We start from the raw sequence: 288,358 nt of genomic DNA, 5'->3' as shown, positions 1-288,358 counted from the left end.
GCACATTCAATGCATTCATATTTAAAAAGGGACCCTTTCCTTTTCCATAATACTAATTATAAACTTTACGTCTCAAAATATCTAACTATTACGCAGTAAATAGTTAAAAAGAATGAGAAAATAATAATGTTGTTAATTTCGAACAAAATTGACTCTACTGTGGACGACATGTTATGTTTAGAGAGAAAATTGACTTCACTGCTTAGTAAGGCTCCTTTGGTTCAATCAAATAAAACACATAGTAAGATACAAAATTAGAGTTAATATTGCTTAAAGCATAACGATTTCTTAACAGAAATGAACAATAGAGTAGACATGAAAAAATTAGTCCATAAAAAATTCAACTTTTGTACCTTAAAAACTTATAGGATATTCTATAAGTATAGAGTGATTTGATACACATCGCAAATAAACACACTTTTAATTTCAAAAAAGTTGGTAATTCATTAATTTGATTTGGGACGTTAGTGAAGTCCAGATAATGATGGTAACTTACTAATGGGTGACCTGACAGGCAAGTTAGCTATTATATCTAATTTACAAACAAGACTAGAGAAATACCAGCAATTTTCAAATTTTAGTAACACGGATGTTCGTCCTCCAAAACTGCGAAGTGGTTATATCATATAGTTTCCTATTAATGCGGAACCACAATTTGGATGCACTTGTTATTGTCCATGCAAGACTCTTTAGAAATTTGGAGAAGTGACTAGAGGACTCGTTAGTAAATCTTACATTCTGGTCGGTTGTCGTGCTTATTTTGATGGACCGTCATTTATTAGAAATGTGGGCATTGATATTGAAAGCAATGAATGTCGAAGGAAATGGTCACAAACTCCGTGGGAAGTGTTCAAGAGAATGCACAGACGTAAATTCACATGTACCTAAACCTGATATATCGTACGGATTCCAACTTATATTTCGCCGTTTCTTCGAAGATCCCAAGTTTTCTGCTTGTATTGTATCGTTCCCAATCACCAATGCCTTGGTCCGACCCTGTTCCACATCTTATTCTGCTAAAGACTCACAAGGACGGGAATCCCACGGAGTATTTCCCAGGTAAGAAGCTCCTGAATTTAGGCAGCTTGAAAAGTCTAAGAGCAGTCAACTCGAAGAAGGCGATTGTCATAGCGGTCGCTTCTTCACATTCTTCATTGCAAGCAATTAGTTTCATATCTTCACATGACCCCACCACCAGTTCTCTGAGTTGCCCGAGAAATTTATCCGTGAAGGTTGGGAAAAGCATTCCCAAACGGGAGCACCTCACAACCTCAACGTATCTCAAGTTTGGGAATGGGACGTTCGGGAGACCATCGGATTGCCAAATGTGCCTCAAGTTTTCGAGATTATGCAAGACCAGCCTCCTCAATTTACCACTTTCAATAGCCGTCTCATCACCTTCGTATATGATCTCTATGGAACAGCATGATTCCACTTATAGGATGTCGAGACGGCGCTGCAGTCTCTTCCATATATAGGATGGGGCAACATGTTGGAGATTGTCGCAGTTCTTTACTCGAAGAAATTCCAATTTGCAAAAGGAATCACGGTAATTTGATTATTCCATAGCTCTTTGCACTGAGCACCCATAATTTGTAGACTTCTTACATTGGGAAGTGTAACCTACACAAGGATAACGTGAGAGGAGAGGATAGTGGCAAATTATTACATTGTTCGTTGTCAAACATGATAATGCAATAATACGGATAAGGGTAGTAAGGGATAGAGCAAACCATCTAATTGAACACCGGTTGTGGCGATTCATCATTTTCTTCGCAAATTATTACATTGTTCGTTCTCAAACATGATAATGCAATAATACGGACAAGCGTAGTAAAGGATAGAGCAAACCATCTCATTGAACATCGGTTGTGGCGATTGATCATTTTCTTCGCAAATTATTACTTTGTTTGTTCTCAAACATGATAATGCAATAATACGGATAAGCATAGTAAGGGATAGAGCAAACCATCTCATTGAACACCGGTTGTGGCGATTCATCATTTTCTTGGGCCGTCTTGCCTAATTTCCTCTCGACATTTGTAGGACTCGGGCTGAACGTTCGAAAATCACTGCACCAGATAATAGATACACGTGTTGAGGAAGGGAAACTCATCACATCTGCCTTTGATCGACCACCTTCTTCTTTGGGAACCACTTCCTTCTTATGTTCGCAATACATAATTTCCAGTATCTCCAATTTCCTCAGGGTTGTGGCCGTAAAATAGGGGAAGAGATATCTTAGCTCGGAGCAACCACTAAAAACTACTTTCTTTAGACTAGGAAAACCCAAAATCATTTTGAAGTCGCCCTTCACCATGCATCTCAGCTTTTCTGCTTTCCTCACCCTCGTTTCTTCCAGTTTGGGGAGCGATACCCTTGTTTGTTCCGTATTTGAATCAAGGGACCCACAATCGTACAACAATTCCAAGGAGGTACAGCATGAAACTTCGACTTTTTTTAGGTTTTGCAATCTCCCTATGATTGTGGAAGGGAACAAATCATGCATGGCTTAGGAAAAATCAGAGTTACCTCTTGCATCCTTGGCATATGCATAGCCCCAAGAGAAGTATGAAAAAATAATAATTTTAGCATATTATTCTTCTAAGGAACAAATTTGGACATCCCTATTTTGGCTAAAAAGATACCATGGTGCAAGAGTATCGTAAATGTGGATCTAAGGAAAGTCAACAAATGTTAGTTGTTACCTCTATACGGTTAAGATGATCTGTTCTTGTTATGAAATTAAATGTCTTTCACCCGATTGACTGTCTTGTTTATTTTCCTACGTTACTATCCCTATATGTTTGTTTGTTCGGAAGAGTTCACGTTTCTGCATGCAACATAAGTGTGTAGGTCAATAGTTTGCCTAAGACGCTATCCTTCGTGACCTAAGGATATTTTAGTAGGGATGTCGCGAGCTCGAGAGTCAGGGTATGACACCATCTCTCTAGAGATACATGGACAAGAGGGACAGAAGCTTTGGTGAGCTTGTATCAAAGCTTCGGTGGGTGGTTGGTGACGGCGAAGTTGGCGGTGGGTGGTGGCTAGCGGTAGCCGGTGATGGATGAGACAATAGAAGTTGGCGGTGGTTGGTGGTGGCGACATGCGGTGGGTGGTGGTGGCCGGCGGTGAGGCGGGAGGCGACGATGGGGTGCAGCGAGTACTTGAGAAAAAGTAAAGGGTTATTATTTCTAATTTCTGTTTTTTCCGAGAAGCAACAATTTTTTTGTTTCTGATTTCCTTTCCAAATTTATTTATGGAACAAATTTTAATTCCAAAAATATAAAAATAGAATTACGTTACCAAATGAGTTTCTGTTCCAAACTTGTTCTAGAAATAGGTTTAGAGCAAAAATAAAGAAGTAGAATAGTTATATGCACCTCCCAAGGATAAGCTTAGTTAATCTAGAGAAGGTGATTGTCGTTTCGGTGGCTTCTTCACATTCTCCATGGCCAGCAATTAGCTCTAGATTTTTACAACACCGCGCCTCCGGCGTTTCGATTTGACCGAGAAATTCCGCCGTGAATGTTGAGAAAAGCACTTCGAGTGGGCAACTCCGAACATATATAGAACTCAACTTTGAAAATGGGACGCTTGGGAGACCGTCATACAGCCAAAGGTGCCTCAAGCTTTCCAAAGAGCTCAAGTTGAGGCTTCTCAATTTACTGCTCTTGATAACTGTCCCATCACTTTTGGATATGATCTCGATTGGACGGCATGATCTCACTTTTAGGAACTTGAGATAGCGCTGCAGCCTCTTCCATATTTGGGATGGGGCAATACGTCCAAGATTGTCACGTTACTCCAATTTAGGAATTGTGAGGACAGAGTTCATCACATCACTTGGTTATTGTCCAACTTGTCCAGACAAACAATTGCGAGGGACCATCGGACGAAAGCCAGGATGAAGCACATGTGCAGTTATTATCTTCAACCCCCATTCTCTGACCAGGACCCGCAAAAACAAGCCCTTCCTCCTCCAGACATCAAAGATATTTTCTTACTTCTCTTTGGGGATTGGACCACGTGGCCAACGCAAATCAAAGTGGAGGGAGGACCAGTTCAGAAATGATGAGGACGGAACTCATCGCTGTGCTTCTGTCCAAATTTTGCAGGATAATAATTTTGGCTGCTACTTGAATTCTTCTTGTTCACGCGATTGGAGTTGTTTGACACCACAAATCCACTTCAATCATCGATATGAAAAGTAAACAAGTCAAATTATATTTCTTCTTCCAAAATAAATTATATATTTTCTAACAAACAATCAGTAGAAGATAGACCCTGCAACAAAAGAATCACGAAACAGCCTTCTCAGACCCAAAAGATGGATCCTAGGTTGTTTGAAGCATCCTACACAGGGAATGTCGATCAGTTGCACTCCTTGGTCGGAGAAAACGTCCTCATCCTCAATGCCGCTTCTCTAGCGGAAGGAGACAACCCGCTACACGTCGCCTCGATGGCCGGCCATACGAGTTTCGTCAGAGAAGTCCTGAAGCTGAGGACGGAGTTTGCCGACGAGCTTAACCAGGACGGGTTCAGCCCCCTGCACATCGCCACGGCAAGGGGCGACGTGGATATGGTTCGGGAGCTTTTGAAAGCGGGCAGTCACCTGTGCCTTGTGAAGGGGAGAGAGGAGAGGATTCCTCTCCACTATTCGGCCATCAAAGGGAAAGGCGAAGTCCTGAAGGAGCTGGTCTCGGCTTGTCCTGATTCTGTCGAGGAAGTGACGGCTCGGCGGGAGAGCGCGCTCCACCTCGCGGTGAAAAACAGCCAGTTTGAGGCGTTCAAGTTGCTGGTGCGGCAGCTGAAGCGGTTGAACAAAGAGCACGTCTTGAATTGTCGGGACGGCCAAGGGAACCAGATCTTGCACCTCGCAGTGGCTAGAAAGCAATACGAGGCAAGCTGCCCAGTTCTTTTGACCCGTTTCATTTAGTCATTTCGGTTCCTCTTCTCTGTTCTTGTTCTTTGTTCCGACAATACTTCATGTTAGTATAGTACTCAAGAGTCAAGGGTGGAACGCTTGTTTCTGCTAAAGTGTCGAGGTCGCAACGAGAGTGTTGAATGATTAACGATATATGTTCTTGAATCGAACAGGTAGTCGAGTTCCTGGTCTCGGGCGATGCAATTGACAAAGATCTGATCGAAGTGAACGCCAGGAATGAGGCTGGTCTAACGCCTCTAGACATTCTACTACTCATTAACAATGAAGCCGGTGACGCAGAAATCGCAGAAATCCTCACACGATGTGGAGCCACGAGATCAACGGGATTGCCTTCTATGGTGACGGTGGCGACTGAAGACCCAGAACCCCGAACCGGCCAATCAAGCGGACATCACTTCCAATCACCCGGACGTCACAATTCACGCAGAACTTGGACCTCCCGTTGCATAAGTTTCTTGAGGGGCAATGAAGAGACAACCCAGTGGTTAAAGTACTTCGAGTACGAAAGAGAAAGGGACTCCCCGGGTGATGTGCGGAACGCCTTGCTCGTCGTCGCCGCTCTCATCATAACCGCTACCTACCAAGCTGTGCTTCAGCCGCCGGGCGGACTTTGGCAGGACGATTCAGAGCCCTCGAGTAACAGCACCAGTGCCACGAACAACGAGACCACATCGCACAAAACCGGCAAGGCGGTTTGGGGAAACGAGTACCCGGTCGCTTACATCCTCTTCCTCGTCTTCAACTCGATCGGATTCTTCGCCTCTCTCCAGATGATCTACTACCTCACATTTGGATTCCCGATGCAAATGGAGCTGCGAATAGCGCTTTTGGCCCTGACAGTAACGTACGACACCGCAATGGGCACCCTTACGCCCAACACTTTCTTCAACTACTTCTTCGTCGCTCTGTCGATACTTTTGCCGGTCATAATCGGCCTCGCACGTCAGTGGGTGAGAAAATGAGCTAGTCCACGCAAAGGACATGGTTTAATTAAGACTAAGAAACATATTTATGTATTCTTACCTCGGTCTCTTGTAGCCTAAGAAGTTGAGAGGGATTTTTTTTGTTTTTGTTTTGGTCAGAAACTCGAGAGGGTTGTTTTTTTTTTTTTTTTTGGTCGATGTAGAAATGTAAAACTGTATTGTATTATAAATAAATGTTTTTGTACATCTTTATCTCTCTTTACAGCTTCTATTCAGAAGAAGTTGAGGATATAAACAAATTAATAATAAATCAAAAGAAATCAATGAGTGATCGTAAGAGATCCGTCGACTATCATGAGCGATTGCTGAGTATTAGAATTAGTTGCAAAGGATCCGCTGAATATCGGGAGTGATTACTGAATATCGGGAATGATTGCTAGAGATGATGAATATCAGATTCCAGATTTGATATCCTTTGACAGCAAGCTGATGTGAGAGATCTCACAGTAAGCTTGTATTGCAATAAACGAAATCCAATGGTAGGTAAAGCTTTGGTGAAGATGTCTGCAAGCTGATCTATGGAGGAGATGTACTGAACATGGAGTTGCTTCTGAACCACCCGTTCCCAAACGAAATGATAGTCAATCTCAACCTCCTGAATTTCGGCAGATTGTCAAGGCAAAGCTTAGTTAACCCCGGAGAAGGTGATTGTCGTTTCGGTGGCTTCTTCACATTCTCCATAGCCAGCAGTTAACTCCAGATTTTTACAACACCGCACCTCCAGCATTTCGATTTGCTCGAGAAATTCCGCCGTGAAGGCTGGGAAAAGTACTTCCAGTGGGCAACTCCGAACATATATGGAACTGAACTTTGGAAATGGGACGCTTGGGAGACCATCGTACGGCCATATGTGCCTCAAGCTTTCCAAAGATCTCAAATTGAGGCTCCTCAATTTACTGCTCTTTGTAACTGTCCCATCACTTTCGTATATGATCTCGATTGAGTGGCATGATCTCACTTTTAGGAACTTGAGACAGCGCTGCAGCCTCTTCCATATTTGGGATGGGGCAATATGTTGGAGATTGTCGCAGTCCTCCAATTTAAGGGATTCCAATTTGCAAAAGGAATTAGTGGAAGTTTGATTGTTCCATAGGTCTTTGCACCGAGCGCTTGTAATCTCCATTTCTCTTAAATTGGGAAATGTAACCTGCGCAAAGATAAAGTGAGAAATGAGGGTAGTGGAACAGATTGCTTCATTGTTTGCTCTAAGACATGATAATACAAGAATACGGATGACCATAGTAAGGATAGAGCAAACCATCTCATTGAACAAAGGTTGGGGTGATACATCACCCTCTCCGGTGGTCTCGCTTAACGGCCTCTTGACATTTGGAGGACTTGGTATGAATGCTCCAAAGTTGCGGTACCGCCTTATACATAGTTTTGTTAAGGAGGCGAAATCATAGGAACAACTTCCTGAGCTGAAGTGAATCACTTCTTCCATCTGTTTGCAACCACAAATGAATATCCCTTCGAGTTTCACTAGAGTTGTCGCCGTAGAATTGGGGAAGAGATATCTTAGGTCGGAGCAATCCACAACCGAGACATGTTTTGGACAAGGAAAACCCAAAATTGTTTGGGAGTTGTTCTTCACCACGTGCCTCAGCCTTCGTGCTTCCAATACCTACACTTCTTCCGATTTGGGGAGTGATGCAATTTTTTGTTCCATATTTGAGTTGAGGTATTCGCAATCAAACAATGATTTCAGGGAGGGACACCTCAACGGGGACTTTTTGCAGATTGTGCAACCTCCCGATGATAGTCCAAGGGAAGACGCTGAGTACTTTGGAGCTGTGCAAGGGTGATGAGGGTGGCTAATTTGCAGAAAGAACTTTGAGGAAGTTCACTGTGCCATATCTTTTTAAAAGACCCTGCCCACTGAAGATTTAGCTCCTCCAAGCTTGGAAAATTAACCTGCTCATAAGAGTTATTGATCACACCATAGCTATGAAAATTTTGATAATTTGGCCAAATCCTAACAATCTATCCAATGCAGTGGAAGAATGAATTTCCGCAGCGGCCTCACTCGGACAAAATGTATGCACTACATTTTAAGCGTTAAAAACAAATGAAAATCTTCAAAGAGATATTATTACTTGTCCTGCAAAGCGCATACCTTGGCTATTATGGGTATAGTCTCAAAAGAAGGGATGTGTACCTTTTGGTTGAAGAAGGAATCGGAACAAACATCTTGTGATTCTGAAGTATTGATTATTAGCTCTTTCTTTCCATGAGTATATGAAAAGAATTTCTCTGTGGGACAGTCCATTATACTTAGTCGCTTCAGTAGCGGGAATTCTATAATATCATCGGTACCTTCATCTCTTCCTTCTTCATCCATAATTATTGCCTGTCTCTAATTTGTCTAAGACATTTGGCCCCAGACATGGGAAATAGAAATGGCAACCCTGTATAGATGACAAACAATTCCTTCAGGTTTTGAAATCTCGATATTCCTTGTAACTGAACGTCTTGTTTCTATATTCGCTGCAGTTTCCACAAAACCGTTAAGCTCAATTTCGTTAGCCGAGAGAGAATCTCGATATCTCCAGCGACTTGTAGCTCCCCCAGGTTGAAAACTACTTCTGCTGATTCACACCTCGAAATATCCAATGCTCAATATGAACCACTCCACCATATATTTTCCTTTCTCCCGTATGGAGACAAAGTTATCTAACATGAGTAAATTATCATTTTGTGTGTGAAGAAAAGTCTTTCGAACTCATCGTGGAAGTGGAAATTCATCAAAGCAGAGTCGCAGCCTGTCATCGAGGGGCATCAACAGAGACTCAACTGTTTTTGCTGGACGATTTTATTCGGAATTTCTCCGTAGACAAGATTCTCGTCCCCGGTTAGCTCTCACTCTATAGTCTTTCCTCTTCAAGTTCCATTCCGTAGCTTCGATTTCCGAGTTCATAGTTCGAGTTGTATTTCCTTGTATAATTTTTTAATTGAACTTTGCTTGTGTTGAATGATTCAGTCGAGGTCTGCCTAAAACCCTCGACACGGCTCACACAGATGATGTCGGATCTGCTGTCGATCTGAGAAACTCTCCTAGTAAATATGATTTCCGTGGATTAAATGTTGTCGACGCTACGCATGCAATGGGCAAACATGGTTCGTTTGATTTTTAGCTAGTTAATGTACGAATCACGAGATACTCTGCTTAAAAAGAGTGTATGGCTTAAGTGGTTATGAAGCATCTATTCTACTAAAAGGTTAGACAGGAAGCTATTGAAGTATATTTACTGATATTAAAGAATTTCTTATTGGAGAGTATTCTTAGATATTAGAGATGTTATTTGATATTTCGTGATTTTCTAAAATAGATAATTTCCTTTTTAGAGTAGATTATTTCATTTTCTATGCATATCGAGTAAAGATGTAGTCTTTCTTGAATCTCTCTCCCTTTCTCTTGAAAATCCAAGAATTATTTTACAGAAGCTAAGGTGAGATTTTTGGTTATTTTTTCTCGTGCGTATTTATAACATTTCCAACCCAGTGATTTGAGAGAGCAGGTTAGAGCTTAGAAATACATGACACATGTTTCCTATTCAGGATGGCAATTGATGATGTATAAATATCGTAGTGATGCAGTAGAAGCGGTTTCTTTATTGATTGTGGTTATCATAAAAACCCTAGGTCTTTTTTTTATTTGGTCGATCATAAAAACCCTAGTTAAAAAATTGAAAGATATTGATAGAGAAAAGATATTGATAGAGTTTTCGTTGGGGTCTCGCGAAGGAGGAGGGTTTCCAACAATTTGGATTCTCTCTATCCGATCGCATAAATAGAATTTCCTGCGAGAAAGATAGACACTTACATTTTTTACCAATAACTAGAAATGCACGCCATTATTGTCTAGGGGTCCAGACAAAATCAGACTTTTCTTCACTACAATACATTAAGAAGGCTATTGTTGATGTCCGACGGATACCCATCTGCAAAATCCTCCGTTGGTATCCGGTAAGAGCAAACTAGAAAACAACACCAGCCAAATCAAGAAAACAAACCGAACAAACGTCTGCAAACAAAACCAAAATGCATGCAATGGCAGCACTCAAGAGGCTCTGAAGCGACCTCATCCCGAGGCAGAAGGTGGAGGGTATGGGGATAGCATTGGGGAAAATTTTCCTTCAAATGGGGGAGATGGAATAGACTCTCGAAGTCCCCTTGGAACTTGGGCTTCCAATTGGTGTCGCTGAAGTCAGATCGCTCGGACGTGCTGTCTCTGGTTCTTGATCTCGCCCACGGCGACTATAGAAGCGACAACCCTGCATCAAATTGTGTGATAGCCTAGAAAGGCCCTGTTGGGTCTCTCACTCTTGGCATGGTGACACAAGGCCACGGCAATGGTGACGGTGGGGGCGAGAGTCGGCGAGTTTCACTTTATGTGGTGAGAGAGCGTCCATCGGGTCCACCCGGAGCGGAGATTCCTACGACGAGATGATGGACCAAGTCATTTGCTGAGTTTAATGTAGCCGAGTTTAAGGAACGGTGCTCGGTCTCCATTTTTTTTCCCCTTATTGAAAAATCTCCTGTTCTCCTCTATCTCTCTTTGTCTGTCTCTATTTAATCAAGCAGCCTCGAGAAAAGTAAAATTTAGTGCCCAACCCTAGTCTTCACGACCTTCTACAAATCAATATTTGTCTTTGTCTTCAGGTGAGTTCCATTAAACAAACCTAAATTTGGGTTATTCACTAAGAACTAGCACTGCTTCCTAAGAGGAGCATGTTTACCGATTTCACCATAGCAACATATTATTATTATTATTATTATTTCATTTTAATCGTCGAGATTGAAGGAGTCAATTCAATTTTTGTTTTCATTTTCATTCAAAGTGATGAGGCAATTAATTTCTGCCTCATAGTGTGTTTAATCCATTGATATGCCCCTCATATGGTTTCATTTGTTTGACAGCATGTATGTGCTTCAATCCCCTGAGCAAAGTCCAACCAAGGGTTTACTAGGTGAGATTCAGCAGGTTACTATGTTAATAATCTGGATTGTCTGTTTATCATTATCACTTGACCAAAGTCCAACTAGGAGTTTACTTGGCAATCCAAATTATTAACGCAGTAACTTGTTGAATCTTGCATAGTAAATCCCTGGTTGGACTTTGGTCAGGTGATTGAGGCACAAACATGCTTTCAAACAAATAAAACCCTATGAGGGGCATATCAATGGATTAAACATACTGCGAGGTAGAATTTAATTGCCTCATCACTTTGAATGAAAATGGAAAAAGAAATATTGAATTGACTCCTTCAATCTTGAAGATTAAAATGAAATAATAATAATATATTATTATTATTATTATTTCGAGTATGCCGTTAGGTGAAATCGGTAGACACGCTTCTCTTAAGAAGCAGTTCTAGTTCGTAGCGGATAACCCCAATTTGGGTTTGTTTAATGGAACTCACTTGAAGACAAAAAACAAATGTTGATTCGTAGACAGCCGCGAAGACTAGGGCTTGTCACTGAATTTTACTGTTCTCAAGGCTGCTTGATTAAATAGAGACAGACAAAGAGAAACAAAGGAAAACATGAGATTTTTCAATATGGGGAAAAAATGGAGACTGAGCACTAGTCCTTAAACTTGGTTGCGTTAAACTCGACAAATGACTCGGTCATCTATGTAATCATAGATCAACTAGCACAAATAAAACTAACAACGAACTAGTCCTATGCTACAAACCATAACAAATGTTTTTTTTTTTTTTTTTTAATTATAAACATAAATTTTTATGACTCGAATGACCTAGCTATATGATTAATAATTGCATTATGCAATGCTAATTCCTATATTTTCTTATACCATATTAACTACATAACATGAGTAACCTATATGCGTTACAATATTAACAACTAAGAATACAGTATGAGACATATCATATATGATGTATGTGACGCTCTGAAACTCGTCTTACGTAAATAGTGAAATTCAAACTATAGAATGACCGTGAATTTCATTTTGTCTCTCAAAATTATATTTTGACAATTTGGAATTCGAAAATCTATTAGTTTTTGGAATAGTTTGTCAAATAGAATCGAAATACGATCGATTAGTTAATTTGATTTGAGATTGAAATTTCTCGAGTTCGAGCCTTAAAATTGGTTGAGCCAACCCTCGAGAAACTTGAATTACCCTCGATTGGATGGCCAAATGTCTAATCTACCCTCATATGTCAAATTACCAAAATGCCCCTGAAATTTTGGAAAATTACGATTGTGCCCCTAGGGTTTTATGGATTAAAAGACAAAGTTTATAATGTAGGTGGACCCTACCTTTTCTCTAGAATTCTCTTGGGTCAAAAGTCATCTTTGACTTTCTCTCTCTCCACCGCCTCTCTCTCTCTCTCTCCCTAGGTAGGTTTTAAGAAAACCTGCCCTGCTCTGTTTTATTTTGGCAAAAACCAACAGAGCTTCTCTCCCTTGTTCGCTACCCTTGAGTGAACGACGCCCCACCAGCTCACCACCCGACCTTCATCACGTCCTCCTCTATCCATTGAAGGCTGCCACCGCCGCCGTCGCCGCCGAGAGTCGCCCGAATCACCCCTGGAAGCAACTCGGCGCCCCCTGCTCTATTTTGGCCGAGTTTGCTGCTGTTGCGTTTTGGGAGCTGCAGTGGCGTTCCAGCCATCACCGACGCCCACCACCTCCACCACGCCACCTCTCAGGACTCCCTCGACCATCGCCAATCGCCCGTCACCGCCGCAGCTCGCCGGAGAGCCGGAAAACCAGAAGCTCAGCCCGGTTCCCCCGTTTTGGGGCCGGTTCTGTGCGAGCTGAAGCTCGCCGGTTCCGCCACCTCCAGCTCCCGTCTCCGGCTACCTGCAATCTCCTCTGACACCCTGGAACGTGTCCCAGCCACCGGCACCCTCAATCCCGCCGGCACGGCCCCAAACTACCAAAAACAAAACCGGAATACCCTCCCCTGCTGCTGTACAGTGCAGTTTTAAAGTCTGACTTGGAGAAACAAAGCTTGTTCGCATAGCAAACGGACCCGAAACCACTCGAAATTTTGTACACACCTTCCTCTACCTCTCTACGATGTTACCAGCTAAAGAAAACCCCCAGATCAGTCCCCGAAATTGAAACTGTACACGTCGCCGTCCGGACTGCTCAATTTGCCCTGTTTTTGGAGAAACCGGACTGTTCTGCCCTTGCCGTCGTTGCTCCGGCCACCACCGACCACCGATAACACTCTCTGACCTTCCCCGACCTTTGGCTGCTGACCCCAGCTCTGGCCGCCGCCCATAGTCGCCGTTCCAGCCCTAAACAGTCTCGGCCTCCCCTGTTTTCTGGGCTTGGGTGCCCTGTTTTGGGCTTGGGCCGAGATTATCTGGGCCTATCAAGTGGAGCCGAAGTCCATTTTGACTTGGGCCGTGTCTTACCTTGTTGGGCTTCGAAGTTGGGCCTTGAATTGAGCCCGTGGGCCAAAGAAATTAAAGAATTGGACTCGTTGGACGGAAACAAAGGTTCGCGGATCGTTCGAGTTCGAGGCCTGCATCGAAGAATCTTTCGAGGACCGCCGCCAATCTCAACTCGAGTATTTGACTGTGAGTTGACCTCTAATCCTTAATTAGGTCTTTAATTACGTTTGGATTAGTCTTCCTATATTATTAGGCGTTTAGGTAGTTCGATTTAGGGCCGGTTAGGCGAGAAAGTGGACTTAGGTTAAATGGCCATAATCGGTTGGGTTAGTCATATTTATGGCTGTCTTATTTGAGATTACTTATTTTGTGCTTGGCCTTGCTTGATAGTGAACGAAGGATTGATTAGCTAAGAGCGATCGATTAGTTAATAATTGATTAATGATAATTTTGTTATTATAGATTTTAGTTGACATAGTCAAATTGGGTTCATATTTAACTTGATTTATTAGCATGGATTGCCTATAAATAGAAGGCCATTGACTGTCATGATTGCATAATCGTTTGATAACTATCCATCATGTATTTACTTGCAAAAGCTAGTAAATAGCGATATGCATTCAATTGTCTATTGTGATGCACGTAGCATGAAAATGGCCTGTGGTCAAGTTTTGGGCATCCGGTTATAATTTAAATAAAGTAAGTGGAATGACTAATGGATGAATTGAGTGATCACATAATGGATGATGATTCGTGGCCTGTCAAGTTCGTATCGTATCTTTTTGTACGGATCACACGACTTGTCGGTTGCCCGACCTTCCATGTCGAGTCATGGATTGTCGGTTGCCGGTCACAACTTGTGACGGACCGAAACCCTTTAGGGGAATGCCTACTTGAGATATTGAGTTATCACTTATGGTTGCCGTCGCCGAAAGGAGTCGAGACGATGCCTGTTTATCAGAAGTCAATTCCAAGCATTGTGTTGTGTGGGTCGAATTAATGGACCCCAGCATTGCGTTATATGGATCCAAAGAATTTCATTCGCGAAAATCATCATTAATAAATGGACTGCGTGTGATGTCCAATGTTGCTTATGTTTGAGTGTACCATAGTTCTTGATCGTCTCGAGTTGGCATGGTCTCACGTTATATTCATGGTACACATCTGCGTGACTTAATGTCAAGTAAGTTGCATGTGATTGATATGAATATGTGATTGCCCGATATGGTATCCGGACGAATCATCGCCCTAGTCGAGGCTTAGGCGTTGACTCGCTGGGATTTTTATCTCACCCCTTTGTGGGAACATATTCGGGTCCGAAGTGATGAAGTTCATAGGTCGGGAGCCGTTGATTCTTTTTGGAGTAGATGAGGATTTGACCTTGCCTTGTCTGTAGCTCTATAGGGCTAGCTATTATCCGATAGATATGTATTTTGATATCCTACTGTTACGGGTGTTATGTTTGACTATCCCTATTATTTTGTATGGTTGGGAGTTTGTTCGTTTCCGCATGTGCCATATGTTATCGTGGGTCGATACCGTGCCTGGGATGTTATCATTATGACCCGAGGCTATTTGGTAGGGATATTACGTACCCGAGGGTCGGGGCATGACAATGTACTAATTAACGCTAAGTCTACATGTAATCTTTATGGAACCCAAATGCCAATTTTTATTTGGTTTTTGTTATGAAATTTATGTGTTATCCTACATCTATATGCATTCCAGATAAACATGCTCTAAATCTATATGCATTATGAGACTACTCATGCATGGCCTTAAATATGGAAACCCAAAAGTCTTAAGTGACATGCAATGACGATTGATAATATCGCAATGCATTGAAACATGCATTATACTAAAAATTCATCAGTTCATTGATAACATGCTATTTTGAAACAATCTAATCTCAACTTACTCAAATAAATCATAAAAATTCATGCTAGACATAGTAGATCCGGCCTTAGTGTCTAAAGTTCCAAAAAACTAAATAATCTTAGATTCTATGAACTAATAACATGTGACTGAAACAAATTATATGTTAAAACTGAGATATAAAAGCAAGTAAACTTGGACTTACCAAGATATGAAACCTGCAAAGTGCGAACAAATCACTGGGCCTCATCAGCGAGGCCCCGGCTAAAGGACATTGAATTTATGTTGCATGCACTCAATTGGATTGAATTAAAGTGACTAGGCATTAACCGTGCAAGAATTGATCAGATGTCTAAAGGATGGTCTTAGCGTAAACCCGAAAGCTAATTACTTGTCTGGCCAAGGCAGCAGAGACACGAACGCTGCTGTGACTTGCGGCCTGAGCTGCAGGAGATCACCCCGAACAGCAACGTCGGGGCGTCGGGCCAAGGTAGCAGAAGTCCGCTGGACATGTGAGCGAGACGATGATCGACCGAGCAACAGGAACAACGATGGGGTGGAAAGATGGGGCCTTCTAAAAAACTGTTCTCTCTCTCTCTCTCTCTCTCTCTCTCTCCTCCATGACTCTTTGTTCTGCCTCTCTTTTAGAATGCCTCCTTTCGCTCTCTATTTATAGATATGGAAGATGTCAGTGAAGATATCCCATAACAGCATATTTTCATTTAATTCACGTTGATCTTCCGGGAAGAGGGGGGAATCGCACAACGGCGTGCAGAGTTTGGAACGGAAATGGTTCCATTTTCAAAGTCAAACCCTTTTAGATCTCCCTCCACGTCCAGGTTATTTATTCTAATCAATCGTTATGTATTGTTTACTTTACTATTATTGTTATTATTTTGAACAATTTTAAAGCGGTTAAATTTGGTACTAAATGTTATTGTTACCTAAATGCAATGTTATGAAATGCATTATCCGTAATGTTATTTTGGCATTTTCATTTGGGAGGTCAATTGCTAATCTTATGAGATAAATAATCAAATGAGAAGGAAATATTTAGGTTTCAACATTGTTAAATGAATGCACGGTATATAAAATGTAGCGGATATTCAAAAAAATGTATTGGATGATGGAATTGCTATGTACAAATGGTGGGTACTTACATTCGCTTCCTATATAGAATATTTGTTATTTGGGTGTGAAATTTTATCTAAATGGGTCCTAGATAAAACTTAATGAACTTCTTGTTAAAAAAATTTGCTCGTTATCATTTCGCATTCATAAATCCTATACTAATCACCCAATAATAGTCTCAAGAACTTATTTTCATATTAGTCATATTGATGAAACCAAAGGTTACTACATGATGAACGATACATGAAAATCACTAGTACGGAACATATGAAGAATGGGGGCAGAGTTGTGACTTGTGGGCCATCCTATCCCATCACGATAAAACATTACATTTATATTGTCAGTGTTATTTGGATTATTGTCTCATAACTTCTTGGATATTTTTAACCTTCCTATGAAATTGCTTCCAAAAGGACATCTCATTTCAACCCACGTTCATTTGCAAGATGTATCACTTAATTACAATTGATTCACACCAAAAGGCCCGTAATGGTGATACCAATCACTTCGACCATTTATTCATCTATTCTCACATCTTTGCACGTCGTACTTCTCGATCCTTCTATGTATTGTCATTGTAGTCAAGGATGAAAATGCAATTTGAGAATAAACATCCATGACAAAAGAGACATAACATAGTGATGGAGGCAAGGAGAATATGAGAGGGAGGGGGTGAGACCGGGACGCATTACAAGGAGAAGCTAAATGTTCAATCCTTTCATCCCCTCAATAGATTTAATCACAAATATTCATTATCAAACCGCCTAATTTTCCCCCCTAAATAGTTAAAAGGGATAGATCATATGCCATGGAAAGAAGCAATAATAGATGGAGAGATCGTCACTGGAATAAGGATCGACGTCATCAACAGTTCAAGAGAAATAAACAAGCAATAAGAGACATGAGGACTGGAGCGATTTGTGCCTTAAACTCGTCAAATCTATGAAGATTTCATCCATCTCATGCACCATATCTCCTGTCATGCCAGCGATGAAGTCCACATTTGGACGTTACAATGAAAAATATATCTTTAAAGAAAGTGGTAATTCATGGATAAAGCGTAATAGACAATTTTCACTAATTCAATTGCCTAGGGTATTTGAGGCGAGTTATGGCATTTTCGAAAAACAATTGTAGAGCATAATAAAAAACAAACAAACGAAAATACCCAGTATCGAAAATGAATTATTAGTCTATTACGTACATTTAAATGAAAGAAGAAACATATTTGTTAAGCATTATAATGACCAGCAATAGCCAGTGAACATTGCGAGCAAAGAAAGGACATTATGAATGGCGGATTTTTATTTCGACCTCTATTCTTTGTGATTTTTGGTTCATTACGTCCCTAGATGAGCCATAAGCAAAACCTCACTGTTTGTTTGCATCGATTCTATCTAAATCGCCATGGCTGACCTTCGAACCTTCCCAAACTTGTCATGTGATGGGAACGGATCCCATAAACATACGCAGCGGATTACGCGAAAGTAACAAGCCCTAGATCATCTTGAATCACCGATCGGAGAAATACATCACAGAACGGACGTGCCTCGTTTTTCACAGATTAAATGTACACAATGCAGCGAGAGAATCCGTCGCCCCTTTTGACATTCCGGAGAGAAGAAGGGAGAGATATTGTTGTCGTCTCTGTTCTTTCTTGTTCCTTATTTCTTAAAACCGACGGAGATGGGAGACATATGTATCGACGTAAAGATGTCGTTTCAATGATGCCTTTTCAAGCGTTGACGTGGGGTGTGGTTGCCTACATGGGCGGACCACCGTAAACCCCATGGACCCCAACATCTCCCACTCGCCCGTGAAGGGCAAACAAATCCCACGTGCCCACGGAGGGTCAATTACTGCCACTCACCCATAGAAGGTTAAACATAACTCTTTCTCTTTTCTGCAAAGTTCATATTGACAAATAATCCGTGCGACCAGCATACTGTGAGAGCTCGTTGCCATACATCCGTTAGGAGTATATAGCAGCTCAAAATAGGCATATTAATTCAGAGTAGATCCAGTATGCAGTACCCTAGATCAATTAGTCACATTTACATCATATTTCTCTCGATCTCTTTTAGTATTCAAATACAATACATTGTATTCACAATCATGACTAAACTCAAATAATCATAATTGGTCGACCCGTGAATACAAAGATTGAACGTGACATCAAAATAAATTGATCTTCCTCTTCCCTTAAATCTCTCAATCTCAATTCAGCTCGCTTTTCTAGAAATGTCCCATTAGATCGAATCAATATCATGACCATTGGTAACACCCTAAGATAGCGAACACCGAAAAAGAAATCCCGAGAATAAGTAAGAGTCGTGAGGGGACTAAATTGAGGAACTTTTATCCTCAAGAGTCTCACACGGCTGTAGAGTTGAGATCAAAACTCTTGCCAAACTCTTTTTGGTCGGCTCATGCATACGTAATATGAAGTACGTATTACGGTATTCTCTCCTTTCCCATGGAGCGTATGTCTTTTCTCTTAATACCGTACGGACGATAGTTCGGACATACTCAATGTCTAACTTGAGTTCACCAATCTACTCTCTTTAAAAGAATCCATCAGAACTCATATCCGGCATTAAAGACGGATAAAGTGAAATATGTGGGTTATTTCACTTTTGGACATAATAAATATTATGACCTCATCTTGACACTCTGTTAAGGCGACATTTATACTTTAAGCTCGAGCTCTCAATTATCACCTAGATAATGAGCTTAAAATTGTCTCATCTCTATTTATCACAAAGTAAATAGAGGCGATTACCTGTGTGAGTAGGCTAATCTCCATCCGTCCGACATACCTTATCAAACAATGCACTAAGCATTAATATACATAAATGTCATACAAACTCATAGGCATCAATAGTGATAACATATACCATTAGCTGTGAACTTTGGGAAATATAAATATCTAGTACTCTCATTTCTACGCACTTTCTAGAGATTTTAACGTAGGAAACTAATCCATTTGTCAACACGTGACTAAGGAAAAAACATCTCTAGGAATTGACTTCTTCATAGGATCTGCTATTAATTTATGCGTAGATATGTACCGTACGTTCACATCTTTTCGTACAATCATGTCTTTCACAAAATTATATTTCGTGACTATATATTTGATATTGCAGTGGATCCTTAGTGTAGGCTCTTGCTACTTGACTATTACAATTAATCAATAATTGGACTTGTAGCATCCTTAGTAACGCCTCATTGATCCAAACATCTCTTAAGTCAAATATTTTCTCATACTACTACTGATAACACCACGGGATCAATTTCTATCGTAGATAAGGCTATACATGTTTGCTTCTTACTACTCCATGATATGGCGCCATTGTTAAGTAAGAATGCAATCCTAGAGGTAGATTTCCTCTTATCTAAACCTCTTCCTCATTCAACATCAATGTAGCCTTCAAAGCGCAGATCTCTACTTTGATAACTCAGCAAAAAATCAGCAGTACTTTTTAGATACCTCGAGAATCTCTAGACGGCAATCCAATGTGCTTGACCTAGATTGGACCGGCACACTTACCATTCCAACTGCATAACAAGTATTAGGTTTAGTACACTTCATAGCGCACATGAAGCTTTCCACAGCACTAGCAGATGGAACACTTTCCATTTTTCATTTATTTGTGGAGTATCATGATACATTTTATGGATCGGGCCTTCACCTCTTGCAATAGGAGTATCTTTGGGTTTACAATCTTGCATGCGAAATCATTCAAGGACTTCATCTATATGAGTGTCTTGTGAAAGAGACCACAATCTCTTTAGACAATGTCCCGAAATCTCAATTTCAAGAATGTATGCAGATTCACCTATATCTTTTATCTTAAAATTGGAACATAACCAATTCTTGACAGTATCGAGAAACTCCATATTGCTTCTGGCAATTAGTATATCATCAACATATAATGATAAGATCACTCATTGATCTTTGGATCTTTTGATATATACACAATGATCCTCGTCAATCATTACAAAACATTTGCCACTATGACATTACGAAAAAGTATATATCATTATCTCAAAGACTGCTTGAGGCCATATATCGATCTCAAAAGTCGATATACATTTTGTTCTTGGTCTTACGTAACAAACCCAATAGGTTGTTTCACATAGATTTCTTCTATTAATTCTCCATTGAGAATAGCGGTCTTCACATCCATTTGACGTAATTCAAGATCTATACTAATCACTACCGGAATGAGGTGAATTAATTATACCATTTCACCACAAGGCGAGCCTTATATCTCTCAATCAAGCCATTAGCTTTGGGCTTTATTTTGAAAACTCATTTGCTCCCAATGGCTTTGTGTCCATGCAGAAGATCAATCGGTTTCTAAACTTGATTTGATCCTATTGACTCCATCTCTTTTCCCATTGCTTATATCCATTTTTCCTTATCGGGGCAAGTCGGAGCCTCATTTACATTCTTTGGCTCATTCTCTTCTTGTGGAGCGACCATAAAAGCTTTTAACTTCAATGTCTAAACATCGACGAGTCGACGGAGAAAGCTTTTTGCGACTTGTTCGCCAAATTGGAGATTGTACACTTAGTACATCATTCTCCATTATGCTCCAACTCGGATTAGATAATGACAACATTTTTATATCAAGTGGTTGCAATTGAGACTAGTTCGAAGCAAATTCCCCACTTCTCACATTGCTCCCACTTGGATGAGATGCTCTTGTAAAATCATTATCACTGTCCAAGATTTGAAACAGGGATTTTTTTTTTATTTAGCTCGCCCTTATTTGAAAATTCATTCACTAAGAATGTGACATCTCGTGATTGATATTCAGTTGCACTTTTACTTTCTTGCTCACCTATACCACGTACCCTTTTGAGTGCTCTCGGTATCTCATGAAGATACTCTTTTTGCCTCTAGGGCCTAATTTTCCATACATGTAGGAGAACTTATGAGTATACGCAGCAGATTCTCAAGGTCTAAGAAAACTCAAATCTTATTATCGACCTTTCCACAACTCATATGGAGTAGAAGTAACTGATTTAGAAGGCATACGGTTAAGTATCTAGACAGCAATCAATAAAGCTTCATCTTAAAATGTGATAGGCAAATTAGCATATGCTATCATAGACCTAAACAGCTCCATGTCCTCCTCTTACATTCATTGAACCACATATGTCCGAATAGATTAACCGCAAAGGAAACTCAGCTCTTGTTTCTTTTCCAAATGGTTTCCTCTTTGTTTTTCCCACAAGGCATGCTCACAAATAGGCAAATCGACATTTTCAATATTGCCCAATAAGCCATATTTGGCTTACGTAAATATTTGCTATTGGCCAAAATGACCCAGCCTAACATGCCACATATTCATATCATCACAAAAGATGAAAAGAGGGAAAAACTTACATTCACATTATTGTACTTAACAATCACCACAATGAAACCATCTAGAATCATAATAACTTATTCCAAACGACAAGTCACCACCATCGTTATGAAAGTTCAAACTGAAATAAAATTTAACCAAAACTAACATGAACATTAAAATCCGTCGATTTTTTTGGAGCATATAATACATCATGTAGGAATAGGGTGCGACCAACGCGCATATTCAATTGGCAGGTGCTAATCCCTTTAACTTCCACTTAGGAGTTATTTCTCACATTTATCCACTTTGCTCCAAGTGGAACCCGTTGAAATTCCACTAAGGTATTTTTATCATTCACTACATGATCTGTGGTCCTCACGTCTACAATCCACAAAGGATGAGATTCGATTACGGGAACTAAACCGTAGACATAAGTAACACTCTCAAGTGCACAAAGGATGTATAACTTCTTTGACTCATAACAATTGTGAGTAAAGTAATCCTTCTTGCCACAACTAAAGCACTTCGCTATTGACATGTGTTTCTTGAAAGGACGTTTTCCTTTCTAATATTGGTTAAACTTCGATTTCTATCCGGAAGGATATATTCATTTGTCCTTTCCACTTCTTCAACCCACCTTGATGCTTACGCTTGGAACACAAACCCCCATATGAGCTAGAACCAGCATAGCAAATGTCAATATCTAGTTTAACCGCTAGAAGGCAGACCAACTCTAGTTAAAGATGCTGCATAGCATCATCAAAAGTCTTTACTTTTTTATTGTGGATTAAGTGGATATTCATATGCACACAGCTATGAGGTAAATAACATATTACTGCTTGCACTTGCTACTCATCGTTCTTCAAAATATGGCATGTATCTTACAGTTCACTTATCATCTTTGACACACGCCACAAAATGCGATTTCATATTCTGCTCATGAGGCATCATATAAGTGTCAAATCTTATAGTGATATGTCTCAAGTTGGTGACTGATGTCTAACCAAACTTAGTTTTTAATGCCTCCCACTTGACTTTGGCATTTTCAGAAATGCCTAAACTCACGCATAAAATCATTCTTCATGTTGCCCAGCAACATAATGCGTGCAATGGAGTTCATCTTGTTCCATGTAGCAAATGCTTCTTTTTCCCTTCCGAAATTTGTACGGTATTCGCATCTTCGGGTTCTTTCATAACTAGGTTAAGAGCTTATAGTGCTTCTTGCTCTTCTAGCACATACTGGATCCTATTCCAGTTTTTATAATTTTCGCCATTCAATTTCGCTCCTTAGTCAAGCTCAACTATGATATTCTAAGAAGCTATAGCCACTGTATCGGAACACGAAGATCTATAGACATGTATTCACGAACTATCAATGCCTAACATTTATGCATCTATTTTACACTAACTAATTATATTAATGAGTAATTTCACATAAGGTCTCGGATTCGAAAGTTCACTATGTTCCCAATCATCGTCTAAGAATCCTCGTTTGAAATTACCATTAATATAATCATTTATGTAAAATTGAGTTCGCTAAAGTTACTAAAACTTTATAAAACTCCCCACTTGAATAAAGATCATAAATCATATAACGATCCACCTATCTTGTAATCATAAAAAAAATAATAATAGCATGGCATAGCATGATTTGAACTAATATAGAAATAATTCACGTATCAAATCATACTCTAATTTCACAATACAAGATATAAATGACAAGTATATTTAATTTCATGCAAAATATTCACAATATTGCATGTAAGGGCAAAATAGTTAATTTACATGGGCACGAAATGAATTGTAAATTAACTAAAGGGGTAATATCGTAAATTAATCGGCTAGGGGCAAAACTGTAAATTTTGGCGCAAATCAGGGGCCAAAAGGTTAATTCACGCGTCCAAGGACAAAATTGGCAAATCACTGGGCGGAAGGGAGCAAAATAGGATTTCTGGCGCAGGACGCAGCAGGATCAGCTCTTTAATATTAATTATGTTTTGACTTCAAACAAATAAAGTCAAGATGGCCGAGCGGTGTAGTGGGCCAGACTAAAACTTTAGTCTTTGGGGAAGGCGTGGGTTCAAATCCCATCATTGGCAGTTTTCTTTCTCTTTTTTTAATTTTTTTTTTAATTTTAAAGAAAGGGTCAGCACGTGCCCCATTTGCACGCCCACCAGCACCCACGATTTCTTCTTCCACGTTTTAAAAAAAAAATTAAATTAATGGAAAAAAGGGTGGGGGAAACGTGGGCTGTCCGGTTGCCCGCTGCCCATGCGAGCAGTTCCTTCTTCCCCAAAACTGCTCCTTCGCGCACGAGGAAATTTCATCGCTCGACTCCTCCGTTGGTTCCGCCACTTTCAACCACTCGATTCTCCTCCGACAGCCCACTATAAATCAAAATAATTTGTGGGTTTTGAAGAAATCGTCGGCACGATCACATGGATCTAAGAATCAACGAAAATAAAGAAGAATTTTTCCTGGAATCGAGCGAAAACCACTCGGACGCGGAACCCTAACCCACGAATTTCCATCGCGAAATTCGTCTTCGATAAGCATCCAAATGCTGAGAAAATTTAGGGTTTTTATTCCCCATGGCAAGACGACCCTACTGGTGCGAAGCCAAGTGATGGTTCACCGGAATTTGGCCGCAATTAGCGAAAAACTCCCCGGCCCCCGAAAAATGATTTGCCAAAAATAAGAGAACACAAAATTCACCAAAAATCCGTATGTGATCGGGAAACAAGGTATAAAGGCTCTGATACCAATGATGGGAACGGATCCCATAAACATACGCAGCGGATTACGCGAAATTAACAAGCCCTAGATCATCTTGAATCACCGATCGGAGAAATACATCACCGAACGGACGTACCTCGTTTTTCACAGATTAAATGTACACAATGCAACGAGAGAATCCGTCGCCCCTTTTGACGTTCCAGAGAGAAGAAGGGAGAGATATTGTTGTCGTCTCTATTCTTTCTTGTTCCTTATTTCTTAAAACCGACAGAGATGGGGGACATATGTATCGACGTAAAGACGTCGTTTCAATGATGCCTTTTCAACCGTTGACGTGGGGTGTGGTTGCGTACATGGGCGGACCACCGTAAACCCCATGGACCCCAACATCATGAGTACACGAACTCAAACCAGAGATGTACGGCTTGATCAAGGCCTCAGATAAGTACTTCTAAACCGCGTAGAAGCTTCTTGGTTGCTTGTTTTGGTTCGATTTTTGATTAAAATGTTAGTTGATTCTGCAATGTCCGAGCTCTATGTGAGCTTGAGTAGTTTCTATTTCACGGTTAGATCTTGCTAGAAATGTTGTAGCCAAGAGTATGAGGATTCGATTGGTGCCGAGACCGGGATGATCGGAGGTGGTTTGGCCGTCGATTGCTAGTCGGAACAATCTTCATCGTCCATGGATTGTCTTCCTCGCAAGGACATTGATTGGTCAACGTCCGTTGACCTGGTCAACTCCCCGGTGGCACCGACACGGTGACATGTGGCATGACATGTGGTAGCATATGGTAGCCGGATCGATTATCAATGTATTTTTTGAAATAAAAAGTAAAAAATAGATGTAACGGAGACGATTTGACTATGTGGCGCGACCTGGTTTTTTCAAAAATAATAAATCATTTCCAAAATAAAAAAGCAAAATTTGATTGGATGGTCATGCCATTCGATCTTGGTCGTAGATCTCATTAGAATTGATCCGAGGGTGGTGGCTTAGCCATGTAGCACAATTTGAAGCGTTGGATCAATAAATACACGGGAAATTGGAAAAATCAATACAAAATTCAGAAAATTCAGAAATAAATACCGAAACTACGTTCTTTAGTGTCAACCTGAGATCCATATGGCCTGGATTGGTTGTCCAAGAGGCACTGGTTGGGTCAACTTGGTCCGAAAAGACTAATAAAAAATTAAAATAACAATAAAAAATCATAAAATCCTAGAAAATCATAAGATATTGAAAAAAAAATCATAAAAAGGTCTAAAAAATTAGAAAAAATCTGAAAAATCCTAAAAATTACAAAAATAGGAAAATACCCACATTCAACTGGTTTGACTCATTTTTGTAAATTTTGGTCCCCGAACCTTATCGAAAATGACATTTTTATCCCTCCGGTCAATGTGTCCCAAGTTTTCCAAAATTACCCTCAAACTTTAATTGCATATTCTCTAAGCCTTTATGACTTCCTTAGGGATGCCATGTCATGATTTGATGCCATTTATCCGCACACTCTGCTTCCTTGATTTGGACAATTGTTCTTTACTGGCTGTGATTAATAGGACTTCGTTATGGATGCCATGTCATGATTTGATGCTATTTACCTACATGCTTTGCTTCCTTGATTTGCACAATTGTCCTTACTGATTGTGATTAATAGGCTAGATATTCCCATTTACATGAGCCTTTAGATATTAGTGCTTTCTTTACCTCAAGACATCTGCATGAAAAATTAAGTTAGAAAAAATCACTCGACTTAGGTACCGAAAGGGCATCAATAGCAATATTAGCATAACTAAGTCCTCGGGCCCTTTTCTCTTATTTTCGTAGAACCGAATGAACTCTTCCAATTGCTTTGTAGGGTTTCCAATCCGCCATCCAAAAATAGATTGGTGGCGATTCCATTGGTAAGTAAACATCACACATGTCACTCGACCACACTAAAATCAAATTCAATGCAAGATAAAAAAAAATCCTCCTATCATGATTTGGTATGGGCTTGGGTGAGCCCGTTGTAGTCCATCCATCTCCACATTTAAAGCGATGGGCGGCGGCAATCCATTAATCCTACGTGTCCGATCATCACCCCTTATTGATGGGTCACGATAGTCCCCGGTCAATATGTTGCTGTTGCTTCTTATTCTGCCGAGTTTGGTTCTTTTACGATTGTTGTTCACGGTGTACAAGAACCTACCAATTGTTGTGAATTAGTACAACATGCTGAATAGCGTCTAGATATGATCGAGGAACTTTCTACTTTATAGAGTACTAGTACTTGGGAACTTCTTCCTCTTTCGCTTGGTCGATCCTTGATATCATGTCACTGGATCTACAAGGTAAAGACTTGTTCTTATGGCAATATCGAGTGCTACAAGACGCGTTTAGTGGCACGGGATTTCTCATAAGAATATGGTGTTGATTATGAGGAGACTTGCGCTCTTATAGCAAAGATGACTTTTGTTTGTACTCTACTGGCCGTTGCTTCGTTCACTAACTCTGCTCTCTATCAACTTAATGTGAAGAATGCTTTTCTTTATGAGATCTTCATGAAGAAATCTTTATGCAACCACTACCAGGTTTTGCTCATGCCCCTAGTCAGGTTTTTCGACTTCGGCGGGCTCATTATGGTCTCAAACAAGCACCATGTGTTTGGTTTGAGAAGTTTACTGCTATTGTATGTTCTACGGGTTTTGCTTAGAGTGAGACCGGTCATGCTAAGTTTGTTCATACTTCGTCTTATGGCTTTATTATCCTTCTTCTTTATGTGGATGATAGGGTCATTGCCGGCAATGACTACGATTGTATTGCTCATACCAAGAGGCATATTCAGCAACATTTTTCCATGAAGGATCTTGGTCCATTGAGCTATTTTCTTGGGCTTGAGATTGCTAGCAGTTCTTGTGGTATTCTTTTTTCTCAGCAGAAGTATGCCGTTGATATTCTCTCTAGGGCTACTCTTTCGGATTCCCATACCGAGCCCACTCCTATTGAGTTGAATAAGAAGCTTCGCCCTGATGATGGGAACCTCTTTCTGATGTGACTCGTTATTGGACTTTGGTTGGTAGTCTTGTGGTTCATGTTTTCAATCGGTTTGTTCTTGCTCCTTGGTCTACCCATTATGCTACTATTCTGCGGATTCTACTCCACCTTCGGGGTACTTTGACGCGGTCTTTGTTTCACTGTCCTCTTCTCTTCTAGAGTTGCATGCTTATTCAATGCTGGTTGGGCTTCTAAGGTAACTAATTGCCGATCTGTCATGGGGTTCTGTATTTTCCTTGATGATTCTCTCATTTCTTGGTGCGCCAAGAAATAGCAGATTGTCTCATCTATGGTTGACACTACTATTGAGATTGTTTCGCTTTGCCATTTGCTTGCTGATATACACGTTTTGCTCCATGATCCCACTCCTTTTTATTGTGACAACAAGAGTGCAATTGGGCTAATCCTGTTTTTCATGAGCGCACCAAGCATAATGAGATTGACAGCGATATTACTCATCATTGCAGGCTCGAATCATCTCCCTTCCTTTCATTGGGACCGAGGATCGGTTTAGCCGATTGTTTTAGAAGGCTCTTATCGCGTTGTGTTTTTAGTATCTCATGTCCAATCTCTCTATTTAAACCTTGAGTTTGAGGGCAGGTGTTAGAATATTTTATTGGTTCTTGTATATATTCTAAAATTATTGTAACCTTCCCTATGAATATTTTGATTCCGACAAAACTATCCTTATTCGGATAGAATTTGTCTAATGTTTATAATGTTTTGTTGTAGAACGAACAAGTGAACAGAAGCTTATATTGATCAAATTCTAGCATTTAGACTCAAGTAGAAGTAGTCATATATTTGCTTCGGCAGCAGTTCGGATGGTGTATATGATCGCCTCCGAAGGTTGCTTTCGTCCGAAGCTTTACATGACATGTTAGAAGGACTTTATTAAGGCTCGGTGTCACTGTTTTTAATTCCGTTCGGATTCGGATGGTCTCTACTTCTGAAGACGGCTCCTGGATAACGTTTAGAATCTACAACTTCTTACAGTCAGATTACGAAGACCCACTTTTGGCGGGTTTCTAATGTTGGCGGTATCTTTTATGGAAGTTTGCAATATTTGATTGACAAAATATTTTCTTCAACCAAATCAGAAGAGTATCTACTATTGGATATTACCTTCCAAAAATAAGTTTTGTGATTTATTTGAATTAACTCTACTTTTGGAAATTAACGATTTAGTTGTATGGGCGACCGAATCTGAAGAGTTCAGACTACGCTTTAACGGCTACCATATCTTCTCAAGATACGGTCTCGTTTAATGACGATTGATGACGTCCAATCAATGATTGAAGAGCGATCCTTTGAAGGTCTATCTAACGGCTAGTTTGGAAGCAAATGAATATAAAAGAAGAGCCATGGTGACCATAGGGAGAATTATCGAACATATAATTCAAAAGTGCCCGAGTTGTTCGGATTTATAAACTTATTCAAAAGGTTCTTAAGTTACGTGTGAGGTGTTATAAGAGTGACTAAGAGTATCATCTCTTGTAACCTCTATTGATTCATTCTCGTGGAATCCAGCTAATCAACTGTCATCATGGAAGAGTGGACGTAGGCCTAACAAGCCGAACCACTATAAACTCAGTGTACAATCTCTCTTTCTCTAAACTCTTAATATTTTGTTAGATCACATGCACGTTGTTTCACCGTTCTCATTCCGATTGGTTTTGAAACTGTTTAATTCCGCATTAACTTTCAATTCTAGTTCAGAAGCACATGTTCACCCCCCTCTAGGTGCTATTGCTAAATATAACATATTCTCTAGGATTGTTTCCTCATAGAATAAGCTTCATTGTACCTTTATGCTTCAATATAATATACCGCTGAATTTCCTAGATCTTTCTTCTCTATCAAAATGAAATGGCAATTACTTGTCATTTTGGAAAGTGCAAGGCAAAGTGAGATGATAGGTGATTATCATTTAATAGGACTCGTTCTTCATATTCATATTAAGGAGGTGGCACCTCGGTGGTCTTTTTTACACAGAGTTCATGTGAAAAAATGTAGATTCAATTGTTTAAATGATAAATGACGTCCGTCTGAATAATGGAAGTGACGAGGCTAGCCACAAAACCATGGTAGCTGGTAAAGCAATCCCCGGGATTTCTCTACCGATTTTGTCCTTTCTAAAGACTTCCTTGCAACTCATTTAGAATTCAACAGTATAAATGGTTTCTAAATGGATTGCATGGAAGTCTTTATAAAGGACAAACCGAGCAGAGAAATCCTGGAAATTGCTCTACCGGCTACCATGGTTTTGTGGCTAGTCCGTCAATTCCATTATTCATAGGGACATCATTTATCCTTTAGGTATAACGATCAAGCTTATGCTTTTTCACGTGAACTCTATGTAACATAGCCCACTGAGATGCCTCCTCCTTTATCAGAAAGTATGAATATCAAGAATGAGTCCTAACAATCACCTATCATCTCACTTTCCCTTGCACTTTCTAAATGACAAGTAATTGCCATCTTATTTGTTGATTGGTAAATGACCAGCCCAAAAGTAAGGAACCAGGCACCCTTGACATTGACATGTTGGCTAGCAGTTGAGCATATTTCCAGCTTCATTGTGTTACAATAATAGGATAAAATTCTTGGTTTTCCATCTCATGTGTTTTAGAATTTGCAGAGGTACGTCTATAAATGAGAGTGTTTCCCGTAAATGTCAAGATACACCTCAAAATCCCTACTTATTTAGTATGAATGTTTGAGACAAGTAAAAGTTATCAATTCAGTTTTAGTTTGACATGGAGTTCAAATTGAACCAAACTGAAGCACGAACGCCGCTAAAGAATCTCTTAGCAACTTAGATAGACATAAGATGGAAAGTTCTGTCCAAGAATACCTTCGAGATGATCGGCAATGGGATGATGCAAATACCGAAAATGTTGCTATTCCGGTGCTTGCACCGCGGTTCACTTTGACATTTCTAACTTCCCCATATTCAACTTCATAATTTGTCGACTCACTAATTTCAGTTGAAACTAAGAATCTACTGAATACTCTTCATGAACTGTAGTTATTGATGGTGAGGTTCCTGTACAACGTGAGAAATAGCGTATTTATGTTAGCACAAAATCCAACTTCCAAAGAAACAAAGGCAAGAGAAATCAAATGTAATTGAATTCAGGATTCAAGTGCCGATATAAATGGATTACGCCCGTGAAAATAGGATCTACTGGGGAAGAGATGATTATATTGTTAAGATTTCCTTGAGGGTGCTGCTGAGATTCACAACGATGATGACGGAGACAAAAACCACCTGGTCATGATGAAGAAGATGAATACGAATAGTGATTGAACGAATCCGAGGACATTAGTGAACCAATGGTAAGCTGGTCACAAACGATTGAATGCCATGCCATTGCTTATGCTAGAATTAACGCCCATTCGATGCCTTTTCTCTTTTATTTTGAAAATGTTTTGCGTGCTATCTTTACCAATTATAATCTTATGGCACTAACGTGTGAAGAGTAATCATACAAGACACAAATATTATTCAACATTCACTAATCAAAGCAATAAATAAATTATTTAAAACATTAGGAACCTGGAGCGCGGTCACAAAAAAATAATTAATCCCTGTTGACGCCTAAATTTTGACTAATCTATTTTTTGCATAAAAATTATAAAAAAAATCATCTCATATATTTATTTTTAGCGTACATTGCATTGGCATATAATTGGGCAAACAGAACACTTAATTTAGCATGCGTCTAGACTAGGCACGGGATGGAAAAATATACCGAGAAGATTTGAAACTTCAGGGACTGTATTGCAAATACTTAAAACTTCAGGGACTGTATTGCAAATACTTGAAACTTCAGGGACTGCATTGCAAATACCAAGAGAAGATGAAGAAGGGAAGATGATGAAGGGAAGATGATGAAGGGAAGGTGATGAAGAGAAGATAAAGAAGAGAAGATAATGAAAGGAAGATGGTGAAGGGAAGATGAAGAAGAGAAGATGAATATGATGAAGGGAAGGTGATGAAGAGAAGATGATGAAGAGAAGATGAAGAAGGGAAGATGATGAAGAAATTTGGCTATAAAAGGGGGAGAGTTCTTGAGAATTGAAGGGGGAGTGAAAGAGAATTGAGATAGTTTTAGAGTGGAAGAGAATTGAGAGAATTTGTGAGAGAAATTCTTTAGAGAGGAAAAAAGAGAGTTCTTGAGAAAAATCGTAAGAGAAAATTTGAGAGTGAAGAAAAGAGTTTTAGTCGAGCATCATCTTCGACGAGTCCCGGCACGTACTTCGCCTCTCACCATCCAACAACGCCACTGCTTGCCTTTTTTCGACGATAGCCACGTTCTTCCAACTCCGAGATCTTGAAGGAAGCCATAACGTGTACGTGAGTAAGATTTTGTGGAATAGAAGGTAACCCTTTCCATCTCGATCTACAAAAATGTAATCGTTTGGTGTGAACATTTGTTTGTTTATTTTAGACATGTCACGTGTCCCAAAATTTAGCATTATTACATGTTAATTTATTTTTGTAAATACTCGTGATTGGCTGCGTTTTCTTTCTTTCTAAATCATCCATGGTGTATATCGTACAAAGTTCAATGTTTTACATCCCCATAAAAAAGAAGAAAAAACCAAAAAAATTGCATCTTTGAATTTCAAGTAAAATCCATCAAAATTGCCAAATCAAATATTTTTCATGAAAATGGTACCGAAAGGGCGTTAGAGTAATCTAGCGTAACCAAATCCCCGAATTCAAAATCTCCGGTTCGCGGAAATAAGATAGTTTTCTCCCGCTATTTTATTTAGGTTTCTAATCAACCTACCGAAAATGATTAGTGGCGACTCCAAATTCAAAACACGTTGCATGTTAATTATTTGAACCTTAAGTTGCGATTTGGTATGGACTTGGGAGAATCCGAGTTAGGTTAGTTAATTAATTAACCTAATAATCCATTAGCCCGAAAATTAACTCGTTTATTTTTTAGGTCGTGACTGACTTAGCGACTCATTTGGGGACTAAAGAGGACTTAGGCCAGAATAATTTCATGAAAAATAAAATCACTTGATCCGGCAATCTTTTTTGAATTTTAATCCTTAGGTGTTAAATGGTTTTGCGGGAAAGGGAGTTATAAGGGGAGGAGTCTGTGGCTAATCTTTGTTTTGCGGGCTTGGTGATGAGAATTTTAATTTTTGAACTATCGGAGTGCTGATTGCTTTTAAAATGTCGTGCATGCCTCTATATAATTGCACTACACCACCTTGACTTGTGACCGAACCCGGGTCACCCGATAGTTTCGGGATGGTATTTATGTGGTTCTTTAACCTTGGCGGTAAGGCTTCGCTAAAGGTTATCCCGCTTGGATCCCGAATTCTTCAAAAAAATGGCTCGAGAGTTATTCTCATGCACGTAAGGCTATGATGCATGAGAGTTGCTCTTGTCGACCGAACCAAGCCGAGATGATTGGACCCGACTAGTCGTGACTATGTATGCGAGGCAGCAACTAGTCATGATGAACGTACGCGAGGCTGCGACATGTCGTTCGTCTTTCATTTCATTTTGCTAAAAGAACTAAAATCTGAATCCACACTTCATGTGCATGTCTTTGTGATTGACATTTTCTTCCTACGAGCGGTAATTTCTTGTCTCTTATGCCTTGTTATCTCATTTTTATTCTGGGCTGGTCCATGGTTTAGGTTGATTTAATTGGCACGTGATCTATATACGAATGGGTCGCAACGATATCCGTTTCGTGCCTACTCCGAAGCTAGAGCTCAAGAAGCTATGGGGTAAGTTGAAGTCGGATGGCCAGCGAGTACGTGCTCAAGCGTATCGGGTTCATGTTGCCAATTCTTGAGATTGATGTTCAAAGCGGGATCATGCAAGCACTTGCCCATTTTTGGTGCCCCGAGACGACCACGTTTGTGTTCGGAGGTAAGTTTGAGCTCACACCCACTCTGGAAGAATACGGTATTGCCATCGGAAAATCAATTGAGTTGGATGTGGTTGAACCACCTATTCGGGTAGATCCGGTGGTAGTGCTTGCTGAATTTTTGGGTTCGACTAAAAAGAAATTGAAAAAGTGCTCAAGGGTAACTCACGGGCATGCCCATTATCTTTCCTCATTGAATGTTTTGAAAATAACTCCGACCTCATGAGATCTAAGATTTTTATCTTAACCTTTTTTGGACTTATCATTTTTCCATTCCGTCAGAACACTATAGATCCCGTGATAGCATGGACGGTAAAACAAGTTTGTGGTGGGGTCAATTTTGTAAACACCATCCTTGCTGAAACTTTCATTTCACTAACATGTTTCGCTCATTCCAAAAAAGAAAACAAGAAAGAAAAAGATAAGACTTTTCGAGCCCCAATTGAGCTTTTACAAATCTGGTTTTTCTCACACCTTTCTCAATTCGGGAAAACATGATTGTATTTGAAATGGGTATGACTAACAACCCTATTTTAAGATTTAAACAAATACAGGATCGAACTAAAAACTTGCACTATACGCAGTGGGTCCATTTATTCGAGAATCCAAATCCTAAGATTTTCCTTTGGCAAGCTGTATGGTTCCGAGTGGTAGAAGCTCGATTGTGCCATGGCGACCAGAAACCCGTGCCTTTGATGGGCATTTATGGAGCAACCAGCTATCGGCCTCTTCGGGTTACACGACAATTTCGGGTTCTGCAGGATATCCCGCCTTCACTTGGGCCCAACGAATTCCAAGTTCAATTTGAGAAGGACGAGAACTACGGAGCAGAACCGAGACGTCATTCTGAGGCTTGGCAGGAGTGTTCTAATCGGCTGATTTGGCCCATAGAGGAGCTCACCGGAAAAATGAGGAGTCACTTTGCCACAACTCGGTATATTCGGTTTCATGCCATCCCTGCTGAGATACTCCCGAAGATCCCGATCGTGACAATGCAGCATACCCGTCAAGCTCAACTCAAAGCCAGCGAAGAGAAGGCGATGAAGGCCCAAGAAAAGGCGAGATGCTTTGGCAAAGGAGAATGCACGATTGCGGCGCGCCTTGAAGGCCCATTCGTCTATAGATCACGTGGCCTCTAAAAAAAGAAAAACCGTTTGATTTCTTGGTTTGCTTAAATTGAGTCATGTATTTACTTTCATAGGTTGATTGTTTAGGAATCTCATCGTCTTATTTCCAATTTCACACTTTGCTTATGTAGTTTTTACAATTTCATCGGTTGTCCTTAATTCTGATTTGGCTTGTTCCTGTTGTACGATTTTTACTAAATTCTATGATCGAGTTTTGAGTAAGTGCCAAACACGAAAGTTGTAGACCTATGTTTGACCTAATGTCTTACAAAATTTCAGAATTAAATTCATAATTTAATATGGCCCTTCGTTTTTTCAACAACATGCGGTTATAATAGTTTTCTGAACGTGATTTTTTGGAAAGACACATTAAACTGCTTTGATCCGTGCATTTCTAATCCGATTGGCCAACATAAAAGTTGTTCATCATCTTCTCAACTATAAGCTCGTAAAATTTGGACATGTTTTGATCAACGCGCAAATTGATACGGATTTTTTCGTAAAAGCGGACAAACTGAAAATTACATGTTTCAATCCTTTGGTTATAATCACTTTGTTCGTTTGAGTCTAGAAGGATGCCATGGACCGGCTCGATATTCTTGCTCTCTGTACTCATTTTGCGTTTATTACTACGTACAGGTAATTTATCACGGATCCTCCACATATTACTCGATCGATCGCGAGGAAGATGGCCGACATCAACGCCACCGTCAGTGCTGCCCTAGACGAGAAACTTGGCTCCTTGACCGAGCGCTTCGAAGGGATGATGTCCCGAAAGATGGAAGAAATGATGGCTGCCTTCGCCGCCAAACTTCAATCATCCACCACCAGCCCACCGCTAACTATTCCTGCTCCATTTCCTCCTATGGACAACTCCGGTAAAGCCCCGGAAACTGCTCCCTATCAGACAATGCCGCTAGAAGATGTGATCTTCACAAGCGTGAGCGCGAGCACGAGCACGCCGCCCGTAGTCCCAATCCCCCAAGCCAGCCCTGTGGCCCCCGGGTTGAATGGTGATACGGCCAAGCGGTTGGCCCAAATGGAACAGAGGATCCGAGAGGTTGAGGGGACTCACAACATACCCCAGATTGACTTGTCTGTCTTTTCAAAGGTCACAAGTGCCGGAGAAGTTCAAGATGCCCGACTTTGAGAAGTATGATGGAACTTCCAACCCGGTTCAAGACGTTCGGATGTACCAGGCAAGAATGAACAAGCATGCGACCAATGGCCCCCTAATGGTCCGAGACTTTCCAGGCTAGTTTAAAAGAAGCTGCCATGAGGTGGTATACGGACTACGAGATCTATCGGATGGATGATTGGGAGAAGGCAGCTAATGCTTTCATCAAACATTTTAGCTTTAACTTGGACGTACTCACCACCGAGAGAAGATCTTGAACGACTTGAGATGAAGAAAGGAGAAACAATCAAGCAAGATGCCACCGGGTGGAGGAACGTGGCATCTCAGTGGAAACCAGTCCCTCCGGAAAGGGAGCTCATGAAGTTGTTTGTTTCCACTCTGCCGCGAATTATGAAAACCCGAATTCTGGGATCCGTTGCTACGTCATTCAGCCATCTCATCGCAATGGCTGAAGAAATTGAAAACGGTATGAAGAAAGGTTGGTACGATGATGTCACCACGATGACTAAGAGGTTTGCGGTAAGGAAAGATAAGGAACCGGCTCCACAGGTTAACATGACCTACAGCCCGAAACCCATGACCCGACGCCGCCGGTTGTGCAGATTCCTAATCGGCAGCAGACTAATTTCGGCGTGCAACGACAAAGAGGGAATCAACGGCCCCCTCGGCAATTTACTCCTCTACCAGGAACCCCGTCACAGGTACTCGCGGTTCTACGTAAGAGAGGTTTACGGACTTCTGAGCCTCTACGATCCGGTAACACGAGCTCGCCAAGATATGATCCATCAAAGAAATGTGATTACCACTGCGGGGAGCCTGGACATGACACCGACAATGTTTCGTGTTGAAGCATCGGATTCAAGATCTTCTTGATTCTAAGGCATTCTCGTTTCAAGGCAACAAACCGCCGAATGTCCGAATAATCCTTTGCCGATCATTCAAGTAAAGTTAATGCTATATTCGGGCCGGGGATTAGACAGGTTGGTGCCTAGTTAAAGTTGAAGTAGCCGATGTTCTCAATGCTCGATCGGGCGAGGATATTATGAGGTCGGTGAACCAATATCACTCGATCGATTGAAGGAAAAGGTCTCCGCTCTCATGAAGAATGGATTCATAGTCCGGGCAAGTCAAACCGGGACAAAGGGCCACTATATCCCAGTTGTCATTGACGGGATCGGAGCTTGCGGCTTTGACCCAACCCGGGACTTTTCAAGAGTCTCGGGTGGAAGATGCTGATATGACTAACTTGATCAAAAATGACCCGGAGGTAGCGAGACATGCCCGCCTTGGAAGATGTAGCGGATGACGAACTTGGAATAGTCATTGCCTCGCCTCGGCCTTTTCCGTACGCTAATGACAAGGCGGTTCCTTGGTCCTACGATCTTGCCCCGATAACAAGATCGGGACGCGCTTATAGTGATGACCAACCGACTAAACAAGTCACCGAGAAAGATGCTAAGGAATTCTTGGCTGTAATCAAGGCGAGTGAGTACGGCGTTGTCGACCGATTGCGGAAGTCACCGGCTCAAGGTATCCCTACTCGAACTTCTACAGTCATCCGAGAAGCATCGGGAGTCCTTGATGAAGGTACTCGGCGAAATTCACGTACCCGAGAATGTTGAACATGACAAACTAGAGAACTTTGTGGGGGACGATCCTTCTAAAGGATCGAGGTTGCATTCGGCGACGATGAGATTCCTCTTGAAGGGCGAGGTCATAACAAAGCTTTGCACATAACAATCAAACATAAGCAAACTCACGTAGCTCGGGTACTTATTGACAACGGGTCGGCACTAAATATTTGCCCATTAGCCACATTGAATCGTCTTGGAATCGACACGGCCAGGGTTGCGGACGGCCAAGACTTCCGTCCGCTCATTCGATGGCGTAAAGAAAGATGTCTTAAGCGCGATCAACTTGGAGATTCAGATCGGGCCTTCTTTGTTTGACATTCTCTTCCGGGTATTAGATATTCCTTCGGCCTTTAACCTTCTCTTAGGCCGACCTTGGATTCATAATGCCGGAGCTGTCCCATCAAGCCTTCATCGAAAAATTAAGTTCGTGGTCGAACAGAAGTTGGTGACTGTCCATGGGGAGGAAGATCACCAGATTTTCAATGAGACGGCCATCCCTTACATCGAGCCGACTCATGTTGAAGAAGATTCCTACCACGCTTTTGAGATAGTACACACTATCCATGCATCACCGTAAAGTCCTTTGCCGCTCTCGAAATATCAGCCACTTCTCTTATGGTGGCTAAGATAATGGTTGGCAATGACTTCAAACCCGGTATGGGTTTAGGTCGACATGGCCAAGGGATTCGCACCCCAATTGAACCCAAAGGCCAATCTCATACAGCCGATGCAGGATGTCGAGGACGTGGACATAAAAGAGGCGTAATGGGTCGCGGTAGCGGGCATGCGATCCTTTACCCCCACCTCTATATACCACTTTCCGATCAGTGGAGTGGTTGGAGGTTACGATAATTTGACCCAATTCGAAGAAGACTTGGGGATTGTGTTCCCCAACACACCGAAGGATCGAGGTATTCCGATTGAACCCATAGAGTCTGAAGAAGATGAAGGAGTCTTCGATATCGCTGGTTGTTTTGACGATGTAACCATTGCTGCTATATCCGAAGACGGAGCGCATGAAGAGGAACCTTACCCAGCACCTAAACCTTCCAAATCATTCGTCAATGCCATATGTGATGATCCACTGGAGGGTTTAGATTCAGAGTAACATCTTTATGTTTATGCAATCCCCTGCGTGGGACCTTTTCTGTTTCCTTTAGGTTTTGGATCACATTGGGATTTCTATTACGTGTTGCACTCTTGAATTTTTCCTAGAAGATGTAATTTCATATCAATAAAATTGCACTATTTTTCGAATCTTGTTGAAGTATCCCAAACCAACCCGATGACGATAACCAACGACCAACAAGTTTGTCATCATGGTAAGAACCGAGGGTTGGGCTTCTTCAAGAATTCATGTCCCACGGTTTTGAAAAAAAAAAAATAATAACAAAAAATAAATAAATAAAGTTCTTCAAAAAAAAAAAAAAAAAAAAAAACACCGCAATTAAACCTTGTTTGTTTTTCTGATTTTGTTACTTTATGTTTCAGGGGGATACATGAGGAGGGAAATCTAGTGGATTCAGAAGTATACGACCTAGATGAGTGCGGTCCAGATTATGAGGAAATTCGTCGGGATTTCGAACGACATGAGGAGATCAAGCCCTTGACCGGTGAACAAACCGTCTCGGTCAACCTAGGCGATGCGAAAAACCCTAAAGAAGTTAAGATCGGGGCAAACCTTTCCAAAGAGATGACCGATCGCTTGACTAAGCTCCCGAAGGATTACCGGGATATTTTCGCCCGGTCCTATGCGAGATATGCCCGGTCTTGATCGTTCCATTGTCGAACATTGTTTGCCGATAGATCCTTCGGCTAAGCCGGTGGTGCAAAAGTCAAGGAGGGCCGGACAGATTGGTCCGGAAGATCAAAGAGGAGGTCATGAAGCGCTTGACGTCGGATTCCTTGAGACTACGAGAATATTCTGATTGGGTTGCCAATATAGTCCCAATCATGAAGAAGGATGGGCGTATTCGGGTGCGTGTCGATTATCGAGATTTGAATAAGGCCGGTCCCAAAGATGATTTTCCCCTCCCGCATATCGACGTACTTGTTGACGATCTTACAGGATTTGAATTGTTTTCATTCATGGATGGTTTCTCCCGGGTACAATCGGATTCGATGAATGTCAATGACAAGTTGAAAACCACTTTCACCACACCATGGGGAATGTTTCATTACCGGGTGATGCCGTTCGGTCTCGTAAATGCTGGAGCTACTTACCAACGAGCCATGGTTGCCCTTTTCCACGACATGATGCATAATGAGATTGAGGTTTACGTTGATGACATGATAGCAAAAACAAGGCATGGAGAAGATCATGTCGAAACGCTCAAGAAATTGTTCGATAGACTCCGAAAGTACAAGTTACGCCTCAACCCCGCCAAGTGTGTCTTTGGGACCAGCTCGGGCAAGCTGCTCGGATTCGTGGTAAGCAATAAGGGTATTGAAGTCGACCCTTCTAAAGTCAAGGCTATTCGTGAGCTTAAGCCGCCGACGACGGTTAAAGAAGTTCGAGTCGATGGGCAAAGCTAAACTATATTGCTCGATTCATCTCTCGGTTATCAGAAACCGCTAAGCCATTCCTCAAGCTGTTAAAGAAGAATGCGCTAATCCAATGGGATAGCGAATGTGAAGAAGCTTTTGGGAAACTGAAGCAGCATCTCATGAGTCCACCCGTGCTTATTCCTCCAACACCGGGGCAACCTTTAATCCTCTACCTCACAATCCTTAGTGAGTCTTTGGGTGCTATGTTAGCACAAGAGAGGCAGGAGGATGGAAAAGAACGAGCCATTTATTATCCGAGCAAGAAATTCACTGCTTTAGAAATGAAATACACCGAAGCAGAGAAAACATGTGCGGCGTTAGTCCGGGTACTGCACAGGCTTCGGCAATATACCTTGCATTACCAGGTACTTTTGGTGACAGAGTGCGATCCTATCAAATACTTGCTTAATCAACCCGCCTTGATTGGTAGACTTGCCAAATGGCAGATCCTCATCTCCGAATTTGATGTTCAATATTTGTCCCAAAAGTCAATCAAGGGACGGGCTATAGCGGATGTCCTAGCTGAAAATCCGGGGCGAGATGATGATGCCTATTATTCCGAGGATCGGATCATGTCGGTGGAAGATTACATCCGGACTATGTATTTTGACGGAGCTGTCAATTTATCGGGATCAGGCACGGGCGCGGTTCTGATATCTCCAGGTGGTCAGCATTATCCCGTGGCCGCAAAATTGGTATTCCCTTGCACAAATAATATAGCGGAATATGAGGCATGCATCCTCGGTCTGCAGGCTGCGATTGAAATGGGGATAGGCCGACTCAAGGTGTTCGGAGATTCCGCTCTGATTATCCTTCAGATTGTTGGAAAGTGGAAGACGAGAGATGCTAAATTGCTACCCTACCATGAGTATTTGGATAAACCGGTGGAGGAATTTGAGGATATCTCATTTGAGTATCTATCCAGGACTCATAATCGATTCGGCGATGCATTGGCTACCTTGTCTTCAATGTTACAAATCACCAATGGACTTGAGGTTGACCCACTGAAAATCGAGGTGTTAAAAAAGCCGGCATATTGTATGGCCGTGATCGATGAACCCGATAGTAAGCCGTGGTACCATGACATCAAAACTTATATTCAGAAGCAGCAGTTCCCTGAAGAAAGTACCGTATCTGACCAAAAGTACATAAGGAAGATGGCTTCGAAGTTCTTCTTAAATGGAGAAAATTTATACAAGCGATCATTCGATTCCGTCACCGCTAAGATGCGTTGATTCAACCGGCGCGATTCGTCGATGATGGAAGTGCATGAAGGGATTTGTGGTCCACACATGAATGGCCACATGTTAGCTAAGAAGGTTATGAGGATGGGTTATTATTGGCTCACGCTCGAAAGAGATTGTATTCAGCATGTCCGGAGTTGTCACAAATGTCAGATTCATGGTGACAAGATTAATGTCCCTCCGAATGAGTTGCATCGCTTATCCGAACCATGGCCGTTTTCTATGTGGGGCATTGATGTTATTGGCCCTATCAATCCTAAAGCATCCAATGGGCATCGATTCATCTTGGTAGCAATTGACTATTTCTCTAAATGGATCGAAGCCGCATCCTATTTAGCGGTCACAAAGCACGAAATATCGTGAAATTTATCCGTCGAGATATCATCGCTCGATATGGTTCACCCGAAGCCATAATCACCGACAATGGCTCAAACTTGAACAACAAGTTAATGGACGAATTGTTCAAGGAATTCAAGATCAAGCATCCGAACTCTTCCCCATATCGTCCTCGAGATGAATGGAGCGGTAGAAGCCGCCAATAAGAATATTAAGAAAATCTTAGCGAAGACGGCTGAAAATTATCGCGATTGGCATGAGAGGTTGCCATTTGCACTTATGGCGTATCGGACCTCGATCCGGACATCTACGGGGGCAACCCCGTATTCTCTTGTATATGGAATGGAGGTGTTCTACCGGTTGAAGTGGAAATTCCTTCCTTACGTATACTTGTCTCAAGCTATGCGACGGAAGCCGAATGGATCCAGCGAGAGGGCAAGCCAATTGAATCGATCGATGAAAAGAGAATTAAGGCTATATGTCATGGCCGGTGTTATCGCAGAGGGTTGCTAATTCATTCAACAAAAAAGTTCGGCCTCGATATTTTCGGATCAATGACCTGGTCTTGCGAAAATTGTTGCCAATAGTCCCACTCCCGAGAAGGGAAGTTTGCTCCAAACTATGGTGGTCCATATATAGTAAAGAAGGTGCTCCCTGGTGGTGCTTTGATTCCGGCCGAGATGGATGGTCGTGTATTTACCAACCCAGTGAATTCCGACTCGTAAAGAAATATTATACTTGATTTACTCGATGTTTTCATAATCGAGTTATAATATTAATACGGATTCACAAGTTGTTCACATTTGGGCATTCGTTTGTTTCATCGCTACCAATTTTTGCTTTGAGAGATCGTTTCGAATGGGGGTCTCTCCGGCCCAATTGAATCGGCCATCGGAGCGTGAGATTTACATATTCACAGAGTAAAAGGGGTTATCTTGCGAAAAAATATGATGACCAAGATGAAATCGGTAAAAACTTGCATTCATTTCATCCATCGAAAGCCTTACAAATAGATCATCGAGGTGGGAACGAAAAGCCAAACCGAGCCCTAATGAGCATCACAAAGGAGCTTAAGCGGTCCTCCATACAATTGATGCTCCGCCTACACCGATCGCTTCGAGAATCAAGATCCGCCGGCTTAAAGAGGAGGAGCTCACATTTCTCTTTAAGCTCGGCTACCTTGTCCTCGTGATACTCGACAGCAGATTCCAAGTCATGGATCAGCATTCTCCCGCGGGCTATATCCAGGGTCGGATCGTCCATCCTTTCTTCCAGCCATGTGCATTGGAATTTCAAAACAATATTGAGCGGATCACGCTCAAAGATGGTCGAGACATGGCCAAACGTTCCACCAAGTTTCCCCTCTCACGAACCAGCAAGGAGACTTGATCATTACCGTAGTCAAGGGCCTTCTTATAATTGTCGGCCTACAAGACCGGCCAACACCAAGTTATCTGTCCGATCTCGATAGCGTGCCCTCACAAGATAGGCCAAAGTAACATCTTGATGAGCGTGATTGTAAGCCTCCAGGAAGTTAGTAAAGAGGGTAGGGAAGATCCTATATTCCTCTTCTAACTTGGTACCTTGAATAGAAGTAGTGTCCATATCCCTAAACATAAGACGAATTTCAGTTTCGACCTCCGGATGATTGGCTATATAAGAGTAGCCCTGGCCTAGGAGATTATAAAGTTTCTCCCATTTGGCCAAAACCTCGGCCGAGAAGACGTGTGCGGGGGGGGAGGCCATTGTTGTTGAAGCAACCGAAAAAGAATGGATGCGAAAGAGTGCTTAGAAGGTTGGAGATGAAGATATGAAAGCGATGATCATCTCGGCGTTAAATCCTAATTTAAAGGGCGGGAAAAGTCATAGCAATAATTATTGTGGGGGCCGAGTTAATTATCTCGGTGAAACTACAGACGTTTCGTCCGTGAATCACGGATCTACCATCTCGAGGCTCACGAATTCGAAAAAGTTGCGAAATGACTTAAAGGTTCCGCCATATTAAAAGAGGGACAAGCATCTTAGAGAAAAGATTTGAGGGTCCCACCGTGTCGAAGGAAATGAAGAAGACAGAGCGGGAAACACAAAATCTTGGGAGAAGCACTCGCTTAGTGGTTTTCATCCACGTTAAAAGGGAGGCTCGGAACATGCATGTTTACTCAAAAGAATTTGGAGAGAGTAAGCATACAACTGGAGAGTAGAGTGAACAAAAAGCGGTAAGAAGTATTTCAATCCAACATGTTTGGAGGCTACCAAGACTTCTTTGGAGGCAACCAACCTAGACATGCCCGAGAATGAACTGCTGAATTTCGAGGCCGATCCAAGACAGAAGCCGTAAAACCCAACTCCCTTGGCGGTGAAGTTCAAGATCTCGATAACAAGCACAACAATAGCAACGAGCAGCCCGTAGTCAACCCCGTAAAAGAAAACATCAAATCAAAGAGCTCAAGCTGCATTCAAGGAGTGCCCTTACGTGAACGGGAAACGAAAAAATGAGTTGAGCCGGAAGCTAGGAATGGAGCCCTTGAAGGTCAGGTTTTGGTTTCAAAATAAGCGGGCCCGAGTGAAGGTTCAAAGTGAAAGTCATGAACTTGCGTCTCTAAAGGAAGAAAATGAAGAGCTTCGCGCGGAGATCAAGAGGTATAGGGATGCTCTTAACATCGCTATTTGCCATGTCTGCAAGCAACCCCATCACCTTTGGTGGCATGTTCCTTGATGAGCCACATCCGAGCATTGAAAATGCTCATTTATCGATTCATCCCCCCGAGCAAGTTCTCGCACAATCGGATTTCGTTGGGGATACATCCCGAGAAAGTCGGCCTTGCGGAGACGAACCGATGCCCTTCGAGGGAAGTGACATGCATCACTACAATTGGAGTTTCCACGATGTCACAATCGGCCAATTCAACACCGATGAAACTCCGAATCAGTAGCCTACATGAAGCTTGAGTTTTTATTATGGGCTTTCAAAATATCACTCTTTTGAGCATTACTAGCTAGCCCTTATGAATTCTCAAAAGAAGTAGAGACATGCGTGAATGAATGTACTGTTTGTTACAAAGTCCCCATGTGAAACATTCTTCCTTTTACGCCTAGAGTTAATCAAGGGGCAAAGAACAGTACTATCCGCAAATATCTTCATGCTTAAATGCGTGAATTCTTTGTCAGATTTGATTGAACGCCGAAAGGAAAAGCATTAAAAGCCTTCACATAGATAGATGCAAAAAGATTTGAGGAGGGAAATAACCGCCTCGTTCGTAGGGGGAACCGAAAAGATCCGAGGAAGGAAATAACCGCCTCGTTCATAGAGAAAGCGAAAAGATTTGAGGGCTCCTACATATCAGAAAAGGAAAAAGATGACAGATTGAGTGAGAGGCAAGAGTTATTACGAAATGGATCCAAGGCACTAAGACCGGAAAGGAGAGAAAAAGTTGTCCTCTTTCGTAGAAAAAGCGAGAACCTATATGCGAGACTAACAGATCAGAAAAAATTTATAAATGACCACCGGAACTCGTCACGAAAGACCACCATCACTTTTGTGATTTTCGGACAGATTGTTTTGCAAGTCCGAGAACATCTAAAGCTCGGTCTCGGGTCGAAACAGCCATTTTTGATCTACATATGGAAGGTTTTAAAAGAAAAACACGTTCATTCCAGGCGGAAGTATGGGAACCTTCCTATCCCGAAGATCTGCGAGTCATGGTCATTGATGGCAACCCCGTTTCCCTCTCAATCCTCGTTGCTATGCTGAGAAGTTGCATGTACAGGGTTTTTGCTAATGCGAAAGCAACGGATGCCTTACAAGTACCGAGGCAGTACAAATATGATTTTGACATCGTCGTCACAGCCGTCGTAGGGATCGACATGGACGGTTTCGGTCTCTTAAAGATCATTGATTCTGAGTTGGACATACAGGTCATCGTAGTATCAGCAAGTAATGATCGCCAGTTCATAACGAGGGCCATATCGCATGGTGCTCGAGACGTCCCGCAGAAGCCGGTCAACGTTCAAGTGCTCCAAAACATTTGGCAGCATGCTGTAAGGAAGCAATTACTTGTACAAAAAAACCACGACCAAGCTGACGACGACGATTTTGTCCAAAAGAAAAGGCCCCTTTGGTCCGCCAAGCTTCATTCTATATTCATTGAGGCGGTTCGACAGCTAGGAATCAATTCAGCACGACCACTGGCTGTACATAAAATGATGAATATAGACGGACTCACCATGCAAAGTGTCACAAATCACCTTCAAAGGGTTAGAGATAAGCCGAGGAAGCACGATGCAGCTTGGGACCAAGGCGACCGGACCCGAGTTGGTTGGAAGATCAATTCCGGGAAAATCTACAGAGCAAAAGGTACCCGGCCACTTCCCAATCAAGAATACAGGTCATACCAACCTTCCGCTGGTGGTTCTAGTAGCAGACCAGTTGATCATCCCTACAAGTTCCCGAGCAACGACGGAGGCTCAAGCTTAAGGAGTCAGACCGCTCACAGCAATCTGTCACCAGTGTTAGCAAGTAACAATGCCCAATTCGAGTATCAATTGCTCGAAAAATCAGAAGATTACTTTGATGATGAGCTTGCTACCTTGATGAGCCTGTTTGGAAATGAAGGACCTCCCGAGCTGTGATCCGAAGCAAGTTATTATGGGTCTTCAAACAACGATTGTTGGTGTTTAGTCCAAGACAGAATCAGTTGATCGTTGAAGTGGCCAGCAAGAGAGGTGGAACCAATCTCGCATGAATACTCCTTTAATTCCATGTATAGTTCCCCTACGTGGGATATTTTTTTTACTTTCTAACTGTCTAGAATTTGCCTAGAGTTAAAGGACGAATTTTCTCCTCTCTTGTCAAATGCGTAAGTTCCTTACTAAGCTAGGCCTGTAGCAAATCAATTTGTGGACGACGCCCCTGAACATCCGTAAAGAGAGATTCCGAATAGCCTTACTTGGGAGAATACGAGTAAAAGACCAAGCGGGCTCAAAGATGGGTAACTCCGTATCGTCCCAATTGGCTTTTAGTCGTTTCAAACTCTAATTTAATCTTATTTCATTCTCAACAGGGGATTGTCAACTGTTTTGAGGACAATATAGCAAAAAGCGAACCAACCATGGACGCCAACATCACCATAGCCTAGTGGTTGGGGGAATGACGGTGGTCCGAGGCGTCCCGGGTTCGATCCTGGGATTTGGCATCAATGTACAAAGATTAATAAAAACCTTTTTGCTTCGCAGTTCAATGTCGATTGAAGCTCAGCCCAATGGTTACAAAATCGGAGATATAACATCCCGGACATACAATCGATCCGAGATGAGTTAATCTTTTCAATTCAAAGTTCACAAGAAATTCGTACAAGGGTAAAGCGGTATCGTTTCAACTCGTTTAGAACATGAGAACGTACATTGACGCTTTCCCTTTTGATTTTTACAGGGGTCACTGCCTTTCCGGATAGGGAAGTATCCCTTCTCTTTAAAATTAATGAGCCGAGAAATTTTTTGAAGCCTTTGACAATCTCATGTCTCGAAGTAGACAATAAAGTTTTGCAACTCATTTGCATGAGCAGGGGCAACTCACGATCCACGCCCCTAAAAATTTTTCTTACGTGCTTGCACCAAGATAAAAAGTTGCTACATTTTATATGCTCAAAAACACTCATACATTGCATAGTTTGTGCATGACTGTTCCTCATATTTAATTTACCAACTCTGAATAAGGAACATGAACTACATAAGATACATCAGATGTATGGAATGGGGCATGACAGGATGATGAAAGGCAATCATTTCCCAAACACGTCCAATTTTTTTCAAGCGAGATGAACGGTGGCAAAATTCCGCATTCCCGAGGTAAAGAGTTTTCTCGCGAAAGGTACGATAACCGAAGTGACGGAGGCGTTCATTTCTCTATCTAAACACTACGGTGATCCATTGATTACCCCTTTTGAGCGATGGTTTCATTTCTTTACCCCCGTCAAGAACCACTCCACATCGGGGTCCGGACGGGTTAATTCTAGCAAAGAACACGAGGTAAATGGTTAGAAATTTTCTTGCTCGGACTAACATTAATCTTCGGGTGTTTCTTTGCATTTATACTCGAATTTTAGTTCAAGTGCCTTAGGATGATGAAGAGCATTCACTTCTCTATCTATACACTTCATTCTTTGCATAGCCCACTTGAGCCTGCAAATTCATTTCTTAAACCCCTGTTGGTGATCATTTGCTCATTCCAAAGACGAAGATAGCATTTTCCCAAGGATTAGAATTGGAGATGGTCGGGTCAACGAGAGAATTCCCGAATGGACTCATTTCTTGTATGCTAGATTTTTTATGTTTACATAATTTTTCTTTGTAAATGTTTATGTTTGTTGTAATTCCTGGTTAAAAATCATTGGATTGTAAAAAAAAAAAAAAAAAAAAAAAAAAAAAAAAAAAAAGAGGCAAACTCAACTTAAAGGAGAAGGGCCCGCTCTCGAAAAAAAAAAAAAAAAAAAAAAAAAAAGCAAAATAAAGAGATGTCGAAGAGCTCTCAAAGAAAAAGGAAAAGAAATCTCTTCTCGAAAAAAAGAAGAAAAAAAAGAAAAATGAGAGTCGGGAGTAAGAAAAGCAAAGGCCGATCTCATATGAAAATTTCGAGCATAGGAAAAGCAAAGTCCCTACCAAAAGTAAGGCCAATGCACATTCATTTGTAAAGTACTTCTGAATTTTGAATGTACATTTTTGCATGTTAAGTTGTAAATTCCATGTATATGTTTGCATTGTGTCTCTTGCAAATCCTTGACGACACTTGTTGTGAAGAAGACTCCCCAAGAAATCGGTTTGTAAAGTGCAATTTTCAATAGAAAATTACCATCCCTCATTCAATGATGGAATTCTTTCACGAAGACATTTCCAGGAAGACCATGATCGGTGACTAGTCGGCGACGATCACCAACGTCAAGCCCCTTCTCATTTAATTTATGAGCCAAAACGAGCCTTTTCGTTCCTCGGTCCCCAATCCTAGCCTACGTTATAACCATCCAAAGTCTCTTCCGATTAGGGCACTTGAGTTAACGTAGAGTTAAATGATTTTAAGCATCACTCGAAGAAGTTCGAGCAAGATTATTTCTCTCTCATTTTTGCAGGATTCTTGACTTGTAAATCCGGAGCAAATGATGAAGAAATTCATTTCAAGAACCTTGACTCAACTAGAGTCCCCTTTGTAAACCTTTGACCTAGCCCTCATTACGGTCCTAATCAAGACCTCCCGGATCGGCTCGGTCGTATCAATTGCGAGATTACTTGGATCCTTATCGAATGCGATGATGGAAAGATTGAGTGATTTCTCTTGAATCCTGCGAGACAGGATAAATAGCTTTTCTCGAGAGTGAGAGAAAGCCCTTTCGGACCGAAGCCCCCATTCAGCTCACATTCGAGGTATTCGTCATGTGAGAACCTCCCTGGACAAAATTGGTAATGCAAACTTGACAGAATGGTTATGCATGAACCATAGTATGAGTGATTGCATTATACTCATTGTTGAATATGTTTGTGTATGTTACCTCCGACATTCTATGATACGTAATACATTCCCGATGTTCGAGTTCCCTCCCAAGGTCTCGAAATTCATCCAAGGATTATTGAATGAGCAAGTTTTGCTGGCAAATGCCTACCAGGTGCGATACAACAATCTGTTTCGTTCCTTGATTAATCGTTTGGAGAACCCAGGTAAGTTTTCTGAACCCCTTTTCAAATTAACAACTCTTCTGATGATAGTTGTTATGATTCAATTCAGGCAATATGCCCCTTTTGTACTTATCGATTCCATTCAATGGTGCTCCTATCAAACATTGTTCAATTCAGGCAGTATGCCTCTTACGTCAGGTCGTGAAGACATATGCATTGGCGATCTTGACATCTTATCAAATCATAACGACGTAGCTCTTATGATTTCAGTCTCGAATCACGAAGACGTATGCACTGGTGATCTTGACCTTTAGTCGGCTCATAATGACATAGCTCTTATGATTTTCGGCTCCTTTATCAAATCATGAAGACATAAGCACCCATGGTTTTGATCCAAACCAAATCATAATGACGTAGCTCTTATGATTTTGATTCCCTTTTGTCGAATCGTGAAGACATATGCACTGGCGATTTCGACATTTAATCAACTCACAACGACGTAGCTCTTGTGAACTTGATTTCACTTCTTTCGACTCACAACGACGTAGCTCTTGTGATCTCAAACGACACACATATCTTGCGCTGTCTTGCATTAGGGAGAAGTCTCCGATAACGGATAAGGCACCGATACCTTAAAATCCTTGCATCCGCAAAAAGAAGCTTGGAAATTAAGAGAACCATTAGCTTACGAGAAATTTGGTAAAACAGGTATTCTTGTATGCGATCCATGTGCAGGTTTCTCTAACATGAAAAATGAGAAGTTTTGACACATGTTATTTACAGTCTTGCATATCATGCATCACTTCATTACATAAAAAATGGGATTAAAACTCCCGCCAAAAAGTTCATCCATAATTTGCACTGTCAAAATTTAGGATTCAATTTTGTCTTTGAGCGGAACCTCTACGAGCCTCCACTCAAAGAGGGGCAACTGTTGACGCCTAAATTTTGACTAATCTATTTTTTGCATAAAAATTATAAAAAAAAATCATCTCATATATTTATTTTTAGCGTACATTGCATTGGCATATAATTGGGCAAGCGGAACACTTAATTTAGCATGCGTCTAGACTAGGCACGGGATGGAAAAATATACCGAGAAGATTTGAAACTTCAGGGACTGTATTGCAAATACTTAAAACTTCGGGGACTGTATTGCAAATACTTGAAACTTCAGGGACTGCATTGCAAATACCAAGAGAAGATGAAGAAGGGAAGATGATGAAGGGAAGATGATGAAGGGAAGGTGATGAAGAGAAGATAAAGAAGAGAAGATAATGAAAGGAAGATGGTGAAGGGAAGATGAAGAAGAGAAGATGAATATGATGAAGGGAAGGTGATGAAGAGAAGATGATGAAGAGAAGATGAAGAAGGGAAGATGATGAAGAAATTTGGCTATAAAAGGGGGAGAGTTCTTGAGAATTGAAGGGGGGAGTGAAAGAGAATTGAGATAGTTTTAGAGTGGAAGAGAATTGAGAGAATTTGTGAGAGAAATTCTTTAGAGAGGAAAAAAGAGAGTTCTTGAGAAAAATCGTAAGAGAAAATTTGAGAGTGAAGAAAAGAGTTTTAGTCGAGCATCATCTTCGACGAGTCCCGGCACGTACTTCGCCTCTCACCATCCAACAACGCCACTGCTTGCCTTTTTTCGACGATAGCCACGTTCTTCCAACTCCGAGATCTTGAAGGAAGCCATAACGTGTACGTGAGTAAGATTTTGTGGAATAGAAGGTAACCCTTTCCATCTCGATCTACAAAAATGTAATCGTTTGGTGTGAACATTTGTTTGTTTATTTTAGACATGTCACGTGTCCCAAAATTTAGCATTATTACATGTTAATTTATTTTTGTAAATACTCGTGATTGGCTGCGTTTTCTTTCTTTCTAAATCATCCATGGTGTATATCGTACAAAGTTCAATGTTTTACATCCCCATAAAAAAGAAGAAAAAACCAAAAAAATTGCATCTTTGAATTTCAAGTAAAATCCATCAAAATTGCCAAATCAAATATTTTTCATGAAAATGGTACCGAAAGGGCGTTAGAGTAATCTAGCGTAACCAAATCCCCGAATTCAAAATCTCCGGTTCGCGGAAATAAGATAGTTTTCTCCCGCTATTTTATTTAGGTTTCTAATCAACCTACCGAAAATGATTAGTGGCGACTCCAAATTCAAAACACGTTGCATGTTAATTATTTGAACCTTAAGTTGCGATTTGGTATGGACTTGGGAGAATCCGAGTTAGGTTAGTTAATTAATTAACCTAATAATCCATTAGCCCGAAAATTAACTCGTTTATTTTTTAGGTCGTGACAATCCCTACTCATCCAATAACTTTCTCTGCAATCTCAACTTGGGGAACAACAATATGAACTAACGTGCATGCATTTTGTTTCATGAATGAGCATGTAATGTTAATGAATTGTTTAGAGTTTTTCTTTGTTTATGAAAATGAATCGGTTAAAATGCTATGGATGTATGCACCTAATCTAATACCGGGATTCTAATGACATGTATCCTATGCTTTGTGAACTAACCTAAATGCAATGAAATGGAATGGGGTTATTAATTTGACCCATGTGATGTGATTATTCAGTATAACCTCTAAGGAATGAGACTCACTAAATGACGTGAAATCTGTGATATGCATGATGAGTTCTAGATGATATTACTATGGAATTAATTCTAAATGTTATCGAGGTGAGGTATCAATTAAAGTCAACTCTAAATTTCATGGACCTACTAAGTAACAGGCGATATTAAATTTATTAATATTTGTAACTAATGCGATCTACATGAGACTCCCAAGCATTTTTTTGTTCTTTATATTTATTAATTAATAAAAATTGAATGACCTTAAAGTCTGTGAATTAAATGAGTATGCATATTCCATTCTATAAGTAAGATGAGACATTTTTAAAATGTCCTAGATCAACTGGCATAGATAAAACTAACAACGAACTAGTCCTCTGCCACAAACCATAACAAATGCTATTTTTTTTTATGTTTTTTTGTTTTGTAAAAATGATAGACTAAATTCTTATGAATCGAATGACCATGCTATATGTCTAACAATTGCATTATGAAATGCAATATGATTATTAAATAAGAATACTAGTGTGAGACTTATCATACATGATGTTAGACTAATTATCGCTATGTCTAAATGCAATCTTTATGGAAACCCAGTGCCAATCTATATTTGGTTTTTGTTATGAAAGTTATCCATTATCCTAAATGCATTCTCGATAAACATGCTCTAAATCCATCTGCATTATGAGACTGAAAATATTGCGATGTATTGATACACATATTATACTTAAAATTCATCATTTCATTGATAGCAAGTTATTTCAAAACAATCTAATCTCAACTTAAATAAATCGTAAAAGGTCATGCAAGACATATGAGTCCGGCCTTAGTATTTAAAGGTGCAAAAGCCAATAATGCCTTGGCTAATTTAAGGAAGTAATCAAATCACGAATAATCTTAGGTTCTGTTAACTACTAATGTAATTAAAATAAGCTATAAGTTGAAACTGAGCTATAAAAGCAAGTAAACTTTGACTTACCTAGAAGTGAAATCCTTACGCAAAGGGTGGCCAAGATTTCGCGTCTCTGCTTTGCAAAGAGGGCCAATGGAGGCCCCGACAGACCAAAAGAAGGCCTACGACGGACGATCAAGTAACGTGACTAGAGGACAGCCAATCAATGCTGTAGATGACGTCAATACTGTTGGCGTAGTGAGGACTTCGCCGGAAAACCTGCAGAGCACGATCAAATCACTAGGTCTCATCAGCAATGCTACGACTAAAGGACATTAGATTTATGTTCTATGCACTCAATTGGATTGAATTAATGTGACTTGGCGTTAGCCATGAAGAATCAATCGGATGTCTATAGGATCGTCTTAACATAAGCCTAACAGTTAATTACTTGTTGGGCCAAGGCGGCAGAGATTCGAACCTGTGGTGACTTGCGGCCTGAGTTGCAGGAGATCAGCCCCAACAGCAACATCGTGGCGTCGGGCCAAGGTGGCAGGAACTCGGTCAGACGTGTGGGCGAGATGATGATCGCACGAGCAACAGGAGTAACAATGGCGTTGATAGATGAGGCCTTCTGACTATCTCTCTCTCTATGACTGTTTCTTCAGCCTCTCTTTTACGAATTTCTCAGTATCTCCTGCCCTTTTCAGAATGCCTCCTTTCGCCCTCTCTTTATAGAGACGGAAGTCGTTATCAGCGAAGATATCCCAAGATAATAGCATATTTTCACTCAACTGACGTTGATCTGCCGAAAAGAGGGGAATCTCTCAATTGGTGCAGAATTTAAATACCCATTTTCAAAGTGACTCAACGGAAATGGCTCCATTTTCAAAGTCAAAACCTGTTAAATCGCCCTCCACGACCAGGTTATTTATCTAATCAATTGCTGATTATCATCATCATCATTATTTATATCAATTTTAAAGCGGATACGTTTTTGACAAAAAAAAAAAAGCAGATAAGTTTGGTCCTAAATATTATTGTTACCTAAATACAATGTTATGAAATGCATTATGCCTAATGTTATTTTGACATTTTTATTTAGGACTCTAGGTCGATTGCTAATCTCCATGTGATGAATTATCAAATAAGAAGCCAAAATTTAGGTTTGAACAATGTTAAATGAATACATGGCATATAAAAAATGTAGCGGATATTTTAAAAAAAAGTATTGGATGTTATATGGAATTGCTATGGTATATATATTCACTTCCTCTATAGAACATTTGTTAGTTGGGTGTGGAATATTATCTAAATTGGTCCGAGATAAAAGTTAATTAACTTCTTTTCGAAAAAATATTATTCATTATCATTTCACGTTATTCCTATTTTTAAATTAACATTTCTAGTTTGAACCATTTATGGAATCGGATTTGATTGAAGGATATAGATCGATTTGTTAAATCGAATCTATTATAAAGAAAAGAAATTTTGGATCAACTTTCTTAGTTTGAATCAGAATTATTTTCTTAAAATTCGGAAATATATTCACGTGATGTTTGGCTTTGTGGAGATAATATCCAAGATTTCTTATTGCCCACAAAAGAATTCTCTTTTATCCCGCAGAGTGAGGTTTCTTCTTTTGCCACGTCATTGGCCGGTCAACATAGAAAGAAGATCTTCAGCGTGAATAAATCAAACGCACAACAGAAGTGAAAATAGAGTTGGGGGGACCTCCCCTAGCAGAAGCCGTCGCACGGAGGTGAAAAAAAGTACGTCGTACTTCGTTCTTAGTTAAACGTGCGTGGAGCAAACAAGACGAGCATCGGATTTTTCTCAGTGAGTTTTCATGAGTGAATTTTTTGTGAGAGGTTATGAGATATTACTTATGAATTTATTTTGAGCTTAATTTAGGTTTTGGAAACACTCGAGTTCACGAGCGATTGTAACTTTGATTCTTCTATTATAGCGGATTATATTCATTGGCTCTCCCCGCGACGTAGGTGCACGACATCTCGATCAAATCATGTAAATTTCTAGTGTGTTTTATTGTTCTTCGTTTGTTTCTCTGGTAATTTCGTATTGACTTATTTGAAAGATCCGTTAGTGTTTTCGTATTATTATGCCCACACCTATATCCTAAATTAATCACCCAATAATAGTCTCAAGAACTTATTTTCATGTTAGTCATATTGATGAAACCAAAGGTTGCTACATGACGAACGATACATGAATGTCACTAGTACTAACCATATGAAGAATGGGGATAGAGTTGCAAGTTGCAACTTGCGGGCCATTCTATCCTATCACAATAAAACATTGGTTAATATCATGGTCATCACTTCATCTACTAAATTCATTGCAATTAAGTTTCTTCAATTTTCTTTAGTGTTGTTTAGATTATTGCTCATCTACTCCTTTGATTCAACTTCTTCGATATTTTTAACCTCCCTATGAGATTGCTGCAAAAAAAATACATCTCATTTCAAGCCACATTCATTCACACGACATATCACTTTAAAGCAATTGATTCACACCAAAATGCCCGTAATGGCAATCCCTATCTCTTCGACCATTTATCCATCTATTCTCGTACCTTTGCAAGACGTACATCTCGATCCTTGTGTTTATTTTCATTTTAGGCAAGGATGAAAATACAATTTGAGAATGAACATCCATGACCAAAGAGAGGATCTTGAATACTATTCGAAATTCAGAAGAATTACGTGGGGGGGCCATTGAATAGCTGGAAAAAGCTTGGACCCTTTTACAGAAAGTGGAAATGAAAGCGGAGCAGTTTTGAGTGAATGGATACTCTGAGATGGAACAAGAAAAGTTGAATCTGATCAATTCAACTTATAAGACCTTGGAGACAAGGAGAATAGGGGTGAGACCGAGACTAACTAAGAAGGGCATATCATACGCCATGGAAAGAAATAAACATGCAATAAGAGACATGAGGACTGGAACAATTTGTGCCTTAACCTCATCGATCTACCAACATTTCATCCATCTCATGCACCATATATCTTGTCATGCCTGCTACGATGTCCACCATTTGGACGTTACAATGAAAAATATTTCTTTTTAGAAAGTGGCAATTCATGGATAAAGCGTAATGGACAATTTTCGCAAATTCAATTGCCTCGGGTAATTATTTCTCTAAGACGAGTTATTGCATTTCCGAAAAAAAATTGTAGAGCATAATACAAAACAAGAGAACGAAAATACCCAATAACGAGAACGAATTATTAGTTTATTACGAACATTCAAATGAAAAGAAGAAATATATCTATTGAGTGTCATTTTGAATAGCAATAGCCAGTGAACACTCCTAAAAAAAAAGGACATCATGAATGAGTGGCTCGCAGTCGGTATTGTGCACAGTATGTTGGCATAAATGCACACGTGTTTGAAGGATCAATTAGGTTTAAGCTATAACTATTATAAATAAGCCTTCAATGGTGAGCGTAGAAGGAGAGGGAGACAATATTCGTATTTTGTTGGCAGGTGTAGCCCTTGCAATATTTTGAGGGATCTCGTTGAACAGTTTTGTTGAGAGATTTCCTCAGATCTAACTAGTCTACCGTATCACAACTAGACGAAGTCAATATTCTTAAAAAGATATTTAACATTATAAAAAAGAAAAAGTAGATTTTCTCGGATCTAGCTAGTCTACCAGATCACCTTTGAACGAAGAATGATTAGCTATGGCAACTGACATCGGATATGAGTAGGGAGGTAACAGAAGCAACGTCAAGAAATGGTCCTTGAAGCAGGCCGTCATGACTGAAGTTCGAGTACCTCGACATTAAAGACCTTCTTCGCAGCGGCAGAACTGTTGGCGATCGGGAAACCATGACGGCCAGCAACGACGCGAGAGGAAAGGATTCAGAGGGAAATCGCCAAGAGAGTGACTTATGGATGCTTAGAAATCATTCGAGTTCCTTCAGTCAATGCTCTCTGTTCTTGCCCCTTCTCAGCATGCAATGTCCTTTTATGGCCAGCCATAGAGGTCCAGTGGCAGTTGTTGGTGGATGGAGAGCGACGGAGAGGACAATGAAGAGGGAATGAAGAGCAAAGGAATCGCCGAGGGCTAGAGAGAATTTGCTCAGCTCCTTTATCGCATGTGAAGGTGCTCTGTTTCTGTTCTGGCCCCAGTCTGCATAGCATTGGAAATATGAAGAGTCAAATGCTCAGTGCGAACCCCTCCACCATATATTTGCCGTTCTCCTGTACGGAGACAAAATTGTCTAACATAGTTTGAACAAATTATGATTTTGTGTGTGAAGGAATGTCTTTCGAACTCATCGTGGAAGTGGAAACTCATCAGCTCGTCATTGAGGACAAGATTCTCGTCCCCGGTTAGCTCTCATTCTATAGTCTTTCCTCTTCAAGTTCCATCATGTAGCTTCCCTTTCCGAGTTCACATTTTGAGACATTGCACTTTGTATAATTTCTCAAGTGAGCTTTGCTTGTGTCGAATCATTCAGTGAGGTCGGCCTAAAACCCTCGAGCACGGCTCGCGTAGATGATGTCGGATCTGCTGTCGAGAGGTAACTCTGAAAAACTCTCCGAAAAAATATGATTTTTGTAGATGAAATGCTATCCACGCGACGCAAACATGGTTCGTTTGATATTTTAGCTAGTTAAAAGTAAGAAGCATAAAATACTCTACTAAAAGAAAGTGTACAACTTAAGTGGTATGAACAATATGTTCTGTTAAACGGTTAGACAGGAAGCCGTTATTTGATATTTCGTGATTTTCTAAGGTAGATAATTTCCTTTTTAGAATAGATTATTTCATTTTCTATGTATATTAAGTAAAGACGTTGTCTTTCTTGATTCTCTCTCCCTCTCTCTTAAAAATCCTAGAATTATTTTACAGAAGCTGAGATGAGATTTTTGGTTATATTTTCTCATGTGTATTTATACCAGTTCCAACCCGGTGATTTGAGACAGTAGGTGAGAGCTTAGAAATACATAACACCTATGTAACGTTCAGGATGGCAACTGATGACATATGAATATCGTAGTGACGCAGTAGAAGCAATTTCTTTATTGATTGTGGATATCATAAAAATCGTAGGTCCTTTCTTTTTTTGGTCGATCATAAGAACCCTAGATAAAAAATTGAAAGATATTGATCAGGAAAAGAAAGCGAAAGAGTTTTCATTGGGGTCTCGCGAAGGAGGAGGAGGGTTTCCAACAATTTGGATTCTCTCTATCTGACCGTATAAATAGAATTTTCTGCGAGAAAGATGGACACTAACATTTTTGGTGATGTAGTAGAAAAGCACACCATTATTGTCCAGGGGTCCAGATAAATTAGACTTTTCTTCATTACAATACCTTAAGAAGGCTATTGTTGATGTATCCGGTGGATACCCATTTGCAAAATCCTCCATTGGTGTCCAGTAAGAGCAAACTAGAAAGCATCACCAACCAAATGAAGAAAACAAACCGACCAAACATTTGCAGACAAAACCAAAGCGCATGCAATAGCAGCGACCTCATCCTAAGGTAGAAGGTGTAGGGTATTGGGATAGCATCAGGGAAAATTTCCTTCAAATGGGGGAGATGGAATAGGCGCTCTCGAAGTCCCCCCGGAACTTGGGCTTCCAATCAAGGTCACTGAAATTAGATCACCTGGTCTCGTTGTCTCTGGTTCTTAATCTCATTCATGGCAACACTAGGAGTGACAAACCCTGTATCCAGTCCTATGATAGCCCAAAAAAGCTTGTCGGGTCCCTCGCTCTTGGCATGGTGACACGAGAGACCAGGGCGATGGCAGTGGTGGGGGGTGAGGGACGGGAGTTTCCCTTCGCCTGGTGAGAGGCCGTCCACTCCACCCGAAGCAGAGATTCCTATGATGAAACGTTAGACCGAGTCATTTGCCGGGTTTAACGCAATCGAGTTTAAGGAACGGTACTTAGTCTTCATTTTTTCTCCAAATTGTAAAATCTTCCACTCTCTTGTGTCTCTCTCTGTCCATCTCTATTCAATCAAGTAGCCTCGAGAAAAGTAAAATTCAGTGCAAAGATCTAGACTTTGCAGTTGTCTATGAATCAGCATTTGTCTTTGTCATCATGTAAGTTTCGTTAAACAAACTTAAAGTGGGGTTATTCGCTAAAAACTAGCACTGCTTCTTAAGAGGAGCATGTATACCGATTTCACCATAGCGGCATACTCCAAAATAGTAATAATAATATATTATTATTTCATTTAATCGTCGAGATTGAAGGAGTCAATTCAATATTTTTTTTTTCATCTTCATTCAAAGTGATCAGAAAGAACTCGTTTTATTTCAATATTGATTAAAGCATTTACTATAAAAAAAAATGGCTATTATCATTTTATTCAATTTATGGCTCACAGTGTGTTTAATCCGTTGATATGCCCCTCATAAGGTTTCAATTATCCATATTAATAACACAGTAACTTGTTGAATCTCGCCTAGTAAACCCACGGTTGGACTTCGGACAAGTGATAATGATAAACAACATTCCAGATTATTAACACAGTAACCTATTGAATCTCGCCTAGTAATCCCCTGATTGGACTTTGGTCAGGTGATTGAGGCATAGACATGTTGTCAAAAAATTGAAACTCTATGAGGGGTACATCAATGGGTTAAGCACATTGTGCGCCAGAAATTGAATAAAATGATAATAGATATTTTTTTATAGGAAATGCTTCAATTCATATTGAAATGAAACGAGTTATTTCTCATCCGACCCGATCAGCACCAAGAAAAGAAGCTAAGATTGAAGAGAGCGTCATTTTCACAAACTGAAATGAAGGCCGATAATCATCTTACATAGGTTCAACTCTCATATTTGAGAAAATCCTAGCACGATGTTATTGAGGACCTCGCTAATCTTTTAATGGCTTGTTCTAATCTTTTGTCAAAATGTTGTTGTCTTTCATCAAAAGCTTGGCAACACTTACTTTTACTGTACTTTTTGCATGGCACTCTGAAACCTTGGCTCGGTCACGTATTTTTATCGTTGCGTGCAAACTACCACGTTCACATACATCAGGTAAAGTTCTATCGGTTGATGGGAGCGGCCTTGAAATTTGTTCTAAGCAAAAAATGCTAAGATTCAAGTGCAAAATCCGTCGACAAATGTTCGTTGATCACCGGCACAATTATAGAGGACGCTAATTGCGACAATACATGTGTCCATTAGTATAAAACAAAAGTTCAAGCACCAAACGAGTAATTTGATTCTAGTTATATATCTCATGTGATGGGAGATAATTACATAGGATTAGCTGAAAGAACATACACTTATCCGTAAGGAGAAAAAAGAAACAAAAGGTGTGCCATATTAGGAACATACACGTATTCATAAGTTAGATGATTGTAAGATGAAAAGGATTTAATATTAGAAAAAAGAACATACACGTAGGCTCCGTTTATTTCACGAAAGATGAGTGATTTGAAAAATATTTTTCGAAAAGTAATTGCTTATATTGTTTAAAAAAAAATTAGTCAACGAAAAATATTTTCGTCATCAACAACAATTTATGTCTAACTATTTTTGTAAGTAATAAAAAAGAATTTCATTTATTTATTTTTTTTAATGACATAAGCAATTACATTTTAGAAAATATTTTTCAAATCGCTCCTTTGGAATCGGATTTGAGAAGCCTCCTTCATCTCCATGCAACAGAAACAAGGAGCTCGGTTACGTAAAGGGGGTCATTTTTTGAGTTGCAGGGAGCTCATACAAAATCCTCCCACTGATTTCTTTCATTTGTAGATCTCCTTCCCCGATTTCAGGCCATTAATAGAGGCCTTTGCTGTTGCCGTTCACCCTTTCCAACCCGCGCCGCGAACCCCGCTGTTTTGCTCTGTTTCTTGGCCGGGAAGCTTGAAGTGCTTCAAGCTCGGCAGCTCCTTCTTCGCCGGTGAAGACGCTTCCAGGATCCTTCCTTTCGTGTCCGAACACCGATTCAAGGCCAATGCCTCTTTGCTCTGCTTTGGTGAGCTTAGACCCGAGAGCTGTGATTGAAATTTGTGTGAGAATCGATTCTAATTAAGCATCGAATAGTAACCTAAACATACTTTGATGTGACTACACTATCTTTTATTTTATATGGAATAGCGGTCATGATATTCCGGATTTGAACTGGTGCTTCGACATTGCATGAACCGGTCACCATGTGTTTGTTGATTTTCCCGAGTGAAGTCGGTCCACAAATTTGAGAAACGTTCTTCCGTATTTGTGCCTGTGGGAGTATCATGCGTCTAAACCGAGACATGTCCGTTTTATTCTCTCATAAAATCTTCAGATTGAACTAGTATGATGTTTGTCCGAACCTCCATTTGTAAGTTGCCTATTTCCGTGTACATGTATATCAGCGTCTGTTTTAGTTCATTCCGTTAACGATGCTGTCATCCACCGTGAATGAGCGGTTACGTGTTCCGAGATATGTCACATGCAAAGATGATGTGTCTTTGCTGGGAATGAAGTGATTGAAAACGAGCAATTGTGTGCCTGCTGGAAATGAAATGTCCGATTACCTCTACGTAAAAGATGAAGAAGATGAAGCTGGTTCATCTTGGAAAATAGTTTGAATTTTGAGGCCATTTTAGGAATGCCAAGTCACGTGGTCCCACGTTACTAGACGTCTCTCACTTGAGAGGGGTAAAAAATGCCCAACAAATTTAGGAGAATTACAATTTCCCTTGAAAGAAGAAATTACGAGGTAAAGAATAGATATTAACGTATAGATAACGAACGAATTATTGCACACATCATAATCTTAAGATCGCTTTTTGATTGTCGAAGGAAGCTTTCTCGACATTATTTATTGTCCAATTTATCCAACTGAACAATGTCGGTTCGGTTTGATTCGGTCAGGTCCAGTTTTGAACTAGTATACATCAATGAGACCAAGCGAGTTCCTTCTGTTTGGTAATAAACAAAAAGAAATCCCTGTCTACAATATTTTGTGAAACTTGGATCATCGCCTCTTGCGATCTCCCAATGTTATGGACCAACGCCATGTTGCATTTCACGCTCGAAGATCCCGATGGTGGTTTAATTTCCACTCCTCCGGGAAGAATCACTCGAACATGCTTCTTTGGCAGCAAACATTTTCCTTTTGCCAAAGGCGGCATGTCTCGATCTATCGTGCAATGAGGGGCTTTCGGATTACTTACCCGAATCAACTTGGACCAGCTCTTTGAAGGTTCCGAAGTTGTCCTTCACACGCTTCTCTGGAGTATTACCAGAGTTCATAGGCCACCTCTATTCTCTAGAGATGCTTTGGCTTAACCAGGGTAATTTCACCCGGTCTATTTTATCGCAACTCGGTAACCTAACACAGCTCACCAGTTCCTCCAACTCCGTCAAACCTTGAACGGCTCACTCTGCTCAGCCTTCCGTCCGACAATTTCAGAGGTCCAATACCGGAATGTCTTGGACAACAAGACAACTTCTTCAACTGAGTGTCACATAATCATTTTTCAGGTCCTATTCCTCCGAGCGTAAAGAATCCTTCAAATCTATCCCAACTTGACATTTCCAATGACCTCATGGCGGTTCTATACCCTCATCACTGTTTTCTTTTCCATCCTTGACGAGACTAGACCTCGGTAACAATGGGCATTTGAAATGGATCGATACCCGATCAACATATACCAGATTGTATTGAACTGGATTGTCCATAATTTTTCGGTCCAATTCTCCCATCAAGCAAGAATTAACTCTGTGCCTTTGGTAAGCATAGATCCGACGTAAACAAGACATATAGTGTCTTGTGGTTTGTTCACGACGACAAGATGTTCTTCTTCAAATAGTAGGGTAAACATATTTGAAGCATCTACAAGAACTTATAAAAAAAAAAAACCTGGTACGATTTGTAGGATGCCAAAAAAACCAAATGAGAAACCGGAATCACTAGCAAGGTCGCTAATGAAAAAGAGTTCCGAGTGTGCTTGAGATTAACTTGTCTCTGCAAATGCACTAGGCCATGACGTTGTCATGTGTTAATTATGACTTGAAGTTGAACCCGGTTGATTTGTACCCATAATTGAATTGCAAAGAAACCCGGTCCACTTTAGGAAAGCCCAAATTGGACTCTTGACAACAGATTTTGGGGCGGTGATACAAAAAGGGAAATTAATTTCTTGCTAGAGTCCCATTCCCTATTGAAGATGAAATCGACGTTGTCGTCGGATGAGGGCTCATAGTTTTTCCATATAAATATCTTGTTGCTGAGTTTAGTCTTATTCACTCGATCTCTGTGCTTAATATGTATCAAATATTGTGAGAGACAGAGAATGAGAACCGTCGCCCAAGAGAGTTGAGATTGCTATAAAACTTATTTCCTATTATTGACTTCTGTGATACTCTATTATCGGGAAACAATTGCGACTGAGTGTGATCGAGAGATTGCAATCCCGTTTACGCCGATCATCACGGGAGCATCTTGTTCACTCTTCCCACAGAGTAGATATACTACCTAACCATGTCGTTATGTTCAGGTTTTATTCGTGCAATTTATTTCTTACTTGAACCGCTTTGTTTGTACAAAAGTTCGGCATAGTCAAAACAGATTTGTATTGAAGCCAAGGGTAATTCTCAATAAATTGTTCTCGATATTTTGTCTGTTTGCAATTGTCAATATGGCTTCTAAGAAATTCGAGTAAAAGAGATTAACCCGCAAGAATAATTTTAGCTTGTGGTGTATTGAGATGTCCGCGTTGTCGGAGACACAGGGTTTTAAATCAAAGTTATAGGGACACGATGAATTTGAGGAAGAAAAGAATAATCTGTATGATTTGAATAAGAATCCCTGTGCTGGAAGGAAAGAACGCCCTACCTAGAAGCCAAGTATCGGAACTGAAATCTCTGCCATCTCTCTCTCGCACGCCTTGTACTGCGCTTTGTTTAGTCTTCCACTGCAATTTAAGGGACTTCGACCCACTGAAAGGGCGAGATCAGATTCGGAGTCAATGAATTCAGATCATAAATCAAGTCATTTTCAATGAGAAGATATTCATGACCAAAAAAAAATAGCGATCCATGATTTCTTTCACGTCCATGATTTAGTGATCTATGAAATTTTTTTCATTTCTCTTTTGTGTTAAATGAATGTGTCGCATAAATAAAATGTAGCGCATACAAAAAAAAAACGGATTACATGTTGTATGGAATTGTTATGTATGGATGTCACAATTCCATCCAACCAAAAAGAAAAAAATATATATGAAAAAATTGATCTAAGAAATTAATGAAGGACAAGTAAAAGGTAAACTGTGGTAAGGTAACCCAATACAAGTCGGGCAAAAAATATGGCACAACCTCATTATTAAACCTCGGGACAACAACCCCCATGAGTTACAATCAATTCGAATCCAATTTTTGTCTCAGGTGACTGAACTAAGGGAAACCATGTATTTTCTTAAATATCCTAACGAATCTAAACCAATTCCAATACTAAAATATAACAACTTGATCAAAACCTGTTTCTCTAATTATTTTCCAACTTTTTATTTACGGAATCTTTATTTTCTAATTAGAGGGGACTTGGACTGGGCTCAAGAGGGGACTTGGACTGGGCTCAAGAGCCCAATCCTAATATGAACTGATCTGAAATCAACATATCAGGGCTTCGACTTCAAGCCATGAACATATGAACTTTGCTATTAACCACTTGTAGCTATGACCGCCACTCATCATTGTAGTCACCGCCCACCACAGAACCGCTGCCATTCCCTGTCATCGATCATCAACATTTACAGATTAAAACACAGAACGATTGGACTGTTCAGAGCACGAATTAGAGGAACAAAACCGACTCGAATATTTGCTGAAATTGACACTGCCGCCGTGAACTTGAACCATCTCGGGCAATCACCACGGAGATATCACGGAAACATACGCAAAACATGAAGCAAAAACACAATAAAAAAAGGGATGTTTAGATTCGATAACGATGAATTTGTAACTGGAATCAATCCACCCATGGGTGACTCAGTTGGTTAGGGCCCACTTGGGATTGTGTGGTTAGATTCGATTCTCCACTTGAGCACCTGGGATTTAAGTGGGGGGCCATGGTGGTGGGTTACTGTCTTAGTCTCTCCCGAGGAATAGTCGAGGTACGCGCAAGCTGGCCCGGACACCTCGATTATAAAAAAAAAAACAAAAAGGAAAAAATTGTAATTGGAATCAAATCTGCATTTTTAACCAATCGATTCAGAACAAGTTTCAGATCTGATTGTGCCATATATCGTTTCTCAATCATGCCTTTGGGGCATTTTATTGAATAATTTATGGTCGACGACTTGAGTAGTTTGTTTTAATCACTTCCAAATGTAGATTCGTGGACCGACTCAATTGACAATAACAATTGATGTTCAAAATCAATTGAACTCCGGACTGCGGACTCGGTGGACGCGAAGCTCGGAGGTGATGCCTTGTTTCGTTATCACCAACTGATGAACCAATCGGAGGAGTCGATTTCAAGCAGGGAGGATCGGAAGCGACCGAGCAGAGAACCGTCTCTGCAGCGAGAGACTCTTCATTTCGAGCTTCGACTTCCATCAATCTCATCGCCACTCCTGCTTCCTTGACTTATCAACGTTCCCTGTGTCCTACTACTGTGTTATTCCTATTCACATTCCTCGCGAATTGAAGGATCAATCAGGGAAATGCAAATTGAGCTCCTCGCTATCCGATTGCAGTCAAACGTGCCTCTCATTCCAAGCCACATTCAATTTCAGAGTAGAGTTTGGAACTTGATTTTCATTTAATTTCTCATAGCATTTTTTTTTCCTATTTCATGATCTTAGTTTCGGCTGGAGCTTTGTACTTGTAATTCAATTGTACATAGTGCTTCGGTTGAGTCAGGATGCAAATTTTTAAATGGTTCCGCAATTTTCTCTTAGCCAAGTGTTTTCTAATTCAGATTTCTACTATAAACTTCTTATTATCTTACTGGGAAGAGGTTACCAAAATAATAACAATAATAATAATAATGTCTTGTTAACCTTGTTAACCTTGTCAATCGAAGGGGAAAAACCTTGTTTTGATGTATCTGAGAAAATTTCAAGAGTAACTTTCTAAAATAATAATAGTAAACATCCGTTAACATCTAAGGTTACCCCCGGGGGAGCCACGAGACGAGCACGAGCTTTGATCGCCTACGGGTAAGAGCATTGAAGACAGACTCAGAAAAACCTCGAAAATGCCACGTGTTAGAGAAAATTTTGGCGGCATCTTCCTTGAAAGACGAAAGAAGAAGCACGCAAAAAGAGCCACGATCGGGGTGGTTAATGAAAGATTGGCAGTAATCCCCACGAGGGTAAAAAAAAAAGAGCGCGGAAACTAAGAAACCGTCAAGGGACTACCCTCATGACTTATCGAAAAAGGTTAAAACGTGGAGCCAAAGGAAATAACTGCTCAACGGTTACCGGACTTGATCTATAAATAACTCGCGGCCACAATAGACAAGGACACACACAAAACGCACACGAATACTCGTCTCTATAATTAACTTTTAGCCTAGTTATAGCTTTTAGATTCCCATCGTTGATTCAATTCCGGTGAGGCTCATATTCAGAGTTAGGTGTCATCGATTGAATTACGGCGTCAGCTCATTAGGTTCGATGCAGTCGATTCAATTCCGGTGTTGTACCCATTGCCCATCTCGTCCAATACCGTTGATTAAATTCTGGCATTGTGTCGTACATTCACCGTCCAGTGTTGTTGATTAGATTCCGACATTGTGTCCTACAATTTGGTTCGGCTTCGTTGATTAAATTCCGCAGTTGAATCCAAAATCCTAGTGTGTCGAAGTTCATTTCATTGTCGAATGAGTGGGCCGTCTAATTGTCAAGAATCAGTATCACGCCTCTTGTGACGCCCTGGAATTTCGTAGTTTGTTAAGAGACCGAGTTCAATAAAAAGGATTATTGTTGAATTCTAGTTGGTATAAAATTTCGGATCAAAAGGACGTAAGTGACGATTTTTGGACGAGTCCCGAAATGTCGTTCGATTTCGATTGGGTCTCGAAATCGTGGTCATCTCGACTTACGATTTTTATTCGTCGCGCCTAGACCTTTTTCTGACCGAACCTAGCCCGTAGAAATCCAAATTTTACTCCCAATCAGTTGAGCCAAAAATCCGATCAGTTCCGATTTAATGAATTACTCTTCTGCCCCTCTCAATAATGCACGTAATGCCAAAGCAATTTAAATCCATGGTGGGCCCCCTTTGGTCAAGTCTTCCACCAACCCATCACCATCATCTTCTCTCTCTCCCTTTTCCTCTCCCACCTCCCACGTGCTCTCACCCCCTCTTTCTCTCTCTCTCTCTCTCTCTCTCTCTCTTCTCTTTCTTTCCCCCTTTTTCCTTCTTTTCTGCCGTGTGATCAGACCCCTTTTTCCCCCCCACTTGACTTTTCCTTCTTCTTCCTTCTCCTTCCTCTTTCCTTGTGCACGACAGCCCCCTCCCCTCCTCCTGTTCACTTTCTTCTTCCTCTTCTTCTCTGGTTTCTGTGCGACGCCCCCCACCAAGAACCGAAGCTGTAGCTGCTTCGCCCGGCCAACTCCATCGCCGCGCCACCTCGTCGCCCACCAGCCAGCACCGCAGCTCCGCCTTGCGTCGCCGCTCCACCAGAAACCAAGCTCGGCCCACCGCGAGTCGCAAGGACCCGCATCCCTAGAGCCCGAGGCTGTAGCTCGCCGCCTCGTCACCCTCGTCTCTCTCCCGAGCCAACCTCCAACTGCCACCCGGTCGCGCTACTGCCGTTGCCGCACCGTCAGCCCGTTGTACCGCCACAGCCGCCTCAAGCCGCGAGATCCGAGGACTCGAGACCTCACCCGACGCCGAACGAGCCCCCTCACCTCGGCCTCCTTTGTTCCTCGCCCGAGACCCACTAGATCTGAGTGTTCCGCCACCGGAATCGCAGCTTCGTCGTTATCCCGAGAGCGTGGAGCCAAGATTTTCCGTTCGGGTGAACAGTGCGTGAACAGTGTTCGGGTGAACAGTAACGGGTGTGAACAGTGTTTCGTGAACAGTGTTCGGATGAACAGTGATCGGTGAAATAGTGCTCATGAACAGTACCGGCGTGAATAGTGCCTCCGGCAGACCGTGAACAGTAACTCCGGCGGTGAACAGTAATTTTCGACATCGGTCTCAAAGTTCGTGCCGAGGAATTTTCAAGAGTCGCCGATAATCGTCGCGGGCCGGGCCGAGTTCGTGTCGCCGCCTCTTGATTTGAGACTGCCCGAGCTTATTAAATTGTGAGTTGACCCTAATCCTTGGTTAGGGCGCTAATTGCGCCTAGAAGTAGTTAGCTAGTCGGTAGGAATTTAAGTAGATTTGATTATGGTCGGATTAGTTAGAAACCCGGTTTAGGGTAAATGACCATAATCGATTAAATTAGAATTGTCTGTGGCTAATTGTTGTTAAATGAATTTGACTGTTTGTTGTGATTTGATCGCGAGCGAGCGATAGGTTAAGGACGAGCGATCGATTGGCGACTATAAATCAAATTGGTTAATTAATGACTCTGGTACGAAATTGAGCCTTTATGTGGCCTAATCGAATTGGTTTATTCGTGTTGAATTGATGACTTTGTTTGGGTGGATCGCCTCGTTGAAATATTGATTTGAGTACCTTGATCGCTCATTGAGTGAATTGGCGTTTGCTTGGGAGTTAATTGTCCCGTGTGTCGTTGCAAAGTCGATTTGGTAGTCTGCATATGCATATGACCGTGTGCAAGATCAAAGACATATTTTAGCATGAAAATAGCCTTGGGGCCGAGTCTTTGAGCACGTTTGTGTGAGCATCCGGCCTAAATCAAAGAGAATAAATTGATTGATGTGTCGGGTGTGCTGTTTGGTCATATGACGGAACGATGATGGGTTTTCCTGGCAAGTTCGTCTTGTACACATAGTACACACCGTACCATTTTTATGGAACCACACGACTTGCCAGAAGCACGATAATTCATGCCCCGTATGGTACGTACGGTTTTAAGGGATTATCGGATGCCGGTCGCGACTTGTGATGGACCGAAGCCCCAGTATAGGGATGCCTACTTGCCGTGCCGTGCGGTGGTGCACCGGATACACCGCTTGTAGTAGCCGTTGCCGAGAGGGAAAAGGAACGTAGCCCGGTCTGCGCCGGAAGAATGCGGGATCGCATTAGTTGTGAGAGTCGATCACGCCGCTCGCGTGGATCCTCATCACTGTGGCGCCAAGAGCGCGATCATCGTTAATAATTGGACTTGTGTGGTGTCCAGTGCATACTTGTGAGTGTGATGCGTGTTCGTTTGGTTGTCCGATGTGGCTATTGAGTGGAGTCAAGTATTGCATTATGTGTGGCTGAAGGCTGGTAAGTATGCATGTGGGTGATTATTGCCATGTGATATGATGGCTGGATATATGTCTATATCGTGATTTTTATAATCCTCGTGTTTAGGAGGTTATAGGCGAATCGGTGTCCTAACCGAACTTAGGCTTGATTCACCGAGATTTATATCTCACCCCGTTGTGGGAACCACTTTCGTGTCCCAAGTGATGGAGCTTTGCGGGTACCGAGGCCAAGTTATGAGGGTAGTCTTTTGGAGTAGATGAAAAGTTAACTTTATTGACCTGGTAACATTTGAGGTCTTAGTGAGTCGCCCCGAAGTATGGGGTTGTATTTATTTCTGTAGCTCAAGAGGATTAAGACTCATCTACTGTCTTGTAACTGGGGATGTTACTTTTGACTATTTTCCTTAGTATATATTTCCCGCTATGCTATCCCGCCTTTTTATTTGTCCGGGAGAATTGCACGTTCCGCATGCACCGTAATTTCGTAGGTCGATGGCTTACCCGGGATGCTATCATTCATGACCCGAGGCGAGTAAGGTAGGGATGTCGCGAGCTCGAGAGTCGGGGCGTGACATCCCCGCCCAAGGTGGTATCCCCGCGAGCTCGAGAGTCGGGGCGTGACACCTCTCGCGTCAACGTAAGTATTTTTCGCATTTGACACTCTCCGTCCAAAGCTGACCCATAACTCTTTATTGGAAAACGAACGGATCAAGCTCGATAAAAGATTCCCGCGTGGATAATCCTTTTGGGCCTCAACCTCACCTAGGCCAAAACCCGAGAACCCGTTTTGACCTAGTCGAAGGATTTTTAATACGCAATAGTCTTTTTTGGCACGCCTAATGGGACCACAAGATGTTAGTTCGAGAGAGTGCTATGCCGCGAACGAGAGGCCGTAACAACACAGACGGCGTTGGAGATGAGCCCATGGAAGAAATACAACGTGCGGAGTCATCCACGGCTCATGCTTTGCTAAGCCAAATCCACGACGATAATGCTAAAGCTCCTCGACAGCATGCTGAAGAGCATAGGAGAAATCCAGAAATAACGTCTGTCATGTTATCGTGAATAAGACAAACAATCGAGATCAGTCAAATTCATTCCCTAAGAGTAATGCCTACCCTCAAAGAGGAACTATGCCGGAGAGTAAATATGATCTATGATTATGCATTGAAATATCTACCAAGTTTGCCATAGATTTGGTTGGTAAAGCTCGAGCCCAAAATGCTTGAGATAAGTCTCTACAAGTGCACTAGTCCATGACGTTGTGATGTGTTAATTATGACTTAGCAACCCGGGCACATTTTTGAAAAGTTGGGATTGACAACGGGACTGTAGGTAATGCAAAAAGGGAAAGCTATTTCCCACGAGAGTTCTTTTCCTTATTGAAGATGAAGTCAATGTTATCGTTAGTTAAGGGCTCATAGTTTTTAGCATATAAATATTTCGTGCGGAGTTTGGTCTTCTGCACATAGTGAATGTGCTTAATATGTATGAAAGTTTGTGAGAACACTGAGAGCATCAAGAGCCATCATCCAAGAGATTTGCGAGGGTGAGAAAACTCTTTTCTGTGATTGATTTCCGTGGATTGTGTAGTTGTCAAAAACTTTACCCCAATCGAAAATATCATGAATAATTCAGTAGGTTGTTGTTTAGAAAATGCTGTCTTTGCCCATCCGATCACTGTCGCGGAAAGAAGCTAAGATTGAAGAGACCGCCATTTTTGCAAACTGAAATGAAGGCCGACAATGCGTTCAATTCTCACATTTGAGAAAATCCTAGTACGTGTAATTGAGGATCTCGTTAATCTTTTATTGGCTTGCTCTAATCTTCTATCAAAATCATGTTATCTTTCATCACAAGCTTGGCAACTCTTACCTTAACTATACTTTTTGCATGGCCCTGCGAAGCCTGGGCTCGGTTATGTACTTTCATCAATGCATGCATATTGCCACGTTCACATATATCGGGTAAGACTTTATCTATCGATTGATGGGAGTGGCCTCAAAAGTTGCTCTAAGCAAAAAAATGCTAACATTTAAGTGCAAAATCCATCGACAAAATGTTTGTTGATCACCAACACAATTGTAGAGGATGCTATTTGCGACAATACATGTGTCTATTAGTATAAAACAAAATTCAAGCACCAAACGAATAATTTGATTCTAGTTAAATATCTCATGTGATAGGAGATAATGACATAAGATTAGCTGAAAAGAACATACTCGTATTCATAAGGAGAAAAAAGAAACAAAAGGTGTGCCATGTTAGAAAAAAGAACATACACGGATTCCTAAGTTAGATGATTGTAAGATGAAGAGGATTCAATATTAGAAAAAAGAACATGCACGTATTCTTTTTTGGAATCGGATTTCAGAGGACTCCTTCATCTCCAAGCAACAGAAACATGGGAGCTCGGTCACAGAAGGGGAGTATTTTTTGAGTTGCCAAGAGCTCATACAAAATCCTTCCACTGATTTCTCTCATTTGCGGATCTCCTTCACCGATTTCAAGCCACTGATAGCGGTCTTTGCTATTGCCGTTTACCCTTCCCAAGCCACGTTGCAAACCCTGCTTTTTGCTCTGGTTCTTGGCTGCAAAGCTTGAAGTGCTTCAAGCTCGCTCGCTTCTTCTTTGCTCTGTTTTGGTGAGCTTAGGTTCGGGGGCTGTGATTGAAGTTTGTGTGAAAGTCAATTCTGATTAAGCATCGAATAGTAACCTAAACATACTCTGATTTGACTATGAAATTCTGGATCCGAATAGGTCCTTGGACATTGCATCTATATCCTCCGTTTGAACCGGTCACCATGTGTTTGTTGATTTTCTTGAGTGAAGTCAGTCCACGAATTTGAGAAATGTTCTTTCGTATTAGTGCATGTGGGAGTCTCATGCGTCTAAACCGAGACATGTCTGCTTTATTGTCTCATAAAATCTTCAAGTTGAGTTAGCATGATGCTTGTATGAGACCTCCATTGGTAAGTTGCCCATTTTCCAGGTATATGTATATCAGCCTCTGTTTTAGTCCGTTCCATTAAGTCTCTCTGTGGTACGGGGTTACATGTTGATGTTGATCGATTAGCTTTAATATAGTTGGATTGTTAATGATGTCTGTCATCCACTGTGAATGAGTGATTTGTGTTTTGAGATATGTTACATGCAAAGATGATGAAGCTGATTCATCTTGGAAACACAGGTGTTTGAGTATGAGAGTTGAACAAAGGAAGAAAAAGGAAAGAGGAGGGAAATTGTTCAAAAGCAAAAGCGAGCACGGGTTGTCAGTGCAAGGAGTGTCTGCGATACAAAAGGTGCTGAACAAGAGAAAAGAAGATCATTGCATGATTTGGGCGCCATCATTTGTTATCAAACAAACCTTAAAAGATGAAAAGTCGAATCAATGAAATCTAAGAAAATATGTGGTAAAAAACGACTATTAACGAAAAGATAATTAACGAAATATATATACACATCATCATCATCACCATCTCAAGGTCGCTTGTCGAAATGTCGGAGGAAACTTTCTTGACATTACTTTTAGTCTAATTTACCAAACGGAAAATGTCATTGATTCGGTCAGATCCAGCATTTTGATTATGGAAATTTGACTTCTGCCAATAAAGAGGAAAAATTGAACCAATGTTCAAAACAGCGACGTCCCCGATTGACACCCACTTGGAATCCTTCTAATCGTCGATATGAATTTACTAATGGAAAAGTTAGCAAACCCAAAGTCTAGAGCTATATGCATTACTATAAGGATTGTCTGTGATACTAGAACAACCAAGTAAGGATTTCTAGCAAGAAACTTTAATTGGAAAAAAAGGGTAATATCTCTCGACCCTCGTACACAACAGGAAGCAAATCCACCTGCGATCCGGCCCAACGAGAAGAAGCAAGTTCTTTCCCTTGTGAGATGGGCATGCATGTGTGGACAATGAGCGTGACAAAAATTTTGATTCTTCACGAAGTTAAGCGGACACAATGCTATTTGAAATATGAAAAACTTCCGTGGTTTCCTTCAACCATGCTTAATGTAGTAGCGCATATATTTTCTGATATCACGTGAAAGTGATTCTTTTGTCTTATTGAGTCATTCGATATCATCGCAATAATGCACTTGATTAGAATTCACCAATGACTGGTCTCCCCGTCAGTATAGTCAAAGCGACAAACCAAAGCATTGAATATGGAAGGAGACGGTCGCAACCTATGTGAGAAGTGTACAAGAGCTGACAGAAAAATAGTCTCATGGCACGGGACGCGTCATTTTTATTGCAAAAGACCTTGACGTCGCAATTCCATCTCCAATTGGTCGTCTTAATCGCTAACTTCGCCTTGGTCCGGCTCTGTTCCACAGCTTCGTACACACAATTCTGCACTGGGTGGGAATTCCGCCGAGTATTTCTCAGGTAAGCACCTCCTGAATTTAGGCAGATTGCGAAGGCAAAGCTTAGTCAACCCGGAGAAGGTGATTGTCGTTTCGGTTGCTTCTTCACAGTCTCCACGGCCAGCAATTTGTACAATATTTTCACAATGCCGCACCTCCAGCATTTCGATTTGCCTGAGAAATTCCGCCGTGAAGGCTGGGAAGAGTATTTCTAGTGGGCAACTCCGAACATTTATGGATCTCAAGTTTGGAAATGGGACATTGGGAATAACATCGTACCGCCAAATGTGCCTCAAGTTTTCCAGAGTTGACAAATAGAGGCTCCTCAATTTACCGCTCTCTATAACCATTCCATCGATTTCATATATGATCTCGATCAAAGGACATGATCTCACGTCTAGGATCTCGAGACAGCGCTGCAACCTCTTCCACATATAGGATGGGGCAATACGTAGAAGATTTTGACAGCCCTCCAATTTGAGGGATTCCAATTTGCAAAAGGAACCAGCGAGAATTTGGTTGTTCCATAGCTCTTTGCACCGGGCGCTTGTAATCTCCAGTTCTGTTAAATTGGGAAATCTAACCTGCGTGAGGATAAAGTGAGGAATGAGGATAGTAGGACATATTGTTAAATTGTTCGTGCTAAGACATGATAATGCAAAGGTACATATGATCATAGTAAGGATAAAGCAAACCATCTCATTGAACAACGGTTGGGGCGATCCATCGTCCTCTTTGTCCATCTCGCTTAACGGCCCCTTGGCACTTGTAGGACTTGGGATGAGTGCTCCAAAGTTGTGGCACTTCCTAATACAGAGTCTTATTAAGGAAGGGAAACTGATCACTGTTGCCTTTGATCGACCTCCGTCTTCCTTGAGAACCACTTCTTCCATCTGTTCGCAACAATCAATGTATATCTTTTCGAGTTTTGCTAAAGTTGTGGCCGTAGAATTGGGGAAGAGATATCTTAGGTTGGAGCAATTTGAAACAAAGACTCTATTTAGACTAGGAAAACCCAAAACCGTTAGGGAGTCGCTCTTCACCATGTGCCTCAGCCTTCCTGCTCTTTTAACCCGTACCTCTTCCAATTTGGGAATCGATACATTTTTTTGTTCCACATTTGAGTCAAGAGATCCACAATCAAACAATGATTCCAGGGAGGGACACTCTAGAACGCTGACTTTTTCTAGGTTGTGCAACCTCCCTATGATTGTCGAAGGGAAGACGTTAAGTACATTGGAGCAGCCTTCGAGGGTGAGGGTAGCCAATTTGAAGAAAGAACTTCTAGGAAGTTCACCGTGCCATATCTTTTTAAAAGGTCCTGCCGATTCAAGCTTTAACTCCTCCAAGCATGGTAAACTAACCTGCTCATAAGAGTTATGCATCACACCATAGGTATGAAAAATTTGATAATTTGGCTTAATCCTAACAATCTATCCAATGTAGTGAAAGAATGAATTTTCCCCAGCGGCCTTACTCTGACAAATGGAGTTATAAAATCAAGAATGCGTTTTATCTGGTAAAACCAATTAAAAATCTTCAAAGAGATATTATTACTTATCCTGCAAAAGCGCATGCCTGGGCTATTATGGGTATAGTCTCAAAAGAAGGGGTTTGTACCTTTCGATCGAAGAAGGAATCGGAAAAAGCACCTTGTGAATCTGAAGTAGGGGTCACTGACTCTTTCTTTCCATGAGTACATGAAAAGAATTTCTCTATGGGACAATAAATTATACTTAGTCGCTTCAATAGCGGGAACTCTATAATATCATCGGTCCCTTCGTCTCTTCCTTCTTCATCCACAATTACTGCCCGCATATGATAGCATTCCTTCAGTTGAATGTCTCTAATTTGTCTAAGACATTTGGCCACAGACATAGGAAAGAGAAATGGCAGCCCTGTACGGCTGACAAACAGTTCCTGCAGGTTTTGAAATCTCGATATTTCGTGTAATTGTACATTGTGTTTCCATATGCGCTGCAGGTTCCATAACCTCGATAAGCTCATTTTCGTCAGCCGCGAGAAAATCTTGACATCTTGAGCGACTTGTAGCTCCCCTAGGTCGAAAACTACTTCTGCTGATTCACACCTCGAAATATCCAATGACTTCAAATTTGCTAGCATCAATATCCAATCTGATTTCAAAATACTCGGGGCAGACTGAAAGTCTTTCATCTCCAGGGATTCCAAGCGAGGAAATGAAATCTAAAAAAGCGCCACAATGGAACTCATTACGGTGCCTTTGTTGCAAGTAAAACTATCTTTAATTGCAAATTGCATGGTTTTTTCTTCGCATTAAAAATGTTAACTGAGTAATAAATTTGTCGCAGTAGAAATCAAGTAATTAGTGAGATTATTAAAGTTGAAAGAAATATAAAAAAAAATTCAATAATATCAGTCGTAGAAATAAGCTTCCGTGTAGCTATAGCTGAGAGTGACTCAAAATGTGTGGACTGTGTTTCATATAGAGGGTTTTTAATTTGTGAATGAAAGTGTACAAATTATCAATGTTCATAGCACATGCATTAATGTTCGGTGAACACCAATATCATCTAATCCTAATAAGACAGATTGACAGAGGGTACTAATGAGAAAGTTACCTGAATTGGAGTACCCTCTGATGGGGTTTCAGTGTCGGTGCAAAAGCTCGTCATTTTTGGTAACCAACCCAATCTCAGACGGCGGACATTAGGCAACTCAGCTATGTGATCAACATCAGCTATACCTTCTCCTGTATCATCTCTGATAAGGGCTCGCATGGATTTGCATCCCCATACTTCAATCTCTTCCAACTGTGCTAGCCTTTGGATATCTGAAAGACGCCACAGGTATTTCAATCGGTGGCACTTTTTGATACTCACAGCTTTCAATTTGCTGAAGCACGCTGGTGCGGTAGCGCCATGGCATATCTTCTCCAAATTAATAAGATTTTTCAGGAACAAAGACTCTAACTTCGTAAAAGCAGTGAGATGGAGGTCACAGGATGAATTGGCAATGTACTTGATTGAGGAGCTGTCTTCAATGTCGAGATGCTTCAGTTCTCGAAATCCTCGCGTGCACAATTCGTGAGCGCTCTCCTTGAACTCACTCAACCAGGACAAACACAAGTATTGGGTTTTCTGCAGAATTACCTGAATCCATTCTCTTGAAAGAACATTACCGCACTCATCCAAATCGAGCTTCATGCTATTTAAACCTTTGAAATCCCTCCCTCCAACATTTCCTATATCGATAGAAAATCTGATCAGATTCCAAACTGGCTGGTCATCATCCTCCAAGAGGTGGGGGCGACGACTTATGGTTATTTCCAAAGAGGTTAGCTTTGTCAAGCCCTTCAACTCGGCAAGCCTAGCACCAAGACAGTGACGACGATATATCATCCTCCTTCATCCATTGATGATATCTTCCTTTCATATGTAACTCTTCCAAGTTGATTAAGCCTTCTAGGACCCCAGGCTCGATTATAAGCCTATTGGTGTGGCCTATATTTAGCGATCTCAAATTCGTCAATTCCCCAATTTTTTTAGGTAGCCTAGAAATTGTATCCCCTGCGAAGCTAAGAATCTGCAATGCTGTAAGGTTGCCAAGAATTGCCACATCCTTCAAATGACAATTTATGATTAACGACTGGAGGTTTCCGAGGTTTTCTGTCGGGGAAGGTAAACTGGTGATAGACCTGGAGCAAAGACATAGGGCTCGGAGCTCCTTCATGTCTTTGAAATACTTTTTGCTGCAATCTCCCATATCGTTTTTTCCCGACAACATGAGTATCTTCGCGTGGGGGAACCGACGCGGCATTAGCTCAACAAGCCTATCATTGCCATCATTAACTAGGCATGCCCGACATTCATCAAGCTTTTCCTTTGGCCATGTGCCACAATCGTCATGAATAATTAAGGAATTTTGATCTCTAAATGGAGTTGAGACAACTACCTCGCTGTAAAGATCATGTATGGTCACATTTTCCTTGTTGTCACCACCGTCTAGCAACAAACAAGCGGAACGGAGTTCGCTGAGCATAGTATCCAATCTATCCCTTGCACCTTGCATCGTCCTTTTGTATTCCTCAAACAAGCCCAAACCCATGCCTAGTACCAGCAGAGTTTCGACTTGAATGGTCCCGCCAATAAGACCGCAGAGCAAGAATAAGGACTTGGTTTCATCCCCCTTCAGATGGTCGTAACCGAGTTGCACTATGGTTTCCATTTTTTTCGCATCTATGATTTCGGACATGCTTCTCCATGCGCCCACATCGCTATTTTTGAAGGCCGTTGCGACCAATGTAATAAGAAGAGGCAAACCTGCGAGCTTCTTCGCCACTTGAGCCGCTATTGTTTTCAATTCCTCTTCGTCTTGGAGCCAGTCGCCAACCGTCTTTTCAAAGAGCCTGACAGCTTCTTCGTCCTCTAGACCTTTAAGATGAAATGTTCGATCGGCACGCATCTTTTGCGACAACACATCGTTATATCTCGATGTAAGCAACAACTTCCATCCCTTGCTCTCCTCACCCAAAGGAATTCCGATCTCCGTCAAATCAAGTTTGTCCCACCAGCACGTTGTCTAATATTATGAGAACCTTCTTATTCGAGTCCTCCTTCAATCTACTCAACAAAAGATCTCTTCTTCCCTGTGTGCTTTGCTTCTGCCTCAGATTGAGATTCAAGTAGTCAGCGATCTGGTCTCGAATATTATCTAAGTCTGGAGTTTGGGAGACTTCCGCTTTGATGATCATGTCGAACTGTCTCCCTTTCTTGAGTTTCTGCTCGACTTCCTTCAACAGCGTAGTTTTCCCCACGCCACCGGGCCCGTAGACCCCAATCACTTTCAGCTTGTCATCACCCAGAGCTTCCATTATGCCCTTAAATATGGAAGCTCGCGAATCGGTGATATTGTCGCCCCCATCAGTGGCTGATGAGTTCAGGTCGGCAGCACCGCCAACGAGGCCCGGCAGAGGACTCTCTAGGGCGCTGTGGACGAGCGCCGGAGGATCATTCTCGTGGTAGACCTTCTCCCATGTATTCTTCTGCGCAATGAGTTTCTGGATCTCCTTGACCATCTTGCTCGCTTCTTTGCTGAGACAATAACGTGCCTTCGGGTTGGGAAGCCACCCATAGAAGCAACTTTTCTGAGCTCTTCCATTGTAATCCAGCACACTGCGCGCTATGTTGGCGACGATCTGCTCATCTTTCAACCATCTCTCGACGTCAGATTCGATCGGTTTCATGTTGTTTTGAGCTGCCTTGACATCATGCCGCACCCTTTTCCTCGCGTTGTCCAGCCCCTTAAGTTCATCGTCCAGTTTGCGAACCTTGCGGTCAGTGAAACACACGTAACCGCAGCGACGACTGACTGGACCTGCCACGTAATCTACCCCTTTTAAAAGTACAGACGCAGCACCGCAAAGAATCTGCCACATTTTCCCAGCTTGTCGACTTCTGCTTTTTTGGGTTTCTTGAAGGAGAAAAGGAAGTTAGGAAATGGTATATGCTGAGAGAGGCGGAAGTGATGGAACTCGGAAACGAAACGAAGTGACTGAACAGGAAAGATTCGATGGGATGAATCCACAACCACGAAAAATGAGGTGAAAAGAGAGAGCTTCTAGCAATGGGAGTAGTAGAGATTGAGATGGAAATGGAGAGCGAGGAAGAGATCATGGAGAGTTGCAACGAGCAGGAAGAGGAGCACTTGGCTTTAATAGAGGCAGCTTTACAATGCGCACCGGCTGTCCAGCTGTCACCATTGTTTTCACACGAGTGAGATCAAACAGTCTTACACAGCAAAAATATTTTTCAAGCATTGAAATTGGTTTGTGCAAAAAATAAAAAAAATATAAACCAACTCCATTCCATTTTTTTTTTTTTTGTCTATAAGAGGAGGTTATATGAAAAGTGTACCCGATTCTTTTGTTTCCTTGGGTCACTAGTCACTGGCCCGGAAAATAAAAAAAAAAGAAAGAAAAGAGGGAAAGTAGGGATTCCTATTATGATATAATATACATGTACTTTCTTCCCTTCTATATATAATGATGGCTAGCAATAAAAGAAAATAAACCCATTTCCAAAGAGTATGTTGTTCTCAGCTTGTTTCGAGGAAGTTTCCTTCGACCAGCAATGAAAGAAAATAAACCCATTTTCAAACATCGTATTGCTATCATCGGAAGCCGTCGTCAATATCACTATGTCATTCGTCTGCATTTGAATTTGTCCTTTTTTTCATTTCTTTTAAAATGTAGGTTAGTTATGTCAAAGAGAAAAAGCCGACATGATGGTCGATAGTTTGTTGAAAAGCAGTGTCTTCATTAAGCTCTAGGCTATGGTTACTTGATTAACACAATCCATGCATTATTGATCGCCACCTGCTTGGCCTTTTTCCAAAACTGAGATTCCCTTTTTGATTCCAGAGGAGAATTTATGTATTTTTTTTATTATTTCAGAGCGCTGGTGTACGTTGATAGTAAAATTGATTAGGACTAGGTGAGGCAATTTGGATATTGATCAAACATAATTTTTGTTTAGCCAAGGCACAAAAAGGGATTTGTTTCTCCAATCAAATCCAATATCATAATCCATCTGACGAAACCCAAAAAGCACAATCAAGGAAAACTTATTTTTCCCCATAATCTAACTTTTCTAAACTTATCATCAACGTTTCCTTTATACCAAACATAGTTTTGATTTATTCAAGGCACAAAAAAGGATTTGTTTCCTGTAATTTAATGCAATATCATAATCCATCTTATGAAACCCAAACAACATAATCGAGGAAAACTTATTTTACCCCATAATCTGGCTTGTCAGAACTTATCATCAACGTTTCCTGAACTTCCTATATTTCATGCCCGAATGAAGTATATTGAGATTGACTATCATTTCGTTCTGGAACGGGTGGTTCAGAAGCAACTCCATGTTCAGTACATCTCCTCCATAGATCAGCTTGTGGACATCTTCACCAAAGCTCTATCTACCACTCGATTTCGTTTATTGCAATACAAGCTTACTGTGAGATCTCTCACATCAGTTTGCGGGGAGATGTCAAAGGATATCAAATCTGGAATCTAATATTCATTAGATCTCTAGCAATGCGCACTAGCTGTCCAGCTGTCACCATTGTTTTCACGCGAGTGAGATCACACTGTCTTACGCAGCAAAAATATTTTTCAAGCATTGAAATTGATTTGTGCAAAAAATAAAAAAATAAAAACCAACTCCATTCCATTTTTTTTTTTTTTTTGATTAACACAATCCGGATCTACATTATTGATCGCCACCTGCTTGGCCTTATTCCAAAATTGAGATTCCCTTTTTGATTCCAAAGGAGAAACTTACGTGTTTATTATTATTATTATTATTATTATTATTATAGTGCGGTGGTGAACGTTGATAGTAAAATTGATTAGGACTAGGTCAGCCACTTTGCATGTTGATCAACCTGCTAAGGAGTTTTGTCATGAGCAAATTTTTTTTTTTTCTATCGTATCTTTGGACCAAGACCAGCACCTAAAGTTGGATAGGGAATTGGTTGTTATGACTTTTGGACACGCATGACAATACTTACGGAGTAAAATTTTTAATCCACAGTTAATTCTAGAGCAGAAATCCGTTTAATAATGTAAATTTTGCAGTAGAAACACATTTTGTCAGACAACTTCTTTTTTTTTTATGTCTAGAGCATTTTTTTTGTTCCAGAAGTAGTTTTGGAGCCATTAGAGAAAGTAAAAAAAAAAATTACTTCTCTCCAAATGTAGAAAAATTAACTTTTAGTCGGAAATTTTGTCATGTGCACCCACTGTGGCACTTTCACATTGATTGCAACTTCGTTTTTTGGATTACCAAACATAGTTTTCATTTATTCAAGGCATGAAAACGATTTATTTCCTATAATTAGATTTAATATCATAATCCATCATATGAAACACAAAAAAGCACAATCGAGGAAAACTTATTTTTCCCCATAATCTAACTTGTCCAAACTTATCATCGACGTTTCCTGGACTTCCTTTTGGGAATTACACGTAACTCTTTCAACGTGTCCATCCACACTGTTTTTTTTTTTTTACAAGGAACCGATGATCACAAAAGCCGAAGGCCCATAAAAAAAAGAAATATTTTACAAGATAAAGCTAGGATAATTACTAAAAAGTTATACACATATTATATGGATATCAATTCAAATCTTAACATTTCAATTTGGTCAATTTAATCTTAAATCTTTTAACGATTTGCCAATGTAGTCCTTTCAACCAATTTTAATGAGAATTTATGAGAAATCGGCGCCATCCGTCCTAATGTGGCACAAGTAGTACTGACTTAGACATTTTAGGTTTAGGTTTAGGTTTATGACTATGGAACTTATATCAAGTTATCAATAAATTCGAAAGTTATACTAAGCAACCTAAGTATTTTAGGTTTAGGTTTAAGTTTAGGTTTACATCTCTAAAACTTATTTTTGAAAAATAATATTACTCGGTCCGATCCAAGCGATCTGATTGGTCTAGTCCTCTTGGAATCGAAAATCGAGAATTGGACCGACCGTAATAGGTTCCAATTTTATGGAATCAAGAATCGGACCGGAGCGCTCTGGAGGTCCATCATGCCCAGCCTTAAGTGTTAGCGTATGGTTCATACTTCTAATCAACAAGAAAACATGGGCTAGCCACCTCGGTAGGGTCTATAGGAGGTTGGGCCTTTGGACGTGAGGAAATTTATAATTTGAGCCCATATGTAATTAGTAGTTTAGGCTAAAGTCCATTAATATCTATTGATTATATGTTATTCATTTTTTTTTCTAATTGAGAATTATAATAAAGAGATGAGATGTGCAAACTATAGAGAAATTCTTTATTGAATGTAGCCATAGTTTAAGAGTGAGTCATGATAAAATCTTGTATCTCAATTTTTTTTTTCTCGTTTTTACTCTTTATTTCATTGTGATTATTCGCATAATCATAACAGTGAGCCCACTCCACTTTTTCGTTGTACTGAAATTGCATTTTAGCCCCACCTTCAACACAATGGGACAGCTATCCAGCTGTCCCGCAATATCATCATCTACGAAAACTTAGAATCAACGTTTTAATATACGTTGGGAGGAAGTTTCCTACAACCAGCGACGAAGGAAAATAAACCATTATAAAATATTGTGTTGTCCTCGTCGGTAGCCGCCGTCACTTCTCATTGGTCCGCATTTGGGTTTAGCTTTGGCGATGACAAAGACCCAACGTGGGGGGTCAATAGTTTTCTGAAATTAAATGTCTTATTCAAGCTTTAATCTATTGTTATTTGATTGCATTATTGATAATCCCTTTCTAAATCAAGAGGAGAAACTATGCATCTTTTTAATTTATTATCACAAAAGGTGAGAGACAAAACAAAATTTAGTAGCAACTAAGACAAACAATAAGTCCGAGAAAACTCTTATGTGCGTGATTTTGTCCCTTATTGTTGGCCAAGGTACAAAAGAATCTAATGGGAATCCATCCTTTTTCCAAACATAGATGCTGTGGTAGAGCGCTGCTTCGTCACTTCCATGTTAACCAACAAGCCTACTTAAAAGCTCACAACAGAAGACCATGCCGGCCAGGTTGATCTGGCTTCTATCAGACGAGTCTAGACACCATCGTCCCGTTATGATGCGGATGTCATTAGTGGTGCATTCCTGGATTGATTAGATCGACATAAATCTAATCGGAAGGCGAAACGGTCTTGCGGCTAGAACCGGCGGATCGGGCCGACGACGTCGGATTGGGCTCAAATTCGGCAGGCTGAAGCGAAACGGCGTCCCGATCAATACTTACGGCCTTTGGCCGTGACTAACCATGAATTTTGGCCGTTCGAGAATGTCTAGATGGGTTTTCCTATTTTTTTTAGTATTTTTCGGGCTTAATTTTATTTCAAAGGCACTTTTGTAATTTTCCGTTTTTTGATATTTTGATTCCTAATTGGACTAGGGTTAGGATAACACCCTATAAAAGGTGTTTATCACGTTTTTTGAAGGACATCATCAATAATATTCACATAATTTTCGAGATTTCTCTCCTTTAGCAAGGGTTTTCTTACGTTGTTCGCCGAACGCCGCGTCGGGTGGTATCAGAGCCTATGGCGGCGGGCGGTGGTCTTCGTGACGATGCTCGGGAGACTGGAGCCCCAATCCTTGGGGACGACGCGCTGTAACGTTTGGAGCAACGTTTAATGGAACGCATAGATCAACGATTTGATCAAGGCCTTCGTCGTTTCGAAGAGCGATTTGACGAGATAGCAAATCGATTCGAGGGTCTCGGCGTTGATGTGAATCGGAATCGGCGACATGGCGTAAGGCCGGGTGCAGATTTTGCTCGCGGTGACCCTGTCGATAGGCCTGTTCCTGTTCGCAGGCGGGATAATCCGCTTTATTCAGAGAGTTCGGAAGAAGAGGAGACCGAAGTTTCGGATGAAGAACGTGCTGATTATGCAAACCGGAACAATTATGGAGGAATTCGAAGGGGACATTACAACGATCGTGAAAGAAGAGACGGCATGCGACGCTATGACGATCGTGAAGGTAACGACTTTAAACTAAAAGTCAATATCCCTTTTTTTAATGGAGGTCTGGGAATAGAGGAATTTCCGGATTGGGTTGCTGATATAGATAAATTCTTCGATTATATGGAAACCCCTAGTGAGAAAAGGGTGCGATTAGTAGCCTGTAGATTGAAGGGGGGTGCGTCTGCATGGTGGGAGAGATTGCAGAATAGGAGAGAGAGAGAAGGGAAAGAGCGAGTTCGAACTTGGCAGAGGATGAGAAGGTTGCTGAAGCAGGAGTTCCTTCCTCCCGATTATGAGCAGATCATGTTCCAGCAATATCAACATTGCCATCAAGGTAATCGGTCTGTTCATGAGTACACGGCAGAATTTATGAGTTTGGCGGAACGGAATAATCTGTCGGAGACGGAGGGGCAACAAGTGGCCGGATATCTCGATGGGTTGAAGCCCTTCATCCGAGATAAGATTGGAGTACGATTTTGCAGAATCTGTCTGAAGCGAAGAACATGGCGATGAAGGCAGAGATGATGCGGCAAGAACGGGGTAAGAGGGGCTACGAGAACTATAGAGGTAGCAGTTCGAACAATTCCTTAGAGAAGAGCGGCTTCAACAATCGTTATAACACCGAGCGGAGTCGGGATGATAAGGTGGTGGAGAAGCGCCCTATGAACGAGGCGAGGGATAAGGGAACACAAGCGCAGAAATCTGCGAACCCAAATCCTTACGCTAAACCAGCGGGGATAAATTGCTACAGGTGTAATCAACCTGGGCACAAATCTAATGAATGCCCTCAGAGAAAGATAGTTAATGTGGCAGCCAGGGAAGAGGAGGAAGATGAATATTGTTGTGAACCAGATGGCAACGAGGATGATTTTGAAGAAGAGGAAGAGGAGGTGAATTGTGTTGTGCGCAGGATGATGTTAGCCCCAAAACAGGAGGATGATTCGCAGCGACATCGGTTATTCTGAACCGGATGTACCATTCTGGGAAAAATCATTGTTGTGGTCATTGACAGGGGGAGCATGGAGAACATTATCGGAAAAGAGGCGGTGAAGAAGCTAGGCATACCCGTGGAGAAGCATCCTAACCCATACACGTTAGGATGGATTAAATTTGGAGCAGATAGCATTCGGATGATCGAGCGATGTAAAATTCCATTCTCTATTGGTAAATATCATGATGGATTGTATTGTGATGTGGTAGACATGGATGTTGTATGTCACGTGTTATTTGGGAGGCCGTGGCAATTTGATGTGGATGCCCAGCATTCGGGGAGGAGCAATCAGTATAATCTCGTGAAGGATGGTGTGAAGTATACATTGCTACCCCTGAAGAACAAAAACAAACAGGTTGCCGGAAGTAATTTCCTTACCCTTACAAGGAAATTTGACTCTGAAATTAAGGAGACTAGGGAAATTCATGTTTTGATAGTAAAGCGGGTAATTGAGGCAGAGGCTGAACAACAAGTAGAGGAGCAACTTGAATCAGTTAGACCTTTATTAAAAGAATTTACCGAGTTGATGCCCGAAGAGATTCCAGATGGGTTGCCTCCTATGCGCGATATTCAGCACCACATAGACTTAATTACCGGTGCTAGTCCGCCTAATCTACCGCACTACAGGATGAGTCCAAAGGAGAGCGAGATTCTAAAGGAGAAGGTGGAGGAGTTGCTGCGAAAGGGGCATATTCAGAATAGTATGAGCCCATGTGTTATTCCTGCTCTGTTAACTCCTAAGAAAGATGGGAGTTGGAGGATGTATGTAGATAGCAGAGCCATCAACAAGATAACTGTGGGCTACAAATTTCCTATTCCAAGATTGGGTGACATGCTGGATAGGTTGCATGGCGCTAAGTGGTTTTTGAAGCTGGATTTGAAGAACGGATATCATCATATTCGTATTCGGCCCGGCGATGAGTGGAAGATAGCTTTCAAGACAAAAGAGGGGTTGTACGAGTGGTTGGTGATGCCGTTCGGGCTTTCTAATGCTCCAAGCACTTTCATGAGGCTTATGAATCGAGTTCTGAAATCTTTTATTGGCAAGTTTGTCGTAGTTTATTTTGATGATATCCTGATATATAGTAGAACCGAGGAGGAGCATTTGATGCATTTGAGGGAGGTGTTGACAGCTTTGCAGATCAATAAGCTATATGTAAATCTTAAGAAGTGCAGTTTTCTGACTAATAAGTTGTTATTCTTGGGATTTATTATCACCGCTGAGGGAATAGAGGTGGATGAGGCGAAAGTTAGAGCAATAAGAGAGTGGCCAGCTCCTAAAACCGTTTCTGAAGTTAGGAGTTTCCATGGGTTGGCTACCTTTTATAGGCGTTTTATTAAAAATTTCAGTACTATTGCGGCCCCAATTACGGAGTGTATGAAGAAAGGTAAATTTGTATGGGGGGAGGAAGCCGAGAATAGTTTCGCTGTTCTGAAGGAAAAGTTATGTACCGCGCCAGTTGCCTGGATTTACCCGATTTTGATAAACTGTTTGAAGTGGACTGTGATGCTAGTGGAGTGGGCATAGGAGCTGTTTTATCCTAAAAGCGCAAACCGGTTTGCTATTTCGGTGAGAAGCTTAGCGACGCGAGACAGAAGTGGAGTACTTATGACAAAGAATTTTATTCTGTCGTAAGGGCTTTGAAGACACGGGAGCATTATCCGATTGGAAAAGAATTCGTGCTATATTCTGATCATGAAGCTTTGAAGTATCCGAATAGTCAGAAGAGGATAAACAAAGACATGCACGCGTGTTGGTATCAATTTTTGCAAAAATTTCCTTTCAGATTACAACACAAGTCGGGTGTGCAGAATGTAGTAGCCGATGCGTTGAGTAGGAGAGCTGGCTTGTTGATTACGTTAAGCCAAGACATTTTGGGATTCGAGCAATTGAAAGACTGTTATGCAAGCGATGATGACTTTGGGCGGATTTGGGGGTCATGTGCTTCTGGTCAACCCGTGCAAGAATTCTATGCCATGGATGGTTATCTGATGCGAGGTAATCAGCTTTGCCTTCCTCGAACCTCATTACGAGAGAAGGTAATTCGAGATTTACATGAAGGAGGTTTAGCTGCACATCCGGGACGTGAAAAAACTATTGCTGCTGTTAGGGAGCGATTTTACTCGGCCCTGTTGCATAGAGACATCAGCAGGTACGTGCAAAAATGTTATGTTTGTCGGTACGCTAAGGGGCAATCTAAGAATACAGGTCTATACATGCCTTTACACATTCCTAACAATATATGGGAAGATTTGTCTATGGATTTTGTGCTTGGTTTGCCACGAACCCAAAGAGGCGTAGATTCTGTTTTTGTTGTGGTAGACAGATTTTCCAAGATGGCACACTTCATTCCTTGTAGGAAAACGTCCGATGCGGTAAGCGTGGCCAGATTATTTTTCAAAGAAGTGGTTCACTTGCATGGAGTGCCTAAATCTATTACTTCTGATAGAGACAGTAAGTTTCTGGGGCACTTTTGAAGGACTTTGTGGAAGCTCTTTGACTCTTCTTTGAATTTTAGTAGCACAGCACACCCGCAGATCGATGGTCGGACAGAGGTGGTCAATAGAACTTTGGGCAATTTGATTCGAAGCATCCGTGGAGACAAGCCGAAGCAGTGGGATGTTGCTTTATCTCGGGCAGAGTTTGCTTATAATAATGCAGTCCATAGTTCTATTGGCGGATCGCCTTTTTCAGTTGTTTATACAAAGGCACCCCAGCATACTCTAGATTTGATGCGGTTGCCTAAGCAAACAGACAAGAGTGTTGCAGCGGATCATATGGCTAAACAGATTGTAGAGGTGCATCATGAAGTCGAGCAAAGGCTGGAGGAAGCTAATAAGAAGTATAAGGCAGCCGCAGATAGGCACAAGCGAAAGCAGGTGTTTGAGGTAGGTGATCGGGTTATGGTGTTTCTTCGTAAGGAGCGGTTACCAGGTGGATCTTATAGCAAACTGCAGCAGAAGAAGTACGGGCCTTATACTGTCGGCAGGAGAATCAATGATAATGCTTATGTTATAGACCTTCCACATAGCATGGGCATATCCAACACTTTTAATCTTGTTGATTTGTCGCCATTCCATGAGTCAACCGAGCCGATGTATCCGAATTCTGATTCTAACTCGAGGACGAGTTTTTCTCAAGTGGAGGAGAATGATGCGGATGTCATTAGTGGTGCATTCCTGGATCGATTGGATCGACATAAATCTAATCGGAAGGTGAAACGGTGCGGCAGCTAGAACCGGCGGATCGGGTCGACGACGTCGGATTGGGCTCAAATTCGGCAGTCGGAAGCGAAACGGCGTCCCGATCAATACTCACGGTATTTGGCCGTGACTAACGATGAATTTTGGCCGTTCGAGAATGTCTAGATGGGTTTTCCTATTTTTTTTAGTATTTTTCGGGCTTAATTTATTTCAGTGGCACTTTTGTAATTTTCCGTTTTTTGATATTTTGATTCCTAATTGGACTAGGGTTAGGATAACACCCTATAAAAGGTGTTTATCACGTTTTTTGAAGGACATCATCAATAATATTCACATAATTTTCGAGATTTCTCTCCTTTAGCAAGGGTTTTCTTGCGTTGTTCGCTGAACGCTGCGTCACGTTAGAAGGGAAAAATTAATCAAAAAGTCATAAATTTATTTCACTTTCGCTAATTTGATCATAAACCTTTCAATTGTGCCAATTGAATACTAAACATTTTTACGTTTTGTTAATTGAGATCATCCGGTTAATTTTGACCGAAAATCTCCAACATAGATGCCAGCTGTCCTCATTGGCAAGAGTGCTTATTGAGCGTTGAGCGGTCCTAACGTAAAGAAGTTTTTCACTTTTTGATGCTTTTTCGAATTCTCTTTTTTCTTTTTTCTTTTTTTTTCCTTCTTATTGTGGCCGGCAATGGTCCGGGGGCAAGCAAATAGGCATTCTTGTTTCCACAGTAGAAGTAACAATCAGTAGGTGACAAATATAGCTTAACCGGCAAGTAGGTCAATTGCCAAACAGACAAGGGCGCCCCCATTATGACTATCAGGGACCAATGCAGCAGGATGCTCGGCAAAATTATGATCATCAGCAAAGTTATGGCCCCCTTTAAAATAAATTGGGAAATTTAGATACTAATCAAGCCGATTTTGTCTATCTGGTAAAAAATAATGAATTTGATCATATGGGAGTGGAGATAGCCCCACCTACAAAATATATCGAAACTCCTGTACCCGTTGATTGAAAAAAAGGAAGCCCACCCGCTTGAAAAATGCTAGAGCTGTCCAGCACTATCATCCTCTATCGAAGCTTATCATCAATGTTTAATATACGGGAGAAAGTTGCCTTCGACCAGATGAAGGAAAATTGATCCATTTCAAAAGGTTGGGTGTTCTCACGGGAAGTCGCCATCGCTAGGTCATTCGTCCGCGTTTGAATTTGTCTTATAATCGCTTCCGAAATATAGTTTAGTTGTAACGATGACACAGAGCCAACCTTGAGGGTTGATGTTTTTGATGGATAGCAATGAAAGGAAATAAACCCATTTCCAAAGAGTATGTTGTTCTCCGCTTGTTTCGAGGAAGTTCCCTTCGACCAACAATGAAAGAAAATAAACCCATTTTCAAACATCGTATTGCTATCATCAGAAACTGTCATCACAATCTCTATGTCATTCGTCCGCATTTGAATTTGTCCCTTTTGTTGTTTAATTTCTTGAAAAATGTAGTTTAGTTATGGCGATGAGAAAAAGCCAACATGATAGTCGATAGTTTGTTGAAAAGCAATGTCTACATTAAGCTCTAAGCTATGGTTATTTCATTAATACAATCCAGATCAACACCTGCTTGGCCTTATCCCAAAATTGAGATTCCCTTTTTTATTCCAGAGGAGATTATAGGTATATTTTATTATTTTAGTGCGGTGGTTAACGCTGATAATAAAATTGATTAGGACTAGGTCAGGCATTTTGGATGTTGATCGAACATAGTTTTTATTTATTCAAGGCACAAAGAAGGATTTGTTTACGAAACCCAAACAACACGATCGAGGAAAACTTATTTTTCCCCATAATCTAACTTGTCCGAAATTATCATCAATGTTTCGTGGACTTCCTTTGGCGAATTACCCGTAACTCCTTCAACGTGTCTATCCACACAGATTATTATTATTATTTTTTACAAGGAAGAAATGAACCGATGACCACAAAAGCCAAAGGCCCATAAAAATAAAAAAAAGACATATTTTACAATATAAACCTAGGATAATAACAAAAAAATCATAAACATATTACATGGATATCAATTCAGTTCTTAACATTTCAATTTGGTCAACTTAATCTTAAATTTTTTAACGATTTCCCAATCTAGTTCAGCCAATTTTAATGAGAACTTCTGAGACATGGTGGTCCAGTCAACGCCGTCCGTTCTAACGTGGCACAAGTAGTATTGACATAGACAATTTTTTATTTTTTTAAAATTATTGCCTATTTTCTTTTTCTTTTTCTTTTTGACAATTGCCCTGGGCGATCGCTAGCGGAGGTCGCGAGCCTCTTGCGAGCCCGGGCCTTGCTAGATCTAGAAAGGGTTCGCATGGGCTACCGCCAAAGGCCGATGAGGGTGGCCCTCACGAAGGGCTACAGTGGGAGACCCTCACCCATGGCCAACGGGTTACTGGAAGGGAGAAATAAAAGAAAAATGAAAAATGAAAGGAAAGAAAAGAAAAGGATAAAAAAGACAACAAAAAAAAAAAACTCAGAATGAACAAATTGTCAAATCGCTAAAAGGTTTAGAATTAAATTAGTGAAATTGAAAAATCTAGATTGAATTAGCATCTGTACAATATGTTTAAAATAGTTTTGTTCCTGATAAAGCTGAACACCTGAAGTTAAAGTAAACGATGGGATTAATCAACCGTTGCCGATGTTGTGAAGATGATGACATACCATTGTAACCTAATTTTTATTCATTACCACGAGAACGAACGATCAGCCCGTGATGTTGCTTTTCTTGCTAATTAATCTGTGTGCAACGACGTCTCACCGTAATAGAAAATGGCATTATCCTACCTTCCTTAATTTATGGATCAATTATTGGCTTAGTCTTAGTCTACCCTAAACTACTATTTAATTCGGGGACAACGATGTCTCCCCACAAGCCCGTGGTGTTTTTTAAGTATATGTAGCCGTTACATTTTATTTTGTTCCCCCGTCCCCACCCCCAAAAAAAAATCTTTTTTCATAATAAAAAAGTCTCCCTAGGCAATAAATCTTAAATTCATCCAAATTAGTATATGTAGAATTTTGGCTAGTATTAAAGATATGTTACTGTATGGTATTTTATTTTTATAAAATTGTACGTACATCTATTGCAATACCAATCGAAAGTCATGACCGTAGCTTCTTCAAACTTAGGTCATTTGCCCACCATTACCGCCCATAACTTCTTGAAATGACAAGTTTTGCGAGGTTGTAGTAATCATTTGAAGGCAAATCTCTCGTAAGCGCAAGCACATTTATCTACCGCTTTGATCATTACGTGGCTATGTCGAAGATCCATATATCTTCGTCAATGCAAAAGTTAAGTCTTCGTCATTATGAAAGTTATTATAAATAGTCACCTGTCATAGAATATAGTTGTTGACAGAGATAACTAAAGCTTTTGAATGTTAATGGGAACTGTTGAAAATAGAGTCATCGAAAGTAGACAAAGAAACAACTTAAGCTATGTACGTCCAAATGGCTTGCAGATAGATGCATGACTTTTCCTCGCTTTTACATGGAGAATTCCCGTAGAAATGGGTCGAAAGTAAAATATAGTTTTGAAATCGGCCCAAAGTAAAATAAAGTAAATATACTTTAAGTAGAAATTATTAAGATGTGGTTCATACTCCTCATCAACAAGAATGCACGTGATCCCGCTCCAACGAGGGTCTCAAGAAAGCAGCACTCCCTAGATATCGGTTGACTTTTATAGTTGAAGCCCATATTTTTTAATTAGTAGTTAGGGCTTGGGCTCGTGATTAGTTACTCCCATATATACTTTTTTCCTTTTGTAATTGAGGGATGTGACAAGAGGTGCGAGATGCCAATCATAGTGCAATCTTCTGATGGACGTAGCCTTAATTTAATGGTAAACCAAGATAAAATCTCGTATTTTGATTTCTCTTTTTTGCTATTTTACACTTTACTTCATTGTAATTATGCGTCGAATCCTAACAAAAACGTTGTAAATGTGGAAACCAATAAGGCTAATGGATTTAGTCATTTAAGGGTAAATATAGACCAATCTAAAGAAGTATCTCCAACAAAATACTTTACCGAGCTGATTAAAAACAAGTGAGTCTTGGTAGGGGTGATTGGTTCCAGTCCATTCCAATCTCACTCTGGAAACTAGGAACCAGATTAGAAGGACCAATTTCCGATTTTAGGGATCGGTTACCAGACAGGACCCCACGCTGCTCGGTCGCATCTTCTTCTTCTTCTTTTGTGATTTGTCATATCCACCATTTCTTTGTACTAAATTTGCCTCCGATCCCCACCTCCTTGCAAAATACCAGAACTGTCCAGCTGTTCAACACTATCATCTTCTATTAAAGCTTATCATCAATGTTTAATACACCGGAGGAAGTCGACTTCAACTGACGATGGTTGAAAATTGATCCATTTTAAAAGATTGGGTTGTTCTCCCTGGAAATCGTCATCACTACGTCGTTCGTCCGCTTTGGAAATTTGCCATCACTACGTCGTTCGTCCGCTTTGGAAATTTGTTTTTATAATCTCTTTTAAAATATAGTTTAGTGGTAGCGATGACACAGAGGCAACGTGGAAGGTTGGCAGTTTGTTGAAACGCAACTTCTTATTTAAAGTATTTGTTTGTGTTTGGCTTTTGAATGTTCGTGTGAACTGTTAGAGTGAGTCATCGAAAGTAGACGAAGAAACAAGTTGAGCTACGTCCGTCCAAACAGTTTGCAGATAGATGCATGACTTTTCCTCGCTTTCCCATTGAGAGTTTTCGTCAAGATGGGTCGACGGCAAAAGATAGATTTGATGTATCGTGATTGTGATCCTGTGCAAACATTAATTCACTATTTATTTTCCACATATTGCCGCTAAATTATAGCATAAAATGGGTTAAAAAAAGTTCAAAGTCGAAAGTAAAATGAAACATCTGATTAGATATATTTGTTAACTGGTATTTATTACGACTAATGTTAAGTAGAATTTAAACCGAGCTCCTTGTTACGATGAACCTGTTAGGACGTAATCTGTATTTCACCTACGCATCTATCAACAAATAATGCACATATTAGCATCTTTCGATTATTTTGTCATCCTCAAAATCTCATAGAGTTCTCCCAACAAGTCTCAGATTCAAGAAGAACGGGTTCGGAGCTCTCCTCACCTGATATTACGAAAATTTGGGCCTAAGTAAATCAACTTATGTACGCGAAAACCTCAGCCCAAGTATGGAGTTAACTAGACAATTTGTATAACGCATATGTTATCCGATACGGTTTAAGAAACTTTGCCTACGGACGGAGATGCTGTCGAGCGGACAATCGCAAAAGTTTGGAACCTTGCGTAGAAAAGAAAAAGACGCAGCAACATTTGCTTGTACCTTTATTTTTATTTTTTTGAATCATGAACCTGTTTGAATTATTCTGAAGTTGTATTTCTCTGAATACAACACATTTAATTGCAGGCATCGATCTTCATGGAAACATTTTAGTGAAGTTTGAACACGCAAATATTTGTGAGCTGGTTCATATATAAAGTCAAGCTTAACTTCATCTTACATATCGATTTAATTAAAATTTTTCATCTATAAGAAGGTCTACTCTATTGCTTGAGTTATCTGTAAGCTGCTAATTTAGTGATCCTTGCGTAACTTATTTTCCAACCACCCATCGTCCCACATATGTTGCACTATATATTAGCGAAATGGTCCATTGAGGAAGTCTTCGTCATGGCATTGCAATCAGATTAACAGTGAATAACTTTGCAAGTGTCAAATAAATTTGCATGTATGATTAATATAGTTTACTTGGTTAGATAAAATATAAATGGAAGATCGCTCCTTGCAAGTCTTTATTTTATATTTATATAAAATATAAATTCATCCAGTCCAACGAGCACAGGTTATAAAATATGTCATTTAATTTATTTTTTCTTTTCTGTCAAGCATGTCATCTAATTGAATATTGCTTAACCTTTTCCTTTTTGGGTTGAAAATGAAATTATGTCATTACTGGCCGGAGTTAGAGGAGCTCAAAAGAGGATCATCCATACATGACAAAAGCCCAAAAGGCTTGAGGAGGGACATAAAGCCAATTTTGTGGGAAGAAAATCCTGGGGCAATGGACGGATGGGCTAATAATATAATTATTTGTCTTAATTTGGAGAGTTTTTTTTTTGTTTGTCAGATTTAATTTGGAGAGTTAATCATTTAAGAATGTTTCTATTTTCGAGGGATACTGAGAAACTGGGATAACAATCAAAATGAATAGAACCACTACAAAGACTCGTTTCTACTATTCCAGGGACTGATTCTTCATAATTTAGGAGGCATGAATCTCTTAAGACTAGGAGGATAGAAGTGTTTAGTCCTTTAATATCAATTTAACACATTCTTAGACTAATCCTATGTGAATGTAATTGAATTTTTCCTTATGTTTTTTTTAAGAGATTCATTATTTAAAAGCTACATTAATTCAAAAGAATTTGAAAGAGGAACATCTCTTTCTTCTGTTGTAATAACGTAATCTGAATTTTGTCAGAAAATTTGTATTTTGATTGTTGATAAATTTGATTAAGCTAGGCTTTAGGAATTTCCCAATTCTCTATAGATTTGTTAAAATATTTTAATTCTTTTTCTTCTCTATGTATAAGACCGTGATCCGAAGACATTTGTGATATATAACTAAAGAAAGACATAGATTCTTTATAAACTCATTCTAACATATTTATTTCTACACTACCTAGGTACTAACCAGAGCTGACCAATGGACTCACTAAAATTGTCGGCCCACATGATAATTGTGGAATTACACACTCTTTTTAAGAAGTGACGCATATCTAAATAAGAGAGGAAAGGTTGAAAATATTTAAGCAATAGAAGACAAAATTTTAAAACAGTAAGGATGGGGATCTTTCGTCAAAAACGGATATGTAATGTTAAATAAAATTAAGTACATAAAAAATAGCGCAACTTTGCCAAAATGATACAGCACGGGCTCCAAATTTGGAAAGCAAATTGTTGGCGGACCATTTAGTTCTGGAGTACGTGGACAAGTGATTTGGTTGACGATACCATTTTGTCTTTAAATGTATCCAAACCTTGAGTTCATTAACTTCTCCTTCTCCAGTCACCATAACATCAAATAGTGACTGATTTTTGAAAACTATATCATCTTTTATACAAATAATTTACATATATATAATATTCCGTTTGACTAATTTTTATTACTAATTATTTAAAAAAAATATCTCTCTTCATATACAGTTAAGAATGAAGTAGGTTTCTGTTGAGTAATTTTTAATCTCGACAAATAGATTGCCTCATTGTTAAAAGTTTTGAGTTTAAATGAACTTAATCAAATGAAAACGTACATTGCCGAGCAAAATTTCAATGTACGATCGGGTTAAAGAAACATAGTAATAGATAGAACAACTATTCTTGAAAATAGTTATGGTCCTATATAAGGATAAATATTCGAGAGGCAACTCATGATAGTGTGAAATAAAGAGTAGCATTGATAAATAATGAAGAGTTCTCTAGTTAAATGCCTCAACGATATTATTGTAAGTACTTTGAACTTGATGTAGTGAATCTCCAAGCTATTAAAACAGTACTCGATTGAAATTTGTAACAAAAGAAGGTTGAAAAACTTACTGATAATATACCAAAGGGAGGATTAGCATCAAGCAGTCAGTTGGACTTCTCCTGTTGAGTGATTCGATAATTGAAATATGTAAAAGTAGAGTAGAAACAAGTTGTTTAATGTGAAAGCACGGGAATGAAGAATTTGGAAATCTTGCCCCCTTTCATCTTTCAATTTTTTGTGTGAAGGAATTCTGTAATTTTCATGAGAAACTCATTGTTTAACTTTCATGCGCATCGCACTTGTTATAATGCTGATAGTTACTATAATAATGCTTAATTTAACATAAAAGAAAAAAGAAAATTTAATGCACAATTCTAAAATTTATCACGATAATGCACTTAAGTTCTAAAATTTTCACAGTTGATTGAATAATGACTAGTCCTTGCCTACATCATTGCCCTGTACTCAAAGACAATGTTGGATGGGGCAAATTTAGGACTCCTAGAAGTTCAAAAACCGAACTTTCTTTCCCTCAAAAAATGCCAATTCATAACAAAGAACTTAGTGGTTGAGGGATGGGCATGCATGTGGGATGTCACGCCCTGACTATCGAGCATGCGGCATCCCTACCAAATCGCCTCAGGTCGCAATGGATAACATCCCAGGTACGCTATCGACCCAAAATATTACAACATGCATGCGGAAACGTATGAACTCCCAATTAGACGAGACAACAAGGATAGTATCAAGGATTAATCATGGCAGTCAAAAACAAAGCCTGTTTGTCAATACAACACTAAGAGCAGATGATAATTAACCCTACATAGCTACCGTCATATACAACCCCATACTCCGGGGCAGCTCTCTAAGATCATAAAAAAGGAACTAAATGTCGGGCATGGTTAAGTTCTCATCTACTCCAAAAGATACAGCTTTAGGAACTACAAACTTCAACAGTCAAGCTGAGGGATCGCGATCAGAAGGAACTTCAACTATATCATTGATGGCTGGGTCGATTTCAGGATCGGGATCCACTATCTCACCATCCGGATTGCCTACAAAGCCAAATCGATCCCAACATGGACCAAAAGTATGGTCGCCATCATGAAGGATCCATGCTTTGAAGGGGTGAGGTACCAAATCCACCAATCCCTCCTCTATATAGATAGTCGTGATGCGTTCTTCCTAGACCTTATTGGTACCAGGAATCGGGTGGCGGCTTACCTGGATTTTCATGTGAGACAGGATCCCAAACCGAATTGGACGCGGTTGGTTTTACATCCTTACCTTGGACCTGAAAAGTGGGAACCACGAAGGGTGAGATATAATCTCAATGAGTCAATGCCAAAGCCTGGCTAAGGAGTTGATTCGTCCAGAATGTTCGTCCATTGACCATATATCACAGAGCAATCAATCTCAATTATAGACAATTTACTCGCCAGGATATCACACGTATGCGACGTGAACAGAGTATAACAATCATATCAGTTTGACTCAACTATCAAGGCACTCAATCGATCACAATGCATTACGTCATCATTCAGACATTGGACACCACATGAAGTCCATTTGTTATTGACAATGATCGGTGCAATTAGCGCGTTCAACCCGCACAACTCGCGAGGCTCACACTATAGTTAGCAGTGTCATCTGGTAGAACCAAGCATCGTCCTATATCCTCTCGGCGATGGTAATTACAAGCGGTGACCGTACTAGACACGGCAAGTAGGCATTCCAAGAAGGAGCATCGATCTTTCACAAGCTGCGGCCGGCATCCGACAATCCATGAATCCTGTACCAAGAGAGCATGGAGAGTCGTGCAACCGACAAGTCGTGCGGCTTCGTGTACTAGGCACTTTACGAGCTCGTCGGGCATTGCATCACCGTCCCATCATATGACCATTTAATCCATCCAACAACCATTCCGTTTTTATCTTCAAGTATAGCCACATGTTCATGTAGTTATGGTCAAGGTTTGGTCTTCGGCCATTTTTATGCTAAATCATGCATTTGATGCCAAATATGACCATATGAACACTCAAACTCGTCCACTAGACTTTGCAAGCAATACGAGATAATTAATCCCCAATCGAGCATCCAATCAATCAACAGTCAATCAACTCACTCAATTAGACAATCAATATAGACAATCGACTCAAATGAGTTTACCAATTTACGCATGGATATTTGTTCGAGTCATACACATTTAAACTCAATTCCAAGGTAAATCACTAATAGCTAATTCGATTAGTCAATCATTCGTACACTCATGTTTAGCTTATTGCTCGCTTGCGATCGAGCAAAAGCAACCATTCAATCAATCAATCCAATCCAATTATTCATAGAGGTCAACTCACCATCGGTTGGTGTCAGAAGAACAATTTATGATCCTCTGTGGTTCTCGGGTTTCAAACCGAGATTCGATGAACAACGAGCATCGATGAGACGAAACAATGGCTATTCCTCGAAGTCGAGACCTAATAGAGAATCACACAGGTCGACGAGGTCATGTCAGAACTCGTTTGAGTCGCGATCAACAATAATTAGTCTAAGCAGAATCGAAACAGACTAAGAACAGAAACTGTTCTTACCGAACTGGAGCTGTTTGGGCCTCTACAGCCCACAACGAAGCTTGGAAATGATCCAAGGACGTCTTAAGAGGTCGAGGGAGGTATCAGGGGGTGTGCAGTGGTCCGTGGAGGTCGGCAAAGGGCAAAGCAGTCCAGTTTTTCAAAAACCGGGCAGATTGAGCAGTCCGGACGGCAACATGTACAGTTTCAATTTTGGCGACTGATCTGGGGGTTTTCTTTAGCTGGTAACGTCATAGAAAGGCAGAGGAAGGTGTGTACAAAGTTTGGAGTGGTTTCGGATCCGTTTGCTATGCGAACAAGCTTTGTTTCTCCAAGTCAGACTTTGAAAACTGCACTGTACAGCAGCAGGGCAGGGGCTTTTTTGGGCTGTTCCGCAAAATTTCGGGACTTCAGGCGGCTATACGACGGTACAGGGTGGTCGAGGATAGTCTGGAGGATGCTGTGGTGATCGGAGGTGGTCAGGACAGCAAGCAGATGCGGCGACAGAGACAGAAACAGAAGCTGCTGCAGCTGTAGAAGCAGAGCAGGGCATCGGGCAGAACAGGGGAGGCGACACAGCTTATGTTTGAGGGCTGTTCGTGGTTCCAACGGCATCGAGGCTTCGTGGGGTGGTTGGTGAGGATCTAATGGAGTGTCGGGGAATGTGCGGTGGTCGGGGATGGGCGGAGTGGCGGACAACTGGTGAGGACAGAACCGGGCGAAACAGGGTAAACTGGGGCAGCGGTTGTTTCGACTCCTCGGGCTGTTCTATGGTGGCTTCCGACGGTCAGAGGTGGTGGCTGCAGGTCAGAGGAAGGCTGAGGTGGTTGGAGGACTTGGTGGTGGTGGCTGATGATGCATGAAAGCCATTGGAACAGCAGCAGACGCAGCAGGACAGAGCAGGGGCTGTTGCGGGACTTCCAGCCTCTCACGGCTGTTCTGGGCTCGTTGGACGTCGTTCGCTGGCGTGTGGTGGTCGGGATGGTGCAGGGGAGTTGGCAGGAGGTCGGTGAGGTATGGCGGTCGGCCTGGTGCTCTGGTTTTCAGAAAATGAGAGAGAGAGTGGGCAGTGGCGTGTGAAAGACAAAAAAAGCCTAGAGAGAGGAAATAGAGGGGAGAGAGAGGCGGTTGGCTTGGGGTCAGGGGCTGAGGTGTGGCTGGCCATTTTGACTAGGAAGAGCTTATTTGGTAAGGTGGAGCCCACCTCTATTAATTGCCTTGTCCCTTTATCCATAACTCTAAGGGCAAAATTGTAATTTCCTAAAATTTCAGGGGCATTTTCGTCAATTGTCTTCCTAAGGGCACTCTTGTCGTCTGGCCATTCTATGAAGGGCAATTTTGTCCAATCCCATCGTAGTTGGGCTAGAATAACACTCAGGTATAGAAATTTCCAATCTTAAAATAAAACGATCAATCGATCAAACCCTAAACTAATATGATCGACAATTTGGGAATTTTCCATTTTCCATCACTAAATCCTTAGAGATTCAATTCTGAGCACCGAACTAGAATTTACAGTCTTTCCATAACTAAATTCTACTACTAAACGGAAGTCAAATTTTCAGGGCGTCACATGAGAATAATGTGCATCATAAAAATTTGAATCTTCATGAAGTTAAGTGCACGTAGGCTGCATTTGATTGAGCATTTAGGGAAAGCCTCAATGAAAATGTAAAGGACCTTTCCATCGGCGGTCCTTGCTTAGGGTCGCGGTTTGGCTTGTTGCCTGCCAAGCAGCCTTGCGCAGCCCTCAGCGAAACTTCATCGGCGACTCAACGTGAATAGTGCCTAGTGAGGGCAAAAATGAAATATGAAAAAACTTTTGGTGGGGGGGCAATTTTGAAAGAATTCTCCCACGCTTGTGTTCCAAAAATGCTAAGGACCTGTCTAGAGCTTTCAGCATTACCAAGGCCAGCATTTGGCTAAAGGAGTCTAAGAAAAATATGCCAAACACCTCAGTTTTTTTTCCCATATGCACCCATAAAGCTCTTTTGGATATGGAGAATTTCAGTGGTTTCCTTAAGCAGGCTTAATATAATAGTAATATCAGGTGAAAGTGATTGCGTTTACTCATTTTACAGATTCGATGTTATCACGATAATGCACTGAGATTAGAACTTATCCACAACCCAACAATGTATGGTCCAATGAGTGGCCCCTTGTCATAATAGACCAGGAGACACACCAAACAAATGAGTAGTGAAGGAAATAGTCACAAACTTCGTGGGAAGTTTAGAAGAGAATGCAGAAACAATAATCATGCAATAGTCACAAACTTTGTGGCTCCACTTCATAAAACTTAGTCTTCCCCTTCGTCCCCCTCACTTTCCTCGCTTTCTTCCTCAATGTCCTCCACACTTTCCTCGTTTTCTTCCTCAATTTCCTCCACACTTTCCTCGCTTTCCTCCTCACTTTCCTCCTCACTTTCGTCGCTTTCCTCCTCCCTTTCCTCATCATCCCCAAAGCTTTGGTCCGGCTCTGTTCCACAGCTTACTCTTCTGAAGACTTCCAAGGATGGAAATTCCGCACAGTATTTCTCAGGTGAGAATCTCCTGAATTTCGGCAGATCGTAAAGTCTAAGAGCGGTTAATTCGGAGAAGGTGATTGTCATACCATTCGCTTCTTCGCATTCTTCACGGCCAGCAATGAGTTCCATATCTTCACATGACCCTACCACCAGCTCTTCAATTTGCCCCAGAAACTCCGCCGTGAAAGTTGGGAAAAGCGTTTCCAAACGTGAACACCTCCAAGCCTCTATGAATCTCAGGTTTGGAAATGGGATGTTTGGGAGACCGTCGGATTGCCAAATGTGCCTCAAGTTTTTAAGACGATACAAATAAAGGCTCCTCAATTGACCGCTCCTTGAATCTGTCCCGTCAGCTTCGTATATGGTCGTGATCGAACGGCAAGAGCTCACTTTTAGGATCTTGAGACAGCGCTGCAGCCTCTTCCACATATGGGATGGGGCAATACGTTGGAGATTGTTACAATGCTCCAGTTTAAGAGATTCCAAGTTGCAAAAGGAATCATTGGAAATTCGATTGTTCCACAGCTCTTTGCACTGAACTCGTCCAATTTTTAGTTTTCTTAAATTGGGAAACGCAACCTGCATGAGGATAAAGTGAGAAAAAAAAAAGAAATTATTTCATTGTTCATTCTAAAACAAGATAATGCAAGAATACAGGTAATAGTAGTAAGGCATAGAGCAAACCATCTCATTAAACAACGGTTGTGGCGATTCATCATCTTCTTTAGCCGTCTCGCCTGGACTCCTCTCGAAACTTGTAGGACTCGGGATGAACGCTCCAAAGTTACGGCATCGCGAAATAACTAGATATTCTAAGGTGGCAAAATCATATGAACAACTTTCCGAACTGAAATTGATCAGGTTAAAGAGCTCATCAAGTCTTAATTCACTTAAGGAAGGGAAACTCATCACATCTGACTTTGATCGACCACCTTCTTCCTTGGGAACCACTTCTTTCATCTGTCCGCAACTGGTAATCCATAGCCGCTCGAGATTTTCTAGAGTTGTGGCCGTATAATTGGGGAAGAGATATGTTAGGTCCGTGCAAGCTTCAACCTCCACAAAGTTTAGACTAGGAAAAGCCATAACCGTTTGGGCGTCACTCTTCACCATGTGCCTCAGCCTTTCTGCAAGCATCACCCTCACTTCTTCCAATTTGGGAAGCAATAGTTCCGTATTTGAATCAAGGGACCCGCAATCAAACAACAATTTCAGGGAATGACAGTAAAAAACGAAGATGCTCGCCAAGCGGGGGAGCAATACCCTTGTTTGTTCTGTATTTGAATCAAGGGATCCACAATCAAACAACGATTCCAGATTGGGACAACTTGAAACTTTGACCCTTTTCAAGTTGTGCAATCTCCCTATAATTGTCGAAGGGAAGACGTGGAGTAGGTCGTAGCAACTTCCAAGGGCGAGTGTGGCTAATTCGCAAAAGGAACTTGTCGGAAGTTCATCGTTCCATATCCTCTTAAAGGATCGTACATACACAAGCTCTAACTCCTTCAAGCTTGGTAAACTAACCTGCTCGTAAAAGGTAAGCGTCATATTACAGCTATGAAAAATTAGACGATTCGGCCTAATCCTAACTATCTATCTGATACGGTGGAAGATTGACAATTGTAGTTGTAAACTATAAACACATTTGAACAAATAAAACCAAATAAGAATCTTCGAAGAGATATCGTTACTTGCCCTGCAAAGTGCGTACCTATGGCTATCATGGGTATAATATCAAGAGAATGGATGTGCACCTTTCGATCGAAGAAGGAATCAGAACAAGCATCCTGTGAATCTGAAGTAGTGGCTATTGACTCTTTCTTTCCGTGAGGATATGAGAAGAATTTCTCTGTGGGACAGCTTCTTATACATAGTCGTTCCAATAGTGGCAATTCTATAATATCATCTCTCCCTTCATCTCTTCCTTCTTCATCCATAATCACAGCCTTCATATTTGGACAATCGTCCACTCGAATGTCTCTAATTACTCTCAGACATTTAGCCACAGACAAAGGAAAGAGAAATGCCAGCCCTGTATCGCTGACCTCGAGTTTCTCCAGGTTTCGAAATACCGAAATTCCTTGTAATTTGACATCGTGTTTCCACATGCGATGCACGTTCGGTAACGTCCGTAATGTCAGCATCTCTAGCTGAGAGAGAATCTCGACATGCCCCGCGACAGTTAGTTCCTCCAGGTCAAAAACTACTTTGATTGATTGGGAGCTCTTAATTTTCATTGACTTCAAATTCGGCAGCTTCAGTATCAATTCTGATTTTAGAATACTCGATGTGGATTGAGACTTCCTTATCTCTATGGATTCCAGATTGACGTACTCTAATGGAGACTGACTGTAGAGTATCTTTTCGACGTCGAGGAGTCCAACCATCTCCAAGGATTCCAAGCGAGGGAATGAAACCTTAAAAAGACAGTGAAATCAATTGGGACTTTGTAGTTTCTATTAAGGATCCATAAAAATGGTAAATGAGTAATAAAAGAGGCTCCCCTCTAGCTATAGCTGAATGTGAATCAAAATATGTGGTCTGTCGTTTATTTGAAAGGATTTTTTGTTTGTGATTCAAACATCAAAATGCACAAGTAATCAGATGTGAATTCAATATGTTGTCCTTATCCTAAATCCCCCAATAACAGTATGATCTTGATAGCCTTTGTAAAGATTAAGAATTAATGAAACTTACACTCTTTCGATAAGACAGATTGACACAAAGACAAAATGAAGAAGTCACCTGAATTGGAGCACCCTCTAATGTGATTCAGCAAGGTTTTTTGCGGTTTCTATTGAGGATCCATAAGAGCGTTTTCAGTAATCATTTATAAATTTTCTGAGCTAGGTATACTAAGTACAAGAAAACAATTCATTTTCTAGGAAAACATCCTTTAGCAAGAATTTGCCTTCAGTTAAATGGACCCAGTGTCTTTTAAAAACATCGGAAACTCAATTGATTAGACGGCGAAATCTTATATCTTCCATCGTGCCTCAAAGGATGGAGAAGGAAATATACCCAAAATAGCTGACGTGGACACGGTGACGTTGGTGTGATGTGTTGGAATCAATTGCAACTTGCTTTAATCTGCGGAGGTCACTTTCTTCATTTTGAAATTATCGAATTTCGTTCATTCATCAAAGAATCATTCTCGCATTCATTTGTTAAATACGCTGTCTTTTCCTCTCATTAAAAATGTTAAATGAGTAATAAATTAGTCGTAATAGAAAACCATGCTAGAGCCCAAATAATTAGTGCAATTATCTAAAAATGAAAGAGAAAAAAAAAGTCAGTCGTACAACGAGGCTCCCCTCTAGCAATAGTTGAATGTGAATCAAAATGTGGGCTCTGTGGTTTGTTTGAGAGGATATTTCATTTGTTATTCAAACACCAAAATTTATTATTTGGCAAGGTTAAGAATAAATGGAAATTATACTCTTTTAACAAGTGGGAGAAAATGAAGTAGTTACCTGAATTGGAGCACCATCTAATGCAATTCCAGCTCCGATGCAAAAGCTAGTCATTCTTGGTAACCGCGACAATTCCAGACGACGTACATTAGGTAACTCAACTATGTGATCGGCATCAGCTGTATCTTCTCCTGCATCATATGCGATGAAGGCTTGCATGGATTCACATCCCCATAGTTCAATCTCTTCCAGCTGTACAAATCTTTGCATCTGTGAAAGACGCCCAAAGTATTTCAATCGGTTGCACCTTGTGATTTTCACGGCTTTCAATTTGCTCAAGCACCCTGGGGCGACAGGGCCATGGCATATCTTCTCCAGATTAATAAGATTATAGAGGAACAAAGACTCTAAACTCGGAAAAGCAATGTGTGGGATGCCACCGGATGAACTGGCAATATACTCGATTGAGGGGCTGTCCCGAATTTCGAGATGCTTCAGTTGTGGAAATCCTTGGGTGCACAACTCGTGAGCATTCTCCTTGGACTCTCCCAACCCCTCCAAATGCAAGTATTGAGTCTTATATAGAGTTCTCTGAACCCATCCTTTTGAAAGAATACTACCGCACCCTGCTAAATTGAGCACCATGGTTGTCAAACCTTTATATTCCCTCCATTGAAAAACATTTCCGATGCTGATCCAAAATCTGATCAGGTTCCCAAATGGTAGGTCACCAGCCTTCAAGAGTCTGGTGGGATCAGGGATTGATATTTCCAGAGCGGTCAGCTTTGTCAAGTTTTTCAGCTCGACAAGCCTAGCATTACACGGTTCCAACGATATTTCATCCTCGCCCATCCATTGATAAAAGCTTCGCCGCATAAGTAACTCTTCCAAGTTAATCAAGCCTTTCAGGACTCCGGGCTCGATTATCTCAAGGTTCCAGCAGAAGCTTAGATTCAACGATCTCAGATTGGTCAATTCCCCGATCTCTTTAGGTAGCCTAGAAATCGAGGACCAAGCAAAGCTGAGAATCTGCAATGCTTTGAGCTTTCCAAGAATTGCCACATCCTCCACATGACAATAGTCTAAATATAATGACTGGAGGTTCCCGAGAACTTCGATCGAGGAAGGTAAACTAGTAAAATGCATGGAGCGAAGATAGAGGACACGGAGCTCCTTCATGTATGTGAAATTCAGGTTATCATAATCCCCCGTGTCACGTTCTTCCAGCACCATGACTATCATCATGTCAGGAAACCCACGTCGCATCAGTTGAGCAAGCCTATCACTGCCAACATTAACTAAGCATGCCCGACATTTCCCAAGCTTGTCCTTTGGCCACGAGCCATAATTTCTGTTAGTCATTAAGGAAATCTGACCTTCAAATGGAGTTGATACGACCACCTCGCTGTAAAGATCGTGTATGGTCACATTTTCCTCGCTGTAAAGATCGCGTATAGTCACATTTTCCTTGACCTCGCCAACATCCTGCAACAAGCAAACGGAACGAAGGCTATGGAGCATCGCAATCAATCTATTCCTTGAACTCTGTATCGTCTTATTGAAACCCTCAAACAAGCCCAAACCCAGGCCTAGTCCCAGTAGAAGATCGACTGGGATGGTCCCACCGATAAGACCACAGAGCAAGAATAAAGATTTCGCCTCCTCTCTCTCCAAATGGTCGTAACTCCACTTCACTATTCTTTCGATATTTGGGTCCTCTATTTTTATCAACATGTTTTCCCATGTGTACACATCACTACATTTTAAGGTGCTCGCAACTGAGGTAATCAAAAGAGGCAAACCTGCGAGCTTCCTTACCACTTGAGCTGCCTTTGCTTTCAAATCATCGTCATCTTTGAGCTTATCGCCGACCGTCTTTTCAAATAGCCTAAAAGCTTCGCCGTAGCTTAGACCTTCAAGATGGAATGTTTGATCGGCATGCATCTTTTGCTCTAGCACACGTTGATCTCTCGAAGTGAGCAACAATTTGCATTCCATGCTCTCGTCTCCCAAAGGAATTCCAACTGCCTTCAAATCAAGTTGGTCCCATAGATCATCCAATATTATGAGAACCTTCTCATTTGGATCCCTCTGTAATCTCTGAAACAGAAGATCTCTTCTTCCCTGTTGGCTCTGCTTGTCCTTCAGATCCAGTGCCAAGACGTCAGCGACCTGGCCTTGGATATTATTCAAGTCCGGAGTCCGCGAGACTTTTACATTGACGATCATCTGGAACGGTCTCCCCTCCTTCCTGAGTTTCTTCTCGACTTCCTCCAACAGCGTAGTCTTGCCCACGCCGCCAGGCCCATAGACCCCAATCACTTTTAGCTTCTCATCATTCAGGGCTTCCATTATGCCCTGAAAGATGGAAGCTCGTGAATCAGTGATAGTGTCGTCTCCATCACGAGCCAACGAAGTCAGGTCGGGAGCGCCACCAATAAGCCCTGGCGGACCACTCTCGTAGTAGACCCTCTCGAATTTAATTAGCAAGAGTGCTTGGATGGCCTGGATTGTCTTCCTCGCAGTCCTGCCGAGACTATAACGCTCCTTTGGGTTGGGAAGCCACCCGTAGAAGCAAGTTTTCTTGGCTCTTCCATCGTAATCCAGCACATCACACACCTTTTTGGCGACAGCCTCCACTTTTTTCATCCATTCCTCGACGTCAGTTTCGATCAGCTTCATGTTGTTTCGAGCTTCATCGACTGAATGCTGCACCCTTTGCCTTGCTTTTTCGAGCTGGATGAGTTCTTCCTTAAGTTCTCCAACATAGCTGTTGGTGAATATCACGTAGCCACATTGACGACACACCGGAGCCACCAGGTACTCTACCACTTTGGAAGCTACAGACAGAACAATATCCGCCATTTCCCCCCTTTTGAACTTCTTTCTGATTCTCTTTCCTTCCTCTTTGAAGAGAAATGAAAGTTAACGAAATGAATGAAGAAGAGGAAGGCTGTAGTGATGGAACCTGAAAACGAAATGGTTGAAGTAGAGGAAAGGATCAATAAGATGGATACAATGAGCAGCTGAGAGAGAGAGAGAGAGAGAGAGAGAGAGAGAGAGCGCGCTAGTGGCTTGAAGAAGAAGGTGATGGACACAGAGTGAAAATGCGAGATAGGGGAAATGCGACAGATGTCTAGATGAGATGGGGTGAAAGCTTCCAAAATATATACGAACGTGTTGGCCAAGAAAAGGCGTGAAGACCATCTAATTTGAAGAAGAATCTACTATGCTGGAGGAAAAGAATCCTCCACTCCATCATATAGAAGACAAATACCTGAATTGAAAGATGAGAAACAATCCTCAACGTGAAGGGAAAGCAAAAAAATGAAAGAATCATCAGCCATCTCATCATTTCTTCACTTTGGAACCTTTAAATAAAGCGAAAAAATAAACATAGGAAAGAATCATGTTGCACTAAAGAAATCTCCACCATCACTCTTTCCCTCTCGATCTCTCTCTTCACTCGTACGGCTCTTTGTTTAATCTTATCATAGAAGACAAGTGAAGGTTCTCTGAGAAGGGACCAACGGAAGCACCTTTCACTTTCCTTCTATGTTGCGCTTTGCAGCTTCCACGGAGACCATTGAGAGGCACGACGGAGCCCACCATGGCATTCGGATCTACTGACGACTTTCAAATATGCCATTGGAAAAGAGATACCTGCCTCGGAGAGGAAATACACCTAAAAATAAATATGATTCATGAATATGCATCACTCTTTTCCTCTTGATCAAGGAATAATTCCGGACTTTGGTAAGTAAAGATTTGACGCGACAAACCATATAGTGTCTTGGACTTTGTTCCCGATGACATGATATTCTTCTTCTTCTAAAATGAAGGTAAATGAATTTGAAACATCTACAAGATTTAACAGAAAACATACATTACGTAAGCTGACCACCACGCAAGTGACGGTTCTCTGAGAAGGGACCAATGAAAGCATCTTGTAAAGATATTTGTCAAATATTCATAACGTAAATCGGTTGTGTTCACATTTTACCTCTGCAATTTATTTCTTACTTAAGTCATTTCTGTTTGCTCACGTTTCTGAATCGAAATATTTACAAAGGTTCCCGTATATTTAATTGTTTAAGCTCGAGCCAAGTATGCTTGAGATAAGTTGCCTCTGCAAGTGCACTAGGCGCTAACGTTGTGATGTGTTGATTATAAGTAGAAGTTAATTCCAATTGATTTGAAATCCGACCCATGATCCAATTGCAAAGCAATCCAGGCCATATTAGGAAGACAAAACTGGACTCTTGCCAAATGGCGTGTCGGTGATGCAAGAAGGTCATTTAATTTCTCACATGTGTTCTTTTGATTATTGAGGATGAAATCGATGTTGTCGTCAAAGAATGGGCTGATAATATTTTGCGTAGAAATAAGTTGCTGAGTTTGATCTTGTGTGCACGGTAAGAGTGGTTAATATGTATAAAAGAAACTTGTGAGAGATATGGAGAGTATTGAGAATAGTCATCCAAGAGAGCTAAGAATGTGAGAAAACTTATTTATTATGATTAATTCTTGTGATACTCCAGGATAGGAAAACACTTATGAGTGAGCGTGATAAAGCGATTTTAATTTCATTTTTGCTGGTTGTCATGGAACCATCTTTAGTCATGGAACCATCTTTAATTCTCCCCATGGAGTGGGTTAATCCATCGAATCTTGTAAATCCGTTGTGTTCATTTATTCTTTATTTCAGCAAATTATTTCTTACTTAATTCATTTCATTTGTCTATGTTTCCACATTAGTCATAACAAACTGGTATCAAAACCTAGGGTAGTTGTTAATCGATTGTTCTAGATTTTCTGTCTATTTGCAATTATCGCTATGGCATTTAAGAAATTCAAATTTATGAAATTCACCGGTAGGAATAATTTTCGTCTGGAGCTCATTAAGATGTCCACGTTGTTGGAGACATAGGTTTTGGATTTAGCATTGCAGGGAGACGATGAATTTGAAGAAGAGGGATCCCTATGCTGGAGGAAGAGATACCTCCACATAGAAGCCAAGAATCCGAACTGAGAAGAGAAAGAGTCATCAACCATCTCCTCTTTTCTTCACTTTGAAACCTTTAAATAAAGTGAAAAGAGAACAGGAAAAGAGAAAAAAAAAAAAATGAAAGAATCATGCATTAAAGAAATCTCCGCCATCTCTCTCTCTCCTGCTTTGTAATGCTCTTTGTTTGGTCTTCTACCGCAATATTTGATTAACACATACCAGATTCTATTCAACTGGATTGTCCCATTTTTTGGCTCATTTCTCCCATCGATCAAGAAATAACTCTGGTATTTGGTAAGTAAAGATTTAATGCAACAAAACATACAGTGTCTTGTAATTTCTTCGTGATGACATGATATATTTCTTCAAATATTAGGGTAAATATGTTTGTGATAGAAAATTGAGCTGTATATTGTATTAAGGCACAAAGCCGTAATAAATAGATACAATGAAGTCCGATCTATGAGGAAACAATCCTACAGAATAAACGACAATAGTTCTAGAATATATACAGAATCAAATCAAATAAAATATTCTAACAAATAAAATATTCTAACACCCCTCCTCAAACTCAAGGTGGATCAAACAACGAGAGTTTGGAAATGAGATACTGAAAACGTGGCGCTGTAAGAGCCTTCGTAAAACCATCGGCTAACCGATTCGTAGTCCCAATAAAAGGAAGAGAGATGGTTCGAGCCCGAAGATGATGACGAGTAAGATGGCAATCGATCTCAATATGCTTGGTGCGCTCATGAAAAACAGGATTAGCCCCAATATGGATGGCACTTTTGTTGTCACAATACAAAGGAGTTGGATCTTGAAGTGAAACGCCCATATCGATAAGCAAACGATGAAGCCAAACGATCTCAACAGTAGTGTCGACCATAGCACGATATTCGGACTCTGTAGAGGAACGTGAGACAATCTGTTGTTTCTTGGCGCGCCAAGAAATGAGAGAATCGCCAAGAAAAATGCAGAACCCCGTGATAGACCGACGATCGCTTACATCGAAGCCCAATCAGCATCGGAATAAGCACGTAACTCGAGATGAGAAGAGGATGGTAAAAATAATGACCGCGTCAAAGTACCCCGAAGGTATCGCAAAATCCGTAAAACAGCAGCATAATGAGTAGACCGAGGGGCAGCAACAAACTAATCGACAACATGAACTGCATAAGCAATGTCGGGACGCGAAATAGTAAGATACACAAGACTACCAACCAGATTTCGATAACGAGTCACATCAGAAAGAGGCTCCCCATCGTCAGGGCGAAGCTTTTGATTTAACTCAATAGGAGTGAGTGCAAAGACGGGAATCCGAAACTGCAGCCCTAGAGAGAATATCACGGTATACTTCTGACGAGAAAGAAGAATACCACGAGAACTCACGAGCAACCTCAAGCCCAAGAAAATAGCGCAATAAACCAATATCCTTCATGGAAAAATGTCGTTGAAGATGCCTCTTGGTATGCGCAATATAATCGTAGTCATTGCCGGTAATGACCATGTCATCCACATAAAGAAGAAGAATAGTAAAGCCGGAGGACGAAGTATGAATAAACATAGCATGATCGGCCTCACTCTGAACAAATCCCCCAGAACGTACGGCGGCAGTAAACTTCTCAAACCAAGCATGCGGTGCTTGTTTGAGGCCATAAAGAGCTCGTCGGAGACGACAAACCCGACCGGGGGCGTGAGCAAGACCAGGTGGTGGTTGCATAAAGATTTCTTCATGAAGATCCCCGTGAAGAAAAGCATTCTTCACATCGAGCCGATAGAGAGGCCAATTACGAACGTAAGCAACGGCCAGTAGAGTACGAACAGAAGTCATCTTCGCTCTCGGAGCGAAAGTCTCCTCATAATCAATGCCATATTCTTGTGAGAAACCCCGCGCAACTAAACGTGCCTTATATCGCTCAATACTGCCATCAGAACAAGTTTTTACCTTATAGATCCAGCGACATGATATCAAGGATCGACCAGGTGGAAGCGGAACGAGTTCCCAAGTACCGGTATTCAGCAAAGCAGAAAGTTCCTCAACCATGGCCTGACGCCACTTAGCATGTTGTACCGCTTCACGGTAGCTAGTAGGTTCCTCGCACATCATGAATAGCAGCCAAAAAGGTTCCAAACTCGGTAGAATAAGAGGCAGCAAAGAACATACCGAGCAGGGGAGACGACGATCCCGAGGAGGATTACGACGCAACTCCGCGAGGGGCGGAATCGTCGGTGGGGGGGAGCAGGAAGGGCAATAGTAGGAGGGGACTTAGACGGAGAAGAAGGGGCAGAGACATCCCAAGAAGGAGAAGCGGAGGAATCTGGAGGAGGAGAAGCGGAGACATCCGGAGGGTCGGGATAAGGGTCAGCAGGAAAGTACATGAAAGAAATAGGTTTAGAAACCGAAAACATAGGAGTAGTAGGGAAGTAAGGAACATGCTCATGAAAAGTGACATTACGAGAAATACGAATACGCCGAGCAATCGGGTCGTAACAACGATAGCCCTTGTGTTCAGTATTATACCCCAAGAATGCACAGGATATGGATCGAGCAATCAACTTCGTACGTTCAATGGGAGGGAGAATCACGAAACATGTGCACCCAAAAACTCGAAGATGTGTATAAGTAGGATAGCGGGAATGAAGTCGCCGAAAAGGTGTTGCCCGATGAAGAACAGGTGAGGGAAGGCGGTTAATGAGATGAACTCACAGTGAGAAGAGCTTCAACCCAAAACTCGGTAGGAACCGAAGTAGAAAATAAAAGAGCACGAGTGGTTTCAAGAATATGTCGATGCTTACGTTCAAAGAACCCCATTTTGAGCCGGGACACCAGGACAAGAGAGGTGTGGCAATGTCCCATCATTGGCTAAGAGAGAACGAAAAGCACACGAGAGGTATTCTCCCCCAGAATCGTAGCGAAAGACCTTAATTTTCTTATGAAATTGTATAGATATCATGGCAGTGAAAGTCCGATAAATGGTAAGAAAATCACTACGCCGACGCATAAGATAGATCCAAGTATAGCGAGAATAATCGTCAATAAACGAAACATAATATTTGAAACCACTCTTGGATGGAATAGGAGCGGGGCCCCATACATCAGAATGAACAAGATCAAAAATGCTACTAGAACTAGAAGTACTAATAGGAAAAGGTAAAGCAGACTGCTTTGCTAAAGGACAAATAGAGCAGGGAGGTAGAACACTAGAGGAAACTGGACCAAGAACCCCCTGTTGATGAAGAATAGAGAGACGAGAAGAGGAAGCGTGCCCAAGACGCCGATGCCATCGCGCAAGGTCCATGATAGCTAGCACGGGATAAGGAGAGGAAGTGTAGGTGGATGGAAGGTGAAGAGATTGCATAGTGTATATTCCACCATGTCTATTGCCCTTGCCAATCATTCCGCCACTCGAACGATCCCGCACAAAACAAGAGCGGTCAGAAAAACTCACAATACAACCGGCATCGTAGCCGGCCAACGTGACAATAAATTAAGCGCCGGAGAAGGGACATGCAACACATCGGGAACATAAAAATCTCGAGGACAAACAAGAGTCCCCCGTTGGGTAGCCAAAAGAGGAGAACCATCGGCTGTAAAGAACCGCTACTGGAGACTTAAGCTTAGAAAGCTCGGTGAGACAGGCAGCAGAAGTAGACATGTGTCTAGCAGCTCCCGAGTCAAGAATCCAAGTAGTAGAAGAACCACTCGAAGGGGGAGTAGCAAATGCGTAAGAACCAGCAGGAGTGACAACAACCGAAGGGCCCGAATTGGACAATTGAGAGCCAAGCTGAAACCGATTCAAGCGGGCTAGCCGAGCCTCAAGAGCAGCAAATCGCTCATCCACGTAAGAAGAGGCAAGAGAAACATGCTGAGCCGGAGCAGGAGCCGGTGGAGTCCGAGAAGAGCGTTGTGTATCGCGTCGCTTCTTAAAACAACGGGACTCAATATGACCACGACGATTACAATAAGAGCACCGAGTAGTCCGATGAAAACCTTGAGTTGAAGCAGATTGATGGGAACCCCCGAGTTGGAGCAGACTCAAGAGAACTCTGCGTTGGAGCATAAAGCGAAGGCGTAGATCGAGCAAGAGCCCATGGAGGAGTAGCGAGAATGGCTGTGGGATCGGATACCGCAGAAGATGAGAGAAGACCCAACCGGGTTTCCTCGGATTGAAGCTCCTTGACAGCATCAAGCAGAGAGGGTGGAGGATTCCTATAAAGAATCTGACTACGAACACCCTCAAAAGCAGGTCGGAGCTTCATAAGAAAATCATAGAGTCGCGGGCGATCCCGAGTCCGGCTCGAGAAGACCGACATGTGGCACAACTAGAACATGTGGAACATAAAGTGGTAGACAAAACGTCAAGCCGACTCCAAAGCGACTTCAAATAATTATAAAACTCACGGATTGATCGAGCGCCTTGGGTAGCGACAAAGAATGTCTTGATGTAACTGGTAGACACGGATAGAGCCGGTCTGAGTAAACATGTCTGCAAGCTGATCCCATAGATTTTTCGCACCTGTAATGTGAGCAACCTGTGGACGAAGGGTATGATCAAGAGAGCCGAATATGATGGCCCAAGCCCTCCGATCAGCAACAATCCAGTTTCGAATGCCAGATTTACGCTGAGCAATCACATCATTTGTGAGTTTGGATTGCTCGGCGTCGTTGAATTCGGCGGACGGATGCGAACACCCTCAACATGCTCAAACAGATCTCGATAAACAAGTGCAGCCATAGCCGATGGCCGCCAAAAAGCGTAATTGGAGCCATCGAGTTTAACATCAATCCGATCACTTGAATCACCCATATTAACCAACGTCAAGTTGCGAATTCGAGGGGTGACGAAAACAACGTCGGGCGGCTAGCGCGATGAAGACGATGAACGGAAAAGGAAAAAAAAAATTAGGATTGGTAAGAAGTAAATTTTAGCTCTGATACCATGATAGAAAATTGAGCTGTATATTGTATTAAGGCACAAAGCCGTAATAAATAGATACAATGAAGTCTGATCTATGAGGAAACAATCCTACGGAATAAACGACAATAGTTCTAGAATATATACAGAATCAAATCAAATAAAATATTCTAACAAATAAAATATTCTAACAGTTTGAACCATCTACAAGAAAACAGAAAACAAATGGTACCTAAGCCATGCACGTAAGTGGTGGTTCTATGAGAAGAAGCACCTTGCACAATGCGAAGAAACCAAAGTAGCATGTTCCTACTTTCACTTTCCTTCCGGGGGAGTATGACAGAAAAGGTCCCTAAACTTTAGTTCAACGTACAATGTCGCCCGCAAACTTTTAATTTGTTCAATGTGGTCCTTGAACTATTTGTAAATGTTTAATGTAGTCCTCGGACCGTGAACTCTTAACAAATGTTCAGCCAAATCCCTCACCTATATTATATTAATGCTGTCTTTTTGTTAATTCAAGTTAGCAAAATCTGCTGATGTGGTTTCCGATTTGTTAAATTTGAATGATAAAAAAAACTACATGTGGATTGTCCATGTACGATATTTATCTCAAATCAGAAAAAGAAATATCCACTTCAATATCAAAAGTTACTATTTTTTTTCATTTTCTAAATTAGATAGATAAAAAGATGGATATGCTCACTCATCATTTTTATCACTCCGACTCAACATATAATAATCCACGTCTTCATAAGGTCTAAATCGCCGTTTTGAGCATAAGGAAGAACTATATTAAACATTTACAAATTATTTAGAGATCACTTTAAACAAATTAAAAGTCCAAATACTACATTGAATATTTACCAATAGTTCAAGGACAACATTAAATAAATTAAAATTTCATGGACAACTTCGCAAAATGGACCAAAATTAATGGATCATTTGTATTATTTTCTCTTAATTCTACGAGGTGACTTTCCACGATCGGCTATTGCATTTGGCTGCTTTCACAAAGACTATTGAAAGGCGCAACAGAGCATCACTATTGCTTTCATGCCCTCTGATAACCTTTCAAGCATGCCATGGGAAAAAGCTATTAGGCGCGGAAGCTATTGGAAGCTTCACGCCTTCACTTTGGAGATTGCCAAAAAGTTCGAGCCCATCAACATGTCCAATTGTAGATCAACTAGGCTATATTAATTAATACAGTAATTATTCAATGTGAAATTTTTTTAATAAAATCACATGTTTATCTCAACAATCTCTCCCTCACTCAAGTGTGAGTTTAGTATTAAGTCTGTTCTACCTTAATTCACGTGTGAATTTCCACTTTGTTGCGGGTGAAGGCCGCAACAACAACAATGCCCACCTCCATTCCGAATTGCCATAGAGTCCGTGGTGCTATAACACAATGCTAGATTGCTTATAAATTGTTAGTCATGAGATTTCTTCCTTGATCATTCACCAAAAATTGACACACACTGGATACCTTGAGTTAGTTACCAAACACCAAGACACATTGGGAGTCCCAGGAGATCGCTACGAGAGAGTCCAAGAACATATCCAGTTGCACCTAAAAAACCTAAACCAATGAATTATAGATCAAACAGGATATATAAACTACTTGCACCACATAAATTCTCTGGTGTGAGACTTTTCTAATATAGGTCACATGTGCATCTTGACAAATGTGCTTGTGTATCGATTTGTCAAATAGTCGTTATACACAGCTAGAAGAAACTAGTAGGTTTCTCCATGAGGTGCAACTATGACAGTAGATGACATAACTCAAGATTGAATCATGTTAACACCGACCGAGAAAATAGTTGGCCAGGGATCCAAAAGAGGAAATCACTAACAAGGCCACTAATGAAAAAGATTTGCCCCTCCTTTTGTCAAACTCATTTCCTAAAAGTAATGCCTACCCTCAGAGAGGAACTATTCCGGCGAATAAATATGATGTATGAATATGCATCGAAATATCTACCATCGTTCCCCTAGATTTGGTCGGTAAACCTCAAGCCAAAGATGCTTGAGGTCAATTGTCTCTGTGAGTAGACTAGACCATGCGTCGTGATGTGTTAATTATGATTTAGCAATGGGACTGTAGGTAATACAAAAAGGAAAAGCTATTTCCTACAAGAGTTCTTTTCCTTATTGAAGATGAAGTCGATGCTATCATCATATATAGTTTTTAGCATATACATATTTTGTTGTAGAGTTCGGTCTTCTGCACATTGCGAATGTGCTTAATATGTGTGAAAACTTGCGAGAGACAGTGAGAGCATCAAGAGCCGTTCATCTAGGAGATTTGCTAGGGTGAGAAAACTCTTTTCCGTGGATGGTATAGTTTTCAAAAAATTTACCACAATCGAAAATGTCATGAAATATTCAGTATCTTGTTGTTCAGAATATATTGTCTTTGCCCATCCGATCAACATCAAGAAAAGAAGCTAAGATTGAAGAGAGCGTCATTTTCGCAAACTGAAATGAAGGCCGATAATCATCTTACATAGGTTCAATTCTCATATTTGAGAAAATCCTAGCACTATGTTATTGAGGACCTCGTTAATCTTTTAATGGCTTGTTCTAATCTTTTGTCAAAATGATGTTGTCTGTCATCAAAAGCTTGGCAACACTTACTTTTACTGTGCTTTTTGCATGGCACTCTGAAACCTTGGCTCGATCACGTATTTTTATCGTTGCGTGCAAACTCCCACGTTCACATACATCAGGTAAAGTTCTATCTATTGGTTGATGGGAGCGGCTTTGAAATTTGTTCTAAGTTAAAAATGCTAAGATTTTAAGTACAAAATCTGTCGACAAATGTTCGTCGATCACCGGCACAATTATAGAGGATGCTAATTGCGACAATTAGTATAAAACAAAAGTTCAAGCACCAATCGAGTAATTTGATTCCAGTTATATATCTCATGTGATGGGAGATAATTACATAGGATTAGCTGAAAAGAATTTCATTTGTTTATTTTTTCATTATTAACAACAATCTATGCCTAACTATTTTTTTAAATAACAAAAAAAAATTTCATTTGTTTATTTTTTTAGCGACATAAGTAATTACTTTTTAAAAAATGTTTTTCAAATCGCTCATTTGGAATCGGATTTGAGAAGGCTCCTTCGTCTCCGTGCAACAGAAACAGGGAACTCGGTCACGTAAAGGGGGTCATTTTTTGAGTTGCAGGGAGCTCATACAAAATCCTCCCACTGATTTCTCTCATTTGCAGAACTCCTTCCCCGATTTCAGGCCATTAATAGAGGTTTTTGCTGTTGCCGTTCACCCTTTCCAAGCCGCGCCGCGAACCCCGCTGTTTTGCTCTGTTTCTTGGCCATGAAGCTTGAAGTGCTTCAAGCTCGGCAGCTCCTTCTTCGCCAGTGAAGACGCTTCCAGGATCCTTCCTTTCCGGTCCGAACACCGATTCAAGGCCAACGCCTCTTTGCTCTGCTTTGGTGAGCTTAGACCCGAGAGCCGTGGTTGAAATTTGTGTGAGAATCGATTCCGATTAAGCATCGAATAGTAACCTAAACATACTTTTATGTGACTACACTATCCTTTATTTTATATGGAATAGCGGTCATGATATTCTGGATCCGAATTGGTGCTTCGACATTGCATGAACCGGTCACCATGTGTTTGTTGATTTTCCTGAGTGAAGTCGGTCCACAAATTTGAGAAACGTTCTTCCGTATTTGTGCCTCAGGGAGTATCATACGTCTAAACCGAGACATGTCCGTTTTATTCTCTCATAAAGTCTTCAGATTGAGCTAGTATGATGTTTGTCCGAACCTCCATTTGTAAGTTGCCTATTTCCGGGTACATGTATATCAGCCTCTGTTTTAGTCCATTCCGTTAATGATACTGTCATCCACTGTGAATGAGTGGTTCTATGTTCTGAGATATGTCACATGCAAAGATGATGTGTGTTTGCTGGGAATGAAGTGATTGAAAACGTGCAATTGTGTGCCTGCTGGAAATGAGCAGAGTGTTTGAGTATCTCTACGTAAAAGATGAAGAAGATGAAGCTGGTTCATCTTGGAAACTAGTCTGAATTTTGAGGCCATTTTAGGAATGCCAAGTCACGTGGTCCCACATTACTAGATGTCTCTCACTTGTGAGGGGTAAAAAATGCCCAATAAATTTAGGAGAATTACAATTTCCCTTGAAAGAAGAAATTACGAGGTAAAGAACGGATATTAACATATAGATAACGAACGAATTATTACACACATCATCATCTTAAGGTCGCTTGTCGATTGTCGAAGGAAACTTTCTTGACATTACTTATTGTCCAATTTATCAAACTGAAAAATGTCGGTTTAGTTTGATTCCCTCAGGTCCAGTTTTGAACTAGTATACATCAATGAGACTAAGCAAGTTCCTTCTGTTTGGTAATAAACAAAAAGAAATCCATGTCTACAATATTTTGTGAAACTTGGATCATCGCCTCTTGCGATCTCCCAATGTTATGGACCAACGCCATGTTGCATTTCACGCTCGAAGATGCTGATGGTGGTTTAATTTCCACTCCTCCGCGAAGAATCACTCGAACATGCTTCTTTGGCAGCAAACATTTTCCTTTTGCCAAAGCCGGCATGTCTCCATCTATCACGCAACGAGGGGCTTTCGGATTACTTACCTGAATCAACTTGGACCAGCTCTTTGAAGGTTCTGAAGTCGTCCTTCACACGCTTGTCTGGAGTATTACCAGAGTTCATAGGCCACCTCCATTCTCTAGAGATGCTTTGGCTTAACCAGGGTAATTTCACCGGGTCTATTCTATCGCAACTCGGTAACCTAACACAGCTCACCAGTTCCTCCAACTCCGTCAAACTTTGAACGGCTCACTCTGCTCAATCTTCCCTCCGACAATTTCATAGGTCCAATACCAGAATGTCTTGGACAACAAGACAACTTCTTCAACTGAGTTTCTCACATAATCATTTTGCAGGTCCTATTCCTCCGAGCGTAAAGAATCCTTCAAATCTATCCCAACTTGACATTTCCAATGACCTCATGGCGGTTCTATACCCTCATCACTGTTTTCTTTTCCATCCTTGACGAGACTAGACCTCGGTAACAACGGGCATTTGAAATGGGTCGATATCCGATCAACATATACCGGATTGTATTGAACTGGACTGTCCATAATTTTTCGGTCCAATTCTCCCATCAAGCAAGAATTAACTATGTGCCTTTGTGATACTCTATTATCGGGAAACAATTGTGACTGAGTGTGATCGAGAGATTGCAATCCCATTTACGCCGATCATCACGGGGCCATCTTGTTTATTCTTCCCACAGAGTAGATATACTACCTAACCATGTCGTTATGTTTAGGTTTTATTCGTGCAATTTATTTCTTACTTGAACCGCTTCGTTTGTACAAAATTTCGGCCTAGTCAAAACAGATTTGTATTGAAGCCAAGGGTAATTCTCAATAAATTGTTCTCGATATTTTGTCTGTTTGCAATTGTCAATATGGCTTCTAAGAAATTCGAGTAAAAGAGATTAACCCGCAAGAATAATTTTAGCTTGTGGTGTATTGAGATGTCCGCGTTGTCGGAGACACAGGGTTTTAAATCAAAGTTATAGGGACACGATGAATTTGAGGAAGAAAAGAATAATCTGTATGATTTGAATAAGAATCCCTGTGCTGGAAGGAAAGAACGCCCTACCTAGAAGCCAAGTATCGGAACTGAAATCTCTGCCATCTCTCTCTCGCACGCCTTGTACTGCGCTTTGTTTAGTCTTCCACTGCAATTTAAGGGACTTCGACCCACTGAAAGGGCGAGATCAGATTCGGAGTCAATGAATTCAGATCATAAATCAAGTCATTTTCAATGAGAAGATATTCATGACCAAAAAAAAATAGCGATCCATGATTTCTTTCACGTCCATGATTTAGTGATCTATGAATTTTTTTTCATTTCTCTTTTGTGTTAAATGAATGTGTCGCATAAATAAAATGTCTTTGAAATACATAGGGCTCGGAGCTCCTTCATGTCTTTGAAATACTTTTTGCTGCAATCTCCCATATCGTGTTGTCCCGACAACATGAGCATCTTCGCGTGGGGGAACCGACGCGGCATTAGCTCAACAAGCCTATCATTGCCAACATTAACTATGCATGCCCAACATTCATCAAGCTTTTCCTTTGGCCATGTGCCACAACCGTCATGAATAATTAAGGAATTTTTATCTCTAAATGGAGTTGAGACAACTACCTCGCTGTAAAGATCATGTATGGTCACATATTTCTTGTGGTCACCACCGTCCAGCAACAAACAAGCGGAACGGAGTTCGCTGAGCATAGTATCCAATCGATCCCTTGCACCTTGTATCGTCCTTTTGTATTTCTCAAACAAGCCCAAACCCATGCCTAGTACCAGCAGAGTTTTGACTTGAATGGTCCCGCCAATAAGACCGCAGAGCAAGAATAAGGACTTGGTTTCATCCCCCTTCAGATGCTCGTAAGCGGGTTGCACTATGGTTTCCATTTCATTCGCATCTATGTTTTCGGACATGCTTCTCCATGCGCCCACATCGCTGTTTTTTAAGGCCGTAGCGACCGATTTAATAAGAAGAGGTAAACCTACGAGCTTCTTCGCCACTTGAGTCGCTATTTTTTTCAATTCCTCTTCATCTTGGAGCCAGTCGCCAACCGTCTTTTCAAAGAGCCTGACAGCTTCTTCGTCCTCTAAACCTTTAAGATGAAACGTTTGATCGGCACGCATCTTTTCCAACAACACATTGTTATATCTCGATGTAAGCAGCAGCTTCCATCCCTTGCTCTCCTCACCCAAAGGAATTCCGATCTCCGTCAAATCAAGTCCCACCAGCACGTTGTCTAATATTATGAGAATCTTCTTATTCGAGTCCTCCTTCAATCTACCCAACAAAAGATCTCTTCTTCCCTGTGCGCTTTGCTTCTGCGTCAGATTCAGATTCAAGTAGTCAGCGATCTGGTCTCGAATATTATCTAAGTCTGGAGTTTGGGAGACTTCCGCTTTGATGATCATGTCGAACTGTCTCCCTTTCTTGAGTTTCTGCTCGACTTCCTTCAATAGCGTAGTTTTCCCCACGCCACCAGGCCCGTAGACCCCAATCACTTTCAGCTTGTCATCACCCAGAGCTTCCATTATGCCCTTAAATATGGAAGCTCGCGAATCGGTGATGTTGTCGCCCCCATCAGTGGCCGATGAGTTCAGGTCGGCAGCACCGCCAACGAGGCTCGGCGGAGGACTCTCTAGGGTGCCGTGGACGAGCGCCGGAGGATCATTTTCGTGGTAGAACTCCTTCCATGTATTCTTCTGCGCAGTGAGTTTCCGGATCTCCTTGACCATCTTGCTGGAGTCTTTGCCGAGACAATAACGCACCTTCGGGTTGGGAAGCCACTCGTAGAAGCAAGTTTTCTGAGCTCTTCCGTTGTAATCCAGCACACTGCGCGCCGTGTTGGCAACGATCTGTCCTTTTTGCTCCCATTCCTCCACCTCGCGATAGATCGTTTTCATGTTGTCTCGAGCTTCCTTGACAGGACGCCGCACCATTTCCCTCGTGTGATCCAGCTCCTTAAGTTCATAGTCCAGTTGGCGAACTTTGCGGTCAGTGAAAAACATGTAGCCGCAGTGACGACCGACCGGACCTGCCAGGTAGTCTGCCCCTTTTAAAGCTACAGACGCAGCAGGGGAAAGAATCGGCAACATTTTCGCCGCTTTTCGACTTCTGCTTTTCTGGTATTCTTGAAGGAGAAAAGGAAGTTAAGCAACTGTATATGCCGAGAGAGAAAGGCGGAACTGATGGAACTCGGAATCGAAACGAAGTGACTGAACAGGAAAGATTCGATGGGATGAATCCACAGCCGAGAAAATTGAGGTGAAAAGAGAGAGCTTCTAGCAATGGGAGTAGTAGAGATTGAGGTGGAAATCCAGAGCACTTGGCTTTAATTCCCACATGTATAGGGACATTATATTCATTTCCCGAAGATGCCATCCCCTCCTCCAGCACCGGCTGTCCAGCTGTCACTATTGCTTTAAGGTGAGTTGAGTCCATACACAGTCTTACGCTGCAAAAATATTTTTCGAGAATTGACATTGATTGCACAAAAAATAAAAAAATATAAAAACGAACTCTATTCGATTTTTTTATTTTACATATAAGAGGAGATTTACATGAAAAATGTAACCGATTCTTTCGTTTCCTTTCCTTGGTTATTTGATTAACAAAATCCGGATCTGCATTATTGATCGCCACCTGCTTGGCCTTATTCCAAAATTGAGATTCCCTTTTTAATTCCAGAGGAGAATCTACGTATTTTTTTTTTATTACTTTAGTGCGGTGGTGAACGCTGATAGTAAAATTGATTAGGACTAGGTTAGGCACTTTGCATGCCGATCAATCTGCTAAGGATTTTTGTTATGAGCAATTTTATTTTTCTATCGTATCTTTGGACCAAGACCAGCTCCTAAAGTTGGACAGGGAATTAGTTGCTATGACTTTTGGGCACGCATGACAACACTTCTAGAGTAAAATTTTTGCTCCAAAAGTGATTCTGGAGCAGAAATCCTTTTGGTAATGTAATTTATGGAGTAGAAGTTCGTTTGGTTACGCAACTTTATTTTTCTACTTCTGGACCATTTTTTTTTTTGTTCCAGAAATAGTTTTGGAGCCGTTTGAGAAAGTAAAAAAAAAACAACAAAATTTACTTCTCTCCAAAAGTAGAAAAATCAACTTCTAGAGCAGAAGTGCTGTCATGCACGCCAACTGTGGCACTTTCACATTGATTGCAACTTCATTTTCTAGAATACCAAACATAGTTTTCACTTATTCAAGACACGAAAACGATTTATTTCCCATAATTAGATGCAATCTCATAATCCATCATATGAAACACAAAAAACACAATCGAGGAAAACTTATTTTTCCCCATAATGTAACTTGTCCAAACTTATCATCTACGTTTCCTGGACTTCCATTGGGGAACTACCCGTAACTCTTTCGATGCCAAGGAAAATCGGGAAACATAAGTTGAGACTGAAAAGACCGCCATTTTCGCAAACTAAAATGAAGGCCGGCCGGCAATAATCATATATAAATCTTCAACTTCCCTCTCACATCTGAGAAAAACTCAATGCTTGTTATTGAGGATCCCGTGACATTTGTCAACATTATGTTTATCTTTCATCAAAAGCTTCGTAACTCTGACCTTATCTGTATTTTTTTAGCATGGACTCTATGAATTTTGGCTCCATTTCGTACCTTTTGCCGTTGCATACAAGCTGCCTGCGCTTACATGTCTCGTGAAAGGCTGCATCTACCGGAAGATGGGCGTGGTCCCTGAAGTTGTCCTAAGTAGGAGATGCTGAGATTCAAATGCAAAATCCCGTCATATCTAGACATGTGATCGTTAACCCCTGACACCACTATAGAAGACGTTATTAGCGACAACATATGTATGGTAGTAAATAAAGATAACTTCGAAAACCATATTTGTCAGTCGCTTGAATATCGCAACAGATAAGTTGATTCTAATTATATCTTTTTTAAATTGTATATCTCTTATGTATTCGTAATTTCTATTTGTATTTGAGCGTGTAATCTTATTATCTTTACACATCTACGGAATCTCGATTCAGATAATGCATGGCTCTAGCAAATCAGCAGCAGCAGGAGTCCAGATTTCGATTCGGACAAAGCGCTTCAATCCCAGTCACTTCACGAGTTCTTTAAGCATCAGCTTTAATATAGGTGGCCAACAATGATAGAGTCCTCTTTGGAGCAATGATGCTTCGTCCTGTACCCGCCACCAGTTTTGGCCAAACTGCTTTTCTCATAGAAAGTTTGTATTATTTTCCTTGTAAAAGCATCTTGCGAAGCAATAAGTCTGCAATGGGCCTAGCTACATAAGGCTAACTTCGAAACAATGTCATCACAAGTTCCTTTCTTAAATTTTTAATCTAAATCAACTAATATTTTGGTTAAAAAATTATAATTTATGACGAAATGACGCCTTTTAGTCTTGTATTTCATGTTAGATAATGCCACATAAGAGAAAGAAAAATTAAAAAATCAAAACTCTGTTAGTCTAAGGAGATGGAATTGACGGACTGACTCAAGTGTACATGTTTGACAAGTTTTAAGACTTAAGACTTCATTTTTTTTTTATAAGTTATAAGACTCAATTGCACTTTCTTTCTCTCTTGACAAGTTATGGACTTATAATGCACTTATCATAGATTTTAAGTAATCTTGCATCATCATTTGAATATAAAATATAATAGAGCTAGTTTTGCAGCCTCATAACCTAGCATGAATTACATCTAAATTCTTTTTTCACAAGAAAAAAAATATGATGTAAGAATAAGGTTAAAATTTAGATAAATAATAGTTTCCAATATAGAAAAAAATATTCACAAAACCTTCTTAGGAGTTAAAAAAAAGAAAAAAGAAAAAGAAAAGGGGGCTCAGCTCCCAAGTGTTGTGTGTAGGTAATAGAACAATAGGGTGCGTATAATAACACTTCTGCTTTAAAAATTAACTTCTAGCCAAAAATTAAATTTTCTATTTCTACCTCTAAGCAGGTTTTTTTTTTTGCTTTAGAAATCAATTTCTAGAGAAAAGTAAATTTTTCTTACTTTTAAAATTTCAAGTGACTAAAAAATAAACGGTCTAAAACTATTAATACTGAGCAAAAATCAATACTTTGAAAAGAAAAAGAAAAAAACAAAAAAGCGTAAAAAAATATAAAAACATTTTTTTTTTAAACTCGAACGTCATGAAATCAAACTAACAAAGATCCGGGAAATTATTGTATTGACCAAAAACAAATTTTCAAAATATGTTTGCTCGGGATTAGATAGGGACTTCAAGAAAACTTATTATTTAGTTAGGAAAAAACACCAACCGGGGTATTCTCTTCAAGGACAATTATAAGAAAGGAAAAAGATAGAAATTGAGAAACTTTGTCATGCGTGCCCAAGTTACCAAAATCAACTTCCATAGAAATTGAGATAAAAAGATATACCAAGTGTGGTAACTAACAGACTTTTAAAAGTATGTAATAAAAAATTATGTGTTTTCGATAATCGTCTGATGGGTATGGAATGGATGGGTGGCGACAAAGATTCGTCGGATGCTCAAAGAGGCTTAGATACTCCATTAATATCTGAGAGACACCTATCCATGAATCTTGTGAATATGTAAAGGTTTTAAGCTACATACCCAATTCCATTGTGAGAAACTAAAAGTTCATGAAACGTGCCCTTTTCATTTATTTATTTTTTATAGAAACTGCAAAATATAGTTATCATTTATTTCTCAAAACCTCACTTTAATTGTTCCAAAACAACCCAATTTCATTGATTACAACGTGAACAAAATCCTCTGCAAAACAACCCAATTTCAGTGAATATGAAGAGTATTTGTACGTAGTTCTCCAAAAAAACGTAACAAAATACTCTTCAAACTCCCAAATCCTTACGTGTCTCACCCTCCTCAAGAAGGTCCACCATCGGTGCTCTGATGCTGCTCTTTCTCTCTCACTCTAAAACGTAGAGGAGGAGGAGGAGGAGGAGAGAAGAAGAAGACAGAACAAAGGGACGTTAAAAGTTAACCAGGGTGGAGTTAAGTTTGCCTTCTCGCCATCGGCGGTTCACTCGGCAATTATTAAAGCTTCCTTTTTGTCAATCTCATGCTGCAGATGGGAGCACGACTTCATACATCGTGTGTCACGTTGCAATTATTAAAGCTTCTTGCCATGTCAACCTCACCAAAATTTCCACGAAGCTGTCAGCAACCCTTTCGGTGAAGGACAGAAGAAAATCAAAGGCGCACATAGATAGTGATTGCAAGATGAGAAATGTGACAGATGTTAGAATGAAATGGCTTGAAGGTCCAAAAATTAACTTAAGAATGTGTCGGCATCACTTGCGTAGGATCCCCGACTCAGAAATTCTTCCTAGCGTAACATGAACCCAAATAGGTTTTTAGTTAGGATGGCCAATGGGCGAGGCCAGTTCGAAACCGTGCTCTTGAGCACTTCGGTATCGGTCGGCAGTGGGGTGTACGGATAAGCGGTTCCAATCCGATTTGATTCTTGAGAATCGAACTGATGGTCCCGATTTTCAATTTTCAAAATCGGGAACTTCCGGGGCAGTTAAACAAAATCAGTCAAATACAGAGACTTTTTTTTTTTATATAAATACAACAAGATTACACAGTGTAATCTTGTTGGAACTGTGGCACCTAACCGACTGAATGACACGAGCAATTGATAGCACTTCTGGCATTGCGCAGAGCCACCAACAGTAGAGACCGAAGCCTTCAAGTCTTTGCGCTCACCCAGCTTAATGGCCTTCTCAGTACTCGTCAAATTCATTTGTCTCTTTGCTTCCTTTTGCCCATAAGCATTGATATTGCGAGCAGCAGCCGATTTAGATTTCATAAATGTCCATTTTGATTATCTCTTTCACTGAATTATGAAACCGACAAACAAACACTCGGCTTTGAACTTGAAAAAGAAGAAAATCTGCAGAAGAAAATTTACACTTACTTAGGGTGTGTTTGTTTCACGAAATATTAAAGATTTGAAAAATATTTTTCAAAAAATAAACGCTTGTATCTTTTAGAAAAATTAGCCAGCAGAGAATATTTTCATTATTGATAAAACCTTATGCCTAACTTTTTCACGGTGATGAAAATATTTTGCATCCATTCATTTTTATGAGTGATATCAGCATTTATTTTTTAAAAAATATTTTTTAAATCTCTTATTTTCCCTTGAACAAACACACCCTTAGAGAAAAAAAGCGACAAAAAACATATTTAAAATTCAACAACAAAATTGACCAGTCCGGTTCAGGCGGTTCGGTCCAGTCCTGTACCTTTGGAATCGGAGAACCGAACTGTTCGGCTGTCAATTCCAATTTTAAAAATCGGGAACCGGACCGCCGTCCTTTGGAACCAAGAACTGAGCCACTGGTCCGATTCGATCTGGTCCAGGCGATTTTCAGTCCGATCGATCTAATTTGTTCACCCCTAGCAGGGTGAACGAATATTTCAGCAAAGATGACAGCAACTACACTGAAAAAGCCCGAGGAAGGGACCTTTTGCGGTGGTGGGATGCCAAAACGCTTTGTTTTTTCGATTCTTTCCCTGGTGGATGGTGACGTGCTCGCTCCATGGGCATCGACTGTAGCATCGGAGTCCACCTTCTGCACTAGCCAAAGAATTATTAGAGACCATAAGCAAATGTGGCCTCAACTGTCGCCTTCATCTCTTGGCCCATCCACAGTGCGCACGTGTGGTGCAATGTTTTGATCTAAGTATCTACATCCGTACACGGAATCACTAAAAAAAACATAAATGGCTCGTTTGATTATGCTTGACCTCAAAGAACTCTAAATTATTTTTTTGAGGAAAAATTTCTCTCCAAAATCATGTGTTGTGTTGATTAAAAACAATGGGGCCACTCCCCTATTACTTGGTACTAAAATTGCTTTTTGGCTCCATTGCCGGCAAAATGCTAGAGCTGTCGAATTACCCTGCACTATCATCTTCTATGGAAGCTTACCATAAATCTTTAATGCAAATTTATTTAAAAAGTTTTTTTTATAAATTTTGTTTATAATTTTATGCCTTTTTGTTGAATTTTAACCTTATTTTTAATTTTATTTTAAATAAAATCTGTATTTTAAAAGAATTTATTTTTAGGTAATTTCTAATTTTGATTTTGATTTTTTTTAATTTATTTTAAAGTGTAGAAGTCCACATGGCAGCCCACGTGGATTTGTTATTATTTTTAAATGTCATTTTTCATTAAAAAATTATTAATGACACATGGCAATTTTGGCCGAAAATTTTCGTTGGAGGCACCAAAGCGATCATCTTGTCTCCAACTTGATACTAAAGTGATATGAATTGGGAAGCCACCCACAGAAGCAAGTTTTCTTGACTCTTCCATCGTGTTCTGGCGCAATGCGTGCCTTGCTGGCGATGGTCTCCACGTCTATCACCCATTTCTCGACGTCGGGTTCGATCAGCTTCATGTTGTTTAAAGCTTCATCGATGGAATGCTGCACACTTTGCCTCGAGTTTTCCAGGTTCTCAACTTCTTCGTTAAGTCGACCAGCGTAGCTATTGGAGAATATCAGGTAGTCACAGTGACGACCTGCCGGAGCCACCAGGTACTCTGCCACTTTGGAAGCTATGGACAGAACAATATCCGCCATTTTCCCCCTTTTAGAATTCTATCTTTCTGGTGAAAGTGAGGGCTCGTAGCAGTATGATGAATACAGAACGGTTCCAACTAGAAGAACAGCCATAGAAGATTAGGTGAAAGAGAGGGCTCCTAGCAGTGGGCGTGTACCGAAATCATTTAGACGATACAATGGCGGTCAGAAAGAGGGGCACAAGGCGTTAATATAAGTGGCGTTACCAAAGATTCCCCTCGTGTCCACCGATCCGCAAAGACAGTCATTAAAAACATCTACTCTGCCATTTCTTTGCGAGTTCATACACAAGTGAACTTTGATCTCTAGTAGTTGAGACCCTTTATTAATACGTATTTACTTTGACGCCGGCAATCCACGATGTAGTTCAATTTTTCTACATCTGAACTTCGATGAAACAAGATTAAAATTTCAGGATTCATCATTCAATACCTAAGCAGTACCAATCGCAAATCTAAATCAGTTGAGTTATTGATAACCCAACTGTAACCGATGATACCTAAGATAAAAGAGTGAGGTTCGTGACACTGAAGATTAGTTACAATTCCGTCTCTAGCTTGGTCGATCTTGACACATGGAGCAACACATTTCGAGAAATTTGCAACATTTGTTCTCCAAGTACTTTTAAGGACTATAAGCTCTTGCGGCCTTTCATGGCTCTTAGCTTAGGACAACCATTCAGTTCAACGCACCTTAGCTTCTTCAACTTGCATAGGTTTGGTGTAATCGTTCAATTGAATCACGTGGAACAAAGATTCTGATTCCCCCAACCTTGAACTGCACGAGTCTTTCTAGTTGAGGCAGCTCCAAGGATTGTGCATTCCTCAAGCTCGATAGAGTAGGTGTCCTCGTGAGGCACTCGCACCTAATAATTTGCAATTCCCTCAATTTCGCCAATCCTTCCAAGACCGGAAAGTGTAGATTTGCCGATAACAAGAGTCGACAGGCATTGCGTCTCTGATAACGCCCAATTTATTTGACAAAATGTAAGGAAGATTAGATCTTGAATATCATATTGTAGATATCATGGTGAGATTAAGCTTGACTCCTGCATATCCGAATATCAGCTTGCAGATATCTTGACAAGATCATTGAAGGAGGACTCGCTCGAAAATATGCAAAAGGAAGAGTAGAAACGAGTTGCAGAATGTGAAAGCATGGCAAAGCGAAATGTGGAGGTCTTACTCCTTTTCATCTTACAATTTCAAAAGAATTCTGTAATTTTCATAGGAAAATCGTTCTTTAACTTTTTGAAGTTCCATTTCTCTTATGTATCCGTAATTTCGTATTTGTATTCCAACTTGTCATCTTGTCATCTTTACACATCTACGGAATCTCCAAAAGATAACTCCAACATGAAATACGTCATCATTTGAGTACTCCTTTTGAGAATGTGTTGACTCCTGTAGACTAGATTAAGTGATTAGATACTATTCCTTCAACCCAAAATGGGTAATGACTTCATAGGTACACTTAGCATCAATGTAAGTTTCTACTGATAATTTGCCACCGCATATTATCTTCTAACTTCATCATTTTTCAATCTCTTCATTTAGAACCTCTTTCATCGTCAATTAGCAATTGCTCTAAATTCCTCTAAATTCCTCTCTGCGCTTGGTGAAAGTATAAGGAACCTATCTAATTAATTTCTCCATCTATGGATCATCGTAGACGTTCTACAGTACCGGGGTCCGGAGAAAGCATAGGAAAGATGATTTTCATTATACCACCTATCACAAAAACATTTTGTTTTAGTGGGACGACTGCTCTGAAAAGACACTGCCTGTATTTTTTTTTTTTGTTTAATCTTAGGCAAAATGGCTAGTCGTACGAATATTATCACTCGAATGAGAATTGATTTAAGGTCAAAAGTCAGCCTCTTCCTCCTATTCATCCACAGCAAGCACGTATTGCTTTTCTATTTTCAGAACAAAAAAAGGCACTGGACGATGGACTCGATGAACTTGATCATCCATGGCCTCTCTTCTTTCTAATCAAGAGATGACGAGAATAATTTCGGAATCCATACCAATCAACATGTATTATCCTGGGAGTTGCTTGATTTACACACACTTAAGAGAGAAACTCCGTTTCATTAGAATCATGCTAGGATTTTCATTTATCCAAGAGAAATGCAAGCGGCTGAATCTAGGCCAAAGTCATCGAAGGAGATAACGACATGGACTCAAGACTTGACTTGGTGCTTTCCGGGTCTTGCACTGCACGACTTGGCCGCGTCTTAGTTTTCCACAATAGTGCTGTTGGTCCAGCCCCACCAAAGCGCGTGAACGTGGGACCTGTCACTTGATGGCTTAAGCACGCTATATTTACGTCAATTCAATTTTATATAAATTTTTTAACGATTGGGTTTTATACTTTTTATATTTGTATAAATTCAGTTCATCCCCGTCTCTAATTTTAAACTTTTTACATTTATTTACAAGTATGAGGAAAAATCTTATCGTTTAAATTAACATTTCTAATTTATAAGTATCGTATCGTGTCGTGTTCCGTGTGCTGTTTCGTGTTGGTGCTACACAGCGGACAACGCTATTCAATCCCAGTCACTTCACGAGATTTTTAAACATCCTCTTTAATAAAGTTAGACAACAACGATAGAGTCCACTTTGGTGCAATGATGCTTCGTCCTGTGCCCACCACCAGTTTTGGCCAAATTGCTTTTCTCATCAAAAGTTTGTACTATTCTCCTTGTCAAATCATCTTACAAAGCAATAAGTCTGCAATGGGCCTAGCTACATAAGGCTAACTACGAAACATTGTCATCACAAGTTCCTTTCTTAGATTTTTAATCTAACTCAATTAATACTTTGGTTTAAAAAAACTTATGATTTATGCCTAAAAGACGCCTTTTAATCTTGTATTTCATGTTAGATAATGTCACATAATAGAAAGAAAATTTTAAAAACCAAAATTAGACTCAATTGCACTTTCTTTTTTTCTTTCTTAATAAGTTTTAGGACTTTCAATACACTTATCATATATTTTAAGTAATCTTGCATCATCATTTGAATGTACACTTTAATAAAGCTAGTTTTTCAACCCCATAACATGGCATGAATTACATCTAAATTCTATTTTCATAAGAAAAAAAAAATGATGTAGGATGAAGGTTAAAATTTCGATAAGTAATAGTTTCTAGTATAGAAAAAAAATATTCTCCAAACCTTCCTTAGGAGTTAAAAAAAAAGGAAAAAGAAAAGGATGGGGACTCAGCTCCCAAGTGTTGTGTGTTGGTAATAGAACGTTAGGGTGCATATAGCAACATTTCTGTTTTAAAAATTAACTTCTTATAAAAAAATTGACTTTTCTATTACTACTTCTGAGCAGAGTTGATTTTTTTACTTATACTTTAGAAATCAACTTCTTGAGAGAAGCAATTTTTTTTTATTTGTTCAAGTGGCTCTAAAATTGCTTCTAGAGAAAAAATATTTCAGAAGTAAAAAAGTAAAATTGCGTAGCCAAATAGATTTCTCCCCCAGAAGTGGTGTTACCAAATGAATTCCTACTCTATAAGTACTTTGGGAGGAAAAATTCTGCTCTAGAACTGTTGTCGTGCCCAAATTGCCAAAATCAACTTCGAATAGAAATTGAGATAAAAAGAAATACCAAGCGTGGCAACTAACGACTTTTTAAAAGAAAGTAATATAAAATTATGTGTTTTCGATAATTGCTTGATGTGTGTGGAATGGAGGGATCACGATGAACATTCGCCGGATGCTCAAAGAGTCCTAGATACTCCTTTAATATCTAAGAGACGCCTATCCCTGAAACTTGTGAATAATTTTAAGGTTTTGAGCTACGTACACGATTCCATTGTGAGAAACTAAAGGTCCATGGAACACAGCTTCTTCATTTTTCTTTACAGAAATTACTAATTATAGTTATCATTTATTTCTCCAAACCTCAAATTTAATCGTTCTAAAACAACCCAATTTCACTGATTACAACGTGAACAAAATTCTCTGCGAAACAGCCCAATTTCAATGAATATAAAGTGCATTTGTATGTAGTTCTCCAAAATAACGTAACAAAATACTCTTCAAACTCCCAAATCCTCACGTGTCTCACCCTCCCAAGCACGTCCACCGTGGGTGCTCTGATGCTGCTCTCTCTCTCTCTCTCTCTAAAACGCAGAGGAGGAGGAGGAGGAAGACAACAAAGTGATGTCAAGAGTTAACCAGGGTGGAGTTAAGTTTTGCCTTCTGGCCATCGGCGGTTCACTCGGCAATCATTAAAGCTGCCCGTTCTGTCACCCTCATCCTGCAGACAGGAGCCACGAATTGATATATCGTGTGTCACGTAGCAATTATTAAAGCTTCTTGTCATGTCAACCGCACCAAAATTTCTACGAAGCTGTCGGCAACACTTTCGGTGAAGGACAGAAGAAAATCAAGGCGCACATAGCGATTGCAAAATGTGACAGATGTTTGAATGAAATGGTTTGAAGGTCCTAAAATTATCTTAGAATGTGTCGGCATCACTTGCCAAGGATCATCGACTCAGAAATTCTTCCCAGTGTAACATGAACCCAAATAGGTTTTAGTTAGGATCGCCAATGGGCCGGGCCAGTTCGAACCCGTGCTCTCGGGCACTTCGGTGCCGGTCGGTGGTGAGGTGAACGAATATTTCAGCAAAGATAGCAGCAACTACTTTGTAAAAGTCCGGGAAATACAATGCTGGCCTTTTGCGGTGGTGGAATGCCAAACCGCTGTGTTTTTTCAATTCTTTCCATGGTGGATGGCGACGTGCTCGCTCCATTGGCATCGACTGTACCGTCGGAGTCCACCTTCGGTACTAGCCAAATAATTATTAGAGACCATAAGCAAATGGTGAGTTCCAAGAATATGGCAATTGACTGTCGACTGCATCTCTTGGCCCGTCCACAATGCGCACATGTCGTGCAGTGTGATGAAATTATCTACACCCATCTATGGAATCGCTAAAAAACATAAATGCCTCCGTTTGATTATGCTTGCCCTCATCTAACTTCTTGGAACTTATCATCGATGCTTCCTGAACTTCCTTGGGGGAATTACTCGCAACTTCTTCTGCGTGTCTATTCACACCGATTTATATTTGACAAGAAATAAATAGGCCGATGACCTCAAGAGCCAAAGGACATTTTGCCTTACGCTGTTGTAACCATTAGGAGGCAAAATTATTTATCGCAAAACACTACAAGAGTAAATTTTATGATGTTGGACACAAAAATAATGAGTACACTTTGAACTATGAATACATAGAATGTCACATACCATAGAATTAGGCCAGTAAAAATTATGAGTGAATTGCTAAAACACAATATCATTGATAATGCCACTGTCAATTGCTTGAAAACTTGAGCTAATAAATGAAGGCGTAATTTAATCCAACTTCGCTCCTCAACCTCTAGGTTGAATGTCTAGTGGCACTTATCGTCCCTGTCTTCTTCTTTCTGTTTTTTTCTTTTTTTTTCGAATTGTTCCTGTCTTAGTTGAAGCTATTGCGACTCACATTTTGAGTGACGTAGATACATGGTAAATAATAGACCATCATTTTCAGGAAAAAGACCTCTGTTTTTTTTTTTCTTTTTTTTGTGATCAAAAGATAGTTTTATTCCTGAAATTAAAGGTTCATACTTTTTTTTTAATTTTTTTGGACAGGAAATAGAATTTCATCACTTTGAAACACCAAGTAAACTAGAGTTTTCAACATCAAGGCATAATATAAGCAAAAGGGGTTCAGGTATAGAGTACAGCCCTATTAGTTTCTTGCGGCCCAAAGGAAATTGTGACGTTCCTTAACTGGGCCAGTAGACTGCAACAATCCTCCACAATAGTCCGTGCAGTCCATGGGCTCTCCTTCAGGCCTGATATGAATTCCACCACTGATAAGCTAGCGCAAGATAAGACGACTTGCAGATCAGATGAAGACTTTAGTTCTGATCTGTAGTTCGCGAGGCTTCCTTAACCACGACAGAGCTTCACGAACGGCTAGGGTTCCTGCGATAAGGGGGGAAGAGGCACGAATCGACTTCGCGAAGCCATCCACGACGATCCCATCAGAATGTCTGAGAAACCCGGCCGACGCTCCAGCCAAGGTGTCACTAAGCCACGAGGAATCGACATTCAATTCCAACGAGTTCGCCGAGGGGGGAATCCACTGAGCAGGTAAAGACCTTCCTTTTTCCTTTGGCTTATCCTTTCTTGGAGGCCATTTTTCATAGCTGCTGACCAGTATTTGTGCTTCTTCAATGACTGAGCATGAATTGGGTTTTCGATCTTGGAATACCTTCAAGTTTCTCGCTTTCCAGATCTGCCTCAAGACTCCCGCGAAAAGAGCTCTGGATGACGCATCTGTGCACGAGGTAAGAGCTTCGTGCACCACCCACTTCTCAATTCTTGTAATGTTCGTTGGTGAGCATTTCATCTGAAGTCTGGAATATGACCAAATTTTCTGTGTCCATTCGCACAAGATAAACAGATGTTCGATTCTCTCTGGCTCTTGTTGACACAAAGGGCACTCTGGATCAGGTAATACCTTCTTTCTTGTGGAGGTTTTCCTTCGTAGGAAGAGAATCGGTGCACACACACCACATGAAAAATCGGACTTTAGGGAAAATCTGTAGATTCCAGAGTTTAGGCCATAGATCTTTAGGGGGTTGGTACGAGGAAGTGGCTCTGTTTGGTTCCGCGGTGATTGAGGGATAAGTGGAATTGTACCCGCTTTTGACTGTATAGGACCCTGAGTTGTTCTTTGTCCATATAAGCTTATCCTCATTTAGGCTTTGACTCAAAGGAGTAGCCAGCATGTGTGGCGCGATACTAGGTTCATACTTACAGGTCCAAAGAAGGGGGGTCAGTCCAAAGAAGGTCCCAAAGGGGTTGGGGCAGGAAGAAAGCCGAAAAACCAGAGCCCTAATAGAGCAAGAGCAGTACAATTTGGCAAGCCAATCTTCTACCTGATTTGCACTTCTTAAGCAATGGGTCACCGGCATATTGTGATGATGGGCCAGGATATCTTGGGCTTCGCGAATGTAAGTACGTGGGGTCAAAGGAGAAGGGAAAAACCTCTTCTTTTGGTGCTTTTCTTTTGTTTGCAAGGCCTAATTTTGATTGTTCCTTTAAGCTTCCGTCACTTGTGTGTAGACTTAAATGTGACTTTTCGTAGACATATCCGCTTTTTTGTTTTTTTTTTTGGGTCAGAAAATGAAACTGCCTTTATTTATCATCAAGAGTTCGTAGAAGACAAGCCCATAACAGGGACATCAAAACAGAGAAACTCCCAGGAAGTTTTGAGGGGGATTTGACAACCAAAAACTATGACAACCAAAAACTAGGAAGGAAATCCAAACGAAGGGCTTTAGCAACCCATTCGGCAACCTGGTTTGCGGTTCTACCATAGTGGGCCACGGACAGGTTTTTAAAAGTACGCAGATGGGCTCGGGCCTCCACAATCAAAGTTTCAATCTCCCAAGGGGTTATATCTCTTTCAACGAGGGCTTCCTAGAGATGGCCATTTGGAATCGTGGGCCCTGAATTGGTCCGTTGACTGGGCTCACGGTTCTAACCCGGAATCGGAATCGGCTCTCAAGGGCCGGTTCCGACCCGTTATTAGAAAAAAAAAAGGCCGGTAGGGCAAAGAGCCGTTGGGCTCACTCCCCCCCAAAAAAAACCCCAACACCAACCTCTGGTGGTTGAGACCCTTTGTAAATGTGCATCTGTTTTGGTTCCGGCGGTCCCTCGATTTCATTTTATTTTGAATAGCGTAACTATAACGAAACAACCTGTTTGGTGATGTTTTTGTTCCTCTGATCTGCTTCCCAAAGCAAAAACAATAAAAAAGAACTAGAAATATATTTGATAACGTGAATAATTCAGATTCAGATTTTGCTATTGGGAACACTTTTGGACCAATTTTGAGAAAAAAAAAAAAAAAGGAAGTTGCTTATCAAGAAAAAAAACACTTTTCTTCATGTTCACACGATTGGAGTTGTTTGACACCACAAATCCGCTTCAATCATCAATATGAAAAGTAAGCAAGTCTAATTATATTTCTTCTTCCAAAATAAATTTTATATTTTCTAACAAACAAGCAGTAGAAGATAAACCGTCCAACATAAGAATCACGAAACAGCCTTCTCAGATCCAAAAGATGGATCCTAGGTTGTTTGAAGCATCCTACACAGGGAATGTCGATCAGTTGCACTCCTTGGTCGGAGAAAACGTCCTCATCCTCAACGCCGCTTCTCTTGCCGAAGGAGACAGCCCGCTACATGTCACCTCGATGGCCGGCCATACGAGTTTCGTCAGAGAAGTCCTGAAGCTGAGGACGGAGTTCACCGACGAGCTGAACCAGGACGGTTTCAGCCCCCTGCACATCGCCGCGGCAAGGGGCGACGTGGATATGGTTCGGGAGCTTTTGAAAGTGGGCAGTCGCCTGTGCCTTGTGAAGGGGAGAGAGGAGAGGATTCCTCTCCACTATTCGGCCATCAAAGGGAAAGGCGAAGTCCTGAAGGAGCTGGTCTCGGCTTGTCCTGATTCTGTCGAGGAAGTGACGGCTCGGCGGGAGAGCGCGCTCCACCTCGCGGTGAAAAACAGCCAGCTTGAGGCGTTCAAGTTGCTGGTGCAGCAGCTGAAGCGGTTGAACAAAGAGCACGTCTTGAATTGTCGGGACGGCCAAGGGAACCAGATCTGCACCTCGCAGTGGCTAGAAAGCAATACGAGGCAAGCTGCCCAGTTCTTTTGACCCGTTTCATTTAGTCATATCGGTTCCTCTTCTCTGTTCTTGTTCTTTGTTCCGACAATACTTCATGTTAGTATGGTACTCAAGAGTCAAGGGTGGAACGCTTGTTTCTGCTAAAGTGTCGAGATCTCAACGAGAGTGTTGAATGATTAATGATATATGTTCTTGAATCGAACAGGTAGTCGAGTTCCTGGTCTCGGGCGATGCAATTGACAAAGATCTGATCGAAGTGAACGCCAGGAATGAGGCTGGTCTAACGCCTCTAGGCATTCTACTACTCATTAACAATGAAGCCGGTGATGCAGAAATCGCAGAAATCCTCACACGATGTGGAGCCACGAGAGCAACAGGATTGCCTTCTATGGTGACCGTGGCGACTGAAGACCCAGAACCCCGAACCGGTCAATCAAGCGGACATCACTTCCAATCACCCGGACGTCACAATTCACGCAGAACTTGGACCTCCCGTTGCACAAGTTTCTTGAGGGTCAATGAAGAGACAGACCAGTGGTTAAAGTACTTCGAGTACAAAAGAGAAAGGGACTCCCCGGGTGATGTGCGGAACGCCTTGCTCGTCATCGCCGCTCTCATCATAACCGCTACCTACCAAGCTGTGCTTCAGCCGCCGGGCGGACTTTGGCAGGACGATTCAGAGCCCTCGAGTAACAGCACCAGTGCCACGAACAACGAGACCACATCGCACAAAACCGGCCAGGCGGTTTGGGGAAACGAGTACCCGGTCGCTTACATCCTCTTCCTCATCTTCAACTCGATCGGATTCTTCGCCTCTCTCCAGATGATCTACTACCTCACATTTGGATTCCCGATGCAAATGGAGCTGCGAGTAGCGCTTGTCGCCCTGACAGTAACGTACGACACCGCGATGGGCACCCTTACGCCCAACACTTTCTTCAACTACTTCTTCGTCGCTCTGTCGATATTTTTGCCGGTCATAATCGGCCTCGCACGTCAGTGGGTGAGAAAATGAGCGAGTCCGCGCAAAGGACATGGTTTAATTAAGAATAAGAAACATATTTATGTATTCTTACCTCGGTCTCTTGTAGCCTAAGAAGTTGAGAGGGATTTTTTTTGTTTTTGTTTTGGTCAGAAACTCAAGAGGGTTGTTTTTTTTTTTTTTTTGGGTCGATGTAGAAACATAAAACTGTATTGTGTTATAAATAAATGTTTTTGTACATCTTTATCTCTCTTTACAGCTTCTATTCAGAAGAAGTTGAGGATATAAGCAAATTAACAATAAATCAAAAGAAATCAATGAGTGATCGTAAGAGATCCGCTGACTATCATAAGCGATTGCTGAGTATCATAATTAGTTGCAAAGGATCCGCTGAATATCGGGAGTGATTACTGAATATCGGGAATGATTGCTAGAGATGATGAATATCAGATTCCAAATTTGATATCCTTTGACAGCAAGCTGATGTGAGAGATCTCACTATAAGCATGTATTGTAATGAACGAAATCCAATGGTAGGTAGAGCTTTGGTGAAGATGTCTGCAAGCCGATCTATGGAGGAGATGTACTGAACATGGAGTTGCTTCTGAACCACCCATTCCCGAACGAAATGATAGTCAATCTCAACCTCCTGAATTTCGGCATATTGTCAAGGCGAAGCTTAGTTAACCCGAAGAAGGTGATTGTCGTTTCGGTGGCTTCTTCACATTCTCCATAGCCAGCAGTTAACTCCAGATTTTTACAACACCGCACCTCCAGCATTTCGATTTGCTCGAGAAATTCCGCCGTGAAGGCTGGGAAAAGTACTTCCAGTGGGCAACTCCGAACATATATGGAACTGAACTTTGGAAATGGGACGCTTGGGAGACCATCGTACGGCCATATGTGCCTCAAGCTTTCCAAAGATCTCAAATTGAGGCTCCTCAATTTACTGCTCTTTGTAACTGTCCCATCACTTTCGTATATGATCTCGATTGAACGGCATGATCTCACTTTTAGGAACTTGAGACAGCGCTGCAGCCTCTTCCATATTTGGGATGGGGCAATATGTTGGAGATTGTCGCAGTCCTCCAATTTAAGGGATTCCAATTTGCAAAAGGAATTAGTGGAAGTTTGATTGTTCCATAGGTCTTTGCACCGAGCGCTTGTAATCTCCATTTCTCTTAAATTGGGAAATGTAACATGCGCAAAGATAAAGTGAGAAATGAGGGTAGTGGAACAGATTGCTTCATTGTTTGCTCTAAGACATGATAATACAAGAATACGGATGACCATAGTAAGGATAGAGCAAACCATCTCATTGAACAAAGGTTGGGGTGATACATCACCCTCTCCGGTGGTCTCGCTTAACGGCCTCTCGACATTTGGAGGACTTGGTATGAATGCTCCAAAGTTGCGGCACTGCCTTATACATAGTTTTGTTAAGGAGGCGAAATCATAGGAACAACTTCCTGAGCCGAAGTTAATCTCTTCTTCCATCTGTTCGCAACCACAAATGAATATGCCTTCGAGTTTCACTAGAGTTGTCGCCGTAGAATTGGGGAAGAGATATCTTAGGTCGGAGCAATCCACAACCGAGACATGTTTTGGACAAGGAAAACCCAAAATGGTTTGGGAGTTGTTCTTCACCACGTGCCTCAGCCTTCGTGCTTCCAATACCTGCACGTCTTCCAATTTGGGGGGTGATGCAATTTTTTGTTGCATAGTTGAGTTGAGTTATTCGCAATCAAACAATGATTTCAGGGAGGGACACCTCAACGCGGACTTTTTGCAGATTGTGCAACCTTCCTATGATAGTCCAAGGGAAGACGCTGAGTACTTTGGAGCTGTGCAAGGGTGATGAGGGTGGCTAATTTGCAGAAAGAACTTTGAGGAAGTTCACTGTGCCATATCTTTTTAAAAGACCCTGCCCACTGAAGATTTAGCTCCTCCAAGCTTGGAAAATTAACCTGCTCATAAGAGTTATTGATCACACCATAGCTATGAAAATTTTGATAACTTGGCCAAATCCTAACAATCTATCCAATGCAGTGGAAGAATGAATTTCCGCAGCGGCCTCACTCGGACAAAATGTATTCACTACATTTTAAGTGATAAAAACAAATGAAAATCTTCAAAGAGATATTATTACTTGTCCTGCAAAGCGCATACCTTGGCTATTATGGGTATAGTCTCAAAAGAAGGGATGTGTACCTTTTGGTTGAAGAAGGAATCGGAACAAACATCTTGTGATTCTGAAGTATTGATTATTAGCTCTTTCTTTCCATGAGTATATGAAAAGAATTTCTCTGTGGGACAGTCCATTATACTTAGTCGCTTCAGTAGCGGGAATTCTATAATATCATCGGTACCTTCATCTCTTCCTTCTTCATCCATAATTATTGCCTGTCTCTAATTTGTCTAAAACATTTGGCCCCAGACATGGGAAATAGAAATGGCAACCCTGTATAGATGACAAACAATTCCTTCAGGTTTTGAAATCTCGATATTCCTTGTAACTGAACGTCTTGTTTCTATATTCGCTGCAGTTTCCACAAAACCGTTAAGCTCAATTTCGTTAGCCGAGAGAGAATCTCGATATCTCCAGCGACTTGTAGCTCCCCCAGGTTGAAAACTACTTCTGCTGATTCACACCTCGAAATATCCAATGCTCAATATGAACCACTCCACCATATATTTTCCTTTCTCCCGTATGGAGACAAAGCTATCTAACATGAGTAAATTATCATTTTGTGTGTGAAGAAAAGTCTTTCGAACTCATCGTGGAAGTGGAAATTCATCAAAGTAGAGTCGCAGCCTGTCATCGAGGGGCATCAACAGAGACTCAACTGTTTTTGCTGGACGATTTTATTCGGAATTTCTCCGTAGACAAGATTCTCGTCCCCGGTTAGCTCTCACTCTATAGTCTTTCCTCTTCAAGTTCCATTCCGTAGCTTCGATTTCCGAGTTCATAGTTCGAGTTGTATTGCTTTGTATAATTTCTTAATTGAACTTTGCTTGTGTTGAATGATTCAGTCGAGGTCTGCCTAAAACCCTCGAGCACGGCTCACGCAGATGATGTCGGATCTGCTGTCGATCTGAGAAACTCTCCTAGTAAATATGATTTTCGTGGATTAAATGTTGTCGACGCTACGCATGCAATGGGCAAACATGGTTCGTTAGATTTTTAGCTAATTAATGTACGAATCATGAGATACTCTGCTTAAAAAGAGTGTACGGCTTAAGTGGTTATGAAGCATCTATTCTACTAAAAGGTTAGACAGGAAGCTATTGAAGTATATTTATGGATATTAAAGAATTTCTTATTGGAGAATATTCTTAGATATTAGAGATATTATTTTGATTTTCTAAAATAGATAATTTCCTTTTTAGAATAGATTATTTCATTTTCTATGCATATCGAGTAAAGATGTAGTCTTTCTTGAATCTCTCTCCCTTTCTCTTGAAAATCCAAGAATTATTTTATAGAAGCTAAGGCGAGATTTTTGGTTATTTTTTCTCGTGCGTATTTATACCATTTCCAACCCGATGATTTGAGAGAGCAGGTTAGAGCTTAGAAATACATGACACATGTTTACTATTCAGGATGGCAATTGATGATGTATAAATATTGTAGTGATGCAGTAGAAGCGGTTTCTTTATTGATTGTGGTTATCATAAAAACCTAGGTCTTTTTTTTTATTTGGTCGATCATAAAAACCCTAGTTAAAAAATTGAAAGATATTGATCGAGAAAAGATATTGATAGAGTTTTCATTGGGGTCTCGTGAAGGAGAAGGAGGGTTCCAACAATTTGGATTCTCTCTATCTGATCGCATAAATAGAATTTCCCGCGAGAAAGATAGACACTTACATTTTTTACCAAGAACTAGAAATGCACACCATTATTGTCTAGGGGTCCAGACAAAATTAGACTTTTCTTCATACAATACATTAAGAAGGCTATTGTTGATGTCCGACGGATACCCATCTGCAAAATCCTCCGTTGGTATCCGGTAAGAGCAAACTAGAAAACAACACCATCCAAATCAAGAAAACAAATCGAACAAACGTCTGCAAACAAAACCAAAATGCATGCAATGGCAGCACTCAAGAGGCTCTGAAGCGACCTCATCCTGAGGCAGAAGGTGAAGGGTATGGGGATAGCATTGGGGAAAATTTTCCTTCAAATGGGGGAGATGGAATAGACTCTCGAAGTCCCCCTGGAACTTGGGCTTCCAATTGGTGTCGCTGAAGTCAGATCGCCTGGACGTGTTGTCTCTGGTTCTTGATCTCGCCCACGGCGACTATAGAAGCGACAACCCTGCATCAAATTGTGTGATAGCCTAGAAAGGCCCTGTTGGGTCTCTCACTCTTGGCATGGTGACACAAGGCCACGGCAATGGCGACCGTGGGGACGAGAGACGGCGAGTTTCACTTTATGTGGTGAGAGAGCGTCCATCAGTTCCACCCGGAGCGGAGATTCCTACGACGAGATGATGGACCAAGTCATTTGCCGAGTTTAATGTAGCTGAGTTTAAGGAACGGTGCTCAGTCTCCATTTTTTTCCGCTTATTGAAAAATCTCCTGTTCTCCTCTATCTCTCTTTATCTGTCTCTATTTAATCAAGCAGCCTTGAGAAAAGTAAAATTCAGTGCCCAGCCCTAGTCTTCACGACTGTCTACAAATCAATATTTGTCTTTGTCTTCAGGTGAGGTCCATTAAACAAACCCAAATTGGGGTTATCCACTAAGAACTAGCACTGCTTCCTAAGAGGAGCATGTCTACCGATTTCACCATAGCAACATAATAATAATAATAATAATAATAATAATAATAATAATAATAATAATGTTTCATTTTAATCTTCGAGATTGAAGGAGTCAATTCAATTTTTTTTTTCATTTTCATTCAAAGTGACGAGGCAATTAATTTCTGCCTCATAGTGTGTTTAATCCGTTGATATGCCCCCGATAGGGTTTCATTTGTTTGACAGCATGTCTGTGCTTCAATCACCTGAGCAAAGTCCAACCAAGGGTTTACTAGGTGAGATTCAGTAGGTTACTACGTGAATAATTTGGATTGTCTGTTTATCATTATCACTTGACCAAAGTCCAACTAGGGGTTTACTTGGCATCCAAATTATTAACGCAGTAACCTGTTGAATCTTGCATAGTAAATCCATGGTTGGACTTTGGTCAGGTGATTGAGGCACAAACATGCTGTCAAACAAATAAAACCCTATGAGGGGCATATCAATGGATTAAACACACTACGAGGTAGAATTTAATTGCCTCATCACTTTGAATGAAAATGGAAAAAGAAATATTGAATTGACTCCTTCAATCTTGACGATTAAAATGAAATAATAATATATTATTATTATTATTTCGAGTATGCCGTCAAGTGAAATCGGTAGACATGCTTCTCTTAAGAAGCAGTGCTAGTTCTTAGTGGATAACCCCAATTTGGGTTTGTTTAATGGAACTCACCTGAAGACAAAGACAAATGCTGATTCGTAGACGGCCGCGAAGACTAGGGCTTGTCACTGAATTTTACTGCTCTCAAGGCTGCTTGATTAAATAGAGACAAACAGAGAGAAACAAAGGAAAACATGAGATTTTTCAATATGGGGAAAAAATGGAGACTGAGCACTATTCCTTAAACTCGGTTGCGTTAAACGCGACAAACGACTCGATCATCTATGTAATCATAGATCAACTAGCACATATAAAACTAACAACAAACTAGTCCTATGCTACAAACCATAACAAATGTTTTTTTTTTATTTTTTATTTTTAATTATAAACGTAAATTTTTATGACTCGAATGACCTAGCTATATGATTAATAATTGCATTATGCAATGCTAATTCCTATATTTTCTTATACCATATTAACTACATAACATGAGTAACCTATATGCGTTACAATATTAATAACTAAGAATACAGTATGAGACATATCATATATGATGTACTAATTAACGCTAAGTCTACATGTAATCTTTGTGGAACCCAAATGGCAATTTTTATTTGGTTTTTGTTATGAAATTTATGTATTATCCTACATCTATATGCATTCTAGATAAACATGCTCTAAATCTATATGCATTATGAGAATACTCATGCATGGCCTTAAATATGGAAACCCAAAAGTCTTAAGTGACATGCAACGACGATTGATAATATCGCAATGCATTGAAACATGCATTATACTAAAAATTCATCAGTTCATTGATAACATGCTATCTTGAAACAATCTAATCTCAACTTACTCAAATAAATCATAAAAATTCATGCGAGACATAGTAGGTCCGGCCGTAGTGTCTAAAGTTCCAAAAAACTAAATAATCTTAGACTATTAACTAATAACATGTAATTGGAACAAATTATATTTTTAAAAACTGGGATATAAAAGCAAGTAAACTTGGACTTACCAAGATATGAAACCTGCAAAGTGCGAACAAATCACTGGGCCTCATCAGCGAGGCCCCGGCTAAAGGACATTGAATTTATGTTGCATGCACTCAATTGGATTGAATTAAAGTGACTTGGCATTAACCGTGCAAGAATTGATCAGATGTCTAAAGGATGGTCTTAGCGTAAACCCCGACAGTTAATTACTTGTCTGGCCAAGGCAGCAGAGACTCGAACGCTGCTGTGACTTGCGGCCTGAGCAGCAGGAGATCACCCCGAACAGCAACGTCGGGGCGTCGGGCCAAGGTAGCAGAAGTCCGCTGGACATGTGAGCGAGACGATGATCGACCAAGCAACAGGAACAACGATGGGGTGGAAAGATGGGGCCTTCTAAAAAACTGTTTTCTCTCTCTCTCTCTCTCTCTCTCTCCTCTATGACTCTTTGTTCCGCCTCTCTTTTAGAATGCCTCCTTTCGCTCTCTATTTATAGATATGGAAGATGTCAGTGAAGATATCCCATAACAGCATATTTTCATTTAATTCACGTTGATCTTCCGAGAAGAGGGGGGAATCGCACAACGGCGTGCAGAGTTTGGAACGGAAATGGTTACATTTTCAAAGTCAAACCCTTTTAGATCTCCCTCCACGTCCAGGTTATTTATTCTAATCAATCGTTATGTATTGTTTACTTTACTATTATTGTTATTATTTTGAACAATTTTAAAGCGGTTAAATTTGGTACTAAATGTTATTGTTACCTAAATGCAATGTTATGAAATGCATTATCTGTAATGTTATTTTGGCATTTTCATTTGGGAGGTCAATTGCTAATCTTATGAGATAAATAATCAAATGAGAAGGAAATATTTAGGTTTCAACATTGTTAAATGAATGCACGGTATATAAAATGTAGCAGATATTCAAAAAAATGTATTGGATGATGGAATTGCTATGTACAAATGGTGGGTACTTACATTCGCTTCCTATATAGAATATTTGTTCGCTGGGTGTGAAATTTTATCTAAATAGGTCCTAGATAAAACTGAATGAACTTCTTGTTAAAAAAATTTGCTCGTTATCATTTCGCATTCATAAATCCTATACTAATCACCCAATAATAGTCTCAAGGACTTATTTTCATATTAGTCATATTGATGAAACCAAAGGTTACTACATGATGAACGATATATGAAAATCACTAGCACGGAACATATGAAGAATGGGGGCAGAGTTGTGATTTGTGGGCCATCCTATCCCATCACGATAAAACATTACATTTATATTGTCAGTGTTATTTGGATTATTGTCTCATAACTTCTTGGATATTTTTAACCTTCCTATGAAATTGCTTCCAAAAGGACATCTCATTTCAACCCACGTTCATTTGCAAGATGTATCACTTAATTACAATTGATTCGCACCAAAAGGCCCGTCATGGTGATACCAATCACTTCGACCATTTATTCATCTATTCTCACATCTTTGCACGTCGTACTTCTCGATCCTTCTATGTATTGTCATTGTAGTCAAGGATGAAAATGCAATTTGAGAATAAACATCCATGACAAAAGAGACATAACATAGTGATGGAGGCAAGGAGAATATGAGAGGGAGGGGGTGAGACCGGGACGCATTACAAGGAGAAGCTAAATGTTCAATCCTTTCATCCCCTCAATATCTTTAATCACAAATATTCATTATCAAACCGCCTAATTTTTCCCCCTAAATAGTTAAAAGGGATAGATCATATGCCATGGAAAGAAGCAATAATAGATGGAGAGATCGTCACTGGAATAAGGATCGACGTCATCAACACTTCAAGAGAAATAAACATGCAATAAGAGACATGAGGACTGGAGCGCTTTGTGCCTTAAACTCGTCAAATCTATGAAGATTTCATCCATCTCATGCACCATATCTCCTGTCATGCCAGTGATGAACTCCACATTTGGACGTTACAATGAAAAATATATCTTTAAAGAAAGTGGTAATTCATGGATAAAGCGTAATAGACAATTTTCACTAATTCAATTGCCTAGGGTATCTGAGGCGAGTTATGGCATTTTCGAAAAACAATTGTAGAGCATAATAAAAAACAAACAAACGAAAATACCCAGTATCGAAAATGAATTATTAGTCTATTACGTACATTTAAATGAAAGAAGAAACATATTTGTTAAGCATTATAATGACCAGCAATAGCCAGTGAACACTACGAGCAAAGAAAGGACATTATGAATGGCGGATTTTTATTTCGACCTCTATTCTTTGTGATTTTTGGTTCATTACGTCCCTAGATGAGCCATAAGCAAAACCTCACTGTTTGTTTGCATCGATTCTATCTAAATCGCCATGGCTGACCTTCGAACCTTCCCAAACTTGTCATGAGTACACGAACTCAAACCAGAGTGTACAGCTTGATCAAGGCCTCAGATAAGTACTTCTGAACCTCATAGAAGCTTCTTGGTTGCTTGTTTTGGTTCGATTTTTGATTAAAATGTTAGTTGATTCTGCAATGTCCGAGCTCTATGTGAGCTTGAGTAGTTTCTATTTCACAATTAGATCTTTCTAGAAATGTTGTAGCCAAGAGCATGAGGATTCGATTGGTGCCGAGACCGGGATGATCGGAGGTGGTTTAGCCGTCGATTGCTAGTCGGAACAATCTTCGTCATCCATGGATTGTCTTCCTCGCAAGGACATTGATTGGTCAACGTCTGTTGACCTGGTCAATTCCCCGGTGGCACCGACACGGTGACATGTGGCATGACATGTGGTAGCATAGCCAGACCGATTATCAATGTATTTTTTGAATAAAAAGTAAAAAATAGATGTAACAGAGACGATTTGACTACGTGGCGCGATCTGGTTTTTTCAAAAATAATAAATCATTTCCAAAATAAAAAAGCAAAATTTGATTGGATGGTCATGCCATTCGATCTTGGTCGTAGATCTCATTAGAATTGATCCGAGGGTGATGGCTTAGCCAAGTAGCACAATTTGAAGCGTTGGATCAATAAATACACAGGAAATTGGAAAAATCAATACAAAATTCAGAAAATTCAGAAATAAATACCGAAACTACGTTCTTTAGTGTCAACCTGAGATCCATATGGTCTGGATTGGTTGCCCAAGAGGCACTGGTTGGGTCAACTTGGTCCGAAAAAACTAATAAAAAATTAAAATAACAATAAAAAATCATAAAATCCTAGAAAATCATAAGATATTGAAAAAAAATCATAAATAGTTCTAAAAAATTAGAAAAAATCAGAAAAATCCTAAAAATCACAAAAATAGGAAAATACCCACATTCAACTGGTTTGACTCATTTTTGTTAATTTTGGTCCCTGAACCTTATCGAAAATGACATTTTTTCCCTCTGGTCAATGTGTCCCAAGTTTTCCAAAATTACCCTCAAACTTTAATTGCATATTCTCTAAGCCTTTATGACTTCCTTAGGGATGCCATGTCATGATTTGATGCCATTTATCTGCACGCTCTGCTTCCTTGATTTGGACAATTGTTCTTTACTGGCTGTGATTAATAGGACTTCCTTACGGATGCCATGTCATGATTTGATGCTATTTACCTACATGCTCTGCTTCCTTGATTTGCACAATTGTCCTTACTGATTGTGATTAATAGGCTAGATATTCCCATTTACATGAGCCTTTAGATATTAGTGCTTTCTTTACCTCAAGACATCCGCATGAAATATTAAGTTAGAAAAAATCACTCGACTTAGGTACCGAAAGGGCATCAATAGCAATATTAGCATAACTAAGTCCTCGGGCCCTTTTCTCTTATTTTCGTAGAACCGAATGGACTCTTCCAATTGCTTTGTAGGGTTTCCAATCTGCCATCCAAAAATAGATTGGTGGCGATTCCATTGGTAAGTAAACATCACACATGTCACTCGACCACACTAAAATCAAATTCAATGCAAGATAAAAAAAATCCTCCTATCATGATTTGGTATGGGCTTGGGTGAGCCCGCGTTATAGTCCATCCATTTCCACATTCAAAGCGATGGGTGACGGCAATCCATTAGTCCTGCGTGTCCGATCATCACCCCTTATCGATGGGTCACGATAGTCCCCCGCTCAATATGTTGTTGTTGCTTCTTATTCTGCCGAGTTTGGTTCTTTTACGATTGTTGTTCACGGTGTACAAGAACCTACCAATTGTTGTGAATTAGTACAACATGCTGAATAGTGTCTAGATATGATCGAGGAACTTTCTACTTTTTAGAGTACCGGTACTTGGGAACTTCTTCCTCTTTCGCTTGGTCGATCCTTGATATCATGTCACTGGATCTACAAGGTAAAGACTTGTTCTTATGGCAATATCGAGTGCTACAAGACGCGTTTAGTGGCACGGGATTTCTCATAAGAATATGGTGTTGATTATGAGGAGACTTGCGCTCCGATAGCAAAGATGACTTTTGTTTGTACTCTACCGGCCATTGCTTCTGTTCATAACTAGGCTCTCTATCAACTTAATGTGAAGAATGCTTTTCTTTATGAGATCTTCATGAAGAAATCTTTATGCAACCACTACCAGGTTTTGCTTGTACCCCTGGTCAGGTTTTTCGACTTCGGCGGGCTCATTATGGTCTCAAACAAGCACCATGTGTTTGGTTTGAGAAGTTTACTACCATTGTATGTTCTATAGGTTTTGCTTAGAGTGAGACTGGTCATGCTAAGTTTGTTCATACTTCGTCTTCCGGCTTTACTATCCTTCTTCTTTATGTGGATGATAGGGTCATTGCCGATGATGACTACGATTGTATTGCGCATACCAAGAGGCGTATTCAGCAACATTTTTCCATGAAGGATCTTGGTCCATTGAGCTATTTCCTTGGGCTTGAGATTGCTAGCAGTTCTTGTGGTATTCTTTTTTCTCAGCAGAAGTATGCCGTTGATATTCTCTCTAGGGCTACTCTTTCGGATTCCCATACCGAGCCCACTCCTATTGAGTTGAATAAGAAGCTTCGCCCTAATGATGGGAACCTCTTTCTGATGTGACTCATTATTGGACTTTGGTTGGTAGTCTTGTGGTTCATGTTTTCAATCGGTTTGTTACTGCTCCTCGGTCTACCCATTATGCTACTATTTTGCGGATTCTACTCTACCTTCGGGGTACTTTGACGCGGTCTTTGTTTCACTGTCCTCTTCGCTTCTCGAGTTGCATGCTTATTCAATGCTGGCTAGGCTTCTAAGGTAACTAATTGCCGGTCTGTCATGGGGTTCTGCATTTTCGTTGGTGATTCTCTCATTTCTTGGTGCGCCAAGAAATAGCAGATTGTCTCATCTATGGTTGACACTACTATTGAGATTGTCTCGCTTTGCCATTTGCTTGCTGATATACACGTTTTGCTCCATGATCCCACTCCTTTTTATTGTGACAACAAGAGTGCAATTGGGCTAATCCTATTTTTCATGAGCGCACCAAGCATAATGAGATTGACAGCGATATTACTCATCATTGCAGGCTCGAATCATCTCCCTTCCTTTCATTGGGACCGAGGATCGGTTTGGCCGATTGTTTTAGAAGGCTCTTTTCGCGCTGTGTTTGAGGGCAAGTGTTAGAATATTTTATTGGTTCTTGTATATATTCTAAAATTATTGTAGTTTATTCTATTGAGGAAACCTTCCCTCTGAATATTTTGATTCTGACAAAACTATCCTTATTCGGATAGAATTTGTTTATAATGTTTTGTTGCGTAACGAACAAGTGAGCGTAAGCTTATATTGATCAAATTCTAGCATTTAGACTCAAGTAGAAGTAGTCATATATTTGCTTCCGAAGCGCTTTAGATGGTGTATATGATCGCCTCCGAAGGTTGCTTTCGTCTCAAGCTTTACATGACATGTTAGAAGGACTTTATTAAGGCTCGGTGTCACTGTTTTTAATTCTGTTCAGATTCGGATAGTCTCTACTTCTGAAGACTGCTCCCGGATAACATTCGGAATCTACAACTTCTTACGGATAGATTATGAAGACCCACTTTTGGTAGGTTTCTGATGTTGGCGGTATCTTTTATGGAAGTTTGCAATATTTGATTGACAAGATATTTTCTTCAACCAAATCAGTAGAGTATCTACTATTGGATATTACCTTCCAGAAATAAGTTTTGTGATTTATTTGAATTAACTCTACTTTTGGAAATTAACGATTTAGTTGTATGGGCGACTGAATCTGAAGAGTTCGGACTTCGCTTTAACGGCTACCATATCTTCTCAAGATACAGTCTCGTTTAATGACGATTGATGACGTCCAATCAATGATTGAAGAGCGATCCTTTGAAGGTCTATCTAACTACTAGTTTGGAAGCAAATGAATATAAAAGAAGAGCCATGGTGACCATAGGGAGAGTTATCGAACATATAATTCAAAAGTGCCCGAGTTGTTCTGATTTATAAACTTATTCGGAAGGTTCTTAAGTTCTGTATGAGGTGTTATAAGAGTGATTAAGAGTATCATCTCTTGTAACCTCCATTGATTCATTCTAGTGGAATCCAAATAATCACCTGTCATCATGGAAGAGTGGATGTAGGCCTAACAAGCCGAACCACTATAAACTCAGCGTGCAATCTCTCTTTCTCTAAACTCTTGATATTTTGTTAGATCACATGCACGTTGTTTCACCGTTCTCATTCTGATTGGTTTTGAAACAGTTTAATTCCACATTAAGTTTCAATTCTAGTTCAGAAGCACCTATTCACCCCCCTCTAGGTGCTATTGCTAAATATAACATATTCTCTAGGATTGTTTCCTCGTAGAATAAGCTTCATTGTACCTTTATGCTTCAATATAATATACCGCTGAATTTCCTAGATCTTTCTTCTCTATCAAAATGAAATGGCAATTACTTGTCATTTTGGAAAGTGCAAGGCAAAGTGAGATGATATGTGATTATCATTTAATAGGACTTGTTCTTCATATTCATATTAAGGAGGTGGCACCTCAGTGGTCTTTTTTACACAAAGTTCATGTGAAAAAATGTAGATTCAATTGTTTAAATGATAAATGATGTCCGTCTAAATAATGGAAGTGACGGGGCTAGCCACAAAACCATGGTAGCTGGTAAAGCAATCCCCGGGATTTCTCTACCGATTTTGTCCTTTCTAAAGACTTCCTTGCAACTCATTTAGAATTCAACAGTATAAATTGTTTCTAAATGGATTGCATGGAAGTCTTTATAAAGGACAAACCGAGCAGAGAAATCCTGGAAATTGCTCTACCGGCTACCATGGTTTTGCGGCTAGTCCGTCAGTTCCATTATTCATAGGGACATCATTTATCCTTTAGGTATAAGGATCAAGCTTATGCTTTTTCACGTGAACTCTATGTAACATAGCCCACTGAGATGCCTCCTCCTTTATCAGAAAGTATGAATATCAAGAATGAGTCCTAACAATCACCTATCATCTCACTTTCCCTTGCACTTTCTAAATGATAAGTAATTGCCATCTTATTTGTTGATTGGTAAATGACCAGCCCAAAAGTAAGGAACCAGGCACCCTTGACATTGACATGTTGGCTAGCAGTTGAGCATATTTCCAGCTTCATTGTGTTACAATAATAGGATAAAATTCTTGGTTTTCCATCTCATGTGTTTTAGAATTTGCAGAGGTACGTCTATAAATGAGAGTGTTTCCTGTAAATGTCAAGATACACCTCAAAATCCCTACTTATTTAGTATGAATGTTTGAGACAAGTAAAAGTTATCAATTCAGTTTTAGTTTGACATGGAGTTCAAATTGAACCAAATTGAAGCAGGAACGCCGCTAAAGAATCTCTTAGCAACTTAGATAGACATAAGATGGAAAGTTCTGTCCAAGAATACCTTCGAGATAATCGGCAATGGGATGGTGCAAATACCGAAAATGTTGCTATTCCGGTGCTTGCACTGCGGTTCACTTTGACATTTCTAACTTCCCCATATTCAACTTCATAATTTGTCGACTCACTAATTTCAGTTGAAACTAAGAATCTACTGAATACTCTTCATGAACTGTAGTTATTGATGGTGAGGTTCCCGTACAACGTGAGAAATAGCGTATTTATGTTAGCACAAAATCCAACTTCCAAAGAAACAAAGGCAAGAGAAATCAAATGTAATTGAATTCAGGATTCAAGTGCCGATATAAATGGATTACGCCCGTGAAAATAGGATCTACTGGGGAAGAGATGATTATATTGTTAAGATTTCCTTGAGGGTGCTGCTGAGATTCACAACGATGATGACGGAGACAAAAACCACCTGGTCATGATGAAGAAGATGAATACGAATAGTGATTGAACGAATCCGAGGACATTAGTGAACCAATGGTAAGCTGGTCACAAACGATTGAATGCCATGCCATTGCTTATGCTAGAATTAACGCCCATTCGATGCCTTTTCTCTTTTATTTCGAAAATGTTTTGCGTGTTATCTTTACCAATTTTAATCTTATGGCACTAACGTGTGAAGAGTAATCATACAGTACACAAATATTATTCAACATTCACTAATCAAAGCAATTAATAAATTATTTAAAACATTAGGAACCTAGAGCGCGTTCACAAAAAAATAATTAATCCCTACTCATCCAATAAGTTTCTCTGCAATCTCAACTTGGGGAACAACAATATGAACTAACGTGCATGCATTTTGTTTCATGAATGAGCATGTAATGTTAATGAATTGTTTAGAGTTTTTCTTTGTTTATGAAAATGAATCAGTTAAAATGCTATGGATGTATGCACCTAATCTAATACCGGGATTCTAATGACATGTATCCTATGCTTTGTGAACTAACCTAAATGCAATGAAATGGAATGGGGTTATTAATTTGACCCATGTGATGTGATTATTCAGTATAACCTCTAAGGAATGAGACTCACTAAATGACGTGAAATCTGTGATATGCATGATGAGTTCTAGATGATATTACTATGGAATTAATTCTAAATGTTATCGAGGTGAGGTATCAATTAAAGTTAACCCTAAATTTCATGGACCTACTAAGTAACAGGCGATATTAAATTTATTAATATTTGTAACTAATGCGATCTACATGAGACTCCCAAGCATTTTTTTGTTCTTTGTATTTATTAATTAATAAAAATTGAATGACCTTAAAGTCTGTGAATTAAATGAGTATGCATATTCCATTCTATATGTAAGATGAGACATTTTAAAAATGTCCTAGATCAACTGGCATAGATAAAACTAACAACGAACTAGTCCTCTGCCACAAACCATAACAAATGCTATTTTTTTTTATGTTTTTTTGTTTTGTAAAAATGATAGACTAAATTCTTATGAATCGAATGACCTTGCTATATGTCTAACAATTGCATTAGGAAATGCAATATGATTATTAAATAAGAAAACTAGTATGAGACTTATCATACATGATGTTAGACTAATTATCGCTATGTCTAAATGCAATCTTTATGGAAACCCAATGCCAATCTATATTTGGTTTTTGTTATGAAAGTTATCCATTATCCTAAATGCATTCTCGATAAACAATCCATCTGCATTATGAGACTGAAAATATTGCGATGTATTGATACACATATTATACTTAAAATTCATCATTTCATTGATAACAAGTTATTTCAAAACAATCTAATCTCAACTTAAATAAATCGTAAAAGGTCATGCAAGACATATGAGTCCGGCCTTAGTATTTAAAGGTGCAAAAGCCAATAATGCCTTGGCTAATTTAAGGAAGTAATCAAATCACGAATAATCTTAGGTTCTGTTAACTACTAATGTAATTAAAATAAGCTATAAGTTGAAACTGAGCTATAAAAGCAAGTAAACTTTGACTTACCTAGAAGTGAAATCCTTTCGCAAAGGGTGGCCAAGATTTAGCGTTTCTGCTTTGCAAAGAGGGCCAATGGAGGCCCCGACAGACCAAAAGAAGGCCTACGACGGACGATCAAGTAACGTGACTAGAGGACAGCGAATCAATGCTGTAGATGACGTCAATACTGTTGGCGTAGTGAGGACTTCGCCGGAAAACCTGCAAAGCACTATCAAATCACTAGGTCTCATCAGCAATGCTACGACTAAAGGACATTAGATTTATGTTCTATGCACTCAATTGGATTGAATTAATGTGACTTGGCGTTAGCCATGAAGAATCAATCGGATGTCTAAAGGATGGTCTTAACATAAGCCTAACAGTTAATTACTTATTGGGCCAAGGCGGCAGAGATTCGAACCTGTGGTGACTTGCGGCCTGAGTTGCAGGAGATCAGCCCCAACAGGAACATCGTGGCGTCGGGCCAAGGTGGCAGGAACTCGGTCGGACGTGTGGGCGAGATGATGATCGCGCGAGCAACAGGAGTAACAATGGCGTTGATAGATGAGGCCTTCTGACTATCTCTCTCTCTATGACTGTTTCTTCAGCCTCTCTTTTACGAATTTCTCAGTATCTCCTGCCCTTTTCAGAATGCCTCCTTTCGCCCTCTCTTTATAGAGACGGAAGTTGTTATCAGCGAAGATATCCCAAGATAATAGCATATTTTCACTCAACTGACGTTGATCTGCCGAAAAGAGGGGAATCTCTCAATTGGTGCAGAATTTAAATATACATTTTCAAAGTCACTCAACGGAAATGGCTCCATTTTCAAAGTCAAAAACTGTTAAATCTCCCTCCACGACCAGGTTATTTATCTAATCAATTGCTGATTATCATCATCATTATTATTTAGATCAATTTTAAAGCGGATACGTTTTTGACCAAAAAAAAAAGCAGATAAGTTTGGTCCTAAATGTTATTGTTACCTAAATACAATGTTATGAAATGCATTATGCCTAATGTTATTTTGACATTTTTATTTTGGACTCTAGGTCGATTGCTAATCTCCATGTGATGAATAATCAAATAAGAAGCCAAAATTTAGGTTTGAACAATGTTAAATGAATACATGGCATATAAAAAATGTAGCAGATATTTTAAAAAAAAGTATTGGATGTTATATGGAATTGCTATGGTATATATATTCACTTCCTATATAGAACATTTGTTAGTTGGGTGTGGAATATTATCTAAATTGGTCCGAGATAAAAGTTAATTAACTTCTTTTCGAAAAAATATTATTCGTTATCATTTCACGTTATTCCTATTTTTAAATTAATATTTCTAGTTTGAACCTTTTATGGAATCCGATTTGATTGAAGGATATAGATCGATTTGTTAAATCGAATCTATTATAAAGAAAAGAAATTTTGGATCAAATTTCTTAGTTTTAATCAGAATTATTTTCTTAAAATTCGGAAATATATTCACGTGATGTTTGGCTTTGTGGAGATAATATCCAAGATTTCTTATTGCCCACAAAAGAATTCTCTTTTATCCCGCACAGTGAGGTTTCTTCTTTTGCCATGTCATTGGCCGGTCAACATAGAAAGAAGATCTTCAGCGTGAATAAATCAAACGCACAGCAGAAGTGAAAATAGAATGTGGGGGGGGACCTCCCCTAGCAGAAGTCGTCGCACGGAGGTGAAAAAAAGTACGTCGTACCTTCGTTCTTAGTTAAACGTGCGTGGAGCAAACAAGACGAGCATCGGATTTTTCTCAGTGAGTTTTCATGAGTGAATTTTTTGTGAGAGGTTATGAGATATTACTTATGAATTTATTTTGAGCTTAATTTAGGTTCTGGAAACACTCGAGTTCACGAGCAATTGTAACTTTGATTCTTCTATTATAGCGGATTATATTGCTGGCTCTCCCCGTAGACGTAGGTACCGACATCTCGATCAAATCATGTAAATTTCTAGTGTGTTTTATTGTTCTTCGTTTGTTTCTCTGGTAATTTCGTATTGACTTATTTGAAAGATCCGTTAGTGTTTTCGTATTATTATGCCAACACCTATATCCTAAATTAATCACCCAATAATAGTCTCAAGAACTTATTTTCATGTTAGTCATATTGATGAAACCAAAGGTTGCTACATGACGAACGATACATGAATGTCACTAGTACTAACCATATGAAGAATGGGGATAGAGTTGCAAGTTGCAACTTGCGGGCCATTCTATCCTATCACAATAAAACATTGGTTAATATCATGGTCATCACTTCATCTACTAAATTCATTGCAATTAAGTTTCTTCAATTTTCTTTAGTGTTGTTTAGATTATTGCTCATCTACTCCTTTGATTCAACTTCTTCGATATTTTTAACCTCCCTATGAGATTGCTGCAAAAAAAATACATCTCATTTCAAGCCACATTCATTCACACGACATATCACTTTAAAGCAATTGATTCACACCAAAATGCCCGTAATGGCAATCCCTATCTCTTCGACCATTTATCCATCTATTCTCGTACCTTTGCAAGACGTACATCTCGATCCTTGTGTTTATTTTCATTTTAGGCAAGGATGAAAATACAATTTGAGAATGAACATCCATGACCAAAGAGAGGATCTTGAATACTATTCGAAATTCAGAAGAATTACGTGGGGGGCCATTGAATAGCTGGAAAAAGCTTGGACCCTTTTACAGAAAGTGGAAATGAAAGCGGAGCAGTTTTGAGTGAATGGATACTCTGAGATGGAACAAGAAAAGTTGAATCTGATCAATTCAACTTATAAGACCTTGGAGACAAGGAGAATAGGGGTGAGACCGAGACTAACTAAGAAGGGCATATCATACGCCATGGAAAGAAATAAACATGCAATAAGAGACATGAGGACTGGAACAATTTGTGCCTTAACCTCATCGATCTATCAACATTTCATCCATCTCATGCACCATATATCTTGTCATGCCTGCTACGATGTCGACCATTTGGATGTTACAATGAAAAATATTTCTTTTTAGAAAGTGGCAATTCATGGATAAAGCATAACAGACAATTTTCGCAAATTCAATTGCCTCGGGTAATTATTTCTCTGAGACGAGTTATTGCATTTCCGAAAAAAAAATTGTAGAACATAATACAAAACAAGAGAACGAAAATACCCAATAACTAGAACGAATTATTAGTTTATTACGAACATTCAAATGAAAAGAAGAAATATGTCTATTGAGTATCATTTTGAACAGCAGTAGCTAGTGAATACTCCTAAGAAAGGACATCATGAATGAGTGGCTTGCAGTCGGTATTGTGCACAGTATGCTGGCATAAATGCACACGTGTTTGAAGGATCAATTAGGTTTAAGCTATAACTATTATAAATAAGCCTTCAATGGTGAGCGTCGAAGGAGAGGGAGACAATATTCGTATTTTGTTGGCAGGTGTAGCCCTTGCAATATTTTGAGGGATATCGTTGAACAGTTTTGTTGAGAGATTTCCTCAGATCTAACTAGCCTACCGTATCACAATTAGACGAAGTCAATATTCTTAAAAAGATATTTAACATTATAAAAAAAAAAAAGTAGATTTTCTCGGATCTAGCTAGTCTACCAGATCACCTTTGAACGAAGAATGATTAGCTATGGCAACTGACATCGGATATGAGTAGGGAGGTAACAGAAGCAACGTCAAGAAATGGTCCTTGAAGCAGGCCGTCATGACTGAAGTTCGAGTACCTCGACATTAAAGACCTTCTTCGCAGCGGCAGAACTGTTGGCGATCGGGAAACCATGACGGCCAGCAACGACGCGAGAGGAAAGGATTCAGAGGGAAATCGCCAAGAGAGTGACTTATGGATGCTTAGAAATCATTCGAGTTCCTTCAGTCAATGCTCTCTGTTCTTGCCCCTTCTCAGCATGCAATGTCCTTTTATGGCCAGCCATAGAGGTCCAGTGGCAGCTGTTGGTGGACGGAGAGCGACGGAGAGGACAATGAAGAGGGAATGAAGAGCAAAGGAATCACCGAGGGCTAGAGAGAATTTGCTCAGCTCCTTTATCGCATGTGAAGGTGCTCTGTTTCTGTTCTGGCCCCAGTCTGCATAGCATTTGAAATATGAAGAGTCAAATGCTCAGTGCGAACCCCTCCACCATATATTTGCCGTTCTCCTGTACGGAGACAAAATTGTCTAACATGGTTTGAACAAATTATGATTTTGTGTGTGAAGGAATGTCTTTCGAACTCATCGTGGAAGTGGAAACTCATCAGCTCGTCATTGAGGACAAGATTCTCGTCCCCGGTTAGCTCTCATTCTATAGTCTTTCCTCTTCAAGTTCCATCATGTAGCTTCCCTTTCCGAGTTCACATTTCGAGACATTGCACTTTGTATAATTTCTCAAGTGAGCTTTGCTTGTGTCGAATCATTCAGTGAGGTCGGCCTAAAACCCTCGAGCACGGCTCGCGTAGATGATGTCGGATCTGCTGTCGAGAGGTAACTCCGAGAAACTCTCTGAAAAAATATGATTTTTGTAGATGAAATGCTATCCACGCGACGCAAACATGGTTCGTTTGATATTTTAGCTAGTTAAAAGTAAGAAGCATAAAATACTCTGCTAAAAGAAAGTGCACAACTTAAGTGTCATGAACAATATGTTCTGTTAAACGGTTAGACAGGAAGCCGTTATTTGATATTTCGTGATTTTCTAAGATAGATAATTTCCTTTTTAGAATAGATTATTTCATTTTCTATGTATATTAAGTAAAGACGTCGTCTTTCTTGATTCTCTCTCCCTCTCTCTTAAAAATCCTAGAATTATTTTACAAAAGCTGAGATGAGATTTTTGGTTATATTTTCATGTGTATTTATACCATTTCCAACCCGGTGATTTGAGACAGTAGGTGAGAGCTTAGAAATACATAACACCTATTTAATGTTCAGGATGACAACTGATGACATATAAATATCGTAGTGACGCAGTAGAAGCAATTTCTCTATTGATTGTGGATATCATAAAAATCCTAGGTCCTTTATTTTTTTGGTCGATCATAAGAACCCTAGATAAAAAATTGAAAGATATTGATCAGGAAAAGAAATCGAAAGAGTTTTCATTGGGGTCTCGCGAAGGAGGAGGGTTTCCAACAATTTGGATTCTCTCTATCTGACCGTATAAATAGAATTTTCTGCGAGAAAGATGGACACTTACATTTTTGGTGATGTACTAGAAAAGCACACCATTATTATCCAGGGGTCCAGATAAATTAGACTTTTCTTCATTACAATACCTTAAGAAGGCTATTGTTGATGTATCCGGTGGATACCCATTTGCAAAATCCTCCACTGGTGTCCAGTAAGAGCAAACTAGAAAGCATCACCAACCAAATGAAGAAAACAAACCGAACAAACATTTGCAGACAAAACCAAAACGCATGCAATAGCAGCGACCTCATCCTAAGGTAGAAGGTGAAGGGTATTGGGATAGCATCAAGGAAAATTTCCTTCAAATGGGGGAGATGGAATAGGCGCTCTCGAAGTCCCCCCGGAACTTGGGCTTCCAATCAAGGTCACTGAAATTAGATCACCTGGTCTCGTTGTCTCTGGTTCTTAATCTCATTCATGGCAACACTAGGAGTGACAACCCCGTATCCAGTCCTCTGATAGCCCAAAAAAGTTTGTCGGGTCCCTCGCTCTTGGCATGGTGACACGAGAGACCAGGGCGATGGCAGTGGTGGGGGGTGAGGGACGGGAGTTTCCCTTCGCCTGGTGAGAGGCCGTCCACCAGCTCCACCCGAAGCAGAGATTCCTATGATGAGACGTTAGACCGAGTCATTTGCCGAGTTTAACGCAATCGAGTTTAAGTAACGGTACTTAGTCTTCATTTTTTCTCCAAATTGTAAAATCTTCCACTCTCTTGTGTCTCTCTCTGTCCATCTCTAGTCAATCAAGTAGCCTCGAGAAAAGTAAAATTCAGTGCAAAGATCTAGACTTTGCAGTTGGCTATGAATCGGCATTTGTCTTTGTCATCAGGTAAGTTTCGTTAAACAAACTTAAAGTGGGGTTATTCGCTAAAAACTAGCACTGCTTTTTAAGAGGAACATGTATACCGATTTCACCATAGCGGCATACTCCAAAATAGTAATAATAATATATTATTATTTCATTTAATCGTCGAGATTGAAGGAGTCAATTCAATATTTTTTTTTTCATCTTCATTCAAAGTGATCAGAAAGAACTCGTTTTATTTCAATATTGATTAAAGCATTTACTATAAAAAAAAAATGGCTATTATCATTTTATTCAATCTTTGGCTCATAGTGTGTTTAATCCGTTGATATGCCCCTCATAGGGTTTCAATTATCCATATTAATAACACAGTAACTTGTTGAATCTCGCCTAGTAAACCCCCGATTGGACTTTGGACAAGTGATAATGATAAACAACATTTCAGATTATTAACACAGTAACCTATTGAATCTCGCCTAGTAATCCCCTGATTGGACTTTGGTCGGGTGATTGAGGCATAGACATGTTGTCAAAAAATTGAAAATCTATGAGGGGTACATCAATGGATTAAGCACACTGTGCGCCAGAAATTGAATAAAATGATAATAGATATTTTTTTTTATAGGAAATGCTTCAATTCATATTGAAATGAAACGAGTTATTTCTCATCTGACCCGATCAACACCAAGAAAAGAAGCTAAGATTGAAGAGAGCGTCATTTTCGCAAACTGAAATGAAGGCCGATAATCATCTTACATAGATTCAACTCTCATATTTGAGAAAATCCTAGCACTATGTTATTGAGGACCTCGTTAATCTTTTAATGGCTTGTTCTAATCTTTTGTCAAAATGATGTTGTCTTTCATCAAAAGCTTGGCAACACTTACTTTTACTGTACTTTTTGCATGGCACTCTGAAACCTTGGCTCGGTCACGTATTTTTATCGTTGCGTGCAAACTACCACGTTCACATACATCAGGTAAAGTTCTATCTATTGGTTGATGGGAGCGGCCTTGAAATTTGTTCTAAGCAAAAAATGATAAGATTTAAGTGCAAAATCCGTCGACAAATGTGCGTTGATCACCGGCACAATTATAGAGGACGCTAATTGCGACAATACATGTGTCCATTAGTATAAAACAAAAGTTCAAGCACCAAGCGAGTAATTTGATTCCAGTTATATATCTCATGTGATGGGAGAAAATTACATAGGATTAGCTGAAAAGAACATACACTTATCCGTAAGGAGAAAAAATAAACAAAAGGTGTGCCATATTAGGAACATACACGTATTCATAAGTTAGATGATTGTAAGATGAAAAGGATTTAATATTAGAAAAACGAACATACACATAGGCTCCGTTTATTTCACGAAAGATGAGTGATTTGAAAAATATTTTTCGAAAAGTAATTGCTTATATTGTTTAAAAAAAAATTCGTCAACGAAAAATATTTTCGTCATCAACAACAATTTATGTCTAACTATTTTTGTAAGTAATAAAAAAGAATTTCATTTATTTATTTTTTTTAACGACATAAGTAATTACATTTTAGAAAATATTTTTCAAATCGCTCAAATCGGATTTGAGAAGCCTCCTTCATCTCCATGCAACAGAAACAAGGAGCTCGGTTATAGAAAGGGAGTCATTTTTTGAGTTGCAGGGGGCTCATACAAAATCCTCCCACTGATTTCTTTCATTTGTAGATCTTCTTCCCGATTTCAGGCCATTAATAGAGGCCTTTGCTGTTGCCGTTCACCCTTTCCAAGCCGCGCCGCGAACCCCGCTGTTTTGCTCTGTTTCTTGGCCGGGAAGCTTGAAGTGCTTCAAGCTCGGCAGCTCCTTCTTCGCCGGTGAAGACGCTTCCAGGATCCTTCCTTTCGGGTCCGAACACCGATTCAAGGCCAATGCCTCTTTGCTCTTCTTTGGTGAGCTTAGACCCGAGAGCTGTGATTGAAATTTGTGTGAGAATCGATTCTAATTAAGCATCGAATAGTAACCTAAACATACTTTAATGTGACTACACTATCTTTTATTTTATTTGGAATAGCGATCATGATATTCTGGATTTGAATTGGTGCTTCGACATTGCATGAACCGGTCACCATGTGTTTGTTGATTTTCCCGAGTGAAGTCGGTCCACAAATTTGAGAAACGTTCTTCCATATTTGTGCCTGTGGGAGTATCATGCGTCTAAACCGAGACATGTCCGTTTTATTCTCTCATAAAATCTTCAGATTGAACTAGTATGATGTTTGTCTGAACCTCCATTTGTAAGTTGCCTATTTCCAGGTACATGTATATCGGCGTCTGTTTTAGTTCATTCCGTTAACGATGCTGTCATCCACTGTGAATGAGCGGTTCTGTATTCCGAGATATGTCACATGCAAAGATGATGTGTCTTTGCTGGGAATGAAGTGATTGAAAACGAGCAATTGTGTGCCTGCTGGAAATGAGCAATGTTTGATTACCTCTACGTAAAAGATGAAGAAGATGAAGCTGGTTCATCTTGGAAACTAGTCTGAATTTTGAGGCCATTTTAGGAATGCCAAGTCACATGGTCCCACGTTACTAGACGTCTCTCACTTGAGAGGGGTAAAAAATGCCCAACAAATTTAGGAGACTTACAATTTCCCTTGAAAGAAGATATTACGAGGTAAAGAACGGATATTAACGTATAGATAACGAACGAATTATTGCACACATCATAATCTTAAGATCGCTTTTTGATTGTCAAAGGAAGCTTTGTCGACATTATTTATTGTCCAATTTATCCAACTGAAAAATGTCGGTTCGGTTTGATTCGGTCGAGTCCAGTTTTGAACTAGTATACATCAATGAGACTAAGCAAGTTCCTTCTGTTTGGTAATAAACAAAAAGAAATCCCTGTCTACAATATTTTGTGAAACTTGGATCATCGCCTCTTGCGATCTCCCAATGTTATGGACCAACGCCATGTTGCATTTCACGCTCGAAGATCCTGATGGTGGTTTAATTTCCACTCCTCCGGGAAGAATCACTCGAACATGCTTCTTTGGCAACATACATTTTCCTTTTGCCAAAGCCGGCATGTCTCGATCTATCGAGCAACGAGGGGCTTTCGGATTACTTACTTGAATCTACTTGGACCAGCTCCTTGAAGGTTCTGAAGTCGTCCTTACACACGCTTCTCTGGAGTATTACCAGAGTTCATAGGCCACCTCAATTCTCTGGAGATGCTTTGGCTTAACCAGGGTAATTTCACTGGGTCTATTCTATCGCAACTCGGTAACCTAACACAGCTCACCAGTTCCTCCAACTCCATCAAACCTTGAACGGCTCACTCTGCTCAGTCTTCCATCCGACAATTTCGTAGGTCCAATACCAGAATGTCTTGGACAACATGACAACTTCTTCAACTGAGTTTCTCGCATAATCGTTTTGCAGGACCTATTCCTCCGAGTGTAAAGAATACTTCAAATCTAGCCCAACTTGACATTTCCAATGACCTCATGGCGGTTCTATACCCTCATCACTGTTTTCTTTTCCATCCTTGACGAGACAAGACCTCGGTAACAATGGGCATTTGAAATGGGTCGATATCTGATCAACATATACCAGATTGTATTGAACTGGATTGTCCATGATTTTTCGGTCCAATTCTCCCATCAATCAAGAATTAACTCTGTGCCTTTGGTAAGTGTAGATCCGACGTAAACAAGACATATAGTGTCTTGTGGTTCATTCACGACGATTAGATGTTCTTCTTCAAGTATTAGGGTAAACATATTTGAAGCATCTACAAGAACTTAAAAAAAAAAAGCCTGGTACGATTTGCAGGATGCCAAAAAAACCAAATGAGAAAACAGTTGGCTACGGACCAAAATAAACCGGAATCACTAGCAAGGTCGCTAATGAAAAAGAGTTGCCCCCCCTGAGAATAAAAAATGATTCATCCATATGCATCAAAATATCTGCAACGGTTCCTCTAGATTTCCGAGTGTGCTTGAGATTAACTGTCTCTGCAAATGCACTAGGCCATGACGTTGTTATGTGTTGATTATGACTTGACAATAAGTTGATCCCGGTTGATTTGTACCCATAATTGAATTGCAAAGAAACCCGGTCCATTTTAGGAAAGCCCGAATTGGACTCTTGACAATAGGATTTGGGGGGCTGATATGAAAAGGGAAATTAATTTCTTACTAGAGTCCCATTCCTTATTGAAGATGAAATCGACGTTGTCGTCGGATGAGGGCTCATAGTTTTTCCATTTAAATATCTTGTTGTTGAGTTTAGTCTTATTCACTCGATGGCTGTGCTTAATGTATCAAATATTGTGAGAGACAAGAGAATGAGAACCGTCGTCCAAGAGAGTTGAGAGTGCTACAAAACTTATTTCCTATTATTGACTTTTGTGATACTCTAGTATCGGGAAACAATTGTGACTGAGTGTGATCGAGAGATTGCAATCCCGTTTACGCCGATCATCACGGGGCCATCTTGTTTATTCTTCCCACAGAGTAGATATACTACCTAACCATGTCGTTATGTTTAGGTTTTATTCGTGCAATTTATTTCTCACTTGAACCGCTCCGTTTGTACAAAATTTCGGCCAAGTCAAAACAAATTTGTATCGAAGCCAAGGGTAATTCTCAATAAATTGTTCTCGATATTTTGTCTGTTTGCAATTGTCAATATGGCTTCTAAGAAATTCGAGTAAGAGAGATTAACCCGCAAGAATAATCTTAGCTTGTGGTGTATTGAGATGTCCGCGTTGTCGGGACACGATGAATTTGAGGAAGAAAAGAATAATCTGTATGATTTGAATAAGAATCCCTGTGCTGGAAGGAAAGAATGCTCTACCTAGAAGCCAAGTATCGGAACTGAAATCTCTGCCATCTCTCTCTCGCACGCCTTGTACTGCGCTTCGTTTAGTCTTCCACTGCAATTTAAGGGACTTCGACCCACTGAAAGGGCTAGATCAGATTCGGAGTCAATATGAATTCAGATCATAAATCAAGTCATTTTCAATTAGAAGATATTCATGACCAAAAAAAAAAAAAATAGCGATCCATGATTTCTTTCACGTCCATGATTTAGTGATCTATGAATTTTTTTTTCATTTCTCTTTTGTGTTAAATGAATGTGTCGCATAAATAAAATGTAGCGCATATAAAAAAAAAGGATTAAATGTTGTATGGAATTGTTATGTATGGATGTCACAATTCCATCCAACCAAAAAGAAAAAAAATATATGACAAAATTGATCTAAGAAATTAATGAAGGACAAGTAAAAGGTAAACTGTGGTAAGGTAACCCGATACAAGTCGGGTGAAAAATATGACACAACCTCGTTATTAAACCTTGGGACAAGAACACCCATGAGTTACAATCAAATCGAATGCAATTTTTGTCTCAGGTGACTGAACTAAGGGAAACCATGTATTTTCTTAAATATATCCTAATGAATCTAGACCAATTCCAATACTAAAATATAACAACTTGATCAAAACCCGTTTCTCTAATTATTTTCCAACTTTTTATTTACGGAATCTTTATTTTCTAATTATTGTATATTCTGATAAGAGGGGACTTGGATTTGGCTCAAGAGCCCAATCCTAATATGAACTGATCTGATCTATAGTTTGGACCATGGACACAAAATCGCTCGATTACATCAGGCCCCACTCAACCCAAACAAACTTATTTAATATTCAAACTCGGCCACCCATGCCCCCAACCGAGCACACCCCACCATCACACCCCCACCCGAGCCCACCTCACGCATCGATCATCAACATTACAATAAAACACAACGTGACCAGACACAATAAAACAAAACCACCGAATATTCAAACACGCCGCCGCGACAACCACCCCCGGCAAGCCCACGGAGATATCACGGAACATACAAAACAAACAAAACACAAAAAAAGGAGTACATAAACGATCCAACCCCCCAGATGGCCAATAGGCCACTGGGTGTGATAGGCACCACACCGATTAAGTGAGGCCATGATGGTGGGTTACTGTGCTAGTCTCTCCCGAGGAATAGTCGAGGTACGCGCAAGCTGGCCCGGACACCTAGATTATTAAAAAAAAAGGAAAAAAAGAAAAAATTGTAACTGGAATCAGATCTGCATTTTTAACCAATCGATTCAGAACAAGTTCCAGATCTGATAGTGCCATATGTCGTTTATCAATCATGCCTTTGGGGCATTTTATCGAACAATTTATGGTCGACGACTTCAGTAGTTTGTTTTAATCACTTCCAAAAGTAGATTCGTGGACCGACTCAATTGACAATAACAATTGATGTTCAAAATCAATTCAACTCCGAGCTGCGGACTCGGTGGACGCGAAGCTCGGAGGTGATGCCTTGTTTCGTTATCACCAACTGATGAACCAATCGGAGCAATCGATTTCAAGCAGGGAGGATCAGAAGCGACCGAGCAGAGAACCGTCTTTGCAGCGAGAGACTCTTCATTTCGAGCTTCGACTTCCATCAATCTCATCGCCACTCCTGCTTCCTTGACTTATCAACGTTCCCTGTGTCCTACTACTGTGTTATTCCTATTCACATTCCTCGCGAATTGAAGGATCAATCAGGGAAATGCAAATTGAGCTCCTCCCTATCCGATTGCAGTCAAATGTGCCTCTCATTCCAAGCCACATTCAATTTCAGAGTAGAGTTTGGATCTTGATTTTCATTTAATTTCTCATAGCATTTTTTTTTCCTATTTCATGATCTTAGTTTCGGCTGGAGCTTTGTACTTGTAATTCAATTGTACATAGTGCTTCGGTTGAGTCAGGATGCGATTTTTTAAATGGTTCCGCAATTTTCTCTTAGCCAAGTGTTTTCTAATTCAGATTTCTACTATAAACTTCTTATTATCTTACTGGGAAGAGGTTACCAAAAAATAATAATAATAATAATAATAATAATAATAATAATAATAATAATAATAATAATAATGTCTTTTTAACCTTGTCGATTGGAAGGGAAGAAACTTGTTTTGATGTATCTGAGAAAATTTCAAGAGTAACTTTCTAAAATAATAATAGTAAACATCTGTTAACACCTAAGGTTACCTCCCGGAGGGAGCCACGAGACAAGCACGAGCTTTGATCGCCTACTGGTAAGAGCATTGAAAATAGACTCAGAAGAACCTCGAAAATGCCACGTGTCAGAGAAAATTTTGGCGGCATCTTCCTTGAAAGAAGAAAGAAGAAGCGCATGAAAAAAGCCATGATCGGGGCAGTTAATGAAAGATTTGCAGTAATCCCCACGAGACGAAAAGAAAGAGCGCGGAAACCAAGAAACCGTCAAGGGACTACCCTCATGACATATCGAAAAAGGTTAAAACGTGGAGCCAAAGGAAATAACCGCTCGACAGTTACCGCAGTTGGTCTATAAATACCTCGCGGCCACAATAGACAAGGACACACACAAAAAACACACGAATACTCGTCTCTATAATTAACTTTTAACCTAGTTATAGCTCTTAGATTCCCATCGTCAATTCAATTCCAGTGAGGCTCATATTCAGAATTAGGTGTCGTCAATTGAATTCCGGTGTCTGCTCATTAGGTTCGGGACCGTCGATTCAATTCCGATGTTGTACCCATTACCCATCTCGTCCAATACAGTTGATTAAATTCCGGTATTGTGTGCTACATCCACCGTCCAGTGTTGACGATTAGATTCCGACATTGTGTCCTACAATTTGGTTCGGCCTCGTTGATTAAATTCCAGAGTTGAATCCAAAATCCTAGTGTGTCGAAGTTCATTTCATTATCGAATGAGTGGACTGTCGAATTGTCAAGAATCAGTATCATGCCTCTCACGTCAACGTAAGTATTTTTCGCATTTGACACTCTTGTCCAAAGCTGACCCAGAACTCCTTCTTGGAAAACGAACGGATCAAGTTCGATAAAAGATTCCAGCGTGGATAATCCTTTTGGGCCTCAACCTCACCCGGGCCAAAACCCGAGAACCCGTTTGGACCTAGTCGAAGGATTTTTAACGCGCAGTAGTCTTTTTTGGCACGCCCAATGGAACCACAATGTGTTAGTTCGAGAGAGTGCTATGCCACGAACGAGAGGCCGTAACAACGCAGACAGCGTTGGAGACGAGCCTATGGCAGAAATACAACATGCGGAGTCATCCACGGCTCATGCTTTGCTAAGCAAAATCCACGGCGATAATGTTGAAGCTCCTCAACAGCATGCTGAAGAGCCTAGGAGAAATCCAGAAATAACGCTTGTCATGTTATCGTCAATAAGACGAACAATCGAGATCAGTCAAATTCATTCCCTAAGAGTAATGTCTACCCACAAAGAGGAACTATGCCGGAGAGTAAATATGATCTATGAATATGCATTGAAATATCTACCAAGGTTGCCATAGATTTGGTTGGTAAAGCTTGAGTCAAATATGCTTGAGATCAGTCGTCTCTACAAGTGCACTAGACCATGACGTTGTGATGTGTTAATTATGACTTAGCAACCTGGGCACATTTTTGAAAAGTTGGGATTGACAACGGGATTGTAGGTAATGCAAAAAGGGAAAGCTATTTCCCACGAGAGTTCTTTTCCTTATTGAAGATGAAGTCGATGTTATCGTTAGATAAGGGCTCATAGTTTTTAGCATATAAATATTTTGTTGCGGAGTTTGGTCTTCTGCACATAGTGAATGTGCTTAATATGTATGAAAGTTTGCGAGAGACATTGAGAGCATCAAGAGCCATCATCCAAGAGATTTACGAGGGTGAGAAAACTCTTTTCTATGATTGATTTCCGTGGATTGTGTAGTTGTCAAAAACTTTATCACAATCGAAAATATCATGAATAATTCAGCAGGTTGTTGTTTAGAAAATACTGTCTTTGCCCATCCGATCACTGTCGAGGAAAGAAGCTAAGATTGAAGAGACTGCCATTTTTGCAAACTGAAATGAAGGCCGACAATATGTTCAACTCTCACATTTGAGAAAATCCTAGTACGTGTAATTGAGGATCTCGTTAATCTTTTATTGGCTTGCTCTAATCTTCTATCAAAATGATGTTATCTTTCATCACAAGCTTGGCAACTCTTACCTTAACTATACTTTTTGCATGGCCCTGTGGAGCCTTGGTTCGGTTATGTACTTTCATCAATGCATGCATATTGCCACGTTCACATATATCAGGTAAGACTTTATCTATTGATTGATGGGAGTGGCCTCGAAAGTTGCTCTAAGCAAAAAATGCTAAAATTAAAGTGCAACATCCAACAACAAAATGTTTGTTGATCACCGACACAATTGTAGAGGATGTTATTTGCGACAATACATGTGCCTATTAGTATAAAACAAAATTCAAGCACCAAACGAATAATTTGATTCTAGTTAAATATGTCATGTGATAGGAGATAATTACATAAGATTAGCTGAAAAGAACATACACGTATTCATAAGGAGAAAAAAGAAACAAAAGGTGTGCCATGTTAGAAAAAAGAACATACACGGATTCATAAGTTAGATGATTGTAAGATGAAGATGATTCAATATTATAAAAAAGAACATGCACGTATTCTTTTTTGGAATTGGATTTCAAAAGGCTCCTTCATCTTCAAGCAACAAAAACAGGGGAGCTTGGTCATAGAAGGGGAGTCATTTTTTGAGTTGCCGAGAGCTCATATCGTAACATCTCGAAAATTCGACGTCGGTAAGATAAATGAATTCGATGGATTTTAACCACGAATTGCAGTCTAGTTGATAATATTCGATTTTCGAGGATTAAGGGGCAATCGTTGGACGTTGATTTATCGAACCGAGAAGGGTATTGGATAACCTTAAAGCATTGGACAAGGGAAATCAAGCTAGGATAATTGAGCTGTCGAATCGAAGCTCTGAGTTAATTCGCGGCTGAGCCTAATCCCGACCGAACCTTAGAAGCGAATTTACCATTTTGCCCTTAAAGGTAAATTTACTATTTTGCCCTTTTGCCCTAAAATGACCATTATATCCCTTTGCAAAATTACCATTTTACCCTTGATGCTAAATTACCAAAGAACCCTCAATCATTTGTGCCAAATGACTAACCTACCCTTGCTTGTGAAATTACCAAATTGCCCCTAGATATTATTTATAAAAGACGAAACTCATTGATAGGGATTTGACTTGTGGGCCCCACCTTTTCTTCTTCTTCCACAAGCTTGGGGGTGACTCTCATTTCTCTCTTGCAATTTTCGGCCAAAACTCCCCCACGCCCGAGAGCCAGCCTTTTCGTATTTCTGCGCGCATCCGAGAAGAAATCGCTCGTTTGAGCTCTTCCCGAGGGCGAATTGAGCTCCATTTTCTCCTACGCGACCATAAGATCAAGGAAACTCAGATCCGAGGGCTGATTGTCGATGAAACCGTTGGAATTTTGTGGATTTGGGCATAACAGAAGATGGTTGGTGAGACCCGGTCCGTTCTTGCTTCGATTTGAGCTCCGTCAAGCAATACCAATGCAACGGGGTCTGTGTAGCTGCTGTTCGGTGGTCCTCGATGGTTCCGTGTTGATTTTGGACCAAGCCACGCGTAGCCCTCGCCGCCGCCGTCGCGCCGGTGTTCTCGGATTTGCAATCGGGTGAGTTAACTCCTAAACTCTAATTAGGTCGTTAATTACGTTTAGGGATAGATTATTTTATGTTAATTGTGAATTAGCTTAGTTAATGATAGTTGGATTAAGTTAATTGACCACGATTGGGTTAGTTGATCACGGTTGGGTTAGTTAACCCTAATTAGTTAAAGAAACGGCAGTTACTTTTAGTTAATTATAGTTACTTTCCGTTAACCGCAGTTACTTTTAGTTAACTATAGTTACTTTTTGTTAACTGTAGTTACTTTATGTTAACTATAGTTACTTTTTTTAATTATGGTTGGATTAGTTAATCTTGGTCGATAAACTATCGGTTTGGACGATAAGTTATCGAGATTTGGCGATAAACTATCGAGCTTTGGACGATAAGCTATCAAGCTTTGGCGATAAGCTATCGAAATTTGGATGATAAGCTATCAAGGTTTTGACGATAAGCTATCAAGGTTTGGATGATAATCTATCGATTTATTATTTTACTAATATTTTTGTATAGTTTTAATACTCGTCTCCGATTGTTCTATGCGTGAATACGTTGGGAATAGCCAAATAAATTGGCTTATATTATTAATTATATTGATTGACAATCATCAAGAATGTTTGGATATGAAAGTATACCGAGTTTGGTAGTTGAATCATGTGATTGAGATTTGATTATTGGGCTGTATCTAATCTTGTGATGGTTAGAGCGTAGCGGTAGTCGCACGCTATTGGTCCGTTATCGATAGTTATCCTATGTATATAGGCTGCCCCGAGCAAATCAGCGCCCTATTTAGACTTAGGTGTTGACTTACGGAAATTTTATATCTCACCCGTTGTTGTTAATTATTTTTCGGAACCCTAGCGATGAAGAGTTTGTTACGAGGTGGACGTAAACGCCGGTTCCTATTTTAGGAGTATAAAGTAGTATTAACCCCAACCCCGATCCGATATCTTTTGATGGTTGTAAGAAGTGGCTTTGACGTAGGGCTTATACATACATATTTCCCAAGGTTAATGAGATAAATAAATAAAATTATCTTTTGCTACTGTTGATTGTTGGTTGCCTCCTGATCGTCCCTATCGCTTTTAATATTGTCCGGGGAAGTAGCACGTTCCGTATGCGCTTAATTTAAAAGATAAAAAAGAATGGGTCGGTGACGAGTCCTGGGATGTCACAACTTAGCGACCGAGAAGGGATATTGACGTGCCTAGTGGGTGCGGGGCGTGACACATACAAAATCCTTCCACCGATTTCTCTCATTTGCGGATCTCCTTCGCCGATTTCAGGCCACTAATAGCTGTCTTTGTTGTTGCCGTTTACCCTTCCCAAGTCGCGTCGCAAACCCCGCTTTTTTGCTCTGGTTCTTGGTCGGGAAGCTTGAAGTGCTTCAAGCTTGCTCGCTTCTTCTTTGCTCTGTTTTGGTGAGCTTAGGTCCGGGGGCTGTGATTGAAGTTTGTGTGAAAGTCAATTCTGATTAAGCGTCGAATAGTAACCTAAACATACTCTGATTTGACTATGAAATTCTGGATCCGAATAGGTCCTTGGACATTGCATCTATATCCTCCATTTGAACCGGTCACGATGTGTCTGTTGATTTTCTTGAGTGAAGTCAGTCCACGAATTTGAGAAATGTTCTTTCGTATTAGTGCCTGTGGGAGTTTCATGCATCTAAAATGAGACATGTCCGCTTTATTGTCTCATAAAATCTTCAAATTGAGTTAGTATGATGCTTGTCCGAGACCTCCATCGGTAAGTTGCCTATTTCCAAGTATATGTGTATCGGCCTCTGTTTTAGTCCATTCCGTTAAGTCTCTCCGTGGTACGGGGTTACATGTTGATGTTGATCGATTAGCTTTAATATAGTTGGATTGTTAATGATGTCTGTCTACTACCGTGAATGAGTGATTTGTGTTCTGATATATGTTACATGCAAAGATGATGAAGCCGATTCATCTTGGAAACACGGGTGTTTAAGTATGAGAGTTGAACAAAGAAAGAAAAAGAAAAGAGGAGGGAAATTGTTCAAAAGCAAAAGCGAGCACGGGTTGTGAGTGCAAGGAGTGTCTGCGATACAAAAGGTGCCGAACAAGAGAAAAGAAGATCATTACATGATTTGGGCGCCATCATTTGTTATCAGACAAACCTTAAAAGATGAAAAGTCGAATCAATGGCATCTAAGAAAATATGTGGTAAAAAACGACTATTAACGAATAGATAATTAACAAAATATATATACACATCATCATCATCATCATCATCATCTCAAGGTCGCTTGTCGAAATGTCGGAGGAAACTTTCTTGACATTACTTTTAGTCTAATTTACCAAATGGAAAATGTCATTGATTCGGTCAGATCCAGCATTTTGATTATGGAAATTTGACTTCTACCAATAAAGAGGAAAAATTGAATCAATGCTCAAAACAATGACGTCGCCGATTGACACCCGCTTGGAACCCTCCCAATCGTTGATATGAATTTACTAATGCAAAAGTTAGCAAACCCAAAGTCTAGAGCTAGATAGGAAAAAATATACTAGAAATGCCATAAATTATGTACAACGTTTACTTGAATGTCATAACTTTCAAAACGTTCACTTAAGTGTCATAACTTTCAAAAATCAATATCATCGCAATAATGCACTTGATTAGAATTCATACAACATAACCCCACAATGTATGGTCCAATGACTGGTCTCCCCGCAAGTATAGTCAAGACGACAAACCAAAGCAATGAAAATGGAAGGAAACGATCACAACCCATGTGGGAAGTGTACAAGAGTTGGCAGAAAAATAGTCTCATGTCACGGGACGCGTCATTTTAATTGCAAAAGACCCATACGTCGCAATTTGTCGTCGTCCAAATCCCTATCTCTATCTTCGCCTTGGCCTGGATCTCTTCCACAGCTTGTTACATGCAATTCTGCACCGGGTGGGAATTCTGCAAAGTATTTCTCGGGTAAGCACCTACCGAATTTCGGCAAATTCTCAAGGCGAAGCTTAGTCAACCCGGAGAAGGTGATTGTCATTTTGGATGCTCCTTCACGTCCTCCATTGCCTGCAATTAGTTCCATATTTTCACAATCCCGCACCTCTAGCATTTCGATTTGCCCAAGAAATTCCGCTGTGAAGGTTGGGAAAAGTATTTCCAATGGGCAACTCCAAACATTTATGGATCTCAAGTTTGGAAATGGGACATTTGGAATACCGTCGTATCGCCAAATTTGCCTCAAGTTTTCCAGAGTTGACAAATAGAGGCTCCTCAATTTACCACTCTCTGTAACCATCCCATCGATTTCGTATATGATCTCGATCAAAGGACATGATCTCACGTCTAGGACCTTGAGACAGCGCTGCAATCTCTTCCACATATAGGATGGGGCAATATGTAGAAGATTTTGACAGTCCTCCAATTTGAGGGATTCCAATTTGCGAAAGGAACCAGCAGGAATTTGATTGTTCCATAGCTCTTTGCACTGAGTGCTTGTAATCTCTAGTTCTCTTAAATTGGGGAATGTAACCTACACGAGGATAAAGTGAGAAATGAGGATAGTAGGATACTGTTATATTGTTCGTGCTAAGACATGATAATGCAAATGTACATATGATCATAGTAAGGATAAAGCAAACCATCTCATTGAACAACGGTTGGGGCGATCCATCATCCTCTTTGTTCGTCTCTCTTAACGGCCTCTTGACACTAGTGGAACTTGGGATGAACGCTCCAAAGTTGCGGCACCGCCTAATACGGAGTATTGTTAAGTAAGTGAAATCATAGGAACAACTTCCTGAGCTGAAACTAACCAGGTTTTCGAGGCGTAGAAGTGATAATTTATTTAAGCAAAGGAAACCGATCACTGTTGCCTTTGATCGACCTCCGTCTTCCTTGAGAACCACTTCTTCCATTTGTTCGCAACCCCAAATGAATATCTCTTCGAGTTTTGCTAAAGTTCGGGCTGTGGAATTAGGGAAGAGATATCTTAGGTCGGAGCAATCCGAAACCGAGACTCTGTTTAGACTAGGAAAACCCAAAACCGCTTGGGAGTCGCTCTTCACCATGTGCCTCAGCCTTCCCGCTTTGTCTACCCGTACCTTTTCCAATTTGGGAATCGATACATTTTTTTGTTCCATATTTGAGTCAAGAGATCCACAATCAAACAATGATTCCAGGGAGGGACACTCATAAACGCCGACACTTTCCAGGTTGTGCAACCTCCCTATGATTGTCGAAGGGAAGACGTTGAGTACATCGAAGCAGCCTCCAAGGATGAGGGTAGCCAATTTGCAAAAAGAACTTCTAGGAAGTTCACCGTGCCATATCTTTTTAAAAGGTCCTACCCAATCAAGCTTTAACTCCTCCAAGCATGGTAAACTAACCTGTAATAAGAGTTATGCGTCATACCATAGGTATGAAAAATTTGATAATTTGGCTTAATCCTAACAATCCAATGTGGTGAAAGAACGAATTTTCCCTAGCAGCCCTACTCTGACAAATGGAGTTATAAAATCAGGAATGCATTTTATCTGGTAAAACCAATTAAAAATCTTCAAAGAGATATTAGTACTTGTCCTGCAGAGCGCATGCCTAGGCAAGTATGGGTATAGTCTCAAAAGAAGGGATGTGTACCTTTCGATCGAAGAAGGAATCGGAATAAGCATCTTGTGAATTTGAAGTAGGGGTCACTGACTCTTTCTTTCCATGAGTACATGAAAAGAATTTCTCTATGGGACAGTCAATTATACTTAGTCGCTTCAATAGCGGGAACTCTATAATATCATTGGTCCCTTCATCTCTTCCTTCTTCATCCACAAATACTGCCCACATATGATAGCAGTTCTCCAGTTGAATGTCCCTAATTTGTCTAAGACATTTGGCCACAGACATAGAAAAGAGAAATGGCAGCCCTGTATGGCTGACAAACAGTTCCTGCAGATTTTGAAATATCGATATTTCATGTAATTGTACATCGTGTTTCCATATGCGCTGCAGGTTCCATAACCTCGATAAGCTCATTTTCGTTAGCCGCGAGAAAATCTTGACATCTCGAGCGACTTGTAGCTCCCCCAGGTCGAAAACTACTTCTGCTGATTCACAATTCCAAATATCCAATGACTCCAAATTTGCCAGCATCAGTATCCAATCTGATTTCAGAATACTCGCGGTGGACCGAAAGTTTCTCATCTCCAGGGATTCCAAGCGAGGAAATGAAATCTAAAAAAGCGCCACAACGGAACTCATTACAGTGCCTTTGTTGCAAGTATAGCTATCTTTAATTGCAAATTGCATGGTTTTTTCTTCGCAATAAAAATGTTAAATGAGTAATAAATTAGTCACAATAGAAATCAAGTAATTAGCGAGATTATTAAAGTTGAAAGAAATATAAGAAAAATCAAAAATATCAATTGTAGAAATAAGCTTCCGTGTAGCTATAGCTGAGCGTGACTCAAAATGTGTGGACTGTGTTTTATTTCTAATTTGTGAATGAAAATGTACAAATTATCGATGTTCATAGCAACATGCATTAATGTTCGGTGAACACCAATATCATCTCACCCTAATAAGACAGATTGACAGAGGGTACTAATGAGAAAGTTACCTGAATTGGAGTACCCTCTGATGGGGTTTCAGTTTCGGTGCAAAAGCTCGTCATATTTGGTAACCAACCCAATTTCAGACGGCGCACATTAGGCAATTCAGCTATGCGGTCGGCATCAGCTATACCTTCTCCTGTATCATCTCTGATAAGGGCTCGCATGGATTCGCATCCCCACACTTCAATCTCTTCCAACTGTGCTAGTCCTCGGATCTCTGAAAGACGCCACAGGTATTTCAATCGGTCGCAGTTTTTGATACTCACAGCTTTCAATTTGCCGAAGCACTCTGGTGCGATAGTGCCATGGCATATCTTCTCCAAATTAATGAGATTTTTCAGGAACAAAGACTCTAACTTCGTAAAAGCAGTGAGACGGAGGTCATTGGATGAATTGGCAATGTACTTGATTGAGGAGCTGTCTTCAATGTCGAGATGCTTCAGTTCTCGAAATCCTCGGGTGCACAATTCGTGAGCGCTCTCCCTGAACTCACTCAACCAGGACAAATACAAGTATTGGGTTTTCTGCAGAATTACCTGAATCCATTCTCTTGAAAGAACATTACCCCACTCACGCAAATCGAGCTTTATGGTACTCAAACCTTTGAATCCCCTCCCGCCAGCATCTCCTATATTGATAAAAAATCTGATCAGATTCCTAACTGGCAGGTCATCATCCTCCAAGAGGTGGGGGCAACGACTTATGGATATTTCCAAAGAGGTTAGCTTTGTCAAGCTCTTCAACTCGGCAAGCCTAGCACCAGACAATGACGACGATATATCATCCTCCTTCATCCATTGATGATATCTTCCTTTCATATTTAACTCTTCTAAGTTGATTAAGCCTTCTAGGACACCAGGCTCAATTATAAGCCCATTGGTGCGGCCTATATTTAGCGATCTCAAATTCGTCAATTCCCCAATTTTTTTAGGTAGCCTAGAAATTGTATACCCTGCGAAGCTAAGAATCTGCAATGCCATAAGGTTGCCAAGAATTGCCACATCCTTCAAATGACAATTTATGATTAACGACTGGAGGTTTCCGAGGTTTTCTGTCGGGGAAGGTAAACTGGTGATAGACCTGGAGCAAAGACACAGGGCTCGGAGCTCCTTCATGTCTTTGAAATACTTTTTGCTGCAATCTCCCATATCGTGTTGTCCCGACAACATGAGCATCTTCGCGTGGGGGAACCGACGCGGCATTAGCTCAACAAGCCTATCATTGCCATCATTAACTAGGCATGCCCGACATTCATCAAGCTTTCCCTTTGGCCATGTGCCACAATTGTCATGGATAATTAAGGAATTTTGATCTCTAAATGGAGTTGAGACAACTACCTCGCTGTAGAGATCATGTATGGTCACATTTTCCTTGTCGTCACCACCTTCCAGCAACAAACAAGCGGAACGGAGTTCACTGAGCATAGTATCCAATCTATCCCTCGAATCTTGCATCGTCCTTCTGAATTCCTCAAACAAGCCCAAACCCATGCCTAGTATGAGCAGAGTTTCAACTGAAATGGTCCCGCCGATAAGACCGCAGAGCAAGTATAAGGACCTAGCCTCCTCAATCTGCAAATGGTCATAACTCAACTGCACTATGGTTTCCATTTTTTTCACATCTATTTTTACCAAGGCATTTCTCCATGCACCCACATTGCTATTTTTCAAGGCCGTTGCGACTGAGATAATCAGAAGAGGCAAACCTGCGAGCTTCGTCGCCACTTGAGCCGCTATTGATTTCAACTCCTCTTCGTCTTTGACCCTGTCGCCAACTGTCTTTTCAAATAGCCTGACTGCTTCTTCGTCCTCTAAACCTTTAAGATGAAATGTTGGATCGGCACACATCTGTTGCGTCAACACATTTTTAATTCTCGATGTGAGCAACAACTTGCATTTGCTGCTCACATCTCCCGAAGGAATTCCGACCGCGTCCAGGTCAAGTTTGTCCCACAGATCGTCCAATATTATGAGAACCTTCTCATTTGGATCCCTCTGCAATCTCTGAAACAGAAGATCTCTTCTTCCCTGTTGGCTTTGCTTGTCCTTCAGATCCAGTTTCAAGGCGTCAGCGACCTGGCCTTGGATATTATTCAAGTCCGGAGTCCGCGAGACTTTCACATTGACGATCATCTGGAACGGTCTCCCCTCCTTCCTGAGTTTCTTCTCGACTTCCTCCAACAGCGTAGTCTTCCCCACGCCACCAGGCCCATAGACCCCAATCACTTTCAGCTTCTCATCATCCAGAGCTTTCATTATGCCCTGAAAGATGGAAGCTCGAGAATCCGTGACAGAGTCGTCCCCATCACCGGCCAACAAATTCACGTCGGGAGCGCCACCAACAAGCCCCGACGGATCCCTCTCGTAGTAGACCCTCTCGAATTTACCCTGCTGAATGAGTTCCTGGATGGCCGAGACTGTCTTTCTCGCATCCCTGCCCAGACAATAACGCTCCTTTGGGTTGGGAAGCCACCTGCAGAAACAAGTTTTCTTGACTCTTCCATCGTGTTCCGGAGCAATGCGTGCCTTGCTGGCGATGGTCTCTACGGCTGTCACCCATTTCTTGACGTCGGGTTCGATCAGCTTCATGTTGTTTAAAGCTTCATCGATGGAATGCTGCACCCTTTGCCTCGAGTTTTCCAGGTTCTCAAGTTCTTCCTTAAGTTGACCTGCGTAGCTGTTGGAGAATATCAGGTAGCCGCAGTGATGACCTGCCGGAGCCACCAGGTACTCTGCCACTTTGGCAGCTATGGACAGAACAATTTCCGCCATTTTCCCCCTTTTAGAATTCTATCTTTCTGGTTTTCGTCCCTTCTTCTTAGTGGGGAAATGAAAGTCAAGAGTCTACGTAACCTGAGGAAGGCGGAACCAATGGAACCCAGAAACGAAATGACTGAAGAAGAGGAAAGATTCAGTATGATGAATACAGAACGGTTCCAACTAGAAGAACAGCCACAGAAGATTAGGTGAAAGAGAGGCTCGTAGCAGTGGGCGTGTACCGAAATCGTTTAGACGATACAATGGTGGTCAGAAAGAGGGGCCCGAGGCATTAATATAGGTGGCGTTACCAAAGATGCCCCCTCGCGTCCCCCGATGCGCAAAGACGGTCACTAAAAACAAGTAGTTGAGACAAGTGAACTTTGATCGGTAGAAGTTGAGACCCTTTATTAATATGTATCTACTTTGACGTCGGCAATCCACGATGTATTTCAATTTTTCTACATCTGAACTTCAATGAAACAAGATTAAAATTTCAGGATTCATCATTGATAACCCAACTAACTTTCAAATGGCCGTACCCGATGATACCTAAGATAAAACAGTGAAGTCCGTGACCCTGAAGATTAGTTACAATTTCGTCTCTACCTTGGCCGATCTCAACGCATGGGGCAACACATTTCGAGAAATCTGCAACATTTGTTCTCCAAGTACTTTAAGGACTATCAGCTCTTGCGGCCTTTCATGGCTCTTAGCTAGGACAACCATTCAGTTCAACGCACCTTAGCATTGGTTAGGTGTAATCGTCAATTGAATCACGTGGAACAATGATTCCGATCCCCTCAAACCTTGAACTCCACAAGTCTTTCTAATTGAGACAGCTCCAAGGATTGTGCATTCCTCAAGCACGATAGATTAGGTGTCCTCGTGAGGCATTCGCACCTAATAATTTGCAATTCCCTCAACTTCACCAATCCTTCCAAGACCGGAAAGTGTGGATTCGCCGATAACGAGAGTCGACACGGATTGCGTCTCCAATATCGCCCAATTTATTTGAAAAAAATGTAATGAAGATTAGATCTTGAATATCATATTGTAAATATCTTGATTCGTGAGCTGATCAAAGATGATGAGATTGAGCTTGATTTACTTACCAAAAAAAAAAATGATGATGAGATTGAGCTTGATTTTTGTATATCTGAATATCGCCTTGCAGATATCTTGATAAAATCATTGAAAGCGGATTCGCTCGAAAAATTGAAGCTAATGCTTGGTGTTATAGATTTTCAATATCAATTTTTAAGGGGAGGCCGTTGGAGATAATAAAATTGATTTTGGAAATGTTGATAAATATAAAATCAATCTTTACTTTTGCATATTGAAGTCAACAATTCTCAAGTGGCGATGGAGTCGTGGGCGGTGGAAATGCTGATAAATATTTGTAAAAGGCACTAGTTATTTTGTGTGTGGAGAGCTTTAGAAGCATAGAAATAGAGAGTTGAGCTTAGAGAGAAAAAGCTTGTAGTATTAAGCTTGTACGAGAGATGTGCTCTTGGGGAGAGCTCACGCAAAAGATATTACGAATTTATTTTTCTTTACTTAGTGTACCGTGTGTTCCTCACCATTTCCACCGTGCTGTCATCTCCCTCTCTTTCTACACGTTGTCCAGTCTAGCTTCAAGTTAATGCGTGCCCAACCATATATGATTAAATATCTATTCCCAAATTCGTACATGGACAAGAGGGACAGAAACTTCGGTGAGCTTGTATCAAAGCTTCAGGCATCTATTCAAGATGTAGCTTCGATTGCTAAGGGCTCTGAAACCGCGAGTGAGATTCTATTGGAATTCGGAGTTCTGACGGAGTAGCTCGTGCCCATTCTCGATGATTTGGATGTTCTCTTGGCTACGGCGGGGCTCGACCGGCTCGCCCTGCAGGGTCCTTGCCAATCATCCCTTTGGGAAGTCGCCGGAGGCTAGAGGAAAAAAGGAAGAGGAAGTGGTTGGAGGAAAGGGAAGGGAAAGCAAAAGAAAACAAGAAAACAAGGAAAAATAAAGGAAAAATAAATTTCAAAAGTTAAAAAAAATATTATGTCGCCGGCCGCCTAGCATTCACGTTAGCACATGGACCGAATTGGCACAATTATAAAAGATTTAGGACGGAATCGATAAAAAAAAATATGTAGGACTGAATCAGCATAATTGCAATAGATTTAAGACTTTTTTAGTAATTTTTCCAAAAAAATAACACCTTAATTCGATCGATAACCCGACAAAAAAAAATTTGGTCGATCGGATACCCAAGACAAAAACAGTTTTAATCAATGCGAAAACAAACTTACAAATATAACTAAAAGATTCAAATAATCCGATATGATCAAATATAAGAATTGCGTACTTTGGTAACAATCCGATGTGTGAAATGGAGGGTGCCACACCTAATGGAGATTAGTCGAATGCTAAAAAAATGCTAAACACCCTATTGATATCTAAGAAATACCTATGTATTAATCTTGGGAATATGGATCGGTTTTGAGCTACATACACAAATCCATAGAGAGAAATTATAGATTGATGGAAGATGCCATTTCCATTTTTTGTGTAGATGTTACTAATTATAATCATAATTATTTCTCAAAACCTCAAGTTAAGAGTTATAAAACTACCCAATTACATTGATTGATTACACCTAGGTAACCGATAAATGAATATCAAGTGTATTTGTTTGTTATTATATACATTTTAAGGGGATCATTAAATCCATATCGCGATTGCATGCACTTGATAATGTAACCAGTCGATATCGACACGTGAGATGTGTGAGACAACCGATGTGAGATAACTCCAACGTCAAATATTATTAAGACATCCTGAAATCGTCATCATTTGAGTACTCCTTTTGAGAATGTGTTGACTCATGTCAACTACATTAAGTGATTAGATACTGTTCCTTGAACCCAAACTGGCTAATGACTTCATAGGTACACTTGGCATCAATGTAAGTTTCTACTGATAATTTGCTACCGCTTATTATCTTCTAACTTCATCATTTTTCAATCTCTTCATTTAGAACCTCTTTCATCATCAATTATCAATTGCTCTAAATTCCTCTCCGCGCTTGGTGAAAGTATAAGGAACCTATCTAATTAATTTCTCCATCTATGGATCCTCGTAGACGTTCTACTGAACCGGGGTCCGGAGAAAGCATAGGAAAGATGATTTTCATTATACCACCTATCGCAAAAACATTTTGTTTTAGTGGGACGACTGCTCTGAAAAGACATTGCCTGTATTTTTTTTTTTTTTATCTTAGGCGAAATGGCTAGTCATACGAATATTATCACTCGAACGAGAATTGATTTAAGGTCAAAAGTCAGCCTCTTCCTCCTATTCATCCACAGCAAGCACGTATTGCTTTTCTATTTTCAGAGAAAGAAAAAGGCATTTCACGATGGACTCGATGAAGTAGATCATCCATGGCCTGTCTTCTTTTTAATCAAGAGATGACGAGAATAATTCCGGAATCCATACCAATCAACATGTATTATCCTGGGAGTTGCTTGAGAGAGAAACTCCGTTTCATTAGAATCATGCTAGGGTTTTCATTTATCCAAGAGAAATGCAAGCGGCTGAATCTAGGCCAAAGTCATCGAAGGAGATAACGACATGGACTCAAGACTTGACTTGGTGCTTTCCAGGTCTTGCACTGCACGACTTGGCCACGTCTTAGTTTTTCACAATAATGCTGTTGGTCCGGTCCCACCAAAGCACGTGAACGTGGGACCTGTCACTTGATAACTTAAATACATTATAAGTATCAAAACTTGTGCACGACGCTCATTTTAGTGTCAAAACTTTCAAAATGATCACTTAAGTGTCAAAATTTTTGAAAAACGATCACTTTAATGACAAAACTTTCAAAACGATAACTTAAGTACCAACTTCTTTTAAAAACAATCATTTAAGTGCCAATTTTTTTTTAAAAACGATCACTTTAGTGTCAATTCCACCAAGCCACATCAGCTCAAATATTAATAAAAAAAAGCACGTGTCGGATTTCCGGTAAGCCGCGTTAGCTAAAATTGGAATTGGCACTGGAGTGATCATTTTTAAAAGAAGTTCGCACTTAAGTGATCGTTTTTAAAAAAGTTGGCACTTAAGTGATCGTTTTGAAAGTTTTGGCACTAAAATGAGAGCCGTAAATAAGTTTTGACACTTTTAGTGTTTTTTAACCGTCACTTGATTAAAAGAGTTATAACATTTTTTTTAAAGAAAATTATCAAAAAAAATTCTAAATTTATTACAATTATGTCAATTCAATTTTATATTTTTTTATCAATTCAATTTTAAAATTTTTGTATTTGTGTAAATTCAGTTCATCCCAGTCTTTAATTTTAAACTTTTTATATTTATTTATAAGTATGAGGAAAAATCTTACCCTTTAAATTGACATCTCTAATTTACAAATATCGTGTCGTGTCTCATGTGCTGTGTGTCATGTCCATGCTACACAGCAGACAACGCGCTTCAATCCCAGTCCCTTCACCAGTTTCTTTAAGCATCAGCTTTAATAAAGTTGGACAACAAGGATAGAGTCCACTTTGGTGCAATGATGCTTCGTCCGGTGCCCACCACCAGTTTTGGCCGAATTGCTTTTCTCATCGAAAGTTTGTATTATTCTCCTTGTCAAAGCATCTTACAAAGCAATAAGCCTGCAATGGGCCTAGCTACATAAGGCTAACTTCGAAACATTGTCATCACAAGTTCCTTTCTTAGATTTTTAATCTAACTCAATTAATACTTTGGTTAAAAAAACTTACGATTTATGCCAAAAAGACGCCTTTTAATCTTGTATTTCATGTTAGACACATAAGAGAAAGAAAATGTTAAATACCAAAATTCGACTCAAATGCACTTATCATAGATTTTAAGTAATCTTGCATCGTCATTTGAATATACACTTTAATAAAGCTAGTTTTTCAGCCCCATAACATGGCATGAATTACATCTAAATTCTGTTTTCATAAGAAAAAAAAAATATGTTGTAGGATGAAGGTTAAAATTTAGATAAGTAATAGTTTCAAATATAGAAAAAATATTCACCAAACCTTCCTTAGGAGTTAAAAAAAGGAAAAAGAAAAGGAGGGAGACTCAGCTCTCGAGTGTTGTGTGTTGATAATAGAACGTTAGGGTGTGTGTAGCAACACTTCTACTCTAAAAATTAACTTCTCATAAAAAATTGACTTTTCTATCTCTGCTTCTGAGCAGAGTTGATTTTTTTATTATACTCTAGAAATCAACTTCTAGAGAGAAGCAATTTTTTTTTTTCACTTCTTTAAATGGCTCCAAAACTGCTTCTAAAGAAAAAATATTTCAAAAGTAAAAAAATAAAATTGTGTGGCCAAACATATTTTTGCTTCAGAAGTTGGGTTACCAAACGGATTCCTACTTCAGAAGAACTTCGGGAGGAAAAATTCTGCTCTAGAAGTGTTGTCATGCCCAAATTGCCAAAATCAACTTCGAAAAGAAATTGAGATAAAAAGAAATACCAAGTGTGGCAACTAACGACTTTTTAAAAGAAAGTAACATAAAATTATGTGTTTTCGATAGTTGTCTGATGTGTGTGGAATGGAGGGATCACGATGAACATTCGCCGGATGCTCAATGAGTCCTAGATACTCCTTTAATATCTAAGAGACGCCTATCCCTGAAACTTGTGAATAATTTTAAGGTTTTGAGCTACGTACACGATTCCATTGTGAGAAACTAAATGTCCATGGAACACGCCTTCTTCATTTTTCTTTACAGAAATTACTAATTATAGTTATCGTTTATTTCTCCAAACCTCAAATTTAATCGTTCTAAAACAACCCAATTTCACTGATTACAACGTGAACAAAATTCTCTGCGAAACAACCCAATTTCAATGAATATAAAGTGTATTTGTATGTAGTTCTTCAAAATAACGTAACAAAATACTTTTCAAACTCCCAAATCCTCACGTGTCTCACCCTCCCAAGCACGTCCACCATGGGTGCTGTGATGCTGCTCTCTCTCTCTCTCTCTCTCTCTCTCTCTCTCTCTAAAACGCAGAGGAGGAGGAGGAGGAGGAGGAGGAGGAAGACAACAAAGTGATGTCAAGAGTTAACCAGGGTGGCGTTAAGTTTAGCCTTCTGGCCATCGGCGGTTCACTCGGCAATCATTAAAGCTGCCCGTTCTGTCACCCTCATCCTGCAGACAGGAGCACAAATTGATATATCGTGTGTCACGTAGCAATTATTAAAGCTTCTTGTCATGTCAACCGCACCAAAATTTCTACGAAGCTATCGGCAACACTTTCGGTGAAGGACAGAAGAAAATCAAGGCGCACATAGCGACTGCAAAATGTGACAGATGTTTGAATGAAATGGCTTGAAGGTCCAAAAATTATCTTAGAATGTGTCGGCATCACTTGCCAAAGATCATCGACTCAGAAATTCTTCCCAGTGTAACATGAACCCAAATAGGTTTTAGTTAGGATGGCCAATGGGCCGGGCCAGTTTGAACCCGTGCTCTCGGGCACTTTGGTGCCGGTCGGTGGTGAGGTGAACGAATATTTCAGCAAAGATGGCAGCAACTGCATTGTAAGGGTCTGTATGGTAACGTTCCTGTTCCCGGGAACATATTTAGAACAGAAACATTTTTTTGTGTTTCTGTTCCCGCCTACGATTTTCAAGAACAGAAATGCGTTTGGCAAGTAAAAAAAAAAAACACTTTTTTAACCAAAAGGAAGGATTTGAAACCGGCAACCGCCGGCGGCGGCGGCGGCGACGGCGGCGGCGGCCGCGGCGGCGACGGCGGCAGCGGGCGGCGACGGGCTACCGGCGGCGGCGGCGGCGACGGGCGACCGGCGGCGGCGGCGGCCGGTGACGGCGACCGGCAACCGCCGGCGGCGCGCTGCCGGCGACCGGCGCGCGCGCCCGGCGGCCGCGTCAATTCCTCGCAAACGATGGTGGGCTGTGGTGGCTTGCACAAGTTCGCCCTCGAGTTGTTTCCAAAAAGTGTTCCGAAGAACAAGAAACAAGTTTTTTTTGTTCCTTAATTTTGCTTCAAAAGTGTTCTTTTTTTCAAAAATGTTCTCCGGAACACTTTTGGAACATTTTTTTATCATACGCGTTTCCGTTCCGAAAGTGTTCCGGGAACATTTTCGGAACAGAAACACTTTCCAGGGAGTGTTACCATACGGACCCTAAGAGTCCGGGGAAGACAATGCCGACCTTTTGCGGTGGTGGAATGCCAAACCGCTGTGTTTTTTCAATTCTTTCCACGGTGGATGGTGACGTGCTCGCTCCACCGGCATCGACTGTACCGTCGGAGTCCACCTTCGGTACTAGCCAAAGAATTATTAGAGACCATAAGCAAATGTTGAGTTCCGAGAATATGGCAATGACTGTCGACTGCATCTCTTGGCCCGTCCACAATGGGCACATGTGGTGCAGTGTGTGATGAAATTATCTAACACCCATCTATGGAATCGCTAAAAAACATAAATGCCTCCGTTTGATTATGCTTGCCCTCATCTAACTTCTTGGAACTTATCATCGACGCTTCCTGGACTTCCTTGGGGGAATTACTCGCAACTTCTTCTGCGTGTCTAGTCACACAGATTTATATTTGACAAGAAATAAATAGGCCGATGACCTCAAGAGCCAAAGGACATTTTCCGTTACGCTGTTCTAACCATTGGGAGGCAAAATTATTTCTCGCAAAACACTACAAGAGTAAATTTTATGATGATGGACACAAAAATAATGAGTACACTTTGAACTATGAATACATAGAATGTCACGTACCATAGAATTAGGTCAGTAGAAATTATGAGTGAATTGCTAAAATACAATATCATTGATAATGCCACTGTCAATTCCTTGAAAACTTGAGCTAATAAACGAAGACGTAATTTAATCCAACTTCGCTCCTCAGCCTCTAGGTTGAATGTCTAGTGGCACTTATCGTCCTTGTCTTCTTTCTTCTTTCTTTCTTTTTTTCGAATTGTCCCTGTCTTAGTTGAAGCTATTGCGACTCACATTTTGAGTGACATAGATACATGGTAAATAATAAACCATCATTTTCAGGGAAAGGACCTCTGTTTTTTTTTTTTTTTTTTTGTGTGATCAAAAGATAGTTTTATTTCTGAAATTAGAGGTTCGTACTTTTTTTTTTTTTTTGGGACAAGGAATAGAATTTCATTACTTTGAAACACCAAGTAAACCAGAGTTTCAACATCAAGGCATAATATAAGCAAAAGGGGTTCAGGTATAGAGTACAGCCATGTGGAGGGGAGGGAGGCGGATAAAAATGCTTTTGCTGCCCAGCATGCAGCCCTATTAGTTTCTCGCGGCCCAAAGGAAATTGTGACGTTCCTTAACTGGGCCAGTAGACTGCAACAATCCTCCACAATCGTCCGTGCAGTCCATGGGCTCTCCTTCAGGCCTGATATGAATTCCACCACTGATAAGCTAGCGCAAGATAAGACGACTTGCAGATCAGATGAAGACTTTAGTTCTGATCTGTAGTTCGCGAGGCTTCCTTAACCACGACAGAGCTTCACGAACGGCTAGGGTTCCTGCGATAAGGGGGGAAGAGGCACGAATCGACTTCGCGAAGCCATGCACGACGATCCCATCAGAATTTCTGAGAATCCCGGCCGACGCTTCAGCCAAGGTGTCACTAAGCCACGAGGAATCGACGTTCAATTCCAACGAGTTCGCCGAGGGGGGAGTCCACTGAGCAGGTAAAGACCTTCCTTTTTCCTTTGGCTTATCCTTTCTTGGAGGCCATTTTTCATAGCTGCTGACCAGTATTTGTGCTTCTTCAATGACTGAGCATGAATTGGGTTTTCGATCTTGGAATACCTTCAAGTTTCTCGCTTTCCAAATCTGCTGCAAGACTCCCGCGAAAAGAGCTCTGGATGACGCATCTGTGCACGAGGTAAGAGCTTCGTGCACCCACTTTTCAATTCTTGTAATGGCCGTTGGTGAGCAATTCATCTGAAGTCTGGAATATGACCAAATTTTCTGTGTCCATTCGCACAAGATAAACAGATGTTCGATTCTCTCTGGCTCTTGTTGACACAAAGGGCACACTGGATCAGGTAATACCTTCTTCTTGTGGAGGTTTTCCTTCGTAGGAAGAGAATCGGTGCACACACTCCACATGAAAAATCGGACTTTAGGGAAAATCTGTAGATTCCAGAGTTTAGGCCATAGATCTTCAGGGGGTTGGTACGAGGAAGTGGCTCTGTTTGGTTCTGCGGTGATTGAGGGATAAGTGGAATTGTACCCGCTTTTGACTGTATAGGACCCTGAGTTGTTCTTTGTCCATATAAGCTTATCCTCATTTAGGCTTTGACTCAAAGGAGTAGCCAGCATGTGTGGCGCGATACTAGGTTCATACTTACAGGTCCAAAGAAGGGGGGTCAGTCCAAAGAAGGTCCCAAAGGGGTTGGGGCAGGAAGAAAGCCGAAAAACCAGAGCCCTAATAGAGCAAGAGCAGTACAATTTGGCAAGCCAATCTTCTACCTGATTTGCACTTCTTAAGCAATGGGTCACCGGCATATTGTGATGATGGGCCATGATATCTTGGGCTTCGCGAATGTAAGTACGTGGGGTCAAATGAGGAGGGAAAAACCTCTTCTTTTGGTGCTTTTCTTTTGTTCCCAAGGCCCAATTTTGATTGTTCCTTGAGGCTTCCGTCACTGTGTGTAGACTTAAATGTGACTTTTCATAGACATGTCCGAGGTTTTTTTTTTCTTGGGTCAGAAAATGAAACTTCCTTTATTTATCATCAAGAGTTCGTAGAAGACAAAGCCCATAACAGGGACATCAAAACAGAGAAACTCCCGGGAAGTTTGAGGGGGATTTGACAACCAAAAACTAGGAAGGAAATCCAAACGAAGGGCTTTAGCAACCCAATCGGCAACCTGGTTTGCGGTTCTACCACAGTGGGCCACGGACAGGTTTTGAAAAGCACGCAGATGGGCTCGGGCCTCCACAATCAAAGTTTCAATCTGCCAAGGGGTTATGGGTGCGTTTGGAAAGGCTTTTGGGGAAAGTCTTTAGGAAAATGCAAATACCTTTAGTCCGAAGGGATTTGGTGAAATGCAAAAGCTGTTTGGTAAATTGTAATTAAAAAGTGCCTTGAAAAGAACGTTTGGGAAAATGCTGTTTGATAAATATAAATTCACAAATGCCTTTAGCCTAGTATTTTAATATTTTTTTATTTTTGTATAACTTTCATTTTTTTCTTTTCTTTTTCTTTTTTTTTTCCCTTCTCCGACCCCTCTCCTACCTCTAGCCGGCCCGGCGGTCGGCTAGAGGACTAGCCGACGAGGTCGAGCCTTGCCCGGCCATGGTGGGGCTCGACCTCGCCATCGCCGGGCGAGGCGGCATAAGTCATGGCAAGACAACATGTTGGTTGATCTTATGGTACCTTCCGCTTTGCTAGTATTTTTTCCAGAATCACATCTCTTTCCACACTCAAATGAAAAATCATGCGTAGCACCTCGACTGGCCTAAGCATTTCCACTGGACATAACACACCCAAGGGGTCCAAGATCAAATTTTCGGGGTATGTACTTTGCAGAAACCGAAGAATAAACATATATACCCGACCATAAAATTCATACACAACTTCGAAGAGAGGAAGGGAAGCATCTCAATCACACAATCAACTTGAGGCAACACGAGAATGAGGTCGGATAGTAAATGTAAACTTTTGAACATGATAAAATTGTTTCAATGAAACCTGCATTGGATTCCACAATAAATAAGCTCCCTCCTTCTGCGTAGCGAGAGTGCAGACGGTGTCAATCGTCTCCGGATCGGGCTTCACCCCATATTTACTCATGATAGCCGGATCGCACAACTCGACCATAGGGATAAGAGCTGCCCCGAGAGAAAACACAACGAATGAACCCCAAATGACACCCACACGCACAGAGAGAGATCAATGAACCAAACCCAATTCAAAAGACGATAGATTCAAGAAACGGATCAATTCTCAAGATAAAGATCCCTTTTTTAAGATAAAGTTCTTCATGTCGTAGTCAACAAGCGAGGAAAGAATCAGACACATGCACCAACATCCTCTTAGCTAAGACGAAAACCGTATTAGTATGCATTAATAATTCCAACTTCATAACAACGTTTGGAATTTCAACTGTTACAACCGCCAATTGCCAATATACCTTTGCAAAAAGAACAAATTTCCGCCTCCCTCGAACAAAATAAACGAGTTAATTGCACTGAGTCGTGCACCCATTACTACTCAATCAACTCAAGAAAAATGTCTTATTTCCCCTTTTCCACTCATTTGTGCGGAAGATAGACAGAAACCCAGGCATACGAAGAGGAAAGAACATAGCCCACTTCACCTCAAGGACGGGGTACTCCGACTCCAACTCAATCCGGCTGTTGAGGATTCCGAGAATGTGAGCATCGAACGGCGATTTGACGACATGCTCAGGAGAGTGTCGCCTTCCTTGAGATAGAAGCGCGGTGATCTTGTCTTCCGACGGAAATGGAGGTTGTTCGCAGCCAAGGCTTGGGAGGGTTTCAGGGGTGAGGAGTGATCTCCGAACCGGGTGAGGCGGCGCCGACGAGGTCGAGCCCTCACAAGCCCGGATCTAGGGAGGCGGGGCGCGTTGGGATCACGAGGAGGAAGGGTAGTTGTTGCGGCCGAGGGTGTGGAAAGGTGGCTCGATTCCGGCGGCACTTGCGACGGCGGCATTCAAGAGAAGCCTCCTCGACGGCGCTTGCGGCACCGGCGTTCGACAGCAGGCTTCAAGTGGAGCTCAAGGCGAAGGAAGCAGCAAGAGAGGGGAAGAGGAATTATGAAGACAGCGAGGGTAAATGTGGAATTATGAAGAATGAGTGAGGGTAATATTGAAAATTCAAAAATTACTAATAATTGACACTGTTGACTGCCGAGAAAGCTAAAAGCTCAAGGCAGCCTTGAAGCTGCCTTGGGCTTTCAGCATTTTGAAGGCTCACTTTGAGCCAAGGCCATTTTAAAAAAATTTGCCAAACACCAAATATTTCACCCAAAGGCCTTTAGACACTCAAAGCTCATTGGGAAAGTGGTTCCCAAACGCAGCCTATATCTCTTTCAAGGAGGGCATCCACCACTACTTTGCTGTCAGACTCCAGGTACAAGTCAAAAGTTACTTCTAGATCTGAAAGTCTCCAACGCAACCAGAAGAGCCTTCGCTTCAGCTTGCAACGGGGATAAAGCTTGGATTTTTATGGCGAATCCGTCGAGCAACACGCCTACACTATCTCGGAGGACCCCAGCTATCGTCGCTTCTGCGTTCCCGGCAACCCAAGATCCGTCCATGTTTATCTCTAGGGCTCGGTTCCTCGCAAAGTTTTCAATTTTATTCCATCTTCTGTAACTACAAAGCAAAGATTCTGCTGATTCAATAAGGGATTCCAGGTTGGGGCTTCTTTGTCATTGCGTGCCTTCCAAATTACACGAAGGATAGAAGGAATTTCCTCGAATGGTGGGGAGCTGTTTGGCCTTGTTAATTGCTCTTCTAACCATTTGTCAAATCCTGAAACCTCTGAAGCGGATATTTGCATATCGATTGTAGGGTCGCCCCAAACCAATGCTGTCCATTGACAAAGCAGGAAGAGATGTTCCACTGTTTCTACATATCAATTAAGCATATTCTGGAATATCCTCTAACGCAATTACTTGACTTGGTATATAAGAAACAAAGCCAACCCTTCAGAAACACCAAATAGCATCACAAGAGCTAAAATTGCTCCATTAAAAAAAGAAAAGAAGAAGAAGAAGAAGAAGAAATCTCGACAGCACGCAAAATAAGACGGATTATGCATGAGATGTTATACTTAATTACTTACCCCATCCTCATATGCCTCTTTACAAAGAGATACGAGAAGAACCAAACTGAAGGGGACCGTACTTGTTGCAAGGCTCAAAGAACTGACAGGTCAAACCCAGTTCGTTACAGCATGATATCATCTTTGAAGTACTATGACAAAGCAAGGGTTAATACAAATCTAATCCATATGGTAATGCCATGATTGAAAAGCCCATGAAAGTATGAAGGGTCCGACATGAAAACAAGTAATAAGGTCATCATTAGAGAGAGCAGGCATTCTTTTCCAGAACTCTCCGCTATTCACAAACATATATAATCGTGAAAACATACGAAAACATCTGAATCATGTATCGAATATTGGCATGACAATGATTGAAAAGCCCAGCTGGGGCGAGGACGGACGGACGAGGGCTTTGCAACCCTTGCCCCGTGAGTGAATTACAATTATGTTATTGTAGAGTTTTATGATACCATTGTTAGTTATTTGAAAACTTGAGCTATTAGATGAAAGCGCGATTAATGTAGCTTCGCTTCTTAGTTACTAGGTGAAATGCCTAGCAACACTTATTGTCCCATATTGTTGTAACAAATGCAAAAGCGAACACGTAACACAAGGATTTACGTGGTTCGATCAAGGTGATTTACGTCTATGGGTGAGGCAAAACAAAATTCCACTATAATCAAAGAGAGTACAGATTACGGAAGTCGGTCTTATCGATCGAACAAAAGCACACGACTCACAAGTCTCTCATGTAAAGAAAATTCTCAAATAATAAAAAAAAAAAAAACTTAGCCACAATGCAAATAGAGCCCAAAAAATTTTTCTCGAGGGCAACGCGTAGAGATCTGTTTGCACGATGATAAAGATTTGTTCGCTTGCTCAGAGTTGGGCCTATCGGCCCAACTCTCCGCGTCACAAACTAAATCTCAATTTTTTCTCTACTTTTGGGTCGCACAAAAATATGTCGGGTCGGATGATGAACCGGACTGAGTACATAAAATTCAAAACATATTTAACACATATCTTATTTAAAGAAGTGGAAATTATAAATGAAGATGAAGCTATTGCGACTCACATTTTGAGTGATGTAGATCCATAGTTGGAATTTGACCATATGACTCGACCGCAAGTCATAGAGAAAAGCTAGTCTTTTACAAACTAGCGATAAGCATAGGGCACGCGTAACAACACTTCTACTTCAGAAATAACCCCGGAAGCAGAAGTTGATTTTTCTACTTCTGCTTCATAAGTTGATTTCTGATCAAAGAAAGACGTTTGACAACAAGACAAAAATTTTGCTTCTGAAATATAAATTCGTTTGGTAACAGTTGAAAATTTCTACTTCTAAAATATTATTAATACAAAACATTCTTCGGAAAATTATTAATCCTAACCAAACGAAGAAAAAAAAAGACTATTTATTGACCAAAAAAAAAAAAAAGTAAACACGCGGATCAATCTAAATGAATTGCAAACTCAAATAATCAAACATGAAACATAGTCGGGTATATAACGAACTAGACCGCAATGGACATCGTTCACCACCTATTGTGAAATAACGACAAAAAAGAAAAATGCAAATGAAAAGATTATTTGGTTCTTCCGTAATTTTTTTCTTTTTCATGTCCCATTTCGTTTTATATATATATGCAAAAAAAACGCGAATCTGATTCTACATTATTTTTGTTAAAAAAAATCGAGGATGCCTTCATTAAAAGAAAGAAAAAAAAATGTCGAAGCAGAGGCCTCAACTCGACAAATGATACACGAATTGGGTTCTCCTTTGAAGCATTTTCTTGAACATTCCTATCTAAAAAAATGACAGAAGACTATCTTTCAGATGTTCCTATTAACCTTTGGTCTCGAGATTTAAGTGCAAAAAAAGTGACCTCAAACATGGATATATGCGAGATATCCCACCTGACCGACTACATGGTTGCCGAGCAACACAAAAACCGTAAAACCAAAATAAGCTATGATCAAGAGAAATAGCATAATTCATGGTTTTAACATGGCATCGACATATTCCACATTACTTGAGCTGCAATGTCAACTTGACTACGAGTTCACCGGTTCTGAGAAAATCAAGGGTCTCGGCCCCACGAACATGAGTACTTGAACAAGGAAAAGAGAAAAGGAAAAGGGGACAAGCCAAAAACATCCATCGGTTACTTGAGCTGCAATGTCAACTTGTCCTTAACCAAACGAGTACATGAGCTGCAATGTCAACTTGTCTTGCTGAACCCCACAACTCTACACTGGACAACTGCCAGGTACAAGCCAAAAATAGACCTGCAACACAACAAATTCAGCAGCTAACATTGAGAACATTGCCAGAAAGAGAACAAAACCCTTGCTTTTTACTTTCCTCTAATGACTGTTGGGGCCCACAAGCTTTCTTTATACGACCACAAAGAGGAGAGTCACAATTCTTCTCAAAGTCTGACCATGCTTTTAAATATAATAAAATAAGTGAAACCCCTTTTGTCTTGTAGTGGCTAGCATTCTTTTTTTTCTTGTGTAGTCGCTCAAGATGCCCATCTGCAGTAGAACTTATCCAGTGCACGAGGTGATTCTTCTTCCAACAGAAACAAATCTCCGCACATATAAAATCTAATCCCAATTCAAATTCTCGGATTTATTTCTTAACAGATTCGAAGCGCCTAAAATTCCAAACATTTTTAACATTAACAATGTCGGTGGTGGGTCAAAGTAGCTTTCCCAGTCACCAATGAATTGGTCCGGCTTTGTTCCACAGCTTACTCTGCTCAAGACTTGCAGGGATGGGAATTCCACAGAGTATTTATCAGGTAAGAAGCTCTTGAATTTAGGCAACTTGAAAAGTCTAAGAGCAGTCAACCCGGTGAAGGCGATTGCTGTACCAGTCGCTTCTTCACATTCTTCATGGCCAGCAATTAGTTCCATATCTTCACATAACTCCACCACCAGCTCTTGGATTTGCCCAAGAAATTTCTGCGTGAAGGTTGGGAAAAGCATTCTCAAGCGTGGGCACGACCGAACCTTTATGAATCTCAAGTTTGGGAGACCACCGGACCACCAAATGTGCCTCAAGTTTTGGGAGTCGCTCTCCACCATGCATCTCAGCTTTCCCGCTTCACTGATCCTCACTTTTTCCTGTTTGGGGAGCAATACACTTGTTTGTTCCATATTTGAATCAAGGGACCCATAATCGAACAACGATTCCAAGGAGGGACAGCCAAAAACTTTGACCCTTTTCAGGTTGTGCAATCTCCCTATGATTGTGGAAGGGAAGACGTTGAGTAGCTCAAAGCAATGTAAATAAGGGAGAGGGTGGCTAATATGCAGAAGGAACCTTTGGGGAGTTCATCGTGCCATATCCTTTTGAAGGATCCCATTGAGTTAATATTTAACTCCTCCAAGCTTGGTAAACTAACCTGCTCATAAGATTTATGCATCGGATCGTAGCTATGATGATTTTGACAATTTGGCTAAATCCTAACTGATCTAATTGAGAGGTGGAAGAACGAATTTTCACTATGTCATTAATATGACAGATAGGAGTTATAAACTATGAAAACATTGTAACTAATAAAACCAAATAAAAAATCTTCAAAGAGATGTTATTACTTGCCTCCCAAATTGCATGCCTGCCATGGGTATTTTAACGATAGAAGTGATGCGTACCTTTCGATCGAACAATGAATTGGAATAATCATCTTGTGAATCTGAAGTAGCTGTTCCCGACTCTCTATTTCCGCTAAGATTGTTGTGCTCCAATGGAGGTTGACTGTGGAGTAAGGGTTTTTGCCGTTTCTATCAAGGATCCATAAGAATGATTTCAGCAATCGTTTACAAATTTTCTGAGATAACTATACTAAGTACAAGAAAACAATTCATTTTCTACGAAAACATCCTTTAGCAAAGAATTAGTCTTCAGTTAAATGGACCTAGTGTCTTTTAAAAAAAGTCGGAAACTCAATTGATTAGAGGGCGAAATCTTAGATCTTGCATCGTGCCTGAAAGGATGGAGAAGGAAATATCCCTAAAATAGCTGACGTTGACACGGTGACATTGGCGCGATATGTTGGAATCAAATTACAACTTGCATGTACGTGGGACATGAAGTGCGTAGATGTCCTTTGTTACGTGGCTCTTCCGTAATAGAAAAACATGTTAGAGCCCAAGTAATTTAGTGCAATTATCTAAAATTGAAAGAGGAAAAAATGTCAGTGGTACAACGAGGCTTCCCCCTAGCTATAGTTGAATGTGAATCAAAACGTGGGCTGCGTAGTTTGTTTGAGAGAATCTTTTTTTTTGTTATTCAAACATCAAAATCTACAAATAATCAATTGGTCAATGCTGCATGCTATATGTTCGGTGGACACCAATATCACCTTACCCTAAATCCCCTAATAACAAGATAGATTGAGCCCGGGAGAAAATGAAGTAGTTACCTGAATTGGAGCACCCTCTAATGCGATTCCAGCTCCGATGCAAAAGCTCGTCATTCTTCGTAAGTAACTCAATTTCAGACGACGTAAATTAGGCAACTCAACTATGTCATCACCGACTATATCTGCTCTTGCATCGTCTACGACAATGGCTCGCATGGATTCGCATCCCCATAGTTCAATCTTTTCCAGCTGTACAAATCTTTGCGTATGTGGAAGACGCCACAAGTATTTCAATCGGTTGCAACTTGAGATTGTCACGGCTTTCAATTTGCTCAAGCACTCTGGGGCGACAGGGCCATGGCATATCTTCTCCAGATTAATAAGATCAAAGAGGAACAAAGACTCTAAACTCGGAAAAGCAATGAGAGGGATGCCACCGGATGAACTGGCAATATACTCGATTGAGGGGCTGTTCCGAATTACGAGACGCTTCAGTTGTGGAAATCCTTGGGTGCACAACTCGTGAGCACTGCACAGCGCTTGAGCATTCTCCATGGACTCTCTCAACCCCTCCAAATACAAGTATTGAGTCTTATGTAGAGTTCTCTGAACCCATTCTTTTGAAAGAATACTACCGCACCCTTCTAAATTGAGCCTCATGGTTCTCAAACCTTTATATTCCGTCCAGTGAGCAAAATGTCCTATCTTGAACCAAAATCTGATCAGGTTCCCAAATGGTAGGTCACCAGCCTCCAAGAGTGTGGTGGGATCACGGATTGATATTTCCAGAGCGGTTAGCTTTGTCAAGTTTTTCAGCTCGGCAAGCCTAGCATTACACGGTTCCAACGATATTTCATCCTTGCCCATCCATCGATCAAAGCTTCCCTTCATATATAACTCTTCCAAGTTGATTAAGCCTTTCAGGGCACCGGGTTCGATTATCCTAAGCATGTAGCACTCGCTCAGATTCAACGATCTCAGACTCGTAAGTTCCCCAATTTCTTTAGGGAGCTTAGAAATTTCGGACCCTGCAAAGCTAAGAATCTGCAATGCTTTGAGCTTGCCAAGAATTGCCACATCCTCCACATTGCAACGATGTAAATATAACGACCGAAGGTTCTCGAGGATTTTGATCGTGGAAGGCAAAGTGGGGATATGCATGGAGCGAAGATATAGGACTCGGAGCTCCTTCATGATTGTGAAATCTAGTCTACAACAATCTCCCACGTGTCGGTGTGCAGGCCTCCCCCGCCCGTCTTTTGGTTGAGACAACATGAGTATCTTCAAGTCGGGAAACCCATGCCGCATTAGTTCAACAAGCCTATCACTGCCGACATCCGTTAGGCATATTGCCCAACATTTCTCAAGCTTTTCCTCTAACCATGAATTGTTGTTCATGATTAAGGAATTCTGACCTCGAAATGGAGTTGAGATGACCACCTCGCTGTAAAGATCATGTATGGTCACATTTTCCTCGTCATCGCCACCGTTCAATAACAAACAAGCGGAACGGAGTTCATCGAGTGTAGTACTCAATCTATCCCTTGCACCTAGCATCGTCTTTTTGAACCCCTCAAACAAGCCCAAACCCATGCCTAGTACCAACAGAATTTCGACTCGAATGGTCCCGCCAATAAGACCGCAGAGCAAGAATAAGGACTTGGCGTCCTCGCTCTTCAAATGGTCGTAACTCAACTTCACTATGGTTCCTATATTTGACTCATCTATTTTAATCAGCGCATTTCTCCACGCGGACACATTGCTATATTTCAAAGTGCTTGCGACAGAGATAATCAAAAGAGGCAAACCTGCGAGCTTCTTCACCACTTCATCTGCTATTGGTTTCAATTCCTCCTCATCTTGGAGCTTGTTGCCGACTGTCTTTTCAAATAGCCTGAAAGCTTCTCCGTCGTTTAAACCTTCAAGGCGAAATGTTCGATCGGCACGCATCTTTTGCTCCAGCACATCTTTAAATCTCGATGATAGAAGCAACTTGCATCCCCTGCTCTCGTCTCCCAAAGGAATTCCGACTGCCTTCAAATCAAGTTTATCCCACAGATCGTCCAATATTATGAGAACATTCTTCGTCGGATCGCTCTGTATTTTTCGAAACAGAAGGTCTCTTCTTCCCTCTTCGCTCGGCTCATCCTTCAAATTAAGGCTGAAGGCGTAAGCGATATCATCTTGGATTTTCTTCAAGTCCGAAGTCTGCGATACTTTTGCTTTGGCAATCATGTGGAACGGTCTCCCCTCTTTCCTGAGTTTCTTCTCGACTTCCTCCAACAACGTAGTCTTCCCCACGCCGCCAGGCCCGTAGACCCCAATCACTTTTAGCTTCTCATCATCCAGAGCTTTCATTATGCCCTGAAAGATGGAAGCTCGAGAATCGGTGACAGTGTCGTCCCCATCACCAGCCGACAAATTCACGTTAGGAGCGCCGCCAACAAGCCCCGGTGGAGGATTCTCGAAGTAGACCCTCTCGAATTGACCCCGCCGCAATGAGTGCCTGGATGGCCTGGATCATCCTGCTCGCCTCTTTGCCGAGACGATGACGTTCCTTTGGGTTGGGAAGCCACCCCCAGAAGCAAGTTTTCTTGGCTCTTCCATCGTAATCCAGCATGTCGCGCACCTTGTTGGCGACAGTCTCCGCATTTTTCACCCATTCCTCGACGTCAGCTTCGATCGGCTTCATGTTGTTTCGAGCTTCATCGACGGAATGTTGCACCCTTTCTCCTCGCGTTTTCCAGCTGGTCAACTTCTTCCTTAAGTTCGCCAACATAGCTATTGGTGAATATCACGTAGCCACATTGACGACCGACCGGAGCCACCAGGTACTCTGCCACTTTGGAAGCTACAGACAGAACAATATCCGCCATTTTCCCCCTTTTGGACTTCTTTCTGATTTTCTTTCCTTCCTCTTTGTAGAGAAATGAAAGTTAACGAAATGAACTGAAGAAGAGGAAGGCTGTAGTGATGGAACCCGAAAACAAAATGGCTGAAGAAGAGGAAAGGTTCAATAAGATGGATACAATGAGCAGCTGAGAGAGAGAGAGAGAGAGAGAGTGGTGGCTTGAAGAAGACGGTGAAGGACCCAGAGTGAAAATGCGAGATAGGGGAAATGCGACAGATGTGCAGATGAGATGGGGTTCCACTTCCAAAATATATACGAAGGTGTCGCCCAAGACAAGGCATGAGGACCATCTCATTTTTTCCTCGGCCAAGAGTAGAATAATTTTAACAAGAATCTCCTATGCTGGAGGAAAAGAATCCTCAACTCTATCATACAAGACAAGTATCTGAATTGAAAGATGAGAAACAATCCTCAACATGAAGGGTTTAAGGAAAAAAAAATGAAAGAATCATCAGCCATCTCATCGTTTCTTCACTTTGAAACCTCTGAATAAAGCGAAAAAGAATCCTCGAAACAGGAAAAGAAAAAGATGAAAGAATCATGATGCACTAAAGAAATCTCTGCCATCATTCTTTTCTTCTCGGTCTCCCTCTTCACTTGTACTGCTCTTTGTTTAAACTTCCATCGTGATTTCCATGACTTTGACCCACCAAATGGCTGAGATTGAATCTTATTAGCAAAATTAAAAAGTTCAGGAATAAATTGACATATATGCAATAGGTATTCGTAAATTTCTCGCCACTATTTAACATCCATGATACCTCCGATCTAAATTAGACCACACAAGCAAAAAGTTTCTCAATTGTGTACATATAAAAGAAATTCATCGTTCTTTTCATTGATGATGACTATGAGAGTATGTCACAAGAGCTGCTCATGTTGCAATTCCATTATCTTTCGCGAACCAAGACATGATATTCTTCTTCTAAAATTAGGGTAAATGTACTTGAAATATCTACGAGAATTAACACATAACATAGATCAGGTAAGCCGAGCACACAAGTAGAGGTTCTCCGAGAAGGGACCAACGATAGCACCTCGCAAGAAGCGAAGAAACCCGTGAGCCTTTTTCCTACTTTCACTTTCCTTCTACGAGACGACGGGCCGTAACCATGACAAGCAGCAAGGTTCAACTTTTGAAACAGAAACTATTGATAGGCGCCATGGAGCCACTAGAAAAGCTATTGGCTTCAATAAATGTAAGCACACCCAAGAAACAGTAAGGAAACTAACGCCTAGCCTAGCCTGCAAGAAGAGACCAGTAGATTTCTACATGAGGTGCAACCATGACAGCAGTCGACATAAGTCAAGATCGACTAATGTTGTTGTCACCGGATGAGAAAATAGTTGGCCAGCGACCAAAAAAATCGGAATTACTAACGAGCCCACTAATGAAAAAGATTTGCACCTACTTATATCTTAGTCAAACTCATTGCCTAAAAAAAAAATACCTGCCTTAGAGAGGATCTGCCCTGAAGAATAGAGATCATTCATGAACATGCATCGAAATATTTTACCGAGGTTCCCATAGATTTGGTCAGTAAAACCTCAAGCCAAGTATCCTTGGGATCAGTTGTCTCTGCAAGTACACTAGGCCATGACGTTATGATGTGTTGATTATGAGTCGAAGTTAATCCCAGTTGAAGTAAAATCCGACCCATGATCCAATTGCAAAGCAATCTGGTGTCATATTAGGAAGTGAAAATGGGACTCTTGTCAATCGGCGCGTCGGTGATGCAAGAAGGGAAATTAATTTCTCACAAGAGTTCTTTTCATTATTGAAGATGAAATCGATGTTGTAGTCAAATAAGGGCTCATAATTTTTGGCATATTAATATTTTGTTGTTGGGTTTGGCCTTTGTGCATGAGGAGTGTGCTTAGCATGTATAAAAACTTGTGAGGGACATAGAGAGTATTGAGAATCATCGTCCAAGAGAGCTAAGAGTGTGAGAAAGCTTATTTCTTGTAATTGATTCTTGCGATACTCTAGGATAGGGAAACATTTATGGGTGAGTGTGATAGAGCGATTTCAATTCCATTTTTGCCGATTGTCATGGAACCATCTCGTTAATTCTCCCCATGGAGTGGGTTAATCCATCGAGTCTCATAAGTTGTGTTCAATTTTTTTTTAATTTCAGCAGTTTATTTCTTCCTCAATTCATTTCGTTTGTCCATGTTTCCGCATAGTCCTAACAAACTTTATCAAAACCTAGGGTACTTGTTAAGCGATTGTTCTGGGCATTTTGTCTGTTTGCAATTGTCACTATGGCTTTTAAGAAATTCGATTTGAAGAAATTCACTAGCAGGAATAATTTTGGTCTGGGGATCATTAACATGTTCGCGTTGTTGGAGACACAGGGTTTGGATTCAGCGTTGGGAGGTGACGATGAATTTGAAGAAGAAGAAAGGGATAACTTATACAATTTGAAGAAGGATCCCTATGCTGGAGGAAAAGAATCCTCTATATGCCTATTCGGTTTAGCTTCGGAGAAATGTCTTTGGGAAAATTTAAATACCTTTGGAGTCAAAAAAATAAGCTAAACACCATTTGTATTTGGCCAAAGGACTTTAGAGCTCCAAAGCCCTTTCCAAATGCTGAACCAAATAGGCTCTATATAGAAGCTAGGTGTCCGAACTAAGATGAGAAAGAGTCCTCAACCATCTCATCATTTCTTCACTTTGGAACCGTTAAATAAAGTGAAAAAAAAAAATCCTCAAAGTAAGAAAAGAAAAATATGAAAGAATCATCTTGCATTAAAAGAAATATGAAAGAATCATCTCTTCCCTTGTGCTGTTTTTTGTTTAGTCTTCCACCGCAATTTATGGGACTTGAGCCTGTCAAACGAGAAAAATCGGATTCGGGGCACAATATGAATCCGGATCATAAGTCAAGTCATTTTGAAATTTAAATGGGTCAACATTTGATTAACACATACCAGATCCTACTCAACCGGATTGTCCCTGTCTCCCATCGATTAAGAAATAACTCTGGCATTTGGTAAGCAAAAATTTAATGCAACAAAACATAGTGTTTTGTAATTTCCTCATGATGAGATGATATCCTTCTTCAAGTATCAGGGTAAACATGTTTGAAACATTTACACGCGAATAGAAAATGAAGGGTAGCTAAGCTGTGCACGCAAGTGGTGGTTCTCTGAGGAGAAGCACCTTGCACGGTGTGAAGAAACCAAAGTTGCATGTTCCTACTTTCGCTTTTCCTATTGGAAAAATGACAGAAATGATTCATAAACTTCGGTTCAATGTGCAATATCGCTTATGAACTTTTAATTTATTCAATGTGGTCCCTGAAACATTAATAAATATTCAGTATAGTCCTCGGACCTTGAACTCTTAACAAATATTCAATCTATTTGCTTGATTATATCAAATTGATTAATGTCATATTTTCATAGATTCATGTTAATAGAATTTGCACATGTGATTCCAATCCGTTAAGTTTTGACTGGTGGACAAAAATAAAATACACGTGGATTGTCCATGTAAGATATTTATCTCAAATCAAGAGAAAAAAATTCAACGTGGGATATATGAAGTCCCTAATTTGTTTTTTCCTTTTCTAAAGTATATGGATAAAAAGATGGATATGTTGACTCAGCGTTTCTAACAATCCCAATCAACATATGATATTGCACATCATCATAATGTCTGATTTTTCGTTTGTACTAACTAAGTGACTACATAGAACATTTATCAATAGTGCAAGTTTCACATTGAACAAATTAAAAGTTCGGCGAATACAATGAAAGCTTATCAATAGCTGAGAGAACACATTAAACAAATTTAAAGTTCAGAAACGACATTGCTCATTAGACTAAAATTTAGTGATGATTTTTGTCATTTTCCTTCCTTCTACAAGGAGACTTTCCTTGATTGTCTATTGCGTTTCATTGCCTTCACTATTGCCTTCAGACCTTCTAATTGTCAAGCATGCCATTCGAAAAAGCTATTGTCCTCAAAAATTATTTGAAGCACGATACCTTTACTTGAGAAGATTGTCAAGGAGAATCCAAATCCGAGCTGCTCAACATTTATAGGTATGGATAAATTAGGATATATTGGCTATCACACCAATTCTCTATTGTGGAACTTTACTAACATAACTCACCTGCGTATCTCAACAATCTCCTCCTCACTCAAGTGTGAATTAAATAGTAGGTACCAAACACCAATACACATTAGAAGAATAAAGGGATCGTCAAGAGAGAGTCCAAGTCGAAGCATATGAACATATTCATTTGGACCTCAAAAACTTAAGCCAATTAATGATAAACCAATTAGAATGTATAAACTATTCGCACGACATCAATTATCCGATGTGAGACTTTTGTTGCATCTTCATACAAATGACATATAGAAAAATTAATCTGCTCGTGTATCGATTTTTGTCAAATAGTCATTATGCATAGCAAGAAGAAACTAGTATATTCCCCCCCCCCCATGGTGCAATCTTGACAAACGACATAACTCAAGATCGAACCATGTTGTAACCGATCGAACCATGTTGTAACCGATTGAGAGAATAGTTGACCAGGGACTAACGAAAAAGCGAATCACTAACAGGGCCGTCAATGAAAAAGATTTGCCCCTACTTTAGTCAAACTCATTCCCAACAAGAAATACCTACCCTCAGAGAGGAACTATACCCCTGAGAATAAACAGGATCAATGAATCTGCATCAAAATATCTATGAAGGTTCCCGTAGATTTGGTCGGCAAACCTCAAGCCAAATATGCTTGAGATCAGTTGTCCCTGCAAGTGCACTGGGTCATGACATTATGATATATTGAACATGACTCGAAGTTGATCTTGATTGATTGGAAATCGGACCCACAATTTAATAGCAACCTGGGCACCTATTAGGAAAGTCGGGATTCAACTCTTGCCAATAGGATTGTGGGTACCGCGAAAAGAGAAAGCTATTTCCCACAAGAGTGGTTTTCTGCATGTAAATATTACATTGTGGAGTCTGGTCTTGTGCGCATAGTGAGTGTGCTTAATATGTGTGAAAACTTACCAGAGACACTAACAACATCAATAATCATCTAAGAGAGCTGAAAGTATTCAAAAGTCTTTTATTGGGATTGATTCTTGTGGATGGTATATATTGTCAAAATCTTTGACACAATTGAGAATGTCATGAAATGTTCAGCATCTCGTTGTTTAGAATATATTCTCTTTGCCAACCCGATCAATGTCGAGAAAAATCGGAAAAGAAGCTACAATTGAAGAGACCGCCATTTCAACTCTCACATTTGAGGAAATCCTGGAAACATTTGTTGAGGATCCTATAATCTTGTTGGCTTGTTGTAATCTTTTTGTCAAAATGATATTATCTTTCATTAAAAGCTTGGTAACTCTTACCTCAACTGCATTTTTTGTGGACTTTGGGAACCTTGACTCGGTTACGTAAGTTTCTTGATGCGTGGAAACTACCCGCATTTTACATGTATCAGGAAATATTCATCTGTTATATAATAGGCGTGACCTCTAAAGTTGGTCTAAGTAGACACTTGTTTGCTAGTTATTAACACAACTGTAGATGACGCTATACGCGATAACTCGTGCGTGCGTGTGTGTGTTAATAGTAAAATCAAGAAACATACACACATATATATGTACATACGTACTTTATCGCTTGAATATTATATGCATAATTGACTCTAGATATATATTTCATGTGATGGGAGACGTTTAGAAAGGATTAGGTCAAAAGTGCCTGTAAGTATTCATATGGAGAGAAAAGAAACACATCACCTGAGAAAAGAAAGAGGATTGTGAGGTGAAAAGGATTTAGAATCAATTCTTGAAAGTAAGATATTCATATAGATTTTTCAATTCTAAATTATTACAAAATTTTCCCTTTTGTTATACCAAAAGACATAAGCGTTTAATCGGATTTTCAACAAAAAGTTTGAGATTAATATTGTAATAAATTTTTATTTCTCAGAGAATCTAACTTGTATTAAATAAATAATAAATGGAAGAATAAGCACGTGGTGACCGCATAGCGCAGTGGATTAGCGCGTCTGACTTCGGATCAGAAGGTCGTGGGTTCGACTCCCACTGTGGTCGCTTTTTTTCTGCCTTCTTCTCTTTGCCCTTTTATGATACTACACAATTTACTTACCTTACTTTTGCAAATTTCCATATCTATCTATCAAGAATTCGACAGGGGTTCTCCTTTTATTTAGCTGCAAAATAACTTTGTATATTTCATTCACGAAACAACAAGGAAATAACTTTTTTGGCCTTAAAGCGTAAGTCGGTCGAAGGTTCAAAACCCTCCAAACGCGTTTCTCGGACTTAAGTGGGAGGTTCTTGCTGGTGGGCTGTGGGGCTAGCCTCCCTTCAAGTATAATCGCCGTCGGAAAGGGTCTTCGCCACCCTTCGGGTGGTGGTGAGTTGACCCGATTACGACCGGCGGATCCCGAATTATAAAAAAAAAAAAACAGGCTAGAGAGTGCTTCGATGCCAAGAAAAATTTTCATTTTGGAAGGACTCTTTTTATTGTGATATGCACGATGGGTGCATTGAAATGCAAATATACCTTTCTTGCGTACGTTTAATAGGTATCGTGAATTGAAATGCAAATATACTTTTCTTGCATACGTTTAATAGGTGCCCTATGGGCATCGATTAACAGATTTCTTGGCTCAAGTATTAGGGCGAGATAAACCCCTTTTGGATTCTTCCCATGATAATTAATTCCTCTTCTACTCGGAGAGAAAATTGTTAAAGCTTCTAGATGATGGCCTTATACTGAACACTTTCTTGGCATCGAAGTACTCTTTAGCCTTGTTATGATAGGAAACAGCATAATGTTAAAACCACCTTGCTAAGTAAAGAAAAAGTTCCAAATTGGAAGATCATTTTTCTTTGATGTTACCCAAGATAGGTGCATTGATATGCAATCTTCATTTATTTGGTACGATTAGCAAGTGACCCATGGGCATCGGTATACAAGATTCGTTCAAATTGCTTGGCATAAGTGTTATTGCAAGATACCCTTTTGGACTCTTCCCATGATAATTAGTTCATCTTCTACTCAAACAGGAAATCGTTAAATTTTCCAGATGCAGGCCTCATATGGAGCACCTTCTTGGCGTCGAGGCACTCTTTAGCCTTGTTATGGTAGAACATAGAAGAATCTCAAACCACCTTGCTTGTCATGTAAAGAAAGCGCTTCACTTTGGAAGCACCTTTTCCTTTCAAGTTACACCCGATAGGTGCATTGAAATGCGAATCTTTCTTCATTAGGTGCGATTAATAAGTGTCCATGAGCATTGATGAAAGAGATTCGTTCATATTGCTTAGCGTAAATGCTATTGAAAGATAACCTCTTTTGGACTCTTCCCGTGATAATTAGTTCCTCTTATATTCAGAGAGGAAATCGTTAAAGCTTCCAGATAATGCCCTCATGTTTGAAGGGATTTATCGAAACCGAATCAGACGATCACACAGAGAATCGAGAAAAATTGGAAAGACGCACGAGATTACCCAGGTTCACCCCAAGATTAGGGCTACGTCCCGCAAAGAGATTTCACTATATTTTTCGATTTACAGCCAATTCAACTCAATACAATGACAAAACCGAACAGAATATATATGCCCAAAAAACGGGCTAAAAAACCTAAAACCTCTTAATTCCACCATACAGGCCAGCTTAAATAAAAGCCCAAATCCGTAGAGGTTTCGGGGGCGCTGCCCCCGAACCCCCACCCGCTCACCGGCGAGCGGGGCGGCCGTCCGCCGACCGGGCAACGGAACCCCCGTCGGGAGGCGCTGCCCCCAAACCCCCGCATCCCACACGTAGGGGTCATATGTCGTTGGGTAACACTTCGGTTTCCCTAAGCTCACGTGAGTGTACCCGGTGTGAGAAACGAGGGTCCCCGAAGTATTCGTCAACTCCAACAATGTTGAGCATCTTCTTGGCGTTGAAACACTCTTTAGCCTTATTATGGGAGGACACAGTAGAATCTTAAACCACCTTGCTTGTCAAGTAAAGAAAATGTTTCACTTTTGACACACTTTTTTCCTTTCATGTTACGCACGATACATGTATTGAAATATAAATCTTCCTTTATTAGGTATGATTAATAAGTGTCCCCCGAGCATAGATAAACAAGATTCATTCGAATTGCTTTGCGTGATTGTTGTTGCAAGATAAACCCTTTTGGACTCTTCCCATGATAATTAGTGCCTCTTCTATTCGGAGAGGAAATCGTTAAACCTTCCAGATGTTGGCCTCATATTGTGCACCTTCTCGGCGTCGAAGCACTCTTTAGCCTTGTTATGGTAGGACATAGCATAATCTTAAGCCACCTTACTTGTCAAGTAAAGAAAACATTTCACTTTGGAATCACTTTTTTCTTTCATGTCACGCATGACAGGTGCATTGAAATGTAAATCTTCCTTTATTAGGTACGACTAACAAGTGTCCCATGGGCATCGATAAACAAGATTCGTTCAGATCGCTTGGTGTAAGTGTCATTACAAGATAAACCCTTTTGGACTCTTCCCTTGATAATTAGTACATATTTTATTCGGAGAGGAAATCGTTAAAGCTTCCAAATGCTGGCCTCATATTGAGCACCTTCTTGGCGTAGAAGCACTCTTTAGCCTTGTTAAGGGAGGACATGGCAGAATCTTAAACCACTTTACTTATCAAGTAAAGAAAATGTTTCACTTTGGAAACATTTTTTTCTTTCATATCACGTACGATAGGTGCATTGAAATGTAAATCTTCCTTTATTAGGTACGATTAACAAGTGTCCCATGGGCATCGATAAACGACATTCCTTCGGATTGCTTGGCGTAAGTGTCATTGCAAAAGACTCTTCCCATGATAATTAGTTCCTGTTCTATTTGGAAAATTGTTAAAGCTTCCAAATGCTGGCCTCGTATTGTTATCAAGCACCTTCTTGGAGTTGGGACAACTTCTTATCTCTACCATGACGATTGGCATGTATTAGGGCCTCCGCTAAGAATATTGACAAGCGGGGCGGTTTAAGATTCTGCTATGTTCTTCCATTCAAAGGTTGCAAATGTTATTCAAGGCCAAAGTTGCAATTAACTTGCATGAACATTCTAAAACCGTAAGCTTTTAAAAGAAAGTGTGATTCAATATATTAAATATTATATCATTTCTCCTCCTGCTGAGTTTGATTTTTTTATTTTATCTAGTACTAAGCATTGACATATTTAATTGAAGAGGCAAATGGGGTCTAAGAAGATTTGAAATCAATTAATCTTACTCTAATATCATGTGAGATTTTATGATATTATTGTTAACTGTTCTAAAAATTTAAACTATTAAATTAAGACATGGTTTAATATTTAAATTATTTATCAGTCTTGCAGCTAGATCTGAGGATTTAGTCGAAATTCCAAGCTGATATTTGTGGTTCTCGGGTTCCTAATCCTTCCATACTTGACTGAGTCATTTGGAGGCTGTCTGCTTCAGTAATTTTCACGGTTGGGAGTGCCTGGAATGGGCTGACTTGGTTGAATCCAACCATTCCAAAACATTGCTTCATTGCTTGAATCCTCTGCGCTGATGCTTTTGCCGTTTTGCTGATCAAAGATAGGAGCCATTTTTGTCCTGTTTCTTCCAGGGTCTGGACTAGCTGTTCTGGATTTGCATCTCATCCCTCCAATTCTGGGATGAGAATTTGCTATTTTTTTCACATTTATAAGTACCTTCTCCCCTATCAATTTGTCCTAATTTTTTTTTATTTGGTCCGTCCTTTATGAAAGTGATGCATAGTGGTAAAAGAAAACCGATCCGCTCATTTCGAGTACGAGAGAATCATATGCAAAGGGTTTATTAGATATTTCCAAGAGTGGATACCGTTGACACCTTAATTTAGGCTACTTATTTAGGATTAAACTGCATAAAAATTTGGGACCGACCGGGCCCCTAGACTAAATATTTAAAATCATCTTCATGTAGTTCAATTTTCAGCATACATTACATTTGTTTGCATTTTACTCGGACCGGCAGTGGAATTGGACCAGAAACAGACTCGTGGACCGGGCTAACGTTGCATGACAAATTCCGCCAGCAAGAGGGGGAGCAATGAACGAAAATTCTAAGGCCTTGAGACCTAATTTGAGCTTAATTCAGCTCACAAAAAGTCTAATTAGGGAAATTCCTTTTTTACAATTAAAGTCCGTTACTCAAAAAAAGGCCCTAATTCAAGCTCGCAAGAAGCAAACAAGGCCTCAAAGGACTCGATAGGATTCGACTAGCCCATGTACAGGGGCTTGGCCGAATTCCATCCAGTAGATAAATCAATTTCTAAAAGTTCCTGGTCAGAATTGTAAATAACAAAAGTTGAGGCCCCTGACCTAAAACGACTTTTCCTATGTATACAACGTTGCGCCTCACAATTTGGGGAGTCGACGTCGGCAATTCACAATTCAAAACGTATGAGCGACGCAACGTGATCCTTGCTGCATTGAGCCGACGCCCACTCGTTGTCCCGACCTGTTGACGTTGCCGCGTCCCACCTCCCTTCGGTCCGGTGAACCCCGAGCAGCCACGCCTCCTCTCTAAACCACGACCATCAGCCACTGCTCGATTAGCCCTCCATCGACAAGCTGCGGTCTCCATCTCAAGGCCATAGGCTACCACCGTGAACGTCTCGACTGGCAACCATTGTCGAATGCCCCTTGGCCATGAGTCTGCGACCTCACCGTCGAGCTTCCCACGAGGACCACCACCGTGAGCTCCCTCAGCCGTGACTAGCACCTTGTGTCCTCGTCAGGCAAGTCCCGAGCCACCGCCGATCCACGCGAGACATTGTCCATGCGGTCCCAATTCCGTCTGTGTGATCCGTTACGTTGAGTTTGAATTTAAACATTATCCGTAAATAAGGTATAGATTTTTTTTCTTAGAGTGAATATTCGGTCATGTTTCCGAATTTGAATTCATTTCATATCGGACGCAGATTTTCTAGAATATTAGAAAACTAATTCAAAGTTCGGGAATTTGCCCTTGTCGACAATATGCGCAATATCGGTGGTTCGATCTCGACTATGAGATAACACCACCGATAGCATGGGAAACCGAACACCGAACAATTCGATCCACATCCAATACCATTCGCTAATTTCATCCGTCATCAAATTCGAACTAGATATGTTTTTAAAAATCATGCATTATTTTTCACACTTCTTTTTACATACTTGAATGCATATTTATCCATTTATGCTTTATAATTTAAAAAAGAAATATAAAAAATATCCTCTTTAATTTAATGGGTTAATACCACAAAAAATTTCAAATTGGTATTGTGACAAATTTAATCCAAACTATTTTTTTAACCATCAATACCTCTAAACCGGTACATCCGTAATAAATTTACCTTAAAGTAATTTTTTTAACCATGAAAAACCCCAAAACGGTATACCCGTGACAAAGTTACCCTTTATTAAATTGGGTTAATGCCACGAAAATTTTCAATTGGTACACTTCTGAAAAACATATGGTAAAAACCCTAAACGGATACACTCGTAAATTGCCACGTGCCATCCAACTCAATAATATGAGGATTAGATTTAACGAAAACTAACGAAGGGTAAATTTATCACAAGTGTGTCGGTTTTGGGTAAATTTGTCACAAGTGTACCAATTTGTGATTTTTTATAGTAAAAATATAGTTTGGGGTAAATTTATCATATATATACTAATTTGAGATTTTCCGTGATATTAACCTTAGTTTAAATGCATTAGCAAGATAAGATCTCATGGATAGCATTTCAATAGAAAGCTAAGATTTGCTAGAAAATAGATAGTAGTAGTTAAATAATTTGCATATGGATTAAGATTGCATTTGCATATAGATAGGGTCTATATATTTAAGAATATTTGGAATTAAGGGAAGATTTCCTAGATAATATTGGGCTTTAATATAAATTATTGCCTATACAATTTAGGATGAATCTTCACTTATAATAGATTTTATTTCATTAATTTCTAATTTTAAATTTCCATGAAAAGTGCAAAAAAATTATTCATATCATTTGCATATATCACATCACATGTCATTTGCTATGTTATCAACTATATGCCGTGTCATTATATACGTGCCAAATCATTTTCATGTCATTATCCCTGTCATGGCATTAATGTCATGTTGTCATTTGCATGTCATTTGGTGAACATGTCTAGGTTCATTCATTTAGAATCTCCGTCTAGGTTGTAAATTAGGTCATTTAATTCAGAATTACATATCATTCTAGGATAAGCATCATTTATATAGTTATGATGTTAAGTTAGCTCATTGCATAATCATTTGCATGGCATTCATATGTTAAATAAATCATGTATCATAGTCTATATGAGAGGTTAATTTAATGGCATATAATTCCGTGATAGAGTTCAAGTCACATGACATTTTAATATAGAGTCCATAAAATTTTTGTATGTCATAGAGTTAGGTCATTCAAATAAATGCATTGCATTCCATATGAGAATAATTGCCATTTTCTTATGTCGTTTTGGCGTAATCATTTTCTAATATAGTTGCGTTCATGCATTAGTTCGTTATTGCATTAGTCTAAGTCTTGCATTTGGATAAAATGCCAGGATTTAGGCTGCAGCGTCAAGAAATGTCAATTGCAATTTATTTAACCCTTTAATTATTCACTATTAAATAATGAATCTAAGTTGCCTACATAATTTTTTTTATAAAAAAAAAAAAGGTACCGAAAGGGCGTTAAAGTAATATAGCTTAATCAATTGTCCAAACTTACCATCTTTGGTTCGTAGAATAAAGTAATTCTCCCGATAATTTATTAAGTATCTAATCAACCTACCATAAACTGATGAGCGATAACTCCTAAGTTTGCAATTTGGTATGGACAAGAGAGGGTCCAAGTTAGGTTAATAAACTTAGGGCCTGTTTGATAACGTTTCTGTTCCTCTATTTCTATTTCCCCAAAACAAAAAGAATTAGAAACATTTTTAGTAACGCAAATGATTCTAATTCTAATTCTGCTCCCGGGAACACTTTTGGAACAAAAATAAGAAACGAAAAAAAGTTATTTCTAAAAAAAAAACACTTTTGAGAATAAAAAAGACAACGATAGTCCTCTATCACTTTTGTTTGGCGCTTGCGAGGCATGGATCGGGTCAACTGGACCTAGTCCGGATAAAATTTTTAAATAAAAATTTTAGAAATTAATAAAAAATAAAAAATAGAAAATATTAAAAACAAAAGGAAAATTCATAAAAAAAAATCTAAAACAATTTGGAAAAAAATAAGAAAATTTCCCAAATTTCCACAAAAATCTCAAAAATTTGGAGATGGGTCATTTCAATGGGCCAATCCTATTTTTGATGATTTTGCCTTTCCATTTCTCCCAAATGACAATTTTGCCCTTCATGGGCAAATAGTTTAAAAAAAATCTCAAAATGTAGGAAATGGATTCATTCAACTAACCAATCCTTCTTTTTTTTTTTGGGTGATTTTGCCTTTCGATTTTTTCTAAGCCTTGCGTGATTTGTTATTAGAGTACCATCCGCATGGTATCCAAGAGTTAAACTAAGCCACTTATGTGGTAGAGATGGATTTTATTCATTATGAGCAGTAAAAGATAATTAGAGTCACATCTTTCATCATTCATATATGCATAGCCTCAAGAGAAGCATAAAAAAAAAATAACAATTTTAGCATATTATCCTTCCAACAAACAAAGTTGAAGCATACCCTATTTTGGCCAAAAAAATGTCATGGTGCAAGAGGATCGCACTTGAGGGTTTTAGAAAAGTCATCAAATATGATTATGTAATTATTTGATTCAAATGACAAATTGGGAAGAAAAATTATTTCCTAGAACAAAAATTTTGTACAGTTACCAAATACGTTTTTATTCCAAGAATAAAAATTTTATACGATTACCAAACGCATTATAATTCTCTAAAATTCATCTAAAAAATAGAATAAAAAAATTGATTCTAATCAGAATCACTTTTTTAGAACAAAAACGTTGCCCAACATGCTAGTCGTGATCCATTAGCCTAAATTCGAGAGAGATACCAAATTCAAAAGTTGATTTTATAGATTCGTTTTTTAATAATGATGATGATGATGATACTCCAATATGCGTTCCGCAAAAATGTTTGTTGGTTCTAACAAAAATTACATCATTAGGAAAAATATTTAAAAAAACTCTATATGAAAGAATAATGTTTGCACACCCATATGAACACCTAAATATTAGGATATTAATTAAAATGAATCCAAATTGCCTACATAGATATTTTCATGAAAAGAAAAAGTACCGAAAGAGCGTTAGAGTAATCTAGTATAATTAAGTCTCAAAAGCTCACAATATCTAATTCGTAGAAATAAAGAATTTCTCTCAACACTTTATTTATATGTCTAATCGATTTACCGTAAACCGATTAGTGGCTCGGAGTTACATCTTTTGCATGTTAATTACTAAATCCTAAGTTACGATGTGGTATGGACTCGAGAGGGGCCATGCTAGATTAATAAACTTAGTAATTCGTAAAACTAAATTTTAGATCGCGAGAGAGACCCAATTTAAAAGTTGGTTTTATAGGTAGAGTACATAATAATAATAATAATAATAATAATGATAAAGATGATGATGATGATGATGATGATAATGATGATGATCCAATATGCTCTACGCAAAAATGTTTGTTGATTCTAACAAAACTTTACATTGGTTGGAAAAGTATTAAAAAGGCTATATATGAAAGAACAAGTGCACAAAATAGCAGAAGCTAATTAGAAATGCAATTGAGACAAGCTATAGTGAGAAAATGGTCAATTTAAGGAGAGATTATTTCTCGAATATCTCAGCTAATAATTGATTATGTTTTCATTTTGGCGGAGGAGCAGGCGGGCAAGCGGCTGGTGACTTAGGGCTGTAGCTCAACTTTGCTCCCTCGCGCTCTGCATTTTGGCAAATCTCTGAAGTTCTGTCTGTAAGTCTCTCGCCTACACTCCAATCTGCGTTTTCTTCGCGTTGGAGTTTCTTGGCAGATGGTGGCGCTAATTTGAATGTGGATGCTTGTGATTTGTTAATGCGTTCCTTTTGTTCATCTTCGGGCTGTGCATTCTTGGATTTGATTCCCTTTTTCATTTTTTTTTTGTTGTTGGGTCATTCTTGGGTTTGATTTCGTGTGTTGGGTTCTTGCCTGTTGTTTGAGCAGCTTTGAATATCGTTTGTTTTTTCCTTTGTTTTTTCCCGTTCTTTCCCCACAGGGCAGTACGTTCCTGGTGGAGTTGAAGGGCCTGTGCGAACATTTCTTGCCATATGGCTTCCACTGGGCAGGCGCCGTCTCTGAAGAGGAGGGATCCGCCGGCGGGGAGAGAAGGCGACCAGCTGATCATTACACCTCTCGGTGCCGGCAATGAAGTGGGTCGGTCCTGTGTCTACATGTCTTTCAAGGGGAAGACTGTGTTGGTACTACTGCTGCTTCTCGGTTTTGATGAGCTCTTCGGATTTTGGAGTTTTTAGCCAACATGGGTTGGTGTCTGTCGTGATCTTTTCGTAATTGCTGTATGTGGATGGCAGTTTGATTGTGGAATCCATCCTGCTTACTCTGGCATGGCTGCTCTTCCGTACTTCGATGAGATCGACCCTTCCTCAATTGACGTCCTTCTAATTACTCAGTACGTGTTGCCTGCCTTTCTCTGTTATAATCGACTTGGCTTTGGTGAGGAGGGCCACTCGTTCCATTATATATAGATGCCATTCCTGGTGTTTGCTTGTAATTTGCTTGAAGAAACGATCTTTCTTCCTACAACTTGCCGAAGGAATTCGTCGTTCCTCCTCAGTAGGATCCCCTTTTAGTCGGATTCATTGGGCTGTTATCAAATTATCCGCACCAATGTCTGTGAAGCTAGGATGGACTTTTCACTTTCTTGCATTATTGCTGATTTATATTTCTACCCAACACTTTGATATTTAGCTTCCACATTAAAGGTCTCTGGTCTTTATAAGTCGATGTTGACTGCTTGCAGCTTCCACTTGGATCATGCAGCTTCCTTACCATACTTTTTGGAAAAGGTTTGCAGCTATATTAGAGTAAAAACGCACTTTTAATTATTAAATTTTACTTTAATACCGATAAACCGACTTGCTCTCATTTTTCCAGACTACATTTAAAGGTCGTGTCTTCATGACTCATGCTACAAAGGCTATATACAAGCTGCTTTTGTCAGATTATGTAAAAGTGAGCAAGGTCTCAGTTGAAGATATGCTGTTTGATGAACAAGATATATTCCGTTCAATGGATAAGATTGAGGTATTCCTTCATTTGATGAGCCCATTCTTCATCCCACAAAATTTGCGTGCTAATGTTGGCCTTGGCGATTACTTGTTGGCAACCAATTTTTTGAGTCTTTCTGATTTCAGAAGGGATGATATCATTGATGAAGAAACAGAATATTCTTGGTTTTCATAGAGTCATGGATGGATTGCTTGTGTATACCATTTACATGTCAGAAGCATGTGTAGGCTTTATCTGTACCTCCGGCTTGGTAGGATTCAACTGTTTCTCGTGTTTAGGTGAATTGCAGATTCTCCCAATGCTTACAACCCGCCATTACCTGTATGTTACCTTTCAACGAATCAATTTGCAGCATCGAGCTGATTCGAGTTTCATCTCTTTTAAGATAAAGCACACAATCCTTCTTCTGTTCTCAACACAAGCTGCCCCTGCCTTGTTTATGTGCAGTATAGTTATTCCCAGTTGTGGCTTCTGGATGAGAAGCTGGATAAACTAGTTATCTCAATACTTATGGGTCATACAGTTTGCTATATGTGTCGTAGACTTATGGAACCTATTCAACAGGATTTTGTATTAGGATGAGACATTGGTGATTTGCTTATCATGGATATGTTGGTTTGTGTTTCGTGCGAAAACAATGTCTTCATATGCAATGTTAATTATTCAATGTAAATGAACTGGCAACGATCTTACTTTTGCTGTTCTTTGAAGTTCCTTTCATGCATAATGTCATCTATTGATCCCAATGCATGTAAATCATCTTACCTATTTGTAATTATAGGTAATTGATTTCCACCAGACAGTTGAAGTGAATGGTATTCGATTTTGGTGTTACACTGCTGGCCATGTTCTCGGTGCTGCAATGTTCATGGTTGATATTGCTGGTGTACGAGTCCTTTACACAGGTGATTATTCCCGTGAAGAAGATAGGCATCTCCGAGCTGCAGAGATTCCTCAGTTCTCACCTGATATCTGCATAATTGAGTCCACTTATGGAGTGCAGCTACATCAATCTCGTCATATTCGGGAGAAACGCTTCACTGATGTCATCCATTCTACTGTTTCTCAAGGAGGTAGAGTCCTTATCCCTGCATTTGCTCTTGGTCGTGCTCAAGAACTTCTGTTGATCCTTGACGAGTTCTGGTCCAACCACCCAGAGCTCCATAATATTCCTATATATTATGCTTCCCCCCTTGCAAAGAAGTGTATGGCTGTATATCAAACATATATCAATTCCATGAATGAGAGGATCCGTAGCCAATTTGCAACAGCAAATCCTTTTGACTTCAAGCATATTTCGCCGCTAAAGAGTATTGAGAATTTTAATGACGTTGGTCCATCTGTCGTTATGGCTAGTCCTGGTGGGCTTCAAAGTGGGTTATCGCGTCAACTATTTGACATGTGGTGCTCTGACAAGAAAAATGCTTGTGTTATTCCTGGATATGTCGTGGAAGGGACTCTTGCAAAGACCATCATCAATGAACCGAAGGAAGTCACTTTGATGAATGGTCTCACTGCTCCTCTGAACATGCAAGTTCATTATATTTCCTTCTCTGCCCATGCTGATTTTGCTCAGACAAGCGCGTTTTTGGATGAGGTAATGCCTCCAAACATTGTGCTTGTTCATGGAGAAGCAAATGAGATGGGAAGGCTCAAACAGAAGCTCATAACTCAGTTTACTGATCGCAACACCAAAATCCTCACGCCAAAGAATTGTCAATCAGTCGAAATGTACTTTAATTCAGAAAAAATGGCAAAAACTATTGGGAGACTGGCTGAGAAGACCCCAGAAGTGGGTGAGACTGTAAGCGGCCTTCTAGTAAAGAAAGGCTTCACTTATCAAATAATGGCACCTGAAGATCTTCACGTTTTCTCTCAGTTGTCCACAGCAACTATTAATCAGAGGATTACGATTCCTTATACAGGTGCGTTCGGAGTGATTAGCCACCGGCTGAAGCAGATATATGAAAGTGTGGAATCTTCAGTAGATGAGGAATCTGGCATTCCCTTGTTACGCGTGCATGATCGAGTAACAGTGAAGCACGAATCTGATAAACACATTTCAGTGCACTGGACATCGGATCCGATAAGTGACATGGTTTCAGATTCTGTTGTTGCTCTTGTCTTGAACATAGGCCGTGAGATTCCGAAGGTTGTGGTTGAAACAGAGGCCATGAAAACTGAAGAAGAAAGTGAGAAAAGGGTAGAGAAGATCATTCATGCACTTCTAGTTTCTCTCTTTGGGGATGTGAAGTTTGGTGAGAATGGGAAGCTGGTGATAAGTGTGGATGGGGATGTAGTGCATCTGGACAAGCAGAGTGGGGATGTGGAGAGTGAAAATGAAGTTCTTAAGGAAAGAGTAAAGACTGCATTTCGGCGTATCCACAGTGCTGTAAAACCAATACCCCTATCGGCTTCTTAGGTAGCTTTCGGGTTTCTTCTAGCTTCTTGTTTCCGGTCATTTTCTAACTGTAGATTGTAGCATCAAGCTCATGGTATTGGTATCCTCCACTCACAATCTAAGTTCAGCTCAAGTTTTAAGCATCTAAAGTTGGATCTCAGCTCTCAGAACAAGTTTCAAGAGTTGCGCTTGGATTACGTAGTTTTTTGTACTTTTATGTATTGAATTTTGCTGACCGGAGGCTGGCAAGGCTCTGACTGTCACCTTGCGGAAAAGACTTGCCATTTCTTTTCCTAAATGCAATTTTTCTAGTTCATGCGAGCAGGCCTGTGAAAATAGCCTATGCTACATGCGAACATGCATCCATGTGGTAATGCTGTAGCTTTGTGATGTCTACTTGTCACATACCAAGGATCAACCAAAAATCGGACTTTGTCATTTTTACTCATGTGACAAGTCGGAATCGGTAAGTAGTTGAGTAAAATGTTTGTGCTTGGTCATGCTTAGTTAAGATGTCAAGCGGGGTTATGTGTTTCTTTCTGCCCGAGTTCGGGTTTGCCTCACTGATCTCTACTCTTCTGATTACAATTCTCTCAGTTAGACCAAACAATGATGTATCAATATGTCCCAAATCCTTGGCACGCTCAAATTAGTCTGGAAATTACAATGTCTCAAAAGTATGCTGTGCTTCATCGGCTACATGTTGTATACTGCAAATGACGAGCCTTCTTAAATGAACATCTTCCCTTAAGTGACACCAACTTTTGTGCTTCCCTCCCATACCGAACGACAAGTATACAACTCGAGTTCGATGATCGGAAATGCTTTAAAAACCAATCTTTCTGTTGGACGGACCGTTATACCACCGGATCATGGTCATCTTCTGAACATTTGGCAAGATATATTCATCCATATTGCTGATGGGAACTCAGAGTTGAGCTTCAATTAACTCCTCCAATCTCATAGACTGGATCTCTCTTTGATGATGTCCCAAGCTCTTGGTAAAGTAAATTCATGACGTCAAATTTCCCATTTGAAAGAGGATCCAAATCTCATCACCTTATTGCCTTTAGAAGAAAGGTGATTGAAGGTTGGAACCTTGATTTCATCTCTGATGGGGAAAAAACATTGTAAAAGGAAAACATATGATTATCTTACATCATATTCTCTACTAGAAATCAGGTAGTAATATGAGGTAAATTACTAAAATTATCATAAATCTATTGCAATTGTGCCAATTCAATTCCTAAACTCCTTTTTTTTTTTTTTGCCAATTTGAATCATAAATTTTTTTGTATTTGTATCAATTCAGTCCATTTAACTAATTTTGGCCGGCCGACGTTGACGTGAATGCCGGTGCTGGCAATGACAAATTTTGGTCATATTTTATTTTTTTTATTAATTTTCTTATTCTCTATTTTGTTCTATATTTTTCTTTTTGTTTTCTTCTCCTTCTTCCTCCAGCCGGTCGACAATCCGATCGGCCAGAGTGAGGTCCGGCGAGGGCGAGGTCGCACTCACCAGTTGACCGCATCGGCCCTTGCCTCTGGCTAATTGCTAATTGGAGGAAGAAGCAAAAGAGAAACAAGAAAAAAGAAAATAAATAAATCAATAATTCAATAAAATATTAAAATAGTAGTTCACATTGGCGTCGACCAACAAAATTTGGTCGGATGGACTAAATTGGCATAAATGCAAAAAATTTAGGACTCAATTAGCAAAAAAATAAAAGATTTAGAACTAAATTGGTGCAATTACAGCATTTTTAGGATTTTTTGGGTGATTTTTCCCTAGTAATATGGGGTTTGATACTAGAGATAAGATGAGATTTTTTTAATAATTATATATAGTTTTCTGGAAGAATATCATGCTTTAGGGAGGGGTGAGATTAAGATTCGGCAAAAAGACTGTTTCCAAAGCACACAGAACATGAATAGAAAAAAAATTATTTTTAGAGAGCAATAATAGAAGATATATTTGAAATAAGTTTATTCAAAAAGAAGAAAATAAACTTAAATAAAATGCTAATGCTCTTTGGTTTTAATAATTGTACTTTTTATTATTATTTACTTAAACATAGTATAGTATGCCTGAGATACAATCCAACTTTCTTTTTTGTAATGTTAAAGTAACATGATGAGTTTATTTATTTTCTTTCATTTACTCATAGTTAAAAAGAAAATAACTCTAGTAGATCATGTTATAACTGGCTACAAGTTTAGTGAAATTTATACATTTCTCGAATTAAAAGGGTTATTTTGTTCACTCTAAATTATACTTGAAATTACGAAATGTAAATTTTCTATTTCACTGTCGATGGGTACAAATTTTCGTCCCTTCTTGCAAGTTTAAACTCGATAAGAGAGGAAAATCTTGATATACTTTCGTTTAATCCATCGGCCGCTTGATCCAACCTATTCACTGTTTAATGAAAAACATGGGTCTCCGCAGATGCGATCCGACTTAGGATCTCTAAAAGGGCTGGATGATAACACCCTATAAATTACACCAGCTATGCAAAAATTTTAGATGGCCGTATGGAATTTAGTGGTTATGAAAAATGTGTCTCGTTGAAACTTCAAAATAGCGTGAATCTAAAGTTTATGCCATCCTTATACTATGTGTACCAGGAAAATAGGCGAATTATGAGGTTGGACTTCAGGCTTGACGATCGGGTCGAGTACTTCACCATCCGGGGGAGTAGCATTAAACCACCTAGGAATGATACCAGTGGGTATCTCAAAAGTCCTAAGCGGTCCAAACTCTGTATCGCCGTCTTTATAAAACCAGGCTTCATAGGAGTGAGGCTTCTAGAAGTCATCCCTTTCGTCTACCCAAACCATGCTTTCCTTTCTAATGTAGGCCTTACCCTTGCCACCAGATACTCAGTAACGGACATGTCGATGTCCATCGGTACGCCCAAAAGCTTTGGCGACATGGCTAGGACTTAGGGTCTGAAAAAGGATGTCCCACAATGGGGTGAGAATGAATCTCAATAACCTAAATATGATTATATATGAGGTATATGGATATATGTACTTCAAGGTTAAAGTACGTGAAAATAGGATCTATGGGATCAGTAGGATTGTGTCGATCCTATGTTCCCCCTTTTCTTCTCAAGTTTAGGATGGGAACCATGTTAAGATCCTAGCAAGTTAAGATTTAGATTGTTTCTCAAGTTTCGAATAGTAGGATTGCAATTTGATCTTCTTGGCCTTTTTATTGCTTGATCATGTCATACATGCCCGAGCCATATATACAATTGTTTGGGAAAATTATCAAAAAAACTTATAAATCTATTGCAATTATGTCAATTCATTCATAATTTTTTTTGTCAATTTAGTTCTAAACATTTTATTTTTGTGCCAATTTAGTCCATCCAGCTAATTTTGATCTGCTGGAGCTGACTTGGATATCGACGTTGATGTGGCATTGCTGGAGCCGACGTGGCAATTTTCAGTAATATTTTTTAAAAATAAAAAAGAAAAAGGAAATAAAAATAATTATTTTAAAAAAATATTAAAATATTACTGAAAATTGCCATGTCGGCTTCGACGGCGCCAACGTCCATGTCATCTCCAACTGGTCAAAATTGTCCGAAATGTAAAGTAGAAATTATTGAATTAATGGTATAAACTATACTTAAACTACTACCGAAATGTAAATTCTCTATTTCGCTGTCGATGGGTACACATTTTCATCCCTTCTTACAAGTTTAAACTCGAAAAGAGAGAAAAATCTTGATATACTTTCATTTTATCCATCAGTCGCTTGATCAAGCCTATTCACTATTTAATGAAAAATATGGGTCTTCGCGAGATGCGATCCGATTTAGGATTGATGAAGATGTCTAAAAGGGCTGTATCAAAACATCCTATAAATTACACTAGCAATGCAAAATAATCTTAGATAGCCGTATGGAATTTATTAGTTATGAGATATCTGGATATGCATATTTCAAGATTAAAGTACGTAAAAATAGGATCTATGGGATCGGTAGGATTGTGTCGATCCTATGTACCCCGCTTTTCTTCTCAAGTTTAGGATCGGAACTATGTTAAGATCCTAGCAAGTTAAGATTTAGATTGTTTCTCAAGTTTCGAATGGTGGGATCCTACTTATGCAATTTCATCGTCTTCGCCTTTTTATTGCTTGATCATGTCATACATGCCCAAGTCGTATATACAATTGCTTGGGAAAATTATGAAAAAAGTTATATATCTATTGCAATTGTGCCAATTCAACCCTTATTTTTTTTTATAGTTAATTTAGTCCTAAATCATTTGCATTTATGAAAATTCAATCCATCCGGCCAATTTGGATTGGCCGGCGTTGATGTGGTGCTCACGGAGATGATGCGGCAATTTTCAGTAATATTTTAGTATTTTTTAACAATAATTATTTATATTTCCTTTTTCCTTTTCTTTCTTTTTATTTTTAAAAAATAGTACTGAAAATGGCATAATTGCAATAGATGGACTAAATTGACATAATTGCAATAGATTTATGACTTTTTTGATAATTTTCCTACAACCGCTCTCGTACTCGATGTCATATCACGGAAAAGTTTCTTTGGCTAGGATAACGGCAATATGTTTAGTCAGGAGGACTCCAGCATCAAGAAGGTAAAAATTTCATGGACAGCGAAGTAATTTCCGCTCTTAAGGCCTAATGTTAGTCAAGGTTTTCTTAGAGTCCTCCGGCTAAGGTTGGGAGGAAACAAAAATGGAAAAGGCCTTGTGCAATTTCGTATTTAAAAGTGGATTCTAGTGCATTAGCAGCGATTGGGGGAACGGTCGTGTGCACAATGCCTGATGGGTAAACTTGTCAAAATTAATCATAAACTCATTTTTAATCCATATATAATGAGCTGAGTTATTATACGGTTTGAGTTTATTCGCCATAATGTCATAAATAAATTTAGAAGGGTAGGACTCAATATGATGTGAGTCTTAAATGGGATCGTTTTTGTACTTTTATGTGTCGAATTTTGCCGACTGGGAGGCTGGCGAGGCTCGAGTGTCACCTTTGCGGAAAAGGCTTGCCATATCTTTTCCTAAATGCAATTTTTTTCTAGTCCATGGGAGGAGGTGAGTGAAGTACAACCCGTGCTACATGGGAAGATGCATCCGTTGATGGGGGAATTGATGAGTAGTTGAGTACTAAGTTCGTGCTTGGTCATGCCTAGTTAAGATGTCAAGTGGGGCTATATGTTCCTTTTTACCTGAGTTCCGAGTTTGTCTCACCGATCTGTAGCCCTTTTGATTACAATTTTCTCGGTTAGACTAATCTATGGTGTATCGATATGTCTTGAATCCTCAGCACGTTTGGAAGAGTTTTGGAAACTACAAGATCTCAAAAGTATCTTGTGGTCGAAAATTAAAGTGCTATCATCGGCCACATGATCAGAATCCACCAGATCATGATCATCTTCAAACATTTGCCGATCGTTCGAACACAAAGTTTTTTGAATTAGGCCCTTGAAGATCATGGCCAACTTGTACTAATGTCAATGATACAACACAACGGTTAACGGGGGAAAGGCTTTTCTCTGAACTACGTTATCCATTGGTTTTCTTTCAACGTTCTTGTCACTGAACACAAATCAATGCTAGCGGGGTCGGGTTTGCGACTACGAGAAATCCAAACCCGGCAAGTACCGAATAGCGAATTACACATTCATCGACGTCGAACCCGAAGGACATCTCGGTGAAGTACACGAGCAATTAGCTATTCGCATATTTCTGAACACGCATAAATCGGGGCTGTCGGAGATCATTAGATTTTAATCGTTGCTTTAGCCCCATGCTTTGCTCGAGCATGTCTATTCACTTATTTCCGAATAGGCAATCGGCTTATAATATTAGATGTGATGCAAGAGATAAAGATGAGATTTGTTTTAATGATTTTATACAGTTTTCAGATTTGACGAAAAGACTGTTTCCTAAGGAGGATTAGATTTGGCGAACAAAGATAGATGCCATATTTGAAATAAGTTTATTCAAAAAGTAGAAACGGAAATTAAATAAAATGCAAATGCTCTTTGAATTTATTCTCTATAGTGTCGTAAATTAGCTTAGAATAGTAAAGCTCAATATAACGTGAGTGTTAAATGGGTTCACAACTTACTTGGACTCACGCTCGATTTCGCGCTCGCTCACTTCTCGCTCTCACCTCAATTTGGGTATACGAGTTTTTCAATTCGAGTAAAACATGGAAGTGTTTGAACAATATGGACTGGGTCGGGTCAAATGTGAATCTCCTAGATTTGTATTTCATGTAAACGGGTCAACTGGATAGGACCATTTTTTAAGTATATCAGACTCACCCATTTGACGATTCTATTCGTATGTAATGGCATGTGGCTTTGCTTCGCTTGTGCTGGTCATCGGCATGAGAGTTGCGCAGACCACAGGATGGAGTTGGGTCAAGGGGCATTCGTACACAGAATCAGGATCGCAAAGTTCCCTTGAGCAGTTTTGTGATTAAGATTGTTTATAACATTTGCAGGAAGAGTTGATACCATGCGAGGCTTCAAATTTCGTCGTCTACTTAATGCTATCCGAAGGTATTTCTTGCATTTGAAAAAGTACCGAAGCACAACAAAAGGGTAAAAATAAATCTGGGTGACCCGTTTTCCGACCCGTTTTTTCAAAACCCACGCCCAACGACCCGACCCAATACCCACTCGAAGCCGTCGCAGGCGTGCACTCAGTTGGATTTCCGAAGCGCCTCGATCTCCTTCTTCGCCGTAGACCGTGCCCTCATCGCAAGCGAGCGCCCAGCCCTTGCCGCCCCCGAAGCACCACGGGTTCGTGTACACGGAGCACCGAGTCGACTCGGGCACCATCGTGATCGCAGCCTTGCTGGACCCGGTTTGCCCGGGCAGCCGGGACTCGTGGGAGGCAAGCAGTCGACTGCTGTCGGACCCCGCGGTTGGCTCGTCGTCCACCTCCTCCCTCTGCCGTGAGTGGCTCAAATATCTCTCGCTGCAGTTGATTTTGCGTTTTCATTACCAATGAGAGAAGGGCTAGTGATAAGGCTTTTGTCCGGCACTGTTTGGTCGAGTCATTTGGGGAATCTTGTTTATTCAATACGCGAAGCAGACAGCGGGGGAAACGATAAGTTTGGCTAATACTTATGTTTTACTCAATTGAATTTCGTCACCTGGATATAGAATTTAATAGAATAGTATGTGATAGGATAAGAAACTTGAGACATTTTCGTTGTGTCGTGTCTGGTTCGGAGAACTTTAGGATGATATATAGTTAGCTAGATGATGCAGGGTATTGTTTTTCCTTAGCTTTGGGTAGACATGGATGTCTGAATCGAATTGATTGTCCCAAGTGTAGGTAAATCTTTGCCATCTGGGCGCTTGAGCAATCGAAAGGGCTGACCCAAATGTAGGCCTAATTGCCTCTATAATTTGGTTTACGCCTGATCAGAGCAGTGATTCAGTGAGCACGTCTCACTAAAAGCTGCAATTTCCATTTACAAATTTGATACATATTTCTTGAGTTACCAGTTGTTGCTTCGTCTTTCTCTATTGACCAGGTAACCTTGGCCTCTTTGTTATACCCTGTTCTGAGTCCCAGATCCATGAATAAGCATATGAGACAGTAACTTGGAATTGTAGCCAATATATGGTGATTCTGGCCATTGTTGTTGTGGATGTACAGATTTTGGATGAGAAAATTGCGTTGCCGTGTTTACGTTTGTTCTTGTAGTGCACACAACCTGTATGACAAAAGGTTTCTAAGACGTTTTCTCGGTGAAATAGCCCCTGTGTTTGTTGGACTTGAGCACATGTGATAATTTTTTAACGATTAGATATCATGGTTACTTGAAGTTTGCCTTAGTGAAGTGATCTGCTTGAATGTCCCTTATTGTCGCTGCTATTGCGAGTGAAGTGATCCGGTTCACAGACATTAGAATAATTTTTGGATGACACCCACTTCATGGGTGATTGTGATTTACTGAATTTGAGCATGTTGTTGGATAGCAGAATTGGTAAGAAAAGAGTACTTGTAGCTTCTTGTTGGAGTTATGTGGTGGGCTTTCGTAATTGTCCTTGCGCTTGCGCTTATTTATGTTCTGTGTCAGATGATTTTTGCAGCTCTTTAAACCTATACAACTTGAAAAAGGTTATAACTGATTTGTGTTTTGCCACTGAGTTTTCGCAAGTGTTTGGTTCAATGTTTGATGGAAATATAACATGTTATTTTGATAGATAATTCCTCATGGTATTGTTGGAAGTTCCTTTTATTTCCTTCATTTTCGTCTAAGGTTTTTGCTTAATTTTGTTTGGTGGACAACGAACTTGGCTCCTTATAAGCAAATGTTTTTTTTCATGTCAATGATGAGCTGACTTTATCTTATTAAGAGTTCTTTATAAGCATTTCAATTTATAGGTTTTTCACTTTTTTTTATTTTATTTAGTGATTTTTTATTCTTAAAATATACTTTTCTTTATTTTGATGTGAAGTTTATAATCTAGTAACATATACATGTGAAGAGCTTAAAGTAAATTAAATGGGTGGGTAAGGTTCATCAAATTTACATTGCATGGAAATAGGTCAAAACGGGTTAATAAATGGATGGGTCGGACCATTTTCGACCCGACTGCCCACCCATTTGACAGCCCTAACTAATTTCCTTCCCATTAGGTTTTCTTGGTAGGTGGTGGCAGTTATTTGAATATTGATGATGGTTATTTGTTAATGCTTCTTTATGTTCATCTTGAGTCTGTACATTTTGGGTTTGACTTCAAGTGTTGTGTTCTTGCCTGTTGCTTGAGCCGCGTCGAACATGTTTAACACTTTGTCCTTTCTCCACAGGGCAGTACATTCCCGGTAAAGTTGAAGGGCCTGTGCGAATATTCTTTCCATATGGCTTCCATAGGACAGGCACCATCTTTGAAGAGGCGGGATCCACCGGCCGGGAGAGAAGGTGACCAGCTGATCATTACTCCTCTCGGTGCTGGCAATGAAGTGGGTCGGTCCTGTGTATACATGTCTTTCAAAGGAAAGACTGTGTTGGTACTGCTTTTTCTTGGTTTTCATGGGTTTTCTGGTTAAGAGTTTTAGCACATGGGTTGGTTTCTCTCGTGATCTCATCGCAATTATTGTATATGGATGACAGTTTGATTGTGGAATTCATCCTGCTTACTCTGGCATGGCTGCTCTTCCGTACTTCGATGAGATTGACCCTTCGACAATTGACGTCCTCCTAATTACTCAGTACGTGTTTTCTGCCTTCTCTGTTATCACTGACTCACCTTTGGTGAGGAGGGCTGCTCATTCCATTATGTGCAGTTGCCTTTCGCGGTGTTTCCCGTAATTTGCTTGAAGAAAAGATCTTTCTTCTTACGACTTGCCAAAGGAATTCATCCTTGCCCCTCAGTCCTTGCCCCTCAGTCTTGGATCCCTTTCTAGGTGGATCCATCAGCACCAATGTCGTAAAGTTTAGGATGGGCTTGTCAGTAGCTTGCATTATTGCTGATTTATACTTCTATGCCTCCCTCTCATATTTAGCTTCCACAGTGGAGGTTCTGATCTTTACAAGTCGATCTTGACTGCTTGCAGCTTCCACTTGGATCATGCAGCTTCCTTACCGTACTTTTTGGAAAAGGTTTGCAGCTATATTAGAGTGCAAAGGTACTTTAATTATTGAACCTTACTTTAATACGGATGATCCAACATGCTCTCATTTTTCCAGACTACATTTAAAGGTCGTGTCTTCATGACTCATGCTACGAAGGCTATATACAAGCTACTTTTGTCAGATTACGTAAAAGTGAGCAAGGTCTCAGTTGAAGATATGCTGTATGATGAACAGGATATATTCCGTTCGATGGATAAGATTGAGGTATTTCCTTCATTTGTTGAGCCCATTCTTCATGCTACACAAATTTGCTTGCTAATGTTTGCCTTGGGGATTGCTTCTTGGTGACCAACTTGTTGCATTTTACTGATTCTAGAATGGATGATATGTAGAAGCAAAATAATTCTTACTTTGCATCCAGTCATGGATGGATTGCTTGTGTATACCATTTACATGTCAGAATTATGTGCAGGCTTTAGCTATACCTCAGGCTCAGTAGATTTCAATTGCTTTTTTTCTTTAGGTGCATTGCAGATTCTCCATATGCTTGGAACTGACCATTCCCCGTATGGTACCTTTTAAAGAATCAAGTTCATTATTGAGCTGATATAGGCTTCGTCTCTTTTAAGATAAAGCACAGGATCCTTCCTCTGTTACAGCTATAGACGTCTCTGCCGCTTTTATGTCCAATGTAGTTCATTTATCCCCAGTGGTGGCATGTGTGTGAGAAGCTGGATGCACTAGTGCTCTCAATGGATAAACTAGCTATCTCAGTACTTACGCATCATACAGTTTGTTATATGTGTTGTGTACTTATAGTATCTATTCTAGACAATTGCCCTAGGATGATCTCTGGATATTGTCTAGTCTATTGGGCATGGCAAATAATGTATCATGGATGTGTTGGGTTGTGTTTCATGTCAAAACAATGTCTTCCAATGGAATGCTAATTATTCACTGTAAATGAACTTTGTGATCATGTTACTTTTTGTGCTGTTCTTTGAAGTTCCACGGATGCATAATTTCTAAACTACTGACCCCAATGCATTTAACTCATGTTAACCTACTTTTACCTGTAGGTAATTGATTTCCACCAAACTGTTGAAGTGAATGGAATTCGATTTTGGTGTTATACCGCGGGCCATGTTCTCGGTGCTGCAATGTTCATGGTCGATATTGCTGGTGTACGAGTTCTTTACACAGGTGATTATTCTCGTGAAGAAGATAGGCATCTCCGAGCTGCAGAGATTCCTCAGTTCTCTCCTGATATCTGCATAATTGAGTCCACTTATGGAGTGCAGCTACATCAACCTCGTCATATTCGGGAGAAACGCTTCACTGATGTCATCCATTCTACTATTTCTCAAGGAGGTAGAGTCCTTATCCCTGCATATGCTCTTGGTCGTGCTCAAGAACTTCTGTTGATCCTTGACGAATTTTGGTCCAACCACCCTGAGCTCCATAATATTCCTATATATTATGCTTCCCCCCTTGCAAAGAAGTGTATGGCTGTTTATCAAACGTATATCAATTCCATGAATGAGAGGATTCGAAGCCAATTTGCAACAGCAAATCCTTTTGACTTCAAGCATATTTCGCCACTAAAGAGTATTGAGAATTTTAATGACGTCGGTCCATCGGTTGTTATGGCTAGTCCTGGTGGGCTCCAAAGTGGGTTGTCACGTCAACTATTTGACATGTGGTGCTCTGACAAGAAAAATGCTTGTGTTATTCCTGGATATGTCGTGGAAGGGACGCTGGCAAAGACCATCATCAACGAACCAAAGGAAGTCACTCTGATGAATGGCCTCACTGCTCCTCTTAACATGCAAGTTCATTATATTTCCTTCTCTGCCCATGCTGATTTTGCTCAGACGAGCGCGTTTTTGGATGAGGTAATGCCTCCGAACATTGTTCTTGTACATGGACAAGAAAATGAGATGGGAAGGCTCAAACAGAAGCTCGTAACTCAGTTTGCTGATCGCAACACCAAAATCCTCACGCCAAAGAATTGTCAATCAGTTGAAATGTACTTCAATTCAGAGAAAATGGCAAAAACTATTGGGAGGCTGGCTGAGAAGACCCCTGAAGTGGGGGAGACAGTTAGTGGCCTTCTGGTAAAGAAGGGCTTCACTTATCAAATAATGGCACCTGAAGATCTTCATGTTTTCTCTCAGTTGTCCACAGCAAATATTAATCAGAGGATCACCATTCCTTACACAGGTGCATTTGGTGTGATAAGCCACCGGCTGAAGCAGATATATGAAAGTGTGGAATCTTCAGTGGATGAGGAATCTAGCATTCCCATGTTACGTGTGCATGATCGAGTAACAGTGAAGCACGAATCTGATAAACACATTTCAGTGCACTGGACATCGGATCCAATTAGTGACATGGTTTCAGATTCTGTTGTTGCTCTTGTCTTGAACATAAGCCGGGAGATTCCGAAGTTTGTGGTTGAAACAGAGGCCGTGAAAACTGAAGAAGAAAGTGCTAGGGTAGAGAAGATCATTCATGCACTTCTAGTGTCTCTCTTTGGGGATGTGAAATTTGGTGAGGATGGGAAGCTGGTGATAAATGTGGATGGGAATGTAGCACATCTGGACAAGCAGAGTGGGGACGTGGAGAGTGAAAATGAAGGTCTTAAGGAAAGAGTGAGGACTGCGTTTCGCCGAATCCGGAGTGCTGTAAAACCAATACCCCTGTCAGCTTCTTAGGTAGCCTTTGTGTTTTTTTATAGCTTTTTATTTCAGGTCTTTTTGTAACTGTAGATTTTACCATCAATCTCATAGTACGGATATCCTCAACTTGCAATCTAAGTTCAGCTCAAGTTTTAAGCATCTAATGGTGGATCTCAGCTCTTGGAGCAAGTTTTGAGAATGGCACTTGGGTTACTTAGTTTTTGTACTTTCACGTATTCTATTGTGGTGTTTGAATGCTCGCAACGCTCGATTGTCTCCTTGAGGAAAAGACTAACCATTTCTTTTCCTAAATATGATTTTTCTAGTTCATGTGAGCAGGCTTGCGAAGAACCAGACAGTCTGTGCTGCCTTAGAAGATTCATCTATGTGGTAACGCTGTAGCTTTGTTATGTCTAGTTTTCATCAGATCGAAAGGTTATGATTCGCTCCGGTGCTGCTTGCTGGTGGAGCTTGGGAGTATCTCAACGATAAATAATAAGTTTAACAAGTAAAGACTCCCCAGAACAGAGACTTTGTCATTGTTACTCGCGTGACATGTTATGGGGAATTGATGAGTGGTTGAGCAAAAAGTTTGTGCTTGGATCATGCTTAGTTAAAGACGTCAAGGGGAGCTCTATGTTTCTTTCTATCGGAGTTCGGGTTTTTCTCCCTGATCTGTGCTCCATTGATTACATCTGTATCAGTTAAACATTGGTTTGGTGTATCCATATGTACCGGTCTCGGCACTATTTAAGAGTTTGAAATTTTTTGCAAGATCTCGAAGTATTTTATGGTCGAATGTAATGTGCTATCATCGGCTTTTTGTTGAATCGACAAGTCTACTAAAATGAATGTCTTCCCTTAAGTGACACCAACTTTTGTACTTCCCTCCTATAGAGAACAACTAGCATACAACTCGAGTACGGATATCGCATATGCTTTACATACGGATATATGTTTGTTGAATGGATAACTATGCATCTCTTGAACATTGGGCAAAATTTATTCATCCATATCAATGATGGGAACTCAGGTTGAACTTCATTTTAACTCCTTCATTCTCATAGATTGGATCTCTATTTGATCATGTCCTAACCTCATAATGAAGTAAAGTTATTATGTCAATTTCCCTTTTTAAAGAGGATCCAAATCTCATCGCCATATTGCCATCTCTTCCCCTTGTAAGCCGTTTTTTAGAAGTGCTGTGACTGAAGTTTGAACCTTGATTTCATGTCTACTAGAAATCTGGTCGTGAGTGTTATTCTTGAGAGTTGATCAAAAAGTTTCATGAACTAGGCGCTTAGAACTAATTACCAACTTGTACTAATGTCAACAATACAACACAATAATAAATGGGTAAAGGTTTTTTTCTCACCTATGTTTTCCGATAGTAATCAATGGTAACGGAGCGGGGTTGGGACCGCTTGGAATCCAAACTCGTATAGTGCCGAGTGCATGTTTGATATCAAGTCCAAGCGATAGCTTTTTAAATGAAGTTTTCTAAAGACATCCTAGTGAAGCACATGAGAAGCTTAAACACACATTGAACCAGCACGATTGGAGATTAGATTTTGCTAGTTACTTAGCTCGTGCTTTGTGCAGACATGTCTATTTGCATACTTCTTAATAGTCAGTAAGCCAATGATATGAATTTTGATGCAAGAGAAAAGACGAGATTTATCTTATCAAATGTATAGTTTACTAAAAGAATATCACGCTTTATGGAGGCTTAAAGATTAATTTGTGGCGAAACAGGGTTATAAAGTAATATTTCCTAAGCGCTCGGAACATGAATTGAAAAAAATAGATTTTTAGCGAACATCGATTGAAGTAACATTTGAAATAAGTCTATTTAAAAACTAGAAAATAAAGTTAGATAAAGTACAAATGCTCTATGTTTTAAATAAGGTGTACTCTAATCTTGTTTTACTATAATCATTATATTGGAATTGTGATATAAACCAATGTTTTTGGAATATTAAAGTAACAAAATCTGTTTATTCAGTTTAATTTTATAAAAAATGATTTTCCTTATCACAATAATTTTGCTTTAATATATTGAACCTAATTATTGGAATAAAATAAGTAACAATACTTTACGGATTAAGAAATATATTATCTTTTTTTTTAGAACAAGAAATATATTATCTTAGTTTGTTTACATTTTTCTCTATATTTGTATTTAGAGGTTTTCTTTAAAAAATGTCCTCTCGTTATCTATTTTTTCATGTTTAATTAAGTATTTGAATTGTAAATTAAAAAAAAGAAAAGAAAAGCTGTATCCCAAAATTTTTTTTTTTTGCTTGGTTGTTTTACAAAAATTAAACCTCATGAACAACGTACTTGTCCATACTTTTTTCTAATTTCTCTCTTTTTTAAAAATTTAAACTCAATATGGAGATCATATAGTTTCATTTATTGCATTTTTTTTTTAAATTTAAGCACACGAGACAGAAATTAGGAGATGAAAAATAATTAGGTTAAAGCTTATTGGTCATTTGTCGGTTATGTGATAACATGTATTGTCACATGGCAATCATATATATAAAGTGAAGTGTCATGCGACATATATATGAGCTAACGGCCAGCGGTTTAACTACACTATTTATACACATACATATCTACATACATTATCCTTAATTGAATTGACAAATTAGACTTAATCTAATTCACAAAAATTCATCCAAGATATCATTTGACGCTTTATGAGAAAAATCTCACTTTTCAACCTTCTTCAGTTCTTCGAGAAGTATATAAGTCGTATTTACCATGACAAGTAACGTATATAACTAGTTACCATCCCTATCTTTACATCAATCTACACGAATCTCAATCTGAGTGGCCTCATGTTAGGACGTGCAAAATGGGTAATCTTACTATACGAGGACATGTATATTCGTATGCCCGTATAATGCTACGGTACATTCTCCATATGCGTCCAATATGGGGATCAAATTTAACGTTAGACCTGTGAAACGGAACGTAGCCTGTCCGTGCAGTAGAGTTTCCATATAAGAGCGCGCATTGCATTGGCATATTCTAATGCCAGACGAGGAAAGACAGTTAAAGAAAGGAAAGCAGCTTCGTAGTTTCCAATCCGTCCACCCCAAATCCAACGTTCAAGAAGAAGAAGGAAGAGAGAGAATTTAACCTCTTGGAATCAAAGGGGGAATCCGCGGACAGCAAGAGAACAGCAAATAGCATATCATCATCGCCCCCACAGAGAGAAGGGAAAGGGTTGTCCCCGATTTTCATTCTGTCTATCGACACTGTACTTTTTGAGATCTTGGAAAATCTGCCACCTCCAAAGGGTACGCCTTTTTCAGTGTTCTTTGTAAGAAAATGGGTTTCTTTTTGTTCATTTCTTATTTGTTTAGTTATTGCTCGATGTGAATCTGTCTTTGTGTTCCTTCAATTTGTTTGCATAAGCAGCTTTGGTGATTCTATTGATGGTTGGCTTTCTGGGTTGCCTCTCTCTCTCTCTCTCTCTCTCTCTCTCTCTCTCTCTCTCTCTCTCTCCTATTCTTGGAAACTTCTTTTTGTTTGTTCACTGGATTCTGAATTTTCATTCTTGAACTTGAGGGTGCCCGTAAAGGTTTGAAGCTCTTTCTTTTATCGTTACAGTTTGGTACCGTCTCTTATTCTGCTTATTTGAGTCAATTATGGGATTAATCTTCTTTGTTGATGATAGAGGATGGGGCAGTAAGTTCATAAGCGTGGTTACCGAGGAATTAAGGGCTGTGTCTCAATATTGAAGAGTCTCCGAGTGCTTTTTGTAGAAATGGCGCATTTGAATTATGGGCTTCGCATTGAGAGTTATTGATGCATTGCAAGTTTTAGGCAAGGTGTGAGAAAGAAGACGAAAAGGAAGAACTTGAGCAATTGAGTGAGATCGAGGAGGATGGGAAGGAGAGATCAAACACAGAGATAGAATTGGGACGCTTAGTATATTCTCATTCATGGATGATCTGCTGAAGATAAATTTATTACTCAATCAAGACAATTATCTTTTGACTAGACCATGACAACTGTTGTCTGAACTCACAGACTAATAATAGTAAAGTTCTAATTTGCTTGTCAACTACGTTCTTAAGTTCTTATATGCCGTATGGTGGTAGATGACTTGCAGCTTGTTATTCCTTGCTTGGTCTTCCTCAAGCTTCTTCTTGAGCTTCACTGGGCTTGCCTTGACTTCAACTGCCCATCTGATACTTCCATTCCTTCAACATGCATAAGCTTTTGGTTCTCGGTTTATGAGATTAGTTCCAGTTCAGCGTCAAAATCCATCAGCCTATTCGCTATTGTAATAAAACATACAGATTTAGAGATCTTGATTTATTATGTCACAGTTATGAGATACCAAAATGTAACGCTATCATTGTATATGCTGTTAATGTTGTCATAAGTTCGTAACAAGCCAAAAGTGGTAGAAGACTGAAGTTGAAGCTGCATAGAGTATGAGTTGGACATGTCCAGCACTAGGAACCAATAAAATCGTTTGGGTGGGAGATCTCTGACTTAGCCAAAGTTGTTAAGATGGGATCCTACAAAAGGATTGATGAAGGTGTCTAAAAGGATGACGTCCTAAAAATACGCCAACAATGCAAAATCTTGGGTTGTCATATGAAGTCTACTAGTTGTGAACATTGTGTATCATTAAAGCTCCAAAATAGCGTAAACTTAAAGTATAAAATATACCAGAAAATTGACTTTTTCCATACCTAAATATGAGGACATACTCATGTCAGGACATACGTACTTCAAGGTTAAAGTACATAAAAGTTGGATTGATGGGACTGGTAGAATCATATCTATCCTTTGATTTTTTTGAGCTTAGGATCAGGACCATGCAAGGTCCTAGCAAATTAAGATCCTACTAAAGACCTGCATCGAATTTTAATTTTCAAACCGTAGGATCCTACTAATGCAATTCCATCTTCTTCACCTGGGAAAATATGGCTTGGTTTTGTTTTGCACGCATGATGGCGAGTATCGAAATATTTCTATTGATTGGTCATGTCATATAGGCCCAAGTCATAGAGATAATTGCTTCCATACATGATGTCATATTGTGGAGAGTTTTTTCGGCTAGGGTGGCGGGAATGGCGTAGGGTGCAATACAATAGCTGTCCCAGTAGTGCTTGGCCATTACTGTGGAAGAGTAATAGTCAGGAGGTTTCCAGTATCGTGAAAATAAATTTTTTTGGATCTCGAGCTAATTTCTACTATAAGGCCTAAATTAGTCAAGATTTTGTTGCAGAGTTCTTTGGTTACAGGTTGTGAGGAAAACTGAGGAATGCCTGATGCAATTTTTTTTATTGAAAAAATGGCTTCTAGTGCACTAGCAGTGATGGGGAACAGTTGTGTGCTTAATGGCTTTAATTTGCTTGTACTGGCGTGAGCATGATGCACATTACCCGATTGAGTTGGGTTGAGGGCATAAATACACAATCAGGAACAAAATTCCCTTGAGCCTTATACTGGCATCGGCATGAAAATTGTGCACATTAGCCGACCGTGTTGGGTTGAGGGGCATATGTACACAACCAGCAGCAAAAGTTCCCTTGAGCTGTTTGGAGATTCAATTCTGCCTAATAATCATTTCCCATGCTTTTCTCTTGAACCTTTTATTCCAGACGCTATACTGGAAGTTCCTGAAGCCTTCTTGTGGTTTGTCAGGACTAGAGGACCTACAGAAGGATCATGTGAGTGTTTGCATCCCCAATGTGTAGTGGAATAGTGGGTGATAGCTAGCTTAATAGGTATGCTGATTATAGATGATTGTTTGGATGATGCTGGAGCTGTTTTCCCAAATGCGAAGGATGTTCGTCTTTGAGAAGCTGTCCTTGATTCTCTAGACTTAAATGATCAACTTCTTTTTTAAACCTATCCTTTCTACTTTGAATTGGTGTGTCAAAGTCTAGTGGAAGATCAAGTTTCTCAGAAGCAGCAGGAGAACGAGGAAGCAATCATTAAAGTTGATTCTAAGGGGGCAACTTGATGGATTTCTAACTGCTGGTGACTGAATACCTAGCAAGATCAGAAGTATTCATTCTGATGCTTCAATAAGTGAATTCAATTTTTGAGGTGCTTGGGCTCTCATTAGATAGCTGAAAATAGGTTGTGATTTTTGAGGATATAAAGCCAAGAGGGGCTTCTGGTAAAGTTGTTTAAACCCTTGCAGGAAGATTCGGTTGTATGCAAGGCTTCAATTATTGTCGACGTCTATATTTTACCCAAAGGTTTTTCTTGCATTTAGACAACAAAAATTGAAAATATGAGGGAAAACGAGACAATTGGGATTTAGTTCCCCACCAAAATATCTCCTCGTTATGCATTGGATTCTTGCATGTCATGTTTACTGAGCATTTGCAAATACAACTAAGCTCAGGGATCTTTTAGTCATTTCATCTAACGCATGACGCATGGTATTGCATTATAGATTTAATCTCGATTATTGCATTTTAGTCATTCTGCATACCCGTCAGGCGTTTGGGACACATTTGGCCATTTCTGGGCAGAAAAGGGAACAGGTGGAGAGACGGAGCATGGTCACTAGATATTGTATTAGTTATCTTATTTCTCTGAATTTATTTGTTTTTATTTAAGCAAGTCATTCTGATTCTAAAAAATTGTGAATTTGGGTCTTGCGACTCTTTGTTTTTTATTTTTTGAAAAAAGATAATTTACATTGTAGATAGATTGAGGAAAAGAATAATTGAAAACGAATACCTTTTGTCCGCGACCGACATGGATGTGGTGCGTGACTTGGTTTGTTCATTGGACGCGCTTTCCACCTGTGCTTGATTCATGGTCCAATTTATCTTAGATTATCCTTTTTTAGCATATGTTTAGTGTCTATTTTATTCTAGATGTGTTGTTGGTAAAAGAGAGAATTAATATTATTGACATCAATAGAAATATTTATAGGAGTAGGATTAAGCCTTCTACAATTACTTAAATAATCTCAACTTGCTAATACTATAGAATAATAAGTAATAAACCTAATACTCCCTCTCAAGTTGGAGACGTATCAAAAAGGCCTAACTTGTCCCACAAAAAGTGCACATGATATTAAAGCAGGAGGTCATGAGTGCAAATTTTTCTAGGCCCCCATTTACCACCCCAATGAAATATTTCTACACTTAATATTAGGCAAAAAGACTAGACTGACCGTGAGAGAGTGTTAGAGTAATTAAATATTAAATTATGCCTTTATCTAACAGTTTAAATATTTAGAATAGTTGGCGGAGGTCCCACAAAAATCTCATAAGATGCTTAGCAACCATTGAAGTTGTTATAAATATCTATTGTTATCTATAACCTGGGATTGGACATTCACCCCTCAAAAAATTTCACATGGCGGCATCCATGAACACTCACCAATTCTCATTTGCCAAATTCACAAAACCCACACCCACAGCAACCGATTAGTCAGACTAGCATCACCCATTTTCCAATTTTTTTTTTTCTCTTTATCATCCCATACACCTTCAATTCTACTCCATTAACATCTTGTGAAAGTCACTGTGCCTATTTGCTTTTCTATGCCACATCACGTCTTTGGGAATCAGCATTGAACTGTTGCAAGCATCCTGGAAGTCGCAATTCATCGTTCTGCTGCATCAGTTTGTGTCAAGTTGTTGTTGCTTTAGTGACAGAGTTGCTTCTGCTGTGATAGAGTTGCTGCTGCTGTTTTGAGTGCGTCCTCTTTTGTCTCATTGCTGTGACAAGTCATCATGCTCTTGCCCAGATTGTCAAGCCTGTGTCACTGCTACCAGATTGGCCCAAGAATAGCCTTCCATAACGCTTTCATCGACTAGCTCTAGCCCAGCCGTTGTCTGTAGTTACGATTCAGAGCATGCGGCTTTGGCTTGTAATAGGTATATATGTTTGTCTACTATCGTGCGGCAACTCTAAGCTGAAGTCCCCAAAAACAAGTAATCCATATGGTGATGTTGGGCATTTTTAGTTTTTAGCTTCATTTAGGTGACATCAGTGCATTAAAATGTCGATTTTGGCTTAAGCAAATCACTTAGATGTATGATTAGAGACTCCAGTGTAGATCCATGCGTATCAGGATGATTAATTGCCAATTGCATCGTGAAATTGCTCTCATGGATGGATGTCGTGAATTGATTAAGATGCTGAAACATTGGGTTTGCTTGTTTGTTTAGACTTATTTTTTAGTTAGGTTCTCCCATTTGCATCATGTTGTTTTAACTAAAAAATCATTCATGGCACAATTTAAATTCTTTCTTTACATGTTTAGCTTGTTTGTTATAATTTTCCATGAGTAAGTGTCTTAGTGCACATTTAAGACATCTACATTCCACATTAGTGTGCATACCTCATTCACATGTCATGAAAATTGAATGTATATCATGTCTTTCATGCTAGCCATTTTAGATTGCATTGTCATAAAATTCATTCAGGATTGCATTTGCATTTAGGCAAATTGCATTTTTACATCCTGATTTGATTTCCTCTAATGCGCCCTGCACTTTAGAAAAATGTTTTGCATGGTATAAAGAAAGTATAAATATCGACATTTTCCTGTTACTTAACATTACACATACAATATTTTAGATTATATTACATAAGATTTTATTTCTGTTTTTACCTCATTATGGGCAAGTAATTTATCTAGGATCTATTCTTGCATAGCATGTTACATTTACATATTTCCTTCTCTTTGATGCTTTAGTCTACTTTAGGTAGATACATTAACATTTTTGGACTTCCCATTTACTGCTCTAGGGGATCTTGTCCCGCGGTGTAATAATGAGATTATGTTCAACTATTGCTCAGGGCAGCTTGGGTTGATTTGTTTCTTATTATCTTTTTTTTTTTTGTAATTCCCGAAGATGGTTTAGGTTGCGATTTTACTACCTCATTTATCATGTATAGTTATTAATTGGTTGCTATGTTTTGTTGTTTGCATATTGCATTTAATTGCATGATCTTTTAGATATTAGGAAATAAAGTGATTGCATGAAGAGTTTTCTTTACAAGAGAAAAAGGTACCAATTATTTGGCAGGACCATTTGTGGTGATTCTAAGGTAATAATAATTTAATAAGAGAAATCAAGTTGCGATCATTAGGACGTGGGTGAGTTTATGCAAAGCGTAAGCACCACCGCGCAAGAGGATTATTTGTGTCCATCTATCAACCTATTGGTTGTCATGGGGTTCACCCCAAGTGGTGGCAACAATCATAAAAAAACTTCTTGAAAGTTTTGTTTTTTTGGTTTTTTGGTTGAATTGTGAAAGTGAAGTGACTGAGATTAGTCTGAGTTTTGCGGGCACATAACTTTGTGGTTACAAAGTTAATGCTGGGTATTATTGTATTGGACAAAGGGTTCCTTTTTGCAGCGTGTGTTTAGTTCCGATCGTAGATTTGGAGTTTGATCCCTTCTCCTCGTGCCTTTCAGTGGTACCATTTGTGCATTCTACTCGAGTCGTTCATTGGTAGAGTGAAGTGCTGTTTCGGGTTCACCTGATTGTATTCTGTTAGTCTTCTTGTTATTTCAGCTGGTTTGGGTTCTTGTGTTGGGGATGGTTTGTTATTCAGGTACAGCGATAATGCTGGTGCTTACAAGGTGAATGTTTGTAAAGATAAAAAAGGGTGTATAGCATTTCATGCATTACAATAGAGCGGTTTCATGCTGATACGTATAAACTAAAATTATGTGATACTTAACATTGTTAATAGCCCTAATCTGAAAGAAAAGTCTTATCTTTTTCGTCTCCTTTATTTTCTGTATAGTTGTAGAAAATTAAATACAGCCATAAACATCTGAAGCCCATGTTTCCTGTGTCTATGGGGAATTTTCTTTCCTAATTTCTGGAAGATTTTTAATGCTGTTGAAAGTTATAATTGATTTTGAATGCAGTTCTCATCTGCCTTTACCAAGGGCACATGGAATTTGTTCGGGATATTTTTTTTTTAGGAACCTTGGCATCTAGTTCACGCTTGTTTCATGGTTCACAGAAATTAATATTTTAATTGAGACTTGCTCATCAACTTCAGAATAATGTCGGTAGGTTATTCGATTTCGGTTTGTGTTATTTGGAGGGTTCGTTGATCTGGTCCTACATTCTTGCCATCAGTAAATATTAAGCTGGGCATGTCATATATAATTGTGCAGCCATAGTAATCATGTCCCTTGTCAGTCCTACTTGTGCGGCTTGTTTTTCTGTTTCTCCTTAAGAGGCTCCTTCCATTTATAATTTTTACTTTGAAAATGATAAGTTGACTTTAGTGGCAAGATTCCTTGCAATGTCATTGATACTTTTATATGTATGGATCGACTTTTTGCTGGTTGTTTAAAGAAGGGGCCTAAAGCATTGAGATATATGTACTTTCATCCGTTTATTGATATCTATAAATTTTCGTTTCACAGGTATCTTGACAAGATCGGATTTGTTATGTCAAATTCCGGACCGCCAAATAGCAGAGATTTGGCAAACTCTGGAAAGCATGCTTTCCTGCCTCCTAAAAGCCCATTTCCCAGCCTTTCTCCTTCATATGTTGATTATATTCCTAATTCTTCAATTGGATTGAAAGCAGTGCAAAGGCCCGGAGACGGGTATAGCCACCACCAACGAACGTCGTCTGAGAGTTTTCTCATGGAGGATCAACCCTCATGGCTTGATGATTTACTTGATGAGCCTGAAACTCCTGTACGTAGGGGAGGCCATAGACGCTCATCAAGTGACTCTTTTGCATACATAGATGTAGCTAACTTTTCTAATCTAGACTATGCAGCTCATAATGAGCACAAGTACAGAAACGTGTTTTCAGTACCATTTTGGGGATCACAAGAAATGGATCAAAGAGGTGGTCAGCATACATATTTTGTTGATGAACAAAACCATGCGAAGCAGAAGAATAGGGTGGGGGAGTCTGCTCGCATTGTTGCAACTCTTCCTGGTGGCCCACCTTCGCCTGGAGATGATGTTGCTACTCAAAATTCTGCGCCAATATGCGTATCCCAAGAAGTGGAGAAGAATCCTTCTATAGCAAATGGAAAGCAAGACCAAGTTGAATATGTTACTTCCTCTGAAAGGAAAGATGCTTCTCCTGCGAAGCCATCTTCAAATGAGACAGATACTAAACGTGCAAAGCAGTATGTGCTCTGTGTCCTTTATCATAAATGTGTGCATATGATTAGAGATTTTATGTTGCGTAGGATATACCATTCATGCAAGAACGGTATTGTTTCATACAGCCCAATTTAAAGTTTTGGGACAGATAAGTATTTGAAAGAGATTTCTTCCTTTGCTTTAAGATTGATATAAATTCTTGTCTATCTGATGTAGAAGGTTCAACGACCCAACACCCCCAACCCACCAAAAAAAAAAAAAAGGGGGAGTGATGTAAATTGTGTCCCGTCCAAACTGGGAGCCATGAGAATTATTCAAGAATAAGGATACTAGTTGATTATAAAATGAAATCATGGCTATTAGGATTTGATAATGGCCCTGATATACGTAATTTATTAAAACATAATTGGACCTGGAGAGAAAATTGACTTTGAGTTTGGTAGTGGACCCAAATGGATCGGTATAATCTTGGGAATGGGTAGGGTGGTTATTGGGTTTTACTTTGTGATCTTTTATTCAGAATAATCTGCGTAATTTTCGAGATTATTTAGTGTAATATGTTAGTTTTCTGTTTATGAACTTCAACCTCATAATTATGTAAACATTCAGAACTTCCAAAGTCCATGATGTGATATGTAAATCTTGTTTAGAGTGCCATACCAGCTGTATTTTGATTGGCATGCTATACGAAAGAGGTTTCTCAGGATGCAAATGATAAGAAGAATTGACCAGATGTGGCAAAGAGAGTGGTAGTGATTTTTTATGCGACTCAAGTTGGGGTCTAACTGTCAACTTTCATGACCACTGCAGGCAATTCGCACAGCGTTCACGGGTCCGGAAACTTCAGTATATAGCCGAGCTGGAAAGGAATGTGCAAGTTTTGCAGGCAAGAATGACTGAAATGCTGATGTGCCTTGTGATCTCATGATTAAATAGTGCTGATTAGTTGCTTGCATTCAATCTCTGATTAGTTTTATGTTTTAATCTTATGTTCTCCCGTATGCAGGTAGAAGGTTCTGGGGTCTCTGCTGAGATTGAATTTCTCAACCAGCAACACCTTATCTTGAACATGGAGAATAATGCCCTCAAACAACGGTTGGAAAGTTTAGCTCAAGAGCAGTTGATCAAATACTGTAAGTTTCTCTCATTAAAGAAAACTATGAACTTCATGAACTTTTTGGTTGTTGAAGTTCTTTATTTTTATGTGGTATCTGTTACTTCTGCTATCAGAAAAGTTTTACTTAGAAGTTGGAGGTGGCTTTTGATTTTTAAAGACAACTTGAGTAAGCTTTTTGCTCATTCTTCTTATCTCTTGCATGGATATAGGAGTTTACCATTCCCTGTTTGCAACATAATATATGTCAAGAGTCTGGACTAAGGATGCTGTGACAGCCTAGGACTTTATTTGAAAGTGTCATATAAGGATCGTGAGTAGTTGCCTATATATATATATATGAATGCAAAAACTGTTTGGAGGGTTAAACCATTTGGGTATTCGATTTGCATGCCATGTCATGGTGAGTTATCTCTTGTTTTAAAAGCTTCTTCTTCTTCTTCTTTTTTCGTTTATGGCCTGAAGTGAACATTCTAGTTGGAATGTGCAGTTGAGCATGAGGTTTTAGAGCGCGAAATAGGAAGATTGAGGGCTATGTACCAGCAACAGCAGAATCAACAACAGCAGCAGCAGCAGCAACCGTCTTCTGGGCATCAACGCAGCAACAGCAAAGGCCTCGATGCTCAGTTTGCAAACCTCTCGTTGAAACACAAGGATGCTACTTCCGGGCATGACTCTACGAGTGGCCCTCTTCATACTTAGCTGCATGTGACATCTATGGGTGATGGTGCCATCTTTGTCAGAGCCTCTGTTCCTTGTCTTCGCTTGTTAGCCTGTTTCATTTCTTCTCTCTCACCTCTTCCCTTGGCATAATTGATATCTGGTGCGCCTGGTCATCACTGCCGATAGTCCCATTGCCGGTATGTGATATACCTGAGGTGGTTCTAGCCCTTCTTGTACGTTGCTGCTCACATCTTAGAATCTATTTCCCAAGTGGTTTCTAGCCATTAAGTTGTCATTGGCCGACCACAACTCGAGGCATTGGTAATTTTTTTTTGTTTTGGGTCCTCTCCAGAGAAAGGCTGGGCATTAATTGGGAATGCTTCGCGAGAAGAAGGTTTCTATTTGAATGTGTCAATTGTTATTATTGCTCAAATCGGTACGGCTCTAGTGTACAAAATCTGATGGTGCTCGATGAACATGTCTTTGATGATTTCTTTTGAAGTGATTGTTGAGAGAAACCATTGGAACTTCATGAGTCGGCAACTATTACAGGGCTGCCACATCGCCTATATCGATTGATGAATGAGTTATAAGCATTCCCAGTAGCTAATGTGTTTCCAAGTATGTTGATTACTTCCTTCTCCTCTTCCAAGTTTTGCCATTTGAAGAAGTCCTCAAAAGTATTTCATCATTCCAAAAGCGGTCTGTGAATCAAATGTTCCGGACATGACGTCTTTGTGGGAAGCAAGCCATTCAGGTGAGTATAGCTTGGTGTAGTAACTTTTTATGATATATTAGATATCTTCTTTTGTACCGCCCTTTTATCAGAGCTAGGAAACTAGAATTACACCTGATTTATTTAGCTCCCTACAAATGCTTTGCCAAAAGCAATTGCTTGATATCACTGACAAGCAAAACACCGAGTAATACGGTCACTACCGAATATTACTTTCCATTCACAATTTCTTGCCATGCCAAGTGCCAAGCGATATTCGATCTATTCCTCTATAGCTGCTCGGACATTCATTTCGAACGCATATCCCGTATTTTGTCGATGAACCTACCACTGAATTTAACGGGTAAAATCAAAACAAATGAAGCAAAAGTACAGATGAGAAAGGTATGAACCTCCCAGCACAGACCCTCTCCAGCATCTGGCAACTACGTGCAGTTGAGTAGGTATGATTGAAAGTTGCATCGACGCTGATTACAGCCGTCCCTACATTTTTCTACAGGGAAATCTGTTGCAGAGAGATCCTTACGCTCGGACGCCTCACGAGTGCGCATGGGCCGCTATATGCACTGCAAAATGTTGCTGCACTATACCGTTGCGGATTTCCTATATGACTCGTGTGATCGTAGCTTAGAAGACAAATTCGTTATTTACAATTTTTTTTCAACAAAAGAAAATAGCTTAAGGGGAAAAAAAAGCACATATTGTACTTCATAGCCTCCATGAGGAACAGGAGGACTAACTTTGAAGGCAAAAGGACTAGCAGATACAAGGCACAACTATTTTGACTGAACACCCGCATACACAGCCACGAATGTGCATGAACTTTGACTTTATGTATAAAAATGGAGTCATCAAGACCATCACCACCCCATTTCAACACATAATTAACATCAATTCCAAGGAACTTATTATATCATCTGACATCCTCATACATGGCATTGGATACCCCAGAAATGTGATGGTCGGCGTCAAAAAAATTTGGCCAGCATTGACGTCCCAGAAATGAAAGAGGTGTTCTGTAAGAAAGACCATGCCAATCTATACAACAAAGCCGAAGATTTGGAGGTGATATGACATGAATCCCAAGAGTCGTGACCTGCAACACCATTTAAGTATAAAAGAAGTAAATATTCTCATTCATGTTCCATGGTCAACTAATTACATAGGCAGTTGTCTCAACTAGGCCAGCAGATTCATTTAGCAAGAAATGTATTGTATTTGAGATCGTATGACAACCAAAATTAGTATTTTTATTTTGGCAATTTAAAATGGAGTATTAGTCTTTGGTAATCATAATGGAGTACTATGTATTTGAGAGAAAAAGGTGGACTTGCCAGATGAGGCATAAATATGCATATTGGAAATGCAAGAGCTTGTGACTTGAATTCATGTCTGCCGGCGCCTTTTGGCATTGTCCTCATTGAAGAATTCCCAGTTTCTATGGTCAAGGGAACTAAGGTCATCAAGGTCCGCAATGGCAAGCAAGTACTGAGTAAGCTTCACCAGTTCTTGATCACTGTCTCTGCTTGAATGAGCCTTTCTGAATGGCCTGATAGTTAACCCATTTTGAGGGTTCATAACAAAGTTTCTCCGCAGGTCATCAAACATTATGGTGTTCTTCGCACTGTAATACTGTCAAGTCAAGACACAGTCGTAAGAACTCTTCGCGTGAATGTAATAGTTCTGCATCTACCAACTTTCAAGATGATCTCATATTTAAGATACAAAATTAGGGGCATGCGCAAAGTCAGTAACAATAAGGATACTTAGGAAAAAAAAAATTCTATAAATGTGAAAGAATAACAACATAATGCCATAATACAAGGTCACGGCAGAGGCATACTTTTCTTGAGCACATAAAGCCAAATGCAACTTGATTCATGAACAGATGCATGTGCCACAATAGAGCACCTACATGAGATGGCAGAGAGGTCATCGCACTAATTGTTTACGCTAAGAACTAGGTATATTGCATGGATACTGCCACATTGTCCCCATCAGAAGCGAACTGGTACCTATGTCTTGACAGTCTCAACCATGAAAACCAATTGATTCCCAGGACTATGACGAAGTGCAGCACTTGCATTAAAGAATCATTTGCATGTTAAGTTCAGCGTAAGAATCTCAAACAGATCGGTTTAAGCCACAAAATTGTTTTAGGCTATAATCGACAAATGTTTGCATAAAAGGTTCGTAGAAGAAATTCTATGGTGCATGATATTCTCGAGATAAGCACATTTATGTTCGATAGAGACACGTGCGCCTATTCATGTACATCCACATCTAGCAAAAACAAAAAACTCCCGCTAGAGGAGATGTATGTAGCAATTTCTTTGGTTACCAGGCTACATGAATAACATCTATTGATATAATATATGAGAGCTATACCTCTGGCAGTTGAGCCCATATTAGGCCAAGTGGCTTGCAATCAAAGATTCCATGTGAATCTGATTGTACTGTAATCATTGCCATGCGATCTAAAAGTGCTGTAATTTTGTAATTAGGATTGTCAAGTACCCCTAGCTGTCCCATCTTCAGCTCAACCCACCTCATGCTACAGAAAGAAAATAGACGTATTAGAAAAGGGTATCCAACTGTTAGTTTCCTACTAAAATTTTGCTATTCCATCTCATGATATTTCTGATACGAATTTCTCATAGAGCCTTTTCAGTGAAAAGGCATGTCAATGGCATAAGCTTAAAGACTAGGAAAAATAACAAAGGAACCCCCAGGAGGTGGAGCTTGGACAAATAACACATCTTACTCCTCTATAATGAAAAAACAGACCCTTACCCACACAAAGATGCTTAGTTATCTCTCCATTTTTTAAGTACTTAAGAAAATCCAGTCTGGTTGCCTCAGAAAAGGAGATGATATGCAACTTAACCAAAGCAGAAGGGGTTCGCACGATTTATTCTATATAATAAACCAGCAACACACAAAAATAATCTTGAGACATGGAAAGGAAATTCAAGACGGAAAAGTCTTTCATGCTTTTACCATGAAACTAAGATCAAATAAAGAAGCAAGATTAACTATACCTGGTTGCAGACCATATAATGATATCGTACTCTGCGTAAGCAGCAGTGAGAAACTCATGAAGATCTGCGTGTATGGGTTTACAGTTAGCCAGATGGAAAGATCACAAATCGTAAACGTGTAAAATGCAGACTACTCACAGGGTCTCATCAGTTGAAGAGGATTTTCTGCTGTGGACCGATGATCGAAAAGAGTATAATCAATATCCAAAACAAGCAGTTTCTTTCCTTGACGACAAGGGTTTCGAAGTTCAATCTGCATTATATGACAAATCAATTAATCAGCACCCCAAACAATGTGCTGCAGAAAGCTCCTCTTTTGAGAGCAATTTGAATATCCATGTTAAATTTTTAGTAACAATAAGCTGCCTTGCCATTGAGTTTCAACCCTAAAATCCAAAGTAATATAGAATGATTATAATTCTATAGCAAGTTATTGTTGCTCCTTTCAAAACAGAGATCAGAAGCATCACACATCGGTCTTCACATAGAGAACATCATTTTTATAACACTGGCTCTGGATTTAACACATTAACCACACCACACGTGTCTTGTATTAGTTCTCTTCGGACAGTGGCAATGAATTTCAATTAACCAACGTCATTTCCTCTTAGACAACAATTTAGGAAAAAAATAATACAGTGCTCATCCTACTACTGTCTTGAAAACCATGTCTTATGTCTCCTCAAGGAAACTGTTTGTTCTTCCATCTGGATAAATAACACAAGCTTATTCACCAGCTAAGGAGTAAGGAGAGAGAAACCACTTCTGTGAAACTGAAATGTTATGCCTCCAGCCAAAAAGGAAAATGCATTGAAGAGATTCTTTCAGAGGGAAAGAAATCTCCACTCCCATCAAATGCCTAAGGACAAATGACACCGACTCGAAATAGACAGGTCTTCTTAAATAGTTCAGATATATCGCTTAAGAGGGGGGAAACTGACCTTGTACTGATCTACCCGTCTTCTCAGCTTCCGCTTATTGACTTCTTTATCTTTGATGTCAACAACATCATCCTGTCCAAGCTCAAAATCATCGATTATTTCAGGAGAGTCCACTTCATCCACAAGAAGATCATCTTCAACAGTCCTGCAAACAGAAATCAATAGCCATCCAGCAGAGAGTCAAACGAAAAAATGGAATTTGCTACATAAAGGCCTGTCTATGTACTGTGAAACACATCTTTCCTTTCTTTTTTAATCTAATGAAACAAAGTGATATTTGAACTAACACTCCAATACTCAGCAAAGTCGTAGTTTAGGGGACTAGCAAATCAAATTTGCTACAGAAAGGCTGGTCTTTCCTGCATGATGCTTGTCCATGTACTGTCACAAGCCAACACATTTTTACTTCTATAATCTGATGAAACAGCATGCCAGTGAACTAAAAGTCCAAACAGCCATCAAACATGATCTTATCATAGGGAAAGGCCCGACTATGAAATATAGAAGTAGAAAGTTGGTAATATACGGGGCAGGCTGAATGTAGGTGCACATTAGGCAGTATAAATTGTGTCCATTGCTGAAGACAACAAAGAGACTTTTTTTAAGTTATGCATACGGATGCACATTAATGAGCTGCTTTAAACCATTCAAACCTATGTTCCATCTCGAGCTGAATCACGACATTGGTCGAGAATACATAAAAAGTGAAGAATCCAACCAATTAGGAACAAAACCTCACAAATGACGGACCCAACAGGGGTGGCAAGGGTCATTGCCTCAACCTCAGCGCAATCTTCAGAAATTATTAACTATAATCCTTGAAATTCCATCAGAATTTCTACCTCCGGCCATCATGTAAGAGTTTGCAAAATCATTCATCTCCCCCAACCCAAGTTCCGGCATTCGCCACTACTTCACCATTTGTTCAAATTATCATTACTTCACAAACAAAGCAGTCCAATTCCTTTGGAAACCACCCTTTCTGATACTGACCCAAAAAGGATTTCCTAAAAATTGAAACACAAGAAAACTGAGGAAAGCCAACAACCCATCGCCTCATATGGCACCAAAATTCCAAATCCAAGCATCTTTAAAACACAAAGAATCCAAGACATACAGTGAGAGAAACACGAAAAGTCTAGAGAGAGAGAAGGAGAATAGCGACCCAATCATGGTCATCTTGAGGGAGGACTTAAGAGGGAGCTGGGAGAGTAAGAGGGAGTCATCGGCGAGCTTAGAGCCGAGTTTAGGGTAGAGAAGCTTCTGGCGCTTGGGCAACACGTTGGTGAGTTCGCATATCCTCAGCTTCAGCTCGCCCACCGTGTCGTCCCCGCAAACTCGGACTGTGTACTCCTTGCCGCTCCACTTCACGGTCAGCGTCAGCTCTTCCTCCGTCGCCGGCGACGCCGCCGCCGCTACCGAAGAAGAAGAAGATGAAGAAGCCGACGCCATTCTCTCTCTCTCTCTCCTCGGAGAAGGACGATCGGGCGTCCGTGGAGATCTCAAGACGGGTTTGGGTCGGACGCACACGATCCCACTAATGGAGGTAAAACCAAAACACTTTCGAAAGCCCAAAAAATAAAAAGAAAAACAAAGAAAGAAAAAAAAAAAAAACCCAGTCGACCCTGTATAAAATAACCCGACCCGAAGAATCTGAATCATCCGGTTCATCCCACCGTCTTAACCCGACCCAACTCGAAACCGGAGAAACGAGAATTTCGAATGGAACCAAACCTAACGTGGCTCGAACTCATGCAAACCCGAAATCTACACCGAAATTTCATAAATCGAAATGACTTGTATTCGTGCGTGGACCCTTCACTGAATTTAGTTGACTTAAAATTGATCTTACTAATTCATTCGTTCCAGAACCAAACCTGCATCAAAAGATAGACGAAAAGAAATCCGATCGGCCTGAAATTATTCGAATGCAACACGATCATGTTTCTAAAATAAATCAAGATGAACTGTACATGTATCAAATGCGAAATTCGAAGTTAAACGAATCGAAACCAACGTCGCCCATCCATTTGCCACCTCTAGCCCCATATCCAAATTCAAGTAGGCGTTCCGAAATCTACATCTTGCCACGTCGAATTTTGTTGGGAGACAAATTTAAGAAAAAATGAATAAAAACGTGCAATATCGGGTATTTGATCTAAGGAATGAGAAATTCTACTAATCTAGTTTCTATACACGGGGTGCAATCGTTGGCATTAATATTTATGAGGCCACCACAATGGATAGATATAATTGGGCAAAAGAATATCTAGGGTGCCAATATTTGTATGCAATACTCATTTTGGCGTCAATATTTTTTTTAGATCACTTAGAGCGTGCATGATATCACTTCTGCTTGAGAAATCAATTTCCGCTCATAAGTTGATTTTTCTACTTCTACTTATAAGCAAAAGTTAATTTTTCTACTTCTACTCCAGAAGTTGATTTCTAATCATAAAAATTCGTTTTGTAATGGTTGAAAATTTATATATCTAAAATATTATTAATAGAAAATCTTCTTTGAAGAATTAATGTTGACGGTCGAAAAATTTCTACTTCATTTTTAAAATTTTTAATTTTCTTTAAAAAATAATTAAAAATATATTTACTTTTTAAAAATAAAAATTATTATTGATATTTTACTTTGGTGGCTGGAGACGATGATTCGGTGGTGGCGGTGGTTGGCAGAGGGTGGTGGTCGGCGGTGAGCAGCGGCAATGGTGGTCGACGTTACGGCTAGCGGTGAGCAATGGTTTGCGGTCACGACACGTAGTAGGCGGTGGGAGGCGGGGGGCGATAGTCGGTTGCGGTGGCCAACGGTGATGGGCAGTGGCTAACGATGGTAGTTGTCGGCGGTTGTTGGTGGTGATCGGCGGTTGCCGGCAGCGGCGGTGGGTGTTGGTGGTCGGCGGTGACGGAAGTCGATGAATAAGGGGTTTGATCGAAAAAAATGTGAGGGCGTAATGAAAAGAAAGTGAGGCAAAAAATACTTTGTGAAATTTTTTTTGGTCAAAGAAGTACTTCTTGAGTTGAGAAGCTATTTTTTTTTAACTTCTCAAATTGGAGAAAAAATAACTTCAAAAATGAAAATTCACTTTAAAAGTAGAAATTTCTTTCAGAAGTAAAATTTTTTACTAAACAGATTTCTATTTTAGAAGTTATATTATCAAATGGATTTCTACTCCATAAGTACTTATGGAGTAGAAATTTACTTCCCGAAGTGTTACTATGCGCACCCTTAAGTGCCAAATCGAAGAAAACCAATTGCTTCATTGCCAATGACAACAAATTCTGACCAACTAATTATGTGTCATTTATTTTTAATATTTTAATATTAAATGGAAATTTAAAAAAAAAAAGAAATCAAGCCACATGTCAACCACGTGGAATTTTAAACTTAAAAATAAGTCAATTTTTTTAAAACTAAAATTAAATGGAAAATTTTATTTTTTTATTTCTTTAGATTATTTTTAGTTTTTTAGTTTATTTATTTTATTTTTTTAGTATAACATGGATTTTTTTATTGATTTAAATTTTTTTTTTTTGACTAGGATCCTCTGACGAGCTATGTGTGATTTCCAGCAAAGCTTACCAAACTTGGCATTGAAATAACTGTTTTTTTTTAAAATTGGCATTTAAGTGATTTAAAAAAATATATTGCCATCAAAATGAGCACGGTATACAAATATTGGCACTCTAGGTGACAAATGCCACTATGATTGATCATTTTTCATTGATTGAGCTTTTAACACCCCCAAAATACATACTTGGCAAAAGTTTTAGAACATTTAGACCAAAATAAATAAATAAATAAATAAATAGTACATGACTGCACCAAGAGTTCGAATATCATTTGGTAGACAAATTGAAACATTAAAGCTTCTTTATCCTTCAAATTTATGGGGCGAATTGAGTGACCACGACTCCAGCCTTGAGCGATTTACGGCCACAGTGAGAATTGTCCGCATTTCCCGGATATAGACCAAGTTATTGACGGTTGTTTCAAACATCGAAGAAAAAAAAATGCGTACAATAAGATAGAATGCTACAGGAAAAAAAAAAAGCCGCCAAGATCGAACGGATTACGCGCTTTCAACGATCAAAATGATGACTAGGGCGCGATCAAGAGATCGATAAAGAGAGAGAAATGTGTTAAGTTAGGGTTTGTAGGCGAAGCATATTTCATCTTGGATCGTAATCAGAAGATTTAGTTTGGTGTACTTCAAAATGCCCGTGAAAATTTTCATGAACTGTAATTTTATTGAACGGAAAGAAACGAACTACGTTACTGAAAATGGGAAGAAAGAAATCAAACCCTGGAAAGTTATCAAAATCCCATGAAATAGACCCCAGAAAGCAACAACGACTCCTGCGCGAAGAGAAGTGTGTGAATAGAGAGGCCACTACTCTCGGCAATTCGAGCTCATCCTATCTTCCTCTTCCTCGTCACTGGAAATGTCATAGATGATGTCTTCCGGCACACGGTCCCATTTCGAGGGCACGACATGTCTGCCGCTCGGTTGTCTTGACGTGCTAACTTCCGGATCACTTTCGGCTTTGCTGTTCGCTCCGACACTATTGGGCTTTATGTGGTTCATTGCATCCGACGTAGGAGGAGGAGGAGGAGGAGGAGAAGGAGGTGGAGTTGCGAGAAGCTTGTCCAGACGATCTGCCAGTCGTAGCAGCTTATTGCTCAACTCGTCCATTTGGCGTATGAGCTGTGTCACCCCATCCCTGTTACTTTCGAGTTCAAACCTCTTCACCTGTTCTTCCCCGAGCGTCATCTTCCTACGAACACAACGTCGAAAATGAGTGGAGTGATAAAGAAAAGGGAATTGCGGTCTTCAGTGAGACTATATGTAGGATTGAACATAGAATGGTAAACGGGAATGAAGCTTCTTCTCGCAAGGCAATCAGTCGTGTTTGGCGTGGACTCTCCTAAACCCTACCAATATCAACTTGGTACTCGATTAAATGGATTTAGGAACTTGTTTATGTTAGAATAATCTAAAGCCCTTTCAGTTCATTTTCTCTTCACATCGAAAATGCTTTCACAGGAAAACTTAGCTGCTTTTATCCTACGCTACTAACATGTGGAGGGATGATCATGCACTTACGCAATGAAAAAAGTAACCCCGAATACCAGAAGCAGTCAATAAATTACGGAAGTTTTAAGGAACCCGGATTCACTAAGCCAAAGCAAAGCATATCACTGTCCATCACCACAAAGTTTTTGCAATCTCCTAGTTAGGAAGATATGCATACATAATGCTTGAATGACATGCATGATTGTGCAAGAGATACTGACTATCAAATATGCAATATGTTCTAGATTTTTTTGTTTATTTAATTGACACGCATGACTTAAGAAAGTGAACGAATAAGACCTAACTCCACATGACAATAATGAACTTTCATGCACTACTCAAATATCTCAATGACATGCAAGAATCAATCGACTAATATGATATGCATAGTGAGTTCTTAGTGATGTCAATTGATTAATTCTAAAATTACATCTTTGTGAGGTATCAATTGAATTAATCCTAAATGACATGTGTTATTCTTGATTTCATTTTTATCAAAATGGAAAATTTAAATCCTAGGACACTGTGTGACCTAATGAACTTCCCATGGAACTCATTTAACAAATATTAATTAAGTGATCCAATTCAAAATTTTCACATTTTCCTTTTATGCTAGTGAACTCTGTGCATGAGATGCAATTATTAACTAAAAACTACCCATATAGTGTGATTACTAAAAAATATTGTATAATGCATCATATGAAACTAGTTAATTTTAAATCTACATAAAATCTAAAGATTTTAACGGCATTTTTTTTTTTTCTATTTCTGCTTAGTGAAAACTATGGATAGCTAATAAATTTCATGGAGCTTGTATGTCGTTCACAAGATTATCGACAAATATACATGATGCAGCCTATGGTTTGATACTAAATCACGTGCATGAAGCTGCCCATCAAAGTACCCGCATAAAAGTACTTCGAGCCTACCTTAGTTAGTAGGTAACCTAGCGGCACCACGAGGAATCAACGCCAAGTGAAGGTATGGCCGTCAACCGGAGGAACCACCAGCGAGGAGACTCAGGCAGCAGAGCTTGACCGGCGGGACTACATGAGCAAGAGTCTCAGCGAGCAGGCAGCGATGGCAATTACGGAGACTGCTGCAAGAGACGCTGCGACGAACTGGGAATGCCAAGGAGGATCGCCGAGGACGAGGGCATGCACCGGAAGGAAATGAGAGCATGCCAGCGCTTTGCGGAGGCTGTTGGAAACTCGCCGGACGTCTGTTGAAGGAAGCTGAGGCCAGTCCGAGTTCACCCGCGCTGAGGACTATTCTAGAAGCTGCAGGGCTGCTGCGGGACCAAGGCGTTGGCAAGTTCTGCTGCTCTGGGATGCTCGCTAGAGACTTACCGCGTGCCGATCGAGGGCTGAGGCGACCTTGGGGCACCACTGAATAATTCGCCAGAAGAGCTGTCGACGAACGGTAAGCTGGGAAGAGCTGCGACGGTTCACCGACACTGCAGGTGGCCAGCGACGGCGTCGATTTGGGGGCTGGAACTGCTTCAGGAATCAACATTTCCAAAACCCCACGAAATATGAGGAGAGAAGATCAAGTTTGTTGAACCCGGTTTAAGCGGTGAGGAAAACTCATTGAAAATTTCTTTGCCCAACCGATCACTATTTACTCGGCCAATTTGTGATTCCAAGACCAAGACTTTTTCTAATTTTCAACTTCATAATTAACCATCATCTATTCAGTCTGAGGGTTCCGGTCGTACGTGCATTTGTTCATGATCACAGTATGGACAGGCCCCGTGATCGGCATATGCGATCCATGACCTAAACGAAATGCGCATGCGAATGATATTTTTCGTTTAGGAGTCGGGTTCGATTCCTAATTTCCCTATGGAATGAAATAGGCAAGATTATCTCACATGTCCAAGCAGTCGCGTCTACTCCGCTACCCCGTCTAAACCCAAGGCCATCTTAATCCGAGCATAAGTTGCTAGCGACCTCGATTTGGGATCACGTTCCCGTTCAACCCGCCGACCGAATTCGGCGATGACCTCGAGTTCAGATGTTATTGAATGTTTTTTCTGGGTCGAACGGTTGCCTTTCATTCATGAACTAAGAAAAAAAGATAACAAAGTGTTCGAGTTTCTGAACGCAAAAAATTCCAAAGATGTTATTGAACGTTCAGGAGATGGAAGATGTGTGGAGTGCGCTTGTGGAGTTGGGTCCGCAACCATACTTTCCGCCATTCTTGCCGATGCATAAGCTAAGTCAACCAGAACAGAACGACCACAAGGCAAAACGTCGAACAGTTCCGAAACATTGAACAATAATATAAGACCCATGATTCCAAAATCAACACGTGTTTTTTTTGGAAGAGGGAGTTCATGACTTAGAACTATTATTTATTTCTAGCGATCCGCTAACTATTATTTCTGACCATAGCCTTGTTACGTGCTAAGACCCACTAATTTTCTTAATCCAAAGTAGAGTACGTGAATTTCTAATTTTTAAGAAAAGGGAACGAGGAAAAATTAGTTGTTTTGAGAATTGTTGAAACCGACCATATGTTGTTCACTTAGTTAGTCCATGTTATTATGTTTTAATCATTTATTTTGCATGAACTGCCCTTAATTTTACATTTATTTTTACGGATACGAGGTTTGCGAAAGAGACAAATGCAGAATTTCTGTACATTTCGATGATGAACAATGAAGATACACCAATACAAATAGGCATTATTAGTTAGTTATCTAAGGTAACATATCAATTAATGATGTGCACAATCAAGGAGAGAATATATTCGCAATTTTGAGAGATATGAAAAAAATCAAAGAGATGACATAGGAAAATATCTTGGAGAAATATCTCTCACATGTTGTATAGAAAATGTCAACTTGAGTTTAGATTAAAAAACAAAAATGCCTGAGTGAATCGCCAAAACGGTCAATGTGGTGAAGAGCAAATCGGTTGACGTTAACATGGTTGCTTGTGTTGTCATGGCTACTACACGGCACGACGGTGTTGATTTGGTTCATTCGAGAGCGGTGAGTATATTGGTGTTCAGATGTGGATAGAAAAATGGCCAGTGTCGCTAGCCTTATCATGAAACATGCTCGATGGACACTGCTTCCTTACATAATAGAGCTTTGAAGATTATGCGACAACATAACATGCTGATGTTGGCTATTAAAGGCAACAATATTAAGGGTTGATGTTGAGAGAGGGATATTAATAGTTATTGAAAAAGAAGAAGACATGAAATACGAGAATTGTACCACACCCAAGTGCACCTCAATACCAAAATAAGAAATACACGAAAATGAGAAATGCGGTATTTTTGTATATTTTAATGTGAACAATGAAGAGTACATAACTTTATAAACGATTATTAAATGTAATATATATGCATAATTAAAGGAAGATGTATGCACAATTCGAAGAAGTACGAAGAATCCCGAGAAGTGTTGTAATTATTTTTAACAGAGGAAAATATCTCCAACATTAACGATTTTACTCCCTGCTCAAAGTGAAAAGCAAAACTCATCTCCAATATCCACTTTGGTTAATGTGCCCTTTAACTTAGAGCACAAGCATATAAATTGGTCAACCTCCCGCCTCAACCATTGACCGCGCCAACGTGTTCACTCTTCGTGATACTTATTCAATTATTGTCATGTCGGTCCACGAATACACGTGCTAATTTACGTTTTGGACACACACACACACATATCAGTCGTATTTCAAAAAATAAAAAATAAAAAATAGATTTAATCTCCATGAATTCTTTGTTTGTTTTCTGTTTTGTTGGTTCCACCTTCCACATTTTGTCCCCACACCGTCCAAAACTGTCCATTTTTCTTAACTCCTATGTGGCTGGATTTATACGGCGGCTGTCGAGGTATGTGAATCTTTCGGATGAATATTATTGTCTATACGTACCAAACCCTTGCTATAATTTATTCATTGCCACTATAGTAATGGACAAATGAACGTGCCCATGCCTCGAATTATACAAATTCGTATCTAGATAAGGCTAATGTACATTATTCTATATGTGGGCCGCCGATTAAATAAATCGGGAATTCGACATTCAATACATGTGCATAGAATCCAACCATCAATAAAGAGGCACCTTCTCATCAACTGCAATAAGGGAGCTAATTATGTTAGAAAAATTAGATTGAATGGTTGATTTGTTTTTAATGATTTTTCAAGCTAACTCAACCTATATATATATATCTTCCACTTTGGTCATCCTCTCACCCATTCCTCTCCTGCCCTTCTTCAATCATCAACGATTGCATACTACACACAGGTCAAAAGCTGCTCGATCGCCATTAGTGAATGCTTCCAGAAATCATGAGTCCCCTTGAGACCCATCAGTTCGATGCTTTGGAATCTATTTACGATCACCTTCTTCAGGATAACGATGCTGTTGATGAGAATGCCATGGTTTTTGCGCCAAGGAGTTCGAGCTTCGGTGATCTTTTGCTCGCGGAAAGTTGGAGCGAACTTCCGCTGAAAGTTGACGACTCGGAGGACATGCTGGTGTATGGCGCTTTGCGCGACGCCCTCAATTCTGGGTGGATGATGCCTTTGGCTTCGAATCAAGAGCTTCGTTGCGAGGTGATGACCGTTGATGGTGACAGCATTGGTCCGGAGCTGCAGAAGAGGCCGGAGACCGTGGAGCGTGAGATGCAAGCGCCGGTCAAGAAGATGCAATATAGAGGAGTGAGGAGGCGGCCGTGGGGAAAATATGCGGGGGAGATCAGAGACCCCAAGAAGAACGGCACTCGGATTTGGCTGGGGACTTACGAGACGCCCGAGGACGCGGCGTTGGCCTATGACCGGGCTGCTTTCAAGATGAGAGGGTCCAAGGCCAAGCTCAACTTCCCTCACCTCATCGGCTCGACTGAGTACGAGCCTGTCAGGGTCAGCCCCAAGCGTCGGTCCGCCGTGCCTAGCTCGCCGTCCAGCGACGACGGATTGACCGGGACGAAGAGGAGAAAGAGAGAGGTCGATTCAAACGCTTTGTTAGGTGTGGACGGACAGTTTTTATTTTAGCTGTACACACTGTCAAGGCGTTGTCTTCATCAAAGGAAAATCCAACCAGACAATTTCACGTGTGAAAAGACTGTTAATTTGGTTTTTCCTATTCCATTTCCTAAAGAGTTCGACGAACGAAGTCAAAGAATTCTTGAAAGCTTGCAGGAGAGTCCTACTGATCATTCAAAAGAGAAGCGAAAACGAGATTATTGGACAAATTCGATAGGAGCGCCGATAAAGTCACCGGAGCATCCACCTCTGCCTCCGGATGAGGTGATGTGGAGGTCCTTAGCGAGTTTGAGACCATCTCCAACAGCCCAAAGTTTGGCCGCAGAACTAGCGGTATGGTCAATGTAGCGAGCAAAACCAGTAACCCAATAGCCACTCGCATCCCAGATTAAACCTCCCCGACCCGCGACACCAGGGTTATGAACAGCTGAGCCATCGATATTTAACTCGAGCCAGCTCGAGGCCGGGCGAGTCCGTTGCACGAAGACGATTTCCCTCACGGTGTTTGAGCAGCTCCCCGCAAGACGAAAGTTCCTTCAAGTTCATGGAACTTTGGCTTTGTCATCGACGACTTCATTATTGGGTCAGGGCCAAAGCAACCGGAGAGCAGAAGGGAAAATTGACCTTCAGACTGCCCAGGCGTCAGTCCAGAATAAAGAATTCTCACCATCATCTTCAACATTCCTAACTCTCCCCCTAAGGAGTCCTCGTCAGTACCAAGGAAGATGATGATTCAGTATGTTTGCTTCAAGAAGTAGAAAAATTATGTTCTTGGGTCGATTGGAATTAGTTTTTTTATTAATTAACTATTGTAAATTTGTTGCCATAACAAAGTGGATCGTAGGGTGGATTTGGATCGCCTAACATTGGGATTTCCATGACATGCGTGACACTACTTAAATCAGGTTGTCCAAATGAAAATGGACAATCTGATTTGAGTCACGTCATGTGTTGAAAGGAATGGAAAAAATATGGGTTGGAATTTGTTTGGAATTTGAAAAATTTTGAATCCCAAACATGACTCAAATCAAACCGTCCATTTTTATTTGAATGGCCTGATCTAAGTAATGTTATGCATATCACGGAAATCCTAATGTTTGGCGATCGAGATCCTACAATTTTAACATTTTTAAGCAGTAGTTGCTCAAACTTACGAAGAAAACATGGAAACCGTGGGCGTAAATATCGTGCTTATTGGTGGACTCACAAAGATATGATGGAAACGACACAAGAACGTGAATGACAGCGCAAAGGGAAGACCGATGATATATTTTTTGGCAATTGAAACTGAAAAGAGTATTAAATTGATGATAGTTTGAGTTCTCTATACTTTCCAGGAATTACAAATAAGTATTTAGAATTTCAGAAATCAATTGGGCCCATTTATATTGCGAAAATTAGACAATCCCTTTGCCCAAACTCGGAACCTCCAGGCTAGGACCTAGGCTTGGGAATTGGTATTTTAACTTATGACCTTGATGCCCAACCTAGAACCTTAGGGTACTAGGGTATGCATGGTAACACCTTTGGAAGTTGATTTTTGCTCCAAAAGTACTTCTGAAGTAGAAATCCGTTTGGTAATTTTTTTTTTTAGTTTTGAAAGAAATTTCTATTTCTAAAGTGAATTTTTCACTTCTGAAGTTATTTTTCCTTCAATTTGAAAAATTTTAAAAATTGCTTCTCAACTCAAGAAGTATTTCTTTCACAAAAAAAAAAAAAAAAAAACTCAAGAAGTACTTCTTGCCTCACTTTCTTTTCATTATCCCTCACCCTCTTTTTGACCACACCCGCCTTCACCGACCGCTGCCACTGCCCACCACGGATCACCGCCCATAGCTACCTACGACCATTGCCACCTATCGCCCTCCGCTGCCAACTGCCAACCACCGTCGATCGCCGCCCCTCGCCGATCTCCACCGGTCGCCGCCCATCGCCGCTTGTGACCATTGCCAATCATCGACAATTGCCCGTGGTTGCCCATCGCAGACCTCTGTTGATGGCCGCCCATCGGTGGCGGCTGCCCATCACCGCTAGCGACCACTGCCACTCGCCGTTAACTGCCGACTATCGCCGCTACCGACCACCGCCCACTGTCGACCTCCGCTGGCCGCCGCCCATTGCTCGCTGCAATCCCTGCCCACCGCCGCTAACTGCCAATCATAGCCGTCGTCAACCACTACCCACCACCGACCTTTGCCAGCTGCCGCAAACCGTCACCATTGTTAACCTCTCCTGGGCGTCGCCCACCGCTCGCCGCCGCCAACTGCCGACCACAGCCTACTCCTATCGTCAACCGTTGACCATAGCCCTGCTCGCCGCAGTAGTCTACTGCCGACCTTGACTGTCAGTGTAAAAAATAAACAATAAGTTTAAAAATATAATATTTTTAATTAAAAATTATTTTTTAAAGAAATTTAAAATGTTTAAAAATGAAATAGAAATTTTTCAGCCGCCGATAATAATTTTTTATAAAAGATTTTATGTTAATAATGTTTCAGAAATAAAAATTTTCAACCGTTACTAAACGAATTTCTCTGATCGAAAATTAACATATAGAGCAAAAGTAAACAAATCAACTTTTGTTTCTAAGTAGAAGTAAAAAAATCAATTCCTAATTAAAACTTAATTTTTGAAGTAGAAGTGTTGTCATACACGTCCTTAATTTGTCCTTAATTTCTGAATCCCGATCATAAAGTCTTGTCTCGGAGCCTTAGCACAAAATCCCAAGTCAAACTCCAACGGTCGTGGCCGTGGCGTCGAATAATAGGCTCAAGCACCACGGTGCTAGGTCTGCCCCTCGAGGTCCTAAGCAAGGTGCTAGGGTCCTAGGTTCGAGCTCCGAACAACGAGGATAATCATGTTGCTGGGGAAGCCTAATTGGAATTTGAAACATTGAATTTCGATCTTCAAGAAGGATGAATCCTGTCCGGTAATTTATGCCTATATATATAGATATATATTTTGTAGACTCGAAACAAAAATTCCGGTCGATTCTTTCATTTTCAAGTGATGTGAAATGCAAAAAGTGAAGAAACATTTTTCGATAAATCGGTTTTTCTGAGATAAAGAAAGGAAAAATGACGCTTTTTTAAAATACCCTCTCAATACTGTAGCCCTCGAAGCACTCAGTCATTTCATCGCCAATAAATACATACCGAAGTACATTTCTTATATTTTGGCTCCGCTTGTTTCGCGAAAAATGAGTGATTTGAAAAATATTTTTCAAAATACGTCGTTTATATCGCTAACAAAAATGGATGTAACATAAGAAAAAAATAAATTCTGTCACATTATGTAGTGAACTTTTTCATGCCACCAAAATTTTTCTTTCTTCTCGAGCATCAGTCATCGGGTCCACCAAGCACCTCGAGATCTAATGACCATTGTCTTACCTCCAATAAAATACATAGAAGAGTGCCCCATGCTTTGGTTTCTCAATTAAATATATCAACTCGTGTCTCTCCTCATTAAGGAAGTGTAATTTTCTTTTTTGGTCAGAAGAAGTCTAATTTGTTTTCCTTTTTTGGTCATAAGAAGTCTAATTGAGCATTTGAAACTTGTGTTGAGAATCTCACTGGTCATCCCTAGATGGCACTTCCTCAGAAGCTCCCTCCAAAATCATCCCGTCAATCTTCTTCCACCACTCAGGCAGTCAAGCTCAACCTATATAAAGAGCTCCCTCTTCCATGGTGTTTTCAACTCTTACGCTCTCCTTCAGAAGCCAAATCATCCCTTCAGTCTTCCACATTCAGTGATCTCAAAGCTACAGATTCTAGCAGAATACCCAAAATGCTTCACGAAATTATCAGTCCCTTTGAGACCGATCAATGCGATGCTTTGAAATCCATTTGTCAGCATCTTCTTGAAGATGATGATGATGATGGAGTCAATGCAACATTTTATGCACCGACTCCTGCAAACATGTACTCGAGGAGCTCAAGCTTCAGCAATCTCTTACTGACGGAGAATTGGAGGGAACTGCCCCTGAAAATTGACGACTCGGAGGACATGTTGGTGTGCGGCTCTTTGCTCGACGCGCTCCGTTCCGGGTGGACGATTCCTTGGGCTTCGAATCAAGAACTTGATTTGGGAGTGACGACCGTTGATTGTCACAGCTTTGGTGTGGCCTTGAATGAAGAACTTGATCTGGAAGTGAGCATTGATTCGGCGACGGAGGAGAAACCGGTGATGGTGGAGCACGAGGTACAAGCGCCGGTCGACAAGACACATTATAGAGGAGTGAGGAGGCGGCCGTGGGGAAAATATGCGGCAGAGATAAGGGACCCCAAGAAGAACGGGGCAAGGATTTGGCTCGGTACTTATGAGAAGCCCCAGGATGCGGTATTGGCCTATGACCGGGCAGCTTTTAAGATGAGGGGGTCCAAGGCCAAGGTCAACTTTCCTCACCTTGTCGGCTCCACCGAGTACGAGCCCATCAGGGTCAGCCCCAAACGTCGGTCCGCCGAGCCTAGCTCGCCATCCATGTCCAGCGATGGCGGCTCGACGACCGGGACGAAGAGGAGAAAGAGAGATGTCAATGTGGATGCTGAGGTGGATTTTGAAAGTCCAATCCCATTTTCCATTTTAGAAAATGGGTTCGTTGAGTGTGGATGAGCGATTTTTATTTTGGTTGTGCAAACTACACAAAAAGAGATTTGATCGATGAAAAGTCAATCAGGCAAAATTTATCTTGTCGAAACTATCGATCTATAGTGTTTATATTCCATTTCATTCGTACAAACGTTACTAACTACCAATTATAGATCAATCAACATTTACCTTTCATATGATGGTTTCGTGACTCTATGAATAAGTTTGGTAGTTACTAACCCCACAGAAATTACAAATCACGAATTGGTTGTATTTTGGCCAAAAGTGGTATTACTATGTTCAAACTTATTTATCTATGTTGGAAGTTGCTATCAATGTTGAGATAAATGTGTAAGTTGTGTCAGAAAATATCCTACATCAAAAAATTGATGTGATGTGGAGTATTTAAGTATATCTTAATTGCTCTATATCTTATTGATGGATCTAACTGGATATACAGTATAGGCTCATATTTAAACCCCTTGTTGGCAATCTTCCTTGCGAGCGTAACGGGCTCCAACACCAATATGGCAATTGAAGGTTACTTTTCTTCGGGGATGAAAAACTCATCGACACTAGTTGTACGTATGTGCTTTCTCAATGTAGAAAGATGCTAACAAAAGTAAAAATCACAACTGCATTTATAATTAGCATTTGGTTCCTTGTGAACCTTGTATGATCTATTAGTTAGGTCCAACTCAAAAGTTTAAAATTATAAATGAAGGGAGACAATATGAATGTAAATAGCACATAAGATCTATTGTCAGTCGATGTGTGACAACAACTTCAACACTCACCACGTCCATTTTAGTCATCCTTTATGACATCTTTGTCTTTTCCCAAATTTTAAGTCTTGAATTTTTGCAAATACTCCACTGTCACCAGGCTAGCGTTGCCTTGCAGAGTGTGGCCTTGCCCGGCGATGGTGAGGTCGAGCCTCACTCAGCCAAGGCTCGACTTCGCTAGATCTAGCCTGGCGATGTCATCCTTGCCAGCCCCTAGCAAGGCCAACCAGCCAGGGGAAGCAAAGGGAAGAAAAAAAGGAAAGAAAAAAAGAAAATAAAAATTCAAAAATGTTCACACAAAAAAACGTATTAAAATAGTAAGTCATCGGACAACAGGCGACGGTTGACATCCACGTTGGCGTTAGCTGGCCAAAATTGGCCGGACGACTGAATTGACACATTTGAAAAGGTTTAGGACCGAATCGACTAAAAAAAAGTTTATGATTGAATTATCACAATTACAATAAATTTAAAACTTTTTTTTGATAATTCTCCCCAATTGCCACTATAGTAATCGACAAAGAAACGTGCCCTACCTCGAATTATATAATTTCGTGATAACGCAAAAGCACATTCTTCGATATGGACTGTCCGCTAAATAAATAGGCATTCAACATTCCAAACAGGTGCCTAAAATCTGACCACTCATGCAGAGGCCCCTTCTCAGCAAACTGCAATAAGGGAGCTTATTAATTATATAACAAAAATTAGATTCAATGATAGATTTCTTTTAATGATTTTTCAAGGTAGCTCAACCTATATTTGGTCATCCTCTCAACTATTCCTCTCTAGCCCTTCTTCAATCATCAACGATTACAAACTATAAACAAGTCAATAGCTCCTTGGTCGCCGTTAAAAAGTGCTTCCAGAAACCATGAGTCCCCCTGTAACCCATCAATCCTATGTTTTGAAATCAATTCTTCGATCAGCTTCTTCAAGATGATAACGTTTTTGTTGAGAATGCTACAGTTTTTGCGGCAAGGAGTTCGAGGTTTGGTGATCTTTTGCTAGCGGAAAGATGGAGCGAACTTCCTCAAAAAGTCGACGACTCGGAGGACTTGTTGGTGTATGAAGCTTTGCGCAATGCGATGCTCTCAGTTCTGGGTGGGTGATGCCTTCGGCTTCGAATCAAGAACTTAGTTGCGAGGTGATGACCGATGATTATGGCGGCACTGGTCCGAAGGTTCATAAGAGGCCGTACATGGTGGAGCGTGAGATGAAAGCGTCAGTCAAGAAGATGCAATATAGAGGAGTGAGGAGGCGGCCGTGGGGGAAATACGCGGAGGAGATAAGAGACCCCAAGAAGAACGGCATGAGGATTGTTAGAAATTAAATCAAATTCATGAATGCCATCGATATATGAACCATGACCATTTGACTCCCTAGATGCATGCTAGAACCTATGCACGAATCAAGACTTGTCTTAATTATTGTATAATTTTCAAAAGTCATTATTAGTTAAGTCTTTCAAGAGTCTGTTCATATTCCGATATGTAGTTAATGTAGGCTCCGTGTTTCACGGAAAATATTTTCCGGAAAACATTTTCCCCAATTTCCGATATTTTGGGGGCGGAAAATGAGCGGTCAACGGAAAATATTTTCCGATCAACAAAAAAAACCTTCTAAAACTAAGGAAAATGATTTCCTCATTTTGAGAAGAGGAAAACATTTTCCACACTTTTCATTCCTCCTCTCTTTCAACTATTTTTTTCTTTTTAATTATTTTTTTCCTTTCTTTTTCGTTTTTTATTTTTCAGATAAAATCTATTTTTTAATTACTTTCTTTATTATTATTATTATTATTATTATTATTATTATTATTATTATTATTATTATTTTTAGTATTCCTTCTTCTCCCTCGGCAGGTTGCTAGCCACAGGCGAGCAAGGAAAGGGATAGCGAGGAACAAAGTTGTGGTCCGTCGAACTTCTCGTGCTCCACGCGAGCTCGGCCGCGGACTCGCCCGTAGGATGACATCGGCCTTCCGGTCTTGAGACTCACCGCCCGACGTAGTTGACGTCGATGAAGCATTCAAAGGTCGATGTCGCCGCCAAGGGTGGCCTCCAGGGCGGAGACCTTCGCAGCGTTCGATGGACCACCTTCATTTGTTTCCACAAAATTAGAGGCGCATCTCTCTCCCCTTCTCGCACTTTTACTAACGGCCAGGTGAAGCTCCATTCTCTCTATTTTCACAAGTTTGCCCGATGGTGAACATTTGCCAAAAACGATTCATAAGATCACCCATGAGCTCCCTTACTAAGCGGTGATGACAACCATATGACTCTTCCCGCAGATTCTGATCACTAGAGACTTTTGAGGCCATGGAAATTCATTGAAGACTTCACGGCTACAATAGAGAGCACGGTTGCGAGTCCCCGCCTTTAAGGTGGGGCGCAATAAGTTGACATACGGAATTGATTTTGATTTGAAATTGCCAAAGCATCCCCGGAATTCACCATGAACCGTGAGGCTCCTTCGCTTGAGACACCGCCGTTCGCACCATCGCCGACCCTATCCGCAAGTAGGATCGAATCGATTTGATATTGTTTCAAATTCTGAAAGGTAACCTTGAACCAATTCACTTTAATTTTCCTTTATTTTTAATTTCAAAATATAAAAAAAATCATAAAAAGAAAATTCAAAAAAATGCACCTTTGAACTTCAAGTCAGAATTCATCAAAATTGCCAAATTGAACTTTTTTCATGAAATTGGTACCGGAAGGGTATTAATTAAAAAATTAATATAATCAAGTTTCGAACTTAAAATAAGACAATTTTCCTTACCAAATAGCGGAAAAATATTTTCCGGAACTTTTCAAGTTTTTGCCAAACATTGGAAAAGGAAGTCATTTCCTGGAAAATGACTTCGAAAACATTTAAAGATCATATTTTCCGCAAACAAACGGAGCAATAATGTATTTACATTTTGTCTGTTCATATATCTAGAGTAGATTAAAAGTCATGTTTCAAGCCTATAAATAGGTGTGTCGTGTAACCATTTTGATATGGGTGAATCAATTGTGAATATGGAATATTAAAAAGCCATATTCATCTCCTCCTCCTTTGTGAGTAGAGTTGAGTTGTGAGTGTTTGTTTAGAGCCCTACTTTCGATTTATCCCATCAAATCGATATTACAGCCTACGGTTTTTCGTAAAAACTTACGGTTTGTGATCATGGCTACAAACACTCATCTTCCTTGCTAGTATCCTAGTCTTACCAAAGAAAATTTTGGTAATTGGGCTTCTAAAATGAGAGCATTACTTGGCGCCCATGGTATATGGGAAATGGTCAACACTGGCTATGATGAGCTAGACGACGAAGCCATGTTGAACCAGAATTAGAGGAATGCCCTCGACAAGGTTTGAACAAAAGACCAATTTGCTCTATCGACTATCTATCAACCCTTAGTTGATTCCATATTCAAGAAGTGTCGTATGCCTCGACATATAAAGAGGCGTGGGAGATTCTTCACAACACGCATCAAGGAGTTGAGAAAATGAAGAAGATTCGTCTTCAAACTCTAAGAGGTTAATTTGAGGTAATCCATATGAAGGAATCTGAGTTGATTGCTGATTATTTCACAAGAGTTTTAACAATTGTCAACTAGATAAAAAGAAATGGTGAAGATGTTCTTGATGTTCGAGTTGTTGAGAAAATACTTCAGTTCTTGGACAAGAAGGATGACCACATTGTTGCTAGCTACTTGGTCATTTACTTATACAATATAAATTGAAGCTTTTAATTTGGTATCCCCCACTTAATTGCCTTTTTGTCATAGGAAAATGCAAAGATGATATTTAAACGTTATATTTATAAAGTTCCATATCTTCGAATTATATATCGAATCTCACAATCTCATGCGGTTCATCCCTCACACTTTCAAGTTCATATTTCTATTCTTCTACTAAAAATTACTTGCATTCATCTCTTATCTGACACGTGTATAGCGCACGCGAAGGATCTCGTTGTACTTCATAGTAGTGGATTTTAATTCTTCTCCATTTCATGCTCTAAATTTCTCAGACTCCAAGACAATTTCTTTTAGAACAAGATTCTAAGACAATTGAATTGTTAGTAAGTTGTCAATTCTATTATTACGACTAGTGAGTTAAAGTTGAGTATTAGAGATTCTTCTTTTTTTTTTTTTTTTGGTCGAAGTATTACAGAGTCTTTTAAATACTTAACACTTCATCATGTTTTTATATATTCAAAGGTGTCTTCACACTGTCATACAACACTTTTCTTTGCTTGTATTAACTAATATGAAATTGTTCAGCGACATCTACAAAATTACACATATTATTCGACTTTGTGATGGTTCATTATCTGTATTATTCCTTAAATTGTTTATTCCGAACATTCATTTAACATTGGCTTTCCTGTCATTCCTTTTAAATGTTTAGTGAACATAAGTTTTTGTTTTGTTTTTTTATTCGTAGGAAGCAACTGTTTTTTTTTACAAATTTTTAGTCAATTCTAACTTTTAAAAGCAAATTACGATGTTTACAAGATTACTCGAGGAAATTAAAAGATAGGAGTAACGGCGGCTTTGGATAAAAGTGGCTTTCAATTAGTGAAGTCGTCCAATAATATCATGCCACGGAGTACAATTTATGCCAGCAATTATCAAGATTCAAGATAACATTCCATCAAACATGGGAGTATGATCTCCTTCCCGTGTACACATCCTGATCTCCCTGTTCACATATTTTATATGTGTACACAATATCTATTGATGTATATATGAATTTATAAGGGATAAATATCTTTATTTTTCAAGAAAGTTGAGAAGATATTTGCACCTTACATGAAACAAATTTTTGCTAAATTGGTGTACTCGTGCCACAATTACCCGAAAAAAATTATATCCCAAAAACTCTCAAATTGGTACAACCGAGCCAAGTTTGCTGTCAAGCGAGGGCACTCGTGCCACATTTATCACGAAAAAAATTCAGATTTAGAACAATTTAGGGTAAATGTGACATGATTATAAATGCGGCATGGGTGTAGCAATTTGAGACTTTTTGCGGCACAAAAATTAGTTTGGGATAAATGTGACACATGTGTATAAGTTCAGGATAAATGGGATACAAATGTATCAATTTGGGTTCTTGTTAGTATGGGTCCTTGATCTTATGCTCTACTAATATTATATTGAAATCTACTATGCATAAAAAAAATGCTATATGGTAAGTTTTATCCTATGAAAGGAAGATTGGTCATTCCTATATAAGTAATATTATTATTTCAAAGATTATTTACTAATTCTTGTTGGAGGCACCTGTTAAACATACTAGTCATTTACATCTACCCTCATGGAATTAGATATTTACCCGAGAACAAGTTTGTGTGCTCAACGCCTTGCTCAGTTCAATTTATTGTTCCCGAATCTAACCATGCCAAAATTACTTTCTGAAATGTACTCATCAATAGTATCTTCAAATAGACACTCATAAGTCTTATTATGATCTTTTGTTTATAAAAATGCTCTTAAGTTATTTGTTAAGCAACAAACTAAGTAAAATATTATCATTTTCAATACACTAAATGTTCTCATGATATGCACAGCCAATAGATTCAAGATCGAAAATTTCTTCAGTAAACACATTTAACAAGTACCGCTAGAATGGTGATTAGCAAGACCCTTTTTAGTAATGTGCAACCAACTTACTTGATATTTTTTAACTCATTTAAAAAATGACTAACGTTCATTGAATTCTAGCAATCTTAGACACTTAATCCCTGATTGGAGTAACATATCTCTAAAATGTTTCAATTTGAAGGGGTTGAATTTTAATCAGAGATTTTACATCTTGATTTTTGCTTAATCAAAAACAAAAGGGCCGTACACTTCAGTCCTTTAAAATGAGATTAACGCAGACAATCTAGAAGGTTAAAAAAAAAAAAAAGAAATGTGAGAAAATACGAAGACAATTGGATACAGTTGTCATCCTCACTTGCAATTTGTTATTTTGCAGACACGTGTGATAGTCATCTTAATCCCACTTTGCACGGCTAATCTCCTATTAATCAAGATCTTTTCACACACTCTTTTCTCCGGATTTTGACAAGATTTTAAAAATAATCAACAAAATTTAAATAATATGATTTCGGATTCTTGCTAACAAAGGAAAGATGTTTTTTGTTAACCCATTCAAGAAGCTGTTCACTTGAGGATAAAGTTCCAAAAAATTGGCTGACTTTAAGCCGGTGAGATTTTCGCATTCGGTCCATGTTTATAAAAGCTCACGAGACCAAAAGTCTCTCTTTCAAAAACCAAAAATCCAGAGAAAAGGAAGAACAAATTCTGTCATTGCATAGGAGTTCACTACGATGGTGGTTTGGTATTGTGGGCTTCGTTTTCTTCCCACCGACGATGAACTTTTCTTCGATTACTTGATGCGGAGGCTGAATCGAGAATCGCTGCCCGATCCGGACATCGTCCGCGATTGCGACGTGTACGGCGGTGGCGATCCTTGGAAGATTTTTGGTAAGGACCGGGATGAGAAGTTCTATGTTTTCACCATGTTGAAGAAGAAGAACAAATCGAGAGTGGATAGGACCGCTGGCTCCGGCACTTGGAAGGGCGAACAGAGTTACAAAATCAAGGGTTCGCACGGTGAGGTAGTTGGCTACAAGAAACTCTTTACTTTTAGATCGAAAACCAGCTCGAGCGCGGAAGCCGACAAGGCCGATAATGGGCACTGGATCATGTATGAGTACTCAAAGCATCCCTATAATGTATGCGTTTCTTTCCCTTTTCTGTTAGGTTTATAATTATCCCAAATACATGTTTGATTGGTATATCTTCCTCAATGCTTTTGTCAGTATGAATACCTTGGACACGATACTCTGACATGATGCTCGTTCCATGATAAATTTGTCAATGTTCGACAATCTTGTTTGTTTGAATGCGGAAGGCGCTAAAGCACTTAATTCTAGTGCTTTTTGTGGATCCTAACTAGTTCTATCCAATTTAAAGCAGAATTTAGGTGTTCACTATGATACAAATATGTTTATGATCCACCCACAATGGACTGAAAATAAGATTAGTGTATAAAAGGAATTCTTTGATCAATCGGTAGATTGGAAAAAGCGACGAATAACTATTTTCATCATGATGTGGTTGATCAAGAAAGTGTGCTTTTTGTGGTAACACCAATTTGGCCCTCCCCCTATAGGTTGCATGTACAATTCTAGGGCATACATGTTGTTTCAATTTTCATATATGTGTTATCGTTGTTTAATTTCTTGTTTTCCCCTTTTTTAATCAAAAGGAAAGGATAATTTAGTTTGTTTATAAATAATGCAGGACACAGAGTGTGTACTATGCGTGATCAGTAACAAATTCGCTGAGCAAGCAAGCAAGAAGGTGTGCCCGAATCTGCACGGCCGAGTGCAACTTGAGGAAGAGAATAGACGAGCAAAGAAGGCACGCCCGCTCCGCGATGATTGCACAAACATCTTCGGCGTTTCTTCCGCCGCATCGCCACCCTCAACCACCGCCGCCACTCAAGTTCAACCAGCATCTTCCTGGGTTTTCAACGAAGATGAAGTTGTCATTCCACGAAACATTTGCGGTCCAACTTTGCCGGATTTGGATGGCGACACCAACCTCAACTCGCTTCCCGTGGCGATGACAACGGCTGAGACGATGGACATCAGCCGCACCGCTGATTTCCCAGCTTTTGGCGGCGGGAATGCCAGTCCACTTTCAATGATGAGCATGGTGGCGCCCATGCACGGCAGCACCTATGCTCGAGTGCGGCATCCATGCACGTACCCAATTGCAATCGAACCCGCCCTGGCTTACGATGAAGCTGCGAGGGCAATGTACGGTCCGTGTGCGAGGTTGAATCTCCCCAGCACGTCTCATCCCATGTCTTTCGGTGATTCGGCCGTCACAGCCATGACATCTGTGCGCACTACTGCTAATACGGCTGGTATCCCGAGCACTGGTTATTCAGTTGGTACCCCAAGCAAGACCACGGCTTGGTCAACTCAGTCTGAATTGACTTGCGGTGCGGAGGTTAAGGACGGGGATCGCGAGGGCGAGTTGAATGCGGATGGTGGAGAGTTGGAGCCGATGAATGAAACCAATGTCGATTTCGACTGGCTTAGCGACTACACAGCAGACGAGCTGTTCGATGTGGACGAATTGTTGAGGACTTTGGAGGATGACCCGAAGTTCTCCACCGGATGTCAAGATGGAGCAGCAGAACATTTAGAACACAAATAGCTAGAATTGCGTATGAAGAGAGTATTAACTTTGTTCTTTCACTGACAGATGTTGAATATCTTTTATCTGACGGGACAATTACGTTTTTAGGATTGCATTGTCTGGAGGGTTTTCTGAGTAATGGTTTCATTTGCTTTTTGTGAGCTGAACTCTGTAATTGTGAACTGCTGTAATACTGGAAAAAAAAAAGACTGGATATATTGATTTGTTTTTGGTTCTGACATTTGAGCTTCGCCTCTCATATTCTGAATTTGTGCCGTTCCGATGTTATGACATTTCGTGGCATGAATCAGAATTTCTGTTAAGACGATAGGGAATCCATTTGGAGAGCAATTATTTCATGATCACGGTGTACGTGAACCGAGCTCACAAGAGACTGATCCAATATGACACAGCCACGGACGGAGTCAAGAGTTAAATCAACAGAGACGGGATAAAATAAGGAGGACGGGACAATTATTTCAGATAATGAATATATACATCTATACAACTGATTATATTGATATTCTTCCTTATAGATCTCGCGGTAGGGGCAACCTCTCTTGAGTCCACCACATGTTTCACATGTTAATTACACGTTTTGGAGCTTACCTTTTCACTTTTAGGATCTGTTTGTTTTGCGAAAAATGAATGATTCTGTTTGTTTCTCGACAAATAAGTGACTTGAAAAATATTTTCCTGAAAATGAATGATGTATCGCTTGAAATAATTAGCTAATAAAAATATTTCCTTTGCAGAAAATAATTTTGACAAAACATTTTTGTGAATGATGAAAGTATTTCTCATTCATTCATTTTTGTAAGAGGTATGAGCGATCATTTTTAATAAAATATTTTCAAATGATTCGTATTACAAAACAAATGCACCCTTGTTTTTATTCTAAAAACCTAAACCTTTCGTAACATACATATGTTGGCACGCAAATTCTCAAATACTTTTGACATTTCTCTAAAAAAACTTGGATGATACTTCAAATTTCGGAGGGAAATCAAACAAATATTTTCTACTTTTTCTTAGTCAAGAACAAACATGTCCTACAATTTATTCCTACAAAATGAGATTAAAGCCTGCCAACCAGAAGTAAAAAAATTGAAAAGTAGAAAGTACAAAGGCAATTGAGATTTATGAGCATGACTTAAACATATATATCAAGATTTACATGATCCTTACTTGCAATCTGTTAGTTTACAGATATGTGAGACTAGTCATATTACTCCTATTGGCACGGGCTAATCTCCTTTTACCATTTTTGTGTATACAAGAAGAATGGTTAATATCATGAAAAATCTCAAACTAGTACACTTATAACAAATTTACCTCATGTTAATTTTTTGAAAAAAAAAAAAACTCAAACGGTACATTTATGATAAATTTATCCCAAACTAATTTTTTAACCACCAAAACCCCAAGCTGATATATTTGTGATAAAATTACCTTCTATCATTTTCCTAAAATTGGATTAATAAATTCATATCCCAAATTGGTACACTTGTGATAATAGAGGGTAAAAACCCAAAATTGGTATATCCGCCAACAGCCACGTGTCATCTAACTCGGTAATTTGACGGTAAAATTTAATAAAAACTAACATATGGTTAATTTGGTACAAGTGTACCATCTTAAGATTTTTGATGGTCAAAAAATATCCTACGGTAAATTTATCATAAATATACCCGTTTAGGGCTTTTCGTGATTTTAACGCTAAGAAGAAAACATTGAAAAGATATTTATATTTAGTTGGCCACCCACTAGCCCATTAATCATTGTCTTCAAATCGCACTTTTCTTTGCAATTTTCGTTCATCATTATTGACCTGATTTTCAAATAATCAGAGAAATTCAAATAATTTGATCACGCCAGGATTCTTGCTAAAAGAGGAAAGACGGTTTCTTCTAAAATATTGAGTATTTCTCCAAAAATCTGTTGTTGTTTTGCTCATTCCGCGTTTTAAAAAGATGGGTTCTTGTCTACCCCTCTGCCCATTTTACCTATTAATTCATGCATGTGATTTTGAAATTGATCCCTCTTTAGTATTTTACTTATATCTTTTCCACGAATATAGGGGTCATTTTAATCTATAAGTACATCGTAAATTGTCACCATAGAAGGATTGGAGATAATCAATACGTAATTGAACTATTGACGGGGAAAATTTTGACGAGGAGTAATGCCTGAAGTTACATACGTGTGATGTCTTACTATCGTGATATATCCATCATTTCAATCCTAATTGTGGCGATTCTCAAGGATTGGAAATTTTGTGAATTGTAATAAGATGTACACGGAAATATTACTTGACAAGGAAAAATCTCAAATTCTTTTGGCACATTCAAGATTAAAATTGTGATTAGAAGGGTGAAATCTCAATGTCAAAAGTCTGATTTGAGCGAAAGGGCTATCTTTAGAAAGCTCTCAAACAAGTTATCGAATTTTCAAAGAAGTTTGATTTCATGTCAAATCTGATCAAGCATTTGGAGAAGATTGTTCGAATCAGTTAGGTGAACAAGAATCTAATCCAACTACTCTCGCCAGATGGATATAAGCAGACTAAAAAAGTGAAACTTTGCGTGATCAACTAATGGAACTTAACCATCTATCGAAATTAACAGAAGTCGGCTAAATGTAGAGGATAACTAAGTTAAGACGGCGCAATGCATCAATGGGAGTGCATGTGCACAGTCTACAGGTCTATGATGTAGAAAACGACTACCATTATAAAAAGGAAAATTAAACAAGAAATTTTTTATGCATTTGATGCATAATATAACTTGGACAACCGCTGAAAAGAAGAACAAAGCATCAGGGACGTAGACTGTTAGTTTTGATCATACAAAGTGTCATGCCACGTGATACATATAAGAGAACTGATTATGTGACTGTGGTTAATTCACAATGAGATTAACAGCTTGTTTTGAGCTACAAACAAAATAATTAGAATTTAATGTGGGGTCCACTCCTTCAAAAAATTTTGGCTCGCAACATATTGTTCTTGTTACAGTCACCTAAACACTATTGTGCTAATGGACTCAGATTTGATCTTTAATCACCGTCATGTTAAAAATTTTAAAATGAGGGTACTTTATGTTAGATCTAGAGAAATGGATAATGGAATGCTTGATTACTATTAGGCGCAAGGCCAATATAAATATACATATAAGGAAGAATATAAATGTAAATACATACACTAAAGGGGAAAACTCCATCCCTCAAACTCAAGATGGGTCAACCAACCCGAGTTTGGAAAGAAGAGCAACAAATCCTAGTTGGGGATTGGTATATAATACTCACAAGAAGCAAACCCTAGCTCCGATACCATGTTAGATCCAGAGAAATATATAATGGAATGCTTGATTACCATATATGCGCAAGGCCAATATAAATACACATGCAATGAAGAGTATAACCATAAATGCATACACCAAAAGGAAAAACGCTAATCCTAATATATACAATATATCTACATTTAGTTGTTTAGAGAGTGAATAGCAAAGTTTAAGATTAATTTAAAATTAACACCATCAAGTACCTCAAACTAGTACATCCATGCCACATTTACCACAAACTACTTTTTGTATCGCAAAAACTCTCGAGCCGGTAGACTCGCGCCACATTTATCCTAAATTGGTGTACTTGTGCCATGTTTAGCCCAATCCAATTTTTACGTCACAAAAAATCTCAAATTGTACATCCGAGCCACATTTGCTTCCAAGCTAGTACATATGTGCCATATTTACCCCAAAAAGAAATTCAGATTTACAACAGTTTAGGGTAAATGTGACATGACTATAAATGTGGCATGATGGGTGTAGCAATTTAAGATTTTTTGTCACAAAAAATTAGTTTAGAGTAAATGTGATACAAGTATATAAGCTAAGGTAAATGTGGCACGGATGTATCAATTTGGGGTTCTTGTAAGTATGAGCCCTTGATCTTCTACTATACTAATGTTAATTTGAGTAACATATCTTTAGAATTTTTCCATTTGAAGGGTTTGAATGTTAATAATAGATTTTAGTGGGTTCATAGTCATTGAAATATTCTAGGTGTTTTACATCTTGAGTTTTGCTTAATCAAGAACAAAGGGGTATACATTTTAGTCCCATGAAATGAGATTATTGCATACCATCCGCAAATTAAAAATTGAAAAGTGAGAAAGAAAAAAAGGTAATTGGACCTTACGAGTATGACTTATGTCATGGCCTAAAATTCGAGATTTCAGTTTAATGGATTACCGGATTAATTAAATTGACTATACTAGTTCGAGCTCTCCTAACCTCTACTAATTCGCAACTCAAATTCAAATAATTAACCTGCAAAAGTTCAAGTAAAGGAATCGGCCTGGTGTATCCACATGATATATGAGCTACATTAGTTTGGAACCACCTAGCATTCCATCAGAAATCTTGAGGAATCGGATCCTTCATGAAACCCAACCATTCGGAAAAGTGATAATCCAGAGTTTCCTTTTGTTTATTTTGAAAACTATGATGGGGGGACAAAAATTTCTAAGCCTTTCAGCCATTACGAGAATGGGCACTGGATCATGTACGAGTACTCAAAACATCCCCACAATGTATGTATTTCTTTCCCTTTTCTTTTAGCTTACTAATTATCTCAAATACACGTTTGATTGGTTCATCATCGTTAATGGTTTTGTCAATAGGAATTCCCCAAACGCGATATTCGTTCCATGCCAACGTTTGACAATCTCGTATGTTCGAAAACATAAGGCGCTTATTTACTCAATTCTGGTGCTTTTTTATGGATCCTAACTAGTTCTATCTAGTTTCAAACCAGTTGTTAGGGTTTGATTGATAATATAAAATGTGTTTCTGATCCATCTGCAATGGACCGCAAAAAAGATTAGGGTATGAAAGGAATTGTTTGACTAATCAGTTAATTGCTTGACAATTCATTATGATGTGGTTGATATGGAAAGCGTGCTTTGTCATCAAAGAAATAGAGTGTGTCTTATGCGTAATCAACAACAAATACGCTGACGAAGCAAGCAAGAAGGTGTGCCAGAATCTGCGCGGTCGAGCACAACTTGTGGAAGAGAATCGACGAGCAAAGAAGACCCGCTCGCTCCATGATGATCACAGATCCGTCGCATCGCCACCCTCGGCCACCGCCATCGCTCAAGATCAACCATCCACTTCCCCACCTTTCAACCAAGGCAAAGTTGTCATTCCACGAAACATCTGCGGTCCCACTTACCTGGATTTTTCTGGCGACGCCCGCCAACCTCAGTTCGCATCCTGCAGCGACAACAACGACCGTGCCAAAGGGCGTCCACTGCACCACTGATGTCCCGGCTTCTGGCGGCACAAATGCCGGTCCACTTTCCACGACGAAAACAATGACAACCGTATGTAGAAGCACGTCCTCCCACGGACAAAGTGCAAGACGTGAAACGTGTCTTCTAGATTCTTGAATAAGAAGATCCAGACCTATTGACACTTAAAAGAGACTCGTGACAAGCACGTGAGGAAGCGATAATCAGCTACGGGAAGGGACACCGAAGCAAGGAACGTATCAATCAGAAAGGTGCCACGTGTCGGGATAAATTCTGGCGCCACTTCCTTCTAGAGCAAGAAAAGCGCGCGGAGGGGGGCCACGATCGAAGCGGTTGGCGGTAATCCCCACGAGGTGAAAAGAAAATGCGCGAAGACCGGGAAACCGTCATCCACGTGGCTTATGGAAAAGAGCAAAGTGTGGGGCCAAAGGAAGAAACCGCTCGGCGGTTACCAAAGAGCTTGCCTATAAATACCTCGCAATAGCAAGATACAAACACACACAACAAATCCAAAACACTTGCATTTTCCAAACTAGCTCTTAGCTCTTAACCTTTAGCCTTTAGCCTAGCCTAGCTGTAGCTTTGAGATCCCCGTCGTCGATTCAATTCCAGCGAGTAACATATCCAGAGTTAGGTGTCGTCGATTAGATTCCGGCGTCTACTCGTTAGGTTCAAGATCGTCGATTAAATTCCGGTATTGCACCCTTCACCCATCCCATCCCATATCGTCGATTCAATTCCGGTATTGTGTCCTATAATTCCCCGTCCAGTGCTGTTGATTGAATTCCAGCATTGTGTCCTACGTTATTCCCCGATCCTGTCGATTCAATTCCAGGGTTACGTCGAAGTCCGTCAACGTCTTGTCATCATTGCGCATTGGGCCGTCGAAGTTGTCGAAAGCCTGTTTGTAACGCGCCCTTTTGTGTAAATCTATTGCATTTGACACTCTCTGTCCAAAACTGACCCATAACCCCTTTTCGGAAAACGAACGGATTAAGTTCGATAAAAGATTCTCGCGTAAGCAACCTTCATTGGGCCATAGTCAATCTGGGCTTAGAACCCATAACCGACAAAGCCTTGTCGAGGGATTTTAACGCGCAACAATCTTTTTTGGCACGCCCGGTGGGACCTTTGGTGTCGCGTCGAGAGAAGTGCTATGCCACGCACACGAGGACGTAACAACATAGACGGCGGTGGAGACGAACCCCAGGAAGAAATACAACGAATGGAGTCATCCACGGCCCACCAAGAGGACGTCGAGGTCTCTCGGCAGAACATTGAGGAGCCAAGGAGAAATCCAGAAATGGCGCTCGTCATATTAACATCGATAAGGCGTACCATCAAAGAAGTCGAGAACGAGTTTGCTGATCACATGGTCCGGCGGATGACCGAAGTTGTCAGGCCGTTAATCATCAACACGTATCACGAATGTGCTGCGGGGCAACATGGGACTACGATCAACCCACCTCATGCTCAAGAAGGGAATGATTTCGTGCCAACAGCAAACAACGGTCTACCGGTAACAACACCGCCAAATGGAGGCCTTGCGGGCGAGAATGCTCAACCTTTAGCACCTCCGCGGATTACGCAACGAGGGGAGACGTTACCGGCCAACGAACCTAGACCCCCGGTAAATGCGGACACAAGTATGTTCCCTAGACATCCTATTCGACAAGATATACCCGCGGATACTGTTATGTTTCCGGGACACCCTGTTTGACAAGACGAGAATATTGCTCGTCGGGAGGTAGCTGCCCAACATAACCCTGTCCCTATCAATGAACAACCGGTACCCATGGTTATCGAAAATCAGGGGGCAATGCCCTTTAGGGGGCAATGGCAGGCTAGGGGGCAAGATCAATTACCCCAAGTCAGGGGGCAAGGACAGTATGGACACCAGGCCGTACGACACGGATATCGGCAGATGAATCGGGCCCTACAACCACCAGGTCTCGAGCCAATGTTTCAACCCGTTGTGCAACCCATATATCATCCGCCACAACCTGGATATCAAATGCCATATCAACCACGGTACCATCAGCCGGTGTTCGACCAGGCACCCATATACATTGACCTAATGGTAGGATACCGGGCTAATGTTTACCGAAAGCCGTACCCGGATTGGATGGATACGATTCCGTATCCAAGAGGGTTTAAAATACCCGAGTTCACACTTTTTCTTGGCGAGGATGATCAGTCCACGTATGAACATATCAATCGTTTCCTAGCACTATGTGGGGATGCTACACATGCGGATCACTTGAAATTAAGGCTCTTCCCATTATCCTTGTCGAAAACAGCCTTTACATGGTATACCGCACTACCACCCAATTCGGTGTTGACATGGGAACAGATGGAGCGTTTGTTTCATGGCCGATTTCAAAGAGCGGTGTCGAACTTGTCGATAGCGAGTTTGTCGACAATGAAGCAAATGACAAACGAGACGGTCGACAAGTTTATTGCAAGGTTTAAACGGGCTAGGAACAAATGTTTAGTTCCTTTACCAGAAAAGACATTCGCTGAGTTCGCTTTCAACGGATTGAAATTCGAAATACGAGATAGGATGGTGGGACATCCATGTGCAGATCTATTCGAATTATCCACGATGGCAACAAAGCACGAAAGTCTGCTCAAGGAAAAAGACAAAAGGCACACCCGAAGAGGAGATGTAAGTTTTGTCGAGCCACCTGATTTCGACGAAGAATCAACGGAGCCCGTCGAAGTGGCCGTCGCCCAATTAACCATCGACAAGCCATACACTTGCCAAGCAATCAAGTCAGCAAGGATGAAAGAAAAGTCAACTATAATGGCTAAAGCAAAAGAGGCGTTATACTATTCATTCGATGCGAATCGGGCGGAAGAAATTTTCGACATCTTGCTGGCTCTCGGGCTGACGGAAGGGGCGAAAGATACCATCCACAGAAGAATTAGCGGGGAAGAAGTATTGCAAATGGCACCACTCATGGAGCCATAACACATCGGATTGTTTAGTCCTCAAAAAGAACATTCGGGAAGCGATTCGACAAGGAAAGATCAAATTCGGCGAAGATAAAGGGAAACCCCCGATGGATGTGGACGCGGATCCTTTTCCGGTGATGGCTGGAATGGTATCTTTAAAGCGATCGAGTAAAGGCCCTACGTCAACAAATTTATGCGCTTATTGCAGGCGAAAATTGGGAAACATGAGTACACTCGAGGAAGGGTACCAAAAGAGCGGTCGAACTAGTCAGAGGGATAAGACGCCTTTTCACATTGAAAGTGCCGGACCTCGAAGAAGTTCCAATCATCGGAGAGTTTATAAGTCATTTAAGCGGAGATACGATGAAGGGGACCCTACAATTGGTACTTTAGGTGAGCCAAGTGGCAAGTTTGATTATTACATAAGCTATGGTCCACCAACCCCACATCCTCAAGAAAGAGTCCACTATGGATGGGGAAAGGAGTTCGACAGAAATTTTCGACAAGGCCTTCATGAGCCACATCGTCGATGCACTCGTAAGATACCAAGCAACCCTGTAGAGGGGTCATGGTATGAGGTGACGGAAGATCAAGAAAAGGAGAAAATCTTGACCCGAACTCAGAAGAGAAGGGTGCAAAGAAAGAACAGGGTCCGCATACTACGGCAACAGGAGATTCCAGCCCGTCATGACTCGATGGCAGCGGCTCCTAACCGCACCAAACTGCGGAGGCCGAAAAATCTGGTTTGGCGGCGACGACCAGAAGAGACACACCCAACTCAAGAAAAAGAGGACAAGGGTACAAAGACACAGAAAACATCTGCGTCTAAATCCCGATTTAAAACCCCCGTTAGCGGGTCAGTATCCCCTCTAAGCTCTTGTATGGTACGAGTTAAATTGCCATGCGAGTTTCGACTCGAATCGACCTCGGCTGACGGCGGCGACAAAGAAACGACGCAAGAAAAGGAAGGGGCTCGGTTTTGCTTCGGTGATGAAGAAACCATGGAATTCGGGAAACCCATGGAAGATCTCTCAAATCATTTGAGGTCGCTCAATATAAATGCCAAGATCAACGGACGGCGAGTAATGAAAGTACTTGTGAATGGGGGTTCAACGTTAAATCTCATTCCATACCGCTTCTTCAAGAAAATAGGACGAAATGATGACGAAATAATCCCATCGAATATACAGGTGTCTGATTTCACTGGCGAAATTACTGAAGTAAAGGGAGTATATGTCGCTGACCCGACCGTCGGATCTAAAACATCGAGGACGTCTTTCTGCGTCGTCGACGCCGACGGATCTTATAACTTGCTGTTGGGACGAGATTGGATACATGGAAACCAATGTGTCCCATCGACGCTTCACCAGATGTTGGCATTTTGGAATGGGGACAAAGTCGAATATGTAAAAGCCAATCCCCGGACTTGTGTTACCTGGACCCGTATATTCGGCCGGGACAAAGTGATGCCGGATGATTGCCTTCGCATATCCAAGCCGCTCGAAGTGGACCCAAGAGATATTGCATTCTGCCGTTTCGACAAAGGGAATACCGAATGGATCCCAAGAAAGGAACCGGTGGAACCAATCGACCAGTTTTCCGATGGAAAGTCGATCATTTGCGCAAAACCTCGCTAAGAGGTATGCGGCCTACGAGGCCGAGCAAAGTGATCAAGCTAGACAGCTTGCAGACGGCATTTTAGATTTTGAAGAATCCCCAATTAAGGAGGACGACAAGGTAATTCAAGCTCAAGACCCCTTTGGAAGAGGTCAATCTCGGAGATGAGACTTGTCCTCAACCTACTTATGTGAGCCAATTACTCGATCAGCGGTACAAGGTTCAAATGGTAAACCTGTTGAGAAAATATAAGGATTGTTTTGCCTGGAATTACCATGAGATGCACGGTCTTTCGAGGAGCATAGTTGAGCATCGATTGCCAATTAAGAGGGGATTTCGACCACACCAACGGGCTGCTAGAAGGTTCGCTCCCGAAGTAATCCTTAAAATCAAGGAGGAGATCGAGCGTCTCCTTTCGGCTGGATTCATAAGATCGGCAAGGTACGTCGAATGGTTGTCGAATATTGTGCTCGTCAAGAAGAAGAATGGCAAACTCCGAGTGTGTGTTGATTTCCGCGACCTTAACGCGGCCACCCCGAAAGACGAGTACCAGATACCCATGGCCGATGTGTTGATCGATTCGGCCTCCAATAATGAAATGATGTCCCTCATGGACGGACATTCCGGGTATAATCAGATATTTATAGCGGCAGAGGATGTCCACAAGACAGCATTTAGATGCCCTGGGGCCATTGGTACGTTCGAATGGGTCGTCATGCCTTTCGGATTGAAGAATGCCGGTGCTACGTATCAAAGGGCAATGAATTACATTTTCCACGATATGATTGGGGAATTCTTGGAGGTCTACATCGATGACGTCATCATCAAGACGGACCCGGTAAGTCATTTGGACCACCTAGAACAAGCTTTTGAGAGAATGCGCAAATTTAAGTTAAAAATGAATCCTTTGAAATGCGCCTTCGGGATAAAAGCTGGTAATTTCCTTGGTTTTTTGGTACATCAAAGAGGTATAGAGGTAGACATGAATAAAGCTAAGGCTATTTCGGAGTTACCGTCTCCAGATAATAAAAAACAGCTGCAAATGTTAATCGGGAAATTAAATTTCTTGCGGCGTTTTATAGCTAACCTCTCGGGAAAAATCGAAGTTTTCTCCCCGTTGCTCAAATTGAAGAATGAGCGAGAGTTTGTGTGGGAAGAGAAACATCAGGTGGCTTTCGACGGGTTAAAAGAGTATCTCATCAAGCCACCGGTGTTGACGCCACCAAAGGCGGGGCGGCCATTGAAGTTGTATTTATCGGTCGCCGATACAACGATTGGGAGTATGCTGGCTCAAGAAAACGATGAAGGGAAAGAGCAGGCCGTGTACTACCTAAGTAGGATGCTCAACGATGCCGAGACGAGATATACGTCCATCGAAAACTATGTTTATCAACGTACTACGCTTGTACAAAATTACGACATTATATGTTGCCGACTACGGTACATGTAATTTGTAAAACGGACGTGATTAAGTACATGTTGTCCAGGCGAATCATTAGGGGCCGGATTGCAAAATGGGCGTTCACTCTAATAGAAATCGATCTGATTTATGTGCCGCTCAAAGCGGTGAAAGGGCAGGCAATATCCGATTTCATTACCGAATACCCTTCGGGTTTAAAAGTCGAGGATGATGAAAATTATCCGGGTATTGCGCCTTGGATATTATATTTCGATGGGTCGGTGGCATCCGGTTCAGCGGGTGCAGGAAATCATGGTTATATCACCTTTTCGACAGAAAACAAAACTCATATTCAGGCTCGACTTTGAATGCTCAAATAACCAAGCCGAGTATGAAGCCACGATCGTGGGACCGAATGTTTTAATTGACATGGGGATTAGGTCAATTAAAGTGAAGGGCGATTCTCAGCTGGTGATCAAACAACTAAATGGTGAGTATCAATGTTTGAATGAAAACATTATTAGGCATCACCACCTGGCAAAAGAATTGTTGTCGAAGTTCGTCGAATACGAGCTAATCCATGTCAAGAGGAGTGAAAATTCAGAAGCTAATGAATTGGCTCGGATGGCGTCGGGATATCATATATCGAAGGAATTAGCGGACTACATCATTACTCGGGTAAGGACCTTACCATCAATAGATGCTCGGGTAATGATGATTGAGCGATCTAAAGGCTTAGGAGAAACCAGCGGCCAACAAGATTGGAGAACCCCTTTGGTAAACTACTTGAAAAACCCGGGTTACGCGGTAGGGACTTCAAAAGAAAAGCCTTAAAATATCTGGCGATCGACAATGAGTTATATCGAAAGACCATCGATGGACTGCTTCTCAAATGCTTGGGGCAAGAGGAAGCAATGCTAGTCATGACGGAAGTCCATGAAGGGATACGTAGTGCGCATCAGGCTGGATTGAAAACAAAGTGGTTGTTAAGGCGACATGGGTATTTTTGGCCAACAATCACCCAAGACTGCATCGATTACGCGAAGGGGTGTCAATCGTGCCAAAGGCATGGACCAATCCAGCAAGTACCGGCCGCCGCGATGAACCCAATTATCAAGCCGTTGCCTTTTCGGGGTTGGGCAATGGACATAATAGGGAAGATTTATCCTCCCTCGTCGAAGAAGCACAGTTTCATTTTAGTAGCCACAGATTACTTCATAAAATGGGTTGAAGCGGCGTTATACAAAAGCGTGACACAAAAAACGGTTAGGGAGTTCATCGAAGAGCGAATTATTCATCGATTTGGAATTCCAGAGACTATCATCACGACCAAGGGACAGTCTTCACGAGCCAAGAAATACGAGATTTTACTAAGTCGAGGGTATCAAGATGATTCATTCGACGCCTTATTACGCTCGAGCTAATGGCCAAGCAGAAGCTTCCAACAAAATAATCATCGGATTGATTAAAAAGCATTTGGACGACAACCCAAGGGAATGGGACTCATTGTTGTCGACGGTGTTATGGGCTTATCGAACTTCCAAAAGATCAAGCACTGGAGTCACTCCTTACATGCTAACATATGGACAAGAGGCCGTGTTACCCCCGGAGATTACGGTGCAATCATTAAGAGTAAAACTCCAGGATGGTATGGCTAAAGAGCAATGCGATGAAATGATGAACGCTAATATTGATGAATTGGGAGAGAACCGAGCCACAGCATTGGAAAAATTGATGGCTCAGAAGCGAAGGGTTGCCAAGGCTTACAACAAACACGTGAAAGCTAAGCGTTTCGACGTAGGAGACTTGGTATGGAAGACTATTTTGCCTATGAACCTCGACAGCGAAAAGTTTGGCAAATGGTCGTCGAAGTGGGAAGGACCATACTTGGTAATAGACGCCCTCCCGGGGAATGCATATCGAGTAATGGAGATTGATGGAAGAGAACTACAACGCTCGATCAACGGAAAGTATTTGAAAAAATTCTATCCATCGATGTGGGAAATGCAAGGAGAATCAGAGAGCGAAGAGTAAGAAAGATCAATTCCATTCATTCGGTAAAACCTTTTTACAATCTTCCTCCCTTTCCCTCTCTTTCTCTCTTTCTCTTTCCTTCTTTCCCTTTCTCTCTCTCTTCCTCTTGCTCGCTCGCCCCAAGAGCCCTCTTACCTGAAGTGCTCCCTAAAACGGACCACGAAGCCTCGCAACGGCACTCCAACTTGGCATTCTCTTCTCTCGCGCGGTGATGAGCTTCGGCCAACTCTTCCAACACCGCCTCCAGCTTGTCCTTTTTACTCTCCGGCCGCCGAAGGTGCTCCTTCTGACCCTGCAGAAGACCATTGGTAGAGTCCAACATGGCCTTGAGACCCTCCAAAGGGGGCCCAATGGAAGCCAAGGAACGGGTTTCGCGAGCTTCGGCCAATTCATGTTCCCGCTGCTCGGATTCCTTGAGAGGCCTTCGCAGGTGTCGGCGGGCGACGGTCAGGCGGTCGGAAACAATGTTCCGAAGTTGAAGGACGCTAGCATGAGAGGCATGGAGGGCTTCTTGGACGTTGCAGAGTTCCTTGTGCACCACCTCGCCGTTCTCAATCTCTTCGATCTTACACCAAACTTCATGTTCGGTGAGATTGTCTGAGACATGGTCGCGGATTACAGCGAAACTTCTCCGGCCCGTAGCCGAAGAGTGTGACAAACTCTTCGTAGTCCGATTGGAACGGGTGGTCGGAGGGAAGATTTTGGGGCGCAGAGCGGCTGAGCGGGGCATGCGGCTTCTCGAGGGCCCACGGTTTCACCACCAGCAAGGTATAGGTGTAACTCAGAAGGGAGAGAATCTCCCTCCGGATAGCCGAGAACTCACGGCTGAAGTATGTAGGAGGAGATGAAGCCGTAGAAGAAGACGCACGCTCCATTAGGGCTTTGAGAAGTTTTTCTCTAAGAATCAAAGGCAGAAGGGTTTGGATGAAGACGCACTCCAGGCAAGTGATCCTATTTATAGATAAAGGCCAAGGCCAAGGCACGGTTCATCCCACGATGCTGAGTTTCCGCCCACGACCTTCCGACGATCGAGGCAGTAAAAGTTAGTGGACGGTTATCGAGGCGAGAAGGTATATCGCGATTGGTGAAACACGTAAGTAATCATAATGACGCCGGTGGCGGGTTTCCCACTGGCTATTAACCACGACGAACCGTCATGACGATTTGAATTCGGAAGGAGAATCGGAAACGGCGTCTTTCATTAAATGCCGCATGGAAAAAGGATGATCCTGAGAAGATCATGTCATGATGAACTTTGGAGAATTGACACTAAGACCGGCAGTTCAATGATAGAATAAGACGATAAGGACAGGTGGCATTAATGTGGAACTAGCAACAACGGACTACAATACGTGCTGTTCAAGACTCAAGACGAAACTATGAAGTTGCATTTCACATTGCGGTTAGGCGTCAACAATTGCCTCCTTTCGATGAGCTGGCTTGCATCATATCAAGGTGCGATGATTTGCAAATTGCCTCTTGCTGTTTGATTGCCTTCAATTGTGCAGATAGTACTTGCGGGGTGGTACAACCGTCACTTTCCAGGGTATCAAGAACATTACGTTGATAAGCCAGCTCATTGTCGACAAGAAGGGAATCTGTTTCCAACTTGTCGATAATCGCTAGTTCACGCTGCCTTGTCCTGAAAGACCTTAGAGTCAAGCCAAATGTGAGGAAGAGTTCATTAATGGCGAATCCAAGGGCACGACATTGGACCGGATAGGGCAAATGGGCCAGAAAAGCAAGGAGAGCTTTGATCTCGTCCTCAGCCGATGCTTGGTTACATATGTAGGCATATCCTCCTCCTAGTAAGTCATGCAAGCGTGACCACTTGCCGCGAAGGTATGGATAGTCGCGGCGAAGAGTATTCGATGGGCCAACCGAGGCACTCGCCATGTTCATATGAACAACCCACGATTGGTTGGGTAAGTCATCCGTGCGGCCGTCAGAAGCCGGTGAATCATCAGGGAAGAGAGTCGGATCAACAATTACATCAAGCAAGAATCTAGAGAAGTATCCACTTTCATTATCAGATTGTTTATATCAACAAAGGGTTTACCTTCATTGACTGGTTGCTCAAGTATAATGTTCGGTATAACGAAAGAAGCGGGTCTTCTTAGAGGATGCAGCAAGCCCAATGAGTGTTGATAGACTTTCGAGAGAACGTCCATTGCACTGGTTGAGAACAAAGAGGAGCGGTAGGAGAGCCACCACTTGTCGAAAAATGAGGTGCTACAAGGATGGTCGGAGAAGGCGACAAATACAAAGCGCCCGAGAACGGCATGAACAACTTCGATATGGCCCGTCATGTCGGTTACCTCTTTCTTGCGACCAGAGAAGGGGAAATTCATGGAATACACCACCGGCATTGGAATCCCCCGAGTAAGCCCGAATTGGCGAGCATAATAATGAGGATTATAAATCTCAAATCCTGATGAGAATTTGCCGCCACCGGATAAATTCATGGCTAAGTCATCTGGGGCTAACACGCTCATCCAGAAAAGACAAGAATCGGGATCTGCTTTGGAGGAGCTATAGATATCATTATCGACGGGCAGACTGGAGAAATCAAAACCGGTGAGAGATAACGGTTCAATAAGGAAGTCGTCGAAAGCGGTAACATTGTCGGGGGCACAGCGAAGGGTCCGATTGAACGCCATGGGTACATCATCCCTTTTAATTTTCGATGATTCGGTTGTCGAAATGAGCGCTTGATCAAAAAACATATGAGGAAAGTACACTCGGACCCAATAGTGCAGAATCCATAGAGGACCCGAAAAGGGGGCGGGATGATTGTCCATCGGCGAAGATTGAGCATCTGATAATCCCCGATATAATGCAGCCGGGAACATCCGGCCTAGGCCAATATCAACACCACATGCCGGTTCATAAGCCATATCAAGGAATTCCGAGGAAATTCGACATGTGGGGAGACAAAAGACATATTTGCAAAGCCAACATAAAAGGAAGGCTATATGTTCCCCGAGAAGGATGGGTCCTGAAGGTTTAGCATGGCGATCCATGAATTCACCATATGGCGGGTCAAGGCGGTAAGACATATCAAGGAAAAATTGGTCATCCGAAGGTCGAGATTCACCGTCGATAAATGGAGAAAGACCGGTCAGAAACCAAATATCAAGAAGGGTAGGGGTCACTGGACCAATAGGCAAAAAGAAACAGGTTCGATGACGGTGACCAAAAGCAACACAAACTACCGACGAGGCCATACTCCGAGGGTCAATAGAGTACCGCAAAAGGACAATAGGACATCTATCTCGGCTTGTGCCCGGATGGTAGGCTGCTTCTCCTTCTAGTCGTTTGTACCGGTTGTAAAACGATGGTCGAAGGTTGGGTATGAAGAAAATTTATAGTTACTCGACGACCAGCGAGAGTACAAATAACGGTTGCTCAAAGGGTAAGACTTATTCGAGCAGCGAGGAAAGCAAGTAATCGGTGAAGAAGGGGTGGCAAACTTGTGAGATGCGGACCCAAAATTATGTGACCATTCTTTGGGTTGGTGATCCATGAAGGATA

At 40.3% G+C, this 288,358-nt stretch overlaps 14 protein-coding genes, 4 long non-coding RNA genes, 1 other non-coding gene and 3 pseudogenes across 27 annotated transcripts; 13 read left to right on the top strand and 9 right to left on the bottom strand.

Moving 5' to 3' along the window:
• Positions 1–1,499: 1,499 nt before the first annotated feature.
• Positions 1,500–2,446, bottom strand: LOC115756923. The gene is made up of 2 exons (XM_030696905.2): positions 1,970–2,446; positions 1,500–1,623 (listed from the first exon to the last, which is right to left on the bottom strand). The coding sequence occupies exons 1-2, from the start codon at positions 2,318–2,320 to the stop codon at positions 1,513–1,515; spliced, it is 462 nt and encodes a 153-aa protein (XP_030552765.1). The 5' UTR covers positions 2,321–2,446; the 3' UTR covers positions 1,500–1,512.
• A 1,856-nt stretch (positions 2,447–4,302) lies between these two features.
• On the top strand, positions 4,303–6,001 carry LOC125315156 (ankyrin repeat-containing protein BDA1-like). The gene is made up of 2 exons (XM_048279359.1): positions 4,303–4,903; positions 5,101–6,001. Exons 1-2 carry the CDS (start codon positions 4,331–4,333, stop codon positions 5,908–5,910), a joined length of 1,383 nt encoding a protein of 460 aa, XP_048135316.1. The 5' UTR covers positions 4,303–4,330; the 3' UTR covers positions 5,911–6,001.
• A 537-nt stretch (positions 6,002–6,538) lies between these two features.
• LOC125315159 lies at positions 6,539–74,053 on the bottom strand. 2 transcript variants are annotated; one of them, XM_048279363.1, is made up of 2 exons: positions 73,940–74,053; positions 6,539–7,078 (listed from the first exon to the last, which is right to left on the bottom strand). In XM_048279363.1, the coding sequence occupies exons 1-2, from the start codon at positions 73,985–73,987 to the stop codon at positions 6,557–6,559; spliced, it is 570 nt and encodes a 189-aa protein (XP_048135320.1). In that variant the 5' UTR covers positions 73,988–74,053; the 3' UTR covers positions 6,539–6,556. The 2 variants fall into 2 exon arrangements, with proteins under 2 accessions (XP_048135320.1, XP_048135319.1); XM_048279362.1 differs by lacking the exon at positions 73,940–74,053 and adding an exon at positions 8,090–8,284.
• Positions 74,054–74,073: 20 nt separating this feature from the next.
• LOC115728552 lies at positions 74,074–78,660 on the bottom strand (annotated as a pseudogene).
• A 21,603-nt stretch (positions 78,661–100,263) lies between these two features.
• On the bottom strand, positions 100,264–101,635 carry LOC125315158. Its single transcript, XM_048279361.1, has 2 exons — positions 101,341–101,635; positions 100,264–101,235 (listed from the first exon to the last, which is right to left on the bottom strand). Exons 1-2 carry the CDS (start codon positions 101,614–101,616, stop codon positions 100,429–100,431), a joined length of 1,083 nt encoding a protein of 360 aa, XP_048135318.1. The 5' UTR covers positions 101,617–101,635; the 3' UTR covers positions 100,264–100,428.
• Positions 101,636–101,690: 55 nt separating this feature from the next.
• LOC115731362 (disease resistance protein At4g27190-like) lies at positions 101,691–179,383 on the bottom strand. The gene is made up of 4 exons (XM_048279731.1): positions 176,340–179,383; positions 102,411–103,073; positions 101,767–102,180; positions 101,691–101,705 (listed from the first exon to the last, which is right to left on the bottom strand). Exons 1-4 carry the CDS (start codon positions 179,103–179,105, stop codon positions 101,691–101,693), a joined length of 3,858 nt encoding a protein of 1,285 aa, XP_048135688.1. The 5' UTR covers positions 179,106–179,383.
• LOC125315163 lies at positions 121,353–128,055 on the bottom strand. Its single transcript, XR_007198512.1, has 3 exons — positions 128,025–128,055; positions 122,471–122,473; positions 121,353–121,490 (listed from the first exon to the last, which is right to left on the bottom strand). It is a non-coding gene; the product is annotated as an uncharacterized LOC125315163 (long non-coding RNA).
• On the top strand, positions 136,337–138,039 carry LOC115731205 (annotated as a pseudogene).
• On the bottom strand, positions 140,168–157,229 carry LOC125315161. Its single transcript, XR_007198510.1, has 3 exons — positions 157,219–157,229; positions 148,261–148,266; positions 140,168–140,347 (listed from the first exon to the last, which is right to left on the bottom strand). It is a non-coding gene; the product is annotated as an uncharacterized LOC125315161 (long non-coding RNA).
• Positions 156,889–175,146, top strand: LOC125315164. The gene is made up of 4 exons (XR_007198513.1): positions 156,889–156,901; positions 162,752–162,755; positions 164,043–164,046; positions 175,015–175,146. It is a non-coding gene; the product is annotated as an uncharacterized LOC125315164 (long non-coding RNA).
• An 848-nt stretch (positions 179,384–180,231) lies between the features above and the next one.
• Positions 180,232–194,774, top strand: LOC125315162. The gene is made up of 3 exons (XR_007198511.1): positions 180,232–180,243; positions 181,050–181,051; positions 194,650–194,774. It is a non-coding gene; the product is annotated as an uncharacterized LOC125315162 (long non-coding RNA).
• Positions 194,775–195,079: 305 nt separating this feature from the next.
• Positions 195,080–199,471, bottom strand: LOC115733249 (probable disease resistance protein At4g27220). Its single transcript, XM_048279358.1, has 2 exons — positions 196,373–199,471; positions 195,080–195,352 (listed from the first exon to the last, which is right to left on the bottom strand). The coding sequence occupies exons 1-2, from the start codon at positions 198,668–198,670 to the stop codon at positions 195,191–195,193; spliced, it is 2,460 nt and encodes an 819-aa protein (XP_048135315.1). The 5' UTR covers positions 198,671–199,471; the 3' UTR covers positions 195,080–195,190.
• A 5,771-nt stretch (positions 199,472–205,242) lies between these two features.
• Positions 205,243–205,316, top strand: TRNAR-UCG. Its single transcript has one exon. It is a non-coding gene; the product is annotated as a tRNA-Arg (tRNA).
• An 8,752-nt stretch (positions 205,317–214,068) lies between these two features.
• On the top strand, positions 214,069–218,427 carry LOC115731502 (cleavage and polyadenylation specificity factor subunit 3-I). Of its 5 annotated transcripts, none has more exons than XM_048278573.1 (6): positions 214,069–214,205; positions 214,490–214,691; positions 214,803–214,900; positions 215,252–215,297; positions 215,386–215,535; positions 216,302–218,427. In XM_048278573.1, exons 2-6 carry the CDS (start codon positions 214,542–214,544, stop codon positions 217,940–217,942), a joined length of 2,085 nt encoding a protein of 694 aa, XP_048134530.1. In that variant the 5' UTR covers positions 214,069–214,205; positions 214,490–214,541; the 3' UTR covers positions 217,943–218,427. The 5 variants fall into 5 exon arrangements, with proteins under 5 accessions (XP_048134530.1, XP_048134533.1, XP_048134531.1 ...); XM_048278576.1 differs by having other exon boundaries at positions 214,123–214,205; positions 214,495–214,691; XM_048278574.1 differs by having other exon boundaries at positions 214,124–214,287.
• A 6,202-nt stretch (positions 218,428–224,629) lies between these two features.
• Positions 224,630–230,874, top strand: LOC115730101 (cleavage and polyadenylation specificity factor subunit 3-I-like). Of its 2 annotated transcripts, none has more exons than XM_048278579.1 (6): positions 224,630–224,887; positions 226,764–226,959; positions 227,063–227,160; positions 227,506–227,551; positions 227,639–227,788; positions 228,604–230,874. In XM_048278579.1, exons 2-6 carry the CDS (start codon positions 226,810–226,812, stop codon positions 230,239–230,241), a joined length of 2,082 nt encoding a protein of 693 aa, XP_048134536.1. In that variant the 5' UTR covers positions 224,630–224,887; positions 226,764–226,809; the 3' UTR covers positions 230,242–230,874. The 2 variants fall into 2 exon arrangements, with proteins under 2 accessions (XP_048134536.1, XP_048134535.1); XM_048278578.1 differs by having other exon boundaries at positions 226,759–226,959.
• A 2,309-nt stretch (positions 230,875–233,183) lies between these two features.
• LOC115730099 (uncharacterized protein At4g06598-like) lies at positions 233,184–243,581 on the top strand. Of its 2 annotated transcripts, XM_048279159.1 has the most exons (6): positions 233,184–233,516; positions 237,887–238,088; positions 240,612–241,337; positions 242,125–242,200; positions 242,321–242,447; positions 242,919–243,581. In XM_048279159.1, exons 3-6 carry the CDS (start codon positions 240,637–240,639, stop codon positions 243,128–243,130), a joined length of 1,116 nt encoding a protein of 371 aa, XP_048135116.1. In that variant the 5' UTR covers positions 233,184–233,516; positions 237,887–238,088; positions 240,612–240,636; the 3' UTR covers positions 243,131–243,581. The 2 variants fall into 2 exon arrangements, with proteins under 2 accessions (XP_048135116.1, XP_030516554.1); XM_030660694.2 differs by lacking the exon at positions 237,887–238,088 and having other exon boundaries at positions 233,185–233,516.
• Positions 243,582–244,846: 1,265 nt separating this feature from the next.
• On the bottom strand, positions 244,847–249,329 carry LOC115730100 (ubiquitin-like domain-containing CTD phosphatase). Of its 2 annotated transcripts, XR_007198508.1 has the most exons (7): positions 248,975–249,329; positions 247,810–247,954; positions 247,007–247,121; positions 246,869–246,932; positions 246,216–246,381; positions 245,162–245,459; positions 244,847–244,923 (listed from the first exon to the last, which is right to left on the bottom strand). XR_007198508.1 is itself a non-coding variant. In XM_048279331.1 (6 exons), the coding sequence occupies exons 1-6, from the start codon at positions 249,259–249,261 to the stop codon at positions 245,214–245,216; spliced, it is 1,023 nt and encodes a 340-aa protein (XP_048135288.1). In that variant the 5' UTR covers positions 249,262–249,329; the 3' UTR covers positions 244,847–245,213. The 2 variants fall into 2 exon arrangements, 1 of the variants encoding a protein (XP_048135288.1); XM_048279331.1 differs by having other exon boundaries at positions 244,847–245,459.
• A 7,803-nt stretch (positions 249,330–257,132) lies between these two features.
• Positions 257,133–258,005, top strand: LOC115733702 (ethylene-responsive transcription factor 13-like). The gene has a single exon (XM_030664330.2). The coding sequence runs from the start codon at positions 257,195–257,197 to the stop codon at positions 257,912–257,914; it is 720 nt and encodes a 239-aa protein (XP_030520190.2). The 5' UTR covers positions 257,133–257,194; the 3' UTR covers positions 257,915–258,005.
• Positions 258,006–261,629: 3,624 nt separating this feature from the next.
• On the top strand, positions 261,630–262,519 carry LOC115733190 (ethylene-responsive transcription factor 13-like). The gene has a single exon (XM_030663860.2). The coding sequence runs from the start codon at positions 261,695–261,697 to the stop codon at positions 262,517–262,519; it is 825 nt and encodes a 274-aa protein (XP_030519720.1). The 5' UTR covers positions 261,630–261,694.
• Positions 262,520–263,022: 503 nt separating this feature from the next.
• Positions 263,023–264,613, top strand: LOC125315279 (annotated as a pseudogene).
• A 5,001-nt stretch (positions 264,614–269,614) lies between these two features.
• On the top strand, positions 269,615–271,099 carry LOC115732991 (NAC domain-containing protein 2-like). The gene is made up of 3 exons (XM_048279730.1): positions 269,615–270,022; positions 270,594–270,983; positions 271,031–271,099. The coding sequence occupies exons 1-3, from the start codon at positions 269,615–269,617 to the stop codon at positions 271,097–271,099; spliced, it is 867 nt and encodes a 288-aa protein (XP_048135687.1).
• Positions 271,063–271,621, top strand: LOC115733854. The gene is made up of 2 exons (XM_048278919.1): positions 271,063–271,166; positions 271,218–271,621. Exons 1-2 carry the CDS (start codon positions 271,113–271,115, stop codon positions 271,518–271,520), a joined length of 357 nt encoding a protein of 118 aa, XP_048134876.1. The 5' UTR covers positions 271,063–271,112; the 3' UTR covers positions 271,521–271,621.
• The last annotated feature ends 16,737 nt before the right edge of the window (positions 271,622–288,358 follow it).

The sequence above is a fragment of the Rhodamnia argentea genome, chromosome 5, assembly GCF_020921035.1.
Source record: "Rhodamnia argentea isolate NSW1041297 chromosome 5, ASM2092103v1, whole genome shotgun sequence".
Taxonomy (NCBI): domain Eukaryota; kingdom Viridiplantae; phylum Streptophyta; class Magnoliopsida; order Myrtales; family Myrtaceae; genus Rhodamnia; species Rhodamnia argentea.
The sequence above is the reverse complement of the archived record's forward strand: the minus strand, read 5'-3'. Positions and strand labels throughout refer to the sequence as shown.

Excerpts from the sequence above, each read along its gene's own strand:
- LOC115756923 (XM_030696905.2), bottom strand. The coding sequence starts at position 2,320 with ATGGTGAAGGGCGACTTCAAAATGATTTTGGGTTTTCCTAGTCTAAAG. Across the intron at positions 1,624-1,969 it reads AACCGGTGTTCAATGAGATG|GTTACACTTCCCAATGTAAG; the intron begins GTTTGCTCTATC and ends ATCCTTGTGTAG.
- LOC125315156 (XM_048279359.1), top strand. The coding sequence starts at position 4,331 with ATGGATCCTAGGTTGTTTGAAGCATCCTACACAGGGAATGTCGATCAG. Across the intron at positions 4,904-5,100 it reads TGGCTAGAAAGCAATACGAG|GTAGTCGAGTTCCTGGTCTC; the intron begins GCAAGCTGCCCA and ends TGAATCGAACAG.
- LOC125315159 (XM_048279362.1), bottom strand. The coding sequence starts at position 8,272 with ATGGATGAAGAAGGAAGAGATGAAGGTACCGATGATATTATAGAATTC. Across the intron at positions 7,079-8,089 it reads ATTCCTTCTTCAACCAAAAG|GTTACATTTCCCAATTTAAG; the intron begins GTACACATCCCT and ends ATCTTTGCGCAG.
- LOC125315158 (XM_048279361.1), bottom strand. The coding sequence starts at position 101,616 with ATGAAAGAAGTGGTTCCCAAGGAAGAAGGTGGTCGATCAAAGTCAGAT. Across the intron at positions 101,236-101,340 it reads AACCGTTGTTTAATGAGATG|GTTGCGTTTCCCAATTTAAG; the intron begins GTTTGCTCTATG and ends ATCCTCATGCAG.
- LOC115731362 (XM_048279731.1), bottom strand. The coding sequence starts at position 179,105 with ATGGCGGAAATTGTTCTGTCCATAGCTGCCAAAGTGGCAGAGTACCTG. Across the intron at positions 103,074-176,339 it reads CAGAGGGTACTCCAATTCAG|GTTTCATTCCCTCGCTTGGA; the intron begins GTAACTTTCTCA and ends TGTCTTTTTAAG. Across the intron at positions 102,181-102,410 it reads ATTCCTTCTTCGATCGAAAG|GTTAGTTTACCAAGCTTGAA; the intron begins GTGCACATCCAT and ends TTTTACGAGCAG.
- LOC115733249 (XM_048279358.1), bottom strand. The coding sequence starts at position 198,670 with ATGAAAGCTCTGGATGATGAGAAGCTAAAAGTGATTGGGGTCTACGGG. Across the intron at positions 195,353-196,372 it reads TAGAGGGTGCTCCAATTCAG|GTTAGTTTACCAAGCTTGGA; the intron begins GTAACTACTTCA and ends TCTTATGAGCAG.
- LOC115731502 (XM_048278573.1), top strand. The coding sequence starts at position 214,542 with ATGGCTTCCACTGGGCAGGCGCCGTCTCTGAAGAGGAGGGATCCGCCG. Across the intron at positions 214,692-214,802 it reads TCAAGGGGAAGACTGTGTTG|TTTGATTGTGGAATCCATCC; the intron begins GTACTACTGCTG and ends TGTGGATGGCAG. Across the intron at positions 215,536-216,301 it reads GTTCAATGGATAAGATTGAG|GTAATTGATTTCCACCAGAC; the intron begins GTATTCCTTCAT and ends TTGTAATTATAG.
- LOC115730101 (XM_048278579.1), top strand. The coding sequence starts at position 226,810 with ATGGCTTCCATAGGACAGGCACCATCTTTGAAGAGGCGGGATCCACCG. Across the intron at positions 226,960-227,062 it reads TCAAAGGAAAGACTGTGTTG|TTTGATTGTGGAATTCATCC; the intron begins GTACTGCTTTTT and ends TATGGATGACAG. Across the intron at positions 227,552-227,638 it reads TACCGTACTTTTTGGAAAAG|ACTACATTTAAAGGTCGTGT; the intron begins GTTTGCAGCTAT and ends TCATTTTTCCAG.
- LOC115730099 (XM_048279159.1), top strand. The coding sequence starts at position 240,637 with ATGTCAAATTCCGGACCGCCAAATAGCAGAGATTTGGCAAACTCTGGA. Across the intron at positions 242,201-242,320 it reads GGAATGTGCAAGTTTTGCAG|GTAGAAGGTTCTGGGGTCTC; the intron begins GCAAGAATGACT and ends TCCCGTATGCAG. Across the intron at positions 242,448-242,918 it reads AGAGCAGTTGATCAAATACT|TTGAGCATGAGGTTTTAGAG; the intron begins GTAAGTTTCTCT and ends TGGAATGTGCAG.
- LOC115730100 (XM_048279331.1), bottom strand. The coding sequence starts at position 249,261 with ATGGCGTCGGCTTCTTCATCTTCTTCTTCTTCGGTAGCGGCGGCGGCG. Across the intron at positions 247,955-248,974 it reads CTCAAGATGACCATGATTGG|GACTGTTGAAGATGATCTTC; the intron begins GTCGCTATTCTC and ends TTCTGTTTGCAG. Across the intron at positions 246,382-246,868 it reads ATTATATGGTCTGCAACCAG|CATGAGGTGGGTTGAGCTGA; the intron begins GTATAGTTAATC and ends TTCTTTCTGTAG.
- LOC115733702 (XM_030664330.2), top strand. The coding sequence starts at position 257,195 with ATGCTTCCAGAAATCATGAGTCCCCTTGAGACCCATCAGTTCGATGCT.
- LOC115733190 (XM_030663860.2), top strand. The coding sequence starts at position 261,695 with ATGCTTCACGAAATTATCAGTCCCTTTGAGACCGATCAATGCGATGCT.
- LOC115732991 (XM_048279730.1), top strand. The coding sequence starts at position 269,615 with ATGGTGGTTTGGTATTGTGGGCTTCGTTTTCTTCCCACCGACGATGAA. Across the intron at positions 270,023-270,593 it reads ACTCAAAGCATCCCTATAAT|GACACAGAGTGTGTACTATG; the intron begins GTATGCGTTTCT and ends TAAATAATGCAG. Across the intron at positions 270,984-271,030 it reads CAGCTTTTGGCGGCGGGAAT|CACCTATGCTCGAGTGCGGC; the intron begins GCCAGTCCACTT and ends CATGCACGGCAG.
- LOC115733854 (XM_048278919.1), top strand. The coding sequence starts at position 271,113 with ATGTACGGTCCGTGTGCGAGGTTGAATCTCCCCAGCACGTCTCATCCC. Across the intron at positions 271,167-271,217 it reads GCACGTCTCATCCCATGTCT|ACGGCTGGTATCCCGAGCAC; the intron begins TTCGGTGATTCG and ends ACTACTGCTAAT.